The sequence below is a fragment of the Eulemur rufifrons genome, chromosome 30 (assembly GCF_041146395.1).
Source record: "Eulemur rufifrons isolate Redbay chromosome 30, OSU_ERuf_1, whole genome shotgun sequence".
NCBI classification, from domain to species: domain Eukaryota; kingdom Metazoa; phylum Chordata; class Mammalia; order Primates; family Lemuridae; genus Eulemur; species Eulemur rufifrons.
The window spans coordinates 19,597,698-19,886,055 of record NC_091012.1 but is presented as its reverse complement, the minus strand read 5'-3'; the positions used below and the strand labels follow the sequence as shown (position 1 = coordinate 19,886,055).

The window sequence follows — 288,358 nt, the reverse complement described above, 5'->3', positions numbered from 1 at the left end:
ACACACTTCCCACAATATATCCCTATTGTTAGGCGGCGCGTAACTGTATTTCTGAGACGTAGAGTGTTATAAATTTGGTGACATGGCCCTACAGCGAGGAAGCACAGATAGAGATACGGAATGTGAGAGAATTATCCAGTATCCTCACACTGAAATCCAATACTCTTAGTTATTCCCAATGAAAATATTGTCATTGGATGGATGGGTGGATCATAAATGATTTTCTGATGTGGGATCGTTTCTCCAAATAAAATGTTAGTGCCTCCCTCATCTCCCCCAAAGAGCACATGGAAACGGAGGATCAGAGGTCTTACCCCTTCCTGACATGATTTGTGGAAACCTCAGTGCTCTTGGTTTCTACCTTGGGAAACACAGGTCTTGACCAACATGGCTAGGGTCGCCCTGTGCTTTTCTCAGTGCACGCTCACTTAAAGCTATCAAAATAGCACCGGTCACAAACGCTGTAACTGCTTATCTATCCAGACTTTGTTACAATATGCTTCCTCAGCATTGCAAAGGCTCATAATTTCTCATGGTCACAATTCCCCATTTTTACACATTTCCACCACACTTCCTCTCTGATTTTCCTTTGGTTTACATTAATAAAATCATTGAAAGATTTGGGATACGGTCCCTCCTTGCTAATTTTCTCTCTCCACAGCAATTAAAAACTCTGGTGATGTATGCGTCCATTAGGGGGTTATTAAAAGAAAAACCCTTGTGAAATATTTAGCAGCCTCGTATAGAGGAGAACTTACTTTGAATCAGCACATCTGTGATAAAATGAGCAATCTTTATCACAAACTTACTGAGACAGATCAAGACCCTCAAATTCCCGGGGATCAAAAAAGATGGAAAATTTACATTCAATGTAGTTTGAGTTTTATCAAGAGGCGACATGCTGCAACACTCTCATTGCAAGTCAACCCATATGTTGCCTTTGATCACCCTGCTTTGCAGAAACTAAGAAATTTGGCTTTAACTCTCGCTCTGTGTCCTATGAAACACCCAGCGATGTTCACAAGATTTCGATGGATTTCCAGGGGACTCGCAAACCAATGATCACCTCTAGCTCTAATGTCCTATCACCACTGAATTCTTACTTTACTGTTCCCCTGTACCATAAGCAAGTTCTCTCCTCTGCCATGTCACATGCCCAAATAGGAAATTCTGTCATTTCCTGAATTCCCCAATTTTCTTAACCCTAAAAGGCGCCCCCCCCCCCGCCACACACACGCACACACACACACTCACAAGTGAGATTTGATTATGTAAAGACCTGACTTAAGTTGGAAGGAGATGGAGAGGGTTCATTCTGCGGCAATGCAAACAATATAAAATGAAATGTTAGACACGCCTATTATTGAAGTACATTTTATCATATGCCCGAGTCAGTCTTGCTCTCCGTCCGTTGTCTCTTTCTCCTCCTTTTTAAGAGCAATCACCAAAACATCGGTTCATCTATGTGGATATATCTTTGTGTATTTTTCTCTGAGAAAAGAAAAAAAAAGATGGGAGAGTTACAAACCAACTTGATAACAGAACTCACAGGAGGTCATGACATCAAGCATGGGACAGAACCCAATTTTAATTTAGACACGTTTGATTTCCTCCCAAAGAGGAAAGAGTCATTCTTGCTGAGGAAAGGTTAGGTCAACACACATACTTCTGGAAAGGAGAAAAAGAGTGAGGAGAGGGGGAGGGAAAGGAATTTTATATTCAGATTCTTTTCATGAATTATAAGATGTGCGAATAAAGGTTTTGAACCATTAAAATGTGCTTTGCGCTGCCGAACTGTTTCTTTGACCCTGACACCTCACTGAAACTGAATTACCTGGTCCCTAGCCTTTTAACCGGGAAAAAAAAAAAGTATCAATTATGAAATTCAACTGACTGGGAAATAAGGAGGGGGACGACGAGAGGAACAGGTAGCTAATCACGTTGTGTGACGTGTCAGATAGTCACTGCTTCACTCCTACAGACGCTCAAGTTATGACTAGGGCATTAGAAAACACCACGGTACTCTAGAGGTATTTGTTCTTTTTATTTTCTTGACGAAATGTTTCAGTAAAATTCATTTTCTCTCGCTATCACTTTCTCGCTTTTTGAAATGAAAGTGTGCGCAAAGATTTTCCCTCAGTATGCTTCACCTGTGATTGGTAACCGTCCGCCGTCTCCTTTCTTGCCTGGGACTATTTGCCAAGTGAATTATTGACACAAGCTGCCACAAGGGAGTATCTTTGCGGTTCTGCCTCGCATCCTGCAGTACCCGTGCAGGACAACAAAAGCCGTTTGCTGACAAGTTTTCATTGTCTTTTCTTTTCTTCCTGCTACATTCTTTCCCTCGGTTTCATGTGGACGTGAGAGCGCACTTTACCGTGTTTTTTCCTTTTATCCTGAAGTAGGAAAGGAAGAATGTACTATAACTTATGCAAACGTCTGCAGGTGACCTGTGGCACTCACTGCTCTTTGTGGTCCTCGTTTCGTCAGCGCCCAGGTCACACCATGTCACTCTTGCCCTCTTCGTCTGTCCATCCCTTGCCGTGAGCATCCCAAGCAGCGCTTCACTCACCTTCCTCCCCCTTTGCCACGCTGGTTTCCTCTTCTGATCAGCAGACACTAAATCAGGAGGGCAGGATCAAAGCCCCCCGCCAGGTCAGATAACCGAGACTCTATCAAAACGGGGTCTTGAGAAACCATCTGATCAAGGAAAAGGCTCTTTCAGAGAAAGTAATTTTAAGATTTCCCAGTGCCTTACATTTTATTGGGTGTGATGTTTAATTGGGTAAATAGTCTATCAAATGTAATGTCTAATCTTGTATATTATGTCAGGATTCGTGACACTAATGGACATTAACACAGTTTCTATGGGCAAGTATGCAAAAATATTAATTTTCATCAACTAAATATTTCATATCCTGCTATCACGTTAATTACATTCAACTTAATTTTTTGCTTTGATCCTGCTGGATTTTGTCCACCTTTTGTTGTAATGATGGTGGTTCTGAAAAAGAGTTTAGTTGCATGAAAGCTAGAAAAGGCTACGTGAAGACTGACTCAGTTCGTTCTTCCCACAAAACACATCAGCCCCAACTTCATGGCTTCAAGCCGGCATTTATTACTGGTCTCAGTTGTGGGCATCCCCTGGGCAGTTTTTTCTCATTTAGGCTGACCGGCTGGGGCTGGATGATCTAGAACACCTTCCCGCACCCGTCCAGGTTGGCTACGATGAGTGAGGGGGCTGCCTCTTCTCTCCACAGATCCCTCATCCTGTAGGAGGTCAGCCCCAGCTCAGTCACATCACGGTGACAGAGGGCTCCCCCGTGGCAAGAGAGGGCAAAGCCCAAGGTGCAAGTGCTTCAAGAGTCTCTGCTTGTGGCAAGTTTGCTCTGTCCCTTTGGCCGGTACAAGTCACAGGGTGGAGCCCACGTCTAAGCGAGGGAGAAGGTGGCTTCACCCCTTGTCGGGAGGAGCAAACGGCAAAGTCACCGTACAAAGGCACATATGGGGGTGGGAGGAATTTGTGGTCACTTTGCCAACCACCACAAAAATTATCATTATTTTCTTGTCTTCATTACTTTATAGCCCTGTCTTATTGTGTAGCTTACCGGTATCCGTTTCTTGGAAAGTTTAAATTGGGTACTTCTGCATTTGTACCTTCTCAACGACTCGTCAGTAATTAATCTCTATAAAATATGAATCAAGAAAGAAAGAAAAAAGACAAAAGAGAGAGGGAAAAAACACGAGAGAGAGTTTCCTGGTGGAGCCCGGTGGACACCCGCAGTTTGGGAGTTGGGTCAGAGAGTCCGGTGGCGGCGGTTTGCAGGGCAGAGGACCAGAGAGAAGAGCTGCAGAGGGAGAGACCCCTGAGCACCCGCAGAGGGTCCCGCCTGAGTAGTGGAGCAGTCGGCAGACAGGCCACTGATGAGCACAAGCGTTGTGAGGGAACTACGCTGAGGCCAGGGGAAGGACCCCCTCAACCCCGCTGAGAAAATGCAACGTAACTCTGCCCAGTGCCCAAGCAGGGCAGCGACTGGTGGCTGTTCCCACCCGCCAGGACAGAGAACCTCATCATCGGCCAGGGCGCTCAGAGGGGTCTCGCCTCGGCAGCGTGGGAAAATTCATCCTACACTAAGAGCTGCCCCGGTCCCCCGCGGCACATCTTCAAAGCAAGACTTCAAAGCAAGGATCAAACTGCTTCCCAGGAACTTAACAGCACCCCAGAACACAGCTCACGGACATGTCTAGGAAAACAGAAATACCCAGCAGTCAAGGGAAACGCCGCAACATCTCGCATCCAGTCGAAAACTACCAGGGGTGCACAGAAGCAGGAAAATGCAACCCCTTACGAGGAGAGAAAGCAGGCAGCGAAAGGCGTCCAGATCGGCGAGGAAGAAGAAAACCTGTCTTTGTTTGCAGACATGACCGTCTACGTGGAAGATCTGACAAAGGAGCGACTAGACGGATTAGTGAGTCCAGCAAGTTTGCAGGACACGGCGTGTTTTAGAGAGAGTAAGGACAAATGCAAACTATTAATGAAAGTAAGAACGCTAATTCTCCCTGTTGAAGATTAAGGGAAGAGACTCCTCCTCCTCTCATTTGTCAAAGCAGCTGTCGCCAACCTTTTTGGCACCAGGGACCGGTTTCCTGGAAGATAATTTTTGCATGGACCTGGGGGTGGGGGACAAGGTTTTGGGGTGACTCAAGCACATGGCATTCATTGTGCACTCTATTTCTATCACTATGACGTGGTGATATATAATGACATGATTATACAACTCACCATAAGGCAGAATGAGTGGGAGCCCCTGAGCTGCTTTTCCTGCAACTAGGCGGTCCCATCTGGGGGTGACGGGAGACAGTGACTGACGTGGCAGGAGGCGGACAGAGCTCAGGTGGTGATCGGAGCCGTGGGGAGTGGCCGTAAATACAGATGAAGCTTCGCCCGGTTCCTAACAGGCCACAAGCCGGTACCGGTCCGCAGGGCTTGGGGACCACACTGTGCAAGCATTCACTCCAGAGAATTTTTAAGTTCTTCCTCTGTCTCTTTTGAAAAGGATGTAGATGTTCTTAAAAGCTAAAAAGCTTCTTGGCAGCTCTGTGACCCAGGAAGGTCTTTTTCAAGGACCTAGGAGCCCTCGCTTTGAGATGTAAGCATCAGGGGAGAAAGCAGCCCCATCGTCCAGTTTCTGTGGGAGGACTGAATCCTAACGTCAGTGGGCACCTTGCTCCCAGTTGCAAATGTAGCTCCTTTCATAACGACATGAGAACTCTTTACTATCTTTTTTTCTTTTTATTGGATGAAGTCCGTTGTGCTAGTCTGCTCAGGCAGCTGTCATAAAGAACCATGGACCGGTTGGCTTAAACAGCAGACATTTGCTTCCCGCAGTTCTGCAGGCTACGCGCCTATGGTGAAGGTGCGGGCAAATTAGTCTTCTGGTGAGGGCTACCTTCCTGGCTTGTGGAAAGCTTTGTCCTCACAAAGCCCCGCCCCAGTGGGTGTGTGCTGAGACAGAGAACGAGGGCTCTCTCAGAGTCTCTTACAAGGACACTAATCATGTTGGATGACAGCCCTGAACCTAAGACCTCCCATAGCCTTAACTACTCCTACTCCTCTAGAGGCGCCAGCTCCAAATACAGCCACACTGGGGGTCAGGACTTGCACATGGGACTGCGAGGGTGGGGATAGGACACACACATTCAGTCTGTAACACTAGTTAACTAATACAGATGGTCACCCCAATTACCAGGTAAATTTCCCGTGAACTATGGGCCAGAGATGGTGCCGTGAAGTCATCTCTCTTGCCGAGCAGCCACTGTCAGTCTTGAGGGCCTGTGTGCAATGGGTAGTATCCGATTGGCTCGAGAAAAGGGGGAGATTTCTTTCTGTCTTTGCAGTCTTTTAGCAGATCCCCGGTGATGGGCATCACACTCTGGTGCAAGGCTCATGCGGTAATAAAACTGTTTTCCTCCTTTGTGGAGAGGCTTCCAGACTCGGCAGCTGATTTTGTTTTTAATTATATTTTCTCAGCACTGCAACCCTCCCTCCCCCAAAACACTGAACCAATTGTCCAGGCACTTTTCTTCACTGATCTGAAACCAGGAAGCCACAAAATTTTTATTCTAGTGTTTCTGGATTGTTTGCTCTTGTCATGCAAACAAAGTTTCTTAAATTTTCGCCTGGAAGCAGATCTCGCAGTGACAAGGATGTGGGGAAACCCTCATTCTGGCAGGAGGGCACAATTTCTAAAGAACTTTGCATGGCACACCCAGAGCCTTAAAGAAATACAACAACAAATAGAAAGTAATTGTACCTGTTGGGATCCATGTGAAGGAAACAACCCTTCATGCAGAGATGTTTATACAAGACTCCCTGTGAATCCTTATGTGTGACAGGGCAAAAATGGAGAACAAGTTATGTGCTCAACAACTACACTGAAATGCATCTTTTACGCATCCATTCAAGAACAGGGCTTTGACACTCTTTAGAAAGAGGTGAAGCTCCCAGGTCACCATGAAAACATTTCAGAGAAAAACCCTAATATTAAACCTGCAAAACCTGTACATTTAATGTATAATAAAACTATAAAAGTAGAAAAGTATTTCAAAATGCTCAAGGGTAGTTAATGCTCAGACAGTACCCAGACCCAGTTGTTTGTCATCTTCTTGCGTTTCTTAAACTCTCTTCGATTACCCTGCACTACTTGACTCTCTGAATCCCAGAATCTCTGCGCCAACCCGAGGACAAAGGTGAGAAAACCTGGACGCGCAACAGCTGAAAAGAAATTCAAACACAGAAAAGTAGCTCCGTTCTATTTTGAGCGCCAACAAACATGTACACAGCAATCCGTACAAGTGGGGAGAGAGCACACAAGGGCCAGTGCAGGCAACCAGTTACGTCCCCCGCCCCCCCCCCCCCGCCCCAATAAAGTGGCTGCTGCTCCAGGAATCATTGACTAGGGAGGGCTGCCCAGGAGCAAACACACGGCCGGGCTTCCACCGCCCTTTCCCGGCCGAGGCTTAGCGAAACTAAGGGCACGAGGCGCTGCAGAGTCTGTCTGCACCACCACGGAAAGCTGCTTGAGCAAGGGGGCGACGGAAATGTGGAGGAGGCCAGAGTTTTCAGCAGTTACTGGGCTAAAAGTGAGGGCAAAGGAAAATCACATTAGCGGAGCTAACTCCTCATTTCCCCGGACCCCCAGCCCCAGCCCCGTGGCCATTCTACCTAATCCTTGGGTCTTGCTTAGAGCGCCCCCGTCAGGCGGCCACAGGCACAGCACAGGCTTAACCCTTAGGTGTCTCCAGGCCTCCATCCCTGTCCCAACCCCGCCCTGCCTGGAGCTGAGACTGGCTATGTCACCGACTGCCATTCCCACTCAGCCCGCCCCTTCCTGGCACTTACAGAATCAGGCCACTGCCAATCACTGCGAACTCCCAGTGGACCGTCCTTTGAGGTGTCCGCCACCTGGGGCCAGGTACTGGTATGCAATCTCCGCCTCTACGAAGGGCAGGAAAGGCTCCATGAGTGCGCTGGTGGAGGTGCCGTTAAGGCGACTTTGAGCCTCGGGCGTCCTCCCACCGAGGCCGCCCCTCGGCCCACCCCAGACCCCTACACACCGTGTCTTCGGGACACCCCCTATGCCCGGCCCCTTCCCCACAATGCACGGCGGGATGCCCACAGCGCAGGCGCACATGGGCTGTCTGCACGCGGTCGGTTCCCGCCAAGGCCGCCCTGCCGCCACCAGGGCGCCCCTGGCGGAGACTGAGGCGCTCTCCCGAGGCTGGGCTGGCCGCTCCGCAGGAGAGGTGCCTCAGGCTCCCCAGGGCGCCTGCGCAGACGGGCCCCTCAGAAGCTGGACAGGAGTGCTTCGGGTGCAGCTGGGTGCTGGGAGGTGGCGGGGCAGAGCGCAAGGAGTCCAGACAGCCGAAATCAGAAAGAACGGGCCGTGTGTCACCGGGCAGATGGGGCCGAGACACACAGCCTGAGTTAGCCTGGAGGGGAGACCGGCCACCACGGTTGAGGACTTGGAGCGGTGTGCACAGAGGGAAAGATCTTGTCCATTCCCTGTGGTCCCTCTGTGTGTCCAAAGTCCCCCCATCTGTAAAAGACCAGGGCGAGGGTGGCAAGCTGGGGGAAACTGGAGCAGATCACAGAGCCTCTTCCAGTCTCCACCTTCTCAGACTCCAAGAATAACAGGCCATTCGAATGAGCTCCTGGCCCCCAAGCAGCCAGCTCCCCGGGGCCAGCCCCGAAACTCACTTCCCTGGAGGGTGGGTTCCAAGAGCGCCCAAGTGCCCGTGGCGGCAACACCAAGAGCTGAATGGCAACTTTCCACTCCCAAGGCCTTCCCGCACCTCCCAAAGCACGCTACGCCAGGCACTAAGGGGCTACCTACCCCCACAGCCCCTCTGATCCATTCCCCAAATAAAGCCAGAAAAACATACGAGCTTAAAGTGTCTCCCCAAACTGCGAGGTTACTGTTGATGCCTGTGTTCATGGCTGGTCCCTAGCACCACCCCACGCGCACGACCGCCCCGGAATCAGTGCTGCAGCCGCTTTCATCCTCCCTTCCAGCCGTCAACAATACTCCTATCCTGCCCCAGTCCTTCAGAGTCCTACTCTCAGCCATAGGACAAAATAGTCTGTTAGATCCCTAATGATGTAGTGCGCAGTGCTGCTCGCTCACCCCAGTGTGTGAATACATTTTAACAGGGAGCCCACGATTTCATCCACCAACCAGAGAAAAAATCCTCACTGACTGACAGTCTGTGTGAGCTGTGGACAGAGGTATGACAGAGGGAGGAACCAAGGTGTCACGGGTACTCCCAGTCGGGGGACAGGATGGAGACGGTAAGCTAAGGTTTCGGGACACAAACCTGTCAAAGCAATTCAAATCCAAACGCCTTGATTGAGCTCGTGGAATCAAAGGCACTATGGAGATCCAGACTTGTCACCATGGTTATTGTTAGGGTGTGAAGTCAGCACGCGGGTGACAAAGATTTCTCAGACAACGTTTAGGATACATAGAAGCGCAAAGTGTATTTATTCCCTCTCCGAAGAGAGAGAGGACACAGCACCTGAAAGAAAGAGAGGTGCTGGCCCTGAGGCCACACGACCCTGAGTCTTTATTAGGCCACGCTGGGGGCGGAGGACTTATGTCTGCAGCCTGATTAGCAGAAGACAGCTGAGAAACTGCGGTGTTGGCCTTTTCTGTTTCTCACGTAGCAGACTGATAGCAGAAATTAGTTTCTTCTTTTCTCTGGATAGCGGGAGGCGTCCGGTGCCATCTCTCCTGGAGGAAGCGGGAAGGAGTTGGAACTCCTACTGTCTGCTCTGCAACATTTTGAAGGCCGTTTAAACAAAACAAAACAAGACCAAAAAACCCCTTTTACAGGCAGTGAACTTCTGATGGCAGTCCATCAGGTAGTGTACCCTTTCCTCCCTCTCCCACAAACCCTTTTCCTTTTGGAATGTGAATTGACCAGCTCTGGTGAAGGTTAATGAGGATTTACACCTTCTTTTGTTTGCTCAGTGTCCTTTCAATGACTGGTAAGCATCTCTGTGGGAGAGATATTCCCCTTACTAACCTCAGCAGCAGGGTTCATGCTACTCTCAGTGACTGCAGAGTTAAAAATCTGTTTTCTTGTTAGCTGTCAGCAAGGCTGTTCTTTCAGTTATTACTCCACTTTCTCTCAGCGTGCTCTAGGCACCTTCCCTCGCCCTCCGTGTGCTCCCTTTCTGGAGGACACTGTTGTTCCACCCCTGGCTCTCCGATCCCTGCCGGTGGCATTCACCTATCGTTCTCCTGTGCCTGGCTCAGCCCCCCAAATGTCAGGGCCATGAGGTGACACTGGCCTCGTCTTGCTTGGTTCCTCTCTGCTGTGCACAGGCCACTCTTTTACCTGCTGTGCTGGTTACTGCCCCCTACCCCACATCCGGTCACCTGTCCTGGCCTGCTCCACGCCCCAGAAAGCTTCCCCATGAAGGATGGTGTCACTCAGGGGGCTCCCTTGTTCTGCCCCTTATGCTAAGCCCGTGGAAGGCACAGAACACCACACCTTAGGAGGACAGACAGCCAAAGACATGCGATTCACCTGCAGACTTCCAGCCTCCCACAGCTCGGGGAGTGGCGGAATTCCCCAAATGGCTCTAGCTCTCACTGGAGTGCAGTAGTACCAGCCCCTGTCGTTGTGCCTTGAAGCCTAGGTCTGGTAACGACTCTCCTTGGGGCCTGACCATCCCTTCTTAGCAGTGGTGCGCTGCTAAATGTTTGACGACTGCTTCTCTGAGGGTGTGTGTGTGCGTGTGTAGAGGGGTGGAAAGGAGGCATGTACACATACATACGCACATAACTTTATTACAATTTTGACTCACATAAAGTGTATGCCACACAATTTACAACCAACAATACAATGTAAAACATTCTTTAGTGTACATTCCGTGTACCTAATGCATTCTCACAGCTTGCTTTAGTGGCTTTTGCCAAGCTCTTGTAACTGTGACCAATCTATGTTTGAAGGTGATGAACACTTACCGTTCTGACATGAGTGATGGTTGCCCTTTTCATTTACTTTACCGAGACAGACAAAAGTGGAAGAAGGTCATCGCATGTGACCTGTTTGCTGAGTCAGATGACAGTATTTGGTGAATACTAGAAAAATATTTCCTCAAGTTGTCAGGCTATTCGCAGTGTAACCACGGCAGACACGGCACACTTTTACGTGGAAACTCACATCTCTGTGACTTGCAGAGAGAGCAGAAGTAGCAGATTCCGCCTCACTCTGCTTTCCGAGTCACGTGCCAGTGCAACTCATTGGTCCAATATAGGCCCTATCCCGGGAGGCAGCACCGAGTGCTCCTCGCAAAGGAGCCAGGGACGTGTAGTTTTCCTCCGCCCAGTGTCTGCTGTTGAAGAAGGCTCACTAGACGAAGGTGGGGTTGGACGGTGAGGAGCCAGACACAGAACGCACCACAGTCCTCCCTTGGGCTCCTCCACATCCATGTGTACACTTCCTATGATACGTACTAATCACAAACACTTACTATACGTTCCGGGCGCTGTTTCAAGCGCTTTACACATATCAATCCATTACTTACGCTTTCAGATGTTAATAGCAGCAACAACCTCCTGCCTGCCATAATGCCACCATCCTTCAAACAAATAAAAGCACACACACTCTCTCCCCATCAGCACAGACTCAAAGCCTCACTCATCTCTTGGTAATGATCGTTCCGTCTCTAGTTCATTGATAATATTGTGTGGATAACCGATAATCTGTGGAATGAATTATAAAGTTACCTCCCACCAACATCACCAGTGTCTTAGTTTGCTCTGTGCTGCTACAACAGCACACCTGAGACTGGGTAATTTCTAGACCACAGGGATTTATCCCTTACAGTTCTGGAGACTGGGAAGTCCAGGGTCAAGGGGCCCGAGTCTGGCGAGTGCCTCCAGATCACTGTGTCGTCCCATGGCGGTAGGCAGAAGGGCAAAAGAACAAGAGAGAGACAGAGAGACAGAGACAGAGAAAGGAAGGAGGCCAAACTTGTCCTTTTATCAGGAACCCACTCCCATGATAACTAACCCCCTTCCATGATAATGGTGTTAATCCGCTTGCGAAGGCAGAGCCCTCGTGGCCTAATCACGTCTTAAAAGCCCCACACTGCTGCCGTGGGGATTGAGTTTTCAACACGTGAACTTCGGGCACACATTCAAACCATAGCAGCCAGTGTAAAACAGTGGAGGGAAGGTGGGGAGGGAGGGAAATTTGGGAATGCAAATAAAAAACAGGCAGGCAGGAAATAACAAAGAAGTAAAGCGGACACAACTGCTGCAGTCCTCACTTCTGCAATTAGACAAAAGGACATGCTTGAGTTTTTCAGTTTTTCATTTCCTCTCACGTCCCCTTTGCCCTCAGCTAACATCCCAGCTGATGAGGATGCAGTGACCCAAGCCTTCCTTCCTGAAGGGGCTGGGCCCTTGCTGGCCCTGTCCATAGGGGGTTGCAGTCCTTCATCCCTCATTAAATGTGACCTTTCCACACGGCAGTACTAGGAGGCGCTGCCCCAAACGCTGTGGCTCTCAGGCATACACTTTTCCCTGACCTCACGATGTGGCAGCAGTTCTCTCTCCTCTGGATAATGAGGACCCATCCCGCAGGCAACACGATGACCCCCTTCGGCTTGTTGGTTCAATAGCACGAGGCGCCCTGGAGAGCCAGGCAAATGCCTGAAATCCAGTCCAGTAGAGCCTTCGTTGGGAGGATGTGATGGGGAATAAGACTTTGGGACGTCCATGGATGGTATTTTTGGCAAAACCATGGCAGGTGGGAGGGCAGGTACACGTGCAGAAAAACTCTCTGTTCCAGAAAGAAAAACCTGGTTCCCGCTGCAGAGGGGAAGGGGTCCAATGTAATCCACCCTCCAGCAGGCGGCTGGCTGGTGCCGGCGAGGTGGTACCTCACAGGGGCTGCGGTTGGTAAGTTGGGCACCCAGCGGGGCCGGCACCCAGACCAGCCTCATCCTTCCCAAGACCTTCCTCCAGCTCCTTAAGCTTCCCCCTTGTCCCTAGAGTCATGGCAAGGGTCTTCAGGGAAACGCACAGGGGCAGGAGCTGCTCCTCAGGCGAGGGGGAGCGACGCAGCGGGCTCTCCAGCTCCTGCCTTCCCTGGAGAGCTGCCCCCAGTCACACCAGAGCGGGGCTCCTCGCGGGGCACCGCGGGGGTGGGTAGGGGCAGTGGGGAGGCCCCCGGGCAGACACCCCGAGACCTGAGTCCCTGAGAGGGAGAGAACGGAGGAGCCGCGCCTTGCCCCGCGGCAGCGGGACAACCAGCACAGTTTGCACAGTGAGGCCGAGCTGTGCGGAAGTCAGTCTGTGACCACCTGTCTGTGTGTCTGCAGATAGGTCTGTCTGCCCCAGGACATCAGGAAAATCAAGGCCCACCTGCCTCGTAGGTCGGGAAGCCGTCCAAGGAGCCAGAGGGTGGCTTGGTGCTTGAGGGAGCAACTCAGCCAGCAAGGTCACCAAACAGGGCCTGGCCCTGGAGCTGAGACCCTGGGCATCCTGTTCTCTGACACGTTGCACTGGGCAGGCAGCTTTCGCCTCTTCTTAGGCACCGTGTAGGAGGGACCTGCAGCTGGAGAAGGGGAACAAACAGCGCAGGGCCCCCTGGACCTACGTCAGGGCATGGGCTGAGTCGCCAGACCAGGCCAGTGTCCCTTCATTTGCAGCCAACTTCATTGTTTTCTGCTGATCCCCAAAATAATCTTACCCCAAGAAAAATAATTCAAACACTGCAGACATGATTGAGACAGAGTGAATATTGACACACGCGTGCGCGCAAACACACACACACACACACTCCAGACCACTGCTAACAGCCTGAAAATGTGCTTCATGACAAAAGCTCTCAGACAACTAGGAATAGAGGGGAACTTTCTCACATGATAAAGGGCGTTGACAAAAATCCCACCAGTAACTTCATACAGAAAGATTCCCCCCCTAAGATCAGGAACAAAACAAGGATGGCCACTTTCGCCACTGGAACTCAATATTGTACTGGACATCTAGGCAGAACAGTTGAACAAGTACAAAGAAAAGAAGAGCATCTAAATTGGAAAGGAAAAAGTAAACAATCTCTCCTTGTAGAGGACAAGACCCTATACATAGAAAATTCCAAAGAATCCACAAGAACGCTACTGGAGCTAATAAACGAACGAATTCAGCAAAGTAGCAGAGTACAAAATCAACACACAAAAATCAGTTGTGTCTGACCTGCAATGTTGTACATCTGCAATGAGCAATCTGAAAAGGAACTTACTAAGGCAATTCCAGGTACGATGGCAAACAAACAACAGAGTAAAACACCTGGGAGTAAATTTAACCAAGGTGAAAGATGAGTGAGTGGAAAAAGACAAAACATTGCTGAAAGAAATTTAAAATGACCTAAATACACGGACCAGCATCCCGTGCCCACGGATTGGAAGACTTAAAATTGTTAAGTCTTTGACTACCCAGAGTGTGCTGTGGATTTGGTGCAATCTCCATCAGAATTCCCATGGCCCCTTTTTTACAGAGGCAGAAAAGCTGCTCCTAAAACTCATACAGCATTGCAAGGGAGCCTGAGTAGCCAAAAAAGTATTGAAAAAGACGTACAAAGTTGGAGGATTCACCTTTCCATATCTCAGCACTTAACACAAAGAGACAGTAATGTGGAAAAAAAATGCATTTTTGTTAACCCACTCATGAATTGATGGGCACTTGGGTTGATTCCACATCTTTCCAATTGTGAATTTTGCTGCAATAAACATTCGAGTGCAGGCCTCTTTTTGATAAAATGACTTCTTTTCCTTTCGGTAGATACCCAGTAGTGGGACTGCTGGACCGAATAGTGGGTCTACTTTTAGTTCTTTGGGGAATCTCCATACTGTTTTCCATAGGGGTTGTACTAATTTGCAGTCCCCAGCAACAGTGCATAAGCATTCCTTTCTCTCTGCATCCACACCGGCATCTATTGTTTTCTGAATTTTTAACAATGGCCATTCTTGACAGGGGTAAGGTGATATCTCATTGTGGTTTTCATTTGCATTTCCCTGATGGTTAGTGATGTTGAGCATTTTTTTCATATGTCTCTTGGCCATTTGTCTATCTTCTTCTGAAAAGCTTCCGGTAGTTAAAGTCATTGGACATCAAGAAGGGCGGGGGAGCTAAAAATCTACCTAACGGGTACAGAAAATTGGATAGCCACATGTAGAAGACTGAAACAGGACCCACAGCTTTCACCTCTCCCCAAAATCCAATCACAGTGGATAACAGACTTAAACCTTAGGTGTGAAACGATTAGAATTCTAGAAGAGAATGTAGGAAAGACTCTTACAGACATTGGCCTAGGCAAAGAATTTATGAAGAAGACCCCTAACGCAATCACAGCAACAACAAAAATAAATGAATGGGACCTGATTAAATTAAAAAGCTTCTGCACAGCCTAAGAAACACTCATAAGAATAAACAGACAACCTAAAGAATGGGAAAAAATGTTCACATACTACACATCAGATAAAGGACTGATAATAAGAATCTACTTAGAATTCAGGAAAATCAGCAAGGAAAAATCAAACAACCCTATCAAAAAGTGGGCAAACGACATGAATAGAAATTTTTCAAAAGAAGATATAAGAATGGCTAACAAACACATGAAAAAATACTCAACATCCCTAATCTTCAGGGAAATGCAAATCAAAACCACAAGGAGATATCACTTAACTCCAGTGAGAATGGCCTTTATCAAAAAGTCCCAAAACAACACATGTTGGTGTGGATGCGGAGAGACGGGAACACTCATACACTGCTGGTGGGACTTCAAGCTAGTGCAACCTCTGTGGAAAGCATTATGGAGATACCTTAAACAGATTCAAGTAGACCTACCATTTGATCCAGCAATCCCATTATTGGGCATCTACCCAAAGGAACAAAAGTCATTCTATAAAAAGAAACCTGCACCCGAATGTTCATAGCAGCACAATTCACAATTGCAAAGATGTGGAAACAACCTAAATGCCCATCAATTCATGAGTGGATTAGTAAATTTTGGTATATGTATACCATGGAGTATTATTCAGCTATAAGAAATAGCGGTGATATAGAATCCCTTTTGTTCTCCTGGAGAGAGTTGGAACCCATTCTATTAAGTGAAGTATCCCAAGAAAGGAAAAACAAGCACCCCATGTACTCACCAGCAAATTGGTTTCCCTGATCATCACCTAAGTGCACATTTGGGAATAACACCAATTGGGTATCAGACTGAGGTGGGGGATAGGGAAAGGGGATGGGTGTATACCTACATGATGAGTGCGTTGCACACTGTCTGGGGAATGGACACGCTTGAAGTTCTGACTCAGGGGGATGGGAGGGACATGGGCGATATATATAACCTGAACTTTTGTACCCCCATAATAAGCTGAAATAAATAAAAAAATAAAAAAAATTTCAACTTCTGTGCATCAAAGGGAAAGATAACCTTCAGAATAGGTGAAAGTATTTTAAAATCATAGATCCTAGGGGACTCTAGGATCCAGAATATATAAAGAACTCTTACCACTCAACAACTAAGAGACTGAAAACTCACTTTAAAACTGGGCAAAAGACTCAAGTAGCCATCTCCATGAAGGAGATATAGAAGTAACCAACAGGCACGTGAAAATATGCTCAACATCGACAGTGATCAGGGAAGTACTGACAAACACCACAATGAGACACAACTTCTTCACACCCACTAGGATGTCTATAATTTAAAAAATGGAAAAGAACAAGCACTGCAAATGTTAAACCCAGAATCACCACATGGCTCAGCAATTCTGCTCCCAGGTATCTACCCAAGAGAAGTGAAAACAGGGACTGAAACAAATACTTGTACCCAAATGTTCACAGTAGCGCTATTCACAACAGCCCAAAGGCCAAAACAACCTGAATGCCCATCGGGGGATGTATAAATAAAGAGGAGGTGGTATATCCAGACAATGAAAGGTTATGCAGCCAAAAAAAGGAATGAAGTAGTAACATGTGCTACAACAAGGGAATCCCTCAAAAACATTATGCTGAGTGAGAGAAGCCAGACATGAAAAGTCACATGTTGCATGATTGCATTATAGGAAACGTCTGGAATAAGCAAATCCATAGGGTCAGAAAGCAGAGCGGTGGAGCTGGGGCAGGGGCTGCAGGGGGGCGGGGGGGTCGAGGTGGTGGGTGGAGAGTGTCCGCTTAATGGTAGTGCCCGTTAAATGGGATTGAAAGCTTGACGGGTTTTCTTCTGAGGTGATGAAACTAGGTAGAGGCGACCAGAGTACAACCCTGTGAATGTACTAAATGCCACTGAATTATTCACTTTCGAAATGGCATATTTTATGCTATTTTAAGATACCTACAACCTCAATAACTTCCCCCATATCTGTTTCTACAAGGCTTGCAAGCTCAAAGAGCTGACTTAAAAAAAAATCCTGTTTTGTAAGAAAAACAAATTACAGCTAAAAATACCAATATCAGATTTCGTCATTTTTCAAAAGATAAACGTCCACGGTGTGTCCTAAGGCAAGAATAGATTAAGTTCAAGCTCCTGTATTGTGAACAACCCCAGACCTAGAAAAGTAACAACTCATGTTTTTGATCTCTCTAAAGCACTTCCACATCAGCAAGGAACAAGCATGCTTTTACCTCTTAGAATATTTTCTTCATACGCCCCTTCCTCAAAGATTGGCAATTCCTGAAACCGAGGTAAAAATAATAATGCTACCATTTGCTCAGAGCGCCCATTTGGGCCGGGAATCACGCTTTACATAAGTTATCACTAATCTTTGCAGCAAACTCCCAAAACTTGTTTTACAATCTCATTTTTAAAGGTGAGGAAATACACAATCCAGGTAACTCGTGCAGGAAAAAGGGTAGAACTATTTTCATCAAGTTTAAGTACATAACCTTGTCCATCAGGAGAAGGACGCGGTGACCTCTCAGCCTCCCTTGCCAGTCTGTCGCGAGGTCGGCATTTTAGTCTTTTACAGACAGCCTCTGGACAAAACAACAGACTTGCTTTGTGATGCCTGACTGGGAAGAGTGCTCATTTTCTGTTAGCCGGGGAGAGAATGAATTGCTTTAAAGCGGTTTGCATTTTATGAACCTGTAGCGATTCTTTTCCAAGATGACAGTGTGTCCATTGTATACATGTTCAGTCACTGCTTTCAAAGATTTGAATCAACCTAGGCCAGAGTGTTTCCCTGAGAAATGGAACAGTTTGATTTGGGAAGGGCTGCAGCCAAAATGTTATGTCATACAATTGGCTTTGACCCAACTTCCTGTACCAGCTTGGAGGAGTTTTTGGGAAAAACAGATTCTTCTTCAGACCTGTTTCTGAAGGCAGCCTCAGCGTTGGTATGAGGTAGTTCCCATAGGTAACCATGGGGCAGTTTACGTCTACTACCTTCCGTCAGTGCTAAAGGTTACAGGGTCACTTGCGGTTGTTTAGGAGCAACTCTGGCGCTCACTGGAGCACTCTCTTTTAGCCAGCACAGCACACCCCCGCTCAGGTTCCTTTTTTTTCCCACTCAATTGCATTATGACTGTATTTTCAATGTACCTAAGGAGCTCACGAATTTTGATTTTCTCCTTGGAAGTAGGTGTTATGATCCCCATCTTGTAAGTGATGAAACAAATACAGAGAAACACGGAGAGTTTTAGGCAAGGACTCAGAAGAAATCAGGGGTAGAATCTGGAACGGAAATCAAACAATGGATATAATTGTGTGCTCGTATATGTATACCTAATTTTATTAGAGTAAATTATGCATGAGTGTTGATAGAATCTTTATAATCCACATGTGTCCATTTGCGTGAAGACTATCCTTGGGGTGAGAGGGGGGAACCACGTGCTGTACGTGTGGTTTTTGTGGTTATTGACACCACATGTGCCTTTTGTGGTTATTGATTCTCAGGGCTCATCCCATGATGGAGAAACACACTACATAGACTCACAAAAGCACTATGTGCCTTGAACCTGAACTTTTTACTGTGAACACTCATGGACAAACACCTGGTATATCCCCTAACATCAGAGCCACCCTGTACCCTCCTCAATGCCACAGAAGCCCTGTCCCTCTCGATGCCAGGTCAGGGACTAAATTCCAGGCAATGCCATTCAGGTAAATTGGGAAAGGCTTCAACATTAGTGAAGGAAAGTATTTTTTTATATAAAGGAGGAATAAAACATTTATGCGATGCCTCACAAATACTCAGGCTTCTTTCTGGTAGATGTCTTCTTTTAACAGAGAAGGACAGTGAGGTTCAGAGAGGTTATCTTGCCTAAGGCAAGGACCAGAGCCAGGATTCGAACCCAGCTCTGTCCCACTCTGATGCTGATACACCACACTGCCTCCTCAACATTTAACTACTGTTTTCAAAGCAAGGACGTTAGGGAAGGAGGCGGGCGGAAATCAAACGAGAACTTACTCGTTGGAGAGAAAAACTCTTAGCAGAGCTCCTCGTGCCAGTGATTCTCCCGGAGACTGTCCGTTATCATCTTCGTGGCCCCACAGAATACATTCGTTTGGAGACGTAGAATCTGAGAGCCCTTAAGAAGAAGTAAATCATCAATCCCAACCAACACATAAAGACTTACCACTTTTGATGACCCTTGAATAGTAATCATCATTGCTTAATGAGGATTTGAAATAATTATGGAAACTCTAATAGCTAACAGATACTGAACTTTCACCTCTTAACCGCTGAGGCATTATTATTATTAACCAGAATTCAATTTGGCTGTGCAACCGAAAACCTGAGTACAGCCGGCCCTCCCTACCCGTGGGTTCCTCATCCATGGATCCAACCAACCTCACATCGAAACCATTTGAGGAAAAAGAAATTCCACAAAGTTTCAAAAAGCAAAGCTTGAATTTGCCAGGCACCCAGTACTACCTTGAATCTGGGCAAATGAAGTGCCGTGTGGGCACTGTGTTAGGTATTATCAGCAATCTAGAGATGATTTAAATTATACCGGAGATTCGCAAAGGTTATTTGCAAATGCTGTGCCATTTTCTGTGAGGGACTTGAGCATCGGAGGCAATGGTATCTGCAGGGGAGGGGGGTGGTGTCCTGGAACCAGTCCCTGGTCAATTAAGTTTACAAATGCTGCAGGTACAGGCGGTGGCTTCCCATTGTCCTGCCCTAAACGGATTTGCAAAAGCAAATGTGCCTCTGACAAACAGCATCGATGTTTACAGGTCCAATCAGTCAACTACTTGGAAACGGTATGTGTTTGAACTAAATCAGATCTCCTCACAGAAACTCTTGGCAAGGCTTCCTCATTTACTGATAAAAAATCAAGGCCTTAGATCCAAGGAAAACCTTCCTTAGCCTTCTTCCTCACTACTTCAAAGAACCTCTTTTTAGTGTTACTCGCACCGTTCTCTCCAATATAAGAGGAAAGGATAACCTCTTCTTTTTCTTTTCCACAGCATGGATGTGTCCCGTCATTAAATATACCCCAACCCTCTGGCTAATAACGTCTCAGTATTCCATCATGTGCTAAGCACTCCCCCACAGGAAGACTTTTTGGTTGTTTCCAATTTATTCATATTGTAAAGAATGCTGCAGTGATTAGCACCGGAGTTATATATCTGCAGACATTCAAGAAAATTTCCGTAGGATACATTCTTGCAGAACAGCTCTTGGTCATGCCCACATCATCCTCCAACAAGGCTGCCCCAAACTCCAATTCCACCAGTAGCACAAGCAACTGCCGGTTTTCTTGCACCCTTACCTTGCTCTCTGTGTGTTTGCCGATCTCATGGCGAAAATAGTGGTGTCCCCTTAGTTTGAATTCACACCTTTGGCCGCCAGTGAGCTTAAGTCTTTTGTACATTTCTTGAATAGTAATTAACACTCAATCTTCCATACATGTTGCAAATATTCTTCTTGTCAAGGTAACCAGGTACCAATACATTTTATGGTCTCTGGGGAGGCTCAGAAGTTTAATTTTTTTCATGTAATCCAAGCTATCAATGTCTTCCTTTACTGTTTCCACCTGTCAGGTCACGTTGAGAAAGACATCCTAAACTGGAATATTTTCTTCTAGCACTTCTATGGCTTCACTGTCTAAACTTAAAGGATTAATTAATTCACCTGGAATATATGTTGGCGTATGCTATGAAGCAAGGATACCTTTTTTTCCAGTTGTTCCAACACCATCTGCTAAATGATCCAGCCACTCTGACATGTTCTAAGTCCGTGAGTGTTCACAGGTCTCTTTCTTGCCTCTGTTCTGTTCCACTAAACTATCAGCTGAGGCACCAATACCACTGCCGTAGTTTATCCTCTTGTTGTATGTTCTTACATGTTTGATAACTGATCTGGCGTTCCTTTCTTTAGTCTTCATTTTCAAAATTTTATTTGTAGTTCTGAGGAATTTTTAAAATAAACCTTAGAATCATTCTGCCAAGTCAAAAAACTTCTAATGAGATGCTTTACTGTAATCCTCTCACCCACAACTTGGTGTATTTCGCCAATCGGTCAAGGCTCTTCTTGAGTCCCTGAGTAAAGCTTCTAGCTGTCATTGTACAGGTCCTACAGATTTCCTATAATGGTTATTCCTAGATATATATTTTTTGTTACGTGAATGTGATCTTCTATTTCATCACATCTTCTAGCTAGTTGCTGCTGATATTTAAGAAAGCTACTGGTTTTTGTTTGTGTGTGTGTTTTCTAACCTAATACCGTGGCCGACTCTCCTTAGTTCTCATGGTTCTCTAGTTTTGTTCCAGACAGACAATCACATTATCACTAAATATAGATGGTGTTGTCTCTTTTCTTTCCAATATTCACAGCTCATTTCTTCTCCTCTCATCACATTGCCTAGAATTTTTAAACCATGTCAGACAGTAGTTATGATTGTGGGCGTTGTGGAGTGGATCCTGATTTTAATGAGAATGCACTCATGTTTCATCAAGAAACGTAATGCTGGAGAATCAAAGATGGCGGAGTGGTGGTGACGGCCTGAATCTGCGCTCCCGGGAAGGAAGGCATCGATCCGGACCTGCCACAACGCTAGAAGACCGCTCCCACACAGGAACAGCGGTGTGAATCCACGGAGAATCTGCGTGGGACAAACAGAGCGAGTGAGGTCTGAGGTGAACGAAAATTGGGAACGCGGGACAGACACTAGCCAGCGGAGCGCGGGTCGGATACACCCGCCCCCAGCCGGGGCGGGTGCAGCCTCTCGGGAAAGCGGCTAGCCCTCCGCTCCCAATTGAGTAGAGCCCTGACCCAGGCCAGCGCAGAATCACTGAGGGATACGTGGCGCATTGGAGACAGGAGGCTTTTTTGCGAAATTACCTTAGAACCTGGGGGATCTCAGCTGAGACAGCGCTTGGCGAGGAGGGACGGATCTGCCCCAGGGCGGAAAAACACAAAAGACTCCCGGACAGCAAATAGCGTCGTACCCCGTGCTGCCTTTTTCGGCAGTTCTCCAGCCGGTCACCCCCGGTGCGTGTCCTTGCTGGCCAGCCCCTGGGCAGTGGTGGTCTCTGCCTGCCGGGGAGCCGGTCTCCTCCCGCCCTGGAGATTGGCAGGCGCCATCTTGAAAGCGAGGACGAAACGGCTCAGGAGCCAAAAAGTGCCCAGCGGCTCTTTCTGCCCGTGCTGCCTTTTTCGGCGGTTCTCCAGCCGGTCACCCCCGGTGCGTGTCTTTGCTCGCCAGCCCCAGGGCAGTGGCGGTCTCTGCCTGCCGGGGAGCCGGTCTCCTCCCGCCCCGGAGATTGGCAGGCGCCATCTTGAAAGCGAGGACGAAACGGCTCAGGAGCCAAAAAGTGCCCAGCGGCTCTTTCTGCCCGTGCTGCCTTTTTCGGCGGTTCTCCAGCCGGTCACCCCCGGTGCGTGTCTTTGCTCGCCAGCCTCAGGGCAGTGGCGGTCTCTGCCTGCTGGGGAGCCGGTCTCCTCCAGCTCCGGAGCTCTGCAGGCGCAATCTTGAAGTGAGGGCGAAACCGCTCGGGAGCCATAAAGTGCCCAGCGGCTCTCTCTGCCCGGCGCCCTCCGCTGGTCTCTGAACCAACGCCAGCGCTCGGGGTGAAGGGGCAGAGCTGCGCTAAGGCAAAAAAAAAAAAAAAACCAAACATGAACAAGAAGAATAGGCTCGCCGAACTGTATATTTTATTCTTGGTAAATTTCTTCTGGGTTTTGTTTGTTTGTGTTTGTGTTTGTTTTTGGTTTTTTTGGGTTTTGTTTTGTTTTTTTTTTTTTCCTTTTGTTTTCTTTTTCTTTTTTTTTTCCGGCGGCGGACAGCCTCGGCGGGCACCTTTGCCCTCTGGGCCTCTGGCTGCCGCGCTTTTTTGAGCGCGGAGGTTGGATCCCCACCACCCTCGGAGCTGTGCGGGCGCACAGACGCCATCTTGAAATCCACTGCGAAACCGCCCGGGACCCAGCCGGGCGGGCGTGAAGGGGCGGAGCTGTGCTAAGGCGTAAAAACAAAAACATTTAATGGCCGCTCCGGACCCAGCCGAGCGGAAGTGAAGGGGCGGAGCTGTGCTAAGGCGTAAAACAAACAAACAAACAAAAAAACATTGAGTCGCTGAATTATATACTTCAGATTTGTGTATCTTTCTGCCTTGCGGTGTGGTGAGGTGCTATGTAGTTTGTTTTTGTTCATTTTTGTTGGCGTTTTTGGTGTTTTTTGGTTTGGCTTTTTGCGTTTCTTTTTTTTTTCTTTTTTTTTTCTTTTTCTTTCTTTCTTTTCTTTTCTCTTTCGTTTTCTCCTCTTTCTTTTCTTTCTTTCCTTTTCTTTTTTCTTTTTTTTTTTCTCTTCTCTTTCTCCTCTCTTTTCGCCTTCTAACTGGGGACCCACAGTGAGCTTCGGAACGGGCCAGGTGCCTGGCTCTGGTACATACCGGATCCTGAGCAGTCACCCCCAGGGCCGGAGATCTGCGGGCATGCAATCGCCACTCTAGGGCCCACAGCCAAGTCACTGCGGAGCAATAGGGTACCAAGAGGCTCCCTGGACGACCCTCTCCCCTGGCCCACGGACCTTATATAGGATCCCTGCCCAAGTGTAAACACTGAATACTTCTCCAGAAGCGAGAGTGTGGAACCTGATCCCTGGGGACATTGGGCCAAAACAGACTTTTGCCCGTGGGAGCTACAGCAACTGGGACGCTGAGCAAGCGAAGTCACCGTCCTCTCCCCATAGCTAGTATCTTGCCGGCAGATAGAGTCAGAAACCTCCCCTATAGACGAAGAACCAAAGGGAAACAAACAAACAAACAAACAAAGAGAATTTCGGTCTACTATTAGTGTGGACCCTGCCTGCCTTCTGAAAGACCACAACACAGTGTCCTAACTCACCAAAGCGGTCCTGGATCACTCCAATCCTCTAGGATTGGACCCATCGGAAGCAGTCCCCCAACGGAAACAGAAAAATCTCTGAACAATACACACCAGTCTCCCCCTCTTGCCAAAAGAAGCAACATACCTAGACTGTTTCACAGCCTAAGAATAGAGCACAAAGAGTCCTGTTAACCAGACTAAACCTATAAGTAAAGATCCAACGATAAATCTAGATGGGAAGGGCCCAGCGAAAAAACACGGAGAGCACAAAGAATCAAATGGAAAGCTCATCCCCAAAGAGAAATACCAGCTCCCAACCATTTGACACAAACCAGACTCAAAACACCAACATGTCACAGGAAGAATTCCAATTATGGATTATAAACAAGCTGAATAATATACAAGAATCAATGGATAAACAACACAAGGAAAACACAAAAAAAATACAGGATTTGGAGGAAAAAATTCACTAAAGAAATTGAAATATTGAAGAAAAACCAAACTGAACTCCTAGAAGTGAAGAATTCACTCAGAGAGCTACAAAACACTGTGGAAAGTCTCAAGAGCAGGGTAGATCAAACAGAGGAAAGAATCTCAGAAATTGAAGATAACTCCTTCCAACTAAATAAGTCAGTCAGAGAGATAGATCGAAAAAGTAAGAGAAATGATCTGAGTCTTCAAGAAATGTGGGATTATGTGAAGAAACCTAACTTAAGAGTTATTGGCATTCCTGAGGGTGAAGAAGATAACAAGCAAGGGTTGGACAAGCTATTTGAAGACATAATCGAGGAAAATTTTCCAGGCCTTGCCAATACTCTAGACATACAGATTCAAGAAGCTCAAAGGACCCCTGGGAGATTCATAGCAAATAGGAAAACACCATGCCACGTGGTCATCAGGCTGACCAAAATATCCACTAAAGAGTCACTTCTCCGAGCTGTAAGGAGAAAGAAACAAGTAACTTACAAAGGAAAACCCATCAGAATTACGCCAGATTTCTCAGCTGAAACCTTACAAGCAAGAAGAGGTTGGGGCCCCATTTTCACGCTTCTGAAACAGAATAATGCCCAGCCTAGAATCTTGTACCCAGCTAAGCTAAGTTTTCTATACGAAGGAGAAATCAAGACATTCTCAGATAAACAAAGGTTGAGGGAATTCACCAAGACAAGACCAGCCCTCCAAGAAGTACTCAAAAGAGAATTATACACGGATCAGCACAAGAAAGATCCACGAATGTAAAACTACTCAAGAGCTAAAGATCAAATTCCAGATACCACAATGGCCCAGGAGAGAAAACATCACAATGAAGTTCTACCCAACAAGCTGAATAAAAAACTGTCTCACTTATCAGTTTTCTCAATAAATGTGAATGGCTTGAACTCCCCGCTGAAGAGACATAGACTGGCCCAATGGATAAAAAAATACAATCCAAGTATCTGCTGTCTTCAAGAAACTCACCTAACCTGCAAAGATGCATTTAGACTGAAAATAAAAGGATGGAAATCGATATTTAAAGCAAATGGTAACCAAAAGAAAGCTGGTGTGGCAATCTTAATTTCCAATAACTTAGCTTTCAAACCAACAAAAATAATAAAAGACAAAGATGGCTACTACATACTGATTAAAGGCACAATTCATCAAGAAGCCATGACTATACTCAATATATATGCACCCAACCTAGGTGCACCTAGATTCATAAAGCAAACCCTACTAGATCTCAACCAAATGATAGATAACAATACTGTAATAGCTGGAGACTTTAACACCCCACTGACAGTACAGGACAGATCCTCTAAACAGAAAATAAACAAAGACATAATGGACCTCAATAGAACGCTAGAACAAATGGGCATGGCTGACATCTATAGGACATTCTACCCAAAGTCCACAGAATATACATTCTTCTCATCAGCTCACCGGACATTCTCTAAGATTGACCACGTCCTAGGACATAAATCATGTCTTCAAAAATTCAAAAAAATAGAAATTATACCATGCATCTTCTCAGATCACAGTGGAATAAAAGTAACAAGGATCACAAACAGAAACCCTCACTCTTACTCAAAGTCATGGAAGCTAAATAACCTTCTCCTGAATAATTATTCTATAAAAGAAGAAATCAAGATGGAAATCAAAAATTTCTTTGAATTAAATGACAATGGAGATACAACTTATCAAAATCTATGGGATGCAGCTAAAGCAGTCCTGAGAGGAAAATTCATATCCATAAATGCCTATATCAAAAAGACAGAAAACATGCAAATAGACAACCTAACGAATAGACTCAAAGAGCTGGAGAAAGAAGAACAGAACGATCCCAAACCCAGCAGAAGGCGAGAAATTACTAAGATCAAATCAGAACTAAATGAAAAGGACAACAAAGAAACTATAAGGGAAATTAATAAAACAAAAAGTTGGTTCTTTGAAAAGATAAACAAAATAGACACACCTCTGGCTAGACTAACCAAGAGCACAAAAGTAAAATCTCTAATAACCTCCATTAGGAACATGAAAGGAGAAATCACAACCGATGCTACAGAGATACAAGACACCATCTATGAATTCTACAAAAATCTTTATGCACACAAACTGGAGAACGTGGAGGAAATGGACAAATTTTTAGAAACACATAGTCTTCCCAGGCTCAACCAGGAAGAAATAGAGTACCTGAACAGACCAATATCAAGAACTGAAATCAAAACAGCAATAAAAAACCTTCCCAAAAAGAAAAGCCCTGGTCCAGATGGGGTCACACCTGAATTTTACCATACATACAAAGAAGAACTGGTGCCCATCCTACATAAATTATTCTCCAATATTGAGAAGGATGGAGTTCTCCCCAACACGTTCTACCAAGCCAATATAACATTAATACCAAAACCTGGAAAGGACACAACAAAAATAGAGAACTACAGACCAATTTCCCTCATGAATATAGATGCAAAAATTTTCAATAAAATACTAGCAAATAGAATCCAAGTACTTATCAAAAAAGTAATCCACCACGACCAAGTGGGCTTCATCCCCGAGATGCAGGGGTGGTTCAACATACGTAAATCTATAAATGTAATTCACCACATAAATAGAAGCAAAAACAAAAACCGTATGATACTCTCATTAGATGCAGAAAAAGCATTTGACAAAATTCAACACCTTTTTATGATAAAAACGCTTAACAAAATAGGCATTGATGGAACCTACCTAAAAATGATACAAGCCATATATGACAAACCCACAGCCAACTTCATTCTGAATTGGGAAAAACTAAAAGCACTCCCACTTAGAACTGGAACCAGATAGGGCTGCCCATTGTCTCCATTACTTTTCAAAATAGTATTGGAAGTCCTTGTGAGAGCTATCAGGCAAGAGAGCAGAATCAAGGGAGTCCAAATAGGGAAGGAAGAGATCAAACTCTCACTTTTTGCTGATGATATGGTGTTATATCTGGAAAACCCCCAGGATTCAACCAAGAGACTCCTGGAATTGATTAACGAATACAGCAAAGTCTCAGGCTACAAAATTAATATACACAAATCAGAGGCATTTATATATGCCAATAACAGTCAATCGGAAAACCAAATTAAAGACTCAATACCCTTCAAAATAGCAACATAGAAAATAAAATATCTAGGTATATATCTAACTAAAGAGGTAAAGGACCTCTATAAGGAAAACTATGAAACACTGAGAAAAGAAATAGCAGAACTTGCAAATAGGTGGAAAAATATACCATGCTCATGGATTGGAAGAATCAACATTGTTAAAATGTCTATACTACCCAAAGTGATCTACAGATTCAATGCAATCCCTATTAAATTACCAACATCATTCTTTACAGACATAGAGAAAATAATTATACACTTTGTATGGAATCAAAGAAGACCCCGTATAGCAAAAGCAATTTTAAGCAACAAAAACAAAATGGGAGGTATTAATTTGCCAGACCTCAAACAATACTACAAGGCCATGGTTCTTAAAACAGCCTGGTACTGGCACAAGTACAGGGACACAGACCAGTGGAACACAACAGAAAATCCAAATATAGAACCATCCTCATATAGTCACCTAATTTTTGACAAAGCAGGAAAGAATATACTCTGGGGACAAGAATCCCTATTCAATAAATGGTGCTGGGAGAATTGGTTAGCCACTTGTAGAAGACTGAAACAGGACCCACAGCTTTTACCTGAGGGGAGGGAAGGCCTTTGTGAGGAGGGGTAGAGGCGAGAAGGCTTTCATGAGGGCTGAGAGGGTGGTAAGATCTCTGTGCGGGCAGGTAGGAGAGCTTAATGCCTTCTGAGGGGAGTTGAGTGGTGGAAGGCATTTATAAGAAAAGGGAATGCCATTGGGGGAGAGGTGAGGGAGGGAAGGCTTTTGTGGACGGAGATAAGGGTGGAAAGGCTTTTGCAAGGGGAGCTAACAGAGGTTAGTACTCTGTGAGAGGACACCAGGGAGGGAAAGCTTTTTTTTGTTGTTGAAGGGGGGTGGGGGGGTCGGGGGGGCGTGGTGATCGACAGAAAACATTTGTGAGATGAGGTGAGGGAGGTCAGCTGTGTCTGCAGAGGGGAGGTATGTTGCTTAGAATACTTTCAAAGGGGAGCTGAGGGAGGGAAGGCCTTTGTGAGGGTAAAGGGGGGAGGCTGGTGCTTTGAGAGGGCAGTTGAGAGAGGGAAGATCTAGTAAGGAAGGTGAGTCGTAGAATGCATTAGTGAGAGCTGTAAGGAAGAAAAGGCTTCTTTGAGGGAGGTGTGAGATTAGCATTTTGAAAGGGGAGGTGAGTGCGTGAAAGGCTTTTCGAGGGGAGGTGAGGGAGGGAAGGGTGTTTTGAGGGTACATTCAAGAGAGGGGCTGCTGATAGAGGAGGTGAGAGAGGGTAGTAGGCCTTTCCAAGGAAGGTGAGAGAGGGAAGGCCTCTGTGACTGGAAGTGAGAGGGAAAAGAACTAACTGTGTGAGGGTAGGGGAGGGAGGGAAGGGCTCTCTGCTAGGAGACGAGGAAGGTTGGAGTTTTGGGAGGGGCCTTTATGGGGGGTGGGGGGAGGGCACAGCTTGAGAGGGGAGGTGAGGGAGGGAAGGCCTTTTGGGAATAGCAGGCAACGACGGGAAACAAAATGAGTCCAGCAGTGGAGGCATTAGTGAGGAAAGAAACAAGCCCTGTGAAGTGAGGTGAAGGAACCTAGTGCTTTAATGCTTTAATGAGGGTTAGTGAGGGGGGAGGCCTTTGTGAGGGGAGGTGGGAGAAGCTAGTACCGTCCTTCTTCAGGTGAGGTGACGGAGTGAAGACATTTGAGAGGGTAGAGGATGGAAGAAGATCCACTGTCGGGGGAGGTGAGGGACTGAAATCTTTTGTGAAGAAGGTAAAGGAGGCAAGTCCTTCACAATAGGAGGCGAGGGATGTGAAAACTTTGTGAGGAGAGATGATGGAGGGAAGTCTTTGTAAGGGAGGTAAGAGAGAATTAGTACTTTGTGTGAGGGAGGAGGCAGTGAAGGTATTTGCGAGAGAAGGCAATGCCAGTATGAGGGAAGGTCTTTCTGAGGGGAGGTGAACAAAGGAAACAAGACCCCAATTGCATACAAGGTTGAACTCAGCCAAGGCCTTACATGAGGAGGGCAGAAGAACACCTTATAAGAATAAAAGGTGTCACCCTCAATGAATAGCTAAGACTTTTGAATGTACGTGCAAAATGAAAAGCCTTGTCATTGAAAAGCAAGAAAATGATGACCGGAAATTCAAGAAGTAGACAGAAAACATTCATAGAAGTGAACTAGAATTTGCCGTTCTCAGTCTGGGACAGGTCAGACAGACTGATTAACCCCAGGAAAGGTGGCATTTATTGAACACGTGGGTCTGGAAGCACTCTCCCACGCACCTTTCAGTATTAACACATGTGCTGCTTGAAACCATGCTCAGAGGTAGAGTCTCATATTTTCCCATTTTACCAACTGAGAAACTGAAGCACACAGAGGGCAAAAGGGAAGATACAGAGGAACTCAGTAAAATAATTGGTAAGGCATATCAAATTCATAAAATTAATGCATTAATATGAAATTTGATTAACTAATTAAAATTAAATCTATACCCTGAAAACAATGGACACACCTTCTTTTCAGCTGTCCATGTAGCATTCATGAAAAGTGTCTATATGTTAGGCCACAGAGAAAATGTTAATAAAGTCTGAAAAGTGAAAATAAATAAGGAAATATGACAGAACTAGAAAGTAGTTTAAAAAGTAAAAACCAAACCCATAATCTGGCAAATTTAACGTTTCTTCTTAAGCTCTTGACCCAATACCAAATTTAAAAATTATCTACAAAATAGTGACAATGAAAGCACTGTGTATTCAGACCCATGTGGTAAGGTTTCAGGCAGTGCTCTGGGGAAATTTTATAGCCTAAGATACTTGTGTTAATGAACCAGAAAACAAGAAAATAAAGAATTATGGGTCCAGCTCAAAAAGCTAGAAAACAAACCAAAATAAGCCTGAGAAAAATAGAATGAAGGGACTAGTAGAGAGAAAAGCAGGAATCCATTAATTAGAAAGTAGTAGAATAAATCCAAGAGGAGGCTCTTCAAAACAACAAAATGGATACACCGTTAGCTAACATAATCAGTGAAAAAGGGGAGAAAGCACACATACACAAAACAAGAAAAGAAAGTGGGAGATAAGCATAGATTTAGATCTAATTATATGGATCATGATTGACAGGACACTGTTTCTCATAGGTACATAAGCTTGGGAAACTGGAGAAAAAGTTTGGCCTTCTAGGAAAACATGCATTACCCAAATTCACCTTAGAAGAAAGAAGCTCTTTAAAAATTAAAGACCACTTACGGCCGGGCGCGGTGGCTCACGCCTGTAATCCTAGCACTCTGGGAGGCCGAGGTGGGCGGATCGTTTGAGCTCAGGAGTTCGAGACCAGCCTGAGCAAGAGCGAGACCCCATCTCTACTAAAAAAAAATAGAAAGAAATTATATGGACAGCTAAAAATATATATAGAAAAAATTAGCCGGGCATGGTGGTGCATGCCTGTAGTCCCAGCTACTCGGGAGGCTGAGACAGGAGGATCGCTTGAGCTCAGGAGTTTGAGGTTGCTGTGAGCTAGGCTGACGCCACGGCACTCACTCTAGCCTGGGCAACAGAGTGAGACTCTGTCTCAAAAAAAAAAAAAAAAAAAGACCACTTACTATAAAAGAGATAGAGAAGGTTGTTCAAAGGCAACCTGCAGAACAGACATCACCAAAATGGTGGAGTACAAGCAGTCTGGCTTCACACTCTGCCACAAAAAACCAACAACAAATATCTAGTGCCAGGACTATCACCAGCAATATCCCAGAACCCAAATCTAAGGCTGGGACAATCCCTGGGATCACAGAGAACTGAAAAACTCTAAGCAGATGGTAAGAGAAACAGACTTCTCTAGCCGTGATGCCCCTCCCCCAACCTACCAGGCACTGCACACAGAAAAGTCCCCTTGGACTCTGCACTGGGAAAAAGTGAGATCGAGGTGGACAGCCAACTTCCCCACCACATTGCTTTCCCTTGTAGGAAACCTCTTCCTGCCTCAACCAACCAACGGGAAGGATCACAAGTGCCTGTAGAGTGAAAAAAAACCCTGAGGTCAGCTAGAGACAAAGAGGTGGGGGGCAGGAGGGACAGGACTAGAATTCCCAACTGCAAAACCCTGCTCTTTATGTCAGCCAAAGGGGATGCCAAGTCAGAGTGGCCGTTTAGCAGCACCACGCTGTAGGAGGCATGCTCCATGGGTCTTCTGGGCACGAACCTCTAGCCAGCTTTCCCACCCAGCCAGGGCATACCTTTCGGGTTCCCCCCTACACACTGGGACCGGGCAGGGGTCCAAACATTTGCTAGAGCTAAGGCAAGCCTGGGCTTCAGTTGACATCTGGTGCCAAAAAGGAGACAGCGATCTAGGATTAAGAGGACTCACAGGCAAAGAACCTCTAAGGGAACATACCGTGGAAAGATCAAAAGAAGCCAGACAGCAAAGACTGGAACAAATAACTAGTCCTCCTACGCAAAGCTATAGACATGCATCCACAAGAAACAACAGCATGCAGGGAACCATGACCTCCCCAGATGGACAAACCAAGGACTCAGCGACTGACCCTAACGAGATGGCAACGTGTGAGCTCTCAGATCATGAATTCAAAATAGCAGTTCTAGGGAAACTCAGCGAACTCTGAGATAACACAGAAAATAAGTTCAGAAATTTATCAGAGAAATTTAACCAAGAAAATCGAAATAAATTTTAAAAATCAAACAGAAATCCTAGAACTGAGAAATGCATTTCCTGAATTGAAAAATGCATTAGAGGCTCTCAACATAGAAGAGATCAAGCAGAAGAACGAGTCATTGAGCTCAAATACACAGTCAGAGGAAGGGATAAATAGGAACAAAGAATGCCCACAAGATATAGAGAATAAACTCAAAAGAGCAAATCTGGGAATCATTGGCATCCCAGAGGGAGTTGGGAAAGAGCAAGGGGTAGAAAGCTTACTCAAAGAAATGACAACAGGAGACTTTCCAAACCTGGAAAAGGTGTGAATATCCATGTACAAAAAGGTCAGAGATCACCAAACAGATTCCACCCATATAAGACTACCCCAAGGCACGTAATAAACTCTCAAAGGTCAAGGAAAATGAGGGGTTCCTAAAAGCAGCAAGAGAAAAGAAGCAGATAACACACAAAGGAGCTCCAATTCCTCTGGCAACAGACTTCTCAGAGGAAACTGTATCGGCCGGGAGGGAATGGGATGACATGTTCAAAATGCTGAAGGAAAAAAAATTTCCAAACCATGACTGTGGTACCTAGCAAACCTTTTCTTTAAACAGGAAGAAAAAATAAAGTCTTTCCCAGATAAACAAAAGCTGAAGGTATTCATCACCACCAGACCTGTCTTACAAGAAATGCTAAGGGGAGTTCTTCTATCTGAAAGAAAAGGACACTAACATGCAAAAAAGAAGACATTTGAAGGTACAAAACTCACTGGTAGAAGTGAGTACAGAAAAATTCACAATACTCTAGTACCATAATTGTGGTGTGTAATCCACTTTGTATCTCCAATAAGAATATGGAAAGATAAAGCTATCAAAAATAGTAACTACAGCAGCCTCTTGAGAGAGAGGCAACATAAAATTATGTAACTTGAGACAACAGCAAGTCAAAATGTGGGGAAGATGCAGTTAAACTGCAGAGGTTTTTAGGTTTCCTTTGCTTGTTTCTTCTCTTTGGGATCAGAGTGAAGTTGTCATTTGTTTAAAATAACTTGTTACATCTATGAGATGTTTTTTGTAAGCCCCATGGTAAACACAAAGCAAAAACCTATAACAGATACACGTAAAAAGAATGCAATAAATTGAAACATACTACCAGAGAAAATCACTCACCCACAAAGAAAAACGGGAAGAAAGGAAGGGAGGAGTTACAAAACAACCAGAAAACATGCAACAAAATGGCGGGAGTAAGTCCTTACCTATTGATGATAACATTTAATGTAAACAGACTAAATTCTCCAATTGAAAGACATAGAATGTCTGAATGGATTAAAAAAGAAAGACCCAACTATATGCAGCCTACAAAAGCCTCACTTCACCTATAAAGACACACATAGACTGAAAGTGAAAGGACAGGAAAAGATACTCCATGCAAATGGAAACCAAACAAGAGCAGGAGTAGCTATACTTACATCAGATAAAATAGACTTTGAGTCAATGACTGCAAAAGGAGAAACAGAAGGTCCCTGCATAATGATAAAGGGGTCAATTCAGCAGGAGGCTAAAACAATTGTAGATATATATGCACCCAACACTGGTGCATCCAAATGTACAAAGCAAATATTGGTAGATCTGAAGGAAAGAGACAGACTGCAATACTGTAATAGTAGGGGAATCTAACACTCCACTGTCAATCATGGACAGACAATCCAGACACAAAAGAAACGTTGGAGTTAAACTACATTCTAGAACAAATAGACCTGAATGATATTCACGGTACATTTCATCCAACTGCTACAGAATACACATTCTTCTGACCTCCAGGATAGAACATATGTGAGGCCACAGAACAAGTCTCAAGAAACTCAAAAGAGACAAAATCATATGAAGTATCTGTTTGCACCACAACGGAATAAAACTAGAAATCAATAATAAGAGGAACTTTGGAAACTGTAGAAACACGTGAAAATTAAACAACATGCTCCTAAATGATCAATGCGCTAATGAAGAAATTAAGAAGGAAATGTAAAGATTCGTTGCAACAAATGGAAGTGGAAATGCAACATCCCAATACTCTATGGGAGGCAACAAAGGCAGTACTAAAAGGGGACATTTACAACAATAGATGCATACGTCGGAAAAGCAGAAAGACTGTACATAAACAACTTACCAATGCATCTCAAGGAACTGGAAAAGCAGGCACAAACCAAACAGAAATTTAGCAGAGGAAAAGAAATAATAAAGATCAGAACATAAATAATTGAAATGGAGACTAAGAAAACAATATAAAAGATCAATGAAATGAAAAGTTGGCATTTTGAAAAGATAAACAAAATCAAGAAGCCTTAAGATAGAGTAACTAGGAAAAGAGAGAGAGAGAGAGAGAGAGAGGAGACCCACATAAATAGAATCAGAAACAATAAAGGAGACATAACAATGCATACCACAGAAATACAAAGGATCATTAGAGACTAGTATGAACAACTATTAATATATGCCAACAAGTTGGACAACCTAGAAGAAATGGATCAATTCCTAGACACATACAACCTGCCAAGATTGAACCATGGGGCAACGTAAAGCCTCAATAAACCAATCATGAGCAATGAGTTTTGAGCCATAATAAAATGTCTCCCATCGAAGAATGCCCAGGACCCGGTAGCTTCACTATTGAATTCTACCAAACACTTAAAGAAGAACTAACAACATTTATCCTCAGAGTCTTCCAAGAAAAGTGAAAAGGGGAGACTATTTCCAAACTCGTATCACAAAACCAACATTACCCTGGTACCAAAACCAGACAAGGGCACAACGACAAAAGCGCAGTACAGACCAAGATCCCTGATGAACATAGATGCAAAAATCTTCAGCAAAATACTTGCAAGCCAAATACAACAGCATATTAAAAAGATCATTCACCACGATCAAGTGGAATTCACCCCAGGGATGCAAGAATGGTTCAACATACGCAAATCAATAAATGTGAAACATCACATTAACAGGATCAAGGACCAAAACTGTATGATCATTTCAACAGATTCTGGAAAAGCAGTCAATAAAATTCAACATCCCTTTACGTTAAAAACTCTCGACAAACTGGGTATTGTGGGGACGTACCTCGGAACAATAAAGACCGTATGTGACAAACCCACAGCCAACATCATACCGAATGGGAAAAAATTTTTGAAAGCCTTTCCTCTAAGATCTGGTACAAGACCACTCCTATTCCACATGGTACTGGACGTCCTAGCCAGAGCAATGAGGCAAGAGAAAGAAACAAAAGGCATCCAAATTGGAAAGGAAGAAATCATATCATCATTATTCACAGACGACATGATCTCATATTTAGAAAACCCTAAAACTCCACCAAAAAACTTTCAGAACTGATAAATGAATTCAGCAAAGTTGCAGGGTACAAAATCAACATACAAAAATCAGTAGCATTTATATATTGCCAACAGTGAACAAACTGAAAAAGAAATCAAGAAAGCAATCCCAATTGCACTAGCTATAAAAAATAAAATACTTAGGAATAAATTTGACCAAACACCTGTAAGAGCTCTACAAGGAAAACTACAAAACACCAAGGAGAGAAATTGAAGGGGACACACAACATTGTGAAGATATTGCACACTCACAGACTGGAAGAATTAATATTGTTAAAATGTCAACACTATTCAAAGCGATCTGCAGATTCAACGCAATCTCCACCAAAATACCAATGACATTATTCACAGAAATGGAAAAAAGGATCCTAAAATTTGTATGGAAACACAAAAGACCTGGAACAGCCAAAGCCATCCTGAGCAAGGAAAACAAAGCGGGAGGCAGCACACTACCTGACTTCAAAATATACTACAAAGTCATAGTAACCTAAACAGCATAGTTTTTACTGGCATAAAAAAGCAGACACATAGACCAATGGAACAGAATAAAGAACCCAGAAATAAATCTGCACTCTAACAGTCAACTCATTTTCAACAAAGGCACTAAGAACATACATGGGGGAAACAGCAGTGTCTTCCATAAATTCTGCTGGGGAAACTGGATAACCGTATGAAGATGAACGAAGCTAGACCCCTGTTTCTCATAAAATAATAAAACAAATCAATTCAAAGTGGATTAAAGACTTACACCTAAGACCTGAAACTATGGAACTACTTGAAAACTACATTCAGGAACCGCTACGAGACACTGGTCTGGGCAAAGATCTTTTTAGCAAGACCTCACAAGCACAGGCAACAAAAACAAAAATAGACAAATGGTATTACATCAAGCTAAAAAGCTTCTGCACAGCAAAGGAAATCATCAACAATGTGAAGAAACAGCCTACAAAATGGGAGTAAATATTTCCAGAGTATCCATCTGTCAAAGGATTAATAGCCAGAATATGTAAGGAGCTCAGATAACTCAATAGAGAAGGGAAAAAAATTCCTAAATAATTTGATTTTAAAATGTGCAAAATATCTGAATAGGTATTTCTCAAAGAAGATATGCACATGGCCAACAGATATATGGGGGGGGGGGACATGCTCGACATCCCTAATCTCATCAGGAAAATGCAAATCAAAACCACAACGAGATACCACCTCACCATAGTGAAAATGGCTTGGATCAAAGGGACAAAAGATAACGGATGCGAAGAACGGGAAATGCTCGTGCACTGTTGGTGGGAATATAAACTAGTACAGCCACTATGGAGAACAGTATGGAGTTTCCTCCAAAAACTAAAAATAAAACTACCAGATGATCCAGCAATTCCACTGCTGGGTATATATCCAAAAGGAAGGAAATCAGTGTCCTGAAGGGATGTCTGCACTCCCATGTTTATTGTAGCACTATTCACAATAGTCAAGATTTGGGATCAACCTATGTGTCCATCGATGGATGAACGGACAAAGCAAACATGGTACATATACACAATGGAATATTATTCAGTCATAAAAAAGAATGAAATCCTGTCATTTGTAGCAACATGGATGGAACTGGAGGTCATTATGTTAAGTGAAATAAGCCAGGCACAGAGAGAGAAATACCACATTCAACCAAACCTTTAACGTGCGGATAATTCCAATGCTACGTAAAGTATTCTAAGGCATAAAAAAGTAAAATTTGCAAGTTTTGGTTATGAAAGATTGATGCCAAAAAGCACAAAACTACACACGTACAGATGAACTTCACCTAAGAATATCTCTACAAAAGTACTCAATCAAATACAGCCAAACAGAATTTAGTAGCTCATTTAAAAATTAAAACAACATGGCCAGGTGGGATTCATCTGAGAAACAGAAAGATGATTCAATATCGGAAAATCTATGAATATATTTTACCATTTTCATAGGCCAAAAATGAAAAATCACATGATTGTTTCTACAGACACCGAAGCGGTATTTAACAAAATTCAATACCTTTTCTTGCTTTACCAAAACAAACAAATAAACAAACAAACCAACTGTCAATAAAATCAGGTTGGTGGATACTTCCTTAACGTGATATAGCTGTATCCATCGAAAACCAAGTTTAATGAGAAAGACACTAGAAGCATCTCCATAAAGGTGTGTATCAAAACACAGATATTCTCTTGCACCACTATGGTTTAATACTTCTGAAGGTAAACAGTAAAATCTGGCAAGAAAGAGATGCAAGTCTAAAACTCTAAAGGAGAAGGTCAATATATCACTAGCTGATGGTGCCAGTACTGCACACCTGGAAAACACAAGAGAACCCAACTGAGAAAACATTACAGATGATGAGAGAATTTAGTAAGGTGGCCCAGTCCATAACCAATATATAAAAATCAGGAGGCTTCATCACTAACAACAATAACTACTGAGGGTCAACAAAACACCATTCACAGTAACAATAAAAATTATGAAATACCCAGGAATAACTTAAGAAGAATATGTGTGAGAGCAAAACTATAGGTACTCATTAAAGGAGACAAAAAGAAGAGGAGCCAGTTAATTTTAAAACACATTTCATATTCCTACATGTAATCAATATAAAAAATGTTGATGAACTATTTTGCATTCTTAATTCATACTAAGCTTTTGAGCTCTAGTGTGTATTTTACACTTACACCTACAGCTCAGTTAGGACATTTCATGCACTCAATATCTACAAGTGCCTTGTGGGTCCCATTTTGGACGGTGCAGGCATACAGGGTGGGGAGAGAGGAACAACCACCCTCACAAAATGCTGATGGGCAAGTACATTTGTATACCTCTGAGAAGAGGCATTTTGCATGATCTACCAAAATTTAAACGTATATATCATTCGACCCCAGATACCGCTTCTAGAAATTTATTTCAGAGAGTTGGCTGCTTGACATTCTGTAACTGTAACTTTCTTCATTGGTTTGGCAACTTGCATGCAGAAAGGCTGCATCGATTGCACTTCGCCTCACAATATAAGAGTACCCACTTTATCGCATTTCTGTTTTCACCAATGAAAATGGTAACTTGATTGTTTCAATCCACATTTCTTTGGTTATTAATAAAGCTGACTTTTTCCATATTTTATCATTCATTTTGTTTCTTCCCCTGTGAACTGTCTTTTCATATTCTTTATTCATTTTACCCTTGTGTCTTATTGGATTTTTAAATTATTGCACAAGCTCTTAAGATTCAGTGAAGAGGTGTTTTCCCACACCAATCACCAATTCTCTGATTCTCCGGACACCAACCTGGGGTTTGACAATACAATTCAATTCAATTCAGTTCTGACACTAACCACCCAGAGTTAGCACAGACCCTACAGGTTAAGGGCGCAGTCCACAAGATCGCTCTCCACTTGTGACATAAGTCCCAGGCCTCCCATACTTCTAACAGACCCGCTATAAATTGGGGTTTACCACGGCCCCCTTCTCATGTCCAATAATTTGCTCTAACAGCTCACAGAACTCACAAATACACTTTACTTGCATTTATCGGTTTATTACAAAGGATGCGAATGAGCAGCCAGATGAAGAGGTACGTAGGGCGAGGCCCAGAGGGGTCCTGTGGCGTTGGGGTGCACCACCTTCCCAACACGTGCGTGCATTCACCAACCTGGAAGCTCTCCAAGCCATGTTGTTTAGGGGTTTGGGTGGAGACTTCATCACATAGGCATGATTGATTATTGACTCAATCTATCTCCAGCACCTCTACCCTCCCCGGAGGTTGGGTAGGGAGGCTAAGAGTTGCAGGCATCTAAGCAAGGCTTGGTCTTTCTGGTGACCAACCCCGATCCTGAAGCCATCTAGCGTCCCAACAAGAGTTGCCATATTAGAACAAAAAGATGCTCCCTTTACCCAGGAAATTCCAAGGGATTTAGGAACTCTGTGTCAGGAACCGGGGACAAGGACACTCTCCTTTCACCCCTATCACCCAGGAAAACACAAGGGGGCTTTTCGGAGCTCTGTGCTTTCCTTTCTCCTTCCTCCAAAAGACCAAATACATGTTTGGGTTACAACACGAAGGGTATCAGCATTTGTTATTTAGACAGCATCTATTTTCCTCTCTTGACTAATCTTTTCATTTTTATGTGGGTGTATCTCTTGGTTTTCCTTTCGGATCCCTTCCATGGCCCTCGGGCTCCAGGAGTATCACTCCCTCTTGAGAGTAGCTGTATATTCACAGGGTCAGTATGTCGATTCACCTGCCAACGCCCCCTCTGTTCCAATTATTTTATCTTTTAATGTCTGGTAGAAAAAGTCCTCACTGATTGCAATTTCCCCCCCCTCTTTTCTGCCATTTATTCTTCCAGGTGAGCAGCAGGAGCCTTTTCTCTAATTCAAAAATAAAAGCTTGTATCCTGGTTCTGAACGCCTGGAACCTATAGGTTAATCCGAGTCTTCCTGTCCCAAAAGGTGTTAAGTCTCTTCCTCTGTCCGGGTTCTCGTTTGGGTTCCTTGGGGAAGCTCTGCAGTTTCTTACGTAGGTTCCCCTCATTTCTAGGTAAGAAATTGTTGCTATTGTGTGTGGGATATTTTTCCATTGCCACTTTTAGGTAGATCCTTCCTCCAGATTGAAGGAACGTTATTGATTTTCACATTAATTACTTTGCATTAGATAAATTTGATTGTTCCTCTCTGCTCTAGTAAGTTTTCTGGGTGACTGGGTTTTCCAGAAAGATAGTCGTATTTACATGTCATCATGACTTTTCCCCCTTCCTTTCTGACAGTAGTACCTGCTACATCTGTTCTGTGCTTTACTGCTAGGCTAGAATCTTGATAAAAAATGTTAAACGACAGTCAGGATAGAGGGGACCAGGTTCTAATGGGAATGCCCATAGTGTTTTAACATTGAGTCCTAAATTGGCCAAATTGTCTTGGGAAGGAGTGTTCTTTAACACCTTAAGCAAGTTTTCACTTTGTGTGACAGCTTCATCTCAGGTTTGAGTATGCCGGGGCAACACGAGCTTTACAAAAGAAGTTTTGCAGATTTCGCTTTTCTCTGCTCTGCAACAGATTAAATAACATTGGATCGTCTCTGCTTACAAGTTTCATAGAATGAGTTGAACCTAGTGTCTTTTGGTAAAGCACGCCTTTGATTCTATTTCTTTCTTTGTTTATTGATTGACCGGGTTTATTTTTCTACCTTTTCTTGAGTTGCGTGTATTATTTTTCATCCTTTCTTAGAAAATTGTCCGTCCCACCTAGATTTTAAAGCTGAGTGTTGTAAAACCATGTAGAGTGTTTTTGTAAATTTTTTAAATGTCCTTGATACGTTTAGAGATTGTTGTTAGACTGTCTTCTCATTTGTGATGTGTCTTTCTGGGTTTTCCTTCTTTGTGTAGGTCTTTTCAAAGACCTACCAGCTCTTGGTTTTACTGACCTATCCCACACGGGTTTTTCATGCTTACTGCTTTTTTCTGTATTGGTTTCCCCCTTCTGCGTTTTGTTTTTGTGTTTCTGTATTGTCATTTTTCTAGCATCTGGACTTGAATGCTTAGTTCAATTATATTGAATCCTTTTTATTAATTAATTACCTGAATCATTTAGGGTTGCTATTTGTCCTATGTGCATGGCTTTGGCCATATCTCACAGATTTCTTCTCTGTTAGGTTGGAGATGATTCAATACCAGGGTCAGAGTAGCTTCTTAAAAATGAGTTAGATAGCTTTTCATGCTTCCAACAGACCATAGTATGGTAATTGCATGTTCCAAGAACATTAAAATATAAGCTTTGTCCATAAAACACTGCAAGCCTGGAGTCCTTTTAGAGAAAAGTATTTTAATACTTTCTTGGATTCTGGTGACTGAGAGTTGAAAAAAGACATCTCAGTGTAGGTTTAATCTGCATTTCTCAAATTATCAGGAAGGTTGACCATCTCTTGCTGTGTTTAAGAGCCACTTGTATTTTTTTTCCTGTGAATTCATGTTCATACCCTTGCCCCTTTTTCTGTTGGACTGTTTTTTTTTAATAATTTTTTCAATGGATATCAGTTAAATTAGCAATGGAAACCCAGTTAACATAGATATATACACATCCTCATATCTTATTTATACACCTCCCAATGCAGTAAATTATAAGGCGGCGAATTGCATTCTCTCAGATCTTCCTTCAGCTGAAATTTACTGAACACCTACTGATGTCAGGTGAGTAAGGCAGACAAAATCTCTGGTGTCACGGAGCTCACGTTTTAGTGGGGGAGACAGAGAATAAGGAAGGAAACAAAATGCTATAATATTATGATTTCAGGCGGTGGTAAGTGCTAAGAAGACAAGACAGAGTAAGTGGTTAGTCACTGTGTTACACGCCTGTAACAAATAATTAGTGTCTTCATTTCTTTTTTCTTTCTATGTGCTGCGCATGTGTGCACACCTGTGTGCTGTTCTTGTCCAGACTGATGTCAGTCATACTGATTTTAAAGAATCAACTGATATGCAGGCCGTGTGTTCTGCTGCTCTTAAACACTTTGAATGACATAGGAATTTCCTCTTCTTGCAGTTCAGATGAAATCATCTGGGCCTGATTTCGTTTCCAACTCACACTCTCTGGTGACCTTCTACAACTCCCCTGTGGTGTTAGTGTAAACAAATTTTCTATCTCTTCTCAAGTCAATCTTGAAAGTTAGTCTATGCATACGACATTACCCTTTCATCTGCATTCAAAATAGTTTTGCCTTTTTTTTTTTTTTGAGACAGAGTCTCACTCTGTTGCCCGCACTGGAGTGCCGTGGAGTCAGTCTAGCTCACAGCAACCTCAAGCTCCTGGGCTCAAGCGATCCTACTGCCTCAGCCTCCTGAGTACCTGGGACTACAGGCATGTGCCACTATGCCTGGCTATTCTTTTTTCTATATATATTTTTAGTTGTCCAGATAATTTCTTTGTATTTTTAGTAGAGACGGGTTCTCACTCTTGCTCAGGCTGGTCTCAAAATCCTAAGCTCAAGGGATCCTCCCTCCTCGGCCTCCCAGAGTGCTAGGACTACAGGCGTGAGCCACCGCACCCCGCCTGTTTTGCCTTTTAAACACTTAGTCTCCATCCCCTCTCTCTGCACTAACTTTGTCTGTTTTTGTGACACTGTTGTATCTTTTTTTTTTTAATTTCAGCATATTGTGGGGGTACAAATGTTTATGTTACGTATATTGCCCTTTCCTTCCACCCCAAGTCAGAGCTTCAAGCGTGCCCATCCCCCAGACGGTGTGCACCACACTCGCTATGTATGTATACACCCATCCCTCCTGCCCACTGCCATCTGCCGGGCGCCTGATGAATGTTTTCCTAAATGTGCACTTAGGTGTTCATCAGTTAAAACCAATTTGATGGTGAGTACATGTGGTGCGTGTTTCTCCAATCTTGGGATACTTCACTTAGCAGAATGGGTTCCAGCTCTATCCAGGAAAATACAAGAGGTGCTAGGTCACCATTGTTTCTTGTAGCTGAGTAGAACTCCGTGGTATACATATACCACATTTTATTAATCCACTCATGTATTGATGGGCACTTGGGTTGTTTCCACAGCCTTGCAATTGTGAATTGTGCTGCTATAAACATTGGAGTGCAGATGTCTTTTTTATAGAATGTCTTTTCTTCTTTTGGGTAGATGCGACACTGTCGTATGTTAATCAGACCCCCGTTTCATCGCGCACGCAGGTTCAGCAGGACAGGAATTCAGGCAGGGCACGAGTGGGGACGTGTGGCCTCTGACCAGCAAGATCTACGGCCTCAGCGGGGGAAGCTCCAGCAGATGGGGGTTGGAACCTGCCGAGGGCTCATTCCCTCCTCGCTCGCCGGCTGTCGTCCAGCCGGAAAGGTCCCAAGGCTGGGCCCAGGGGACCGGCGCAGCCCCGCGAGGCCCCCCACGCAGCGTGGCTTCCTCGCAGCCCGCCGGCCCCGGGCCGTGCACCTTCTTCCAGGCAGCTCAGGGTAGCCAGAGCGCGTATTCCGGGGAACACTCCAGAAGCCGCACCGCCCTTCTCCGTTCTCGACCGAGCGTACCGAGCTTCGAGGTCACACGACAACACTCCCACTGTACTCCACGGGTGGCAGCAGTCCCGTGAGTGCCCAGATCCAAGGGACGGGACCCAGAACCCGCCTGGCACCAGGAGGCCGTCAGGGCCCTCGTGCACGAGAGCGCGTGGGGCGGGCCACCGTCCCCTCCGTCCCTGGAGAGAAAGGCACCCAGAAAGGCCACACCGCCGTTATCCCTACCCTACGTGTAGGTCTGCACGTGGTGGTGAAGCCACTGTCCTCACTTCACCTGGGAATGTTCTCTGTGAACTCAGCAAGTCCATCTACAGCCAGGAAAGCCCGAGGGCGCACGGAGGTGCACACAGGAGTTTGCATGGGGCGCCTGCGCTTGTCACCATGCGGCTCAGGAGCCCAGCAACGGTGCCCTCAAGTCCTAACGCGAGCGTCTGTCGCCACCCAGTGGCAGGAGCGCCCAGTCGCACATTTCGTTCTTTGGAGAGGACAGAGGACCGCTCCCGTCCTGTCCAAGAAAGAATTCCTCCAGGAGCAGACGGTGGGATGCCACCTCCCTTCTCTGGGGCTCCCTTTCCGCATCTAGGAGATGGGGTGACGGCGGCATCTCACGCACAGGGCGGTTAGGACAGCGAGTGACCAGAGACACACAACTGCTCCAAACACTGGCCAGCGCCCATAAGGAGCTCCGCTACTGGCTATGAGTCTCCCACGCTGATGGGGGCTTGTGGGAACAGTTTGTGGGGCAGGCCGGGGCCGAGAGGGACCGTGGAGGACATAGAAAGAATGGGAGGGGAGGTCTCCACGCCGACAGGCTGTCTTGCAGGGCCTGACACGCGAGAGTCACTCGGGAGTGTTGGCGAAACGAGCCGAGGAACGTGCTGGCAACAGGAGCGCCGGGCAGAGCTGGACACCTGTGGGGTCCACCTTGGGGACAGTCCCTCCCACAGGAAGGGGAGGAGGCGAAGACGAGGCACCTCTGCTCGGAGGCAGGAGTTGCCGTCACCGAGAGCAGACCTTGCTCCAGCTGAGGAGGCCTCCTAGGGCTCCCTTCATGTCCCTGTTCCTCAGGCTGTAAACGAAGGGGTTGAGCATGGGAGCCACCACTGCATACAGCGCTGTGGCCGCGGAGTCCTCCGCTGTGTAGGAGGAGGAAGGCCTCAGATAGATCCCGGACAGCGTCCCGTAGAACAGGGCCACCACGGCAAGGTGAGAACTACAAGTAGAGAAGGCCTTACGCTTGCTCTGCGGAGAATGCAGTCTCAGGATGGCTGAGAAAACGTACGTGTAGGAGAGAGCAAGAAGGAGGAAGGGGGTGCATGGCACGGAATTTACTGTCATTGGCTGAAGTCGTACTTCGTGATGCTTGTGGCAGCATCTCCAACTTGGGGTTAGTAAGACAGTCACCAAGAGTCTGAGGGGTGGGGGCGGGGTGTGCTGAGGCTCTCTGTGGCCGACCTCGGTCAGGACCTCCTCTTGCTTCCCGGGGAGGAAAGGAGAACCAGGCAGAGAAGAAGACAAAGAGAACTGAAAATAAGGTCGGGGCATGGGGAGAGTGGGGAGAGACAGCAGGGGCAGTGGACTTGTCACAGTGGGAGTCCCCCCCTCCCAGGAGGAGCATGGTTGGATCCTCATGGGCCCTTTTACTTTATCTATGTCGGGCTCTGGGTGGCGACCATTAAGGTGAAGCCTGTGTGTGTGCATATATTCATGTGCATGTAGTCACAGAAACACGTGTGGAAGGATATTCAGCAAGATGTTAACTAACTGATTGTTTCTGGGGTGGAAGATCTTAACTTGCATCTTTTTTCAACAATAAACATGTATATATTTTCTAAACTGTGCTACCTGGATGTTAATTGGCCTTTCAAGAGGTTTCTGTGGTGGACGACGTCTGAGGCACAGGCACAATTAGAGGGCTCACGCTCAAAGCACTGTCATACAAAAGGGCATGTCTGAGAACTTACGTCCCTGGGTCTTGGTCTCACCTCGGGTTTATGTCATGGAATCCACAAAGGCCACATGCTCATGTGGTGTGATTGCACCAGATGGACAGATCTACACTCGTAAAGCTCAAATTCCGATGAAATGGAGAACCATAAATATAAAATCTGACTTTAAAATGTTGACTCAAGAAAGGGTAGATGATGACCAAATACCCACGGAAGAAATTGAAAAAGATGTCATGGGTCTCCACCTGAAAATAAGTTACTGCATGACTTTAATCCAGGTGTTTTTAAGAGCAAAGCGTTTAAAGTCGTCAGATTGTCAGCTCCCTAATCCCCTCCTCAAATACTAAAAGTCTGCAAAGGAAGGAACCTCGTCTGTCTGGTTCACTGCTGAATCCCCAGGGCCTCAAGCCAGGGTAACACCGAAACTAAAACCAGGCAGCAGCAGCGTACGCACAAAAGGATAACGAGGCAACAGTCAGTATGCTGAAGGGATGATGCAGCAAATAGAAATATAAGAGTGATGGGTATTATGACTCCTACTGATGCAATTAACCACACTAATTGATGGCAGGAGAAAAACCATATTATAAATCTGATGGACGATAAAATGGAGCTTCTAAAAGCTGACATTCCTTCTTGATTTTTAAAACCATTAGTGAAACTAGAATCAAAGGCTATTCTCAAAGCACCAGAGTCTGAACATATTCTCCCCATGCCAGTCGCCTCACCTGAACCTCCCCCTGGCATCCCAAGCCTTTCCCTGTGCTCTCTGGAACTCATATAATGTGTAGGCCATCTCTTCTCAAGGCATCCCTCTGCCCTCCGCCTTGATGGGACCTGACTCCTCTGTCCCCGAGGGCACTGCCCTCTCCCAGCCCTGTCCAGGGAAGACCGTCTTTTCCTCTCACAACCCACAACCCGTATACCTCAGGGACAGGAGGCAGATTCAGTGACCCCTCTCCTCCCTCCCAGGGCTACTTTCCAACCCAGTCTTTCCTCTACCCTTCAAAAAGAAAAGCCAAGAAATGACATCAGCAACGATAGCAGAAAAGGAAGCTCCAGGGTCCTGTCTCTTCACAGAAACGCTGATTCAATAAACAAAAACTGTCAGAATCAACTTTGTCAGAATCACAGAAATAGTCAAAGATTTCCAGCAACCAAGAAAATGATGAATCAAGAGAAAGGTTATTATGACTTCTCGGCCTTTTGGCTAAGATCAAATGTGAAGAGAAAGGTGACTTCACATTGTTGGAGAACTTCGTGGTGCTTTAACTTCACCTTGCTCTACTCTGCTCCTTGGGGCAGTGGTGGTTTTGAAGATGACAGCCCATATTCCTGGTTGGGCAGTTGGTTCTGTAGGGAGTAGAGTGGACCAGGCTCCCAAGGCATTACGTTCTTTTGGACATGTCTAGAGAATTCTTGAAGGACTGACACAAGCTTCTTTTGTTTCTTTCAACCAAGTGAATACTCTCTCAGGGTGGAGAAGTAGCTATGCAGAAGGCACTCGTGGAACACACTGAAATATCATTGAATAAACTGATCCTTCCTGGAGCAAAAGATTACTTTTGGGGCAAACAACAAGCACACTGAAAGCTTTGGAGGAAGAACTAAGGAGACATTTACTTTATGTAATAAGGGCTTTGAATAGCTCCCATGTATAACAAGGAATCTAAAATTCTGCACTCATGCCCAGGGCTGGAGCAAAGAGGAAGATAAACTTTTACCTGCATCTGATCTTCAGGCTCTGCACAAGCAGAAAATGTAAGGCTGTAGCAAGTTGTACATAGACTTACGTGTTGAAGGAGTGCCCCAACACACAGCCATTCTGCAAAACCTGAAAGAGTAATTGTTTTGTTTTCTTTGGCTCCAGACATTTAAGAAAATGTCTGTCAAACCACTAGCTAGCCATAACCTAAATTAAGAGAGACTTCAGAGATCACACATAACAGAGAATACAATTTTAAAAAAACACATTGGAAAAGTGACCAAACAGAGAAACAACTACAATCCACAGCGAGCACAACAACAAACTCTGAAAGGAGGAAGAATCTGATTTTCAAGATGCCACATTATATTATTCAAAATGTCCAATTACAAGCAAAAATAATGAGGCATGCAAACAAAAAAGAAAGTATAGCCCATTCACAGGAAAAGAATGAACAAAACTGTCCCTAAGGAAGTAGAGACATTAGGCTAACTAAACAAAAACTAAATCAACTGTCCTAAATTTGGGAAAGAGCTAAAATGGATAAACAACTAAAGGAAACCACAAGATGGGTATTCAATGAATAAAGAATATCAATAAAGAGGTGGAAATTATAAAAAAAAAGGAACCAAATAGAAATTCTGGAGCTAAAATCTGCAATAATGCGAATGAAAAATGTGTTAGAGGTTTCAAAAGCAGATTTGAGCAAGCAAAAGAAATAATCAGCAAACTCGAAAATAGAAATCAAGACATTCCCCCAAAAAACAAAAGCAGAGAGATTTAGTCACTAATGGTCCTGCCTTAAAAGAAATGCTAGGAGGAGTTCTTCAGGCTGAAACGAAGAACATGGCACAATAACTCAAAGCCAGATGAAATAATAAAGAACACTAGCAAAAGTAGCTATATAGATAAACATAAATGTCAGCATTAATGTATCTTCGTTTTGTAACTCCTTTATTTTCCTATATTGTTTAAATTTTTATGTTATTAAGTGTGGAATGGCTGACTTCCTTAAATATGAGGTTTGACAGTTGATATTTCTGACACTTCACTTTGTCATTTCTTGTTTTTTTTTTTTTATTGTGAAGGTACATCCTCATTCTTTCAAATACATGTTTTGGCTTGTGATTATCTTTCCAATTTTTTTAGAGCAATTTTTGTGAAACCAGGGTAAGAACTCTTATTTCTGAATATGAGTTCTGTCGTGGAACCAGTGCAGTGCAGACAGTTTGAAATATCCGCAAAGTGTTTGGGAAGGATGTGGCTAATGAACACACAGTACGTGGATGGTTTGAGAAGTTCCATTCTGGTGACTTTAATCTTGAAGATGAGCTATGCGTGCCACCTGAAACCAAGGTGGATAACGATAAGCTGAAAGCTGTAGTGGAAGCAAATCCATCTCAACCTATGCATAAATTAGCAGCAAGGTTTGACGTTACTATTCCAACAATATTGGACCATTTGAAACAAATGGGCCAAGTAAAGAAGGTGGATAGATGGGTTCCACAGGAATTAAACAAGCATCAGAAGGGAAATCGTCTTGAATCTTGCCTTTCTTTGCTGTCACAACATAAAGGACAAACAATTTCTCCATGGTATTGCTACATGTGTTGAACAATGGACTACTTTTGATGATCACAAGCATTTGGCAGAATGGTTGGATAAAGATGAAGTGCTGAAACACAGTCCAAAACCAAACATTCATCACAAAAAGCTAATGGTGTCTGTTTGGTGGCCAAGTGCTGATATTATCCACTACAGCTTCATGAAACCTGATCAGTCGATTACAGTGGATGTCTACTGCAACCAATTGGACAAAATGATGAGGATGCTTGTGATTAACCAGCCAAGATTGGTCAATAGAGACAGGCCAATCCTCTTCCAAGATCACATGTCACAAAAAACAACACTGCTCAAACTACAGTAGCTGGACTTGGAAGCTCTCTGTCATCCACCGTATTCACCAGACCTTGCACCAACTGACTGCCACTTCTTCCAGGCTTTGGACCACTTCTTGCAAGGAAAAATATTCAATTCTCAAAAAGCTGTGGAAAATGCCTTTCACAACTTCCTCACCACTCACTCTCCAGGCTTCTTTCCTGCTGGCATAAACAAGCTACTGTTAAGATGCCAAAACTGTGTCAATATTTCAGGTGCATACTTTGATTAATTGTACGGATTCTTGTTTGAGATATAATAAACTACACTTTTGATTCAAATTCAGCCATTTCATATTTAATGACTTAATAAAAATGCATAAAAATATAAACCTATGCTAATATGCACAAAGTGTAGAAAGACACAAATTATGACAGTAAGAACACAAATGGGGAAGGGCAGAGTTGTATAGGAGCATATTTCTGTATACTATTGAAGTTAAACTGGTATTAAGTAAAACTAGATTGTAGTAAAATTAACATATAAATTGTTACACAAAAAATTGAAAGCAATGAATTAAAACACTGCCAGAGAAAATCACTTTTACACAAAAGAAGACATGAAAGAAGGAAGGAAGGAAAGAAGGGAGGAAGGGAGGATCACTAAACAACCAGAAATCAAATGACAACATGGCAGTAGTAAATCCTTACTTATAATAATAACATTGAATGCAAATGGACTAAACTCTCCAATCGAAAGATACAGTGTAGCTGAATGGATAAAAAAACATGACCCAACTATATGCTGTCATATAAGAAATTCACTTCACCTGTAAAGACACACATAGACTGAAAACAAAGGGAAGGAAAAAAATATTCCATGCAAATGGAAAGCAAAAAAAGCGGCAGAAATAGCTGTACTTATGTCAATAAAATAGATTTCAAGACAAAAAAAAGATAAGGGGGTAAATTCAGCAAGAGGATATAACAATTGTAAATATATGTGCACCCAAAACTGAAGCACCCAGATATATAAGGCAAACATTATTAGAACCAAAGAGAGAAATAGACACCAATACAATAATAACTGGAGACCTCAACATCCTACTTTCACCATTGAACAGATCAGCCAGACAGAAAATCAACAGAGACATCTGACTTAATCTGTACTATAGACCAATGGAACTAATAGAAGTTTCAAGAACATTTCATCCAACAGCTACAAAATACATGTTCTTCTCATCAGCACACAGATCATTCTCAGTGATAGGCCACATGTTAGGCCACAAAAAATGTCTTAGAAAATTAAAAAAAATTGAATTCATATCAAGTATTTTCTCTGACTGGAATAAAACTAGAAATCAATAACAATAAGAACCTTGGAAAATACAAATACATGGAAATTAAACAACATTCTCCTGAATGACCAATGGGTCAATGAAGAGATTAAGAAGAAAATGAAAAAATTTCTTGAAACAAATGAAAATGGAAACACAATATACCAAAACCAGTGGGATAAAGGAAAAACAGTACTAAGAGGAAAATTTATAGCAATAAGCATCTACATCAAAAAAGCAGAAAAATGTCAAATAAAAATGATTCATCTTGGCCAGGCGTGGTGGCTCATGCCTGTAATCCTAGCACTCTGGGAAGCCGAGGCAGGTGGATCACTCGAGGTCAGGAGTTGAAGACCAGCCCTGAGCAAAAGCGAGACCCCGTCTCTACTAAAAATAGAAAGAAATTATCTGACCAACTAAAATACATATAGAAAAAATTATCCGGGCATGGTGGTGCATGCCTGTAGTCCCAGCTACTCAGGAGGCTGAGGCAGGAGGATCACTTGAGCCCAGGATTTTGATGTTGCTGTGAGCCAAGTTGACACCACAGCACTCACTCTAGCCTGGGCAACAAAGCGAGACTCTGTCCAAAAAAAAAAAAAAAAAATGATTCATCTTAAAGAACTAGAAAGGCAAGAGCAAACCAAACCCAAAATTAGGAGAAGAAAATAAATAAGAAATATCAGAGCAGAAATAAATGAAATTGACACAAACAAATACAAAGCATCAATGACACCAAACATTAGTTTTTTAAAAAAAAAAAAAAAAAAAGATAAACAAACTTTTAGCCAGACTAAGAAAAAATTAGAGAAGACTCAAATAAATAAAATCAGAGATGAAAAAGGAGACATTACAACTGATACCATAGAAATTCAGGGCCGGGCACGGTGGCTCATGCCTATAATCCTAGCACTCCGGGAGGCCGAGGGGGGAGAATCGTTTGAGCTCAGGGGTTTGCGACCAGCCTGAGCAAGAGCGAGACCCTGTCTCTACTAAAAATAGGAAGAAACTATATGGACAACTAAAAGTATATACAGGAAAAATTAGCCTGGCATGGTGGCACATGCCTGTAGTGCCAGCTACTTGGGAGGCTGAGGCAGGAGGATTGCTTGAGCCCAGGAGTTTGAGGGAGCCCAGGAATTTGAGGTTGCTGTGAGCTAGGCTGAAGCCATGGCACTATAGCCTGGGCAACAGAGTGAGACTCTGTCTCAAAAAAAAAAAAAGAAAGAAAGAAAGAAAGAAAGAAATTCAAAGAGTCATAAGAAATTACTATGAGCAACTATATGCCAATAAATTGGAAAACCTAGAAGAAATGAATAAATTCCTAGACACATACAACCTACCAAGATTGAACCAGTAAGAAATCCAGAACGAAAATATATCAATAACAAGTGATGAGATAGAAACAGTAATAAAAAGTCTTCCATAAAAGAAGAGCATAGAAGCTCATGGCTTCACTGCTGAATTCTACCAAACATTTAAAGAAGGACTAATATCATTCCTACTCAAAGTCTTCCCAAAAATCGAAGGGGAGGGAATACTTCCAAACTCATTATACTATGTCAGTATCACCCTGATACTAAAACCAGACAAAGACACACACACAAAAAGAAAAGTATAGGCCAATGTCTCTGATGAACACAATTGCAAAAATCCTCAACAAAATACTAGCAAATCAAATTCAACAACACATTAAAAAGATCATCATGATCAAGTGAGATTCATTTGGGGGATGCAAGGATGGTTCAACATATGCAAATCAATCAATGTGATACATCATATCAACAGAATGAAAGATAGAAACCATATGATCATTACAATTGATGCTGGAAAAGCATTTGATAAAATTAAACATCGCTTTCTGATAAGAACTTTAAAAAAACTGGGTATAGAGGGAACATACCTCAACATGATAAAAGCTATATACAGGAGACCCACAGCTAGTCTCACATTGAATGAGAAAAAAACCCAAAGTCTTTCCTCTAAGATCTGGAACAAAACAAGGATGGCCACTTTCACCACTGTTATTCACCATAGTGCTGCCAATCCTAGCCAGATAAATAAAACAAAAAATAAAAAAAAGAAAACAAGAAGAAGGAAAGAAAGAAAGAAGAAGAAGAAAAAGAAGAAAGAAGAAGAGCAGGAGGAGGAGGAGGAGGAGGAGGAGGAGGAGAAGGAGAAATAAAAGGCACCCAAATTGGAAAGGAGGAAGCTGAATTATCCTTGTTTGCAGATGATTTGATCTTATATTTGGAGACACCTAAACACTCCACTGAAAAACTTAGAACTGATAAACAAATTCAGTAAAGTTGCAGCATACATAATCAAGATACAAAAAGCAGTAGTATTCATATATTATAACAGCAAACAATATGAAAACGAAACCAAGAAAATAATCCATTTACAATAGGTACAAATAAAATAAAATGCCTAGGAATAAATTTAACCTAAAAAGTGAAAGCTCTTTACATTAAAGACTATAAAACATTGATGAAATAAACTGAAGAGGACACAAAAAATGAAAAGATATTTCATGTTCATGGATTGGAATAATCAATATAGTTAAAATGTCCATACTACCCAAAGTAATCTACTGATTCAATGCAATCCCTATCAAAATATCAATGACATTCTTCACAGAAATAGAAAAAATAATCCTAAAAATTATACAGAATCACAAAAGACCCTAAATAGCCAAAGCCATCCTCAGCCAAAAGAATAAAACTGGAGGAATCACATTACTTGACTTCAAATCATACTACAGAGTAGTAGTAACAAAACAGTATGGTACTGGCATAAAAACAACACTTAGGCCAATGGACAAAAATAGAGAATCCAGAAATATATCCACACTTCTATAGATAGTGAGCTTATCTTCAACAAAGTTTCCAGGAACATATACTGGGGAAAGGACAGTCTCTTCAATAAATGGTGTTGGGGAAACTGGATATCCACAGGCAGAAGATTGAACCTAGACTCCTATCTCTTGCTATAGAAAATACTCAAATCGAAATGAGTTAAAGACTTAAATCTAAGACGTGAAACTATGAAACCACTAGAAGAAAACTTTGGAGAAATGCTTCAGGACATTGACAAAGATTGCTTGAGTAGTACCTTAAAATCACAGGCAACCAAAGCAAAACTGGACAAATGGTATTATATTAAGCTAAAAATCGTCTGCACAGCAAAGGAAATAGACAACCAAGTGAAGAGACAGCCCACAGAATGGGAGAAGATATTTGCTTTGCAAACTACCTGTCTGACAAGGGATTAATAACTAGAATATATAAAGAGCTCAAATGACTCAATAGGAAAAAATGAATTAATCTGGTTAAAAATGAGCAAAAGATCTGAATAGACATTTTTCAAAAGAAGACATACAAATGGCCAACAGGTATATGAAAAATACTCAACACTATTACTCATCAGAGAAATGCAAATCAAAACTACAATGGAGACATCATCTCACCCCAGTTAAAAGGACTTATCAAAAAGAAAAAAAATAATGGATGCTGACAAGGATGCAGACAAAGGGGAATGCTCGTGCACTGTTGGTGGCAATGTAAAGTGGTGCAGCCACTATGGGGAACACTATGGAGGTTTCTCAGAAAACTGAAAAATAGAACTACCATATTAACCAGTAATCCCACTGCTGGGTATACATCCAAAAGAAAGGAAATCAGTATATTGAAGAGATGTCTGCACTCCCATGTTTATTGTAGCACTATTCACAATAGCCAAGATTTGGAATCAACCTAAGTGTCCATCAGTGAATGAATGGATAAAGAAAATGTGGTACATATACACAATGTAATATTATTCAGCCATAAAAAAGAATGAAATTTTGTGTTTTGCAACAACATGGATGGACTGGAGAACATTATGTTAAGTGAAATAAGCCAAGCACAGAAAGAGAAATTTTGCATGTTCTCCCTCATATGTGGGATCTAAAAATGAAAACAATTGAACCCCTGGAGATACAGAGTAGAATGGTAGTTACCAGAGGCCAGGAAGGGTAGTGGGAAGGGAGTATAGAGATGATTAGTGGGTGCAAATATATGCTTAGATAGAATGAACAAGTTCTAGTATTTGACAACACAACAGGGTGACTATAGTCAACAATAAATTACTGTATGTTTTTAAATAACTAAAAGAGTAGAATTGGAATGTCCCTAACAGTAAGAAATTATAAATGCTTGAGGTGATGCATACCCCAATTACTCTGATTTGATTGTTACACACTGTAGGTCTGTACCAAAACATCACATGTACCCTATAAATATATACAAGTATCATCTACCCACAATTAAAAACAAAAAAATTTTCAAAAGAAAACTAAAAAGTATAAAGGTAAATGAAAGGGAATAAAAAAATAAACTATAAAAATCAATTAAACACAAAAGAAGGCAGTAAAGGAGGACATGAAGAACAAAGACAGGATACATAGAAAACAAATAGTAAAATGGCAGAAACAAAACATTCTTTATTAATAATTACTTTAAATGTTAATGGGTTAAAACTCTCTGATCAAAAGACAGACATTGATAGAATGGATTAAAAACCTGCTGAGACTATATATTGTGTACAAAAGGCTCACTTTTTTATCCAAGGGATCTGGGGTAGCTACACTATTACCAGACAAATTAACTTTAAGTCAAAAAATTGTTACAAGAGATAAAGAAGGACCTTATACATTGACAAAGCAATCATCAACACTGAAGACATTGTAATGTGTTCATGAAGAAGACATAACTAGTGTAAAAATACACACAACAGACAAAAGAACCATAGCGTCCAGGAAGCAAATATTGACAGGAGGGAAGGCTGCTGGTGCCTGAATTCGGAGGGTGGGGAGGATCATCCAGCCTGCCGTGGGGATAGAGTGGCTTGGATTTCATACACAGAAGTACACCAGCACCTAGCAGGCCAGCAGACACAGGGTCACCTCCCAGTTGGGGGCCCCTGGCACCTCCAGCCCCCCAGAAAGCCGCAAGACTTTGCTCCTATGGGAGGGGGAGGGAGACGCCATGAGGGCTGTGCCAGCAGGGGACAGATGAAGCCACTGGGATCTGCCCCGAGGCGTCGTGGCTCCTCCCTCTGACAGCCCTCGGTCCAGCCGGTCCCTCCGGTCCACCTGGCCAGGCCTGGAGGCAGCGCGGTGTGCCTGGTGCCTGGGAGTCCATGGCCGTGCCTGGGAGTCCATGGCCGGAGGCGGCGGGGCCCCCAGCTGAGTCCCCGGGCCCACGGCCCCCACCCTACTCTGCCCCCCCACCAGGTGAGGCGGGCACAAGGGAAGGGCAGTGAACCATGTCACTGAAGGAGCAAGGCCCGAGCCCCAGGCACTGGCCTGGGCGCTCCCCGAGGACAGGCGGGGACTGGGAGTGACTGCTCTGGATCTCGGGGCTCTCGTGCCCGTGCAGCGGAGCCCCGCGGATCGGACCGGCCAGGCTCAGGGGCGCCCGACCCGCGGCCAGAACGGGCCGACGGGGGCCAGTGGCAGAAGGAAGCAGCCGGGTGCCTGGAGTCCCCAGCACAAGCCGGTTCGCACAGGCACACGGGGGAGCCCTGGTCGCACCCGGCTTTTAAGTGCGCAACCTCGGAAGGGCGCCTCAGTGTTCCCCTGACAGGAACCCACAACGGGGGACCGGTCACGGGGGAGGTTGGCCCTGCGGGCATCTGCGCGGCCTTGCGCGGGGCGGGCCGGGAGGGAACCAGTCACGTGCCCAGCGGCCTCACCCGGGGTCTCCAGAGGCACAGAGCAGGGCCGTTTCCGCAGGCGCTCTGAGGAGCCCGAGGTGAGTCAGAAGCCACCTGCAGAGTTCAGTTCCTGAGAGAGGCTCAGTCCCTCATTGGTTCAGGTGGGCTTGCGGGCACGCTTGCCGCGGTGCAGGCTGGGTGGGAACCAGTCATGTGCCAAGTGACCTCAGGGGTCCAGGCATTTGGGCATGTGCATTGGCGGAGCCATGTAGTAGTTCTAAAGGGCAAAGAGCTGTTCAAAGAAGCCTCATTGACTAGGTAGTCTACATGGTATCTAAGTCTTACAACAGTGTTTCCTTGACTGGAGCAGACCATGTGCGGGTATGTTTGCGCAGGCGCACTAGGGCTACACCGTGATCTAAGGGGTGGTGCTTTGTGAGGGAGCGTTCATTGGCTAGAACAACTGTGCGCTCTCCTGGGTCGTCTTGGTGGGAACCAATCACTGGCCAGGAGGCCTGGCCCAGCGTGTGTTTGCGCAGACGCTCTGTGTATCCCAAGTTGCATTGCACGCTGCGGTGGGGCTTCGTGTAAGTCCCACGGATTGCCTAGGAGAAGGTGGGAGCCTTCAAGATGGGATCGGAGTCTGAGGACGGAGGAGCCGTGCAGGCAGTGGACGAAGGCGCAGGTGTGGCGGCAGCTGCAGCAGGTGCGGCGGTTGCAGTGGTTGGTATCGCCGGCGAGGTCGGGCCGGGTGGTCCTGGTGGTCCTGGAGACCCAGGTGGCCCTGGGGATCGTGAAGACCCTGATGGCCCCGGCGATCCTGGGGCTCCCGGCATCGCGGGAGAGGCAGGTGTTGCAGCCGGTGGCCTTCTTCAGATTGGGCGGGCAGCGCAGGTGCCAGGGCCAGGTGGCAATGCTGCACCTGCAGTTGAAGGCCCAGGTAACCAATTGCTCCAGTTATATCCTGTCTGAGAAGTCCCCAGTGGCCTGGGTGGCCAGGGGATGGTCTGGGGGTGGTTTGAGGGCAGGGTGCCCAGGCGAGTGGGGACTGAAACCACAGCTGGAGGGTTAGGGCAGAGCCTGGCCTGGGCTGAATGGTTGTGGTGGTGGTGGTGAAAACCAGTTTGAGGGGAGCGAGGGCGTGGGGGCCATGCTGTCCAGGGTGGCCTAAGGGTATGGGGTGGGAGGTGGTGGCAGAGGCTGCCTTGGCGTGAGGAGGAGGACTGAGACACAGGTAAAATCCGGAGTGTGGATGGGGCCCTAAGCATATCTCCACCAGCACCCTCACCGTACCTTTCCCATCGCCTGTGGAGGCAGAGATCGCCAGCCAGGTCCTGACCCCAAATGCTGAACTCCAAGGGCCAGTGCAGGAGGAGCTCAATGTGGACGGCAGCGGCCTAGCTGTGTTAGTTCTAGAGTGTGCTGGGGAGGGTTTGGCGGCAAGTGGCTAGGGCCAGTCTCAGGCCAAGGGGCGCCGTCATGAAGACAGGGAGTTATGTTAGGGTTAGGTCTAAGGAAGGGGTGTGGTGGTCTGGGTACGTCACTGAGTAGGGAGGCGAAGCAAGGAAGGTGTCTCTAACTTGATTTTTTCTTTCTTTCCCCTTTAGATGATTGACTACTGAAGACCCTAGCCACCTCCACATTGTGGTCATGTTCTGTCTTGACCAGCTTTCCCTGGTGGTTGGGACCATACAGCGCTTTGTGCCCCCATTTTGTCGCTAAACCTCAGCAGGGAAAAGGGGGCTAAGTCTAACCTCAAGTTCCATCTTTGGTGGGTCCTTCTCTAGGACAACGATTCCTGCAATAGTTGCCAATTTACTGAGGGGGCCTAATTTTGTTCTGTATTGACCCTTGGGCCTCAAGGTCCATTTGTTTTATTTGATAATGTTTGTTACTGCAGAAAATAAATCTGAGATACTATTCCAAGTCTTAGTTTCTTTTCATCTATAGCACCTCCAGATATCCTTGCCATTGTCCTTGGGTTGCAGGGGAGGTTCTGGGATTCAGATATTCAAGTAGTACAAGGTAATTGAAGACAATTTAGGAAACGGAAGAAGAAGAAAATGAGTTGGGTCCAGTGATTCAGCATTAACCACTGTGAACGTCTTGGAATATTTGCTTAATAATTGCATTTATATAACAAATGTATAGCACCAAAAACATGAGAGTAGGAATTTTTGGCCTATTAGCCTTGTTTCAGATACGTGAAGAAAAGTGCTGGGACAACTGCTTAAGTGTTTGGGGTGAGAGATTAGCTCTTTCTAAAATATCTTGTATCCTACAACCTTCCTAAACTCATTAATTAGTCCTAGTGGCTCTTTCCTAGATATGGTTGGATTTTCTACAGAATCATCTGTCAAAGACAGTTTTACTTCTTTCTATCCAATCAGTACCTTTTATTGGTTGATTTCTCTGTTCATAATGGGTTGGATTTTCCTACTTTACATACCTCTTAATTTTAGATTGAATAACAGAGGTAGTGAATTTTACCTTGGGTGCTGGTTATTTTTCTATTCCTAAATACATTCTTGAGCTGTGTTCTTGAATGCGAGTAAGTTACTTAGAAACAGTTTGATCCTTTTGAGTCTTGCTTTTAGGATTTGCTCAGTGTGACTAGATCAGATTTTAATGTAGGAATGATATAATTGATAATTTCCAATGTTTGGCAAGGCTGTAGTTGGAAACAAGGTCTCTTGTACACTGTCAGTTGGAGTGGTAGTAAAATCTATCTGGACATTTATTTAGCATTTTGTATTAAATTAAAGATGGGCATACCCTTTGACATACCTTTGAAAGTCTGTCATAGAGAAACTCTTGAAAATGCAAATGAGATAGAATTGAACAGGATGTTAATTACACCATAATAAAAATCATTACCATGTACATGTGCATCAGCTGGGGAAAGATTTAATAAGTCACTATTCAGCTGTCCTGGTGGAAAATTATGAAGTAGTTAGAGTATGGTGGATAGTTGTGTACTAGCGTAGAAAGAGATTAAAGCCAGTCAAAGATTTTTGCACGTTCCTGTTTTTGCAGTGTGCTCCCACCATGTGAAATGTGGGGATACACACAGTTACTACGTGGAATGAGCCACCTCCACTGTCAGAAATGCTCACTGCTGGAAAGAAACTTTCACCTTTTAAATTTCAGACTTACATGTTTAAATATTTTCATTAAGCATGTATTACTTTTTAAACAATTTTTAATTTATACATAATATTTATATATTTATGGGGGTTATGTGTAATATTTTGATGTATGCATACAATGTTGCTATAGTTTAGATGTTTGTTCCCCCCAAACCTCATGTTGAAATTTTATCCCCAATGTTAGAGGTGGGGCCTAATGGGAGGTGTTTGGGTCATGGGGGCAGATCCTTCATGAATAGCTTGGTGCTCTCCTGACGGTGATGAGTAAGAGCTGTGTTGGTTCCTGTGAGAGCTAGTTAAAAAGAGCCTGGTACCTACCCTGTCTCTCTTGCATCCTCTCTCACCACGTGATCTCTGCACATTCTGGCTCCCCTTCACCTTCCACCATGAATGGCAGCAGCCTGAGGCTCTCATCAGATGGCTAGTCTTCCAGCCAGAAGAACTGTGAGCCAAATAAACCTGTTTTCTTTATAAATTACCCAGCCTCAGGTATTCCTATATAGCAACACTAAATTGACTAAGACAAATGTGTAATGGTCAAATCAGGGTATTTAAGATGTCCATCACCTTAAATGTTTATCATTTCTTTGTGTTGGGGACATTTCAAATCTCTTCTAGCTATTCTGAAATATACAATATATTGTTGTTAGCTATAGTCCCCCTACCGTGCTATAGAATTCTAGAGCTTATTCCTTCAAACTGTGTGTTTGTACCCATTAACCAACCTCCCTTCATCCCCTACCCTACCCTTCCCAGCCTCTCGTAACTATCATTCTACTGTCTATCTCCGTGAGATAAGCCTTTTTTTTTTTTTTGAGACAGAGTCTCACTCTGTTGCCTGGGCTAGAGTGCTGTGGCATCAGCCTAGCTCACAGCACCCTCAAACTCCTGGGATCAGGCAATCCTCCTGCCTCAGCCTCCCAAGTAACTGGGACTACAGGCATGTGCCACCATGCCTGGCTAATTTTTCTATATATACTTTAAGTTGTCCAACTAATTTCTTTCTATTTTTTTTAGTAGAGACGGGGTCTTGCTCTTGCTCAGTCTGGTCTCGAACTCCTGAGATCAAACAATCTGCTTGCCTTGGCCTCCCAGAGTGTTAGGTTCACAGGTGTGAGCCACTGCACCCAGCCGAGATAAACTTTTTAAGCTCCCACATATGAGTGAGAACTCGCAATATTTGCCTTTCTGTGCCTGGCTTATTTCTCTTAACATAATGGCCTTCAGTTCCATCCATGTTGCTGCAAATGACAGGATTTCATTCTTCTTTATGGCTGAATAGTATTCCATGGTCTGTATATGCCACATTTTCTTCATCCATCCATCTGTTGATAGGCTCAGGTTGATTCCATATCTTGGCTATTGTGAATAGTGCTGCAATAGACATGGAGGTGCAGGTAACCCTTTGATAAATGGATTTCCTTTCCTTTTGATAAATAACCAGTAGTGGGGTTGCTGGGTCATTTGGTAATTTTATTTTTAGTTTTTTGAGGAACCTCTATACTCTTTTCCATAGTGGCTATACTAATTTATATTCCCACCAACAGTGTACAAGGGTTCCCTTTTCTCCACATCCTCGCCAATACTTGTTATCTTTTGTCTTTTTGACAATCATCATTCTAACTGGATTAAGATATCATGGTTTTGATTTGCGTTTCCCTGATATTAGTGTTTTTGAGCATTTTTTCATATACCTGTTAGCCATTTGTATGTCTCCTTTTGAGAAATGTTTATTCAGATTCTTTGTCCACTTTTGAGTGGGATTATTATTATTATTTTTTTTTTTGAGACAGAGTCTCACTCTGTTGCCCAGGCTAGAGTGCCATGGTGTCAGCCTAGCTCACAGCAACCTCAAACTCCTGGGGTCAAGCGATCCTCCTGCCTCAGCCTCCTGAGTAGTTGGGACTACAGGTATGCGCCACCATGCCCAGCTAATTTTTTTCTATATATATTTTTAGTTGGCCCACTAATTTCTTTTTATGTTTAGTAGAGATGGGGTCTCACTCTTGCTCAGGCTGGTATCGAACTCCTGACCTCGAGTGATCCACCTGCCTCGGCCTCCCAGAGTGCTAGGATTATAGGTGTGTGCTACCGTGCCTGGCCTTGAGTGGGATTATTTGCTGTTTTTTTCTGTTGAGCTGTTTGAGTTCCTTGTATATTCTAGATATTACTCCCTTGTTGGATGAATAGTTTTTTTCTCCCATTCAACAAGGTGTCTCTTTACTGATTGTTTCCTTTGCTGTGCAGACGGTTTTTAGTTTAATGTCGTCTCAATTTTGTATTTTTTTTTCTTGTTGCCTGTGCTTTTGAGGTCTTAGCCATAAAATGTTTGCTTACACCAATGTCCTGAAGCATTTCCCCTGTTTTCTGCTAGTAGTTTTACAGTTTTGGGTCTTATGTTGAAGTCCTTAATCCATTTGAGTTGATTTTTGTATATGGTGAGAGATAGGGGTCTAGTTTCAGTCTTCTGCATATGGATATCCAGTTTTCCCAACACCATTTATTGAAGAGGGTGTTCTTTCCCCAATGCATGTTCTTGGTGTCTTTATCAAAAATCAGTTGGCCGTAAACATGTGGATTTATTTCTGGGTTCTCTATTCTGTTCCAGTGGCCTATGGATCTGTTTTATGCCAGTACCATGCTGTTTTGGTTACTATAGCTTTGTAGTATATTTTGAAGTCAGGCAGTGTAATGCCTCCAGCTTTGTTCATTTTGCTCAGTATGAGCATGTATATTACTTTTTAAATATTTTTACTTTGGAAAATAATAGTCTGTTCTGTTAAGCTAAGGAATAATCTTTCCCAGTTTTGTTCTTTTAAAACATTGGACTTGGCCCTCCTTTCCTTCAAGGTAAAAACAGGCATATTTCTTGCTAAAGGATTGACTCCTTGTTGATAAGCAATCGAGCCATATTTTGGTAGAAAAGGAGACACATTTGTGGATAAAAATCCAAAGAGGGAGGGGAGAGACTGCAAGGGGGTTGACTGACCAAAGGGACAAGGAGAAAGGGCATTGGGACCAGCCCTTTCCAGACTGTACTCCCCAAATTGGCCCATAATTGGACCATATGGCTGGATGTTCGTCTCAGATGGAGAGGCCTGTGCCTTCCAGTTATTTTAATTTCTATATAATATTGCACATAATTTACATACCATAGTTATTTTAACAAGTCTCTTATATATAGACCTTTAAATTGTTTCTAATGTTTTTTTTCGCTGTACACAAACGTTTATAGCACCTTTATTTCTAATCACCTCAAACTGGAATCAACCCAAATGTCTCCAGTGAGTGAATAAATGTACAAACTGTGGCATATCCATACAGAGGAATACTTAGGAATGAACTATTGGTACACACGACGACACCGGTAAATCTCAAATACATTATGTTAAGTAGAAGAAACCAGATGCAAAAGGCTACATACTGTATGATTCCATCTGCATGGCATTCTGGAAAAGGAAAAACTATGGGGACAGAAAGCATATCTGTGATGGGATGAGGGTGGGAGGGGGATTTGACTACAAAGGGCCAGTACAAGAGAGTTTTGGAGGTGATGGAACTATCCGTATCTTGATTGTGATGCTGTTACATGACCCTTGTCAAAGTCATGGGCCTGTACAAAAAGAGAAGTGAATTTGACTGTATGTAAATTCAAAAGTAAATCATAAAAAATTCTTTTTCAAATTAGAGAGGGAGGAGGGGGAGAGCTGAAGGGGACGTCTTTTGGCTGTATGAGCAAGAAAAGAGTACAAGAAAACTGAATTTCACCATTGTTTAGTTTATAACTTGAGGAAGATTCCAGGCTTCTTCTCCCTGGTTAAGTGACCAAGCAGGCTGGTGTTCTCACCACTTATCAGGATTCTATGCCACCTGCAGATATTTTGCTTATCCTGGCCTTGTGCCCAGGCTGAAGACAGAATGAGGCCTTTGCTTGGGGCTTTGTCCTGCTTCTCTGACTGCCCAGATTAAGTTTTATCTCTAATCTAAATGATGGAGTCTTTGATGTTTTCTTGCGGTAGCATTAAAACAAAACAAACAAAACCCCAGAAGCTGTGGCCCGTATCAATCTCTGAGATTTTGATCTGGAAAAAAATGAATTTTTTTTTCTTGAAACCTAAGAGTCCCACGGGAAGCACAGTGTGCTCTCTCAATTTTTTATAAAATTTCGTCATGCTCTGAAACTGAGAAGGCCATACAAACGGCATACGTCGATTCTCTGAGAACTTACCGTTTTCTAAAACGAGAACCTCTGCAACTGTCAGATGCCTGTACTGGACCATTCCCTGGGTCAGTGGGGTAAATTGTAAAGGGTGACAGGGCTGCCCTAGGAACCTGAATGAATAAAAGCCACCAGAGTCCCTTTTCTCTCCTCTCCTCCTGTTAAAATCTCAGAAGAGATTTAATCATTGATCTTCATGATTTTGAAAAGATGTGTTATGGGAAGAGAGGGGTTACACTTTATATGTGTCTTTGCTTTGCAAGGGAAGCAAGATTTCCTTCTATCCCATATTAATCTACTACCAGGATTGCTTTCAAAATCAGAGGAAACAGTATTAGTTTTTAAAAAAGAGTTTAAGATTAAAGTTTTTTTTATTTCAGCATATTATGGGGGTACAAAAGTTTAGTTTACATACATTGTCCTTACCCCTCCCCCCAAGTCAGAGCTTCAAGCGTGTCCATCCCTAGATGGTGCTCATGGTACTCATTATGTATGTATACACCCATCCCCTCTCCCCCAACATCTGCCCGACACCCGATTAATGTTATTCCTAAATGTGCTCTTAGGTGATGATCAGTGAAACCAATTTGATGGTGAGTACACGTGGTGCTTATTTTTCCATTCTTGGGATACTTCACTTAGTAGAATGGGCTCCAGCTCTATCCAGGAAAATACAAGAGGTGCTATATCACCATTGTTTCTTGTAGCTGAGTAGTACTCCATGGTATACATATACCACATTTTATTAATCCACTGATGTATTGATGGGCACTTGGGTTGTTTCCACATCTTCGCAATTGTGAATTGTGCTGCTATAAACATTCGAGTACAGATGTCTTTTTCATAGAATGTCTTTTGTTCTTTTGGGTAGATGCCCAATAATGGGATTGCTGGATTGAATGGTAGGTCTACTTGAATCTGTTTAAAGTTTCTCCATAATGCTTTCCATAGGGGTTGCACTAGTTTGGAGTCCCACCAGCAGTGTATGAGTGTTCCTATCTCTCCGCATCCATGCCAGCATTTATTGTTTTGGGACTTTTTGATAAAGGCCATTCTCACTGGAGATAAATGATATCTCACTGTAGTTTTGATTTGCATTTCCCTGATGATTAGGGATGTTGAGCATTTTTTCATATGTTTGGTGGCCATACCTCTGTCTTCTTTTGAAAAATTTCTATTCATGTCCTTTGCCCACTTTTTGATAGGGTTGTTTGATTTTTTCTTGCTGATTTTCCTGAGTTCTAAATAGATTCTAGTTATCAGTCCTTTATCGGATGCGTAGCATGCAGAAATATTTTCCATTCTGTAGGTTGTCTGTTTGCTCTCATGAAAGTTTCCTTGGCTGTGCAGAAGCTTTTTAATTTGATCAGGTCCCATTTATTTATTTTTGTTGTTGCCGTGATTACCTTTGGGGTCTTCTTCATAAATTCTTTGCCTAGGCTAATGTCTATAAGTGTTTTTCCCACATTTTCTTCTAGAATTCTAATAGTTTCACATCTTAGGTTTAAGTCTGTTATCCACCGTGATTTGATTTTTGTGAGAGGTGATAGGTGTGGGTCCCGCTTCAGTCTTCTGCATGTGGCCATCCAGTTTTCCCAGCACCATTTATTGAATAAGGATTCTTTTCCCCAGATTATGTTTTTGTCTGCTTTGTCAAAGATTAGATGGCTATATGAGGATGGTTTTACATCTGGATTCTCAGTTCTGTTCCACTGGTCTTTGTCCCTGTTCCTGTGCCAATACCAAGCTGTTGCCTAAAATTGCTTTTGCTAAACAGGGTCTTCTCTGGTTCCATACAAAGTGTAAAATTATTTTTTCTGTATCTGTGAAAAATGATGTTGGTAATTTAATAGGCATTGCATTGAATCTGTAGATCACTTTGGGTAGTATAGACATTTTAACAATGTTGATTCTTCCGATCCACAAGCATGGTATGGTTTTCTACCTGTTTACATGCTCTGCTATCTCTTTCCTCAGTGTTTCATAGTTCTCCCTGTAGAGGTCTTTTACCTCCTTAGTTAAATATATTCCTAGGTACTTTATTTTCTTCATTGCTATTGTGAAGGGTATTGAGTCTTTGATTTCGTTCTCAGTTTGACTGTTATTGGCATATATGAATGCCTCTGATTTGTGTGTATTGATTTTATATCCTGAAGTTGTTTCTAATTCTTAAGTATTGTAAACAATGCTGAAATGAATATCCTAGTGCATTTGTTTTTGTGTAATGCATTACGTACAGTATACTTTTAGAAGGAAATTTTGGGGTCAAACAGTAAGTCCTTTTAAAGTGTGTCATACATATTACCAAACTGCCCTCCAAAAATGTTGCGCCAGTTTTACTTCCAACCAATAGTGTATGAAAGTGTCCATTTTCTTACATTCCACCTTACATCCCACCCTGTATTAGTCAGCTTGAGCTGCCAACTTGGTGGCTTAAACAACAGAAATTTATTTTTTCGTAGTTCTAGAGACTGGAAGTTCCAAATCAAGATGCCATAGGCCTGGCTTCTGGTGAGGCATCTCTTGTTGGGTTGCAGATGGCACATTCTTTCTGTGTCCTCACATGGCCTTTCCTCTGTGTGTGTAGACAGAGAGTGAGCTCTCTGGTGTCTCTTTTCTATTTTTTTGTCCCCATGAGTCCCAAAGAAGTCTTGAGTGGCCCTGTCCCATCTGACTCCTTCTGTTGATGTCTAGTGTGTGTGTTTTTTTAATTTCCTCTCCTGTCCTTGTGTTTAAGGCAGAATAGAAGAGCCTCTTGCCCCATTCCCCATTCCCTCCCTAATTTGACGACAAGATTGAATGTTGTGTATTGTGTTTCTTTATTTATTTTGTTCTGAAATTAAAGTATGCAAAGTAAAGAAGATGCATTTTTATACAAAACAAACAAGAAACCCCCTCATTTGTAAATGTTCACTATTTCAGTGATGTAAATAGTTCCACCATGGCTATTTCACTAAATGTAGAGTCGGGAAGCGATGGGCTATCCGGCATCCAGGACACCACTAGATATTTACCTTAAAATCAGGTACAAATAAGTGCTATTAAAGGATAATAAAGTTGGCCGGTTTTAGGGAGAGTAATCAGGAAAGTCTTTCTGAGATTGTGAAAGGAAAACAGAGACTACTATTTATTGAACACCTACTTGGTGTCAAAATCAATGGTAGGCACTTTCATATACATAAACTAAATGTCATTCCTATCGACAGATGAGGAAACTACAAGTTATGTAATTTTCTCTTAGTTAGAAAGCTAGTAAGATGCTGAAGGGATTCACAGACAGGCTTTTCTGGCTCCAAAGCTTCTGTTCTGTCTGAATTCCTCCCTCAGATTATGGAAGGAGGAGACAAGGCAGTGATACAGCTACTCTAGACAGCCCAGAGTTAGCCCAAGGAGAAGAAACCACTCACTCAGTCTAAAAAGAAAGATGTGGGTGGATAATATTCTTGCAAGGCAAGAAATACAGTTCTTGGAACTTAGACTGGACACTGAAATTGTGAACAATGTTAATAATCCCCCCGCCTGCCATCCCAATATATAGAACAGTGAGGCCTCCCCAAGTTTGTTCCCTCATCCACAAAATGACAGTAATAGTAGTGTCTCCCTTGAGGGTACTTATAGTAAATGAGATGGTGGATACACATAATTATCCTCTTGAAAAAAATTTCCAAATCCTCAAATTTCACTGCATCAGGGAATTCAGCCCATGGCTCATAGGCAGGCTAGGGATTCAGGGAGTGCCCAAGACAAATACACAGCCGCAAGCTGGATGAGAATGGCCTAATTTGGGCTCAGTCAGGGCAAATGTTTTGAGAAATGACTCTCAAGAGGCTTCTGAAGACTTGACATGGAAGTTGAGGACAGGGGTCCTGGATGGAGACATGCGCCAGAGGAGAATTTCTTGCTCACTCCATTTTTGTAGCTTTACTGATAGCTCCTGGGCAGGGGTGAGCCAGAGTGCAGGCACATTTGGTAGGAACTGAGGGAAGGAACACTAGTCACTCAAGCATGTTATCTGTATGTGGAGGGCAGGGTATTGGAACAGTGGGGGCAGGAGGCAGGGCCCCAAAAAAGGACTTTTTGAATATTGCCAAAGCCCGACAGCCTGACCAAACCTATCTCCCAGCACCTGGGAGCAGTCATGAATGGTCCTGGTAAGATTTTGAGAGAGTAAGAAACTGAGGCCTAAGGCCAAGCAAGGTCTACAGTGCAAGGCAGCAATGTGGTGCTCATTCTTTTCTTAAAAGGGTTCCAGTCCTATAGGATCAGGGCCTACTCTTATGATCTTATCTAAACTTAATTACCTCCTTAAAGACCCTATCTCCAAATACAGTCACATTGGGGGTCAGGACTTCCACATACAAATTCTGGGGGAACATAATTCAGTTCATAACACACCCAGAACGTTTTCAATCTTTTAAGTCTTTCTCCATATACTAAGCAAAATCATATCTCAATATTGTTTTACTTTCCTTTTGATTTCTAATGTGGTTTAACAATTCATACAATATTTGGCCAGTGGTATCTCCTCTTCTGAGACCTGTCCATTCATATCATTTGTCCATTTTCTAGTTGGAATAGTCATATTTTACTTATTGATTGGTGACTGCTGTTTATATGTTAAAGACACCAAATATTTGTCATAATTTGAAAATACTTTGCCTCCTCATTGCTTCATTTTATCTTTGCTCATGGTCCTTTTCTATATAGAAGTTTTAAAAAATTTAAATGTATTTAAGTGATTTATCTTTCATTATTATTTCTGGATTTTGTGTCCCATGGAAAGCCTTACCCATTGCAAAATTATAACATTTTTCACTCATAACATCTTCTTTAAACCTTAAAATTTTATTCCACTAGAATTTACTTGGTGTGAAAAATGACATTGATCTAGCTTTGTTTTCCCCCGAAAGGTTAGTTAGGTGTTCCAGCATTACTTGTTGAATAATCCATATTTCTCCACTGAAGATGTTGTCTTCACTAAATTCTAAATTCCCACCTGGTTTTGTTATTGCACATTTGTTCTTCCAGCTGATTTAGGTTGGGGGAGCCTGGATAGTCTCTCTGAGGAAAGGACCTGAGCATACAGTAGGGAAAGCTGGGAAGAGGGTGCAGGAGATGGGGGAGAGAAAGAAAGAGAGATTGACAGTGAGAGAGAGAGAGAGAGAGAGAAATAGAAAGAGAGAGAGAGAGAGAGAGATCTGATTGGCTCAGCTTGGGTTACCGTCCCAAGGGTACAGGGAAAAGGATGAGGAAAAATGACAGAAAGGAAGTTAGGGGTCAATGGATTAGAGGACTGCTACATTGGGGGTAATTAAGCGGTTGTGTTTGTTCTATTTTTTGACTATTATAAACAATATTATGAATATTTTTGTTTAAAAAGATTGTGTACACACATAACTTGTAAATATATGTAGTCCTAGTATTATTGATGAGAGAGGTTTCAGGTTATTTAGCTCATAATTTTACTAGAACCCTAAGTTTCCCCATGACACATTTATCCAGGTCTGCGTAATTACAGCACATTACGTGGTTGCAGAATGAGGGCTATTACTTCACTGGGCAGCAGAGGGGAGGCTATGAGGAGAAAGGCCTAGACAAGTGGCTGGAGGGTTGTCCTTGTGGGCAGGTAGAGGTCATCATCCAGGACACCAGCAGTTGTGGCCTCAGGGACCAAGCCAGAGATTGTGACTGGAGCACGAATACAAAAGGCAGAGCCAGAAGCCAGAGGGAAAACCAACTTGAAGCAGAGGACGCAAAGACCAAGAGTGAAATGACAGGGATTACTCAAGTCGGTAGAAAAATAAGGCTGGTCCTGACTTTGCTTTTTCCAGCAAAATAAATTCCCAGGAGGATGAAAGGTTTAAACAGGGAAAAAATGAAAGCTTACAATTAAATAGAAAAATGATAGAAGAAAACATTAATAAAGAAATGTATGCATGCTACAAAAACCTAGAAGCCATGCTTGAATAAAAAGGAATCAATGTCTGAATATAAAAAAATGTTAAACTTATTTAGGGCAGAAAACACTATAAAAGCATCAAATTTGTAATCAATTGGGGGAATTATTTGTAAGTCAAATACTAAATAAAACAGGATATGAACTCCAGAAGCCCAACAAATAAAATCACTGGTGATGACATAAAAATGTTGAACTCTGTTATGGAAGAAAACACCATAAATAAAGTGAAAAGACAAACAACATGTTAGGAAAAGATTTGTAACCCAAATATTAAACGAAGGCTCATGTCTCTAAGAGGAATATAACTCTTAGAAATCAACACGTAAAAGACAAACAACCTGATAGAGAATTGTACAAATGACGGCAACATGGAATTTATGGAATAAGAATAACAACAGCCAATTTGGCAGGTTGTATGACTCGATTTATGTAAATAAAAATATGACAACTGCAGGTTAGTGTATCTCAAGAAAAAATCTCGAAGGCTATACATAAGACTGTTCATAGTGGTTCGTGCAGAGACAGATTATGAGAAATTTTTGCTTTCTAACAACACACCTTTGTGTAAAGCATGAATGATTTAGTACTAAGTATGTATTCTAGCTGAAAGACAAAATGAAGAGTATATAAGCATACAGAACCATAAAGACATTATGACTCCAGTTTGCTTTCCCTGCTTTAAATATACATGCACATACATTCACAGCTCAAAAAGGAACCTGAAGGAAAACCATCAAAATGTTCACATTGGTTCTCTCTGGGTGGCAAGACTGTGGAGGGTATTTTTTTGTATGTCATTCTGTAAGCCTCTGTAATTGTACAGCTGATCCAATGACCATGTTTTATGTTCATAAGCTGAAAAAAGAAAGGAAACATGATGATTTAGAACCAAAAATGCAACAAAAATACTTGATCTTTGCTGGAATGGGGGAAAACCTGATACACAAAATAGGTTTCACCTCATGGATCTTCTACATTAAATTTCAAACTCCTGTGTGATCAGATTTACTCGTAAATCATCAAGCATATGGCAGCCTCATTGTGGAGAAGGAGTGCAACCTTGATTTGATGTGACTGCTGCCCACCAGGTCCTTTCTTTCCCAAGGGCCTTGCCAAAGCCCTCTTTACTTCCTTGTTTCACATGCTGTAGATGATGGGGTTGGGCATGGGAGTGAGGACCACATACAGCACGGAGAGCACCCAGTCTTGCAAGCCAGAGTATGCGGAGCTGGGAAGGATGTAGCAGAGAATGAAAATGAGGTAGAAAATACAGACCACAGCAATGTGGGCACCACGGGTGGAAAAGGCTTTTCTGCGGCTCTTGGTGAAGGGATCCTGAGAACAGCAGCTACCATGTGTATACAGGAGATCATAACCAGGGCGCAGGAGCCACCAGGGCACAAGAGCCACCATAAAACTGAAGAGCAGGGCAAGTTCATTGGCTCATGTGCTGGAGCAAGAGAGTTTGAGCAGAGGAAGTAGGTCCCAGAAGTGGGTGATAAGGTGAGGCTGGCAGTACTTGAGTACAGCTGCAAGCATGGTGTGGGTGAGTGCGATGGCCAAGGCAAGCAGTCAAGAGATTGAGTCAAATCCTGTCCAGGTCCATTGGCCCATGAGGACAAGGCAGTGCAGTGGCTGGCAGATGGCTGCATGGCAGTCATAGGCCATAGTTGCGAGTAGGAAGCACTCCCAGGGTGCCAGGCAGTGGAGAAAGAATATCTAAATAAGACAAGCACGGTAGGGCATGGCCCACACTGCAGCCAGCAGATGTGCCAGCACCTGAGGCACTGTTTTGGAGACACAGGCAGCATCCAGCAGGGAGAGGCTGCCTAAGAAAAAGTCCATGGGAGTGCGGAGTTGGGAGTCCACCACGATAAGGCTGACAATGCCCAGGTTCTCAACCACAGCCACTATATACATCAGCAGAAAGATGGTGAACAGCAGGGGCCTCAATGCCTCTGTGTCTGTCAGGCCTTCCAGAAGAAAATCGGACACTAGTGTCCCATTCCCCAGCTGCATGGAGCCCTGCACAGAAACCTGCACCCATAGGGTCCAACTCAGAGTCTATGAGGGTCTAGGTGTGGAATCCCAACTTACAAGAGGGAGCTGGGGTGAGGGAAGGCCCAAAGACAAAGCAGGCAGGTTTCAGACTTGAAGGAATGAGACTTGGAACGGGAAGACTGAGGTTAAGCTCAGAAGACCAGGGTTAAGGTAGAGGCTAGGAGAATGGAAATGGTAACCTCATCAGCCCCTGCACCAAGAGGAGGTGCATAGACCTTGAAGTTATAGTGCACACACCTCCTCCTGTAAGGATATCAAAGCCAATCCCTCCCTCAGCACCTCCTATCTGAATAAGGGATCTTGGACCTGGTAACTATAATATCTGAAATGGCCCCGTTATTTCACCATCAACAACCCAGGAGAACCCCAACTCAAGATCAGTGGTAAGACATCAGTCAGGTCTCACCCTTCTCCTCCTTGGAACCTTTCAGTGCCTCCTATCTCACTCAGGGCAAACCCAAAGTCCTCCCGTGGACTACACGGCCCTCTGTGTTGTGCTCTCTCCCCTCCTCTTTGACCACCAGGCAAGAGGTCTGTCAGCTCCCTGCCCCATGCCATTGTCCGACTTCCCCACAGCAGCAAACGTGCCCCAGTGGAAGAGGGCTTCGCTCTCCTATCCTAAGCTAGTATTTTTCATCTGCTCTCTTCACCTCTATCCTTGGTAATCATTTCACCTGTGAAGTCACAAAAATGCCACCAAATTTTGTTTCATTTAAAATAGTTTATTTTGTTATGTCAATTTCACAAAAAAGAAGGCAAAACAATGACTTTTTCAGACACACAAAAGCTGAGATAATTTGTTGTTAGCAGAAAACCTGCACTACATGAAATATTAAAGACAGTTCTCCACAAGGAAAGATGATACCATATGGAAACTGGGATCTATGTAAAAGAATGAAGAGTCCCAGGAATGGAAAATGTGTAAGTAAATGTAAAATATTTTTTTATTTTTAAAATATTTCTTTAAAACATGATAAACTGTTTAAAACCAAAATAATAACATATTGTGGGGATTATAACTTCTGTATAAATGAAATCCATGACAAAAATGATACATTAAATATGAAATGTCAGATTTCAAATCAAAAGTGTAGTGTATTATATCTCAAACAATAAGCAGTACAATTAATCAAAGTACATGCCTAAACTATCGACACAGTTTTGCTATCTTAACGGTAGCTTGTTTATGCCAGCAGCAAAGCAGCCTGGACAGCGAGTGCTGATGAAATAATGAAAGGCATTTCCCATAGCTTGTTGAGAATTGTATATTTTTCCTTGCAAGAAATGGTCCAAAGCCTGGATGAGTGGTAGTCTGGTGAATACGGTAGATGACAGAGAGTTTCCACGTCCAGCCTTTGTAGTTTGAGCAGCATTGTTTGTGCAACATGTGGTCAAGCACTGTCTTGCAAGAGGATTGGCCTGTCTCTATTGACCAATCTCGGCTGCTGCATCCTCATCATTTCATCCAACTGGTTGTAGTAGACATCCGCTATAATCGATTGACCAGGTTTCATGAAGCTGTGATTAGTACATGAAGATAGTGGATAGTGGATAGTACCAGCGGATCATTTCTAAACTGTATTGTTATGTGTGATGAAAAATGGATTATTTTTGACAATTGCGAGCATTCAGCACAATGGTTGGATAAAGATGAAGTACCAAAACACAGTCCAAAACCAAATATTCATCAAAAAAAAGCTAATGGTGTCTGGTGGTCCAGTGCTGGTCCTTGGCTAGTAGGTGCATCACTACAATATCTGCCTCCATCTTCACATGGCCATCTTTCTTCATTGTTTGTGTCTCTAAACTTCTCTTTCCTTATGAGGACAATAGTCATTAGGATTAGGGTCTGCCTAATCCACATGATCTCATCTTAACTTGATTACATCTGTCAAGACTCTATTTTTTTAATTTTTGACATACACTTTATCAAGCAAAGACTCTATTTGGAAATAAGGTCACCTTAACAGGCACTGCTAGCTGGGGACTTAACATATGTTTCTAGGGTTAACAGTTCAACCTACAACACTCCTCATTACAATTCTCATGGCTTTTAAAGAAAAAATATGGAAATTCAAGGCCCTAGAATGTTTGTTTGTAATCTTTATACTCTTATTGTGTACCCAACACCCTACTCTCTCTATGTCTTGTTGTTTTGTGGCATTTACAGTAGCCACTGACTATGCCAGGTTCAGTGTGAGGCTGACACTGGCCTGGAAAGGGAGGAGATTCTTGTTCATCTCCAGGGATGGCAGATGCTCTGGTTCAAATGCATTCGATGCAGCCTCGTTGTTCCATTAACTAAATATTGCTCTGTATCTGCAAAAATCTCACAATTGTTTGGTTGACATTTATGAATATTTTTCAGTAAGTATGCTTTTAAAGAGAAAAATGTGATGCTGGCAGGATCATATTAAGACAGAAAGGCCGGGCGCAGTGGCTCACGCCTGTAATCCTAGCACTCTGGGAGGCCGAGGCGGGTGGATTGCTCAAGGTCAGGAGTTCGAGACCAGCCTGAGCGAGACCCCGTCTCTACTAAAAATAGAAAGACATTATGTAGACACCTAAAAATCTATATAGAAAAAATTAGCCGGGCATAGTGGCGCATGCCTGTAGTCCCAGCTACTCGGGAGGCTGAGGCAGTAGGATCGCTTAAGCCCAGGAGTTTGAGGTTGCTGTGAGCTAAGCTGACGCCACGGCACTCACTCTAGCCTGGGCAACAAAGTGAGACTCTGTCTCAACAACAAAAAAAAAAAAAAGACAGAAAAATGGACTTAAAGGAAAAGTCCAGAAGTTGACTCCAGCATATATAGGCACTCATCATGTAGTAAAGTTGATGCTGAAAATCAGTAGGGGCCGGGCGTGGTGGCTCACACCTGTAATCCTAGCACTCTGGGAGGCCAAGGCAGGTGGATTGTTTGAGCTCAGGAGTTCGAGACCAGCCTGAGCAAGAGCAAGACCCCGTCTCTACTAAAAATAGAAAGAAATTAGCCAAACAAGTAAAATATGTACAAAAAATAGCTGGGCATGGTGGCGCATACCTGTAGTTCCACCTACTCAGGAGGCTGAGGCAGGAGGATCACTTGAGCCCAGGAGTTTGAGGTTGCTGTGAGCTAGGCTGATGCCACAGCACTGTAGCCCAGGGAACAGAGTGAGACTCTGTCTGAAAAAAATAAATAAATAAATAAGTAGGGAAAGGATGAATTATTTAACCTTGAAGATGGATAACCAATTTTTATAAACTCACTCCTTACACCAAAATAATTTCCAGAAGGATCAAAGTTCTCATGTAAACACCCCAAGAACCAACCTCCCATATGGCTGCCCCTCTACTCCTGCCCTGTCCAGGCCATGAGTTCCAGAATTGGAAGCCATGGGCACCGGAAAGGAAGGTACTAAAAGAAAATGTATGATATTTTTATAAACTTGAGTTGGGGAAGGCCATTCCAAACACAGAGGGCAGGGAGGGAGGAAAGGGATGAAGCCTGAAGCTGTACAGGAAAAAGGTGGCCAATTTAACTATATAACAACTAGAAACTGACACAGATAAACTTGGCAACAAATAAAGTTAAACTGCAAACAGCACATTGGGAAATGCATTTGCAACGTGTTTGATAATCAAAGGGCTAACATCTTTACTATACAAGAGCTCTCACACATCACTAAGCAAAAGCCAAACAACCAAATGGAAAAACAGATAAAGGTAAGAACAGGCAATTCTTAGAAGACAGGTAGGAGTAATATGGCCCAGCGAAGGAACAAAAAGATGTTAGGCTTCAGTGTGGGAAAAATTAATCCTAAGCTAAAAACTGCTCCTATCCCACCTAGCAGATGTTAAAAAGCAAAGAATGTAAAGGATTAAACTGTTTTCAGGTGACTTGACGGCATTCAAGAACAAAGCTCATTAATACGTTTAGGAATACAAAAATGTACAGTACCCGCTCAAGGGAAAATACACAATGTGTGCAATCCTTTAAAAAGTACCAGGCATGCAAAGAATCCACAAATCCAACGCATCATGAGGAGAGAAATCAAGCAGTGAAAGGCACGTAGACCGGAAGAGGTAGAACGTTCTTTATCTGCGGGCAACCTGATTGCCCATGTAGAGAATCCAATGCGATCTACAGACGTGACTGCAATAGAACTCACTGGTGAATTGAACAAGACTGCGGGATATTTTAGAGGGAGCTAACCCGTCTTGCCCAAATACTTAACCAATTGTGCCAGCACTTTTCTTCACTGATCTGGAATAAGGCAAGTGAGCCACAGATTTCCTATTCTAGTGTTTCGTAATGTTTTCTCTTCTCACACAAAAGAAGTATTTTATTTTGGCAGGAAGTCAATGCAATGGTGACAAGAATATTGGCAAACCAGAATTCTGGTGGGAGGGCACATCTTCTGGAGAGCCATTGTGAAGTGCTGATCAAGAGTCCTAAGTTTCTGAAGGATTTTTGAAAGGAAAAGCTTATATGTCAACGGAAAAAAACAATCGGGAAAAAGGTAATGTTAAAATTACAAAAAGTAAGCTATACATTCATATGATTTGTATGCATTTACTGTGTAAATACAAATGTAAATCTATAATAAATTTCAAAATGGCAAGACCCAATGCTTTTCATTTTCTTCCATTTCCTAAATAGTCTTCAATTACATTGTACTATTTGAATATCTGAATCCCAGAACCTCCCCTCCAACCCTAGGACGAAGGATGAAAATTAGAAGGTGGTGTCGCTGAAAAGAAGGTCTGACGCAGAATCATAGCTCAGTTTTATTTTCTGCAATAACAAATATTTATTCATCTCCCTCCACCAGCAACAGGGAAACAAAACAAGTGGGCCCCGAGCACCGAAAGAACTGTATAGGCAAAAAGTTAGGCTCCAACAATAAAGTGGCAATGAATCCAGGAATCAGTGCCCTAGGAAAGGATGCCTTGTCTGGCTCCGGACACAAGGTTGCACTTCATTCCCCGTTTCCTGGCGGGTAGTTAGGGTACAACACGGGCACCAAGCGCCTCATGATCCGCAACATCAGGGTAAGTTGGTCAGGAAAGGACAGCAAGGCAGTTCGGAGGAGATGACGATCTTCAGAGGTCAATGTACTAAAAGTGAGGGAAAGTGAAAAGCAAGTTAGCAGTAAGAAGCCCTGCCTACGCCCGGTACACCGCCCCTCTTCTTCTGACCTAATACTTAGGTGTCTCCCTGTCTCCATTACCATGCCCCTCCATCTGAGCACCTATCGCCACACCTCCACCCCAGCTCCTTCTAGAACTGACACAATCAGGAGGCTGCCGTCCACCCGGAACTCCTTATGAATGGCCTGCTGCTGGGGTTCCTCACGAGGAGCCAAGGATCTGCAAGCAATCTCCGCTTCCACGGGAGACGGGAAAGGGACTGTGAGAACGCTGGAGGAGAAATGGTTAAGGCATCATCCACTACTGGCTTTACTTGTCCCTCAAGCCTCCTTAACCCTCTAGGCCCACTTCCCCCCAGGCAGCTGTCAGGCTAGCCCCGCATGCACCCAGTCATCTCAGGTCCTGGCCCCTGTCCCTGTCCGTCTCCTCAGTCTAACCCTCAGGTCATCCACGTCCACCGCACTCCGTCTCCTCAGCCTGGCCTTCTCCCTCGGCCCTCTCAGGCCTGTTTCTCCAGCTCCTGCATTCTCAGGCCTTCCGCACCCCCTCTCCTGTCCCCTCAGGCCATCCTGGCCTTCCTCCTGCTCCCCTGTGGTCTTTCCCTTCCAGGTGTTACTGGTCCCTGCCCTGCTCCCCCATCTGTACCCTGCTCTGCCCCACCCCTTTTACCTCTCTGCTCTCCCCTGGCCTCATAGCCAAAGCTGGATCACCTTAAAGGATACAGTTGCGTTAGTTGGATTCCTGGCCTTGCGTCTGCGGGCACAGGCTCCCCACCTTGCCCTGGAGCAGGGGCACCCACCACAGGAGCGCCACCAGCTGCGCCCGCGCCACCCTGGCCACTGGGGCCGCCCTGACCATCAGGGCTTCTGCGGCCACTCTGGTCTCCTGCGCCTCCCGCTGCGCCTGCATCTGGGGCCTGCATGGCTGCTCCGCTTCTCCCTCAGAGCCCACGGGGAAGTCAACCGCCCTGCCCGACCAACAGCCGCTGAGGCGCCTGGGCTTCCCCACAATGCACCGCGGGATGCCCACTGCACCGGCGCACACGGGCCGCCGGCACGCGGTCGGTTCCTGCCAAGGCCTCCCTGCGCCTGCGCGCCCTGCCGGAGACTGAGGCGCTCTTACGAGGCCCCGCTGGCCGCTCGGCACGTGAGGCACCACAGGCTCCCTAGGCCGCCTGCGCAGACGAGCCCCTAGTGAGGCCTTCTGGAACGTGGTTAGTTCCCGCCAAACTGGCCCCAAGGGTGTGCGGATGCCAGCCTGGCCAACATTACGTATAGCCAGCCTTCCCTGAAGCCCCCTCTCCTAGATGGCAGGCCTAGGGTCCCGGGTGCCCCTATCCCTTCCCTGTGGAAGCCTGGAGGATGTGCAGACCACACAGAGAACTCGGGCAGGTGAAGGCTGGGGGGGAGGTTCGGCCTCTCGACAAGGCAAAAACTGATCAGGCGTAGCTGGGCTAGACGCGGGACCTGCCCGACGCACTTGGCTCTCTAGGGCTGAGTGAAGGGTGGCTGAGCATGAGATGCGATGATGGGAGAAGGTGCCAGGGGCTGGCTGTCCCAGGCTGGAGGGCCAGCCTCGGGAGCTTGGACTGGATGATGTAGGTGGTGGGGGGCCGTTGTGAGTGTATGGTCCCACGGGAAGGACTAATGGTAAAGGTCACCTTCAAGTCTTCGCTGTGTGTGGGCAGTGTTTCTCCTTAGGTCTCTATGCCAACTCACACCACGATATAGTATTCGCGCCACACGGATGCAGATGTAAATAACCCCCAAAGCATAGATACCAATAAAATGCAGTAAAACAGTGAGAAAATAATCCGTTTCATATTCATCACCATTGTTTTCCATATAATTTATGGAATTGAAAGCTTATGCAATTAAATTTTAGTAATGGCAACAATTAACAAGCTCCCAAATTTCTGACAGTGTAACAGTTATCTCTCAGGAGCCCATATGACCCAGCTCCAGCACATCAATTCTTACTGATCTCCTTTTCCTACTCACACCTCTCTAGATAGTTCTAGTAACTGCTCTTCAGTTAAAGATGTTAGAATGTGCTGCTTCCTGTTGTGCCCTAACACTCCAAGGGTAGATGCAAGCATCTTAGAAACGACGTGAAGGCTTCTTCATGTATCAGTTGAGGTTTGTTTCCAGATAACATAAACCTCTGTGGTTAGTTTTGCACAGGCAATTTAACACAGAGAACCAGTTGCTTACAAAAGCATTTAAAGAGCTGGAAGAACGGAATGTAGGCTGAGGCTCTGGGAAACAACACCACAGAACTGACCTTCCCGGGGAGCTGGCACCTATGCCATAAGAGGAAGGTAGAGAATCAGGAGGCTACTGGCTCCACCTTTGGTTCTCAGAACATACCACCCTTGCTATGATTCAAGTACCAGGAAGTTCCGTCCCTTACGTGCTAGATCAGAATAGGCCTTAAGAAAGGATGCCTTGAAACCAGTGGTGTACTAGTAACAATGGGCTCTCAGGAGGCAGGGAGGAGCCCTGATTTGTGGGATTTGCTGATTTCCATGGTGTACATATGCCCATCAGACCTGGTTTCAAGCGACCGACATAGTATCTCTGAGGTTGAGTTGTGAAGAGATGCTCCCAATGGGCTGTCACCAGCAGGTACAAGCTGGCCCTAGTACTCCACTGCTTGCCTTGCATCTGCCTTGCACCACACACAGGAATCTCATCTAATGCCAACCCAGAAACTTTAGTCTCTGTGACTTGCAGAGAGGGCAGAGGTAGCAGATTCCTCCTCACTTTGCCTTCCAAACTAAGTGCTAGTGCAACTGGCTGGCCAGATCTAAAGGACATCTAGAATAATACTTCAAAAGGAGCAAGGAAAATATAGTTTTTATTTCTCCAATATCTGCTGTTCAAAAAGGCTCACTAGACGAAGGTGGGGTTGGATGGTGAGGAGCCAAACCACGGAACGCACCACAGTCCTCCCTTGTGTTCCTCTGCATCCACATGTATACTTGTGAAACACAAGGATAGCCAACACTTACTATGTTTCAGATGCTCTTTCCAGTGCTTTATATGGATATGATCATCCATTGCTGGATGGGCACCTTTGTCAAAAATTATTTAGCCATAGATGTATGGGTTTATTTATGGACTCTCAATTCTATTCTTTTGCTTTCTATGTCTGTCCTCATGCTAGCACCACACACGGTTGTTACAGTAGCTGTGTAGTAAGTTTGAAATTGGGAAGTGTGAGTCTTTTGACTTTGTTCTTTTTTGAGGGTTTTTTTTTTTTTTAACGACTTGGTGCCCCTTGCAATTCCATATGAATCTGAGGATCAGCTTTTCCATTTCTTCAGAAAAAAAAAAGGCTGTTGGAATTTTGACAATGATTGCATTAAATTTGTAGATTGTTTTGGGTAGTATTGACCACTTAACGATATCAAATCTCCCTACTCATGAACACAAGAAGTCTTTCTATTTATTCAGGTCAGTCTTTGATTTCTTTTAGCAAGATTTTCTAATTTTCAGTATGCAAGCCTTTCACCTCCTTGCTTAGATTTATTCCTTGGTGTTTCATTCTTTCAGATGCTATTTGAAATGGAATTGTTTTCTTAATTTCCTTTTTAGGTTGCCCATGGCAGGTGCATAGAAACACAATTAAGTTTGGCATGTTGTTCTTTTACCCTGCAAACTGCTGAATTTGTTTATTAGCTATAGTAACTTTCACGTGAATTTTGGGGGGATTCTGTACACATAAATTCATGTTATCTGTGAACAGAGATAGTTTTACTTTTTTCTTTCCAATGTGAATGCTTTTCATTTCTTTTTTTCCAAACTTCCTCTGGCTCAAACTCCCAGTGCAGTGTTGAAAGCAGTAATGAAAGCAGTCATCCTTGTTTTGTTCCTGATGTTAGGAGGAAAGTTTTCAGTCTTTCGCCATTAATATGATGTTAAGTATGGACTTTTCATGGATGCCCTTTATCGTGTCAAGGAAGTTCCCTTGTATCACTAGTTTTTGAGCGCTTTTATTATGAAAGAGTGTTGGCATTTGCCAAGTCCCTAGTCTGTGTCTAATGAGAGGATCATGTGTTTTTTCCTCTCTTGGTCTCATTAATGTGGTATATTACACTGATACATTTTTTTAGTTATACTTGCATTTCTGGGATAAGCCCCACTTGGTCGTCGTGTATAAACCTTTTAAAATCCTGTTGGATTTGGTTTGTTAGGATTTTATTGAGGATTTTTGCGTTGATATTCATAATGAGTATTGGTCTCTAAATATCTTTTGATGCATGTGTTGTTGTCATGTAGCTTTGATATCAGGGTAATGCTGGCCTCACAGAATGAGTTAAGAAGTATTCCCTTCTCTCCTATTTTTACAAGACTTTGAGGATTGGTGTTAATTCTTTTAAAAACATTTGGTAGAATTACCCAGTGAAGTCATCTGGTTCTGGATTTTTCTTTGGAGGTTTTTGATTACAGATTGAATCTCTTTACTTGTTATACTTATGTTCAGATATTTTTAACTCTCTTATAAATTCACTTTAGGCAGTTTGTTGCCAGGAAATTGTCTATTCATCTAGTTTAACTAATTTATTGGTGTACAATTGCTCATAGTGTTCTTTCATATTTTTTTTAATGTTTTGTAAAGTTGGTACTAATGTCTCTACTTTTATTTCTAATTTTAGTGATTTGTATGTATTCTCTTTTTTTGGTAGTCTAGCTAGAGGCTTGTCAATTTTGATGATCTTATCAATGAACCAACTCTTTGGTTTCCTTGAGTCTCTCGTTTTCTCTTCTCTATTATATTTATCTCAACTCTAATATTTATTATTTCATTCATTCCTCTATTTCAGTTTGCTCTTATTTTGCTAGTTCCACAAGACATAAAGTTAGGTTATTGATTTCAGAAGTGTCTTCTTTTTTATTTTTTATTTTATTTTACTTATTTATTTATTTTTGAGGCAGGGTACTGCTCTGTCACCGTGGCTAGGGTGCTGTGACGTCAGCCTAGCTCACAGCAACCTCAAACTCCTGAGCTCAAGCAATCCTTCTGCCTCAGCCTCCCAAGTAGCTGGGACTACAGGCATGCGCCACCATGCCCAGCTATTTTTTTCTATATATTTTTAGTTGTCCAGCTAATTTCTTTCTATTTTTTCGTAGAGACGGGGTCTCGTTCTTGCTCAGGCTGGTTTCGAACCCCTGAGCTCAAATGATCCGCCCACCTCGGCCTCCCAGAGTGCTAGGAATACAGGCATGAGCCACCAAGATGGGCCTTTTTTTTAAAATATGGTCATTTACTGTTACAAAATTATTTACCACCTTCACTTCATATCATAAATTTGTGTGCTTTGTTTCATCTTCATTAATCTCTAAATATTTCTAATTTCCCTTGTGGTTTCTTCTTTGACCTATTGGTTGTTTAAAATGTATTGTTTCATTTCTGCGTATTTGGGGATTTTCCAGTTTTCCTTTTTTTATTGATTTCTAGTTCCATTCCATTGTGGTGGAAAAGATACTTGGAAATATTTCAGTCTGTTTACATGAATTAAGACTAGTTTTGTGGTCTATCATAAGATCTCTCCTAGAGAATATTCCATAGGCACTTTAGAAGAATGTGCATTCCGCTGTTGTTGGGTGGAGTATTCTACATGGGTCTGTTAGGTCTAGTTGGTCTATAGCATTGTTCAAGTCCTCTATTTCCTTATTAATCTTTTGTCTACATGGTCCACCCATTATTTAAAGTGGTGTACTAAAGTCTCTAACTATTATTGTAGAGCAGACTATTTGTCTCTTCTACTCTGTAAATTTTGCTTCATATATTTTGGGACACTATTGTTTGGTGCATATATGTTCATAACTGCTATATCTTCTTGCTGACCGGACCATTTTTGTAAGTATACAAGGCCATTCTTTTGTGTTTTGTACAAGATTTTCACTTGAATTCTATTTTGTGTGATATTAGTGCAGACACCCAAGCCCCTTCTTTTTGCAGTTTGCATGGAATATCCACTTTCCATTCTTTCAGTTTGATTCTATTTGTGTCTTTGGATATAAAGCGTACAGAGTAAAATCAAGATAAACTATATACAAATGTGTAGAAGGGTTTTATGTAAGAAGAAAATTATTTAAAAACTAGCAGAACACATAGGTGCATATTAATATGTTTTAGTGCCATCAACTAGATCAATCCTATTTTTATTTGTGGTATTATTTTTACATTAAAAAAATCAAATGTCTATCTGAAACAATATAGTAAAAGTGTAGCCAGGAACATTCTGTGAGTGGAAGTAATGACTGGAGACTAGTGGTGTGATCCATTAAAATGTATAGCAAAAATAATTCTTAAGACTATGACGTGTCACAGCTATAGCAGTATGTATTCCACAGAGAAGGTTCTGGGGAGATTTACAGTTCAATGGGAATGGGCTGAATTTTGACCTACTGTGAAACTTGACAACAAACAAAGGTAAATTAGAGGCAACATACTGGGAAATGCACTTGCAATGTGTTTGATAATCAAAGGGCTAATATCTTTACTATACAAGAGCTTTCACACATCACTAAGCAAAAGCCAAACAACCAAGTGGAAAAACAGATAAAGGTAAGAACAGGCAATTCTTAGAAGACAGGTAGGAGTAATATGGCCCAGCGAAGGAACAAAAAGATGTTAGGCTTCAGTAATGACAAAAGAACCGCATATAACAACATTGAGAATTCATTTTCACCCATCCTATTAGCAAACATTATGATGATTGATAAGACCCTTACTATTAGCACGAATGAAGATGGTGCCACCATTTTGGTAAAAATTTTGCAAAGTCTCTCAGAAATTTAAAAGTGAATGTCTTCTGTCCCACAACTCAAATTCTTAGCTTTGTCCTTTGAAACGTCTGTACAACCACAAAGATGAGTAGACAACAATGGTCATTGCAGCATTCTCTTTTTTTCTTTTTTATTTCAGCATATTACGGACATACAAATATGTTTAGGTTATGTATACTGCACTTGCCCCACCCGAGTCAGAGCTTCGAGCCTGTCCATCCCCCAGACAGTGAGCACATGTACTCACCATCAAACTGGTTTTCACTGATCAACACTTAAGTACAGCATTCTTTAAAAATGACTAAAAGTCAGAAACAATATAGGTAAGCAGTGTAGCACATTATAATGCATCCATAAAATGGTTTACTGAAAGAATGAGGTGCATGTCTCTGCACACTGCTAGGGAGAATCGTCCACAATATATATATGTTAAGTGAAAAGAGGAAGCCACAGGGCAATGTATATAGTATCATCGCATGTGTATGACATGAACAAACTCTGCCTTTGAAGCACAGAAGCATCAACCCAGCCTGTTAACTGTAGCTACTTTGTGTGTGTGTGTGTGTGTGTGTGTGTGTGTAAATGTTCACTCTGTCTTAGTCTTGCCTGCAGTGTTTGAATTATTTTTCTTGGGGTAAGATCATTTTGGGGATCAGCAGAAAACAATGAAGTTGGCTGCAACTGAAGGGACACTGGCCTGGTCTGGCACCTCAGCCCATGCCCTGACGTAGGTCCAGGGGGCCCTGCGCTGTTTGCTCCCATTCTCCAGCTGCAGGTCCCTCCTACACGGCGCCAAAGAAGAGGCGAAACCTGCCCACCCAGTGCAACGTGTCAGAGAACAGGACGCCGAGGGTCTCAGCTCCAGGGCCAGGCCCTGTTTGGTGACCTTGCTGGCTGAGATGCTCCCTCAAGCACCAAGCCACCCTCTGGCTCCTTGGATGGCTTCCCGACCTACCAGGCAGGTGGGCCTTGATTTTCCTGATGTCCTGGGGCAGACAGACCTATCTGCAGACACACAGACAGGTGGTCACAGACTGACTTCCGCACAGCTCGGCCTCACTGTGCAAACTGTGCTGGTTGTCCCGTTGCTCCGGGGCAAGGCGCGGCTCCTCCGCTCTCTCCGTCTGGGGGACTCAGGTCTCGGGGTGTCTGCATGGGGGCCTCCTCCACTGCCCCTGCCTGCCCCCGCGGTGCCCCGCGAGGAGCCCCGCTCTGGTGTGACTGGGGGCAGCTCTCCAGGGAAGGCAGGAGCTGGAGAGCCCGCTGCGTCGCTCCCCCTCGCCTCAGGAGCAGCTCCTGCCCCTGTGCATTTCCCTGAGGACCCTTGCGGTGACTCTAGGGACAAGGGGGAAGCTTAAGGAGCTGGAGGAAGGTCTTGGGAAGGATGAGGCTGGTCTGGGTGCCGGCCCCGCTGGGTGCCCAACTTACCAACCGCAGCCCCTGTGAGGTACCACCTCGCTGGCACCAGTCAGCCACCTGCTGGAGGGTGGATTACATTGGACCCCTTCCCCTCTGCAGCGGGCAGCAGGTTTTTCTTTCTGGAACAGAGAGTTTTTCTGCACGTGTACCTGCCCTCCCACCTGCCATGGTTTTGCCAAAAATACCATCCATGGACGTCCCAAAGTCTTATTCCCCATCACATCCTCCCAACGAAGGCTCTACTGGACTGGATTTCAGGCATTTGCCTGGCTCTCCAGGGCGCCTCGTGCTATTGAACCAACAAGCCGAAGGGGGTCATCGTGTTGCCTGCGGGATGGGTCCTCATTATCCAGAGGAGAGAGAACTGCTGCCACATCGTGAGGTCAGGGAAAAGTGTATGCCTGAGAGCCACAGCGTTTCGGGCAGCGCCTCCTAGTACTGCCGTGTGGAAAGGTCACATTTACTGGGGGATGAACGACCGCAACCCCCTATGGACAGGGCCAGCAAGGGCCCAGCCCCTTCAGGAAGGAAGGCTTGGGTCACTGCATCCTCATCAGCTGGGATGTTAGCTGAGGGCAAAGGGGACGTGATAGGAAATGAAAAACTGAAAAACTCAAGCATGTCCTTTTGTCTAATTGCAGAAGTGAGGACTGCAGCAGTTGTGTCCGCTTTACTTCTTTGTTATTTCCTGCCTGCCTGTGTTTTATTTGCATTCCCAAATTTCCCTCCCTCCCCACCTTCCCTCCACTGTTTTACACTGGCTGCTATGGTTTGAATGTGTACCCGAAGTTCACGTGTTGAAAACTCAATCCCCACGGCAGCAGTGTGGGGCTTTTAAGACGTGATTAGGCCACGAGGGCTCTGCCTTCGCAAGTGGATTAACGCCATTATCATGGAAGGGGGTTAGTTATCATGGGAGTGGGTTCCTGATAAAGGGACAAGTTTGGCCTCCTTCCTTTCTCTGTCTCTGTCTCTCTGTCTCTCTGTCTCTCTCTTGTTCGTTTGCCCTTCTGCCTGCCGCCATGGGATGACACAGTGATCTGGAGGCACTCGCCAGACTCGGGCCCCTTGACCCTGGACTTCCCACTTTCCAGAACTCTAAGGGATAAATCCCTGTGGTCTAGAAATTACCCAGTCTCAGGTGTGCTGTTGTAGCAGCACAGAGCAAACTAAGACACTGGTGATGTTGGTGGGAGGTAACTTTATAATTCATTCCACAGATTATCGGTTATCCACACAATATTATCAATGAACTAGAGACGGAACGATCATGACCAAGAGATGAGTGAGGCTTTGAGTCTGTGCTGATGGGGAGAGAGTGTGTGTGCTTTTATTTGTTTGAAGGATGGTGGCATTATGGCAGGCAGGAGGTTGTTGCTGCTATTAACATCTGAAAGCGTAAGTAATGGATTGATACGTGTGAAGCGCTTGAAACAGCGTCCGGAACGTATAGTAAGTGTTTGTGATTAGTGCGTATCATAGGAAGTGTACATATGGGTGTGGAGGAGCCCAAGGGAGGACTGTGGTGCATTCTGTGGTCTGGCTCCTCACCGTCCAACCCCACCTTCGTCTAGTGAGCCTTCTTCAACAGCAGACACTGGGCGGAGGAAAACTACACGTCCCTGGCTCCTTTGCGAGGAGCACTCGGTGCTGCCTCCCGGGATAGGGCCTATATTGGACCAATGAGTTGCACTGACACGTGACTCGCAAAGCAGAGTGAGGCGGAATCTGCTACTTCTGCTCTCTCTGCAAGTCACAGAGATGTGAGTTTCCACGTAAAAGTGTGCCGTGTCTGCCGTGGTTACACTGCGAATAGCCTGACAACTTGGGGAAATATTTTTCTAGTATTCACCAAATACTGTGATCTGACTCAGCAGACAGGTCACACTTGTCCTTGCTGAAGGTGTGAAGGGCCTTCTTCCACTTTTGTCTGTCTCGGCAAAGTAAATGAAAATGGCAACCATCATTCATGTCAGAGCGGTAAGTGTACATCACCTTCAAACATAGATTGGTCACAGTTACAAGAGCTTGGCAAAAGCCACTAAAGCAAGCTGTGAGAATGCATTAGGTACACGGAATGTACACTAAAGAATGTTTTACATTGTATTGTTGGTTGTAAATTGTGTGGCATACACTTTATGTGAGTCAAAATTGTAATAAAGTTATGTGCGTATGTTTGTGTACATGCCTCCTTTCCACCCCTCTACACACGCACACACACACCCTCAGAGAAGCAGTCGTCAAACATTTAGCAGCGCACCACTGCTAAGAAGGGATGGTCAGGCACCAAGGAGAGCCGTTACCAGACCTAGGCTTCAAGGCACAACGACAGGGGCTGGTACTACTGCACTCCAGTGAGAGCTAGAGCCATTTGGGGAATTCCGCCACTCCCCGAGCTGTAGGGAGCCTGGAAGTTTGTAGGCGGATCGCATGTCTTTGGCTGTCTGTCCTCCTAAGGTGTGGTGTTCTGTGCCTTCCATGGGCTTAGCATAAGGGGCAGAACAAGGGAGGCCCCTGAGTGGCACCATCCTTCATGGGGCAACTTTCTGGGGCGTGGAGCAGGCCAGGACAGGTGACCCGATGTGGGGTAGGGGGCAGTAACCAGCACAGGAGGTAAAAGAGTGGCCTGGGAAAAGCAGAGAGAAACCAAGCAAGACAAGGCCAGTGTCACCTCCTGGCCCTGAGATTTGGGGGCCTGGGCCTGGCACAGGAGAATGATGGGTGAATGCCACTGGCAGGGATGGGGGGGCGGGGGCAGGTAGGGGACAAGCAGTGTCCTCCAGACAGGGAGCACACGGAGGGCAAGGGAAGGTGCCTAGAGCACGCTGAGAGAAAGTAGAGTAATAACTGAAAGAACAGCCTTGCTGACGGCTAACAAGAAAACAGATTTTTAACTCGAAGTCACTGAGAGTAGCATGAACCCTGCTGCTGAGGTTAGTAAGGGGAATATCTCTCCCACAGAGATGTTTACCTGGCATTTAAAGGAAGCTGAGCAAACAAAAGAAGGTGTAAATCCTCATTAACCTTCACCAGAGGTGGTCAATTCACATTCCAAAAGGAAAAGGGTTTCTGGGAGAGGGAGGAAAGGGTACACTACCTGATGGACTGCAATCAGAAGTTCACTGCCTGCAAAAAGGGTTTTTTGGTCTTGTTTTGTTTTGTTTAAAGGGCCTTCAAAATGTTGCAGAGCCGGCAGGGCGTGGTGGCTCACGCCTGTAATCCTAGCACTCTGGGAAGCCGAGGTGGGCGGATCGTTTGAGCTCAGGAGTTCGAGACCAGCTTGAGCAAGAGCGAGACCCCATCTCTACTAAAAATAGAAAGAAATTATATGGACAGCTAAAAATATATATAGAAAAAATTAGTCGGGCATGGTGGCGCATGCCTGTAGACCCAGCTACTCGGGAGGCTGAGACAGGAGGATCACTTGAGTTCAGGAATTTGAGGCCCATGCCTGTAGTCCCAGCTACTCGGGAGGCTGAGACAGGAGGATCACTTGAGTTCAGGAATTTGAGGCCCATGCCTGTAGTCCCAGCTACTCGGGAGGCTGAGACAGGAGGATCACTTGAGTTCAGGAATTTGAGGCCCATGCCTGTAGTCCCAGCTACTCGGGAGGCTGAGACAGGAGGATCGCTTGAGTTCAGGAATTTGAGGTTGCTGTGACCTAGGCTCACGCCACGGCACTCACTCTAGCCTGGGCAACAGAGTGAGACTCTGTCTCAAAAAAAAAAAAAAAAAAGAAAAAGAAAAAAAGAAAAAAAATGCTGCAGAGCAGACAGTAGGAGTTCAAACTCCTTCCCGCTTCCTCCAGGAGAGAAGGCACCGGACGCCTCCCGCTATCAAGAGAAAAGAAGAAACTGATTTGTGCTATCAGTCTGCTACGTGAGAAACAGAAAAGGCCAACACCGCAGTTTCTCAGCTGTCTTCTGCTAATCAGGCTGCAGACATAAGTCCTCCGTCCCCAGCGTGGCCTAATAAAGACTCAGGGTCGTGTGGCCTCAGGGCCAGCACCTCTCTTTCTTTCAGGTGCTGTGTCCTCTCTCTCTTCGGAGAGGGAATAAATAAACTTTGCGCTTCTATGTATCCTAAACGTTGTCTGAGAAATCTTTGTCACCTGCGTGCTGACTTCACACCCTAACAATAACCATGGTGACAAGTCTGGATCTCCATAGTGCCTTTGATTCCAGGAGCTCAATGGAGGCTTTTGGATTTGAATTGCTTTGACAAGTTTATATCCCGAAACCTTAGCTTACCGTCTCCATCCTGTCCCCCGACTGGGAGTACCCGTGACACCTTGGTTGGTTCCTCCCTCTGTCATACCTCTGTCCACAGCTCACACAGACTGTCAGTCAGTGAGGATTTTTTCCCTGGTTGGTGGATGAAATCGTGGGCTCCCTGTTAAAATGTATTCACACACTGGGGTGAGCGAGCAGCACTGCGCACTACATCATTAGGGATCTAACAGACGATTTTGTCCTATGGCTGAGAGTAGGACTCTGAAGGACTGGGGCAGGATAGGAGTATTGTTGACGGCTGGAAGGGAGGATGAAAGCGGCTGCAGCACTGATTTCCGGGGCGGTCGTGCGCGTGGGGTGGTGCTAGGGACCAGCCATGAACACAGGCATCAACAGTCACCTTGCAGTTTGGGGAGACACTTTAAGCTCGTATGTTTTTCTGGCTTTATTTGGGGAATGGATCAGAGGGGCTGTGGGGGTAGGTAGCCCCTTAGTGCCTGGCGTAGCGTGCTTTGGGAGGTGCGGGAAGGCCTTGGGAGTGGAAAGTTGCCATTCAGCTCTTGGTGTTGCCGCCACGGGCACTTGGGCGCTCTTGGAACTCACCCTCCAGGGAAGTGAGTTTCGGGGCTGGCCAGGGGGAGCTGGCTGCTTGGGGGCCAGGAGCTCATTCGAACGGCCTGTTATTCTTGGAGTCTGAGAAGGTGGAGACTGGAAGAGGCTCTGTGATCTGCTCCAGTTTCCCCCAGCTTGCCACCCTCGCCCTGGTCTTTTACAGATGGGGGGACTTTGGACACACAGAGGGACCACAGGGAATGGACAAGATCTTTCCCTCTGTGCACACCGCTCCAAGTCCTCAACCGTGGTGGCCAGTCTCCCCTCCAGGCTAACTCAGGCTGTGTGTCTCGGCCCCATCTGCCTGGTGACACATGGCCCGGTCTTTCTGAATTCTGCTGTCTGGACTCTTTGCACTCTGCCCCGCCACCTCCTAGCCCCCTGCTGCACCCGAAGAGCTCTTGCCCAGCTTCCGAGGGGCCCGTCTGCGCAGGCGCCCTGGGGAGCCTGAGGCACCTCTCCTGCGGAGCGCCTGGCACAGCCTCGGGAGAGCGCCTCAGTCTCTGCCAGGGGCGCCCTGGCGGCGGCAGGGCGGCCTTGGCGGGAACCGACCGCGAGCAGACAGCCCATGTGCGCCGGCGCAGTGGGCATCCCGCCGTGCATTGTGGGGAAGGGGCGGAGCGTCATGCGTGCTGTGGGTCGGGCAGGGCGGCTGGCTTCCTGGTGGGCTCTGAGGGAGAAGCAGAGAAGCCATGCAGGCCCCAGTTGCAGGCGCAGCGGGAGGCGCAGGCGGTGAGGCCAGCGATGCTGGGGCAGCGGGTGTCCCCGCAGGCCCCAGAGGTGCTGCAGGATGGGGCGGCGCAGGAGCGGAGGCCGCTGCGGCTGGGATGCTCCCCCGGTCGAGGGTGCATCGCACGCTCCAGGGCAGGGTGGAGAGACCCGGGTCGCGGCATCGGCCTCAGCCTCAGCCTCAGAAGGAGGCCCTGGGCACTGAGTGCTGAAGTTGTATCCTTTCCAAAGAGCCCGCAGGGTCAGGGCATGAGTGGGGGAAGGACGGGCCCGGGGTGGCCTTGGACAGGCAGGGAGAGATTTGAGGGGCCGGGCATAGGGGGCGTCCCGAAGACACGGTGTGTAGGGGTCTGGGGTGGGCCGAGGGGCGGCCTTGGTGGGAGGACGCCCGAGGCTCAAAGTCGCCTTAACGGCACCTCCACCAGCGCACTCATGGAGCCTTTCCTGCCCTTCGTGGAGGCGGATATTGCCCACCGGTACCTGGCCCCAGGTGGCGGACACCTGGAAGGGACAGTGCACTGGGAGTTCGCAGTGATTGGCAGTGGCCTGATTCTGTAAGTGCCAGGAAGGGGTGGGCTGAGTGGGAATGGCAGCCGGTGACATAGCCAGTCTCAGCTCCAGGCGGGGCGGGGTTGGGACAGGGATGGAGGCCTGGAGACAACTAAGGGTTTAGTTTGTGCTGTGCCTGTGGCCGCCTGACGGGGGCGCTCTAAGCAAGACTCAAGGATTAGGTCGAATGGCCACGGGGCTGGGGCTGGGGCTGGGGCTGGGGGTCCGGGGAAATGAGGAGTTAGCTCCGCTAATGTGATTTTCCTTTGCCCTCACTTTTAGTCCAGTAACTGCTGAAAACTCTGGCCTCCTCCACATTTCCGTCGCCCCCTTGCTCAAGCAGCTTTCCGTGGTGGTGCAGACAGACCCTGCAGCGCCTCATGCCCCGGAGTTTCGCTAAGCCTCGGCCGGGAAAGGGCGGTTGAAGCCCGGCAGTGTGTTTGATCCTGGGCAGCCCTCCCTAGGTCAATGATTCCTGGAGTAGCAGCCACTTTATTGGGGTGGGGGGGGACGTAACTGGTTGCCTGCACTGGCCCTTGTGTGCTCTCTCCCCACTTGTGCGGATTGCTGTGTACATGTTTGTTGGCGCTGAAAATAGAACGGAGCTACTTTGCTGTGTTTGAGTTTCTTTTCAGCTGTTGGGCGTCCCGGTTTTCTCACCTTTGTCCTCGGGTTGGCGCAGAGATTCTGGGATTCAGAGAGTCAAGTAGTGCAGGGTAATCGAAGAGAGTTATGGAAACGCAAGAAAATCACAAGCAACTGGGTCTGGGTACTGTCTGAGCATTAACTACCCTTGAGCATTTTGAAATACTTTTGTACTTTTATAGTTTTATTATACATTAAATGTACAGGTTTTGCAGGTTTAATATTAGGGTTTTTCTCTGAAATGTTTTCATGGTGACCTGGGAGCTTCACCTCTTTCTAAAGAGTGTCAAAGCCCTGTTCTTGAATGGATGCGTAAAAGATGCATTTCAGTGTAGTTGTTGAGCACATAACTTGTTCTCCATTTTTGCCCTGTCACACATAAGGATTCACAGGGAGTCTTGTATAAACATCTATGCATGAAGGGTTATTTCCTTCACATGGATCCCAACAGGTAGAATTACTTTCTATTTACTGTTGTATTTCTTTAACGCTCTGGGTGTGCCATGCAAAGTTGCTCTTTAGAAATTGTGCCCTCCTGCCAGAATGAGAGTTTCCCCACATCCTTGTCACTGTGGGATCTGCTTCCAGGCGAAAATTTAAGAAACTTTGTTTGCATGACAAGAGCAAACAATCCAGAAACACTAGAATAAAAATTTTTTGGCTTCCTGGCCTGTTTCAGATCAGTGAAGAAAAGTGCCTGGACAATTGGTTCAGTGTTTTGGGGGAGGGAGGTTTGCAGTGTTGGGAAAATATAATTAAAAACAAAATCACCTGCGAAGTCAGGAAGCGTCTCCACAAAGGTGGAAAACAGTTTTATTACTGCATGAGCGTGGCCCCAGAGTGTGATGCCCATCACGGGCGATCTGCTAAAAGACTGCAAAGACAGAAAGAAATCTCCCCCTTTTCCCGAGCCAAGCGGATACGACCCATTGCACACAGGCCCTCAAGACTGACAGTGGCTGCTCGGCAAGTGAGATGACTTGATGGCACCATCTTTGGCCCATAGTTCACCGAAAATTTACCTGGTAATTGGGGTGACCATCTGTATTAGTGAACTGGTGTTACAGACTGAATGTGTGTGTCCTCTCCCCGGCCCCGCATTCCTATGTGCAAGTCCTGACCCCCAGTGTGGCTGTATTTGGAGCTGGCGCCTCTAGAGGAGTAGGAGTAGTTAAGGCTATGGCAGGTCTTAGGTTCAGGGCTCTCATCCAACATGATTAGTGTCCTTGTAAGAGACGCCGAGAGAGCCCTCGTTCTCTCTCTCAGCACACACCCACTGGGGTGGGGCTTTGTGAGGACGCAGGCGTCCACAAGCCAGGAAGGTAGCCCTCACCAGAAGACTAATTTGCCCTCACCTTCACCAAAGACATGTAGCCTGCAGAACTGCGGGAAGCAAATATCTGCTGTTTAAGCCAACCGATCCGTGGTTCTTTATGACAGCTGCCTGAGCAGACTAGCACAACGGACTTCATCCAATAAAAAGAAAAAAAAGATAGTTAAGAGTTCTCATATCGTTATGAAAGGAGCTACATTTGCAACTGGGAGCAAGGTGCCCGCTGAAGTTAGGCTTCAGTCCTCCCACAGAAACTGGGCGATGGGGCTGCTTTCTCCCCTGATGTTTACATCTCAAAGCCAGGGCTCCTAGGTCCTTGAAAAAGACCTTCCTGGGTCACAGAGCTGCCAAGAAGCTTTTTAGCTTTTAAGAACATCTACATCCTTTTCAAAAGAGACAGAGGAAGAACTTAAACATTCTCTGGAGTGAATGCTTGCACAGTGTGGTCCCCAAGCCCTGCGGACCGGTACCGGCTTGTGGCCTGTTAGGAACCGGGCGAAGCTTCATCTGTATTTACGGCCATTCCCCACGGCTCCCATCACCACCTGAGCTCTGTCCGCCTCCTGCCACGTCAGTCACTGTCTCCCGTCACCCGCAGATGGGACCGCCTAATTGCAGGAAAAGCAGCTCAGGGGCTCCCAGTGATTCTGCCTTATGGTGAGTTGTATAATCATGTCATTATATATCACCACGTCATAGTGATAGAAATAAAGTGCACAATGAATGCCATGTGCTTGAGTCACCCCAAAGCCTTACCCCCCACCCCCAGATCCATGCAAAAATTGTCTTCCAGGAAACCGGTCCCTGGTGCCAAAAAGGTTGGCGACAGCTGCTTTGACAAATGAGAGGAGGAGGAGTCTCTTCCCTTAATCTTCAACAGGGAGAATTAGCGTTCTTATTTTCATTAATAGTTTGCATTTGTCCTTACTCTCTCTAAAACACGCCGTGTCCTGCAAACTTGCTGAACTCACTAATCCGTCTAGTCGCTCCTTTGTCAGATCTTCCACGTAGACAGACGGTCATGTCTGCAAACAAAGGCAGGTTTTCTTCTTCCTCGCCGATCTGGACGCCTTTCGCTGCCTGGTTTCTCTCCTCGTAAGGGGTTGCATTTTCCTGCTTCTGTGCACCCCTGGTAGTTTTCGACTGGATGCGAGATGTTGCGGCGTTTCCCTTGACTGCTGGGTATTTCTGTTTTCCTAGACATGTCCGTGAGCTGTGTTCTGGGATGCTGTTAAGTTCCTGGGAAGCAGTTTGATCCTTGCTTTGAAGTCTTGCTTTGAAGATGTGCCGCGGGGGACCGGGGCAGCTCTTAGTGTAGGATGAGTTTTCCCACGCTGCCGAGGCGAGACCCCTCTGAGCGCCCTGGCCGATGATGAGGTTCTCTGTCCTGGCGGGTGGGAACAGCCACCAGTCGCTGCCCTGCTTGGGCACTGGGCAGAGTTACGTTGCATTTTCTCAGCGGGGTTGAGGGGGTCCTTCCCCTGGCCTCAGCGTAGTTCCCTCACAACGCTTGTGCTCATCAGTGGCCTGTCTGCCGACTGCTCCACTACTCGGGCGGGACCCTCTGCGGGTGCTCAGGGGTCTCTCCCTCTGCAGCTCTTCTCTCTGGTCCTCTGCCTTGCAAACCGCCGCCACCGGACTCTCTGACCCATCTCCCAAACTGCGGGTGTCCACCGGGCTCCACCAGGAAACTCTCTCTCGTGTTTTTTCCCTCTCTCTTTTGTCTTTTTTCTTTCTTTCTTTCTTGATTCATATTTTATAAACATTAATTACTGACGAGTCGTTGAGAAGGTAGCTCTTCTACAGCACTATCTGCTCTGCCTTCCCCTCCTCACTCCCTCCCTTTCTGGTTCTATTAGATTCTATTCATTTCTGAGGGCTCCCCCCACCCCCGCCCGTGTCAAAAATGGCCTGGTTTCTTTTCTTTTGGTTAGTTTCCGTTTTCTCATCATGGTGATAATACTTTAAACTATCTCCCTTAGTGTCCTCTGTCCTGTCTGTCGGGCTGGTTCTGTCTAGGCCGACTGACTGCACAGCTGTCATCCTGGGACTTCCCTTTGTCCTCACCTGGCATCCAATCCTGCCCTCCAGGTATTGCTCTTTACTATTTTACTCCTTACTTTTGTTTAGTTGTATTTGTTTTGTAACTCGGGTTTGTTTTTTTTTTTTTTTTTTTTTTTTCCTAATGGCCATCTGAGTGTCTTTTTTTTTCTTTTTTTTTTTTTATTTCATCTTATTGTTATGGGGGATACAGAATTACAGGTTACATACGTTGCCCATGTACCGCCTTTCCCCCCAAGTCAGAGCTCCAGGCGTGTCTGTTCCCCAGGTAGTGCACGTTGCACCCATCATGTAGGTATATATCCCTCCCTTCCCCACGCCCCCTTCCCGAGGCAGCACCTTCAAGCGTTACCATTCCCCAAACGGTGCGCAATGCACTCATTGTGTAGGCATACCCCCATCCCCTCCCCCACCCCCCACCTCAGTCTGATATCCGATTGGTGTTCTTCCCAGATGTGTATTTAGGTGATGTTCAGGGAAACCAATTTTCTGGTGAGTACATGTGATGCTTGTTTTTCCATTCTTGGGATACTTCCCTTAATATAATGGGTTCCAACTCTCTCCAGGAGAACCATAGAGATGTCGTATCTTCATTATTCCTTATAGCTGAGTAATATTCCATGGTACACCTATACCACAGCTTACTAATCCAATCATGTATTGATGGGCATTTGGGTTGTTTCCACATCTTTGCTATTGTGAATTGTGCTGCTATAAACATTCGGGTACATGTGTCTTTGTTACAGAATGACCTTTTTTCCTTTGGGTATATGCCCAGTAATGGGATTGCTGGGTCAAATGGCAGGTCTACTTGAATCTGTTTAAGATACCTCCATAATGCTTTCCACAGGGGTTGCACTAGTTTGCAGTCCCACCAGCAGTGTATGAGTGTTCCTGTCTCTCCACACCCACGCCAACATGTGTTGTTTTGGGTTTTTTTGATAAAGGCCATTCTCATTGGGGTTAAGTGCTATCTCATTGTGGTTTTGATTTGCATTTCTCTGATGATTAGGGATGTTGAGCATTTTTTCATATGTTTGTTAGCCATTCTTATATCTTCTTTCGAGAAGGTTCTATTCATGTCATTTGCCCACTTTTTGATAGGGTTGCTTGATTTTTTCTTGCTGATTTTCCTGAGTTCTAGATAGATTCTTGTTATCAGTCCTTTATCTGATGTGTAGCATGCAAAAATTTTTTCCCATTCTGTAGGTGGTCTGTTTATTCTCGTGACTGTTTCTTTGGCTGTGCAGAAGCTTTTTAATTTAATCAGGTCCCATTCATTTATTTTTGTTGCTGCTGTGATTGCCTTGGGGGTCTTCTTCATAAATTCTTTGCCTAGGCCAATGTCTGTAAGAGTCTTTCCTACATTTTCTTCTAGAATTCTGATTGTATCACGCCTAAGGTTTAAGTCTGTTATCCACCGTGATTTGATTTTTGGGAGAGGTAAAAGCTGTGGGTCCTGTTTCAGTCTTCTACAAGTGGCTAACCAATTCTCCCAGCACCATTTATTGAATAGGGATTCTTGTCCCCAGAGTATATTCTTTCCTGCTTTGTCAAAAATTAGGTGACTATATGAGGATGGTTCTATATTTGGATTTTCTGTTGTGTTCCACTGGTCTGTGTCCCTGCTCTTGTGCCAATACCAGGCTGTTTTAAGAACCACGGCCTTGTAGTATAGTTTGAGGTCTGGCAAATTAATACCTCCCATTTTGTTTTTGTTGCTTAAAATTGCTTTTGCTATACGGGGTCTTCTTTGATTCCATACAAAGTGTATAATTATTTTCTCTATGTCTGTAAAGAATGATGTTGGTAATTTAATAGGGATTGCATTGAATCTGTAGATCACTTTGGGTAGTATAGACATTTTAACAATGTTGATTCTTCTGATCCACGAGCATGGTATATTTTTCCATCTATTTGCAAGTTCTGCTATTGCTTTTCTCAGTGTTTCATAGTTTTCCTTATAGAGGTCCTTTACCTCTTTAGTTAGGTATATACCTAGATATTTTATTTTCTTTGTTGCCATTTTGAAGGGTATTGAGTCTTTAATTTGGTTTTCCGATTGACTGTTATTGGCATATATGAATGCCTCTGATTTGTGTATATTAATTTTGTAGCCTGAGACTTTGCTATATTCGTTAATCAATTCCAGGAGTCTCATGGTTGAATCCTGGGGGTTTTCCAGATATAACATCATGTCATTGTAACTCGGGTTTATTGAGGTACAATTTTCATACTGTAAAATTCACACCTCCTTGGTATACTGTCCTGTGAAGTTTTGCAGGTGCATACAGCCGGTTGCCACCAGCACGACTGAGATGTAGAGCATTTCCAACACCCTAGATGTTCCCTCCTTCCCGTTTCTAGTCAACTCCTCCCCCAGTCCCTGGCCCCGGGAACTCGTAAGAGTCAGGGGATACAAAGGACAGCCCTTTTGCTGGCTCTTCAGGGATCCCATCACACAGGTTGAGAAGGACAACCAAAATTCTCTGGGAAGAAGGTCCACACTGCTGCCGCTGGCACTAGCCGCCTGGGCCAGGTGTGCTGGCGCTGGTCCTCACGGCTGCTGCTGATCTGGCTGTTGGGGGATGTCACTGCTCTCCTACCGCAACAGCAGCACCTCCTTTCTTCGCCAGTTCTTTCCCTGGTGGTTGCAACGTTTTGGCTAGATTCCAGCGTTCTGCAAACGTTGATTCTGACGGTTTTTGCCAGCTCATTAGTTGCTTCTGTGGAGGAATGGAGCCCTGGAGTTTTCTACTGCCTACTACCGTTTTTGGAGTTGTCACCCAGAAAACCCATGCATTATATTTTACTTACTAAGTAACCAAGTTCTACAGCCAAATACAGGGAGGAAGGAAGGAAGGGAGGGAAGGGGTAGGAGGGAGAGTGTACAGAGAGAAGGGAGAAAGAGCAGAGAGTGGGAAAGGAGAGTCAGAGACAGGGAGAGGGAGAGAGAGACACAGAGAGAGAATAAGGAAGCAAGCAAGCAAGAGTCGTGGGCTCTGGGGTAAACACAGCGCAGCTTGCACTCAGAGGTCTTAGTGGGTGGCCATCGGCAATTAGTACACCTATGTGGCTTTTAACTTTGTTACCCCAAAGTCTACGAAACATGGTGACTCAATCACTGTTCTCAGCAGCTGCGGTGATGTGAGAGACTATGAGTTTTGTATGTTGTCGCTAGAGTGATAAATGCAGATGTGTTATCCCTACATCAGTGGGGTAGAAATCGTTGCTTTAGTTGACCAAATACTTACAGCTTTTGCCTCAAACAAATAAAGATACTTCTAAGATGGCAGAAACCTCATTTGCACTGCAATTGTCATCTATTATCTTCCCAATTTATCCCTAATATTTTCCTCTGAGGCTATGATGGTAACGATGATACCTATATTCTGCTATGTTTTAGTAATGATTTTACATATGTGAAAAAAGTGGGATAATGAACAATCGTAAGGTCAACTATAAATGATGCAACAATGTCACTTGTGAATGGAAATACAGATGATATTTCTATGCCAGAAAAAACTGAAAATGTATATGTCTCCTAGCTGCCTGACTCTATATGTCCCACAGCCAGGGCAATGAGCCATCCCTCTGGGAAGTTCCTGCACTTCCCCAAAGAGCAGCCCAAGTGTTTGCTAACTGTTTCTATCGCTATGGTTTCCAACTTTAAAGTTATGTTAACCGTGCAAAATAACAATTGAAGCCATTCCGTGGTAATTCCAGAGATAGCACATCTATTCTCGTGTAAATTAGGGATACAGTTTGGTTGTATTATAGCAGTAAGGCAGTGCCTGGAATAGAGAAGAAAAGAGAATCAAGTTTCAGAGATGTATGGTCTTATAGAAATTATCAAGGAACGGTCAGTTTGGGAAGATAAATTATGGTGATCATGTTAAAAGTTGTAATATTCATGAAATCAAGTCACGAAAGAAGCAGCATGTACCAGGCATGATAGTAATCTGAACCTAACTCAGGGTACTGTGTTGTGTAAAGATTCTAGATAAACAGATTGAACACATATCCTATTTTAGCTGGTGATGATTTTAATGCCGTGTGAAGCCAAGCGATAAATCTTGATAAGGCAATCGATGACAACAAGGAATCTACTGATACCACTGTGGTAGAAACAGCATAATCACGTACACCTCAGGAGATGAGTAATCCTTAGCATTCCCCATTAGATGGATTCCTTATACATCATAGTCATGCCGCACAGATCGCATTTGTTGATATGACCAGAGCATCCAACATTTCTAACATTCACATTGCTTACTTGAGAATTGCAAGAAATGTTGACTGTCCCCCAACCAAGACCTTGGCAACAGCTGGATAAGCAGGTTTTCCATATCTTCAAAGGCCATTCAAAGCTCTGCTGTGAACTCAGAAGAGCAAAATCTAGGAATTTTATCTGATTTTAAATGAACAAGTAAAATTCCGACTTTAAATTTATTTACAAAATGTTCACCATACCAAAACACAAATGCAGAAGTACCCAATTTAAACTTTCCAAGAAACGGATACCGGTAAGCTACACAATAAGACAGGGCTATAAAGCAATAAAGACAAGAAATAATGACAGTCTTTGTGGTGGTTGGCAAAGTGACCACAAATTCCTCCCACCCCCATATGTGCCTTTGTCCGGTGACTTTGCCGTTTGCTCCTCCCGACAAGGGGTGAAGCGAACTTCTCCCTCGCTTAGACGTGGGCTCCACCCTGTGACTTGTACCGGCCAAAGGGACAGAGCAAACTTGCCACAAACAGAGACTCTTGAAGCACTTGCACCTTGGGCTTTGCCCTCTCTTGCCACGGGGGAGCCCTCTGTCACCGTGATGTGACTGAGCTGGGGCTGACCTCCTACAGGATGAGGGATCTGTGGAGAGAAGAGGCAGTCCCCTCACTCATCATAGCCAACCTGGACCGGTGCGGGAAGGTGTCCTACATCATCCAGCCCCAGCCAGTCAGCCTAAATGAGAAAAACTGCCCAGGAGAAGCCCACAACTGAGACCAGTAATAAATGCCGGCTTGAAGCCATGAAGTTGGGGGCGATGTGTTCTGCGGGAAAAACGAACTGAGTCAGTCTTCACATAGCCTTTTCTAGCTTTCATGCAACTAAACTCTTTTTCAGAACCACCATCATTACAACAAAAGGTCGACAAAATCCAGCAGGATCAAAGCAAAAAATTAAGTTGAATGTAATTAATGTGATAGCAGGTTATGAAATTTTTAGTTGATCAAAATTAATATTTTCGCATACTTCCCCATAGAAACTATGTTACTGTCCATTAGTGTCACGAATCCTGACATAATATACAAGATTAGACATTACATTTTACCCAATTAAACATCACAGCCAGTAAAATGTAAGGCACTGGGAAATCTTAAAATTACTTTCTCTGAAAGAGCCTTTTCCTTGATCAGATGGTTTCTCAAGACCCCACTTTGATAGAGTCTCGGTTATCTGGCCTGGTCGGGGGGCTTTGATGCTGCCCTCCTGATTTAGTGTCTGCTGATCAGAAGAGGAAACCAGCGTGGCAAAGGGGGAGGAAGGTGAGTGAAGCGCTGCTTGGGATGCTCACGGCAAGGGATGGAAAGATAAAGAGGGCAAGAGTGACAGGGTGTGACCTGGGCGCTGACGAAACGAGGACCATAAAGAGCAGTTAGTGCCACAGGTCACCTGCAGACGTTTGCATAAGTTATAGTAAATTCTTCCTTTCCTACTTCAGGATAAAAGGAAAAAGCATGGTAAAGTGCGCTCTCACGTCCACAGGAAACCGAGGGAAAGAATGTAGCAGGAAGAAAAGAAAAGACAATGAAAACTTGTCAGCAAACGGCTTTTGTTGTCCTGCACGGGTACTGCAGGATGCGAGGCAGAACCGCAAAGATACTCCCTTGTGGCAGCTTGTGTCAATAATTCACTTGGCAAATAGTCCCAGGCAAGAAAGGAGACGGCGGACGGTTACCAATCACACGTGAAGCATACTGAGGGAAAATCTTTGCACACACTTTCATTTCAAAAAGCGAGAAAGTGATAGCAAGAGAAAATGAATTTTACTGAAACATTTCGTCAAGAAAATGAAAAGAACAAATACCTCTAGAATACCGTGGTGTTTTCTAATGCCCTAGTCATAACTTGAGTGTCTGTAGGAGTGAAGCAGTGACTATCTGACACGTCACACAACGTGATTAGCTACCTGTTCCTCTGGTTGTCCCCCTCCTTATTTCCCAGTCAGTTGAATTCCATAATTGATACTTGTTTTTAACCTGGTTAGAAGGCTAGGGACCAGGTAATTCAGTTTCAGTGAGGTGTCAGGGTCAAAGAAACAGTTCGGCAGCGCAAAGCACATTTTAATGGTTGAAAACCTTTATTCGCACATCTTATAATTCAGGAAAGAATCTGAATATAAAATTCCTTTCCCTCCCCCTCTCCTCACTCTTTTTCCTCCTTTCCAGAAGTATGTGTGTCGACCTAACCTTTCCTCAGCAAGAATGACTCTTTCCTCTTTGGGAGGAAATCAAACGTGTCTAGATTAAAATTGGGTTCTGTCCCATGCTTGATGTCATGACCTCCTGTGAGTTCTATTATGAAGTTGGTTTGTAACTCTCCCATCATTTTTTTTTCTTTTCTCAGAGAAAAATACACAAACATATATCCACATAGATGAACGGATGTTGGTTTGTAACTCTCCCATCATTTTTTTTTCTTTTCTCAGAGAAAAATACACAAACATATATCCACATAGATGAACGGATGTTTTGGTGGTTGCTCTTAAAAGGGAGGAGAAAGAGACAACGGACGGAGAGCAAGACTGACTCGGGCATATGATAAAATGTACTTCAATAATAGGCGTGTCTAACATTTCATTTTATATTGTTTGCATTGCCGCAGCATGAACCCTCTCCATCTCCTTCCAACTTAAGTCAGGTCTTTACATAATCACATCTCACTTGTGAGTGTGTGTGCGTGTGTGTGTGTGTGTGTGCGTGTGTGTGTGTGGGGGGGGGTGCCTTTTAGGAGTTAAGAAAATTGGGGAATTCAGGAAATGACAGAATTTCCTATTTGGGCGTATGACACGGCAGAAGAGAGAACTTACTTATGGTACAGGGGAACACTAAAGGAAGAATTCAGTGGTGATAGTACATTGGAGCTAGAGGTGATCATTGGATTGTGAGTCCCCTGGAAATCCACCGAAATCTTGGGAACATCGCTGGGTGTTTCATAGGACACAGAGCAAGAGTTAAAGCCAAATTTCTTAGTTTCTGCAAAGCAGGGTGATCAAAGGCAACATATGGGTTGACTTGCAATGAGAGTGTTGCAGCATGTCACCTCTTCATAAAACTCAAACTACATTGAATGTAAATTTTCCATCTTTTTTGATCCCCGGGAATTTGAGGGTCTTGATCTGTCTCAGTAAGTTTGTGATAAAGATTGCTCATTTTATCACAGATGTGCTGATTCAAAGTAAGTTCTGGTCTATATGAGGCTGCTAAATATTTCGCAAGGGTTTTTCTTTTAATAACCCCCTAATGGACGCATAAATCACCAGCGTTTTTAATTGCTGTGGAGAGAGAAAATTAGCAAGGAGGGACCGTATCCCAAATCTTTCAATGATTTTATTAATGTAAACCAAAAGAAAATCAGAGAGGAAGTGTGGTGGAGATGTGTAAAAATGGGGAATTGTGACCATGAGAAATTATGAGCCTTTGCAATGCTGAGGAAGTATATTGTAACAAAGTCTGGATAGATAAGCAGTTACAACATTTGTGACCGGTGCTATTTTGATAGCTTTAAGTGAGCGTGCACTGAGAAAAGCACAGGGCGACCCTAGCCATGTTGGTCAAGACCTGTGTTTCCCAAGGTAGAAACCAAGAGCACTGAGGTTTCCACAGATCACGTCAGGACGGGGGAAGACCTCTGATCTTCCGTTTCCATGTGCTCTTTGGGGGAGATGAGGGAGGCACTAAGATTTCATTTGGAGAAACGATCCCACATCAGAAAATCATTTATGATCCACCCATCCATCCAATGACAATATTTTCATTGGGAATAACAAAGAGTATTGGATTTCAGTGTGAGGATACTGGATATTTCTCTCACATTCCCTATCTCTATCTGTCCTTCCTCGCTATAGGGCCAGGTCACCAAATTTATAACACTCTACGTCTCAGAAATACAGTTATGCACAGCCTAACGATAGGGATATGTTGTGGGCAGTGTGTTGTTGGTGGGAATATCACAGAGTGTGCTTACACACTGCTAGATGGTATAGCCCACTACACTCCCACGGTCTGAGGGACAGCCTACTGCTCCTAGGCGACACACGTGTACAGCAGGTGACAGTAATGAATACTGCAGGCAATTGTGACACAGTGGTAAATATTTGCATATCTAAACATATGGAAACATAGAAAAGGTACTGTGGTGCCCTAGGACACTAGGACTGCTACAACATTCCTAGGCGATTGGAATTTTTCCGCTCCGTTATAATCTCATGGGGCCGCCGTTGTATATTCTGTCTGTGGTTGACGGTAACATCCTTATGCGGTGCATGACTGTATTGAAAAGAATGACTGTCTAATACATTAAAGCTCCATAGCCCAAACTAATGGGAGAGAACAAAGGACATTTTCAGGTAGCGTAATGTCTGTCTTAAAACAAATGTATTTTGTTAGTTTGAAAAACATTAGATTAAGCAAGTGTGAGCTCTAGAGCTGCGGTTTCCACAGCCCCCAAGACATGGCCCGTTAGAACTGGGCCAAGCATCACCGCTGTAAAAGTTGTCTTCCATGAAGGTTAGGAACCTGGTCACACAGTAGGAGGTGAGCAGCAGGCGAGGGAGCGAAGCTTCGTCTGTGTTTACAGCCGCTCCTGGTCGCAGGCATCACCGCCTGATCTTTGCCTCCCCCGAACTGCCCCCGCCCCGTCCATGGGAAAATTTCTTCCAGGAAACCGGCTCCTGGTGCCAAAAATGTTGGGGACCGCTGCTCTAGAGTCTCAGTGCCCAGAGGGGACATTGTATTCCCAGCCTGCCTGTGTAGGGCTCTATGCTTCTTTCCAAGTTGGTGGGTCTCTCCTCCCATGTACCTGTGTTCTTGAAATATTTCTTAGTTCACACACCTCCTAAAATATTTTTTTAAAAAACTATGTCCCCTCAAATGTTTTCGACATGATAGTTGAAAAGATTTGCTATCAAGAATCTAAGGTTTGCAAGGGGTAAAATAGCTGACTTAGTTTATACTGTGTTTGTGTTTGAAGTGCAAGTGCCAACTAACCTACATCACCAGGAAACTAGCCTAACTTTCTATCAGAAAACAGTAAACTTTGCTTCTCGATTGCAATAAATGTGTCCGTATTGTTCCACGATAACTAACTTGCCTTTGATGTATAACAGAGGTGATAGAAATGGCTAGGTAGATAGTATTAACTAAAAAAAGAAGTTTCACACAGAGATGTAAGGAAACAGCATTTATTCGGGAAACAAAGAATTGCAATTTGAGTACGCTGAATCAAGGCACCCCTGAATAGTGTCCCATATGGCAGCACAGAAGAGGTTTTTTACAGAAGATTTACACACACACACACACCCACACACACACACACAAGTTGTTTTGGAAGGCGTTTCACTGGCCGGGCGGAAATGCTCAACGGCAAGCTTGTTCTGATTGGTTAGGGAGTTAGGGTGCTCCCAGCTGCGAGATGCTGAAGGCCGGCAGAAACTGACTTCAGCGGTTTATCCAGGACTATGGGAACATACTGTGGTTTGTCCGTTAGCAGCTGTGGGTGCAATCCTCTCACAATCTCCTGACTCGACTTTAGAAAGCCCTAGCCTCAGTTACTTCATCTTCTCTCACAAAAGACAGATGGATATGACAGATGATAGGAAGGAAGGAAGGCAAGGAGGGAGGGAGGAAGGCAGATATATTTGGCCATGAATTTGTCATCTGGATGAATGTGTATGCTGCCCCGTCAACAGTTCTTCTTCTTTTTTTTTTTTTTCTTTTTTGAAGTTGTGGTAAAGTCAGATAACACCAGATGTACCATGTTAAGTACATGTTAAAATGTGCAATTTTAAATGTACAGTTCAGTAGAGTTAAGTATATTCACATTGTTGTACAAAAGATCTCCAGAATTGTTCTCCTTGCCAAGATCAAACTCTATACCTCTTAATCAACAGGCTCCTGTTGCACCCCCTCGCCCGCCGCTCAACTTTCTGAAAGAATCTGGATGACTTTCTCTGTGAATCTGACTACTCTAAGGATCTCACGGAAGAAGAATCATATAGTATTTGTCTCACTGTGACTGACTCATTTTACTTAGCGTGATGTACTCAAGATTCATCTGTGTTATAGCGTACAACAGATTTTCTTATTTTTTAAGGTTAAATAATATTCCACTGTACGTATGTCCCACATTTGGTTTATCCATTCATCTGTTGATGGCTATTTGGGTCTCTTCCACTTCTTGGCTATTGTGAACAATGCTGCAGTGAACTTGGGTGTACAGATCTCTGTTTTGTCCGAGACTCTTCTTTCAATCCTTTGGGGCATATAGCCAGCAGTGGAATTGCTGGATCATCCGGCAGTTCTATTTTTTTTAACCTCTCGAGGACCCACCATGGTGTTTTCCATAGCAGCTACAGCGTTTTACATTCCCACCAACAGTGCGTGAGGGTCCTTCTCTGGGCTTGTGTGTGTAATCTCCCAGTTAAAGAGCCTTGCCTTTGTTTCTTCTCAGGAGGCCACACCTCCTCCTCCCCCACTGCTGGGTGTCTACCCAAAGGAAATGAAGTCATTTTATCGAGAAGACACCTGCACTTGAATGTTTATTTCAGCACAATTCACGATAGCAAAGGTGCGGCATCAACCTCAGTGCCCTTCAGTTCATGAGGGGATAAAGAAAATGTGGTATGTATACCCTATGGAGTGGTACTCAGCCATCAAAAGGAATGAAATAATGTCATTTGCAGCAACTTGGATGGAACTGGAGACCATTATCCTAAGTGAAGTGTCTCGGGAATGGAAAGCCAAACACCATAGGTTCTCACTAATAAGTGGGTGCTGTTAGATGGGTACGCGCAGGCACAAAGCGATATAAAGGGCTTGAGACACCAGGAATGGGGGAGGGCAGGAGGGTGGGTGTGGGGTAGAAACTTACCCAGAATGAACACTGTTCTGGTGATGGGCACACCAAATGCCCTGCCTTGAGCATTGTACAAGAGATCCATGTAATAATAACACTTGTGCCCCCTTAATTAATAATTTGCAATTTAAAAATAAATAAAATAAAATAATGGTAATATTCTGTTTTGGGTGGGATGTAAGAAAATGTATACTTTGATATGCAATCAGGGTTTAAATAGCTGCAAACTTTTTTGAGGACAATTTGGTGATAGACATCAAACACTTTCAAAGGGGCTAGTTACTTTTCTGAGGACAATTTGGTGATATACATCAAAGACTTTCAAAGGGGCTCTTGGACCCAGCAATTCCCCTTATAGAAACCTATTGTATGCAACGAAGTGCAAAAAAGAAAAGAAAAAGAAAATGTACCAGGATATTCATCACAGCACTGTTTGTAACACTAACATCCTAAAAACAATGGAAAGTTCTGTGTACAGGGGACTGGCTAACATACCTGTGGATTATACATTCTGTGGAGTATTACACAGCCATTAAGAATAATGTGGAACAGGTAGGCTTCCATCCGAGGCGGACATGCCAGCAGCAGTGTAAAGACATGTGCCGAGGGATGGGAGAAGCCACAGGAAACGCACAGTTTCTATTCCTGAAGGCTGAAACTATTTACTGGGAATGCCGTAAAATAGCACGTTCATATATCAGTATCCACATGACAAAGCTAGGAAGGAAAGACGTATAGCTGCTCTATTGTTTTCGTATTTTCAATACGCTCGGGCAGGCTATGGAGTTGAGCCTCTGGCCGTGCATACATTTTGCACTTGCCTGGAGTTGGCCCAGACTCACGGGGTGTGTGGTCACGGCCCCCGCAGGCTGCACGCTGCCACCTGCACGTCGGGTAGAGAAGCTGTAGGAGCACAAACAGCTGTGGGCGGCCACACGCCAAGGCGTCAGCGTCCTTGTGAGGGACCTGCTGTGCTGCACATACAGGCCACCTGCGATGCCCTCTTTAAGCCTTCCTCAACTTCTTTCTCACCAGGATACTGTGTGTTTTATCAGCAAAACAGGAAAAGAGGAAGAAAAGTCCTCTGACGGAGGCCAGAAGGCTCAGGAGCAGCAGCAGCGCAGGCAGAAGGGGTCTGGTGTGTGCTCTGTGTCCCCTGCACGGTGGGTCAAACACACGAGAGACTCAAAACAAGATTACCGTGTCGCCAGCACTGGCCCCTCCGTCCCGATTGTCCACCCCCTCACCCACCCTCTGAATCCCAACACCGAGGCCACGCACCCCGTGTCTTCTCCTGTCGCCTGTACTTGGCGCATGGGATCTGTGAGCTTGGCCGTGGCAGTCAGTGGCTCAGACTGACCCAGCCTATCTTGGTGCGGTCGTCCAGCAGAACCTGTGATAGGGCACAATGGAGTCCCAGGCCATGGGTCCCAGGGAGCACACGGGATGCCACCTCCCCAGTCGCCCTGTCTGGGTGCTCCACCCCGTGATTTTCCCACTGCTGCCACCAGGGTCTTGTCGCTGAGGTGGGGAACTGGGGGCGCGATCCCGTCATGCCTTCCTGGCCAGGTTTCCTCCTGCAGGGTCATCTGGAAGGCACAGCTTGGCCAGCTTGCGCAGGGAGTGCAGGCAGCCTCTGCTCTCGGGCCTGGCCTCAGGGATCGACCCCAAAGCTCCCCAGATGTTTCCCAGAGTGACCAGGGCCAGCTCAGCAGCCCCTGGCACGCACATGGGCTTCTCTCCTCGGTGCCAGCCTCGGCCTGCCCCTCTGCCAGCGCAGTGGCTTCACTCAGTCACCAGCGCTGAGGAAAGGAAGGCCTGTGTCAGCCGGCGTTCCCAGCGCAGGTTAGAGCCCCTGCCCCGAAGCCTTCCTTTGCCTCCTTCCCGAGCTCATGCTCTTGCCCAGGGTCTCCCGTCCTTGGAGCCTGCGCCCCACCCAGAAGTCCCCCTCCTGTGGTGTCTTGGAGATGGGGCTGCCGTCCTACTCAAACACACGCCTAGTCCCTCTCCCGCTCATCGACCTCGGGAATGCAGAGCAGCCCGCCTTCCCTGGGCGGGGATCCCTCTCTACTGCCCACACACGCTTCTCCATGTGTTTCAAAGACTCCCTTGCAAGCTGCTGGCATGCAACAAAGTCCAGTCTCCCGCACGGACCAGGGTTCCTGAGAGCATGAGCTCTACACACGTGTGCATGGGTGCGTATACACACACATACACGGTTCTCTAGGCATGTTTTGTCCATATGGACATCTAGTTCTTCCAGAACGATAGACATTGAAAAGACTATCCTTTCCCCCATTGACTTGTCTCATCAACTTTAGTGAAAATCAGTGGGCCAGATAAGTGTGCAGGTCTACTCGGGCACTTCCAATCCCGTTTCATGGGTCTATGTGTCTGCCCTGGCACCAAGTCTACCCTGTCTTGATTGCTGTATATTTAGAGTAAGTCTTGACATTGGCGCATGTTAGTCCTTTAACTTTGTTCTTCAAATTCTTGTGGCTGTGGTAGGTTCTTTGTATTCCTGTATAAATTTGTAACTCAGCTCACCAATTTTTACAACAATGCCTGCTGGGATTTTGACTGAATCTATAGATCGGTTTGGGGAAAATCTGACATCTTACTATCTTCTATGACTGGAAGAGCATGAGCATGGTATGCTTCTACATTGATTTAGATGCTCTCCAATTTCTCTCATTGTTTTCATGTATAGGTCTTGCCTGTGTCTAGGCGTCCCCCCGCTGCAGCTGAGCCACAGTGTCCCCTGGAAACATCCTGTGGGGGCAGACTGTACATTCTTACGGGGCCCTTCTCTCTGAGCACCCAGAAGGTTATATCGAGGCTTGAGCTGGGGACTGACCCGGGGCTCTGGGATGCTCCTTCTCCCTGACCTACTACCAAACTTCCCGTGTGGTCCGCACTTGCCCTGGACCCCCTCCTCCTCAGCTGCCCTGTCCTGTGCCCACCCCGAGGGGCCGAGGCAGCAGTGCCTTACTGCTGCGTGTCTTCTGCCTCCCCTGAGGGATCTGGCCCCGTCTCATGGTCCCAGACCTCCATTCTCTCTTCAGTTGCATGCGTTTTCCTTTGCTCCTGTAATGTGTGTGCCTAATTAAATGTTGGGAAACTGGAATCAGCGCGTGGCTGTGTCTTTGGGAAAGGTGGGCAGACCTGTGGGACCCTGGATGAGTTGGACTCCCGTTCTGTGAGAAAGGGTAACTCACTGCAGGGTCCCGAGCATTTCAGGAGGTGCACGGCCACATCCAGCCCGTCAGCAGATCCTGGTGGTTCTACCTTCAAGATACACACAGAATCTGTTCCCTGCTCCTCACCGCCACCGCCCCCACCCAGATCCAGGGCGCCATCGTCTCTCACCTGGGTGCCGGTCTCCCTGCTTCTGCCCTGGCTCCCTGCAGCCCATTCTCAGCATCGGAGGCAGAGAGAGCCTGCTAAGATACAAGGTGGATCGTGCTGCTACACTGTTGTTTAAAACCCTCCTGTGGTTTCGATGATACCCGACCCCTAAAAATTGGACAGCTCCCTACCGTCCTGGTGTATCTCCAACATGACGCACCAACCCACCTCGCATCCTAACCTGTTAAAGCAGGGCGAAGGAGGGAAGCCAGGGCAGGCGAGGAGTGTTCTGGGTCAAGAGAATGGCATTTAAAAAGACTTCGGTGATAGAGGGACCATGGTATGATCAGTATCACGTTGGTCTGGGGCTACTCTGTGCCAGGCTGGCACTGTTCTAGGATCTGGAGATAATGCAGGGCAGGCGGGATGCGATTTTAAACACGGTGGCCAGAAAAGCCTTTCTGAGGGGGTGACGTTTTCTAAAATGTCATTTCAGAATAACACGGGAGTACGCACGTTCTCGTTTCATAAATTGCTTTTGTGCCATTTGAGTGAAAGTTGTAAGTGTGCCCATAACCCAGAGAGTATGCTTTGTAGCCGCTGAGGTGACAATTGAGGAGCACCCGCAGGAAGTCAGGGAGGGCCAGGTGAAACCGGAGGGCAATAGCTCCAGACGGGAAAGGACAATTCGCAGGCCCTGAGGCGGGAGTGGGCCTGGTGTGTTTCCTCCGAAAGGGTGAGGAGGCCAGTGGGTCTGGGGTGGATTGAACAAGGGGGACAGTGGCAGTGGATGAGACCAGAGAGGAAATGGGCCACACTGGATTTTATAGGCCATGGTAAGGGCTTGGCTTTGACTCTGAATGGGAGGGGAGCCCATTTGAGGGTTTTGAACAGGGGCCTGACTGGGATTTCAAAGCAGCCCAGCAGCTTCAGCAGTTCATCTGTGAGGCCAGGGCGGCAGGCCGATTCCAGTCTTTGCTGGGAGACGGAGGGACAAGCAGACCACAGTCCGGCGTACTATAGATCAAGAGCTGCAGACAGAGAGAACCCTGGCCGCCTACAGAGGGTCCCCTTGGAGTATTCAGCAGACCAGGAATCAGCACGCGCACGTGGGGAACTACCCTAGGCCTGGGAAAGGGCCACCAGACAGGGTTAAAGGCAACTATGCTCAGTGTCCAAGGAGGACCAGGAAGAGCACTTTGTCCCTCCTGCCAGAATAAAAAATCTCCTAATGCAGCAACACTCAGAAGGATCTTGCCCCAGTAGTTGGGAAATAAATTAGTCCTACACTAAAATCTGCTGTGGTTTCACCTCGCAACGAAAAAAAAAAAATTCTCTAATTCCGGTGGCATTGGGCAAGTCACTCAGAAGTAGCTTACCTCAATAGTGTGGGAAAAATTAATCCTATGCTAAAAACTGCTCCTATCCCACCTAGCAGATGTTCAAAAGCAAAGAATGTAAAGAGGATTAAACTGTTTTCAGGTGACCTGACGGCATTCAAGAACAAAGCTCAATAATACGTTTAGGAATACAAAAATATACAGTACCCGCTCAAAGGAAAATACACAATGTGTGCAATCCTTTAAAAAGTACCAGGCATGCAAAGAATCCACAAATCCAACGCATCATGAGGAGAGAAATCAAGCAGTGAAAGGCACGTAGACCGGAAGAGGTAGAACGTTCTTTATCTGCGGGCAACCTGATTGCCCATGTAGAGAATCCAATGCGATCTACAGAAGTGACTGCAATAGAACTCACTGGTGAATTGAACAAGACTGCGGGATATTTTAGAGGGAGCTAACCCGTCTTGCTCAAATACTTAACCAATTGTGCCAGCACTTTTCTTCACTGATCTGGAATAAGGCAAGTGAGCCACAGATTTCCTATTCTAGTGTTTCGTAATGTTTTCTCTTCTCACACAAAAGAAGTATTTTATTTTGGCAGGAAGTCAATGCAATGGTGACAAGAATATTGGCAAACCAGAATTCTGGTGGGAGGGCACATCTTCTGGAGAGCCATTGTGAAGTGCAGATCAAGAGTCCTAAGTTTCTGAAGGATTTTTGAAAGGAAAAGCTTATATGTCAATGGAAAAAAACAATCGGGAAAAAGGTAATGTTAAAATTACAAAAAGTAAGCTATACATTCATATGATTTGTATGCATTTACTGTGTAAATACAAATGTAAATCTATAATAAATTTCAAAATGGCAAGACCCAATGCTTTTCATTTTCTTCGATTTCCTAAATAGTCTTCAATTACATTGTACTATTTGAATATCTGAATCCCAGAACCTCCCCTTGAACCCTAGGACGAAGGATGAAAATTAGAAGGTTGTGTTACTGAAAAGAAGGTCTGACGCAGAATCATAGCTCAGTTTTATTTTCTGCAATAACAAATATTTACTCATCTCCCTCCACCAGCAACAGGGAAACAAAACAAGTGGGCCCCGAGCACGGAAAGAACAGTATAGGCAAAAAGTTAGGCTCCAACAATAAAGTGGCAATGAATCCAGGAATCAGTGCCCTAGGAAAGGATGCCTTGTCTGGCTCGGGACACAAGGTTGCACTTCATTCCCCGTTTCCTGGCGGGTAGTTAAAGTACAACAGGGGCCCAAAGAGAATCATGTTCCCCAACATCTGGGTAAGTTGGTCAAGAAAGGACAGAAAGGCAGTTCGGAGGAGATGACGATCTTCAGAGGTCCATCTACTAAAAGTGAGGGAAAGTGAAAAGCAAGTTAGCAGTAAGAAGCCCTGCCTACGCCCGGTACACCGCCCCTCTTCTTCTGACCTAATACTTAGGTGTCTCCCTGTCTCCATTACCATGCCCCTCCATCTGAGCACCTATCGCCACACCTCCACCCCAGCTCCTTCTAGAACTGACACAATCAGGAGGCTGCCGTCCACCCGGAACTCCTTATGAATGGCCTGCTGCTGGGGTTCCTCACGAGGAGCCAAGGATCTGCAAGCAATCTCCGCTTCCACGGGAGATGGGAAAGGGACTCTGAGAACGCTGGAGGAGAAATGGTTAAGGCATCATCCACTACTGGCTTTACTTGTCCCTCAAGCCTCCTTAACCCTCTAGGCCCACTTCCGCCCAGGCAGCTGTCAGGCTAGCCCCGCATGCACCCAGTCATCTCAGGTCCTGGCCCCTGTCCCTGTCCGTCTCCTCAGTCTAACCCTCAGGTCATCCACGTCCACCGCACTCCGTCTCCTCAGCCTGGCCTTCTCCCTCGGCCCTCTCAGGCCTGTTTCTCCAGCTCCTGCATTCTCAGGCCTTCCGCAACCCCTCTCCTGTCCCCTCAGGCCATCCTGGCCTTCCCCCTGCTCCCCTGTGGTCTTTCCCTTCCAGGTGTTACTGGTCCCTGCCCTGCTCCCCCATCTGTACCCTGCTCTGCCCCACCCCTTTTACCTCTCTGCTCTCCCCTGGCCTCATAGCCAAAGCTGGATCACCTTAAAGGATACAGTTGCGTTAGTTGGATTCCTGGCCTTGCGTCTGCGGGCCCAGGCTCCCCACCTTGCCCTGGAGCAGGGGCACCCACCACAGGAGCGCCCCCAGCTGCGCCCGCGCCACCCTGGCCACTGGGGCCGCCCTGACCATCAGGGCTTCTGCGGCCACTCTGGTCTCCTGCGCCTCCCGCTGCGCCTGCATCTGGGGCCTGCATGGCTGCTCCGCTTCTCCCTCAGAGCCCACGGGGAAGCCAACCGCCCTGCCCGACCAACAGCCGCTGAGGCGCGCGGGCTTCCCCACAATGCACCGCGGGATGCCCACTGCACCGGCGCACACGGGCCGCCGGTATGCGGTCGGTTCCCGCTAAGGCCGCCCTGCGCCTGCGCGCCCTGCCGGAGACTGAGGCGCTCTTACGAGGCCCCGCTGGCCGCTCCGCACGTGAGGCACCACAGGCTCCCTAGGCCGCCTGCGCAGACGAGCCCCTAGTGAGGCCTTCTGGAACGTGGTTAGTTCCCGCCAAAGTGGCCCCAAGGGTGTGCGGCTGCCAGCCTGGCCAACATTACGTATAGCCAGCCTTCCCTGAAGCCCCCTCTCCTAGACGGCAGGCCTAGGGTCCCGTGTGCCCCATCCCTTCCCTGTGGAAGCCTGGAGGACGTGCAGACCACACAGAGAACTCGGGCAGGTGAAGGCTGGGGGGGAGGTTGGGCCTCTCGACAAGGCAAAAACTGATCAGGCGTAGCTGGGCTAGACGCGGGACCTGCCCGACGCACTTGGCTCTCTAGGGCTGAGTGAAGGGTGGCTGAGCATGAGATGCGATGATGGGAGAAGGTGCCAGGGGCTGGCTGTCCCAGGCTGGAGGGCCAGCCTCGGGAGCTTGGACTGGGTGATGTAGGCGGTGGGGGGCCGTTGTGAGTGCATGGTCCGAAGGGAAGGACTAATGGTAAAGGTCACCTTCAAGTCTTCGCTGTGTGTGGGCAGTGTTTCTCCATAGGTCTCTATGCCAACTCACACACCACGATATAGTATTCGCGCCACATGGATATAGATGTAAATAACCCCCAAGGCATAGATACCAATAAAATGCAGTAAAACAGTGAGAAAATAATCCGTTTCATATTTGTCACCTTTGTTTTCAATATAATTTATGGAAGTGAAAGCTTATGCAATTAAATTTTAGTAATGGCAACAATTAACAAGCTCCCAAATTTCTGACAGTGTAACAGTTATCTCTCAGGAGCCCATATGACCCAGCTCCAGCACATCAATTCTTACTGATCTCCTTTTCCTACTCACACCTCTCTAGATAGTTCTAGTAACTGCTCTTCAGTTAAAGATATTAGAATGTGCTGCTTCCTGCTGTGCCCTAACACTCCAAGGGTAGATGCAAGCATCTTAGAAACGACGTGAAGGCTTCTTCATGTATCAGTTGAGGTTTGTTTCCAGATAACATAAACCTCTCTGGTTAGTTTTGCACAGGCAATTTAACACAGAGAACCAGTTGCTTACAAAAGCATTTAAAGAGCTGGAAGAACGGAATGTAGGCTGAGGCTCTGGGAAACAACACCACAGAACTGACCTGCCCGGGGAGCTGGCACCTATGCCATAAGAGGAAGGTAGAGAATCAGGAGGCTACTGGCTCCACCTTTGGTTCTCAGAACATACCACCCTTGCTATGATTCAAGTACCAGGAAGTTCCGTCCCTTAAGCGCTCGATCAGAATAGGCCTTAAGAAAGGATGCCTTGAAACCAGTGGTGTACTAGTAACAATGGGCTCTCGGGAGGCAGGGAGGAGCCCTGATTTGTGGCATTTGCTGATTTCCATGGTGTACATATGCCCATCAGAGCTGGTTTCAAGCGACCGACATAGTATCTCTGAGGTTGAGTTGTGAAGAGATGCTCCCAATGGGCTGTCACCAGCAGGTACAAGCTGGCCCTAGTACTCCACTGCTTGCCTTGCATCTGCCTTGCACCACACACAGGAATCTCATCTAATGCCGACCCAGAAACGTTAGTCTCTGTGACTTGCAGAGAGGGCAGAGGTAGCAGATTCCTCCTCACTTTGCCTTCCAAACTAAGTGCTAGTGCAACTGGCTGGCCAGATCTAAAGGACATCTAGAATAATACTTCAAAAGGAGCAAGGAAAATATAGTTTTTATTTCTCCAATATCTGCTGTTCAAAAAGGCTCACTAGACGAAGGTGGGGTTGAATGGTGAGGAGCCAAACCACGGAATGCACCACAGTCCTCCCTGGTGTTCCTCTGCATCCACATGTATACTTGTGAAACACAAGGATAGCCAACACTTACTATGTTTCAGATGCTCTTTCCAGTGCTTTATATGGATATGATCATCCATTGCTGGATGGGCACCTTTGTCAAAAATTATTTAGCCATAGATGTATGGGTTTATTTATGGACTCTCAATTCTATTCTTTTGCTTTCTATGTCTGTCCTCATGCTAGCACCACACACGGTTGTTACAGTAGCTGTGTAGTAAGTTTGAAATTGGGAAGTGTGAGTCTTTTCACTTTGTTCTTTTTTGAGGGTTTTTTTTTTTTTTTTTTTTTGCGACTTAGTGCCCCTTGCAATTCCATATGAATCTGAGGATCAGCTTTTCCATTTCTTCAGAAAAAAAAAAAAAAGACTGTTGGAATTTTGACAGTGATTGCATTAAATTTGTAGATTGTTTTGGGTAGTATTCACCACTTAACGATATCAAATCTCCCTACTCATGAACACAAGAAGTCTTTCTATTTATTCAGGTCAGTCTTTCATTTCTTTTAGCAAGATTTTCTAATTTTCAGTATGCAAGCCTTTCACCTCCTTGCTTAGATTTATTCCCTGGTGTTTCATTCTTTGAGATGCTATTTGAAATGGAATTGTTTTCTTAATTTCCTTTTTAGGTTGCCCATGGCAGGTGCATAGAAACACAATTAAGTTTGGCATGTTGATCTTTTACCCTGCAAACTGCTGAATTTGTTTATTAGCTATAGTAACTTTCACGTGAATTTTGGGGGGGTTCTGTATACATAAATTCATATTATCTGTGAACAGAGATAGTTTTACTTTTTTCTTTCCAATGTGAATGCTTTTCATTTCTTTTTTTCCAAACTTCCTCTGGCTCAAACTCCCAGTACGGTGTTGAAAGTAGTAATGAAAGCAGTCATCCTTGTTTTGTTCCTGATGTTAGGAGGAAAGTTTTCAGTCTTTCGCCATTAATATGATGTTAAGTACGGACTTTTCATGGATGCCCTTTATCGTGTCAAGGAAGTTCCCTTGTATCACTAGTTTTTGAGCGCTTTTATTCTGAAAGAGTGTTGGCATTTGCCAAGTCCCTAGTCTGTGTCTAATGAGAGGATCATGTGTTTTTTCCTCTCTTGGTCTCATTAATGTGGTATATTACACTGATACATTTTTTTAGTTATACTTGCATTTCTGGGATAAACCCCACTAGGTCGTCGTGTATAAACCTTTTAAAATCCTGTTGGATTTGGTTTGTTAGGATTTTATTGAGGATTTTTGCGTTGATATTCATAATGAGTATTGGTCTCTAAATATCTTTTGATGCATGTGTTGTTGTCATCTCGCTTTGATATCAGGATAATGCTGGCCTCACAGAATGAGTTAAGAAGTATTCCCTTCTCTCCTATTTTTACAAGACTTTGAGGATTGGTGTTAATTCTTTTAAAAATATTTGGTAGAATTAACCAGTGAAGTCATCTGGTTCTGGATTTTTCTTTGGAGGTTTTTGATTACAGATTGAATCTCTTTACTTGTTATACTTATGTTCAGATATTTTTAACTCTCTTATAAATTCACTTTAGGCAGTTTGTTGCCAGGAAATTGTCTATTCATCTAGTTTATCTAATTTATTGGTGTACAATTGCTCATAGTATTCTTTCATATTTTTTTTAATGTTTTGTAAAGTTGGTACTAATGTCTCTACTTTTATTTCTAATTTTAGTGATTTGTATGTATTCTCTTTTTTTGGTAGTCTAGCTAGAGGCTTGTCAATTTTGATGATCTTATCAATGAACCAACTCTTTGGTTTCCTTGATTCTCTCGTTTTCTCTTCTCTATTATATTTATCTCAACTCTAATATTTATTATTTCATTCATTCCTCTAGTTCAGTTTGCTCTTATTTTGCTAGTTCCACAAGACATAAAGTTAGGTTATTGATTTCAGAAGTGTCTTCTTTTTTATTTTTTATTTTATTTTACTTATTTATTTATTTTTGAGGCAGGGTACTGCTCTGTCACCCTGGCTAGGGTGCTTTGACGTCAGCCTAGCTCACAGCAACCTCAAACTCCTGAGCTCAAGCAATCCTTCTGCCTCAGCCTCCCAAGTAGCTGGGACTACAGGCATGCGCCACCATGCCCGGCTATTTTTTTCTATATATTTTTAGTTGTCCAGCTAATTTCTTTATATTTTTTCATAGAGACGGGGTCTCATTCTTGCTCAGGCTGGTTTCAAACCGCTGAGCTCAAACGATCCGCCCACCTCGGCCTCCCAGAGTGCTAGGAATACAGGCATGAGCCACCAAGATGGGCCTTTTTTAAAAATATGGTCATTTACTGTTATAAAATTATTTACCACCTTCACTTCATATCATAAATTTGTGTGCTTTGTTTCATCTTCATTAATTTCTAAATATTTCTAATTTCCCTTGTGGCTTCTTCTTTGACCTATTGGTTGTTTAAAATGTATTGTTTCATTTCTGCGTATTTGGGGATTTTCCAGTTTTCCTTTTTTTATTGATTTCTAGTTCCATTCCATTGTGGTGGAAAAGATACTGGGAAATATTTCAGTCTGTTTACATGAATTAAGACTAGTTTTGTGGTCTACCATAAGATCTCTCCTAGAGAATATTCCATAGGCACTTGAGAAGAATGTGCATTCCGCTGTTGTTGGGTGGAGTATTCTACATGGGTCTGTTAGGTCTAGTTGGTCTATAGCATTGTTCAAGTCCTCTATTTCCTTATTAATCTTTTGTCTACATGGTCCACCCATTATTTAAAGTGGTGTACTAAAGTCTCCAACTATTATTGTAGAGCGGACTATTTGTCTCTTCCACTGTGTAAATTTTGCTTCATATATTTTGGGACACTATTGTTTGGTGCATATATGTTCATAACTGCTATATCTTCTTGCTGACCGGACCATTTTTGTAAGTATACAAGGCCATTCTTTTGTGTTTTGTACAAGATTTTCACTTGAATTCTATTTTGTGTGATATTAGTGCAGACACTCAAGCCCCTTTTTTTTGTCGTTTGCATGGAATATCCACTTTCCATTCTTTCAGTTTGATTCTATTTGTGTCTTTGGATATAAAGCGTACAGAGTAAAATCAAGATAAACTATATACAAATGTGTAGAAGGGTTTTATGTAAGAAGAAAATTATTTAAAAACTAGCAGAACACAGAGGTGCATATTAATATGTTTTAGTGCCATCAACTAGATCAATCCTATTTTTATTTGTGGTATTATTTTTACATTAAAAAAATCAAATGTCTATCTGAAACAATATAGTAAAAGTGTAGCCAGGAACATTCTGTGAGTGGAAAGTAATGACTGGAGACTAGTGGTGTGATCCATTAAAATGTATAGCAAACATAATTCTTAAGACTATGACGTGTCACAGCTATGTATTCCACAGAGAAGGTTCTGGGGAGATTTACAGCTCAATGGGAATGGGCTGAATTTTGACCTACTGTGAAACTTGACAACAAACAAAGGTAAATTAGAGGCAACATACTGGGAAATGCACTTGCAATGTGTTTGATAATCAAAGGGCTAATATCTTTACTATACAAGAGCTCTCACACATCACTAAGCAAAAGCCAAACAACCAAGTGGAAAAACAGATAAAGGTAAGAACAGGCAATTCTTAGAAGACAGGTAGGAGTAATATGGCCCAGCGAAGGAACAAAAAGATGTTAGGCTTCAGTAATGACAAAAGAACCACATATAACAACATTGAGAATTCATTTTCACCCATCCTATTAGCAAACATTATGATGATTGATAAGACCCTTACTATTAGCACGAATGAAGATGGTGCCACCATTTTGGTAAAAATTTTGCAAAGTCTCTCAGAAATTTAAAAGTGAATGTCTTCTGTCCCAGCAACTCAAATTCTTAGCTTTGTCCTTTGAAACGTCTGTACAACCACAAAGATGAGTAGACAAGAATGGTCATTGGAGCATTCTCTTTTTTTCTTTTTTATTTCAGCATATTACGGACATACAAATATGTTTAGGTTATGTATACTGCACTTGCCCCACCCGAGTCAGAGCTTCGAGCCTGTCCATCCCCCAGACAGTGCGCACATGTACTCACCATCAAACTGGTTTTCACTGATCAACACTTAAGTACAGCATTCTTTAAAAATGACTAAAAGTCAGAAACAATATAGGTAAGCAGTGTAGCACATTATAATGCATCCATAAAATGGTTTACTGAAAGAATGAGGTGCATGTCTCTGCACACTGCTAGGGAGAATCGTCCACAATATATATATGTTAAGTGAAAAGAGGAAGCCACAGGGCAATGTATATAGTATCATCGCATGTGTATGACATGAACAAACTCTGCCTTTGAAGCACAGAAGCATCAACCCAGCCTGTTAACTGTAGTTACTTTGTGTGTGTGTGTGTGTGTGTGTGTGTGTAAATGTTCAGTCTGTCTTAGTCTTGCCTGCAGTGTTTGAATTATTTTTCTTGGGGTAAGATTATTTTGGGGATCAGCAGAAAACAATGAAGTTGGCTGCAACTGAAGGGACACTGGCCTGGTCTGGCACCTCAGCCCATGCCCTGACGTAGGTCCAGGGGGCCCTGCGCAGTTTGCTCCCATTCTCCAGCTGCAGGTCCCTCCTACACGGCGCCAAAGAAGAGGCGAAAGCTGCCCACCCACTGCAACGTGTCAGAGAACAGGACGCCGAGGGTCTCAGCTCCAGGGCCAGGCCCTGTTTGGTGACCTTGCTGGCTGAGATGCTCCCTCAAGCACCAAGCCACCCTCTGGCTCCTTGGACGGCTTCCCGACCTACTAGGCAGGTGGGCCTTGATTTTCCTGATGTCCTGGGGCAGACAGACCTATCTGCAGACACACAGACAGGTGGTCACAGACTGACTTCCGCACATCTCGGCCTCACTGTGCAAACTGTGCTGGTTGTCCCGCTGCCCCGGGGCAAGGCGCGGCTCCTCCGCTCTCTCCCTCTGGGGGACTCAGGTCTCAGGGTGTCTGCATGGGAGCCTCCTCCACTGCCCCTGCCCGCCCCCGCGGTGCCCCGCGAGGAGCCCCGCTCTGGTGTGACTGGGGACAGCTCTCCAGGGAAGGCAGGAGTAGGAGAGCCCGCTGCCTCGCTCCCCCTCGCCTCAGGAGCAGCTCCTGCCCCTGTGCATTTCCCTGAGGACCCTTGCGGTGACTCTAGGGACAAGGGGGAAGCTTAAGGAGCTGAAGGAAGGTCTTGGGAAGGATGAGGCTGGTCTGGGTGCCGGCCCCGCTGGGTGCCCAACTTACCAACCGCAGCCCCTGTGAGGTACCACCTCGCCGGCACCAGCCAGCCGCCTGCTGGAGGGTGGATTACATTGGACCCCTTCCCCTCTGCAGCGGGAAGCAGGTTTTTCTTTCTGGAACAGAGAGTTTTTCTGCACGTGTACCTGCCCTCCCACCTGCCATCGTTTTGCTAAAAATACCATCCATGGACGTCCCAAAGTCTTATTCCCCATCACATCCTCCCAACGAAGGCTCTACTGGACTGGATTTCAGGGATTTGCCTGGCTCTCCAGGGCCCCTCCTGCTATTGAACCAACAAGCCGAAGGGGGTCATCGTGTTGGCTGCGGGATGGGTCCTCATTATCCAGAGGAGAGAGAACTGCTGCCACATCGTGAGGTCAGGAAAAAGTGTATGCCTGAGAGCCACAGCGTTTGGGGCAGCGCCTCCTAGTACTGCCATGTGGAAAGGTCACATTTACTGGGGGATGAAGGACTGCAACCCCCGATGGACAGGGCCAGCAAGGGCCCAGCCCCTTCAGGAAGGAAGGCTTGGGTCACTGCATCCTCATCAGCTGGGATGTTAGCTGAGGGCAAAGGGGACGTGAGAGGAAATGAAAAACTGAAAAACTCAAGCATGTCCTTTTGTCTAATTGCAGAAGTGAGGACTGCAGCAGTTGTGTCCGCTTTACTTCTTTGTTATTTCCTGCCTGCCTGTGTTTTATTTGCATTCCCAAATTTCCTTCCCTCCCCACCTTCCCTCCACTGTTTTACACTGGCTGCTATGGTTTGAATGTGTACCCGAAGTTCACATGTTGAAAACTCAATCCCCACGGTAGCAGTGTGGGGCTTTTAAGACGTGATTAGGCCACGAGGGCTCTGCCTTCGCAAGTGGATTAACGCCATTATCATGGAAGGGGGCTAGTTATCATGGGAGTGGGTTCCTGATAAAGGGACAAGTTTGGCCTCTTTCCTTTCTCTGTCTCTGTCTCTCTGTCTCTCTGTCTCTCTCTTGTTCGTTTGCCCTTCTGCCTACCGCCATGGGATGACACAGTGATCTGGAGGCACTCGCCAGATTCGGGCCCCTTGACCCTGGACTTCCCAGTCTCCAGAACTGTAAGGGATAAATCCCTGTGGTCTAGAAATTACCCAGTCTCAGGTGTGCTGTTGTAGCAGCACAGAGCAAACTAAGACACTGGTGATGTTGGTGGGAGGTAACTTTATAATTCATTCCACAGATTATCGGTTATCCACACAATATTATCAACGAACTAGAGACGGAACGATCATGACCAAGAGATGAGTGAGGCTTTGAGTCTGTGCTGATGGGGAGAGAGTGTGTGTGCTTGTATTTGTTTGAAGGATGGTGGCATTATGGCAGGCAGGAGGTTGTTGCTGCTATTAACATCTGAAAGCGTAAGTAATGGATTGATATGTGTAAAGGGCTTGAAACAGCGTCCGGAACGTATAGTAAGTGTTTGCGATTAGTGCGTATCATAGGAAGTGTACACATGGATGTGGAGGAGCCCAAGGGAGGACCGTGGTGCGTTCTGTGGTCTGGCTCCTCACCGTCCAACCCCACCTTCGTCTAGTGAGCCTTCTTCAACAGCAGACACTGGGCGGAGGAAAACTACACGTCCCTGGCTCCTTTGCGAGGAGCACTCGGTGCTGCCTCCCGGGATAGGGCCTATATTGGACCAATGAGTTGCACTGGCACGTGACTCGCAAAGCAGAGTGAGGCGGAATCTGCTACTTCTGCTCTCTCTGCCAGTCACAGAGATGTGAGTTTCCATGTAAAAGTGTGCCCTGTCTGCCGTGGTTACACTGCGAATAGCCTGACAACTTGAGGAAATATTTTTCTAATATTCACCAAATACTGTGATCTGACTCAGCAGACAGGTCACACTTGTCCTTGCTGAAGGTGTGAAGGGCCTTCTTCCACTTTTGTCTGTCTCGGCAAAGTAAATGAAAATGGCAACCATCATTCATGTCAGAGCGGTAAGTGTACATCACCTTCAAACATAGATTGGTCACAGTTACAAGAGCTTGGCAAAAGCCACTAAAGCAAGCTGTGAGAATGCATTAGGTACATGGAATGTACACTAAAGAATGTTTTACATTGTATTGTTGGTTGTAAATTGTGTGGCATACACTTTATGTGAGTCAAAATTGTAATAAAGTTATGTGCGTATGTATGTGTACATGCCTCCTTTCCACCCCTCTACACACGCACACACACACCCTCAGAGAAGCAGTCGTCAAACATTTAGCAGCGCACCACTGCTAAGAAGGGATGGTCAGGCCCCAAGGAGAGCTGTTACCAGACCTAGGCTTCAAGGCACAACGACAGGGGCTGGTACTACTGCACTCCAGTGAGAGCTAGAGCCATGTGAGGAATTCCGCCACTCCCCGAGCTGTAGGGAGGCTGGAAGTTTGTAGGCGGATCGAATGTCTTTGGCTGTCTGTCCTCCTAAGGTGTGGTGTTCTGTGCCTTCCATGGGCTTAGCCTAATGGGCAGAACAAGGGAGGCCCCTGAGTGGCACCATCCTTCATGGGGCAACTTTCTGGGGCGTGGAGCAGGTCAGGACAGGTGACCCGATGTGGGGTAGGGGGCAGTAACCAGCACAGGAGGTAAAAGAGTGGCCTGTGCACAGCAGAGAGAAACCAAGCAAGACGAGGCCAGTGTCACCTCATGGCCCTGACATTTGGGGGGCTGAGCCAGGCACAGGAGAACGATAGGTGAATGCCACCGGCAGGGATCGGAGAGCCAGGGGTGGAACAACAGTGTCCTCCAGACAGGAAGCACACGGAGGGCAAGGGAACATGTCTAGAGCACACTGAGAGAAAGTGGAGTAATAACTGAAAGAACAGCCTTGCTGACGGCTAACAAGAAAACAGATTTTTAACTGGCAGTCACTGAGAGTAGCATGAACCCTGCTGCTGAGGTTAGTAAGGGGAATATCTCTCCCACAGAGATGCTTACCAGTCATTTAAAGGACACGGAGCAAACAAAAGAAGGTGTAAATCCTCATTAACCTTCACCAGAGCTGGTCAATTCACATTCCAAAAGGAAAAGGGTTTCTGGGAGAGGGAGGAAAGGGTACACTACCTGATGGACTGCCATCAGAAGTTCACTGCCTGTAAAAAGGGTTTTTTGGTCTTGTTTTGTTTTGTTTAAACGGCCTTCAAAATGTTGCAGAGCAGACAGTAGGAGTTCAAACTCCTTCCCGCTTCCTCCAGGAGAGATGGCACCGGATGCCTCCCGCTATCGAGAGAAAAGAAGAAAGTAATTTCTGCTATCAGTCTGCTACGTGAGAAACAGAAAAGGCCAACACCGCAGTTTCTCAGCTGTCTTCTGCTAATCAGGCTGCAGTCATAAGTCCTCCGCCCCCAGCGTGGCCTAATAAAGACTCAGGGTCGTGTGGCCTCAGGGCCAGCACCTCTCTTTCTTTCAGGTGCTGTGTCCTCTCTCTCTTCGGAGAGGGAATAAATACACTTTGCGCTTCTATGTATCCTAAACGTTGTCTGAGAAATCTTTGTCACCCGCGTGCTGACTTCACACCCTAACAATAACCATGGTGACAAGTCTGGATCTCCATAGTGCCTTTGATTCCAGGAGCTCAATCAAGGCGTTTGGATTTGAATTGCTTTGACAGGTTTGTGTCCCGAAACCTTAGCTTACCGTCTCCATCCTGTCCTCCGACTGGGAGTACCCGTGACACCATGGTTCCTCCCTCTGTCATACCTCTGTCCACAGCTCACACAGACTGTCAGTCAGTGAGGATTTTTTCTCTGGTTGGTGGATGAAATCGTGGGCTCCCTGTTAAAATGTATTCACACACTGGGGTGAGCGAGGAGCACTGCGCACTACATCATTAGGGATCTAACAAACTATTTTGTCCTATGGCTGAGAGTAGGACTGTGAAGGACTGGGGCAGGATAGGAGTATTGTTGACGGCTGGAAGGGAGGATGAAAGCGGCTGCAGCACTGATTTCCGGGGCGGTCGTGCGAGTGGGGTGGTGCTAGGGACCAGCCATGAACACAGGCATCAACAGTCACCTCGCGGTTTGGGGAGACACTTTAAGCTCGTATGTTTTTCTGGCTTTATTTGGGGGATGGGTCGGAGGGGCTGTGGGGGTAGGTAGCCCCTTAGTGCCTGGCGTAGCGTGCTTTGGGAGGTGCGGGAAGGCCTTGGGAGTGGAAAGTTGCCATTCAGCTCTTGGTGTTGCCGCCACGGGCACTTGGGCGCTCTTGGAACCCACCCTCCAAGGAAGTGAGTTTCGGGGCTGGCCCGGGGGAGCTGGCTGCTTGGGGGCCAGGAGCTCATTCGAACGGCCTGTTATTCTTGGAGTCTGAGAAGGTGGAGACTGGAAGAGGCTGTGTGATCTGCTCCAGTTTCCCCCAGCTTGCCACCCTCGCCCTGGTCTTTTACAGATGGGGGGACTTTGGACACACAGAGGAACCACAGGGAATGGACAAGATCTTTCCCTCTGTGCACACCGCTCCAAGTCCTCAACCGTGGTGGCTAGTCTCCCCTCCAGGCTAACTCAGGCTGTGTGTCTCGGCCCCATCTGCCCGGTGACACACGGCCCGGTCTTTCTGATTTCGACTATCTGGACTCCTTGCGCTCTGCCCCGCCACCTCCTGGCCCCCCGCTGCACCCGAAGCGCTCCTGCCCAGCTTCTGAGGGGCCCCTCTGCGCAGGCGCCCTGGGGAGCCTGAGGCACCTCTCCTGCGGAGCGGCCGGCACAGCCTCGGGAGAGCCCCTCAGTCTCCGCCAGGGGCGCCCTGGCGGCGGCAGGGCGGCCTTGGCGGGAACCGACCGCGTGCAGACAGCCCATGTGCGCCTGCGCTATGGGCATCCCGCCGTGCATTGTGGGGAAGGGGCGGAGCGTCATGCGGGAGCCCGCGCGTCTCTGCGGCTGTGGGTCGGGCAAGGTGGCTCGCTTCCCGGTGTGCTCTGAGGGAGAAGCAGAGAAGCCATGCAGGCCCCAGTTGCAGGCGCAGCGGGAGGCGCAGGCGGTAAGGCGAGCGATGCTGGGGCAGCGGGTGTCCCCGCAGGCCCCAGAGGTGCTGCAGGATGGGGCGGCGCAGGAGCGGAGGCCGCTGCGGCTGGGATGCTCCCCCGGTCGAGGGTGCATCGCACGCTCCAGGGCAGGGTGGAGAGACCCGGGTCGCGGCATCGGCCTCAGCCTCAGCCTCAGAAGGAGGCCCTGGGCACTGAGTGCTGAAGTTGTATCCTTTCCAAAGAGCCCGCAGGGTCAGGGCATGAGTGGGGGAAGGACGGGCCCGGGGTGGCCTTGGACAGGCAGGGAGAGATTTGAGGGGCCGGGCATAGGGGGCGTCCCAAAGACACGGTGTGTAGGGGTCTGGGGTGGGCCGAGGGGCGGCCTCAGTGGGAGGACGCCCGAGGCTCAAAGTCGCCTTAACGGCACCTCCACCAGCACCCTCATGAGCCTTTCCTGCCCTTCGTGGAGGCGGAGATTGCCCACCGGTACCTGGCCCCAGGTGGCGGACACCTGGAAGGGACGGTGCACTGGGAGTTCGCAGTGATTGGCAGTGGCCTGATTCTGTAAGTGCCAGGAAGGGGCGGGCTGAGTGGGAATGGCAGCCGGTGACATAGCCAGTCTCTGCTCCAGGCAGGGCGGGGTTGGGACAGGGATGGACGCCTGGAGACACCTAAGGGTTTAGTTTGTACTGTGCCTGTGGCCGCCTGACGGGGGCGCTCTAAGCAAGACCCAAGGATTAGGTAGAATGGCCATGGGCCTGGGGCTGGGGGTCCGGGGAAATGAGGAGTTAGCTCCGCTAATGTGATTTTCCTTTGCCCTCACTTTTAGCCCAGTAACTGCTGAAAACTCTGGCCTCCTCCACATTTCCGTCGCCCCCTTGCTCAAGCAGCTTTCCGTGGTGGTGCAGACAGACCCTGCAGCGCCTCTTGCCCTGGAGTTTCGCTAAGCCTCGGCCGGGAAAGGGCAGTTGAAGCCCGGCCGTGTGTTTGCTCCTGGGCAGCCCTCCCTAGGTCAATGATTCCTGGAGTAGCAGCCAGTTTATTGGGGTGGGGGGGGACGTAACTGGTTGCCTGCACTGGCCCTTGTGTGCTCTCTCCCAACTTGTGCGGATTGCTGTGTACATGTTTGTTGGCGCTGAAAATAGAACGGAGCTACTTTTCTGTGTTTGAGTTTCTTTTCAGCTGTTGGGCGTCCCGGTTTTCTCACCTTTGTCCTCGGGTTGGCGCAGAGATTCTGGGATTGAGAGAGTCAAGTAGTGCAGGGTAATCGAAGAGAGTTTAGGAAACGCAAGAAGATGACAAACAACTGGGTCTGGGTACTGTCTGAGCATTAACTACCCGTCATCAGTATGAAATACTTTTGTACTTTTATAGTTTTATTATACATTAAGTGTACAGCAGTCATATAAACATATAAGGTTTTGCAGGTTTAATATTACGGTTTTTCCCTGAAATATTTTCATGGTGACCTGGGAGCATCACCTTTCTAAAGAGCATCAAAGCCATGTTCTTGAATGGATGCGTAAAAGATGCATTTCAGTGTAGTTGTTGACCACATAACTTGTTCTCCATTTTTCCCCTGTGACACATAAGGATTCACAGGGAGTCTTGTATAAACATCTCTGCATGAAGAGTTCTTTCCTTCACATGGATCCCAACAGGTAGAATTACTTTCTATTTACTGTTGTATTTCTTTAAGGCTCTGGGTCTGCCATGCAAAGTTGCTCTTTAGAAATTCTGCCCTCCCTCCAGAATGCTAGTTTCCCCACATCCTTGTCACTGCAGGATCTGCTTCCAGGCAAAAATTTAAGAAACTTCGTTTGCATGACAAGAGCAAACAATCCAGAAACACTAGAATAAAAATTTTGTGGCTTCCTGGTTTCAGATCAGTGAAGAAAAGTGCCTGGAGAATTGGTTCAGTGTTTTGGGGGAGGGAGGGTTGCAGTGCTGAGAAAATATAATTAAAAACAAAATCAGCTGCCGAGTCTGGAAGTGTCTCCACAAAGGTGGAAAACAGTTTTATTACCGCATGAGCCTTGCACCGGAGTGTGATTCCCATCACGGGCGTTCTGCTAAAAGACTGCAAGGACAGAAAGAAATCTCCCCCTTTTCTCGAGCCAAGCGGATATGACCCATTGCACACAAGCCCTCAAGACTGACAGTGGCTGCTCGGCAAGAGAGATGACTTCACGGCACCATCTCTGGCCCATAGTTCACCAGAAATTTACCTGGTAATTGGGGTGACCATCTGTATTAGTTAACTAGTGTTACAGACTGAATGTGTGTGTCCTGTCCCCGCCCCCACAGTCCCATGTGCAAGTCCTGACCCCCACTGTGGCTGTATTTGGAGCTGGCGCCTCTAGAGGGGTAGGAGTAGTTAAGGCTATGGGAGGTCTTAGGTTCAGGGCTCTCATCCAACATGATTAGTGTCCTTGTAAGAGACTGCGAGAGAGCCCTCGTTTTCTCTCTCAGCACACACCCACTGGGGCGGGGCTTTGTGAGGACGCAGGCGTCCACAAGCCAGGAAGGTAGCCCTCACCAGAAGACTAATTTGCCCTCACCTTCACCATAGACGGGTAGCCTGCAGAACTGCGGGAAGCAAATGTCTGCTGTTTAAGCCAACCGGTCCGTGGTTCTTTATGACAGCTGCCTGAGCAGACTAGCACAACGGACTTCATCCAATAAAAAGAAAAAAGGATAGTAAAGAGTTCTCATATCGTTATGAAAGGAGCTACATTTGCAACTGGGAGCAAGGTGCCCACTGAAGTTAGGCTTCAGTCCTCCCACAGAAACTGGGCGATGGGGCTGCTTTCTCCCCTGATGCTTACATCTCAAAGCCAGGGCTCCTAGGTCCTTGAAAAAGACCTTCCTGGGTCACAGAGCTGCCAAGAAGCTTTTTAGCTTTTAAGAACATCTACATCCTTTTCAAAAGAGACTGAGGAAGAACTTAAAAATTCTCTGGAGTGAATGCTTGCACAGTGTGGTCCCCAAGCCCTGCAGACCAGTACCGGCTTGTGGCCTGTTAGGAACCGAGCGAAGCTTCATCTGTATTTACGGCCACTCCCCAAGGCTCCCATCACCACCTGAGCTCTGTCCGCCTCCTGCCACGTCAGTCACTGTCTCCTGTCACCCCCAGATGGGACCGCCTAGTTGCAGGAAAAGCAGCTCAGGGGCTCCCACTCATTCTGCCTTATGGTGAGTTGTATAATCATGTCATTATATATCACCACGTCATAGTGATAGAAATAGAGTGCACAATGAATGCCATGTGCTTGAGTCACCCCAAAACCTTGTCCCCCATCCCCAGGTCCATGCAAAAATTGTCTTCCAGGAAACCGGTCCCTGGTGCCAAAAAGGTTGGCAACAGCTGCTTTGACAAATGAGAGGAGGAGGAGTCTCTTCCCTTAATCTTCAACAGGGAGAATTAGGGTTCTTATTTTCATTAATAGTTTGCATTTGTCCTTACTCTCTCTAAAACACGCCATGTCCTGAAAACTTGCTGGACTCACTAATCCGTCTAGTCACTCCTTTGTCAGATCTTCCACGTAGACAGACGGTCATGTCTGCAAACAAAGGCAGGTTTTCTTCTTCCTCGCCGATCTGGACGCCTTTCGCTGCCTGGTTTCTCTCCTCGTAAGGGGTTGCATTTTCCTGCTCTGTGCACCCCTGGTAGTTTTCAACTGGATGCGAGACATTGCGGCATTTCCCTTGACTGCTGGGTATTTCTGGTTTCCTAGACATGTCCGTGAGCTGTGTTCTGGGATGCTGTTAAGTTACTGGGAAGCAGTTTGATCCTTGCTTTGAAGTCTTGCTTTGAAGATGTGCCGCGTGGGACCAGGGCAGCTCTTAGTGTAGGATGAGTTTTCCCACGCTGCCCAGGTGAGACCCCTCTGAGCGCCCTGGCCGATGATGAGGTTCTCCGTCCTGGCGGGTGGGAACAGCCACCAGTCGCTGCCCTGCTTGAGCACTGGGCAGAGTTACGTTGCATTTTCTCAGCGGGGTTGAGGGGGTCGTTCCCCTGGCCTCAGCGTAGTTCCCTCACAACGCTTGTGCTCATCAGTGGCCTGTCTGCCGACTGCTCCACTACTCGGGCGGGACCCTCTGCGGGTGCTCAGGGGTCTCTCCCTCTGCAGCTCTTCTCTCTGGTCCTCTGCCCTGCAAACCGCCGCCACCGGACTCTCTGACCCATCTCCCAAACTGCGGGTGTCCACCGGGCTCCACCAGGAAACTCTCTCTCGTGTATTTTCCCTCTCTCTTTTGTCTTTTTTCCTTCTTTCTTGATTCATATTTTATATACATTAATTACTGACGAGTCGTTGAGAAGGTACAAATGCAGAAGTACCCTATTTAAACTTTCCAAGAAACGGATACCGGTAAGCTACACAATAAGACAGGGCTATAAAGCAATGAAGACAAGAAATAATGACAGTCTTTGTGGTGGTTGGCAAAGGGACCACAAATTCCTCCCACCCCCGTATGTGTTTTTGTACAGTGACTTTGCCGTTTGCTCCTCCCGACAAGGGGTGAAGCGAACTTCTCCCTCGCTTAGACGTGGGCTCCACCCTGTGACTTGTACCGGCCAAAGGGACAGAGCAAACTTGCCACAAGCAGAGACTCTTGAAGCACTTGCACCTTGGGCTTTGCCCTCTCTTGCCACGGGGGAGCCCTCTGTCACCGTGATGTGATCGAGCTGGGGCTGACCTCCTACAGGATGAGGGATCTGTGGAGAGAAGAGGCAGCCCCCTCACTCATCGTAGCCAACCTGGACGGGTGCGTGAAGGTGTCCTACATCATCCAGCCCCAGCCAGTCAGCCTAAATGAGAAAAACTGCCCAGGGGATGCCCACAACTGAGACCAGTAATAAATGCCGGCTTGAAGCCATGAAGTTGGGGGCTATGTGTTCTGCGGGAAAAACGAACTGAGTCAGTCTTCACATAGCCTTTTCTAGCTTTCATGCAACTAAACTCTTTTTCAGAACCACCATCATTACAACAAAAGGTCGACAAAATCCAGCAGGATCAAAGCAAAAAATTAAGTTGAATGTAATTAATGTGATAGCAGGTTATGAAATTTTTAGTTGATCAAAATTAATATTTTTGCATACTTCTCCATAGAAACTATATTACTGTCCATTAGTGTCACGAATCCTGACATAATATACAAGATTAGACATTACATTTGATAGACTATTTACCCAATTAAACATCACACCCAATAAAATGTAAGGCACTGGGAAATCTTAAAATTAATTTCTCTGAAAGAGCCTTTTCCTTGATCGGATGGTTTCTCAAGATCCCGCTTTGATAGAGTCTCGGTTATCTGGCCTGGCTGGGGGCTTTGATCCTGCCCTCCTGATTTAGTGTCTGCTGATCAGAAGAGGAAACCAGCGTGGCAAATGGGGAGGAAGGTGAGTGAAGCGCTGCTTGGGATGCTGACGGCAAGGGATGGAAAGACGAAGAGGGCAAGAGTGACAGGGTGTGACCTGGGCACTGACAAAACGAGGACCACAAAGAGCAGTTAGTGCCACAGGTCACCTGCAGACGTTTGCATAAGTTATAGTACATTCTTCCTTTCCTACTTCAGGATAAAAGGAAAAAACACGGTAAAGTGCGCTCTCACGTCCACAGGAAACCGAGGGAAAGAATGTAGCAGGAAGAAAAGAAAAGACAATGAAAACTTGTCAGCAAACGGCTTTTGTCCTGCACGGGTACTGCAGGATGCGAGGCAGAACCGCAAAGATACTCCTTTGTGGCAGCTTGTGTCAATAATTCACTTGGCAAATAGTCCCAGGCAAGAAAGGAGACGGCGGACGGTTACCAATCACACGTGAAGCATACTGAGGGAAAATCTTTGCGCACACTTTCATTTCAAAAAGCGAGAAAGTGATAGCGAGAGAAAATGAATTTTACTGAAACATTTCGTCCAGAAAATGAAAAGAACAAATACCTCTAGAATACCGTGGTGTTTTCTAATGCCCTAGTCATAACTTGACTGTCTGTAGGAGTGAAGCAGTGACTATCTGACACGTCACACAACGTGATTAGCTACCTGTTCCTCTCGTCGTCCCCCTCCTTATTTCCCAGTCAGTTGAATTCCATAATTGATACTTGTTTTTAACCTGGATAAAAGGCTAGGGACCAGGTAATTCAGTTTCAGTGAGGTGTCAGGGTCAAAGAAACAGTTCGGCAGCACAAAGCACATTTTAATGGTTCAAAACCTTTATTCGCACATCTTGTAATTAATGAAAAGAATCTGAATATAAAATTCCTTTCCCTCCCCCTCTCCTCACTCTTTTTCCTCCTTTCCAGAAGTATGTGCGTTGACCTAACCTTTCCTCAGCAAGAATGACTCTTTTCTCTCTGGGAGGAAATCAAACGTGTCTAAATTAAAATTGGGTTCTGTCCCATGCTTGATATCATCACCCCCTGTGAGTTCTGTTATCAAGTTGGTTTGTAACTCTTCCATCTTTTTTTTTCTTTTCTCAGAGAAAAATACACAAACATATATCCACATAGATGAACGGATGTTTTGGTGATTGCTCTTAAAAGGGAGGAGAAAGAGACAATGGACGGAGAGCAAGACTGACTCGGGCATATGATAAAATGTACTTCAATAATAGGCGTGTCTAACATTTCATTTTATATTGTTTGCATAGCCGCAGCATGAAGCCCCTCCATCTCCTTCCAACTTAAGTCAGGTCTTTACATAATCAAATCTCACTTGTGAGTGTGTGTGCATGTGTGTGTGTGTAGCGGGGGGCGCCTTTTAGGGGTTAAGATAATTGGGGAATTCAGGAAATGACAGAATTTCCTATTTGGGCATGTGACATGGCAGAGGAGAGAACTTGCTTATGGTACAGGGGAACAGTAAAGGAAGAATTCAGTGGTGATAGGACATTAGAGCTAGAGGTGATCATTGGATTGTTAGTCCCCTGGAAATCCATCGAAATCTTGTGAACATCGCTGGGTGTTTCATAGGACACAGAGCGAGAGTTAAAGCCAAATTTCTTAGTTTCTGCAAAGCAGGGTGATCAAAGGCAACATATGGGTTGACTTGCAATGAGAGTGTTGCAGCATGTCGCCTCTTGATAAAACTCCAACTATATTGAATGTAAATTTTCCATCTTTTTTGATCCCTGGGAATTTGAGGGTCTTGATCTGTCTCAGTAAGTTTGTGATAAAGATTGCTCATTTTATCACAGATGTGCTGATTCAAAGTAAGTTCTCGTCAATACGAGGCTGCTAAATAATTCACAAGGGTTTTTCTTTTAATAAGCCCCTAATGGACGCATAAATCACCAGAGTTTTTATTGCTGTGGAGAGAGAAAATTAGCAAGGAGGGACCGTATCCCAAATCTTTCAATGATTTTATTAATGTGAACCAAAAGAAAATCAGAGAGGAAGTGTGGTGGAAATGTGTAAAAACGGGGAATTGTGACCATGAGAAATTATGAGCCTTTGCAATGCTGAGGAAGCATATTGTAACAAAGTCTGGATAGATAAGCAGTTACAGCATTCATGACCGGTGCTATTTTGATAGCTTTAAGTGAGCGTGCACTGAGAAAAGCACAGGGCGACCCTAGCCATGTTGGTCAAGACCTGTGTTTCCCAAGGTAGAAACCAAGAGCACTGAGGTTTCCACAAATCATGTCAGGAAGGGGGAAGACCTCTGATCCTCCGTTTCCATGTGCTCTTTGGGGGAGATGAGGGAGGCACTAACATTTTATTTGGAGAAACGATCCCACATCAGAAAATCATTTATGATCCACCCATCCATCCAATGACAATATTTTCATTGGGAATAACTAAGAGTATTGGATTTCAGTGTGAGAATACTGGATATTTCTCTCACATTCTGTATCTCTATCTGTGCTTCCTCGCTATAGGGCCATGTCACCAAATGTATAACACTCTACATCTCAGAAATACAGGTATGCGCCGCCTAACGATAGGGATATGTTGTGGGCAAGTGTGTTGTTGGTGGGAATATCACAGAGTGTGCTTACACACTCCTAGATGGTGTAGTCCACTACACTCCCACGGTCTGTGGCACAGCCTACTGCTCCTAGGCGACACACCTGTACAGCAGGTGACAGTCCTGAATACTGCAGGCAATTGTGACACAGTGGTAAATATTTGCATATCTAAACATATCGAAACATAGAAAACGTACTGTGGTGCCCTAGGACACTAGGACTGCTACAACAGCCCTAGGCAATTGGAATTTTTCAGCTCCGTTATAATCTCACGGGGCCCCGTTGTATATGCGGTCTGTGGTTGACGGTAACGTCCTTATGCGGTGCATGACTGTATTGAAAAGAATGACTGTCTAATACATTAAAGCTCCATAGCCCAAACTAATGGGAGAGAACGAAGGACATTTTCAGGTAGCGTAATGTCTGCTTGCTGTCTTAAAACAAATGTATTTTGTTAGTTTGAAAAACATTAGATTAAGCAAGTGTGAGCTAATCTAGGTGCTCTAGAGCTGCAGTTTCCACAGCCCGCAGGACGTGGCCCATTAGAACTGGGCCAAGCATCACTGCTGGAAAAGTTGTCTTCCATGAAGGTTAGGAACCTGGTCACACAGCAGGAGGTGAGCAGCAGGCCAGGGAGCGAAGCTTTGTCTGTGTTTACAGCCGCTCCTGGTCGCAGGCATCACCGCCTGATCTTTGCCTCCCCCGAACGGCCCCCACCCATCCATGGGAAAATTGTCTTCCAGGAAACCGGCGCCTGGTGCCAAAAATGTTGAGGACCGCTGCTCTAGAGTCGCAGTGCCCAGAGGGGACATTGTATTCCCAGCCTGCCTACGTGGGGCTCTATGCTTCTTTCCAAGTTGGTGGGTCTCTCCTCCCGTGTACGTATGTTCTTCAAATATTTCTTAGCTCACACACCTCCTAAAATATTTTTTTAAAAAACTATGTCCCCTCAAATGTTTTCGACATGATAGTTGAAAAGATTTGCTGTCAAGAGTCCGAGGTTTGCAAGGGGTAAAATAGCTGACTTAGTGTTTATTGTTTTTGTGTTTGAAGTACAAGTGCCAACTAACCTACATCACCAGGAAACTAGCCTAACTTTCTATCAGAAAACGGTGAACTTTGTTTCTCGATGGCAATAAATGTGTCCGTATTGTTCCACGATAACTAACCTGCCTTTGATGTATAACAGAGATGATAGAAATGGCTAGATAGATGGTGTTAACTAAAAAAAGAAGTTTCACACAGAGATGTAAGGAAACAGCATTTATTTGGGAAACAAAGAATTGCAATTTGAGTACGCTGAATCAAGGCAGCCCTGAATAGTGTCCCGTATGGCAGCACAGAAGAGGTTTTTTACAGAAGATTTACACACACACACACACACACACACACAAACAAAAGTTGTTTTGGAAGGCGGTTCACTGGCCAGGAGGAAATGCTCAATGGCAAGCTTGTTCTGATTGGTTAGGGAGTTAGGGTACTCCCAGCTGCGAGATGCTGAAGGCTGGCAGAAACTGACTTCAGTGGTTTATCCAAGTCTGTGGGAACATTCTGTGGTTTGTCCGTTAGCAGCTATGGGTGCAATCCTCTCACAGTCTCCTGACTCGACTTTAGAAAGCCCTAGCCTCAGTTACTTCATCTTCTCTCGCAAAAGACAGATGGATATGACAGATGATAGGAAGGAAGGAAGGCAAGGAGGGAGGGAGGCAGGCAGATATATTTGGCCATGAATTTGTCATCTGGATGAATGTGTATGCTGCCCCGTCAACGGTTCTCCTTTTTTTTTTTTTTCTTTTTTGAAGTTGTGGTAAAGTCAGATAACACAAGATGTACCATGTTAAGTACATGTTAAAATGTGCAATTTTAAGTGTCCAGTTCAGTAGAGTTAAGTATATTCACATTGTTTTACAAAAGATCTCCAGAATTGTTCTCCTTGCCAAGATCAAACTCTATACCTCTTAATCAACAGGCTCCTGTTGCACCCCCTCGCCCGCCGCTCAACTTTCTGAAAGAATCTGGATGACTTTCTCTGTGAATCTGACTACTCTAGGGATCTCACGGAAGAAGAATCATATAGTATTTGTCTCACTGTGACTGACTCATTTTACTTAGCGTGATGTACTCAAGATTCATCTGTGTTATAGTGTACAAGAGATTTTCTTATTTTTAAAGGCTAAATAATATTCCACTGTACGTATGTCCCACATTTGGTTTATCCATTCATCTGTTGATGGCTATTTGGGTCTCTTCCACTTCTTGGCTATTGTGAACAATGCTGCAATGAACTTGGGTGTACAGATCTCTGTTTTGTCCGAGACTCTTCTTTCAAAATCCTTTGGGGCATATAGGCAGCAGTGGAATTGCTGGAACATCCGGCGGTTCTTATTTTTTTTAACCTCTCGAGGACCCACCATGCTGTTTTCCATAGCAGCTACAGCGTTTTACATTCCCACCAACAGTGCGTGAGGGTCCTTCTCTGGGCTTGTGTGTGTAATCTCCCAGTTAAAGAGCCTTGCCTTTGTTTCTTCTCAGGAGGCCACACCTCCTCCTCCCCCACTGCTGGGTGTCTACCCAAAAGAAATGAAGTCATTTTATTGAGAAGACACCTGCACTCGAATGTTTATTTCAGCACAATTCACGATAGCAAAGGTGCGGAATCAACCTCAGTGCCCTTCAGTTCATGAGGGGATAAAGAAAATGTGGTATGTATACCCTATGGAGTGGTACTCAGCCATCAAAAGGAATGAAATAATGTCATTTGCAGCAACTTGGATGGAACTGGAGACCATTATCCTAAGTGAAGTGTCTCGGGAATGGAAAGCCAAACACCATAGGTTCTCACTAATAAGTGGGTGCTGATAGATGGGTAGGCACAGGCACAAAGCGATATAAAGGGCTTGAGACACCAGGAATGGGGGAGGGCAGGAGGCTGGGTGTGGGATAGAAACTTACCCAGAATGAACACTGTTCTGGTGATGGGCACACCAAAGGCCCTGCCTTGAGCATTGTACAAGAGATCCATGTAAAAATAACACTTGTGCCCCTTTAATCAATAATTTGCAATTTAAAAATAAATAAAATAAAATAATGGTAATATTCTGTTTAGGGTGGGATGTAAGAAAATGTATACTTTGATATGCAATCAGGGTTTAAATAGCTGCAAAGTTTTTTGAGGAAAATTTGGTGATAGACATCAAACACTTTCAAAGGGGCTGGTTACTTTTCTGAGGACAATTTGGTGATATACATCAAACACTCAAAGGGGCTTATTACTTTTTTAGGGACAATTCGGTGATATCCATCAAACACTTTCAATGGGGCTTGTTACTTTTTTATGGACCATTTGATGATATCCATCAAACACTTTCAAAGGGGCTTATTCTTGGACCCAGCAATTCCCCTTATAGAAATCTATTGTATGCAACGAATTGCAAAAAAGAAAAGAAAAAGAAAATGTACCAGGACATTCATCACAGCACTGTTTGTAACACTAACATCCTAAAGACAATGGAAAGTTCTGTGTACAGGGGACTGGCTAACATACCTGTGGATTATACATTCTGTGGAGTATTACACAGCCATTAAGAATAATGTGGAACAGGTAGGCTTCCATCCGAGGTGGACATGCCAGCAGCAGTGTAAAGACATGTGCCGAGGGATGGGAGAAGCCCCAGGAAACGCACAGTTTCTATTCCTGAAGGCTGAAACTATTTACTGGGAATGCCGTAAAATAGCACGTTCATATATCAGTATCAACATGACAAAGCTAGGAAGGAAAGACGTATAGCTGCTCTATTGTTTTCGTATTTTAAATACACTCGGGCAGGCTATGGAGTTGAGCCTCTGGCCGTGCATACATTTTGCACTTGCCTGGAGTTGGCCCAGACTCACGGGGTGTGTGGTCACGGCCCCCGCAGGCTGCACGCTGCCACCTGCACGTCGGGTAGAGAAGCTGTAGGAGCACAAACAGCTGTGGGCGGCCACACGCCAAGGCGTCAGCGTCCTTGTGAGGGACCTGCTGTGCTGCACATACAGGCCACCTGCGATGCCCTCTTTCTGCCTTCCTCAACTTCTTTCTCACCAGGATCCCATGTGTTTTATCAGCAAAACAGGAAAAGAGGAAGAAAAGTCCTCTGACGGAGGCCAGAAGGCTCGGGAGCAGCAGCAGCACAGGCACAGCTTCCCAGAATGCTCCCTTCAGCTGCTGTCCCCTCTCCAGTTCCAGGAATGTGAAGCCCTCACATGTCTCCATAAGACAAAAGAGCCTGTATCCCGGGCACAGTCTGCAGCCCAAGTGACACGCAGATGGGAGTTCTTTCATCTTCCCCATGGGCAAAGGAGGGCAGAACGTCCCTTGGTCCCAGGAAAAGCAAACTAGTAAGACCCAAATCCTCATAGCCAGGTGTGCACCCAACCTCCCCTGCTGGCTTCAGTGCCACTCAAGGGAGCCAGCTGTCTTTTCACCTACCTCTCACCAGGAAGTTCCTTACGAGGAGCTCAGGGGCCTCCCTAGAGCCTCGATCCACTAGAGCAGGAGAGCAGAAGCCATGGGCGCGAGGCAGGGTGGAGGCAGTGAGAAGCAGCCAGGAGCACTGTTAGAAGAAGGAAAACAGAGAGGCTTCAGGGAATCCTAGGGTCTTGGGAGGGCAATTCTCAGAAGTAGTTGTTTGACAGAGACAGTGTAATAGGCCCTTGGGAAGGAGAAATGTTTTCATATTTTCCGGTGGATTAGTCCCATCCCACTGGGCAAGCAGGGCTTTAAAATAAACCGTACTTAAGAAAATGTATTTCCTGTTATAGGCACTGGTTTAAAAGGGCACTGAGAGATCCCTTGGGGCAGGCCCATCTTCAATATCTAACAAAGACAGAAAATGCCCTGCTTTCTTGTACACCCGTTGGCTCAGTGATCAGAACTGAGTAAAGAAGAAAACGGAGGCTGAGTAAGCTTACATCCCAGTAGTAGACTATTGGCTTCATTCTATTCCCCGTTCACATACCTCTCTCCAAACAGTGCTTCTCAAAGTGAGGTCCATGAGCTAGCACCATCATCAGCTAAATCTCAGGATAAACAGTGACCTTGGTGGCATTTTAACTTGTCCTCTTGCCAACCCCTTCTCCCCAGCTCTGCAGTAGCCTTGAAAACCAGCAGCCTGCTGTCATAGCGAAAACCAGAACCCTAATGCCCATTGGAGAGGGCAGGATGGGGCTGAAGCTCCTTCAGAGCCCAATTCTGAGACAGTCATTATTTGATCTGTCTGGTGCTTCCCCAGAAGACCCCACACAGAGGCTGTTTTCATTTGACCTGAGTCAGAGATCACCCAGTACAAACAGCCTTTTCCCTGGAGGTGGGATAGGGGTGTCAGAAACAATCAGAGGCAATTGTTTAACATTGTTGGACCCAAGACAGTGGAGAACAGTTGGGACAAATAATAGATTGACCAAAAAGCTTGAAAGAAAAGCTGGGGAATGAAATGGCCATAGAGCGCTTTGCAAACCTGTGACATAGTCTTGGGAATCTAGAGAGCTCAGGAAAGATCTGGGACTCTAAGCCCTCGGCTCTAGCTAGACTTGAAGCTCTGCCCAAGCAGGATGTGAAGACTAAGGTAGAATTGTCAACTACCTGGTGAGTGGTGAAGGTGTGCCCCAACACACACACAAAACCCATCAGCAAAGGCGGGAGAGAGACTGGTTCCAGGAATTGAAGTAAATACCAGCCCAATTTTTATGGTAATTGTTGTACAACTCCGTGAATATACTTAAAACCACTGAATTGCGCACTTTAAAATGGTGAATGTTATGTGTATTACATCACAATTTTTAAAACCTGAGAAGGAAAGTTCTATTACTAAACGGAAGAAGCAAAGAAGATATATGGAAGATGCCGTCTCTGCCAGATCCTGCCTTTCTGGCTAATCAACTCTAACAAAGAGACCCTAAAACATAAGAAGGAGATGCAGGTCAGTTTGTCAAGCAGAGGTAAGCAGACAGATGGCCCCTAGCAGATGGGAAGCTCTGCTGAATGTGGTCGTCCAGGGACCCGTGCTGGTGAATTGGCTGTGCCATACCTAACGTGGGACTTCCCTTTCTAGTTCCAGGACAGCTCCAGCTGTTCTAGCTGTTCCAACAGCTCCAGCTATTGCTGTTTTCCCACCCGTGGCAGGGAGGGAGGGGATAGAGGGTTAGGGCAGGCGCAGCAGACAGGAAGTAGAAGACAAGCATTTTCCTTTTTAGAAAATATGACCCCACAATTGCACACATCATTTATGCTCATATCCTTGTGGCAGAACTTAATCACACTGAGGGCTGCATACATAACTTGCAGGGCCAGTGCAAAATGAAAATATGGAACCCTTTGTTCAAATCTCAGGAACAAACTTCAGTTAAAGGCATTAAAATATCAAGTGTTTTTTAAAATTATTTTATCACCTATAAAAGAAATAGCAATAGTAGTGAATTATGAGTAACAACATAGAATACAAATGAGAAAAATAGTATTTTGGTGTCATAATTTTATATAATACAGTGAATAATAATGCCCTCACTTGAGAAGATGTGATTGAGTCCTAAGGCTTTGACACTGTCTCAAATGATTCTCACTTGGAGGGATAACACAACAGACCGTCGTCTGACTGAATAAGTTTGGCAGAGACTTTCCAACTGGGATTTCTGGCTGCTGAGACATCCGGGCAAGTTCTGACCTGGGGAGGAAGACCAGCACCAGAAGGCATGGGGTCACTGGTCATGAGGGCAGGGAAGGAGAAAGCCACAAACACGGCCCTTGCTTACGAAGACGTTGCTGTAAACGTGCACAGCTGTGGCTCAGGGTGGGCTTTCCAGTTCCACCGGGGGAAGTGGCAGACACTGAAGCTGAGTTTAAAGAAGCATATCTAGGCCCCAGTGGAAAGGAGCAGGTCAGGCGCCACCATCGATTCTGTGCCTTCTTTTTGCCTGTCCGCTAAGCCTGGCATCCAGCCAAAGAGGAAGTGGCAGCTGTCCTGGGAGAACCGTAGGCCCTATCCTGGGCTGATGTTGCTACCAGCCCAGCACGTTGGCCAACGCTACAGCTGGCGTGTGCTGCTCCCCCTCATCAGCACTGTAGACAGAATGACTTGGCCAGTTGACATTAGCCAGCCTTTATCTTCAGCTACAACAGAAATGGCGTCATTTGTCATCAGGGAAATGCATATTCAACCCGCAGTGATATTCCACCACATACTTATTAGAATGGCTAACATGAAAAAGACTGACCATACCAAGCATTGGCAAGTGTGTGGAGGAACCGAAACTCTCATACACTGCTGGTTGGAGTGCAAAATGGTACAACCTGCCTGTTTCACAAGAGGTTAAACATACACTTGCCGAAGGAGCCAGCCATTCCATTCCTATACATTGATCTCAGAGAAATACGAGCCATACGCCCACACAGAAGTTTGCACATGATTGTTCATAGCAGCTTGATTTACAATAGCCAAGAACAGGAAATGGTCTGAATAAAATAAAAAGAACAAGCTACTGGTACATACGATGCCAGGGACAGATCTGAAAGTCATTATGCCAAGGAAAAGCAAACACATAAGACTACATACTGTGTGACTCCACTGGCATAAAATGTAGACTAATCTAGAAGAGAAGAAGGAAGATCCTGGACTTAGGGTAGTGAGAAAGATCGACTGCAAGGGGTCACACAGAATCTTTGGGGGATGATGAAAATGTTCTATGTTATTCTGGTGGTGGCTTTATGGTGTATGCAATTTTCAGAACTCATGGAAGTATACACTTGTAATGGATGCAGTTTATTGTCTGGGAATTATTTCTCAGTAAAGTTGATAAAACAGCTGCCTCCCACAGGACCTTGGAAAGCAAATGACATGCTGTCCAATGCCGAAGTGTTGGGAGAAATGGTAGAAAGAATCAAAATGTTGGGCGTGTGGCAGTGGCTTCTTGCCACTTTCAGAGGAGTCCTACAAGAGAAAGGTGAACTCAGGCTAGAGCTACCAGTCTACAAGCAGAACTGAGAGGGCGGTGCTCTCTGCCTGACACCAGAAATCTTTGTTGAATGAGAGCCTGATCATTTGGAACCCTACAGGATGAAAAAGCGGTTAGCTCCAAATCCAGCAATTTGTACAGGTGGCCCAGAATTAGCTTCCCAAGGAGGGATACAGACTACAGGAGCCAGCTAAGTAGTTAGGACCAGCTTGAGAATGTTGTGTTCCCATCTGAGCCCACAGTTTAGGATGAGGCAGATGGCCTCAAGGCAGGTGCCATTCATTGTCAGAGAGGGCCACAGGCCAGCAGAGAGACCAGTAAGTAAAAGATAACAGACTTCAGGCTTAAGAACCAAGTCTGCATCAGCAATTTTTGTAGTTGAACTGGCTGGAAGCCAACCAATCTTTAGAGGGAAACCACAAGCTGGGCTTGCCAAAGCCAGTGATTATTCCAACTCAAAGCAACCCTCCAGCGGCCCCAAACCTGTAACCAGTAGGTAGCAGGCTGCCAACACCATGGAACCTCCAAGAGCATACTCCTCGGTGCTCTCTTCAGGTGTGGCCCAGGGGAACAGATGATAAGGAAAGATCTCCAGATGGCAAAGCCAGTAGCTACAGACAACAACGTGAGTACACGTGAGTTTTTCCCAGAGGACAGATCCAGGGACCAACTAAGGACCATTTGCTCCACTGCTGGTGGACGGTGCTCGTATCATTCCTGCGCAGAGCGATTTGTTCCCTTGCTGTGAACCGGAGACTGCAGTGTGTCTCCCGTTTCCCCCTTCCAGCTGACTTCAAATTGCCCTCCAGTGGCTACTCTCCCCGTCTTCCTGTTGGAAATAAAACTCTCTGAAGTTTTATCCATGCACGTTACCATCCAGCTAGAGACTTATACCCAGCCTCCCTAATCATTAGGTACTAGATGTGCCCAGGGCCAGCTTCCTGGGTGCGCGACCTCTGCACAGGGCCCTGCTCTTAAAAGGACCTCATGTGTGGTCCAATACTTTGTTGTTGCCATCTGAAATTCTTAATCATTTTATATTTGAACTTGTGTTATGTGATTCTGATGGGACAATGGAGCACATGTGTGAGCAAAGCAAATATGCTGGTGTCAGCCAGGCATGAAGACAGTAGGCAGCATGTGTGCCATGCCTGGGGCAGTCTGGGGTGAGGTGGGGCCCCGACAGTGGCTGGGACATGAAGGATGGGAAAGCCCCGACCCCTTGACTATCCATGTCTAACTCCCGTGGACAGCTTCCCCAAAGTTGGCCCAGATTTGTCAGAACAGATTGATGTCCCCCCCTTTGGATCCACCATCCACCGTGCTGTGACTCCTGCCTCCACCCTCTATTGAAAAGCGGCAGGCGAGGGCAAAAGAAGAAATGAGGACAACGCACAGGTTCTGGCTGAGAAGCGGGAAGGTGAGCTCATTGCTTTGTGTAATTGCTGCTGACATAACCATGAGGGGAGGCCGGCCAACATCAAGCCGGGGAGAGATGCAGGATATTGCCATGGCAGAGAAGAAGGGGAGAGAGGGGAGAACCAGGATGAAGAACCCAGTGAGGAGCAGGAAGAGGGACTGGAGCTCTGGAAGGGCGTAATCTGTTGCTGCTGAGGGGCAGGAGGATAACAGTGAGGGATGCAAACTAACAGACCACAGAAGAGGAGATGAGGAAAGAACAGCATAGTGCACGGAGGGGCAGAGCCACACGGTCCCCAGATCCAGGTCACTATAACCAGTGGGCTATAGGCCTCCTGCTCAGAGGGGAGCCCAGGCTCCCGACAAAGAAAAGGCAGACCACAGAATCTGAGAAGTACTTTAATTGCAAACTGCAATGAACTGAGTGACAAAAGCCACGCTAAACCTCAGGGAAGAGAGGAAGCCCTGGCAGGGAGGCAGGGAGGCAGGGGAGGCAGGGAGGCAGGGAGGCAGGGAGGCAGGGGGGCAGGGGGGCAGGGAGGCAGGGAGGCAGGGAGGCAGGGAGGCAGGGAGGCAGGGGGGCAGGGAGGCAGGGAGGCCGGGCAGCAGGGCAGGGCTTTCCAAAGAGATGCAGGCAGGTCGGGGGAACCAGTGTGGCCACAGCTCCTTGACTCAAAAGGTACCAGCTCTTTCTGTGTATGGGACGCTGTGTTGAACCTGTCAAAGAGAGTAGAGTCGGGCAGGAGCTTCCAGTGCGCTTGGGCCCACTGGAAAGTAGTGGGAAAGTGTATAGAATGTGTACCACTCACTTCAAAGGATCTGGCACTTGTCAAGGAGACACTGCATGTCCACTGAAACAGAGAGAGGCATAACTGGGCACTCCAGGCACAGGGAGGTAGAAACCCTCCCCTCATCCCACGGGACAGGCCTAACTCGGCAACATGATCACCTCATCCACACCTAGTAGCATCCAGCCCTGGGACCGACCTACCCACCTGTCACCCGAGTTAAAGGCAGATATGTTTTTCTAAATAGGAACACAGTATATGGATAGTTCTCAAACTTTGGTGCATATCAGAATCATTCAGAACTTATTAAAACACGTACTCTCCCCGTCAAGTAGCAGCTAAAGAGAAAATAAATGCAGTTTTTCCAAATGTGTTAAATAAGATCTCTAGTTCCTTGAAGACTTAGGGGAAAGAAACAAAAGAGGAATGAAAAAAAAAATAAGATCTCCAGGACTTAATGGCAAAGTATAAATGTGCTTCAAACAATATATTTCTACGTGCAGATGGATGTATGGATAGATGAAGTAGGAAGTCAGCTAAACGGATTGGATAGATTGGATGGAGAGACAGACAGATAATGTAAATGCACAGAAGTCCGCAGGGCCAGGCCTGCCAGAGTCTCTCTCCCACAGGAATGGCGGTCCCTGGGTGGCCACCTACGTGCTCCGCCCCGGCCCCACACTGCCCCAGGTTCTGCACTAAAGATACCCTCGTCTTCCCCTGTCCCAACCTACCAAGCTGATCTTTAAGGTTGTCAATTTCTTTCTGCAGCACAGGACACTAGCCCAGCAGACAGGGGAGAAAGTGAAATGGTTAATATATTCTTGCCTCCTCTCTCTCCTCATCCTCCACATCCCTCTCTGGCCTCTACCCCCACATTCCAAAGGCCAGTGACTAGACTGGAATGGAACCTTCGGTGACAAGAAGGTACCCTCTCTCCACGGGGGTGAAAGGGGGACAACAGGAGTCAGTTTAACCTGGACGCAGACCCCACTGCTTAGCTTAGAGAGCATTACCTGAGGGCAGAACTGTGCTCCTGGTGGCAGCTGCCTCCTTTCGCGTCTTGGAGGATGAAGAGGTGGCCCGTGATCACCTAAAAGAGAACACAAAATCCAGTTCCCAAGCCCAGGAGAGAGGCAGAAAGGGCCCAGCAGAGTCTGTGGTGAGACAGCACCACCCTTTGGGGGCAAAAAGTTGCCCCTGCTCTGCTCAGCAGCTCCACCCTGCTGTCCGGGCCTGCCTTCCCAGGAACTCTGGCTTAAGGCGAGCCCTGCCACACTTTCCTGTGGGAGAACTATCTGAGTAGGAAAAGAGGTCCGGGAGCAAGGCTGAGGCCCTGGGAGTGCCAGAGCCAGTTTTCCCTCCACATCCCCCGCCCTCTCGACCAAATCCTCTAGACTCACCTAAAGGTAGGGGCACTATGGGCTTGACACCTCCCTGGACCATGGCCAAGTGTTGTGAATTTCCTGGAACTTGAGAGGTCTTGGTCTTGGAGTCCCCAATCTTGCCTAATCGATGACGCATGGACAGGTGAAATGGTCCTGGCCTGCTTACTGGAAGCTAAAAGACAAATTTCTGGCTGATGGAGGGGGGGGCGAGGTGTGTACACACACACACACGCGCGCACACACACACTTGTGTATGCAGGTACTGGGTTGAAGCAGGGTATAGGAATGGGAAGTAAAAGCCTAATATTTTGAGCACTTTCTTCCTGGGTCAGCCAGTGAGGCCAGCGGGGCTTTGAGAAAGTCCAGGGCCACTTCAAGGAAGGCAGGAGGATCAGAAGCAGCCCAGCCTTTAAGGGGTTGGCCAGTCCAAATCAGTGCCTAGCCCCCTCCTTCCCAGTTCCCCCTTTTCCCAGGCTCCCTCCTCCCAATCCCTCTCTAAGGAAGAAGGCAAAATCATGTACTGAGAACAGTGCCTGGCACATATTAAGTATTTGATTCTATTAAAATGACACCAGCTTGGCATCCTAATGACAACCTCAAAGGGCAGAAGGAGCACATGAAAAAAATGTGTGCTGCAGGTACGGATGGGGAAGGGGAAGGCGAGAGGGAACGGGACGGGGGAAGAATGAGGGTGGCCTACTCACTTGGCCTTTTGGGACTGGCTCTCTATTTGGGTTGGTTTCTTCTCGGGCCACCAGTTGGAACTCCCTTGTCCTGCTCGCCACAGGTTTCTTCCCAGCATTGTACTTGGATTGTCTGGGTCCCAGAGGGACCAAGGAATTTTTCTGCGGTCTCCCAAGCACATGAAAGCCAGAGATTGGAGGTAAGGTGGCTGGTGCCAGGGGATATCCCAAAAGAGAGGCCTGGGATTTTTTCCCCAGGACAACTTTGGAGACAATGTTACCTAGCGGTTTCTTCTGGGTCACTTTCTTCCTAGGTGTGGCTTGAGGCAGGTGGATGGACTTCCCTCCTCTCTTCCCGCTGACCATGCTTGGCAACTTTTCGGCTGATGACTTGGTGGGAGGAAACATGTTGAACTCTCGAACTATCTGCCTTTGCATGGTTGCAGCTAGTGCCAGCGGAACAGAGAAGCGAACGCCTGGCCTCCCGAGGGCATCCTGACTGGGCGTGTCTCCAGAATTCCCCAGGCCACTGGACTTGGCTTGGCTTCCTTCTTTGGGGAAAATGCCCACCGTCATCAGCTGTGTGTCAGGGAACTCATCCGATGACAAACAAGAGGACTCTGGGTCTGAGGGTGGCTGGTCGGGTGAAGTCGGCCCCTGGAGACCCACAGTGATATTCAACCCACTTTCACTTCCATAGTTCCCCAGTCCTGACCTTCCCCAGGCCACCTTCCCCCTGTCCCTTGGGCCCCCCTCACCCAGGCTTCTCAGGGGACCCCCACCCAGGGGGGCCACCCTGCCTTCACCAACCTCTCATTCAGCCTGCCCTCATCCCTGCCGCCCTGTGAGGATCCCCTCAGCCAGGTGGCCATTGCCTCCGCCGCCCCAGGGCCTCCCACTCAGGGCGTCTTCCCCCAACCCTGTGGCCCTTGGGGGCCCTCACCCAGGCAGCCCTCATCCCCACCGCTACCCTCCCTGTGCCCTAAGCCGAAACCCGCTCCCTGAGCAGACACCTCGCCATCATCCGAGGAGCTCATGTCTTGAGAAAGTCTGGGCAGCCTCGCGGAGAAACAGCTGGACCCTCACAGCCTCCGCGGCCTCCGCCTCGAAGCCGTCTGGGTGGGGGTGGGGCTCCACAAACTAGAAGCAGAATGCGCGTGCGCCACAACCCACCAATCAGCGTGTGCCTTGTGGCCCCGCCCTCTGAGGACAATGCTCAAGCCCCTATGCGGTGACTCAGAGACTAGCAGTCCTAAGTCTGGGTGGCCGCTGAATTCCGGGTTCCAAGGCTCTGGTCCCGCCTCTTCCGGTGCACCGCCTGCAAAATGCGGAAGTAGGTGCCCTTCTCTCCCGGGCCTGCGAGGTCTAAATGCAATGGTAGTTGTGAAGCATTCGAAGGCCGAAAAGAGTTGTGAGCCTATGCTCCCAAAAGAGACTAACAACCCACTAGATGGATGGTCAAAGGATGCAAATAATTACTAAGCAGGGGCAACACAGCTCTTCTTTCTGTGAAGGGCCAAACAGGAAATAGATTCGGCTTTGAGGGCCCTGTGATCCATGACAACTACTCACCTTGGCCACTGTGGCGGGAAAGCTGCCTTAGCATATATGTAAAGTAATCCTTGTGGCTGTGCTCCACTACAACTTTACTGCCCGGCTGGATTGGGGCCATACACTGTAGTTTGCCGACCGTGAGTTAACTCAAAGGAGAGGGCATGTCCAATGATCACCATCACTAATATGGAGATGCACATTAAAACCACAAATCATTTTCCCACATTGTAGTTGCAAAACTTAAAGAGCATAATATTACAAGGTTATGAGGGAACCAGTGTTTCTGCACACTGCTAAAGGCCATGTAGACTGGGACAGCCGCTTGGCAGGCTAGTCTGTCAGAATCTATGAATAGTAAATTATACAACACTTATTGAGGCTCCTGCCGCTCTTCTAAACACTGTAGGTAAATATTAGCTGATCCCGGGAACAATCGTATGATTGAAGTATGTGCTATTATCGACAACTCTAGGTGAAGAAACAGGCACAGAAAGAGTCAGTGGTTTGCCCAGAGTCCTCAAGCTTGTCAGTATCAGCAGCAGGACTAAAACAAGGCAGCCTGGCTCCAGGGTCTTGCTTTGAACTGAAGGTATTAAAGCTTAAAATGCCCGCTTTCTCTATGACTCAGCAGATCCACTGCCAGGCCCATCTCCCGGAAAAACACTAGTATATGCTGTATGTAAAGACACATGCCCAAGGATGTTGGTGATAGGAAAAACAAGGAACAATCTAAATTCCCATCAGTAAGGAAATGGATAAATGTGATGGGGCCTGTTCATCCAGTAGATTAAAATGCAGCAGTGGAAAGGAATGGATGAAGCTGTGTTAATGTACATTTTCAAAGCATCCCGATGACTGTATAAAGCAAGGTGCAGAGCAAGATATAGAATAGGCTATAATTTGTAAATTAAAAATGCCCCCAAAAGTCCTGTATGTTGGGTGTGGATACATGTATGTATGTAAACATGTTGTGTGTCTGCAGTGACACAGAACAAATATTTAACACTGGCTGGGGGATGGCAGACGGTGGGGCGGGGTGGGGATGCCAACTGTTTCACATATTTTTCCCTGAACTTAGCGGTTCCAAGCTTGCCGGAGCTGACTGCCCTAACACCTGAGGAGTGGCTCCTTTCTGGGTTTCTCTGAGGCCCTCTTTCTTGTGTCAGAATTCCCCATCTCCAGCAGGCCTCTGCCCCTTACACGCCTCCCTTCCTCTCTTTCACATTCAAACTCCTGTCCTTGCACATCCCCATTTTGGCTGATTCCGCAGAACAGAGGCCCAGAGTGTCTGAACACTTCTTGCCTGCGGGAACTCAGATGTCTGATTTCCTACAGAGCAGGCAGATGAGGTGCCCCATAACTCCCACTCTCCCATTTCAGGCTGTGTCTTGTTAACTCCCTCCCTCAGCTCCACCGTGACTTTGATGTCAGACGTACTGAAAGGGGTAAAGAAGGCTATAGCAAAGTCTTGTGTACCCAGCTGAAGATTCTAATGTACCTCGGTGGGTTCCATTTACTCCCTCCTCTCCCCACCCCACCACAGAGAGAATCCCGAGAGCTTCCTAGAGAAAAGCCAGGCTTGCCGGCTTGCCCATCAGCCTGGCATCCAACACTTGCCCCACCTCTGTTTCCTCCTTCCTGCCACACTGCAGGCCCGTGCATTTCTGCTCAAGGCCCATCTTTGCGCCTTGCCTTGGTCTCCATCTCCTGCCTTCACTGCTGAGTACCCTTCCCTCTCCGGGGCACTTAGTCTCTCCCGTTCAACTCGAGCCTTCCTGTTGCTTTCTCTCTTTTAAAACAAGAGTGGTTTGCAACTTTTATCTTTTTAGAAGTGACAGGTGCACATGGCAAAAACAAACTTCAAAGATATACAATGAAAAGTAAGTCTCCCTCTTACCCTTGACCTCCAATCCTCCTGCTCAGGTCGTTAACCAAATTTTTGAATATCCTTCCAAAGTTATTCCATACAGATACAAGCATGTAGGAATAGATATCCTTTTCTTGTCATGCGCAAGCATAGCAAGCTACAGTCACTGCCCTGCGCCTTGCTTTTTACACAACATGCCTCAGAGAGCATCTTAAACCATCACATATGGATCTAAAGTATTATTTGTCACATCTGTCCCAATAAGGATACACTGCCTGCTGCTTCGGGATGGAAGGGGCCCAGTGTAGTTGGCTGGCACTGTGTGTCCCGTCAGTCTCTTCAAGGAATTGTGCCACAGCAGGGACTCAGTGTCGGTCCCTGTTGCTGGAAGGTTGGCAGTAGTAGATGCATCGGCCTTGGTACGTGGGAGTCTTTACTCTTGGGGCTCCATCTGGGGTCACTCAGGACAAAAGGTGGCCAACATCAACTGCCTTGTTCAGTGCCTCTTCCACGGTGAATGCTTTCTGCTGGGAGTTTGCACACACTTCATGCCCACTCCCAGATGTGCGTCCACAAGCCTCTCCCCTAGACCTCTTCCTTGCTCCTGATCTTCCAGTCCTTTCCCCTCAGGCTCCTGACCAAAAACCAAGCCATTGGGCATTGCCCAGAAACATTTTTATGCACCTATTTCTATTTAATATATTCATTATAATTAATTATATAGTTAATTATATTAATGTCATAATATGAAAATATTACATATTTTGTACAGTACATATATACATACATATTTACCTGTATTTTATTTATGTGTGTGTGCATTGTGTGTATAAAAAAACAGAGCTGCCATAACAAATTACCACAAACTGAGTGGCTTAAGACAATAGCTCTGGGAGACCGAAAATCTGAAATCTGGGTGTAAGCAGGGACATGCTCCTTCTGAAGTCTCTAGGGGAGGATCCCTCCTGCCTCTTCCACCTTCTAGGGGCTCCAGGTGTTCCTCCCTTGTGGCTGTATCACTCCAGTGTCTGCCTTCATCTTCACGTGGCCATCTCCTCTCTGTGTCTCTCCTCTTCTGTCTCTTGTGTCATAGGATTTAGGGCCTAGTGAGATAAGCTAGGATGACCTCATCTTAATATCCTTTTTTTAAATTTTTATTTTATTTTGTTTTATTCTTTTTTTTTTTTGACACAGAGTCTCACTCTGTCACCCAGGCTAGAGTGCCATGGCGTCAGCCTAGCTCACAGCAACCTCAAACTCCTGGGCTCAAGTGATTCTCCTGCCTCAGCCTCCCGAGTAGCTGGGACTACAGGCATGCACCACTATGCCTGGCTAATTATTTTTTCTATATATATTTTAAGTTGTCCATATAATTTCTTTCCATTTTTAGTAGAGACGGGGTCTCGCTCTTGCTCAGGCTGGTCTCGAACTCCTGAGCTCAAACAATCTGCCCACCTGGGCCTCCCAGAGTGCTAGGATTACAGGCATGAGCCACCGCGCCCGGCCTCATCTTAATATCCTTAATTTAAATAATCTGCAAAGACCCTCTTTCCAAATAAGGTCACATTGACTGGCTCTGGGGAACATACCATCAACTTACAGATAGACAGATAGACAGATAGATAGTCCCCCCTGGGGCCACTTCTCCTTCCCCATAAAGTGGAGGATGGGGTGCACCACTTGCAGCTCTGCATCCTATCCAGGAGTGAGGGTCACCCCTGGGTGTGGCTGGAATGCAGCTGCCTTCTACTCTGTGCTTGTACCCAAATACCAAGCCAATCTAGTCAGAAACCAAGCTCAGGCCGTTCCTCCTCCAGATGGTCACATTGCTTTTGACTCAGTCTCTGCCTGGATGGGCAGGGTGCAGTTCATAGGCTTCTCCTTGGCCTTCCTCTGTGTGAAAGCTCTCACTCCATATGTCAAGGACCCAATGTGAGGGTTACTCCAATTACCAAGTGTGCCAATTCCAATTATGCACTCAGGGGCTGGGAAAATGACCTCTGGGTGGATCCAGTGGGCCCACTATGAGCCAGACCTTGGCCAGGACTTCACTTATTAGATTGTTTTCAAAATCACATAATTATAGGTAAATTTTATTTTCTTTTTTATGTTCCAAATTTTCTCAAAATAAAATGGAAAATATATTGTTTTCTGACTAGAACTTCCTGATACTTTAGTTCTTTAACTTCATTACTTTCGTTCTCCCTGTTCCTGGTCCTCATCAAGACACATTTTTAGGAACTGGGAACACAATTGCTACACCTCTAGACCTTCAATCACAAGCCCCAACCCAAGATTAATCTGACCATCTATTTTATCCATTCTTGCTCATAAGCTGTGGTGCATGGCTGAAGGAAACAACCAGAGAGATTGGCACCATTAGAAACTCAGGACCGTGCCAGGTGCGGTGGCTCATGCCTATAATCCTAGCACTCTGAAAGGCCAGGCAGGAGGATGGCTTGAGGCCAGGAGTTCGAGACCATGCTGAGCAAAAATAGAAAAAAATAGCTGGGCAACTTAAAATAGAAAAAAAAGTAGCCAGGGTTGGTGGTGGCACCTGTACTCCCAGCTACTTGGGAGGCTGAGGCAGGAGCATTGCTTGAGCCCGGGAGTCTGAGGCTGCTGTGAGCTAGGCTGATGCCACGGCACTCTAGCCTGGACAACAGAGCGAGACTCTGTCTCAAAAAAAAAAAAAAAAAAAAAAGAAACTCAGGACCCCAGTCTAATGTGAATATCTATGCTGCCCTCACTCCCCTCAGAGCTTGTTCTCTCCACCACCTTTGCCCACAAAGTCCGAATAGATGACCTGGATCGAGGTAGTTTCTTGCCTTGTACATGACATGTTCCTGAAAGCACTTGCAAATCAGACATCCAGAAGTCTAACGATAGATGTGTGTGCTGTAGGGAGGTTTTTATTGTCTAGCAACCCAGTAGACAACTAAAAAGGCCCACACTCACCTGGGGCCCACAGGGGACGGTGACTGCTAACCAGAGCCATCCACTATGCCCACATCTCATAGTGGAAAATTGGCTACATACTTGGTGTTTTCTTTCTCCAACACATGCATCTACCACAGGCAAAGTTTCCAGCCTCCTTGCCCGTGGCCTAGCACTGCCCAGCCCTCCTCTTCATCCACATCCTTAGCCACATGACTTTGAAGGTCCTACCTCTAGTGCCAGGATATGGTTCCCTGCCCACTGATATTGAGCTTGACTGTGTGACTACCTTTAGCTAATGGAATGTGGACAAAAGTAACAAAGTGCTAATTTGATCCTAGGCCTTAAGAGGCATCATGGTCACCTCTCTTAAACGTCTGCCATCATCATGAAAAGAATATGTGAAATAGCCAGGTGACCTTCTGGTCTCAGAAGAATGAGAGACTTGTGGAATAGGGCCATCCTAGCTGCACGATGTTCCATAATATGGATGTACTGTGATTTATTTAAACACTGCTCTATTGACCAGACACTTGGGGCTTTTATTCAAAATTCTCCCAAGTCCCAAGAGTGCTTTAACAGGCATTCTTGCACATACCCATTACACACATCTACAAGCATTTCTGTGGTGTAGAAGAATTGAGGTGGCATGATGACATGAAATGCCAAAGTGGGTCCTTCTTATTTTCCTAGAATTGATGAGTAGTGTCCACACCTGTGATTAAAGATCTTCAAAGTACCTCCCATTCTAAACAAAGAGGGCCACATGTTCAGGACCAGCCCTGCAAGGATTGTCAAGAGGTGCCATTTCAAAGAAGCCCTTTCTACAGCTTTCTCATAAAGAGGGCAGAGGTGAAGGAGTCACCTTCCAGGAAAAACCACCCTTCTCCTCAAGGTTCTCTCAATGTCTGGAAGGGTACAGGGCTAGCACCTCAGGTGTACAGTCTGTGGGAGTCTGCACAAAGCAGAGACTGACATCTTGTTCCGCGTTAGATATTTTCAGAGCCACTGGCCTTGCAGATCTGCCCCAGTGCTCTCAGAGCAGCAAATGCAGAGGGCAAGAACAAATGTTTGGTTTTATAGCTACTGAAATTGCCCCTACAAAGGCTGCACCTACAGTGTTGGCTTACAGTTCTCTACCTGGGGATGGGAATAACATTGATCTCTGTGCAGAGAGTGCTTTCCTTCAGACAGAGGTCAACAGGGTTGATTGTTAGTGACTTGAAGAGCTCAACAGAAAGAGATTAAAATAGTTTTATGGACCTAAGAGCTGTATATATCAATAGTTGATGAATTATTTCCTGATCGCTTCTTCAGAGACTGGATGCTTAATAGGTAATTCTCTTCTACTTCTGAAAAAGCAGGCAGTGTAGTAGAAAATGAACATGTGAAGGCCGGGTGCGGTTGCTCACGCCTGTAATCCTAGCACTCTGGGAGGCCGAGGTGGGTGGATCGTTTGAGCTCAGGAGTTCGAGACCAGCCTGAGCAAGAGCGAGACCCCATCTCTACTAAAAATAGAAAGAAATTATATGGACAGCTAAAAATATATATAGAAAAAATTAGCCGGGCATGGTGGTGCATGCCTGTAGTCCCAGCTACTCGGGAGGCTGAGACAGGAGGATCGCTTGAGCTCAGGAGTTTGAGGTTGCTGTGAGCTAGGCTGACGCCACGGCACTCACTCTAGCCTGGGCAACAGAGTGAGACTCTGTCTCAAAAAAAAAAAAAAAAAAAGAAAATGAACATGTGGACAGAGGTGAATTTTCTTCTTCTCAGGGGTGTAGGGTAAATTTTACTCTTTTTCCATAACTATCAATACTCCTAACTAGCTGTTTTCCAGATTCTGAGGTCCACCTGGGACAGACAGAAGGAACATCTCCCTAGACACAAACTTGCCAAGGACTTCACAGGCCTGGACTATGCCAAGAAAGTCTTCTGAATCTGAGTTGCCCTACAATCCTCCACTGTTACCCCATTGCCCCTGATTCAGGGCTGCAGTGAGGGCAAGATAGGTATTAATAGTATGACAGTCCAGTCCTCTTGCTAGGAACAAAGGCCCACCACAGCTGGCACATCTCCAGCAAGATCGCACTGTAAGAAGAGAGATATACTTCCCAGAGTCACGTGGCTCACAATGTGGCTCAATAAAGTAATCCTGACTTTCAACCTCCAGTTGGATTGGAGAGGTGAGAGTTGACTTGAGGGTTAACTCTGCTGACATTATTTAGCAGAGAGAGATTTAGGAAATACAAAAGGATCTTGGCAAGAGAGCCTGAGGAGAGACAATTAGAGGTGTACGCCACCTGTATTACTGAAGTTGTGGGCAGCCAAACTTGTAAATGCGGTCCCAGGTGGAACAAACAGAGTAACTCTTTGAGCCAAATAATTACAGCAAATAACAAGTTCATGCTGCAGCCTCCCAGCCCAATGCATGGGATTTCTGCACTCCTTGCCCATAACTGTGTTTCAGGACACTTTCAAGAATCAGCGACTCTTGTCCAGACATAAGAATTATGAGACTGACTGTGATCATTTACTTTGTACCTCCTATATGCCAGGGTCTGTGCTGCTGCTGTGAGGAAGGGAGAGATCAGCAGGAGTTCACAGGCTAACAGAAGGCCAAACATAACACTTTGAAACAGGCGTTAAGAATTAGGCATTAGAATTAAGTCTGCTTGGAATGCTTAGAATTGGAATTAGTTTAGAAGGAAAACTAAGGGCAAGACTTGACCAAGGGGTGGACTTGAGCTGGAACCAAACAGATCACCAGAGTTCCAAGCTGAACTCCACCCCTTCCCGGCTGTGTGGTTTGGAGTAAGCTATGATACTTAACCCCTCTCTCAGCTTTAGATTTTTCCTCTTTGACATGGAGCAAATAACGGTAACTACCACACTTCATTGTTCGGAGGAATAACTGAGAGAGCATATGTATAACTAGTTCATAGGTACAGGCATCCTTCAGCAAAAAAGCCCAGTATTCCCCTACCCCCACAAATAAGGTCTCCACCTATGGCTCTTATGGCACTGACATCGAACACAATGGTCCTGTATGGACATGTACTGGGTTATTCCTTCAGCAGCAACACAGAGAGCATCAGCAGTCCAGGCCAGCCTGGCTCTTTTGTCTCTCCTCCAGTGCAGAGGTGGAGACAGCCCTTGGGCAGCCCCACCATGTTTCCCATGGACATTGTATGTAACTAGGTGGAATAAGTGTCAGGAAATATGAATCAAATAATAACTAAATATGATAATGAAAACAGCTTGGTGTTGAAGAAGAAATAGGAAGCCTGATCAATAAAATGGGATTAAGAGTCCAGATATAGATTTTTTAAATCCATATGGAAATTTAGTATATAATAAAAGAGAAATTTAGTAAATGATAAAGGGAACATTCAATAAATGGCATTTTGGACAACTGGCTCTCCGTTTTGAACACACACACACACGTTCACACACACAAAGGTGGATCCCTACCTCGTTCTTCACATCAACATAAATCCCAGGTGGATCAAAGAGTAAACATGGAAAAATGAAACACTAAAACTACTAGAAAAACACACTGGTGGATATTTTATTTTCTGAGAGTGCTGAAAATATTTCTGGGCTCAGAAACCACAGAGAAGAAAAATGATAAAGTATCTGAATAAAATTAAAAATGTATGTGTAGCAAAAGACAAATGGGAAAATATTCATAACAATTTGATGGGGCTAATTTTGTTAACAGAAAGTTTCTAGGACAGACCAAACAATCGGATCAAAAATAGGCTATAAATATGAATAAGGAAGTCACAATAAAAGAAATACAGAAGCAAATAAACACATGAAAAGATACTCAGCCTCGCTCATTTAAAAGAATTTTAATTTCTTTAATTTTGAAAGACAAAATAAAAGAAAGATATTTTTGTCCATCCTATTGGCAACCATTTTTTAAATTCACATCAGTCTAGGGCCGGGCGCGGTGGCTCACGCCTGTAATCCTAGCACTCTGGGAGGCCGAGGCGGGTGGATTGCTCAAGGTCTGGAGTTCGAGACCAGCCTGAGCGAGACCCCGTCTCTACTAAAAATAGAAAGACATTATATGGACAACTAAAAATCTATATAGAAAAAATTAGCTGGGCATAGTGGCGTATGCCTGTAGTCCCAGCTACTCGGGAGGCTGAGGCAGGAGGATCGCTTAAGCCGAGGAGTCTGAGGTTGCTGTGAGCTAAGCTGACGCCACAGCACTCACTCTAGCCTGGGCAACAAAGTGAGATTCTGTCTCAACAAAAAAAAAAAAAAAAAAAAAGAAAAAAAGAAAAAATTCACATCAGTCTGGGCAAGGCTGTGAGGCTAGAGGCACTGTCACCTGCTGTTGATGACGGTGTGCATTGGATGCACATGGCGCTCAATGGGATGGGTGTGCAGAAGACCAGAACAGAACGTACTGAAGGAAAGGGAGAGCCAGGCAGGCACGCCAAGCGGCTCTTTCCATTGAGGGCTGATTGAGGGGCTGCCCATTGCTCTCCTACTATGCGTGGCAGAGAGAGCAAGTCAAGACTAAGTAACAGCTTGAGCTGCAGGGAACCTGAAGGCACTTAGTAAAAGTTGGCCTCTCTCCCAAGCCTGTGCTCAGTGTGTGTCCTGTTTGGAAATCGTTTCCTGGAGATAAATGCTCAGACCTGAAAGACACCGTCCTTCAACCCCACAGCCAAATTACCACATTTGCTTTCTTCATTCATTCGACAGCTATTTATTTAGCATCTGTGAAGCGCCAGACACTGTGCCAGGCTCTAGAGGTGCACACAATTGCAGAAACTTCCAGAGCTGCCACCACTTAATAAATGCTCATTCCAGAGCTGAGAGCTCATAGGCTAGAGAGGAAACATGAAAAGAGTAGCTGGAAGAAAGGCGTTACATTTGCCAGTCAACCTTGAATAAGTCATTTTCTCACTCCTAGGCTAATTTTCTATGCCATGTCCCTTCTTTCTTGTTGCTCCTTTTAGTGGCCTGGGATGTGACCTGGCATGAGGGTGTGGTGACATGGAGCCAGCTCTCACCACTGAGATAGCAACACAGGGGAAGGTGGAGAAAAGTCAGACAGACTTGGGCTCCCCCCGACTACTGTGTCTTGAGATCAGTGTCATGTGCAGGAGTTCATACTTCACACGCGCTGGCTAACATCCCCGTTCCCAACATCTCCTCTCGCTGTCTCGTTCGCTGGCACTGCATGCAGACCACAACCACAAGGCTTTTCTGGCTACCTCTTAGTGGATGTTTGAGACATGGAGAGAATCTTGAGGTTGTTTTATAATTGGGGAATTTTGAAATTACTCAAACCTGGACCATCACCTGTAAATTTGGGAGTTGTTTGCTACCATTGCAATGGAAGATGCAGAAGAAACTTGTCTTCAGAGAAAAGGAAAAACAAAGCAGATTCACAGGGATGAAAGATACAGGGAGGGAGGGAGTCCTGGTGGTATCTGAGTCTCTGGCTCCAGTTTGTTCCTGCAGTCCTGTCCTGGGTTTCCGGGAGACAGCCATCCCTCACCAAACCTGGTATTCATAAAATAAATTCCCATGGTTTCCTGAGCTAGTTGGAGTTGGTTTCTGCTACTTTTGACCACTAGAAGCCTAACTGGTACATCTGCTTACTCACCCTTCTAGAAGAAGGTCTGTGTCTGCCAGTACCGGGAGTTAAGAGGGCTCCACCACACACTGTGTGTTCCAGTCTTTCAGCCAGGATGAAGAGAGACAGAAGAAGTTTAGACTCGTTGTAGTTCTACTTTACCAGCTAAGAGACCTGGTTAATTGTGAAGAGCCCAATACAATGGCAGCAGAGAGATTGGGCAGCTCCCCCTGACCTCTAGCTGGCACATTTTCCCTCAAAAAGCCAGGTTGTGGCAGTGCCAAGCTCTTTCCCCAGCACTGCCAAATGCAACCAGTATAAGGCATGAATAAAGACTCCCATGGACTTCTCAGAAGTGGGGCCAGCTGTGTCTCCTTTCTCCAGCTGCCACATAGCCCAACCTCACCTCCAGCCCAAGCCCCTCTCACTTAGTGGGTATAATTCCCCAAGGAGCTGTGCTTTCATATGCAGGGAGCTACAGGCTAAATCTCCCTTTAAATAAGTCTTGTTAGGTAGGGATAAGGAGGGAGAGGTGCAGATGGCACTAGGAAATGCTTTATCTACAATAGGAGGAACAAAGTGACCAGAGGGAGCTGCCAAGAAGGAACAGATGACATGTCAAGGGGGAATTCTGAGGACTGAACAGATGTTTGGTCTACGATAGGGGGTCTCCAAGGACTGACCAACCAGAAAGAGGTAGAGAGGCCATGAAGTAGAGATATGATCAAGGCCACAAAAATGGGTCTTTGGAGCATGTGTATAAGTAAGGTGACAGTATCCTCAAGTGACCTACCGTCATTAACATAGTAAAAAGTCACATACCCCCAGCGCCATGACAGTTTACAAATACCATGGCAAGCCCCGCAAATTGCCTTACAGGGATAGAAAAGAGGAGGACTGGCCATTCCAGGAATTCTCAACCCCTTCCCAAGAAAAACCAAGAATATTACCCCCATACACACTTAACATAAAATTAGGGAATCAGCATAAAGGGGAGAAATCTTGTTAAATCCAGGGTCTTCTCTCCATTTGCGAAGACATACTTGTTCCTTCTCCAGAATGTACTGTGCTTCTTTAATAAACTTTGGCACTTTGCCTGCTTGCATCTGCTTGGTCTGCTCATTTGCTCCATCGACTCAGTACCAGTAACCATGTTTCAGTACTGGGAACCAAGAGCCAGGAACATGGAGCTGACATCTGGTCCCCACACCGACAATCTTCTACCCTCTGCATGAGGGTTATGGAAAGTAACGTTTGCAAAATGATGATGGTCTATATAGTGAGTTGAATTGTGTCCCCCAAAAAGTTCATGTCCACCCAGAACCTGTGAACATGAGCTTATTTGGAAATAGAGTCTTCGAAGATGTAATCAAGTAAAGATGAAGTCATTAGGGTGGGCCCTAATCCAATATGACTTGATTTCCTCATAAAAAGGGGAAATTTGGAGACAGACACATTCAGGGAGAAGGTCATATGACAACAGAGACAACAAAGATTTGAGTGCTGTGTCTAAGCATCTAAAAGCCAAGGAACACCAAGGAATGCCACCAACCACCAGAAGCTAGGAGAGACAAGGAAGGATGTTTCCCTACGAGCCTTTGGAGCGAGCATGGCCTTGCAAACACCTTGATTTTAGACTGACGGACTCCAGAACTCATATGAGGATGCTTTCCTGTTGTTTTAAGCCCACACGGTTTGTGATATTTTGTTCTGACAGCCCTAGGAAATGAATATGCTCTGCAAATTGATGATGATCCACAAACTATTCGTGGCCTGTGATAAGTACAGAAATTGAGTGTGTAGGCAGACTGAGTGCGTGTCTGCTGAATCTAATAATAAAAAATGTGGAATTGTATTTGGTATATCTATTTTCACTTAACCTTACTACTAATTTTATTGTATTTTTTAAAGTATCATTCCATGATAGCTTAGAGAGAGAGAGGGAAAGAGAGAGAAGGTTCTCCACCAAAGAAAGTTGAGAAGTGCTACTCCTAAAAAACAGCTGCCAGCAATTTCTCAGATTTTCTGGTGCCGGACTGGTGCTGTTTCCTATGGTGTTTCCTAGTAAGCTGTTGAACTGGCCTTTCCCTATAATTTATATTTCATTTTCATTTCAGGAGAAATCTGGGGAGAGGACTTAGATCCATGCCTTTAAGTCACTATTTTGCCCAGAAGTTCTCATTGCTTACTGCTTTGTTGTATCAAAGTTAAAACAACCTCACTAATTATTCTGATACAGAAATAATACAATTTCTAGATTCTGAAAAAGTAGCAACAATGGCTGTAACATTGTTTTTGCATATTCATAACTTACCTCCCCCACCCCACAAAAAAGAGAGACAATAGGATAGCAAAACCAAAAACCCAGGACAACATGCACAAGAAAACTAGGCCATCACGTATCCCCTTGAAGTCTAAAATCTGGACTGGCTGAGACCAAATCACATCCACCCACCCTCCACACCAAGATCGTCCTGAAGGGGTATCTGGTGGTCTTGGAACTCCAATACTTACCTACCTTCGGGCAATTCCAACTATGAAATTCTTTGTGGTTACCCCAAACACAAGACAAGAGAATTAAAAGAACATGTAAATCTGTAGTTAACCTTTCCAAAACACAGAGACTGTAATTAGTAAGGTCAGGTGAGAAAAAAAATGATCAACCAGATTATTTCATCATATTTTACCCCAATACACGCAGACAGTTCCATTCAGCTGACCTTGGTGTCCAGGCTGTGGGTGTGACTGTGGCTTCCTCACAATAAAAATAACAGTCCAACATACAAGATGTCCTAAATATAAACCCTCTCCCACAAAGAATTTCCAGAGGAGACAATAAAGTTCAAAATTTTCCTAGCAAGTTGAAGTTCAAAGACATGGGAGAAAAGTCCAAAATAAAAGTCTTTTGGGCAGGGCGCGGTGGCTCAAGCCTGTAATCCTAGCACTCTGGGAGGCCAAGGTGGGCGGATTGTTTGAGCTCGGGAGTTTGAGACCAGCCTGAGCAAGAGCGAGATCCCTGTCTCTCCCAAGAATAGAAAAATGAGCTGGGCATCGTGGTGTGCACCTGTAGTCCCAGCTACCCAGGAGGCTGAGGCAGGAGGACCACTTGAGCCCAGGAGTTGGAGGTTGCATTGAGCTATTATCACGTCAGTGCACTCTAGCCCAAGCAACAGAGACAGACCCTGTCTTGGGGGGAAAAAATAAGACTTTTGATCTTATGAGCTAAAGTTGAAAGACATTGGAATCCCTAATCGCTCTCTCCACCCTCCCCTGTGCTCGCATTCAGCTAAAGGTTCTGGATGGTTTGTGAGGCCGCAGAGTTCTGCAGTCTGGGCCACCATCCACAGGCATGGGTGCTGTTTATTCAGTGCCTTGACAATTAGGTTATTTAAAGGCCAACTCACTGTGACTTTCCCTTTTTAAAGAGTTCAAATAGTTAATAAGACTCAGTACCATGTTGCCCCAAATCCTAACAGAATCTGTGGCCGCTAACTGGTGTCTAATTGGAGGGAGAGGCAAAAAATCTGGGTAATTTTGACAGCACTGGTACCTGAACTATCACTGCTTTAGAACACCTAGGTTTGCAAAGGCCCAGTTACTTAGGTCTCTTTTGAGGTGCCTTTCTTCCAAAATGTTAAGTTTATATTTGAAACCTCTTGCTTTCCATTCCCCCCTTTGGGCCCCATGTGGCGGTAACCCTAGTCGTAACGCTGCCTGCTGAAAGCCCCCTGGTCTCCGGGAGCAGGCACCCTCGCTCTCCAGGCCGGGTCTCTCCCTCGGGCTCCCGGGGCGTCTGCTGTTCGCTGGCTCGGCTCACGAAGGCTCGGTGACTTTATAACAGGCCCACACATTTCCCACATACAGGACAGGATCACCTCACGGAGCTTTTCCCAAAGCCTATTCTATGGGTGTTTAGGACAGTAAGGTTTCCATGGCCTCTGTCTCTACTAAAAGCAGAAGAGCTTTTGTTTCAGCAACTGTGGCCAAGATGAGAGGGGCTGGAGAGGAGGAAGGAGGAAGAGGAAAGTTGAGAGGCTGGAAAAGTGCCACCTTGGGGTGTGGGGAGCCCCTCTGGGGGTGGAAGCAGAGGCAGAAACTACCAGAATGACTTAAGGGGGATTGCGTGTATGATTCTTAGCTCAGACGGGGCTGATCAGGGCTCCTGTTTCCTGTTTGGGAGTGTGGCGGAAAGGAGGCTTTTCTGAACAAGAGTGGCTGCCGCCGCAGGCTCCTGAACACGGGTGAAGCAGCATCAGGGGACGATGGGGCGCACCAGGCTGAGAGGAAGTGACTGCTTTGCCGAGATGCGAATGTGGTGCGGGTTGGACATCGGGCTGCACCTAACTAAATCAGGGTGTGGCGACACTTGCCTGAGAGATGTAAGTATTAGAGGAAGGTTAGATCAGCTTAGCAGTGGCATTCTCCTCACTCCATTGCATGAAACAAGCCACTTTGATGGCTCTGATTATGCCCCTCCTAATTATTACAAACAACGGCAGAATCTGAGTGGGACAGGGGGCGCTTAAAAGGCCACCAATCCCAGGCTCCATTGCCCACTTTATGCTCCTCTCTAGCAAGCCTTGGTCACTGGATTTGTTTTCTGCCTCTGGAATCAGCCTGAGGCCCATTCGCCTTCTGGTAATTGCACAGTGGGGGCTGCAGTTTCAGCACATCTGACTTAAAAAACACGGTCCAGACCCCCACGGTATCCAAGGTTTCCAGTAAGAACGTAAGCCATCGGGGTTTCCAGCTGTGTGACCTGGGGACGGCACTCCCCTAGGTGGGTGGAGCCCAGCGCGGCCTCCTCCATGACCTCTCCTAGGACTCCCTGAGTCCTGCCTTACCGCCACTTAACACAAGTTACTAAGGACACTCCCTTCCTAGCAGCCAGCAGCAGCACTTCCGAGGGCTGCTCCCCGCGGTCCAGACAGGCTGGAAAGCCACGGTCTGGGCTCGGGGGAGCTGTGCTTCCTGGTCAGCGGGCTGCTCTTCCTTCTTCAGTTCTCACCAACAGGAGAAGGTCACAGAAGAATCTCCACTTCAGGCACTGATCTGCCCCTCCCAGGTAACCCTAGTCCTGTTCTCCGGTGCGGAGAGGCGTGAGAAAGGAGCAGGGAAGGACACACTAGCAGTCTGCACAGCCTGGCATGCTGGGCTCTGCACTGCGATGTGCTTTGTGCAATTTAAAAAATTGAGGAAACACTCCAACGTCGAAGTAATAAAATATTAATTAAATTATACTTTATGGTTTGATTATGTTTTATTCATTTTTGTTTATGTATGTTATTAGCATTTATTTATAATTTATTTTTAATTAATAATATAGTGCATTCACACTGTGGAATGCAGCAGATAAAAAGAATGCAGAAAGCCGATATGTGCTGACTGCAAACCTCCCCCAGACGTGTTATTAAGTGACATATTACTACAATAAGGACAGTAAGTTTAGTACACTATGATCCCATTTAATGTGTGCTTTTTTTGTATTTTTTTTCATAGCTCCAAACAGTCCTTGGCTATTTGATGTTTTAATGTGTGAGTGTGATGAGTATTTATGTGCATATGTGGAATGTGTGTGCTTGTGTGTGACTGTGGCTGTGTGTGCAAGACCGTGTGTCTGTGTGTGTGCTTGTGTGTGTGTGTGAGTGCATGAGTGTGTGTTTATACCCACAGGAAAGCTGATAGGGAATGCTAAGAACGCTTCTCTCTGAAGAGTGGGGAGCAAAGGAGAAGTAACTTGCACACCGACTTCCACCGCTTACTTCTTAAGTGTTGGGTCATGTGCGACTTTTACTTTCATTTTTGTGCTTTTCAGTATTTTCAAGGTTTAGGGCCCAAATAAAACAAAGCAATGCCCACATTTCTGCAGCAGTGTCATGGGGGCAAGGAGTGGAAGTGACGTGGTGTGGCAAAGCCAAGCGTATGAGCCCAAGGAGGGCAAACATGAACCCAGGAAGCACATTCTCACTCACAGACAGAGTTATCAAGGGGCACTGAGGGTGGGAGGCTGGGCTAGGTCACGGGAAGGGGTTGGGGTCAAGCTGTAGGGCCCCTGTCTGGAGGGATGCTGGTCACCCTGCCCTCTGCCAGTCCTTCCAGACTGGGCTCCTGTGACCGTAGTGGGGAAGATGGCAGAGGGGGGAGCCCGGGCTGGCTGGGCTCTGTCAGGCAGGGACTCATTGTGATCTCTGAGGAGGGCCAGTGATGAGGGCAGGAGCAGGAGGTGGGTCATCAAGGGAAGGAGGCTTGTGACCATCTGCTCTACAGTGAGGAGTGGGCACACTGCCCTCTAGGGACCTGTCCAGCTCAAAGACTGCAGGTGCCCTTTAAGGAAGTAAAAAACAAAATAATGCTCAGAGTAACACAAAAGCGGCTGGGAGGCTGGAGGAACCCCCCTCTATGCCAAGCAAAGCTATCATCCAAATGGGTTTTCTAGTTTCATTTAACCCACTTTGCGCATCAGTGATCCCAGCAGAAATGGCATGCCCCTAAAAAGTATGCTCCTTTAGGAGGCAAGTCCACTTCCGCAGGGCCCTTAAGTCCTGTTCATTCTTGATTTGCTAAATCTCTAGAATCTTAGGAAACCTTCTCTTCTCCAACGCTGTGATGGAGATATGTATGGGAAGAAATCAGAGGCTAAACACAAGGCTCCCTACTGGTAACGTGGGTCCTGCCAAGGGAAGGAGGGAAGCAAACAGCTCCTCGAAGCCTGGGAAGCAGACCAGCCAAGTGTGGTCCCGCCGGGCACTCAGCAGCCCATTGTCCTGAGACTATTCCCTCCCTGACTCTCTCCTTACTCTGTCCTGTGACCTGGCTCACCCCTTTGCCCTCTGCTCTTCTCACTCTGTGCCCGACCCTGTGCTAACTGTGGAAGATGCATAAGTGAACAACAGGCACTTGTTAAACAAACATTTATTGATATTCCCAATATGTTCCAGCCACTGTTGGACAGGCTGAACAAGACACTGTTCTTGCCATAATGGAGCTCATCGGCTGTTGGGGTAGACAGAGAAATAATCAAAGAATCACAGGACTCAGGGAGAAATAATATGATCGGGGAAGCCCAGAGTGCTGTGGGAACATAGGAAAGGGCCTCACACAGCCTAGGGGTCAGGGGAGGTATCTAGAAAGAGGTGACACATAGTGCAGGGCCTCCCTGCAATTGAGGCAGGGACATAGGAGAGGCAGCTCTCGAGCACTCTGTTCACAGCTTGTCGCCTGCAGGAACTCCAGGCATTTGGAGGCGGTAGTAAGGGAAGAACAAAATAGCCAATGCGCCAAGTCAAAAGCGTCTAGATCCTACAAGAATCCCCTGCAGCTCACTGAGTCTGCAGCTTCCCACCCCCACCCCAGACAACTCTCAAACTGGAGATCAGCTCTGACAGAAAGACTGTCCTTAGAGTCCAGGAAAAGCAACTTCCTATTTAGAGTTCGCTCATCTCAGGTCGTTTTTGTAGTAACTCGACAGGTGAACTAAAGTGACGTCACATGAGCAGGGCTTCATTCTCAGTGAGCAGAGGGCAGAATTCAAAAAGCTAGTAGCATGAAGACAAGGGCTGATCCTGGAAAAGGGGCCTGGAGGGCCTGGAGAGCTGGAAAGGACTTCCAGCTCTCCATCCCTGGAAAGGACTTCAAGGTTTCCCACAACTTGGAGAATTGCTAAAAAAAAAAAAAACAAAAAACTGACCTTTCCATCCTAGGAGTTCTACAAAGAAGAATATAGGATGGACTCACAGCAGAAAAACCACACCTTCAGCTCTGAGTTTATTATATTGGGCTTTGGGGACCTTGCTGAATTGCAAATCCTTGTTTTTGGACTCTTTCTAATCATGCACCTTGTCACCCTAGCAGGGCACACAACTATTGTCCTCATCACCCTCATTGATTCCCGCCTCCAGACCCCCATGTATTTCTTCCTCCGGAACCTGTCCACCATTGAAATTGGTGATATACTGGTTATTGTCCCCAACATGCTGGCCAATTTCCTTTCCAGGAACCAGCGGATGTCCTTCCTGGGCTGCGCCCTGCAAATGCACCTCTTCATCACCCTGGGTGGAGCAGAGTGCTTCCTCCTGACCGTGATGGCCTATGACCGCTTTGTGGCCATCTGCGACCCCTGCGCTATGCATTCATCATCACCAGGGCCCTGTGCCTGCAGATGCTGGCTCTGGCATGCATCAGCGGCTTTGCACTCTCTCTCACTCTGACCACGCTGATCTTCCTCCTGCCCTTCTGTGGGTCCCATGAGATCAATCATTTCTTCTGTGACATCCCCGCTGTGCTATTCCTGGCCTGCTCAGACACACAAGCCAATGAGATCGCAGTCTTCTCCGTATGCATGCTCATCCTGCTGATGCCCTTCTTGCTGATCCTGCTCTCCTATGGGTTCATCATCACGGCCATCCTCAGAATCCACTCAGCGGAGGGCAGGAACAAAGCTTTCTCCACCTGCGCAGGGCACCTGCTGGTCTCGCTTCTGCACTATGGCTGTGCGATATTCATCTACATTCGCCCCAAGTCATGCTACACCACAGAAGAGGACAAAATTGTGTCCTTAATCTACACCAATGTAACCCCCATGCTGTACCCTCTGATCTATAGTCTGAGGAACAAGGAAGTGAAGGGTGCCATCAGGAGACTCCTGGTGATGAAGCAGCAGCCCAAGGCAAGTTGAAGGGACGTCAAGGCCCACCAGCCAGGCATCTCACTGTGCACCTCGTGGCCCCATGCCTTCCTTTTCTCACCGCCCCTTTTTCTGTGATCAGAAAGACAGAAGGAATCCTAAGACTCTCTGAGATGCAGCAGTTCTCAGACATTGACGGATGTTTTACTGTCCCTTCATGAACAGTTCCATCCATCACCCACAGCACTCTCAGAGACGTGGACACGGACAGGCAGAGGGTCATTAGATGACCGGAACGAAACATTAAACCAGCCACTTCTGTGGCCAAAGAACTAGCAGAGATAGAAATACAAGGAACTCCCAGATCCAAAGTAGGTAGTCTGGATGAAAATGCAGAGCCAGCCCAGAAACGGAATTCCTGCACCATCAGAAAATGACCTAAAGATCACTTGAGACACACGAACGCAACCCGGAGCAGCAGCATTGAGGACTCCTCCCTCAACCCACGCACCATCCTCACTGAGGCACTTCAGCTTCTGGGCCAGCTGCCCCTCCTCATCCTTCAAATCTTGGTTAAAGGGCCACTTGCTCCCAGAAGCCTCACGTGCTTACACATCATCTAGCACTGAAATGGCTTGTCTCCCCGAATGGCCTAGAGACTCCTTGAAGATGAGAACTATGATTAATCTCTGTCACCCCAGCACCTGGCACATAACAGATGCTCAATAAATGGTAATTGGTCAGGTGCAGTGGCTCACACCTGTAGTCCTAGCACTCTGGGAGGCCGAGGAGGGAGGATCGCTTGAGCTCAGGAGTTAGAGACCAGCCTGAGCAAGAGCAAGACCCCGTCTCTACTAAAAACAGAAAAATTAGCCAGGTGTGGTGGCATGTGGCTGTAGTCCCAGCTACTCGGGAGGCTGAGGCAGAAGGATTTCTTGAGCCTAGGAGTTTGAGTTTGCTGTGAGCTAGGCTGACACCACGGCACTCTAGCCCGGGCCACAGAGCGAGACTCCGTCTCAAAATAAATCAATAAATACATGGTAATTGAACTGAATTGTAAGCCCCCATGAGCCTTGGCACAAGAATGTCTTCAGACCTCAGCTGGTAATGGAATGAAAACTTTTAGTATGTTGCTGGGCTGAGGCCTCTGTGACCTCACGAGAAAGTATTTACTGGCCTCACTCCCACCCCATAGGCTGGGCTCAGTGCCTTGGATCCCTGTGTTTCCTTCAACCATAACACTTAGCAGGAAATATTTCTTCAGTGAATGAATGAGTCCCTCATGTGTACCTGGCACTGGGCTTGGCACTAGGCATACAGACAAAGCCCCTGTCCTCAAAGAGCTCACAAACTATCCTGGGCTATCAGACACTGAAACAACTCATTTTAATACAGTGGCTACCTGCTATTCCTTCACAGGAGAGGATGAGTCATTTCTACCACCAAACCTCGGAACACCCACATGCTGTTAAAAGAGTCAGGAAGGAGAGAGCCTGAGTCCTTGATGGACCCTTCATTGGGCAACTAAACCAAAACCAAGACCACCTGCCTCTGGACTTCGTGTTCTATCAACAATACATTTCCTGTGGTTTGAACTCAAAAAGCATTCCTAAATGAGGCATGGGGGAACCACAAGTACCAGCTATTTCCAACCTTGCCAGCTGTCCTCAGTTCACTTTGCCCGCCACCTCCCCCATCATGCCTAGGGAATGACCCTGCTGCAGGAGCCACCACTGAGGCACTCCTTCCCAGATGGGAGTGGTAGATCTTGAAGGGCAGGCACCGTCTGGTCCTTTTTCCTGGTGCCCAGCCCTGCCTGCTCTTTGGTCAGTGACAAGGCAATGGCAAGTCAGTGAGAGAAGACGATGACTACAGAAAAGAATCCACTATAGGCTCTGCCTGGGAGCTCACAAACCAGTGCAGGAGACAGAACAGCAAATACCTGGTGACAGCCCAGTGCTATCAATATTACGCCCAAAGATAGACTCAAGTTGCTATCAAATGAGGCAATGCTATTCCACATCTCCTGGAATTGTGGTGAGGATTGCATGGGGAGTGACACATGGCCAGGACGCAGTGAGGATTAGCGGCAGTTTAGGGCAGCACTGGGCCCTTCCATGTTGCCCTCCCCCCTCAGGCTGCAAATGGGAGTGCGAACAAGAGCAGGACAGTGATCAAAATAACAGCTGTTTGGTGCTGACAACACCACTCCAGCCCTTTGTGGACCCTGTGCTTCAGGGCCACATGATGCCCTTGTAGCCTGCAGCGGGCACCCCTTTATTTGTGCAAGCTTAGGTGGATGCTGCTTCTGCTATCCTGTCAAGAAACACTAACTCCTACTGCTTGCATCCCTAAATCCTCCCCTACTTTCAAAATACACTAGTAAAATGTTGGCAACTGTTGAAGCTGGATAAAGGGTAGATTTTTTAAATTATTATTCTCTCTCCTGTGTGTAGATATGTAATTTCCATAATAAAAAGTTTTAAAAGTTAAAGACTCCTGATTGGTCCTCTTTGCCTAGCAGTCCGCCCTCCCCCCATGGCTTAGAATGGCCGCCTCATCCCCCCATTCATGCACACACGGGGCCTTGGGGGAAGCACAGGGAGTCAAGCCTTCCCAGGCTGCGAGATAAGGATGTGGCAACACAGGGGGCTCCAGGGAGGAGGGAGAGGCCCCTTCCAGTCAAGGGGGGTCATACATCAGGATGGGAGGGGTGAGAAGGGGATGGACACCATCAAAAGGGCCATCCATGGCAGGTGGCCTCCCAGTCCAGGCAGTACCTGGGGGAGCAGCTGAGCTGCTCAAAGCAGAGCAGCTTCCCCTGTTCCCAGGTTGGTCCTGGCCCCCAACAGCTGCCTTTTGCTGTCCCCAAATGGCAGGAGGGAGGGAGGGGAAGGGGATCAGAGAAGACCAAGGGCACAAGGCCAGGACACAAGGCCAGCCAAGGCTTCCCACTGGGCCCCGACCCCGAGAGTCCTGGGTCCAGCAGAAGCACCCACAGTGACCTGCACAGGCAAAGAAAGGCCTGGCCCCCCACCCCGGTCCATATTAGGCCAACCCGTGCCGGGCCCATCCCCCTCCCAAGAGCAGGTGGGCCCTGCTCAGGCCAAATCTCTAGAGAAGGGGCCCAGGATTCTGCAGATGAGGGGAGAGGCTGTTCTCGTCATATAGGTAAGAGATGATGTCTAGGGAGGGTAGACAGGACACGTTGAAAGGAATTGAGTAGATGGAAAGTGAGATGAGAGTATGGGAGGCCGAGGAAATGCCTCCCAAACAAAGGAGACAAAGAACAAAGGAGACGGAAGCGTTTGGGGAGTGAGGGAACAGACAGTGAGGTCAGTTGGGAGTTGGTTGTGTTTGAGGTACCTACAGGGCTTCCAAATTCATGCGGCTATACCAGTTTGAAGCTTAAGAATTCAAGAAAGATGTTGAGTATCTGGCAAAAAGATCCTTGTTTAACTATCACGTTCCTTGAATTATACACACTGGCCCTGTCAGCTCTGAGGCTTAATCATTGCAGATTATGCCTTTGATTGAAAATATATTTAATACATTCCAAACAAGTTTTCTCTGATTCAGAAACACAAAGGCTTTGATTGCCAGAATGTTTAGGACTGGCACTCTGGAGAGGAGGGGCTGTTATTTGCTGAGCACCCCTGTGTGTGTATGATGTATTTTTTGTGTTCAAGCACACATGTGTTACACAGGAGCACTTGGAAGGGGCAGAAGAAAAAATATTTCATTGTGTAATATTAACAAAATGCTGATGAAGCAAACTGTCAGTAGCCCTCTGGAGGAATAACTTTCAGGATAGGATGAACACTGCGAGTAGAATTTAGAAAGGATTGCTTTTTGGAAGCAGCTCAAAGCCACAGAGAGAGTAGAGTGGCATGGCGTTGGCCCCATAGTGTCTGCCCAAGGCCCAGAGGCTCAGTGACTTCAGAGACTACTTCATAGCATAGTCCTCCTCATTGCATCACGAAAAAGTGCCAATTAAAGGAACTTTCAGAGGAAAAATACAGCCTCCAATGAATTGAACAGGACAATTAAAACTTCAGCAAAGTAGTTCACTTGGGAACTAATTAGAAGTTTTTCTCAACAATAATTGATGAATACATTTCTTAATTTTCTGCTTACTAATGAAATATGTGTTCACTATAAAAAAATGGAGAGAAAATATGGGCAAGTTTGGAAAAGAAAATAAAAATCAACCATTATCTCACCACTAAAGATAACTACAAGGAGAATGTGGTATATTTGTGGATAAATGAGTTAATTCCTGCTTAGTGTTTACAACAGTGACTGAAACACAGTAATCACTCAATAAATGTTATTGGTTATCATTATTCCATTCCTAGTAGGCTTAGAAAAGTCTTTTCCCATCCAAAATCAAATAAAGTTCACCTAAATTTTCTTCAAGTGTTTTTAGTTTTATTGTGTATATATTAGCTGAATACATTTTATTTATAAACAATTCATATAATATAGAAATATTTCCACACATACTATTCCTTTACACACCACCGTTGCTTTTACCAAGATATGTAATAGCAGCTTAGTAAGTCAGCACTTACTTGCCCGCTCCTATTACTATTCATTTGTTTCATTTCATTCATTTGACTGTCACTTGCACCTCAGAATTGTCCTCCAAAGAGTGAGAGACTCAGGCATTTATTCAGTGATCTTGGCTGCATCGCGGGAGGGCTGTGTCCAAGGGCACAAATTCCCCTGCACTGCCAGGACCACCCTGTGCACAGGTTGGGTAGGGGACAGAAAAAGGGAGATGTGCTGGGAGCTGGAGGGAGCTGCAGGGAGCGCTGGCACAGGGCACAGAGGTGCCCACTCCAGCAGCTCAGAGCCAGAGGGCATGAGGAGAGTGCAGGGGGCCCAGAGGCGCAGCCTGATCAAAGATGTAGAAAAGTGTCTATGGGAAATATAAAGGTACAGGAATATAGGCAGGCTGCAGATGATGGTGACCAGAAGGGATTCAAGAGATGTATAGAAAATACAGGAAAGAGCTGGAAAGTCGAACTCTGCTTGTCGCCCTGCACCAGCCTACTTTTTTCCTTGATGGCCGCATATCGGTAGAGCCCGGTTATGCCAAAGCTGCCCCCACCCTGCCCACCTCCAGCAGTACCTTTCCTGTTGATCTGACCCCCTTCCAGACACAGAAGTACACCAGCACCCAACAGGCCAGCAGACACAGGGTCACCTCCCAGTTGAGGGCCCCTGGCACCTCCAGCCCCCCAGACAGCCGCAAGACTTTGTTCCTAGGGGAAGGAGATGCCATGAGGGCTGTGCCAGTAGAGGACGGACGACGCCACTGGAATCCGCTCTGAGGGTTCGTGGCTCCTGGCTCTGGCAGTCCTCTGTCCAGCCGGTCCCTCCTGTTGTCCACCTGGGCCAGGCCTGCAGGCGGCGCGGTGTGCCTGGCACCTGGGAGTCCATGGCCGGCGGGAGGCGGTGGGGCCCCCAGCTGAGTCCCGAGCCCCAGGCCCCAGGGCCCCAGGGCCCCCACCCTACTCTGCCCCCCCACCAGGCGAGGCGGGCACGAGGGAAGGGCAGTGAACCCTGTCGCTGAAGGAGCAAGGCCCGTCTGAGCCCCAGGGACTAGCCTGGGTGCTCCCCGAGGACAGGCAGGGACTGGGAGTGACTGCTCCGCATCCCGGGGCTCGCGTGTACATGCAGGGGAGACCCTGGGATGGGACGGGCCAGGCCCAGGGGCGCCCGACCCGCTGCTGGAACGCGCCGACGGGGCCCAGTGGCAGAAGGAAGCAGTCGGGTGCCTGAAGTCCTCAGCACAAGCCGGTTCACACAGGCACATGGGGGAGCCCTGGTCGCGCCCGGCTTTTAAGTGCTCAACCTCGGAAGGGCGCCTCAGTGTTCTCCTGACAGGAACCCACAACAGGGGATCCGTCACCGGGAGGGGTTGGCCCTGCGGGCATCGGCACCGCCTTCCAGGCAGGCCCGCGGAGCACGCGCGTTGGGCGGGCTGGGCGGGAACCAATCACGTGCCCAGCGGCCTCACGCGGGGTCTCCAGGGGCGCAGAACAGGGCCGTTTGTGCAGGCGCTCTCAGGAGCCCAAGGTGCATCACAGGCTACCGGCGGAGCTCAGAGGTTCAGAGGGCTCTGAGAGCAAAGACAAAGGTTGGGGAGCCATGTCGGCTGCAGACCAAGGTGCAGGCGGTGCAGCAGGCCATGCTGAAGGCCAAGACGGCCCAGATGGCCCCAGAGGCCACGGAGGCCCAGGCGGCTTGGGAGAGACGGGGGTTGCTGGCGGCAGAGCTCCACAGTTTGCACGAGCACAGGGAACCGCAGGGCCCGGTGGACACGCAGCCCCGGGGCCCAGTGGATCTGCTGTGTCAGCCCTGGATGGACACACCGAGCCCACGGCCATAGAGCCAGGAAGACGACAGCTTCTGTTGTATCCTCTTCAAAGAGGTTGTAGTGGCCCGGGGCCCAGCAGATGGGCTGGGAGGGGTACCCTGGAAGGGCATGGAGGAGTCAGCTTGGGGGTATAGCAAGGGAAACAGTGGGGAACCAGGAAAGCTGGAAGGGGTGGCCTGGGGACATGGGCCAGTGGGCAGGGAGACAGCCTGAGGGGCCTGAAAAGGGGGAGCAGACTGCAGGCAGGGTGAGTTGGCCGTGGGTGGCCGGAGGGACAGCCTGTGGAAAGCAGGCCTCAGAGTGATAAAGGAGGCCTGAGACACAGGCAAAGTCGGTATCAGATGGTGCCTTAACCTGATCTCCACCGGCATCTTCACCATGCCTTTCTCACCCCCCATGGTGTGCCGGTCCCTGGCCACTCAATGCCAACCCGTGCCAGGGGCCGTTCAAAAGGAACTCGCAGTGTCCGGCAATATACTATGTCAGTTCTAGAAGGGGCCTGGGTGGGGTGTGGTGGCAGGTGGCTGGGATTAATCGGCATCTGAGGGTCATTCTAATAGAGAAATGGGAACACCACACGGTAGGGTCTAAGAACAGAGACCTGGTGCACTGGGCCTGTGCAGAGCCCGAGAGAGCGGAGGGAGGTGAGTGCAGAGACACCATCTTTGACTTGATTTTCCTTTTCCCTCACTTTTAGCCGACTGACCGCTGAAGACCCTGGGCAACTACAAATTGCCATCCCCTCCTGTCTTGACCAGCTTTACCTGTTGGTGCAGACCCTGCAGCCCCAATCTTTTACTAAGCCTCAGCCAGCAAAAGGGAGCTAAGCCTAGCCTGGTGTCTCATTGGAGGTCGTGCATCCTTCCCTGGGAGATTGATTCCTGCAGTAATTGCCACTTTATTATGGGGGCCTAATTGTTTGTCTGTGTTGGCCCTTGGGTGCTCTTGGCCCTTTTGTTTCCCTGTTGCTGGAGGAGGGGGATGCTTTAATCTTCAATGTTTGTTACTGCAAAATACAAAACTGAGCTACTATTCTGCATCTTCAGCTTCTTTTCAGCTAAGGCACCTTAGTATTTTCATGCCTTTGTTTGGAGGGGAGGTTCTGGGATTCAGATATTCAAGTAGTACTGTAACCAGCTTGATAAGCAAAAAATAGTTTTATCATCTTTGTGTGTGTGTGATTCTCTTATGTTGCAAGTTCACAGGCCAGTGAGATTTTCTGACCAGAACTTTGTAACTTTCTGCTGCACCGATGCATTCCCTTTTGAGTTTCTTTCCCAGAATGGCAGAGCCTCTTTGCAGTGACGAGATAACCACAAAGCCTTACCGTCACTGTTTGGAGCAGACAAGATAAGCAATACTCCACCACAGACTGTGCCCAAAGACCCATTGAGCCTATGCACAAGACTGAAAGAATGAGCAATATTAACCCCTGGTTCATTATAATACTAAAATCCCTGCCCCGGGAGGGACTTACCCACCAGTTTTTGGTCATGGGATGTATGTACTAACATGATTTCTCCCTGCGCTTGCATTCCCCAAACACATGATGATGCTCACTCCCCTCATGCATTATTCATTTCACCTCCAGAAAAACTGCTGACCCTGTTGATCTGGGAGGCAGATTTGAGACAGTCCATACCTCCCCCTCCCAGCAGGTGTGTCTCCTGCCATAAATCCTTTCTTCCTTGACAATCCTCTTTGACTCAGTAATTGCCCTTCTGTGTGGCAAACAACAGCGAACCTCCTTCCCTTGTGGGTTCCTTAACAGTACAAAGTAATTGGAGACAATTTAGGAAATGGAAGAAAATGTAAATCAATTATGTCCTGTCCTTCAGCATTAACTACTGTCAACTTTTCAGAATATTTTCTTAAATTCACACTTGCTTTTATATGTTAAATATACAATAACATATAAAGTATAATTATTTTCAAGTTCAGCATTACATTTTTTCCTGAATTATTGTCATTTAACCTAGGAGCTTTTCCTCTTTCTGAAAATACTTCAAAAACATGCACTTGAATGGATGCATAAAAGAACCATTATAATGTAATTGTTGACCATGTCATATGTTTCCATTTTTTTCCCTTCTATAGGTAATGATTCCATGTAATTCTGTGCGTCTTTGCCTGAATGGTTATTTCCTCAAGATAGATTACAAAAATTAGAATTACTGAGTTAAACATTTACTTTTCTATTTACTTTTTAAGGCTATTGCCCTACAGTACAAAATTACTATTCGGGAAGTGTGCCCTCCCACTGGAATTCTGGTTTGCCCACACCTTAATACCACTGAGTCTGATGTCTGCAAAAATAAAAAACCAAATTTGCAAGAGGAAAGCAAACAACCCAGAAACACTAGACTAGGAGTCTGTGGCTTATTGGACTTGTTTCAGATCAGTGAAGAAAAGTGTAGGGACAATTAGTTAAGTGTTTGAGGGGAGGAGTTAGCTCCCTCTAAAATATGTTGTTTCCTGCAAACTTGCAAAAGTCCCTCACAGTTGTACTAGCTCTTTTGTGTGTTGCATCAGATTTTCTACATTGATCATCAGCTTGTCTGCAAAAAGAGGCAGTTTTACTTCTTCCTTCCCACATTGGAAATATTTTATTGATTGATTTCTCTGTTCATAATAGCTTGGATTTCTCTGCTTCTTTGCATGCCTTGTAATTTTAGGTTGGAGTCCCAACATTGTGAATTTTGGTTTTCATGATTGATATTTTTCCATTCCTAAACATATTATTGAGCTGTGTTTTGAGATGCTAAGTTACCTGGAAACAGATTTATCCTTCTGAGTCTTACCTTGAAGATTTGTTCAGTGGGACAAGAGCAGATTTTAATGTAGGATTACTATAATTAATTGACAGTCTCCAATGTTTGGCAAAGCTGTAGTTGGAAACAAGGACTCTTCTACACTATCAATTGGAGTGGTAATGAAATCCATCTGGACATTGATTTGGCATTTTCTATGAAATTAAAGACAAAGACATGCATACAGTTTCACTCACCTGTGAGTTTATCCTAGAGAAACTCTTGCATATGCAAATGAGGTAGAATTGACAAGGATGTTAATTATACCATCACATAAAAAATTTTTAGAATGTAAATTTACATCAACTGGGGAAAGTTTTAATAAATAACTGTACGACTGTCCCAGTGGAAAATTATGAAGCAGTTAGGGAAAGAGCAAGACAGCCAGATATTAATACAGAAAGAGATGAAAACAAGTCACAGATCTCTGCATATGGGCTTTAGCACATTCCTCTTTTTGCAATGCGCCCCCGCCATGTGAACGTGTGGGGATACACACAGTCACTACCTGGAATGAGCCACCTCCACTGTCAGGAATGCTCATCGTCTGACAACAGCATTATAGAAACTTTCACCTCTTAAATTCCAGAGTGACGTGTTTGACTCTTTTCATTAAGCATGTATTACTTTTGAAATAAATATTTTTACTTTGGAAACTAATAGTCTGCTCTGTTAAGGAAGAATCTTTCCTAGTCTTGTTCTTTTAAAACATTGGAAACGGTTTTTGCATTTGATGAAATGTCTGTGTGACCATAGAGGACATCTGTTGGTGTTTTCACCCAGCATCCGTTCCTTTCTCCTGGCACCGGCGTCCTTATTTCCCCCAAGAAGCCTCCCTCCTCTCCCCTCAGCAGTGATGATTCTGGTGGCGTTGACTTCAGCCCTGATCCAGGGGTAGGCATGAGGCTCAGGCCTGGCCAGTCGGAACATTGCATTCCCCTGGCCACGGTGATCCCATCTAGGCCAGTGACACTCTGGGGACGGCCAGGGGGGTAGGCTGGCTCTGGACAGAGGAGAAGCTGGAGCAGGAAGGTGGATCTCAGAGAACTGACTCCTGGATCCAGCCATGCCGGAAGCTCGGAACTGCCCTTGCAGCTTTCAGCTGCCCAGACCCAGGAGTCCTCCCTGTGGCTTAAGCCAACATGGACATTTTTGATTCTTTTTGTTTAATTTTTCCATGGCAATAGATAAGTCTTGACATGACTGAATTGAGGAACCGTAGTTTTATTTCTTATTTAACCTTCTGCTGTGATCTAAGGCTTTGGCCCTCCTTTCCTTCAGGAGAGAAACGGGCATGTCTCCTGCTAAGGGATTGACTCCTTGTTGATAAGCCATCAAGCCACATTATGGTAGAAAACGAAATAAATGAGTATTTTGTGGGTAAGGATCCAAAGAGGGAGGGGAGGGGCTGCAAAGTGGTAACTGGAGGAAAGGAACAAACAGAAGGGACGCTGGGACCATTTCACATAGTTCCCCAACCCTGGCCCACAATCGTAGGGTTACTTCACCCAGCAGGTGAGACTTTAGTCTGATTGTCCCTCCCTCACCCAGCAAAACCCAGAATTAGCCTGCCACCGTAGTCTCATGGATGGACTGCTAACGCTGACAGCTTTTAAACCCTACTTACTCTGCAGTATTCCCCTGGTCCAAACTGTCCCCTCTTACTCAGAGTCAAAGCCAAAGCCCTTACGGTGGCCTGTGAACCCAAAGCCATCTGGCCCATTTCCTCTCTGGGCTCCTCACCTCCCACTCTCCCCCTTGCTCACTCTGATCCAGCCACGCAGGCCCCGGACCCCTCACTGTTTATGAAACACACCAAGCCCAGTCCTGCCTCGGGGCCTTTGCACTGCCTTTTTCCTGTCTGGAACTCAGCATTCCACCTGGGTCACTGAAATGTCACCCTCTCAGCAAGGGTTTCCTGGTCACCGTATTTAAAGTTGTGGCCTACCTTCTCCCCACCGCATTACTTAACTGATGTGGGGGGGGGGAACTTTCGTAGGTGCACCATGATGGGAGTTACAACCCAAAGTGTAAGGAATATCCAGGTTTTTGTAGTTTGGATGCAACTGTTCTTCCTTATATCTTAGCCCGTTCTCTCTGCCTTCCACATTGAAAATAGGCTGAGATGGGCCAGGGAAGAATGCATGTCAGCTTGGCAACATTCCAGGGTGGACACATACTTACAGATGAAGACAACGACTTGGAGGTAAGTTAAATGAATAGGTAGTTGGGGATATAAATAGCAAGGAGAGCAGGGGCTATTGCAACATTTTGGTGCAAGGGCAGGGGATGGTGGGACTCAGTGCATGGGCTGCTTCACCTTCAGTGCATGTAGACCCACTCACTGCCTCCCTCGGTGAGCTCATACAACCTAACAGCTGTAAATAGAGTCTGTATGTACAGGTGTCTTCCAAAGATCCATCTCCAGTCTAGACCACTATCTGGAACTCCAGACTCTTATATCCAAATGCCTAATAGACATCTGTACTTGGATGTGAAATAGACGAGTCAAATTAACATCTCCCAAAATAACCTATTAATACTTTATTCCAGTATTGAGCCATAGCAATAATATTACTGCGTGAGATGGCATAATATAATCTAGAGGAACCTGAAAAGACCTTTAATATGCATTTGTTAAAATATATGTTTTCATAAATACTGTGAGTTCAAATTAATGATCATGCTTATCTACAGGATAGAATATTGGAATCAGAGCATTTTAATAGAGCAAGAAGGGACCCTGGTGATCATCTTCTCCAACCTCTTCCTGTTACACATAAAGAGACTGATATTTAGGATTTTGATTTCTTCCCAGTAACTACTAATTGCAACATTATCTCCATGCCATTGCTTGCAGAAATATTATTCAATAAAGTGATATGAAAAGTATGTATTATTCAATAGTATTACCACTTCCTAGATTCAGAAATTCCAATCCTAGGAGCTCAACATATAACCTCAAGGTGGTGCCAAGATCCCTGCCAGGAGGTACTCCTAACTAAGAGCCAGAAGTGGGTTTAGGTCAGGAATGATGTTAGTAGTGTATCATTGGAGTTTCCCTATCCTCCATCGGACCTACCTATGCACCACCCAGGGTGCATACTATTTAGCAAACATGCCTGCCATTCTGACATATAATGACCTGATAAACAAAGAACCGCTGACAACATGAACTTGAGATTATCCTTGGAGCATAAGGCATCCCCAAGTCACTTCAGTGTTTGAATGGAGGACACATGTTAAACCCAGCTGCATCTGCAGACTCTGCTGTGCAAAACGCAGGCCCTGGGGTTCAGAGAAGTCTCCGACTACATTGGATAATTTTCAACAACTTGTTCCTCCTGTGTCCTATCTTACTAATTTTTCCAACAAAAGTATTCAAGCAAACTCCACAAAAAACGATCTTTTGTTTCCATCCACTGAATCCTGCTCCATGCCATCTTCCAAATCTCATTTGGTGGCAGCTCTGCCTTTCCAGTTGCTTGGGCCAAAAACTTTTGGGGATCATTTTAACTCCCAGTTCATCAAAATCCTATTGGCTCTGCTACAGTTTGGATGTTTGTCCCCCAGATCTCATGTTGAAATTTGATCCCCAATGTTGCAGGTGGGGCCCAATGGGAGGTGTTGGGCAATGGGGGTAGATCCCTCATGAACAGATTAATGCCCTCTCTGCGGGGGCGGGGGGAGGGAGTGAACTTTCACTCCAAGAGTTCTCACAGGAGCTGGTTGTTGGAAAGAGCCTGGCACCTCCCTCCCCTCTCTCTTGCCTCCTCTCTCACCATGTGATCTCTGCACACACCAGCTCTTGTTTGCCTTCCACCATGAGTGGAAGCCGCCTGAAGCCCTTCCCAGAAGCAGATGCTGGCACCATGCTTTTGGTACAGCTTGCAGAATCATAAGCCAAATAAACTTTTTTTCTTTATAATTACCCAGCCTAGGGTATTCCTTTATAGCAACAAAAATGCACTAAGACAAGTTCCTTCTTCAAAATATATCTAGAATCAGTAACTGATAAAATAAGTTGACAGAAAATCAGTAAAGATATAGATAATCTGAAGAATACCATCAACCAAATTGACCTCTTCAAAATGTATAGAACACTCCATCCAACAATAGCAGAATAAACATTCTTCTCAAGTGCACATGAATCATACATTATGTTTCGCCATATGCTGGGCCATAAAACAAGTCTCAAGGAATTTCAAAGGATCAAAAAGATACAGGGTTTTTTTATGACCACAATGGAATTAAATGAGAAGTAATCTTTTAATCAGGAAAAAATCATGAACAACATTTGTCTTAGTCTTCTCAAGCTTCTATAATAAAATGCCCCAGACTGGGTGGCTTAAACAACAGAAATTTATTTTCTCACAGTTATAGAGGCCGAGCAGTCCAAGATCAGGGTGCCAGCATGGTTGGTTTCTACCGGGGCCCTCTTCATGGCTTTCACATGATCCCCTTCTCTTTGTGTCCTCACATGGTCTAGAAAGAGAGAGAGCTCTGGTGTCTCTATCCTTATTAGGGTACAGCCATATCAGATCACAGTCTGACCATTATCGTCTAATTTAACCTTAATTACCTCCTAAATGCCCTATCTCCAAACCACTCACCAAAGTTGAACCAGTAGGCAGCGGTCCTGCGGTTACAGCTGCAGCCCTGACCAACAATTTCACTGCAGCCTCACGAAAGACTCTGAGCCAGAACCGCCTGACTAGCCTACTCCCAAATTCCTGACCCCCATAAACAACAAACGTTTGTTGATGTGCTAGCCGCTAGGTTTGGGGGTAATTTGCTATGCAGCAACAGATGACCAATAAAAGTAGGCCACACTGACTTCATAGTAGCACTCTTCATAATAGCCACATAGAGGAAACAGCCCAAGTCTTTGTGAACAATAGAATGGGTGAATAAGTTGTGTGTTCATTAAGTGGAAGGCTGCTCAACAAACAGAACGAATGTACTGAAACACTGGACAACACGGATGAATGCCACAGACATACTGTTGCGTTAAAGAAGTCAGACACACAGGAGTACTTCCTGGATGAGTCCATTCCTCTAAATGAAAAACAGGCGAGAGTTAATCGAGCCAGGACAGTGGTTACCCGAGGGTGGAGGTACTGACTGAGAGAGGACACTGGGGATGCCTTGGGGGTTCTGGTTGTGTTCTATCTCTTGATCTGTGCGCTGGTCACATGAGCATTTTGAAGTTGTTCAAATTCATGGAGCTTCACAACTTGAGATATGTGTGCTTTGCTGTATGTGTTTTGTATGGTTGCAATGAGGAGATGATCGAAGCGTGATCTCACCAATCACATGGTTTATTTCCACACAAAGATATTCTTTTTCCCCCCACAATGCTGCAAGGGGGAGAAGCATGAGAACAATCTCACAGGAGACACACTCTGTAGATGAGGCACCTGAACCCCATAGTAAGTGAGTTCCAGTTTTGTCTAGAGTCTCCAAGTGTTAAAGTCTAGTTTCTCACTGAGGGTGGACATAAAGTCTAATTGAGGTTTGAGGCAGACCTTTCTAGGAGAGGTCCTTGGGAGAGACGATTTGACCCACACAGTGGAGACGCATGATGGCACTCAAGGTCCCTCAAAGCCGGAGAGTAGCGCAGTGCCGCAGTACTGGTGGGCGAGGCTTCAGAGAATCGCTCCAAGGCCGGCGGAGAGTAGCCCTGCCACACCCTAAGCTCCCAAAGCGTCTGTCACAATCTTGGGTTCCTGTGTGTCTTGGAGTCCAGCAGTTGAGGCCTACCTATAACTCACATGTGTGGTCCGATAACGTGTGATGTAACATTCTTGTGGGAGGGGGGTTACATGCCATGTTCTTAAGTCACTCACATAGTAAGTATTTGGAATCATTTTTTCTTCCTTTTTAAATTATTGTTTTATTTTAGAATATTACAGGGGTACAAAGGCTTTGGTTACATGCATTGCCTTTGCACCACCCAACTCAGACCAACAAGTGTGCCCAAACCCCTGACATTGCGAACCGTACCCATCCCCTCCTCCCCTCTCCCACCTGCCTGACGCCCTGTGAATGCTACTCCCATATGCGCACGTTACTGTTTTTTTTTTCTTGTTTGTTTGTTTTTGAGACAGAGTCTCACTCTGTTGCCCAGGCTAGAGTGCCGGGGCGTCAGCCTAGCTCACAGCAACTTCAGAATCCTGGGCTCAAGTGATCCTCCTGCCTCAGCCTCCCAAGTACCTGGGACTACAGGTATGTGCCACCACATCTGGCTAATTGTTAATATATATATTTTTATTTGTCAATATAATTTCTTTCTATTTTTAGTAGAGACAGGATCTCGCTCTTGCTCAGGCTGGTCTCAAACTCGTGAGCTCAAACGATCTGCCCACCTCGGCTTCCCAGAGTGCTAGGATTACAGGCGTGAGCCGCCGTGCCTGGCCCCAGTGTTGATCAATGAGTACCAATTTCAAGGAGAGTACCTGTGATGCTTGTTTTTCCATTCTTGTGATATTTCACTGTGAAGAACGGGCTCCAGCTCCATCCAGGAGAGTACGAGGGGTATTAGTTCATGATTTTTACAGCTGATTACTACTCCATGGAATCATTTTAAAGCTACATAAAAGTAAGTCACTATGCAATGACAACTCTATGTCAACTTAATAAAGGGAGAATACTTCTCCGTCGAGGAGAGCATCGAGAGAGAAAACAACTTCCGATTGTCAGCAGTCTTTGCTCACTGGTATAGAGGGAAAGACGTTTTCCAGAACACTACCTGAGTAATGGTCGCATGCTGAGAACAACCTCAACTGGCCTCAGCACCTGAGTAAGCATGACGTAACAAACTGTCATTCTCCAAGAGTTATCTGTCTTCTGCAAAAGTCAGGTGGGGTGTTCTATGGGTATTAACTTCCCTCTATGTTTAGGGGCTTTGATGGTGTCATTGATCTCTGGGATTCTCCCGGGGGATGCATTATGTCTTTCTGGTTGCATATTGTTGGAGAAGGAGAGCTGCAGCGGTTTCTATTTGGACCGACATCAAGATAGTCCCTAATTCAGGCCTCTGCTTTCCCTACCTAGAGTTCTTTCTGCTCTGTACATCAGGTAGGGCCTGAGAAATTGCCCATCTATTACGTTCTTAGAAGCCCAAAAATTGAATAGAGAATGTTTCTCCCAAATCAAAAGCAACAACAAAAAACAAACAGATGATCTACAAAATATTCACTTTTCTTGGGCACGTCAAAGAGCTCAGCTCACACAGCAACCAGGTGACCTGAATCCCAAAGACTGGCAAACTCCCCTGAGGAGAGGTGAGACAGGGGAACTGCTTCCCACTGGCTTTGCCTGGGAGGAAGAGGCAGTGGCCAAAATCAGGCAGACAGAAAATAGCCAAAATGCTATCAAATGGAGTAGGCTCCAGAGAGATTGTGACAAGAGGAAGGGAGCAGAGAGTACATACAGACAACTCTTGCGAGTTGTGCCCTAGATGTGAGAAATGATAAGAAATTGAGTAGAGCCATGTCACGTGGTCACCCCAAGCTGCAGGGGAGGCTGGACCGTGCCTATTAGCTTGACAGGGCCAGGGGAACAGGCTGGACATTGAATGTGCCTTCAATGTGTTCTACAGGCAACTCCACTCATGACCTTCAGCTCTGTGGACCAGGTCCCACAAAATCTGGCCCTCCTTTGCTTCCTGACATCGATGTCCACGTGGTTGCCTGTCTCAGCATTACGACAAATATCCCTTTAGCCAAGATGTTTCTAGCGGTCTCTATCTCTCATCCGTGAAAGAGCTGGATGAGGAGAGAGAGACAGGGTGGCACAGCTCGGCAGTGCTGAGGCCAGTCCCACCTGAGGGGAGCAGGAGTTTTCACAGGACAGGTGGGAGTTGTGTCTGGAAGCCCCAGTGGGAAGCGAGTAGAATGCCAACCCTACCTCCCCAACCTGAAGGATGAGAGCAGCTTCCTTCTCTGGTGCCACCAGTGTCCTGGGAGGCACCTGGTTTCAGTCAAGGCCACGGATGGAAGCCGAGAAGACTCGCTGAGATGTGGGGGAACCTGTGGACTATGGAAAGGCACTGGGACTGTTGGGACCGACGGAACTTACTCTGTTTGAGCCCAAGGTGCACAAAGGAAAATGAAAGAGAAAGAGCCATGTCACAGAGACCTTCCTGTTCTGCCAGCAGGTTTCCTGGGGAATGAGTGAGCTCTCCAGCCCTTGAGGGCTCAGGCACAGGTGGTGGGAGCATTTGGCCAGGCTTGTGGTAGAGGAAATGCAAGCCCCAGATGCAGATGATCCTACTGGTTCCTTACGGCCCTAATACTCTGTAATTCTAAGTCAAGTCCTCCGGAGTCAACTTGACTGCTGTCTTCCCAAATATGTAGAATCGTTGTCACCTGAGTAGGTAGAGGACTTTGAGTCATGGTGAAGCAGGGACACCTGGGCAAGACCTCACACCAAAGTGGAGCTCCCTGTGGGACACCACAGGGGCGGGCAGGGGCAGTGGAGGAGGCCCCCGGGCAGACACCCCGAGAGCTGAGTCCCTTAGAGGGAGAGAGCGGAGGAGCCGGGCCTTGACCCGGGACAGCGGGACAACCAGCACAGTTTGCACAGTGAGGCCGAGCTGTGCTGAAGTCAGTCTGTGACCACCTGTCTGTGTGTCTGCAGATAGGTCTGTCTGCCCCAGGACATCAGGAAAATAAAGGCCCACCTGCCTGGTAGGTTGGGAAGCCATCCAAGGAGCGAGAGGGTGGCTTGGTGCTTGAGGGAGCATCTCATCCAGCAAAGTCACCAAACAGGGCCTGGCCCTGGAGCTGAGACCCTCGGCATCCTGTTCTCTGACACGTTGCAAGGGGCAGGCAGCTTTCGCCTCTTCTTAGGCACCGTGTAGGAGGGACCTGCAGATGGAGAACGGGAGCAGACAGCGCAGGACAGCGCCCTGGACCTACGTCAGGGCATGGGCTGAGGCGCCAGACCAGGCCAGTGTCCCTTCAGTTGCAGCCAACTTCATTGTTTTCTGCTGATCCCCAAAATAATCTTACCCCAAGAAAAATCATTCGAACACTGCAGACAAGACTAAGGCAGACTGAACATTTACACACACACACAAAGTAACTACAGTTAACAGGCCGGGTTGATGCTTCTGTGCTTCAAAGGCAGAGTTTGTTCATGTTATACGCATGCGATGATACTATATACATTGCCCTGTGGCTTCCTCTTTTCACTTAATATATATATATATTGTGGAAGTTTCTCCCTAGCAGTGTGCAGAGACATACACCTCATTCTTTCAGTGAACCATTTTATGGATGCATTATAATGTGCTACACCGCTTACCTATGTTGTTTCTGACTTTTAGTCATTTTAAAAGAATACTGCACTTAAGTGTTGATCAGTGAAAACCAGTTTGATGGTGAGTACATGTGTGCACCGTCTGGGGGACGAACACGCTGGAAGCTCTGACTCAGGTGGGGCAAGGGCAGTATACATAACCTAAACATATTTGTACGCCCGTAATATGCTGAAAGAGAAAAAAAGAGAATGCTGCAATGACCATTGTTGTATACTCATCTTTGTGGTTGTACAGATGTTTCAAAGACAAAGCTAAAAATTTGAGTTGTGGGACAAAAGACATTCACTTTTAAATTTCTGAGAGAGTTTGCAAAATTTTTTACGAAAATGGTGGCACCATCTTCATTCGTGCTAATAGTAAGGGTCTTATCAATCATCATAATGTTTGCTAATAGATTGGGTGAAAATGAATTCTCAATGTTCTTATATGTGGTTCTTTGGTCATTACTGAAGCCTAACATCTTTTTGTTTCTTCGCTGGGCCATATTACTCCTACCTGTCTTCTAAGAATTGCCTGTTCTTACCTTTATCTGTTTTTCACCTTGGTTGTTTGGCTTTTGCTTAGTGATGTGTGAGAGCTCTTGTATAGTAAAGATATTAGCCCTTTGATTAACTAACACATTGCAAGTGCATTTCCCAGTATGTTGCCTCTAATTTACCTTTGTTTGTTGTCAAGTTTCACAGTAGGTCAAAATTCAGCCCATTCCCATTGAGCTATAAATCTCCCCAGAAACTTCTCTGTGGAATGCACACTGCTATAGCTGTGACACATCATAGTCTTAAGAATTATGTTTGCTATACGTTTTAATGGATCACACCACTAGACTCCAGTCATTACTTTCCACTCATAGAATGTTCCTGGCTACACTTTTGCTATATTGTTTCAGATAGACATTTGATTTTTTAATGTAAAAATAATGTCATGAATAAAAATAGGATTGATCTAGTTGATGGCACTAAAACATGTTAATATGCACCTCTGTGTTCTGCTGGTTTTTAAATAATTTTCTTATTATATAAAACCCTTCTAAACATTTGTATATTGTTTATCTTGATTTTACTCTGTAGGCTTTATATCCAAAGACATAAATAGAATCAAACTGAAAGAAGGGAAGTGGATATTCCATGCAAACTTTAAAAAAGGGGGGTTGAGTGTCTGTACTAATATCACACAAAATAGAATTCAAGTGAAAATCTTGTACAAAACACAAAAGAATGGCCTTGTATACTTACAAAAATGGTCAGGTCAGCAAGAAGATATAGCAGTTATGAACATATATGCACCAAACAATAGTGTCCCAAAATATATGAAGCAAAATTTACAGAGTGGAAGAGACAAATAGTCCGCTCTACAATAATAGTTGGAGACTTTAGTACACCACTTTAAATAATGGGTGGAACATGTAGACAAAAGATTAATAAGGAAATAGAGGACTTGAACAATGCTATAGACCAACTAGACCTAACAGACCCATGTAGAATACTCCATCCAACAACAGCGGAATACACATTCTTCTCAAGTGCATATGGAATATTCTCTAGGAGAGATCTTATGGTAGACCACAAAACTACACTTAATTAATGTAAACAGACTGAAATATTTCCCAGTATCTTTTCCACCACAATGGAACGAAACTAGAACTCAATAAAAAAAGGAAAACTGGAAAATTCCCAAATATGCAGAAATGAAACAATACATTTTAAACAACCAATAGGTCAAAGAAGAAAGCACAAGGGAAATTAGAAATATTTAGAGATTAATGAAGATGAAACAAAGCACACAAAGTTTATGATATGAAGTGAAGGTAGTAAATAATTTTATAACTGTAAATGACCATATTTTAAAAAAAAGGCCGGTCTCAGTGGCTCATGCCTGTAATCCTAGCACTCTGGGAAGCCGAGGCAGGCAGATCGTTTGAGCTCAGGAGTTAAAAACCTGCCTGAGCAAGAATGAGACCCCATCTCTATGAAAAAATAGAAAGAAATCAGCTGGACAACTAAAAATATACAGAAAAAAATAGCCGGGTATGGTGGCGCATGCCTGTAGTCCCAGCTACGTGGGAGGCTGAGGCAGAAGGATTGCTTGAGCCTAGGAGTTTGAGGTTGCTGTGAGCTAGGGTGACTCCACAGCACTCTATCCAGGGTGACAGAGCGGTACGCTGGGATGGGGAGGCATGGGCAATATATATAACCTGAACTTTTGTACCCCCATAATGAGCCAAAAATAAAAATAAAATAAAATAAAATAAATAAAATAAATATGTAAAATAAAAAATAAAAAGAAAACAGTTCTGAAACCAATAACCTAACTTTATGTCTTGTGGAACTAGCAAAATAAGAGCAAACTGAAATAGAAGAATGAAGGCAATAATAAATATTAGAGTTGAGATAAATAAAATAGAGAAGAGAAAACAATAGAGGGAATCAAGGAAACCAAAGAGTTGGTTCATTGATAAGATCACCAAAATTGACAAACGTCTAGCTAGACTACCAAAAAAAGAGAATAGACACAAATCACTAAAATTAGAAATAAAAGTAGGGACATTAGTACCAACTTTACAAAACTTTAAAAAAAATATGAAAGAAAACTATGAACAATTGTACACCAATAAATTAGAGAAACTAGATGAATAGACAACTTCCTCTCAACAAACTGCCTAAAGTGAATTTATAAGAGATTTTAAAAAATCTGAACATAAGTATAAAAAGTAAAAAGATTCAATCATTAATCAAAAACCTCCAAAGAAAAGTCCAGAACCAGATGACTTCACTGGGTAATTCTACCAAATTTTTTTAAAAGGATTAACACCAATCCTCAAAGTCTTGTAAAAATAGGAGAGAAGGGAATACTTCTTAACTCATTCTGTGAAGCCAGCATTACCCTGATATCAAAGCTACATGACAACAACACATGCATCAAAAGATATTTAGAGACCAATACTCATTATGAATATCAATGCAAAAATCCTCAATAAAATACTAACAAACCAAATCCAACAGGATTTTAAAAGGTTTATACACGATGACCAAGTGGCACTTATCCCAGGAATGCATGTATAACTCAACAGCAACAAAAAAATGTATCAGTGTAATAGACCACATTAATGAGACCAAGAGAGGAAAAAACACATGATCCTCTCATTAGCCACAGACTAGGGACTTGGCAAATGCCAACACTCTTTCATAATAAAAGCACTCAAAAACTAGTGATACAAGGGAACTTCCTTGACACAATAAAGGGCATCCATGAAAAGCCCATAGTTAACATCATATTAATGGTGAAAGACTGAAAACTTTCCTGCTAACATCAGGAACAAAACAAGGATGACTGCTTTCATTACTGCTTTCAACACTGTGCTGGGAGTTTGAGCCAGAGGAAGTTTGGAAAAAAAGAAATGCAAAACATTCACATTGGAAAGAAAACAGTAAAACTATCTCTGTTCACAGATAACATGATTTTATGTATAGAGAATCCCCCTAAAATTCACGTGAAAGTTACTATAGCTAATAAACAAATTCACCAGTTTGCAGGGTAAAACAACAACATGCCAAACTTAATTGTGTTTCTATGGACCTGCCATGAGCAACCTAAAAAGGAAATTAAGAATATAATTCCATTTCAAATAGCATCTCAAAGAATGAAACACCAGGGAATAAATCTAAGCAAGGAGATGAAAGTCTTGCATACTGAAAATTAGAAAATGTTGCTAAAAGAAATGAAAGACTGACCTGAATAAATAGAAAGACTTCTTGTGTTCATGAGTAGGGAGATTTGATATTGTTAAGTGGTAAATACTACCCAAAACAATCTACAAATTTAATGCAATCACTGTCAAAATTCCAACAGCCTTTTTTTTTTTCTGAAGAAATGGAAAAGCTGATCCTCAGATTCATATGGAATTGCAAGGGGCCCAAAGTTGCAAAAAAAAAAAAAAAAAACCTCAAAAAAGAACAAAGTTGAAAGACTCACACTTCCCAATTTCAAACTTACTACACAGCTACTGTAACAACCGTGTGTGGTGCTAGCATGAGAACAGACATAGAAAGCAAAAGAATAGAATTGAGAGTCCATAAATAAACCCATACATCTATGGCTAAATAATTTTTGACAAAGGTGCCCATCCAGCAATGGATGATCATATCCATATAAAGCACTGGAAAGAGCATCTGAAACATAGTAAGTGTTGGCTATCCTTGTGTTTCACAAGTATACATGTGGATGCAGAGGAACACCAGGGAGGACTGTAGTGCATTCCGTGGTTTGGCTCCTCACCATCCAACCCCACCTTCGTCTAGTGAGCCTTTTTCAACAGCAGATATTGGAGAAATAAAAACTACATTTTCCTTGCTCCTTTTGAAGTAGCATTCTAGATGTCCTTTAGATCTGGCCAGTTAGTTGCACTAGCACTTAATTTGGAAGGCAAAGTGAGGAGGAATCTGCTACCTCTGCCCTCTCTGCAAGTCACAGAGACTAACATTTCTGGGTCAGCATTAGATGAGATTCCTGTGTGTGGTGCAAGGCAGATGCAAGGCAAGCAGTGGAGTACTAGGGCCAGCTTGTACCTGCTGGTGACAGCCCATTGGGAGCATCTCTTCACAAGTCGACCTCAGAGATATTATGTCGGTCGCTTGAAACCTGCTCTGATGGGCATATGTACATCATGGAAATTAGCAAATGCCACGAATCAGGGCTCCTCCCTGCCTCCTGAGAGCCCATTGTTACCAGTACACCACTGGTTTCTAGGCATCCTTTCTTACAGCCTATTCTGATCTAGCGCCTGCACAGTATCTCTGGAACCAATGCTTAAGGGATGGAACTTCCTGGTACTTGAATCATAGCAAGGGTGGTATGTTCTGAGAACCAAAGGTGGAGCCAGTAGCCTCCTGATTCTCTATCTTCCTCTCATGGCATGGGTGCCAGCTCCCTTGGCAGGTCAGTTCTGTGGTGTCGTGGGAGTCATTCCCAGAGCCTCAGCCTACATTCCGTTCTTCCAGCTCTTTAAATGCTTTTGTAAGCAACTGGTTCTCTGTGTTAAATTTCCTGTGCAAAACTAGCCAGAGAGGTTTATGTTATCTGGGAACAAACCTTAACTAATACATGAAAAAGCCTTCATGTCGTTTCTAAGATGCTTGCATCCACCCTTGGAGTGTAAGGGCACAGCAGGAAGCAGCACATTCTAACATCTTTAACTGAAGAGCAGTTACTAGAACTATCTAGAGAGGTGTGAGGAGGAAAAGGAGATCAGTAAGAATTGATGTGCTGGAGCTGGGTCATATGGGCTCCTGAGAGAGAACTGTTACACTATCAGAAATTTGGGAGCTTGTTAATTGCTGCCATTACTAAAATTTAATTGCATAAGCTTTCACTTCCATAAATTATATTGAAAACAAAGGTGACAAATATGAAACGGATTATTTTCTCACTGTTTTACTGCATTTTATTGGTATCTATGCTTTGGGGGTTATTTACATCTGTATCCATGTGGCGCGAATACTATATCGTGGTGTGTGAGTTGGCATAGAGACCTAGGGAGAAACACTGCCCACACACAGCGAGGACTTGAAGGTGAACTTTACCATTAGTCCTTCCCTTCGGACCATACACTCACAATGGCCCCCCACCGCCTACATCATCCAGTCCAAGCTCCCGAGGCTGGCCCTCCAGCCTGGGACAGCCAGCCCCTGGCACCTTCTCCCATCATCGCATCTCATGCTCAGCCACCCTTCACTCAGCCCTAGAGAGCCAAGTGCGTCGGGCAGGTCCTGCGTCTAGCCCAGCTGAGCCTGATCAGTTTTTGCCTTGTCGAGAGGCCCAACCTCCCCCCCAGCCTTCACCTGCCCGAGTTCTCTGTGTGGTCTGCACGTCCTCCAGGCTTCCACAGGGAAGGGATAGGGGCACCCGGGACCCTAGGCCTGCCGTCTAGGAGAGGGGGCTTCAGGGAAGGCTGGCTATACGTAATGTTGACTAGGCTGGCAGCCGCACACCCTTGGGGCCAGTTTGGCGGGAACTAACCACGTTCCAAAAGGCATCACTAGGGGCTCCTCTGAGCAGGCGCCCTAGGGAGCCTGTGGTGCCTCACGTGCCGAGCGGCCAGCGGGGCTTCTTGAGAGCTCCTTGGTCTCCAGCAGGGCGCGCAGGCGCAGGGAGGCCTTGGGGGGAACCAACCCCATACCGGTGGCCCGTGTGCGCCGGCGCAGTGGGCAGCCCGTGGTGCATTGTGGGGGAAGGGGCAGAGCGTCTTGCAGGAGCCCGCGCGCCTCAGCGGCTGTTGGTCGGGCAGGGCGGTTGGCTTCCCCGGGGGCTCTGAGGGAGAAGCGGAGCAGCCATGCAGGCCCCAGATTCAGGCCCAGCGGAAGTCGCAGGAGACCAGAGTGGCCGCAGAAGCCCTGATGGTCAGGGCGGCCCCAGTGGGCAGGATGGCGTGGGCGCAGCTGGTGGTGCTCCTGTGGTGGGTGCCCCTGCTCCAGGGCAAGGTGGGGAGCCTGTGCCCGCAGACGCAAGGCCAGGAATCCAACTAACGCAACTGTATCCTTTAAGGCGATCCAGCTTTGGCTATGAGGCCAGGGGAGAGCAGAGAGGTAAAAGGGGTGGGGCAGAGCAGGGTACAGATGGGGGAGCAGGGCAGGGACCAGTAACACCTGGAAGGGAAAGACCACAGGGGAGCAGGAGGAAGGCCAGGATGGCCTGAGGGGACAGGAGAGGGGGTGCGGAAGGCCTGAGAATGCAGGAGCTGGAGAAACAGGCCTGAGAGGGCCGAGGGAGAAGGCCAGGCTGAGGAGACGGAGTGCGGTGGACGTGGATGACCTGAGGGTTAGACTGAGGAGACGGACAGGGACAGGGGCCAGGACCTGAGATGACTGGGTGCATGCGGGGCTAGCCTGACAGCTGCCTGGGGGGAAGTGGGCCTAGAGGGTTAAGGAGGCTTGAGGGACAAGTAAAGCCAGTAGTGGATGATGCCTTAACCATTTCTCCTCCAGCGTTCTCACAGTCCCTTTCCCGTCTCCCGTGGAAGCGGAGATTGCTTGCAGATCCTTGGCTCCTCGTGAGGAACCCCAGCAGCAGGCCATTCATAAGGAGTTCCGGGTGGACGGCAGCCTCCTGATTGTGTCAGTTCTAGAAGGAGCTGGGGTGGAGGTGTGGCGATAGGTGCTCAGATGGAGGGGCATGGTAATGGAGACAGGGAGACACCTAAGTATTAGGTCAGAAGAAGAGGGGCGGTGTACCGGGTGTAGGCAGGGGTTCTTACTGCTAACTTGCTTTTCACTTTCCCTCACTTTTAGTAGATGGACCTCTGAAGATCGTCATCTCCTCCGAACTGCCTTTCTGTCCTTTCTTGAACAACTTACCCTGATGTTGGGGAACATGATTCTCTTTGGGCCCCTGTTGTACCCTAACTACCCGCCAGGAAACGGGGAATGAAGTGCAACCTTGTGTCCCAAGCCAGACAGGGCATCCTTTCCTAGGGCACTGATTCCTGGATTCATTGCCACTTTATTGTTGGAGCCTAACTTTTTGCCTATACTGTTCTTTCGGTGCTCGGGGCCCACTTGTTTTGTTTCCCTGTTGCTGGTGGAGGGAGATGAGTAAATATTTGTTATTGCAGAAAATAAAACTGAGCTATGATTCTGCGTCAGACCTTCTTTTCAGTGACACAACCTTCTAATTTTCATCCTTCATCTTAGGGTTCGAGGGGAGGTCCTGGGATTCAGATATTCAAATAGTACAATGTAATTGAAGACTATTTAGGCAATGGAAGAAAATGAAAAGCATTGGGTCTTGGTATTTTGAAATTTATTATAGCTTTACATTTGTATTTACACAGTAAATGCATACAAATCATATGAATGTATAGCTTACTTTTTGTAATTTTAACATTACCTTTTTCCCGATTGTTTTTTTTCCATTGACATATAAGCTTTTCCTTTCAAAAATCCTTCAGAAACTTAGGACTCTTGATCTGCACTTCACAATGGCTCTCAAGAAGATGTGCCCTCCCACCAGAATTCTGGTTTGCCAATATTCTTGTCACCATTGCATTGACTTCCTGCCAAAATAAAATACTTCTTTTGTGTGAGAAGAGAAAACATCACGGAAACACTAGAACAGGATAAATCTGTGGCTCACTTGCCTTATTCCAGATCAGTGAAGAAAAGTGCTGGCACAACTGGTTAAGTATTTGAGCAAGACGGGTTAGCTCCCTCTAAAATATCCCGCAGTCTTGTTCAATTCACCAGTGAGTTCTATTGCAGTCACTTCTGTAGATCGCATTGGATTCTCTACATGGGCAATCAGGTTGCCCGCAGATAAAGAACGTTCTACCTCTTCCGGTCTACGTGCCTTTCACTGCTTGATTTCTCTCCTCATGATGCGTTGGATTTGTGGATTCTTTGCATGCCTGGTACTTTTTAAAGGATTGCACACATTGTGTATTTTGCCTTGAGGGGGTACTGTATATTTTTGTATTCCTAAACGTATTATTGAGCTTTGTTCTTGAATGCCGTCAAGTCATCTGAAAACAGTTTAATCCTTTACATTCTTTGCTTTTTAACATCTGCTAAATGGGATAGGAGCAGTTTTTAGCGTAGGATTAATTTTTCCCACACTATTGAGGTAAGCTACTTCTGTGTGACTTGCCCAATGCCACCAGAATTAGAGATTTTTTTTTTTTTCGTTGCGAGGTGAAACCACAGCAGATTTTAGTGTAGGACTAATTTATTTCGCAACTACTGGGGCAAGATCCTTCTGAGTGTTGTTGCATTAGGAGATTTTTTATTCTGGCAGGAGGGACAAAGTGCTCTTCCTGGTCCTCCTTGGACACTGAGCATAGTTGCTTTAACCCTGTCTGGTGGCCCTTTCCCAGGCCTAGGTTAGTTCTTCCACGTGCGCGTGCTGATCCGTGGTCTGCTGAATACTCCAAGGGGACCCTCTGTAGGCGCCCAGTGTTCTCTCTGTCTGCAGCTCTTGATCTATAGTACGCCGGACTTTGGTCTGCTTGTCCCTCCCTCTCCCAGCAAAGACTGGAATCGGCCTGCCGCCCAGGCCTCACAGATGAACTGCTGAAACTGCTGGGCTGCTTTGAAACCCCAGTCAGGCCCCTGTTCAAAACCCTCAAATGGGCTCCCCTCCCATTCAGAGTCAAAGCCAAGCCCTTACCGTGGCCTAGAAAATCCAGTGTGGCCCATTTCCTCTCTGGTCTCATCCACTCCCACTGTCCCCCTTGTTCAACCCAACCCAGACCCACTGGCCTCCTCACCCTTTCGGAAACACACCAGGCCCACTCCCGCCTCAGGGCCTGCGCATTGTCCTTTCCTGTCTGGAGCTACTGCTCTCCGGTTTCACCTGGCCCTCCCTGACTTCCTGTGGGTGCTCCTCAAATGTCACCTCAGCGGCTACAAAGTATACTCTCTGGGTTGTGGGCACACTTACAACTTTCACTCCAATGGCACAAAAGCAATTTATGAAACGAGAACGTGCGTACTCCCGTGTTATTCTGAAATGACATTTTATAAAACGTCACCCCCTCAGAAAGGCTTTTCTGGCCACTGTGTTTAAAATCGCATCCCGCCTGCCCTGCATTATCTCCAGCTCCTGGAACAGTGCCAGCGTGGCAAAGAGTAGCCCCAGACCAAATTGCTACTGATCAGGCCATGGTCCCTCTATCACCCAAGTCTTTTTAAATGCCATTCTCTTGACCCAGAACACTCCTCTCCTGCCCTGGCTTCCCTCCTTCGCCCTGCTCTAACAGGTTAGGATGCGAGGTGGGTTGGTGCATCATGTTGGAGATACACCAGGACGGTAAGGAGGTGTCCAATTTCTAGGAGTCGGGTATCATCGAAACCATGGGAGAGTTTTAAACAACACTGTAGCAGCACGATCCACCTTGTATCTTAGCAGGATCTCTCTGCCTCTGATGCTGAGAATGGGCTACAGGGAGCCAGGGCAGAAGCAGGGAGACCGGCACCCAGGTGAGAGACGATGGCGCCCTGGATCTGGGTGGGGGCGGTGGTGGTGAGGAGCAGGGAACAGATTCTGTGTGTATCTTGAAGGTAGAACCACCAGGATCTGCTGACGGGCTGGATGTGGCCCTGCACCTCCTGAAATGCTCGGGACCCTGCAGTGAGTTACCCTTTCTCACAGAACGGGAGTCCAACTCATCCAGGGTCGCACAGGTCTGCCCACCTGTCCCAAAGATACAGCCACGCGCTGACTCCAGTTTCCCAACATTTAATTAGGCACACACATTACAGGAGCAAAGGAAAACTCAGGCAACTAAAGAGAGAATTGAGGTCTGGGACCATGAGACGGGGCCAGATCCCTCAGGGGAGGCAGAAGACACGCAGCAGTAAGGCACTGGTGCCTCGGCCCCTCGGAGTGGGCACAGGACAGGGTAGCTGAGGAGGAGGGGGTCCAGGGCAAGTGCGGACCACACGGGAAGTTTGGTAGTAGGTCAGGGAGAAGGAGCATCCCGGAGCCCCGGGTCAGGCCCCAGCTCAAGCCTCGATATAGCCTTCCGGGTGCTCAGAGAGAAGGGCCCCGTAAGAACGTACAGTCTGCCCCCCAGGATGTTTCCAGGGGACACTGTGGCTCAGCTGCAGTGGGGGGACGCCTAGACACAGGCAAGACCTATATATGAAAACAATGAGAGAAATTGGAGAGCATCTAAATCAATGTAGAAGCATACCATGCTCATGCTCTTCCAATCATAGAAGATAGTAAGGTGTCAGATTTTCCCCAAACCGATCTATAGATTCAGTCAAAATCCCAGCAGGCATTGTTGTAAAAATTGGTGAGCTGAGTTACAAATTTATACAGGAATACAAAGAACCTACCACAGCCACAAGAATTTGAAGAACAAAGTTAAAGGACTAACATGGCCCGATGTCAAGACTTACTCTAAATATACAACAATCAAGACAGGGTAGAATTGGTGCCAGGGCAGACACATAGACCCATGAAACGGGATTGGAAGTGCCCGAGTAGACCTGCACACTTATCTGGCCCACTGATTTTCACGAAAGTTGATGAGACAAGTCAATGGGGGAAAGGAGAGTCATTTCAAGGTCTATCGTTCTGGAAGAACTAGATGTCCATATGGACAAAACATGCCTACAGAACCGTGTATGTGTGTGTATACGCACCCATGCATACGTGTGTAGAGCTCATGCTCTCAGGAACCCTGGTCCGTGCGGGAGACTGGACTTTGTTGCATGCCAGCAGCTTGCAAGGGAGTCTTTGAAACACACGGAGAAGCGTGTGTGGGCAGTAGAGAGGGATCCCCGCCCAGGGAAGGCGGGCTGCTCTGCATCCCCGAGGTTGATCAGCGGGAGAGGGACTTGGCGTGTGTTTGAGTAGGATGGCAGCCCCATCCCCAAGACACCGCAGGACGGGGACTTCTGGGTGGGGCACAGGCTCCAAGGACGGGAGACCCTGGGCAAGAGCATGAGCTCGGGAAGGAGGCAAAGGAAGGCTTCGGGGCAGGGGCTCTAACCTGCGCTGGGAACGCCGGCTGGCACAGGCCTTCCTTTCCTCAGTGCTGGCGACTGAGTGAAGCCACTGCGCTGGCAGAGGGGCAGGCTGAGGCTGGCACCGAGGAGAGAAGCCCATGTGTGTGCCAGGGGCTGCTTAGCTGGCCCTGGTCACTCTGGGGAACATCTGGGGGGCTTTGGGGTCGGTCCCTGAGGCCAGGCCCGAGAGCAGAGGCGGCCTGCGCTCCCTGCGCAAGCTGGCCAAGCTGTGCCTTCCAGATGACCCTGCAGGAGGAACCGTGACCAGGAAGGCATGACGGGATCACCCCCCAGGTCCCCACCTCAGGGACAAGACCCTGGTGGCAGCAGCGGGAAAATCATGGGGTGGAAAGGAGAGGGGTGGGGAGGCCGGGGCAAAGCTAGCCATGAGTCCAGGGGGCACTCAGACAGGGCGACTGGGGAGGTGGCATCCCGTGTGCTCCCCGGGACCCGTGGCCTGGGACTCCACTGTGCCCAATCATAGGTTCTGCTGCACGACCACACCCAGACAGGCTGGGTCAGTCTGAGCCACTGACTGCCACGGCCAAGCTCACAGACCCCATGCGCCAAGCCCAGGCGACAGGAGAAGACACAGGTTGCGTGGCCTCGGTGTTGAGATTCAGAGGGTGGGTGAGGCGGTGGACACCTGGGACGGAGGGGCCAGTTCTGGTGACACGGTCATCTAGTTTGAGTCTCGCGTGGGTTTGACCCACCGTGCAGGGGACACAGAGCACACACCAGACCCCTTCTGCCTGTGCTGCTGCTGCTCCCGAGCCTTCTGGCCTCCGTCAGAGGACTTTTCTTCCTCTTTTCCTGTTTTGCTGATAAAACACACGGGATCCTGGTGAGAAAGAAGTCGAGGAAGGCAGAAAGAGGGCATGGCAGGTGGCCTGTATGTGCAGCACAGCAGGTCCCTCACAAGGACGCTGACGCCTTGGCGTGTGGCCGCCCACAGCTGTTTGTGCTCCTACAGCTTCTCTACCCGACGTGCAGGTGGCAGCGTGCAGCCTGCGGGGGCCGTGACCACACACCCCGTGAGTCTGGGCCAACTCCAGGCAAGTGCAAAATGTATGCAGGGCCAGAGGCTCAACTCCATGGCCTGCCCGAGCGTATTGAAAATACGAAACAATAGAGCAGCTATACGTCTTTCCTTCCTAGCTTTGTCATGTGGATACTGATATATGAATGTGCTATTTTACGGCATTCCCAGTAAATAGTTTCAGCCTTCAGGAATAGAAACTGTGCGTTTCCTGTGGCTTCTCCCATCCCTCGGCACATGTCTTTACACTGCTGCTGGCATGTCCACCTCGGATGGAAGCCTACCTGTTCCACATTATTCTTAATGTCTGTGTAATACTCCACAGAATGTATAATCCACAGGTATGTTAGCCAGTCCCCTGTACACAGAACTTTCCATTGTCTTTAGGATATTAGTGTTACAAACAGTGCTGTGATGAATATCCTGGTACATTTTCTTTTTCTTTTCTTTTTTGCACTTCGTTGCATACAATAGATTTCTATAAGGGGAATTGCTGGGTCCAAGAATAAGCCCCTTTGAAAGTTTTTGATGTCTATCATCAAATTGTCCACAAAAAAGTTTGCAGCCATTTAAACCCTGATTGCATATCAAAGTATACATTTTCTTACATCCCACCCCAAACAGAATATTACCATTATTTTATTTTATTTATTTTTAAATTGCAAATTATTAATTAAGGGGGCACAAGTGTTATTGTTACATGGATCTCTTGTACAATGCTCAAGGCAGGGCCTTTGGTGTGCCCATCACCAGAACAGTGTTCATTCTGGGTAAGTTTCTACCCCACATCCACCCTCCTGCCCTCCCCCATTCCTGGTGTCTCAAGCCCTTTATATCTCTTTGTGCCTGCGCGTACCCATCTAACAGCACCCACTTATTAGTGAGAACCTGTGGTGTTTGGCTTTCCATTCCCGAGACACTTCACTTAGGATAATGGTCTCCAGTTCCATCCAAGTTGCTGCAAATGACATTATTTCATTCCTTTTGATGGCTGAGTACCACTCCATAGGGTATACATACCACATTTTCTTTATCCCCTCATGAACTGAAGGGCACTGAGGTTGATGCCTCACCATTGCAATCGTAAATTGTGCTGAAATAAACATTCGACTGCAGGTGTCTTCTCAATAAAATCACTTCATTTCTTTTGGGTAGACACCCAGCAGTGGGGGAGGAGGAGGTGTGGGCTCCTAAGAAGAAACAAAGGCAAGGCTCTTTAACTGGGAGATTACACACACAAGCCCAGAGAAGGACCCTCACACACTGTTGGTGGGAATGTAAAATGCTGTAGCTGCTACGGAAAACACCATGGTGGGTCCTCGAGAGGTTAAAAAAAAATAGAACTGCCGGATGATCCAGCAATTCCACTGCTGGCTATATGCCCCAAAGGATTTGAAGAAGAGTCTCGGACAAAACAGAGATCTGTACACCCAAGTTCACTGCAGCATTGTTCACAATAGCCAAGAAGTGGAAGAGACCCAAATAGCCATCCACAGATGAATGGATAAACCAAATGTGGGACATACGTACAGTGGAATATTATTTAGCCTTTAAAAATAAGAAAATCTGTTGTACACTATAACACAGATGAATCTTGAGTACATCACGCTAAGTAAAATGAGTCAGTCACAATGAGACAAATACTATATGATTCTTCTTCCGTGAGATCCCTAGAGTAGTCAGATTCACAGAGAAAGTCATCCAGATTCTTTCAGAAAGTTGAGCGGCCGGCGAGGGGGTGCAACAGGAGCCTGTTGATTAAGAGGTATAGAGTTTGATCCTGGCAAGGAGAACAATTCTGGAGATCTTTTGTACAACAATGTGAATACACTTTACTGAACTGTACACTTAAAATTGCACGTTTAACATGTACTTAACATGGTACATCTTGTGTTATCTGACTTTACCACAACTTCAAAAAAGAAAAAAAAAAAAGAAGAAGAACTGTTGACGGGGCAGCATACACATTCATCCAGATGACAAATTCATGGCCAAATATATCTGCCTTCCTCCCTCCCTCCTTGCCTTCCTTGCTTCATATCATCTGTCATATCCATCTGTCTTTTGTGAGAGAAGATGAAGTAACTGAGGCTAGGGCTTTCCAACGTTTAGTCAGGAGATTGTGAGAGGATTGCACCCATAGCTGCTAACGGACAAACCACAGTATGTTCCCATACTCCTGGATAAAACATTGAAGTCAGTTTCTGCCGGCCTTCAGCATCTCGCAGCTGGGAGTATCCTAATTTCCTAACCAATCAGAACAAGCTTGCCATTGAGCATTTCCTCTCGGCCAATGAACCGCCTTCCAAAACAACTTTTGTGTGTGTGTGTGTGTGTGTGTGTGTGTGTGTAAATCTTCTGTGAAAAACCTCTTCTGTGCTGCCATACAGGACACTATTCAGGGGTGCCTTGATTCAGCATACTCAAATTGCAATTCTTTGTTTCCCAAATAAATGCTGTTTCCTTACATCTCTGTGTGAAACTTCTTTTTTTAGTTAATACTATCTACCTAGCCATTTCTATCACCTCTGTTATACATCAAAGGCAAGTTAGTTATCGTGGAACAATACGGACACATTTATTGCAATCGAGAAGCAAAGTTTACTGTTTTCTGATAGAAAGTTAGGCTAGTTTCCTGGTGATGTAGGTTAGTTGGCACTTGCACTTCAAACACAAACACAATATACACGAAGTCAGCTATTTTACCCCTTGCAAACCTTAGATTCTTGATAGCAAATCTTTTCAACTATCATGTTGAAAACATTTGAGGGGACATAGTTGTTTAAAAAAATATTTTACGAGGTGCATGAGCTAAGAAATATTTGAAGAATACAGGTACACGGGAGGAGAAACCCACAAACTTGGAAAGAAGCGTAGAGCCCCACACAGGCAGGCTGTGAATACAATGTCCCCTCTGGGCACTGACACTCTAGAGCAGCGGTCCCCAACATTTTTGGAACCAGGAGCCGGTTTCCTGGAAGAAATTTTCCCATGGACGGGGCGGGGGCGGTTCGGGGGAGGCAAAGATCAGACGGTGATGCCTGCGACCAGGAGCGGCTGTAAACACAGATGAAGCTTCGTTCCCTCACCTGCTGCTCACCTCCTGCTGTGTGACCAGGTTCCTAACCTTCATGGAAGACAACTTTTCCAGCGGTGATGCTTGGCCCAGTTCTAATGGGCCACGTCCTGGGGGCTGCAGAAACCGCAGCTCTAGAGCACCTAGATTAGCTCACACTTGCTTAATCTAATGTTTTTCAAACTAACAAAATACATTTGTTTTAAGACAGCAAGCAGACATTACGCTACCTGAAAATGTCCTTCATTCTCTCCCATTAGTTTGGGCTACGGAGCTTTAATGTATTAGACAGTCATTCTTTTCAATACAGTCATGCACCGCATAAGGACGTTACCGTCAACCATGGACCACATATACAACGGGGGCCCCGTGAGATTATAACGGAGCTGAAAAATGCCAATTGCCTAGGGATGTTGTGGCAGTCCTACTGTCCTAGGGCACCACAGCACCTTTTCTATGTTTCCATATGTTTAGATATGCAAATATTTACCACTGTGTCACAATTGCCTGCAGTATTCAGGACTGTCACCTGCTGTACAGGCGTGTCACCTAGGAGCAGTAGGCTGTCCCACAGAGCGTGGGAGTGTAGTGGGCTATACCATCTAGGAGTGTGTAAGCACACTCTGTGATATTCCCACCAACAACACACTGCCCACAACATATCCCTATCGTTAGGCTGTGCATAACTGTATTTCTGAGATGTAGAGTGTTATAAATTTGGTGACATGGCCCTATAGCGAGGAAGCACAGATAGAGATACGGAATGTGAGAGAAATATCCAGTATCCTCACACTGAAATCCAACACTCTTCATTATTCCCAATGAAAATATTGTCATTGGATGGATGGGTGGATCATAAATGATTTTCTGATGTGGGATCGTTTCTCCAAATAAAATCTTACTGCCTCCCTCATCTCCCCCAAAGAGCACATGGAAACAGAGGATCAGAGGTCTTCCCCCTTCCTGACGTGATCTCTGGAAACCTCAGTGCTCTTGGTTTCTACCTTGGGAAACACAGGTCTTGACCAACATGGCTAGGGTCGCCCTGTGCTTTTCTCAGTGCACGCTCACTTAAGGCTATCAAAACAGCACTGGTCACGAATGCTGTAACTGCTTATCTATCCAGACTTTATTACAATATGCTTCCTCAGCATTGCAAAGGCTCAAAATTTCTCATGGTCACAATTCCCCATTTTTACACATTTCCACCACACTTCCTCTCTGATTTTCTTTTGGTTCGCATTAATAAAATCATTGAAAGATTTGGGATACGGTCCCTCCTTGCTAATTTTCTCTCTCCACAGCAATTAAAAACTCTGGTGATTTATGCGTCCATTAGGGGGTTATTAAAGGAAAAACCCTTGTGAAATATTTAGCAGCCTCGTATAGACCAGAACTTACTTTGAATCAGCACATCTGTGATAAAATGAGAAATCTTTATCACAAACTTACTGAGACAGATCAAGAACCTCAAATTCCCAGGGATCAAAAAAGATGGAAAATTTACATTCAATATAGTTGGAGTTTTATCAAGAGGCGACATGCTGCAACACCCTCATTGCAAGTCAACCCATATGTAGCCTTTGATCACCCTGCTTTGCAGAAACTAAGAAATTTGGCTTTAATTCTCACTCTGTGTCCTATGAAACACCCAGCGATGTTCCCAAGATTTCGATGGATTTCCAGGGGACTCGCAAACCAATGATCACCTCTAGCTCTAATGTCCTATCACCACTGAATTCTTCCTTTACTGTTCCCCTGTACCATAAGCAAATTCTCTCCTCTGCCATGTCACATGCCCAAATAGGAAATTCTGTCATTTCCTGAATTCCCCAATTTTCTTACCCCCTAAAAGGCACCCCCCCACCACACACACACACACACACACACACACACGCTCACACACTCACAAGTGAGATTTGATTATGTAAAGACCTGACTTAAGTTGGAGGGAGATGGAGAGGGTTCATGCTGCGGCAATGCAAACAATATAAAATGAAATGTTAGACACGCCTATTATTGAAGTACATTTTATCATATGGCCGAGTCAGTCTTGCTCTCCGTCCGTTGTCTCTTTCTCCTCCTTTTTAAGAGCAACCACCAAAACATCCGTTCATCTATGTGGATATATGTTTGTGTATTTTTCTCTTAGAAAAGAAAAAAAATGATGGGAGAGATACAAACCAACTTGATAACAGAACTCACAGGAGATCATGACATCAAGCATGGGACAGAACCCAATTTTAATTTAGACACGTTTGATTTCCTCCCAAAGAGGAAAGAGTCATTCTTGCTGAGGAAAGGTTAGGTCAACACACATACTTCTGGAAAGGAGAAAAAGAGTGAGGAGAGGGGGAGGGAAAGGAATTTTATATTCAGATTCTTTTCATGAATTATAAGATGTGCAAATAAAGGATTTGAACCATTAAAATGTGCTTTGCGCTGCCGAACTGTTTCTTTGACCCTGACACCTCACTGAAACTGAATTACCTGGTCCCTAGCCTTTTAACCAGGTTAAAAACAAGTATCAATTATGGAATTCAACTGACTGGGAAATAAGGAGGGGGACAACCAGAGGAACAGGTAGCTAATCACGTTGTGTGACGTGTCAGATAGTCACTGCTTCACTCCTACAGACACTCAAGTTATGACAAGGGCATTAGAAAACACCACGATACTCTAGAGGTATTTGTTCCTTTCATTTTCTTGATGAAATGTTTCAGTAAAATTCATTTTCTCTCGCTATCACTTTCTCGCTTTTTGAAATGAAAGTGTGCGCAAAGATTTTCCCTCAGTATGCTTCACCTGTGATTGGTAACCGTCCGCCGTCTCCTTTCTTGCCTGGGACTATTTGCCAAGTGAATTATTGACACAAGCTGCCACAAGGGAGTATCTTTGCGGTTCTGCCTCGCATCCTGCAGTACCCGTGCAGGACAACAAAAGCCGTTTGCTGACAAGTTTTCATTGTCTTTTCTTTTCTTCCTGCTACATTCTTTCCCTCGGTTTCCTGTGGACGTGAGAGCGCACTTTACCGTGCTTTTTCCTTTTATCCTGAAGTAGGAAAGGAAGAATTTACTATAACTTATGCAAACGTCTGCAGGTGACCTGTGGCACTAACTGCTCTTTATGGTCCTCGTTTCGTCAGCGCCCAGGTCACACCCTGTCACTCTTGCCCTCTTTATCTTTCCATCCCTTGCCGTGAGCATCCCAAGCAGCGCTTCACTCACCTTCCTCCCCCTTTGCCACGCTGGTTTCCTCTTCTGATCAGCAGACACTAAATCAGGAGGGCAGGATCAAAGCCCCCCGACCAGGCCAGATAACCGAGACTCTATCAAAGCGGGATCTTGAGAAACCATCTGATCAAGGAAAAGGCTCTTTCAGAGAAAGTAATTTTAAGATTTCCCAGTGCCTTACATTTTACTGGGCGTGATGTTTAATTGGGTAAATAGTCTCTCAAATGTAATGTCTAATCTTGTATGTTATGTCAGGATTCGTGACACTAATGGACAGTAACATAGTTTCTATGGGGAAGTATGTGAAAATATTAATTTTGATCAACTAAAAAATTCATATCCTGTTATCACGTTAATTACATTGAACTTAATTTTTTGCTTTGATCCTGCTGGATTTTGTCGACGTTTTGTTGTAATGATGGTGGTTCTGAAAAAGAGTTTAGTTGCATGAAAGCTAGAAAAGGCTACGTGAAGACTGACTCAGTTCGTTCTTCCCACAAAACACATCGCCCCCAACTTCATGGCTTCAAGCCGGCATTTATTTCTGGTCTCAGTTGTGGGCATCCCCTGGGCAGTTTTTCTCATTTAGGCTGACTGGCTGGGGCTGGATGATCTAGAACACCTTCACGCACCCGTCCAGGTTGGCTATGATGAGTGAGGGGACTGCCTCTTCTCTCCACAGATCCCTCATCCTGTAGGAGGTCAGCCCCAGCTCAGTCACATCACGGTGACAGAGGGCTCCCCCGTGGCAAGAGAGGGCAAAGCCCAAGGTGCAAATGCTTCAAGAGTCTCTGCTTGTGGCAAGTTTTCTCTGTCTCTTTGGCCGGTACAATTCACAGGGTGGAGCCCACGCCTAAGCGAGGGAGAAGGTGGCTTCACCCCTTGTTCGGAGGAGCAAACGGCAAAGTCACCGTACAAAGGCACATACGGGGGTGGGAGGAATTTGTGGTCCCTTTGCCAACCACCACAAAGATTATCATTATTTTCTTGTCTTCATTATTTTATAGCCCTGTCTTATTGTGTAGCTTACCCGTATCCGTTTCTTGGAAAGTTTAAATTGGGTACTTCTATATTTGTGTTTTGCAAATGTGAACATTTTGCTAAATAAATTTAAAGTGGGAATTTACTTGTTCATTTAAAATCAGATAAAACTCCTGGATTTTACTCTTCTGAGTTCACAGCAGAGCTTTGAATGGCCTTTGAAGACATGGAAAACCTGCTTATCCAGCTGTTGCCAAGGTCTTGGTAGGGGGACAGTCAATATTTCTTGCAATTCTCAAGTAAGCAACGTGAATGTTAGAAATGTTGGATGCTCTGGTCATATCAACAAATGCGATCTGTGCGGCATGACTATGATGTATAAGGAATCTATCTAATGGGGAATGCTAAGCATTACTCATCTCCCGAGGTGTACGTGATTATGCTGTTTCTACCACAGTGGTATCAGTAGATTCCTTGTTGTCATCGATTGCCCTATCAAGATTTATCACTTGGCTTCACACGACATTAAAATCATCACCAGCCAAAATAGGATATGTGTTCAATCTGTTTATCTAGAATCTTTACACAACACAGTACCCTGAGTTAGGTTCAGATTACTATCACGCCTGGTACATGCTGCTTGTTTCGTGACTTGATTTCCTGAATAATACAGCTTTTCACGTGATCACCATAATTTTTCTTCCCAAACTGACCGTTCCTTGATAATTTCTCTAAGACCATACATCTCTGAAACTTGATTCTCTTTTCTTCTCTATTCCAGGCACTGCCTTACTGCTATAATACAACCAAACTCTATCCCTAATTTACAGGAGAATAGATGTGCTATCTCTGGAATTACCACCGAATGGCTTCAGTTTTTATTTTGCACGGTTAACATAACTTTAAAGTTGGAAACCATAGCCCTAGAAACAGTTAGCAAATACTTGGGCTGCTCTTTGGGGAAGTGCAGGAACTTCCCAGAGGGATGGCTCATTGCCCTGGCTGTGGGACATATAGAGTCAGGCAGCTAGGACACATATACATTTTCATTTTTTTCTGGCATAGAAATACCATCTGTATTTCCATTCGCAAGAGACATTGTTGCATCATTTATAGTTGACCTTACGATTGTTCGTTATCCTAATTTTTTCACATATGTAAAATGATTACTAAAACATAGCAGAATATAGTTATCATCGTTATCATCATAGCCTCAGAGGAAAATATTAGGGATAAATTGGGAAGATAATAGATGACAATTGCAGTGCAAATGAGGTTTCTGCCATCTTAGAAGTATCTTTATTTGTTTGAGGCAAAAGCTGTAAGTATTTGGTCAACTAAAGCAACGATTTCTACCCCACGGATGTAGGGATAACACATCTGCATTTATCACTCTAGCGACAACATACAAAACTCATAGTCTCTCACATCACCGCAGTTGCTGACAGCAGTGATTGAGTCACCATGTTTCGTAGGCTTTGGGGTAACAAAGTTAAAAGCCACATAGGTGTACTAATTGCCGATGGCCACCCACTAAGACCTCTGAGTGCAAGCTGCGCTGTGTTTACCCCAGAGCCCACGACTCTTGCTTGCTTGCTTCCTTATTCTCTCTCTCTTTCTGTCTCTCTTTCCCTCTCTCTGTCTCTGTCTCTCCTTCCCACTCTCTTCTCTTTCTCCCTTCTCTCTGGACAATCTCCCTCCCACCCCTTCCCTCCCTTCCTTCCTTCCTCCCTGTATTTGGCTGTAGAACTTGGTTACTTAGTAAGTAAAATATAAGGCATGGGTTTTCTGGGTGACAACTCCAAAAACGGTAGTAGGTAGTAGAAAACTCCAGGGCTCCATTCCTCCACAGAAGCAACTAATGAGCTGGCAAAAACCGTCAGAATCAACGTTTGCAGAACGCTGGAATCTAGTCAAAACGTTGCAACCACCAGGGAAAGAACTGGCGAAGAAAGGAGGTGCTGCTGTTGCGGTAGGAGAGCAGTGACATCCTTCAACAGCCAGATCAGCAGCAGCCGTGAGGACCACCGCCAGCACACCTGGCCCAGGCGGCTAGTGCCAGCGGCAGCAGTGTGGACCTTCTTCCCAGAGAATTTGCGTTGTCCTTCTCAGCCTGTGCGATGGCTCCCTGAAGAGCCAGCAAAAGGGCTGTCCTTTGTTTCACCTGACTCTTAAGAGTTCCCAGGGCCAGGGACTGGGGGAGGAGTTGACTAGAAACAGGCAGGAGGGAACATCTGGGGTGTTGGAAATGCTCTATATCTCAGTCGTGCTGGTGGCAACCCTCTGTATGCACCCGTAAAAATTCACAGGACAGTACACCAAACAGGTGTGAATTTTACAGTACGAAAATTGTACCTCAATAAACCTGAGTTACAAAACAAATACAACTAAACAAAAGTAAGGAGTAAAATAGTAAAGAGCAATACCTGGGGGGCAGGATTGGATGCCAGCCGAGGACAAAGGGAAGTCCCAGGATGACAGCTGTGCAGTCAGTCGGCCTAGACAGAACCAGCCCGACAGATAGGACAGAGGACACTAAGGGAGATAGTTTAAAGTATTATCTCCATGATGAGATTACGGAAACTAACCAAACGAAAAGAAACCAGGCCATTTTTGACACGGCCAGGGGTGGGGGGAGCCCTCAGAAATGAATAGAATCTAATAGAACCAGAAAGGGAGGGAGGAGGGGAAGGCAGAGCAGATAGTGCTGTAGAAGAGCTACCTTCTCAACGACTCGTCAGTAATTAATGTATATAAAATATGAATCAGAAAAGAAAGAAAAAAGACAAAAGAGAGACGGAAAAAACACGAGAGAGTCTCCTGGTGGAGCCCGGTGGACACCCGCAGTTTGGGAGTTGGGTCAGAGAGTCCGGTGGTGGCGGTTTGCAGGGCAGAGGACCAGAGAGAAGAGCTGCAGAGGGAGAGACCCCTGAGCACCCGCAGAGGGTCCCGCCCGAGTAGTGGTGCAGTCGGCAGACAGGCCACTGATGAGCACAAGCGTTGTGAGGGACTACGCTGAGGCCAGGGGAAGGACCCCCTCAACCCCGCTGAGAAAATGCAACGTAACTCTGCCCAGTGCCCAAGCAGGGCAGCGACTGGTGGCTGTTCCCACCCGCCAGGACAGAGAACCTCATCATCGGCCAGGGCGCTCAGAGGGGTCTCGCCTTGGCAGCATGGGAAAATTCATCCTACACTAAGAGCTGCCCCGGTCCCCCGCGGCACATCTTGAAAGCAAGACTTCAAAGCAAGTCTTCAAAGCAAGGATCAAACTGCTTCCCAGGAACTTAACAGCACCCTAGAACACAGCTCACGGACATGTCTAGGAAAACAGAAATACCCAGCAGTCAAGGGAAACGCCGCAGCGTCTCGCATCCAGTCGAAAACTACCAGGGGTGCACAGAAGCAGGAAAATGCAACCCCTTACCAGGAGAGAAACCAGGCAGCGAAAGGCGTCCAGATCGGCGAGGAAGAAGAAAACCTGCCTTTGTTTGCAGACATGACCGTCTACGAGGAAGATCTGACAAAGGAACGACTAGACGGATTAGTGAGTTCAGCAAGTTTGCAGGACACGGCGTGTTTTAGAGAGAGTAAGGACAAATGCAAACTATTAATGAAAATAAGAACGCTAATTCTCCCTGTTGAAGATTAAGGGAAGAGACTCCTCCTCCTCTCATTTGTCAAAGCAGCTGTCGCCAACCTTTTTGGCACCAGGGATCGGTTTCCTGGAAGACAATTTTTGCATGGACCTGGGGGTGGGGGACAAGGCTTTGGGGTGATTCAAGCACATGGCATTCATTGTGCACTCTATTTCTATCACTATGACGTGGTGATATATAATGACATGATTATACAACTCACCATAACACAGAATCGGTGGGAGCCCCTGAGCTGCTTTTCCTGCAACTAGGCGGTCCCATCTGGAGGTGACGGGAGACAGTGATTGACGTGGCAGGAGGCAGACAGAGCTCAGGTGGTGATGGGAGCCGTGGGGAGTGGCCGTAAATACAGATGAAGCTTCGCTCGGTTCCTAACAGGCCACAAGCCGGTACCGGTCCGCAGGGCTTGGGGACCACACTGTGCAAGCATTCACTCCAGAGAATGTTTAAGTTCTTCCTCTGTCTCTTTTGAAAAGGATGTAGATGTTCTTAAAAGCTAAAAAGCTTCTTGGCAGCTCTGTGACCCAGGAAGGTGTTTTTGAAGGACCTAGGAGCCCTCGCTTTGAGATGTAAACATCAGGGGAGAAAGCAGCCCCATCGCCCAGTTTCTGTGGGAGGACTGAAGCCTAACAACGTCAGTGGGCACCTTGCTCCCAGTTGCAAATGTAGCTCCTTTCATAACGATATGAGAACTCTTTACTATCCTTTTTTCTTTTTATTGGATGAAGTCCGTTGTGCTAGTCTGCTCAGGCAGCTGTCATAAAGAACCACGGACCGGTTGGCTTAAACAGCAGACATTTGCCTCCCGCAGTTCTGCAGGCTACGCGTCTATGGTGAAGGTGAGGGCAAATTAGTCTTCTGTTGAGGGCTACCTTCCTGGCTTGTGGACAGCTTTGTCCTCACAAAGCCCCACCCCAGTGGGTGTGTGCTGAGAGAGAGAACCAGGGCTCTCTCAGAGTCTCTTACAAGGACACTAATCATGTTGGATGAGAGCCCTGAACCTAAGACCTGCCATAGCCTTAACTACTCCTACTCCTCTAGAGGCGCCAGCTCCAAATACAGCCACAGTGGGGGTCAGGACTTGCACATAGGAATGTGGGGCCGGGGAGAGGACACAAACATTCAGTCTGTAACACCAGTTAACTAATACAGATGGTCACCCCAATTACCAGGTAAATTTCCGGTGAACTATGGGCCAAAGATGGTGCCGTCAAGTCATCTCACTTGCCGACCAGCCACTGTCAGTCTTGAGGGCCTGTGTGCAATGGGTGGTATCTGCTTGGCTCGGGAAAAGGGGGAGATTTCTTTCTGTCTTTGCAGTCTTTTAGCAGATCGCCCATGATGGACATCACACTCTGGTGCAAGGCTCATGCGGTAATAAAACTGCTTTCCACCTTTGTGGAGACGCTTCCTGACTTCGCAGGTGATTTTGTTTTTAATTATATTTTCCCAACACTGCAAACCTCCCTCCCCCAAAACACTGAACCGATTGTCCAGGCACTTTTCTTCACTGATCTGAAACAGGCCGGGAAGCTACAAAATTTTTATTCTAGTGTTTCTGGATTGTTTGCTCTTGTCATGCAAACAAAGTTTCTTAGATTTTCGCCTGGAAGCAGATCCCTCAGTGACAAGGATGTGGGGAAACAGGCATTCTGGCAGGAGGGCACAATTTCTAAAGAACAACTTTGCATGGCAGATCCAGAGCCTTAAAGAAATACAACAGTAAATAGAAAGTAATTGTACTTGTTGGGATCCATGTGAAGGAAACAACCCTTCATGCAGAGATGTTTATACAAGACTCCCTGTGAATCCTTATGTGTGACAGGGGAAAAATGGAGAACAAGTTATGTGCTCAACAACTACACTGAAATGCTTCTTTTATGCATCCATTGAAGAACAAGGCTTTGACACTCTTTAGAAAGAGGTGAAGCTCCCAGGTCACCATGAAAACATTTCAGGGAAAAACTCTAATATTAAACCTGCAAAACCTTATATGATTATATGACTGCTGTACATTTAATGTATAATAAAACTATAAAAGTACAAAAGTATTTCAAAATGCTGACGGGTAGTTAATGCTCAGACAGGACCCAGACCCAGTTGCTTGTCATCTTCTTGCGTTTCCTAAACTCTCTTCGATTACCCTGCACTACTTGACTCTCTGAATCCCAGAATCTCTGCGCCAACCCGAGGACAAAGGTGAGAAAACCTGGACGCGCAACAGCTGAAAAGAAACTCAAACACAGAAAAGTAGCTCCGTTCTATTTTCAGCGCCAACAAACATGTACACAGCAATCCGCACAAGTGGGGAGAGAGCACACAAGGGCCAGTGCAGGATACCAATTAGATTCCCCCGCCCCAATAAAGTGGCTGCTACTCCAGGAATCATTGACTAGGGAGGGTTGCCCAGGAGCAAACACACGGCCGGGCTTCAACCGCCCTTTCCCGGCCGAGGCTTAGCGAAACTCCGGGGCACGAGGCGCTGCAGGGTCTGTCTGCACCACCACGGAAAGCTGCTTGAGCAAGGGGGCGACGGAAATGTGGAGGAGGCCAGAGTTTTCAGCAGTTACTGGGCTAAAAGTGAGGGCAAAGGAAAATCACATTAGCAGAACTAACTCCTCATTTCCCCGGACCCCCAGCCCCAGCCCCAGCCCCAGCCCCTTAACCATTCGACCTAATCCTTGGGTGTCTTGCTTAGAGCGCCCCGTCAGGCGGCCACAGGCTTAGTACAGGCTTAACCCTTAGGTGTCTCCAGGCGTCCATCCCTGCCCCAACCCCGCCCCGCCTGGAGCTGAGACTGGCTATGTCACCGGCTGCCATTCCCACTCAGCCCGCCCCTTCCTGGCACTTACAGAATCAGGCCACTGCCAATCACTGCGAACTCCCAGTGCACCGTCCCTTCCAGGTGTCCGCCACCTGGGGCCAGGTACCGGTGGGCAATCTCCGCCTCCACGAAGGGCAGGAAAGGCTCATGAGGGCGCTGGTGGAGGTGCCGTTAAGGCGACTTTGAGCCTCAGGCGTCCTCCCACTGAGCCCGCCCCTCGGCCCACCCCAGACCCCTACACACCGTGTCTTCGGGAAGCCCCCAATGCCTGGCCCCTAAAATCTCTCCCTGCCTGTCCAAGGCCAACCCCGGGCCCGTCCTTCCCCCACTCATGCCCTGACCCTGCGGCCTCTTTGGAAAGGATACAACTCCAGCACTCAGTGCCCAGGGCCTCCTTCCGAGGCTGAGGCCGATGCCCCGACCCGGGCTCTCCACCCTGCCCTGGAGCGTGCGATGCACCCTCGACCGGGGGAGCACCCCAGCCGCAGCGGCCTCCGCTCCTGCGCCGCCCCATCCTGCAGCACCTCTGGGGCCTGCGGGGACACCCGCTGCCCCAGCATCGCTCGCCTTACCGCCTGTGCCTCCCGCTGCGCCTGCAACTGGGGCCTGCATGGCTTCTCTGCTTCTCCCTCAGAGCCCACCGGAAAGCCAGCCACCCCGTCCGACCCACAGCGCGGAGACGCGCGGGCTCCCGCATGACGCTCCGCCCCTTCCCCACAATGCACGGCGGGATGCCCACTGCGCCGGCGCACACGGACCGTCTGCACGCGGTCGGTTCCCGCCAAGGCCGCCCTGCCGCCAGGGCGCCCCTGGGGGAGACTGAGGCGCTCTCCGGAGGCTGTGCAGGCCGCTCCGCAGGAGAGGTGCCTCAGGCTCCCCAGGGCGCCTGCGCAAACAGGCCCCTCAGAACCTGGACAGGAGCGCCTCGGGTGCAGCTGGGGGCAAGGAGGTGGTGGGGCAGAGCGCAAGGAGTCCAGACAGCCGAAATCTGAAAGACCGGGCCGTGTGTGGCCTGGCAGATGGGGCCGAGACACACGGCCTGAGTTAGCCTGGAGGGGAGACTGGCCACCATGGTTGAGGACTTGGAGCTGTGTGCACGGAGGGAAAGATCTTGTCCATTTCCTGTGGTCCCTCTGTGTGTCCAAAGTCCCCCCATCTGTAAAAGGCCAGGGCGAGGGCAATAGCTCCAGATGGGAAAGGACAATGCGCAGGCCCTGAGGCGGGAGTGGGCCTGGTGTGTTTCCCACAGGGCGAGGAGGCCAGTGGGGCTGGGGTGAATTGAACAAGGGGGACAGTGGGAGTGGGTGAGACCAGAGAGGAAATGGGCCACACGCTATTTTGTAGGCCACCGTAAGGGCTTGGCTTTGACTCTGAATGGGAGGGGAGCCCATTTGAGGGTTTTGAACAGAGGCCTGACTGGGGTTTCAAAGCAGCCCTGCACCTTCAGCAGTTCATCTGTGAGGCCTGGGCGGCAGGCCGATTCCAGTCTTTGCTGGGAGACGGAGGGACAAGCAGACCAAAGTCCGGCGTACTATAGATCAAGAGCTGCAGACAGAGAGAACCCTGGCCGCCTACAGAGGGTCCCCTTGGAGTATTCAGCAGACCACGGATCAGCACGCGCACGTGGGGGAACTACCCTAGGCCTGGGAAAGGGCCACCAGACAGGGTTAAAGCAACTATGCTCAGTGTCCAAGGAGGACCAGGAAGAGCACTTTGTCCCTCCTGCCAGAATAAAAAATCTCCTAATGCAGCAACACTCAGAAGGATCTTGCCCCAGTAGTTGGGAAATAAATTAGTCCTACTCCAAACTCTGCTGTGGTTTCACCTTGCAAGGAAAAAAAAAAAAAAAAAAAAAAAAAAAAAACCTCCTAATTCTGGTGGCATCAGGCAAGTGACACAGAAGCAGCTAACCTTAATAGTGTTGGAAAAATTAATCCTACACTAAAAACTGCTCCCATCCCACCTAGCAGATGTTAAAAAGCAAAGAATGTAAGGATTAAACTGTTTTGAGGTGACTTGACGGCATTCAAGAACAGAGCTCAAGAATACGTTTAGGGGCCGGGCATGGTGGCTCACGCCTGTGATCCTAGCACTCTGGGAGGCCGAGGCGGGCGGGTTGTTTGAGCTCAGGAGTTCGAGACCAGCCTGAGCAAGAGTGAGACCCTGTTTCTACTGAAATATAGAAAGAAATTATATGGACAGATAAATATATATATATAGAAAAATTAGCCAGGCATGGTGGTGCATGCCTGTAGTCCCAGCTACTCGGGAGGCTGAGGGAGGAGGATTGCTTGAGCCCAGGAGTTTGAGGTTGCTGTGAGCTAGGTGCCCATGGCACTCTAGATCAGGCAACAGAGTGAGACTCTGTCTCAAAAAAAAAATACGTTTAGGAATACAAAAGTATACAGTACCCACGCAAGGCAAAATACACAATGTGTGCAATCCTTTAAAAAGTACCAGGCATGCAAAGAATCCACAAATACAGCCCATTATGAGGAGAGAAATCAAGCAGTGAAAGGCACCTAGACCGGAAGAGGTAGAACATTCTTTATCTGCGGGCAACCTGATTGCCCATGTAGAGAATCCAATGCAATCTACAGAAGTGACTGCAATAGAACTCACTGGTGAATTGAACAAGACTGCGGGATATTTTAGAGGGAGCTAACCCGTCTTGCTCAAATACTTAACCAATTGTGCCAGCACTTTTCTTCACTGATCTGGAATAAGGCAAGTGAGCCACAGGTTTCCTATTCTAGTGTTTCCGTGATGTTTTCTCTTCTCACACAAAAGAAGTATTTTATTTTGGCAGGAAGTCGACCAATTGGTGACAAGGATATTGGCAAACCAGAATTCTGGTTGGGAGGGCACATCTTCTGGATACCAGTTGTGATCAAGAGCCTTAAAAATTACAAGTAAATAATCAACTCCGTATTTCTACCTTTGAGGTCTATCTTAATGAAATTACCATTCATAGAAAGACTTATGTACAAGAATTCCACTGAATTCTTACCTATAATAGGGCAAAAATTTTGCACAATTTAAGTGTTCAGTAATTTCAGTATAATGTATCTTTTGCATCCATTTACTATTATAGTGCTAAAGAATTTTTTGAAAGAGGTAAATCTTATGTTCAATAAAAGAATTTCAGGCCGGGCATGGTGGCTCACACCTGTAATCCTCGCAGTCTGGGAGGCCGAGGCAGCAGGACCACTTGAGCTCAGGAGTTCGAGACCAGTCTGGGCAAGAGCGAGACCCTGTCTCTACTAAATATGGAAAAATTAGCCGGGGGGCATGGCACGTGCCTGTAGTACCAGCTACTTGGGAGGGTGACACAGCAGGATCGCTTGAGCCCAGGAGTTTGAGGTTGCTGTCAGCTAGGCTGAAGCCATGGCACTCTACTCAAGGGAACAGAGTGAGACTCTGTATCAAAAAAAAAAAAAAGTAATAAAATCAGTAAAACTTAGTGTTAAAGTTGCAAAATATATGTTTGTATTATTGCTATATAGTCAACGTATAAATTCAAGAATAAAATTACAAGAATATTCCAAAATGTTGACAGTACTTAATGCTGAACATTAGGACAGAGTTTAACTTATTGGTTTCCTAAATTTTCTTCAATTAATTTGTATTACTCTCTGAATTCCAGACACCCCGCCCCCAAGCAGGAAAAGAAAGATAAGAACATCTAGAGGAACAGTGGCTGAAAATAAACTCAGAAACAGAACAGTAGCTCTTTTATTTTCTGCAGCAACAAACATTTAATCAGCCCCCTCCTAAAGCAACAGAGAAACAATGCAGTTGGGCAGTGAGAGACAAAAGACAATGCAGGCAAACAAATTAGGCCTTCTTCATAAAGTGGCAACTACTGCAGGAATCAATTCCCTATGCCTTGCCTGGTAGGGGTCACAAGGTTAGGTTTCAGCCTTCTTTTCCTAGCCAAGACTTAGTGGAAAGGGAGGCCCAATGCGCTGAATGTTCCCCATCACCAAGGACAGGTGGTCCAGGAAGGAGTTGATGGAAATCCGGAGGAGCCCAGTGACTTCAGCAGCCCATCTTCTAAAAGTGAGGTGAGAAAAGCAATTTAAAGGTGATTACTTTGTTTGACACCCAGTACACCACACCCCTCCTGAGACCTAACACTTAGGTGTCTCCCTATATCCGTTACAGAGTCCCTGGGGCTGAGACTGGCTCTTTGCCTTGAGGACTTGCCACCACCCTCCACCTGGGCTCCTTCTAGAACTGACACAGCCAGAGCACTGCCATTCACTCTGAACTCCTTTTGAACTGCCACCTGCTGGTGGCCTTGGGCATCTGAGGCCATGGACCTGAGAGCCATCTCTGCCTCCAGGGGTGACGGGAAAGGCACAGTGAGGATGCTGAGGGGGAAATGGTTAAGGCATCATCTGCTACTGAATTTGCCAGCGTTTCAGGCCTCCTTACAGCTCAGAGGCCAGCCTTCACCCCAGGCTGCCCCTCAGGCTACGCAACCTCACCCCCTGAACACACACAGACCCAGTCCTGCCAGCTCGGGCCACCTTGGCCTGCCTCCTCCACTCAGTTTTCCTGCCCCATCTCCCCAACGCCTTCAGGCCTGCTTACTCACCCTCCAGCCCTTCAAGCATCAACTCTCCTCCCACCAGACTACACCCGTTCCCCGCTCTATTTTCCTGTTTGTCTCTGCAGGCTGCCTTATGTCCTGTCCACAAAAGCCCTCTCTGGCCCCCTTACCGCACAGGCCATCTGGCCCATCCCCGGCCACCAGGCCTGAAAGCTCACTGGAAAGGATACATGACCATCTGTCGGCTTCCCGGTCTTAAGGCCACCGGTGGTGCGTCTCCACGTGGTCCTGAAACACGTGCGGCCCAGGCAACATGGGGGGCACTTGCAGCTGCTGCTCCCATCATTTCCTGGACTCTGGGACCGCCTGGGCCTGCTGGGCCACCTTGGACCTCAAGAGTGCCGGGGCCACCCTGGCCGTCAGGGGCGCCAGGGCCACCCAAGCCCCGAGGGCTGGAAGAGCCGCTCTGGCTGTCAGGGCCGCCAGGGCTAACCTGGCTGCCGGGGCCACCGGGACTGCTGGGGCCTCCAGGGCCACCTTGGCCTTCCTGTACACCAGGGAGACCAGGGTTGTCAGGGCCACTAGGGCCACCCTGACTTTTGGGGCCACTCGGTCCACCCTGGCCAACCCCTGTGCCAGCCGTGCTGCCTGTGCCTTCCTCGGGAGCCTGCATAACTGCTGCTCCTCTGCCTTTCTCTTCAGAGCCGAACTGGAAGCCTTTCGTCCTCTCGGACCTCACGAAGCGCCTCTGTGTGAGCAATGCACCACAAGATCCCCCCACTACGCCTGCGCAAACAGACGCCTTTTGAATCCATGGGGATCTTGATTGGTTCCCGCCCAACTGGCCCCCCTGCGGGCCAATTACAGCCTCGTGCTTTCTGACCAATAAGCGCTCCCTGACAAAGCTCCGCCCCCTCGAGCACATGTGAGTCCAGCCCACCTGCGCAAACAGACATCTATATTGTTTTCTGCCGAGGGCCCTGTTGTGGTCCTGGAGACCCTGGATGGGTCAGGCCACTGGGCATGTGGCTGGCTCCCGCCCAGCCCGCCAAATAAATGTCCAGATAGATTTTACTACCACTCCCAGCCCGCTCTGTGGACCTGCCTGGAAGGCTGTGCCCATGTCCTCAGGGCCAACCTCTCCGGTGACCAGTCCCCCGTTGTCAGTTGCTGTCAGGAGAACACTGAGGCGCCCTTCCGAGGTTGTGCACTTAAAAGCCGGGCGGGCGCGAGCAGGGCTCCCCACTGTGCCTGTGCGAACCTGCTGGTGCTCAGGACTTCAGGCACCTGGGTGCTTCCTTCTGGGCCTGGCCTGTCCCATCCCAGGGTCTCCCCTGCGCGATCACCTGAGCCCCGGGATGCGGAGCAGTCACTCCCAGTCCCCGCCTGTCCTCGGGGAGCACCCAGGCCAGTGCCTGGGACTGGGATGGGCCTTGCTCCTTCAGTGGCAGGGGTCACTGCCCTTCCCTTGTGCCCGCCTCCCCTGGTGGGGGGGCAGAGTAAGGTGGAGGCCCTGGGGCCTGGGGCTTGGCTGCGGGCCCCACCCCCTTCTGCCAGCCAGGACCTCCCAGGCTCCAGGCACACTGCGGGGCAGATCCCATTGGCCTAGTCCGTCCCCTGCTAGCACAGCCCTCATGGCGTCTCCCTCTCCTGGGAACAAAGTCTTGAGGCTGTCTGGGGGGCTGGAGGTGCCAGGGGCCCTCAACTGGGAGATGACCCTGTGTCTGCTGGCCTGCTGGGTGCTGGTGTACTTCTGTGTCTGGAAGGGGGTCAGATCAACAGGAAAGATACAGCTGGAGGCGGGCAGGGCGGGGGCAGCGTTGCCCTGGGAGCTGTGTGTCTCTGCAAGGCGCAACTGTCGCAACAGGAGGGGCTCCGGCCTGGGCAAGGCTCTTAAACTCCCAGAGCCTCCGTGTCTGCTTCTGCAGACCCCAGACCCTTTCTGACAAAGCTCCTCGGCTGTGATGATCCCACTGGGTGGGAAGTGGAGGCAGGGGATTGAGCATTGGCTGCTCCTTGCTTCCTGCTTTCTGATAGATTTCTTCTCTGACAGAACTTGTATCCTTTGCCCCAGAGCAGTTGAAGGCTGCCTACTAAAATAGAAAAGTTGGCACCATTTCAGAGCTATCTGATGGGGCAGATGGCAGGTGTCTAGTGAGGATGTAGAAGGATGGGGCTAATCCTTTCCCAGCTGCTTTCACGCTTCTTAGCTCTGCCCATGCAGAGTGGAGGGGACAGGTGATGAAAGCCAGGCCTCAGGGTGGAAACTGGGGCTGTGTGTCCTGCCCTAAATTCCAGCACCTGCCCTCAGAACCTCTCCCTAGGGGGCCTCTGCTCCCACTGCCCCATTCCTCCTTAAGTCCTGACCTCTAAACTCCAACTCCAAGGCTGAACCTGTCCCACACATACATGGACAGTTGGGGAAACTGTATCTCAGGGAGGTTATGTTATTCATTTGCAAGCTTTGGCCAGTTGGCGGGATGTTCAGGAATAAACCCCAAGTCTTCTGATTCCTGATCAGGTACTCTCTCTCTCATGTCTTGGATCATCCCAGTCCTCCATCCCAGCATTCCTTCCCAAATTCCCAGTGTGCTCTGAAGCTTTCCTGCTGCCCTTATCTTGGGGATACTCTAGCGGGATTATCCCTGTTCTTTCTGAGGTTGCCAGCATCTGAGGACATACTCCACCACAGAGGAGTGTGGCCTCCTGGCCCCTGCTGAAAGGACCTTTTACTGAGATGTGAAGCTGAGGACTCTGGGAACAGGGCCTCCCTGTGTAAGGACTGAGCCCACCTCTTCCCCAGCCTTATCTAAGAAGACAATTGATTTCTGTATCTCACAGGAACCACGATGACCACGGTGCTCCCCCAAGCACTGGGGCCAGATTCTGTCTTGTAGTGAGATGTGTAAGGGAAGATGACGGTGATAGAGTCTGTGTGGCACAGAGAGACACAGAAATATATTCTGACAAAGATAGGGTGAGCCAGAAAGCGTGTGTGTGACAGTGAATTTCACAGAGTGAGAGGAACAGAGGGAGTATGACAGTGTGACAGGGAACACTTCTGACTGAAAGAGTATAACTGAGAGAATTTGTAGTTGAGAGAGAAATGTAAAGGGATAGGGTGTGTGGCAGGAAGAAAGTTTGACTCGGAAACAGTGACAGAGTGTGGAGCACAGAGAATGTGACACAGATATGGTCCGAAAGACATGGGGTGTGAAAGAGAATAAATGTGATGGAGAAAGAATTACAGAGAGTAACACAGGAATATAATAGATATGTGAGACATAGCATTTGGCCGAATGAGTATGACAGAGTGAATCTGAGAGTGTGTGTGTGTGTGTGTGTGTGTGACAGAACAGATATGTCAGATACATGAGTGTCACCAGGAATGACCGGGACAGTGGGAGGCAGCAATGTGGGCAAGTGTATCAGTCCTAAGCCCCAGCCTTCCCCTTAGGTGGGCTGTCCCAGGGTCTAGTTGCCCAGAAGGGAGTTAGCAAGTTCAATTGGCTCTTCTGCCTGAGTCACATTCTTGCAAATCATTTTATGAGTAATAAAGATGATATTAATATTTTAGTTGAAACACGTCAAAGGAAGTATGTCAAAGGTTGCAGATGGAAACCTGGACCTATAGGAAAAGGATGAAAAAGGAATATACAGTAGGTGTGAGTAGACTGTATCAGTGAACTCCGTGGAGAGTAAATGATTCAGGTTATCCAAATCTTAAAGCCACACGTTTTCTCAAGCTAAATCAGAGGCTGTAGCAGCACTTAAGACTTAGACCAGAGTAACAGATAAACATGAGAAAAGGGAGAACAGGCCAGTCCACCCTGTGAATAACGGGCAGTGGGGAGCAGGACCAGCAAGGCCCAGACAGGCTCTGGTACGAAAGCTAAATGAGACTTAGTGGCTCACCATCAATTATAGATGGTTACATGAGTTCTTCCTTCCAGTTTCCCCTGAAGGAGTTGCAAAGATGAAGCTGTGAGCAGAAGTTTTTACAGGTTTAGGTTTAGCAAACAAGTTTTTATCATCTCCGCTAGGGGGAAGAAAACATCGTGAATAACTAGATTGACATAAATAAGGTGGAAAGTAGGCATGGCTTGTCTGGTCAGATACGTGAAGGATGCCACAGAGAACATACTGAGCAATAGGCCAGCATGCCGATGACTTCTGCAGATGCTCACATCATGAGAGGAAGATCGTGAATTAGCCAGACCATCTAAGGGTCTAAAAGAAGGGCAGAAGTGAAAGTCAGTGGAACCTTTAGGAGGCTCCAACTTCTGCCCCACAAACAGTGCCCTGATGAACGTCCTCAAGTATACCCTGTTGTGGGACAAGTGACAACTTCCCAGGAGCAGAATTGCTGGGGTTTAGGGATGGGCACACTTAATTGGACCCAGTAGTACCAAATTCCTCTCTGCTATAACTGTACCTGTCCATACTCCCACCATATCCTTGTGGCCTTTCTGGGGTTCTTCTGTAAATAGACAATTCATACCCTGTTCCCATTTAAAAATGGGGATTATTCACCCTCCCCACTGCTAAATTTAACTGGCTAACAAAAGAAAAAAGAAAAAAGAAAAAAAAAAAAAGGAAAATGGGGATTGCTGTCTTCTTGAGGACCTGCAGGAGATTTTTTAAAATATTCTTGTTATCAGTCTCTTCTCGGTTTTAAACTATGTTTGATTCTGTCAGATTTAAACTATTTTTAAGCTATGTCCTTCCCTACCTGTAGGTTAGAAGGCTATTTTCTTACATTTTCTGTATTAACTGTATCTGTCCAGCAATTCAAGGAACATTTATTGCTAGACATTGTGCCGGGCATCCATGGGGGTTTCATAGTAACGGGGAGAGTCAGCCAATTATCAACACAAATAGGTACATCATGTAGTGTATTGGCAGGTAGTGAGTATTGTGGCGTAAAAGAAAGCAGGGAGGAGGGCTAGAGACTGCTGGGAGGAGTAGTTTTCAATTTTAAATGGGGTGGTTGGGGTAGGCTTCATTGTCAGGAAAAGATGGAAGGAAAGACTTGAAGGAGGTGAGGGAGGGTGAAGAGACCAGTGTGGCTGGCCCAGACAGAGTGAAGAGGACAGTAGCAGGAGAGCGGGCAGAGAGGTGACAGGGACCAGATGGTATAGGAGGGCCGTGGAGGTCAGCATAAGGGCTTGTGCTCTGAGTGCGACGGGAATAACGGAGGATTACCATTGTGGGTTGAATTGTGTCTCCCGACATGGTATGTTGAAGTCCGATCCCCTGGGTTCCTGTGAATGTGATCTGATTTGGAGATAGGGTCTTTGTAGATGTAATTAGTTGAGATGAGGTGACGTTGGCTTAGGGTGGGTCCTAAATCCAATGACTGGTGTCCTTATGAGAAGGCCATGTGAATACACAGAGACAAGGAGAGGACAAGGCCATGTGATGAAGCAGACATTGTAGCGATGCAACTGTAAGCCAGAGAACACCAAGGATTACCAGCAAGCACTGAAAGCTAGGAGAGCCATGGAACGGAATCTTCCTCAGAGCCTCCAGAAGGAACCAACCCTGCGGACACTTTGATCTCAGACTTCTAGCCTCCCGAACTGTGAGAGAAACAATTTCTGTAGTTTTCAGCCAAGTTTGTGGTACTTGGTTATGGCAGCCCGAGGAAACTACTACAATTATGAACAAGCTAGTGACAAAGCCTGACTTACATTTTTTTGTTGATGAAGTCGATTTTACTATTTCTTCCCTTTCCGCTACATGCTTATTGATACAGAATTCATATATGAATCATTTTCCTCTGAAAAGACCACAAAGATTTTCTCCTATGATTTCTTAAATTTTTATAGTTTTAGCTTTTACATGTAGAGCTATGACTCTTTTAACTTAGTCTTTGAGTCTGGCAGGAGATCGGTGTTGAGGTATTTGTTTTTCTCCATACAGGTATCTAGTGTATCTAGTGGTTCCAAACCCATCTGGTCAAAAGGCCATCCTTCCCCCATTGAATTACCTTGACACCTTTGTCAAAAATCACTGGACCTTCTGTGTGTGCGTCTGCTTCTGGCCTTTCACCTTTGTCCCATTGATCTATATATGCGTCTACCTTGGCACCACTTCCATGCTGTCTCTCTCTCTCTCTCTCTCTCTCTTTTTTTTTTTTTTTTTTGAGACAGAGTCTCACTCTGTCACCCTGGGTAAAATGCAGTGGTGTCATCATAGGTCACTGCAGCCTCCAACTCCTGGGCTCAGGTGATCCTCCTGCCTCAGCCTCCCAAGTCGCTGAAACTACAGGTGCACACCACCACGCATGGCTAATTTTTTCTATTTTTAGTAGAGACAGAGTCTCACTCTTGCTCAGGCTGGTCTCGAACTCCTGAGCTCAAGCAATCCTCCTGCCTTGGCCTCCCAAGGTGCTAGGCTTACAGGCCTGAGCCACTGTGCCCAGCAACCCACATTGTCTTAAATACTGTATATTTAAAGTAAGACTTAAATTAGGCTACACTGTTTTGTTTTGTTTTTTTAACCTTGTATGGTAGGGAAGGGGAAGGGGAGAATGAAGCAATATGGCACCTGCCTATCAGCTGGGGTCTGCGGACCGGGAGGTGCCCCGCGGGAGCTGGGAGCCTGGTGCCCTGTCTGCAACAGGCTCAAGGCTCACTGGCGGCGGCCGTCTCTGGGCTGGTGTCAGCAGGTCTCTCCAACCGCTCAGCAGCCCACCAGCAGTCCGAGATGCAAAGGAGGGGAAATTTAACCGCCCCACCTACCCTTGTCACTGGTCTCCAAGCCTCTCGGGGCCCTTTATCCTTCCAGTTCTCCTCCGCAGCTTCTTCCCGTGGAGTCTCCTGTAGTTTCAGGCACCCTTCCTTCCGACCCTCATCCGATCTGTGTTTGTCTGCCTGTTTATTGTTTTTCACTTTCTTCTAAAATCTATCTTTCTTGCAGAGACACTCTGGCTGGTGGTTTTTCTCGTCCGCCATCTAGCAGCTCAGCTAACTTTGTTCTCATTCAAACTTTTGGGGCAACTGCAGGTTCTTTTGCATTTCCATATGAATTTTAGAATCAGCTCATGAATTTCTACAGAAATGCCTGCTGGCATTTTGATTGAATCTACAGCTCAATTGGGCAGAATTGGCACCTTAACCATATCCAGTTTTCTGAACCTGATTAGAAGTACATGAACGTGGCATATCTCTCCTAGAAGAAGGTCTTCTTCCATTTCTCCCATTGTTTTCATGTATAGGTCTTGAACGAATTTTCTTAAATTTATCCCTAATTATTTAATTTTGCTGGTATTATAAATGATATTTAAAAATTGTATTATCCATTTGGCCATTTTTAGTATATATACAATGAGTATTGTATTAAACTTGTATGTTGAGACCTTGCTATGCTGTGCTCACTTATTAGTTTTAATGGTTTTTAGGTAGATTCCTTGGGATTATCTGTGCACATGGTCATGTTTTATGCATATAAAGACAAGTTTAATTCTTCACTTCAAATTTATATGGTCTTTTTGTCTTGCCTGATCTCAATGACTGTAACCTCCTATGGAATAGAAGGTGAGAGTAGACATAACATGCCTTATTTCTGATCTTACAGGAAAAATATTCTGTTTTTGACCAGGAAGTATGATGCTACTTATAAGTTTTTTGTAGAAACCCGTTATAGGTTGAGGAAGTTCCCCTTTATTCCTAGTTTGCTGAGATTTTGTTTTACATCATGAATGGGTACTGAATTGTGTGAAAGGAGCTATTTTTGCAACTATTGAGATGATCATATGAATTTTCTCCTTCATTCTGTTAATCTGGTGAATGACATTGATTTCGTCTGTTAAACCATTCATTTCTAGGATAAGGCATACTTGATCTTAGTGCACTAGATTTTTAATATATTATTGAATTTGATTTACCAGTTTTTTGTTAATTATTTTTAAATCATGCTCATAAGGGATGTTGGTTGGGTAGCTGTCTTCTTGGTGATGTTTTTGTCTGAATTTGTTTCCCAGTAATACTGCTCTCATTCGTCTATTTCTGAAAAAAAAGGTGTGAGAGTTGAACAGTTTCTTTCTTAAATGTTTGATAGAAATAGCCAATATAGCACCTGGCTTGGTGTTTTCTTTGTGGGGAGGTTTTTAAATATGAATTCATTTTCTTTAATTGACACAGAGAACCTGTTATCTTCTTGTGTCAGTTTTAGTAATATGTGCCTTTCAAGGAAATTTTCCATTTCATCTAGGTCATTGAATTTATTGTCACAAAGTTTTTCATAGTATTCCTTATTACTCTTTTACCTGTTTCAGTGATTTCTGCTATTTTATTTATTATCTCTTCCTTCTGGTTCTCTTGAGCTAGTTTGCTCTTTTTTCCCCCTAGCTTCTTAGGGTGAAAGCTGAGATCGTTGGATTAGGAGGGCGTGGGAAGAGGGGATCTTGAACAGTGAGTCTAGACCACTCTCGGGAGGGCCTGCACTGCAGGTGCGGAGAGGCGGAGAAGAGCGTTCTGTAGTTGGAGGGGCCCTGGCATCCAGAAACTGGTGGGTCTGTTCAGAGGTGAGAGGGTCAGCTGAGCACAGGGTCTCCAGGCAGGAGGGAGGGGCTGAGGTGTGTGGGAGGGAAGAGCCCGGCTGGGAAGTGGGGGCTTTGCACCGCGGAGCTGGCCCCTCCTCGAGAGCCCAGCTCCAGGGTACCCTTCTCCCCCAGATTCTTACTGCTCTGGACCGCGATGTCTCCTGTCGAAAGCGTAAGTTGCGCCAGAAGCTGGAGCAGATCATCAGCCCGGTGTCCAGCAACAGCTAAAGGTGGTGGCATCGGTGAGGAGGGGACTTCTCAGTCCTCAGCCACGCTCCTGTCAAGGGGAGCAGCTGGCTCAAGGCCTGGGCTTCTGGACTGAGCCCCGGATTGGGTGTCGTGTGGGACGTTTCCAGGACCAGATGCCCCAGCACACCTGGGCCCCTTTCATTAGTGCCTTGCTTTGGGCCCTGCAGGGGGAGGAGGTGACAGGACCAAGCAGAGGGCAGGGGAAGCAGGATGCCATTTTAAATAGTGTGGCCAAGAAAGCCCCTCCGAGAGTGTGACATTTGAGGGGGGCAGATAAAACACTAGGAGAGGAGAGAGTTCCAGACAGGAAAAAGGCAGTGCAAAGGCCCCGAGGCAGGACTGGGCTTGGTGTGTTTCATAAACGGTGAGGGGTCCTGGGCCTGCGTGGCTGGATCAGAGTGAGCAAGGGGGAGAGTGGGAGGTGAGGAACCCAGAGAGGAAATGGGCCAGATGGCTTTGGGTTCACAGGCCACCGTAAGGGCTTTGGCTTTGACTCTGAGTAAGAGGGGACAGTTTGGACCAGGGGAATACTGCAGAGTAAGTAGGGTTTAAAAGCTGTCAGCGTTAGCAGTCCATCCATGAGACTACGGCGGCAGGCTAATTCTGGGTTTTGCTGGGTGAGGGAGGGACAATCAGACTAAAGTCTCACCTGCTGGGTGAAGTAACCCTACGATTGTGGGCCAGGGTTGGGGAACTATGTGAAATGGTCCCAGCGTCCCTTCTGTTTGTTCCTTTCCTCCAGTTACCACCTTGCAGCCCCTCCCCTCCCTCTTTGGATCCTTACCCACAAAATCCTCATTTATTTCATTTTCTACCATAATGTGGCTTGATGGCTTATCAACAAGGAGTCAATCCCTTAGCAGGAGACATGCCCGTTTCTCTCCTGAAGGAAAGGAGGGCCAAAGCCTTAGATCACAGCAGAAGGTTAAATAAGAAATAAAACTACGGTTCTTCAATTCAGTCATGGTCAAGACTTTTCTATTGCCTTGGAAAAATTAAATAGTAAAAAATCAAAAATGTCCTCATTGGCTTAAGCCACAGGGAGGACTGCTGGGTCTGGGCAGCTGAAAGCTGCAAGGGCAGTTCCGAGCTTCCAGCATGGCTGGGTCCAGGAGTCGGTTCTCTGAGATCCACCTTCCTGCTCCAGCTTCTCCTCTGTCCAGAGCCAGCCTACCCCCTGGCGGCCCCCAAAGTGTCACTGGCCTAGATGGGATCACCGTGGCCAGGGGAATGCAGTGTTCCGACTGGCCAGGCCTGAGCCTCGTGCCTACCCCTGGATCAGGGCTGAAGTCAACGCCACCAGAATCATCACTGCTGAGGGGAGAGGAGGGAGGCTTCTTGGGGGAAATAAGGACGCCGGTGCCAGGAGAAGGGGAACAGATGCTGGGTGAAAACGCCAACAGATGTCCTCTATGGTCACACAGACATTTCATCAAATGCAAAAACCGTTTCCAATGTTTTAAAAGAACAAGACTAGGAAAGATTCTTCCTTAACAGAGCAGACTATTAGTTTCCAAAGTAAAAATATTTATTTCAAAAGTAATACATGCTTAATGAAAATAGTCAGACACGTCACTCTGGAATTTAAGAGATGAAAGTTTCTATAATGCTGATGTCCGACGATGAGCATTCCTGACAGTGGAGGTGGCTCATTCCAGGTAGTGACTGTGTGTATCCCCACACGTTCACATGGCGGGGGTGCACTGCAAAAAGAGGAATGTGCTAAAGCCCATATGCAGAGATCTGTGACTTGTTTTCATCTCTTTCTGTATTAATATCTGGCTATCTCTCTTGCTCTTTCTTTAATTAACTGCTGCACGATATCTGACCAGGACAGATGTGCCATGATTTCTTCAACCTTTCTGTAATCGACATGCATTTACATTCTTTCTAATATTTCACCATAACAGATGATGCTGGCCATTCTGCCGTGTTGCCTATTCAAGAGTTTCTCTATGATAGATTCCCAAGGGTGGGTCAAAGGGTATGCCTATCTTTAATTTAAAGAATAAAGCCAAATGAATGTTGATAGGTAAATTTCCAAGTGATAGTTTATAAGAGACCTTGTTTCCAACTAAAGTCTTCCCAAACCTTAGACGTTGTCAAATTTAAAATCGTCAAGAAGCTGGTAGCAAAAAAAAGAAAAAAAAATTCTCATTTTAATTTGGTTTTGTTATTGATGAAATTGGCCATCAGTATTGTTTCTCTGAACGAGTTGCTAACATTCTTTGTTAATCTTTCTATTTGTTTACTTTATTCATTATCACCAAAAGCTAGAAACAACCTAAATGTGCAGCAACAAACAAATACTATTAAGCAACAAAAGGAACAATCTGATATCTGCAACAACTTTGATGAATCTCAGATGCATCATGCTTGATGAAAGACACCAGAAACAAAAGGCTACATATGGTATGAGTCCATTTATATGACATTCTGGAAAAGGCCACATTGTAGGGACTGAAATAAGATCAGTACTTGTCACGAGATGTGGAAGGGATTGACTGCAAAGGGGCATCATGGACCTTTTGGAATGAAGGAAATGTTACATATTTCGATTGTTTTGGTAGTTGTACAACAGTATCCATTTGCCAAAAGTCATAGGTCTGTACACTTTAAAAAGGTGACCATTATAGCATGTAAATTAAACCCCAATAAACCTGAGTTAACTCACAAATTAACAACTTAAAAAAGAAACAGTAAACAGAAAGAAATATGATCCAGGTTAAGAATTAAGCAGGACAAAGGCAAAGGGAAGACCCACGATACCAGCTGTGCAGTCAGTCTGCCTAGACAGAACCAGCCATACAAAAAGAGGCGAGAAGATGTCAAGAGAAATAGTTGAAGAAATTATCATTGTAAGATTGCAGATAAGACAATGAAAAAAATAAGCTTCTGAAATATGTCTGCAAATTTTTTGATACTCCTCCCTATGAGAAAGAGAGCTCAGTGTCCCTCCTTGTGACACTGGGCTGGACCCACTGGCTCATTTCTAACGAATAGCGTATGGCAGAAGCAGCGGTGGGCAAATTTGGAAACTAGGCCATAAAAGGCCTTGCGGCTTCAGTCTCTCTCTTGCATCAGTCTGTCAATGTGCAGACAGCAGCGTGTTATGGGATGATGTCTAGCTGGTGAGAAACTGAGGCCTTACGCAGTGGCCATGGGAGTGAGCTATTTTGGAAGCAGATCTGCTAGCCCAGAGAAACCTTCAGGTGATTGTGTCACCAAGCAGTGGTCTCACTGCCAGACGTGCATAGCCAATACCGTGGCGCCAGCTTTTAAGAAGAGAAAAGGCTTTCCTGCAAGGTCAACTGGCAAGGAGACAGGGGCGATGCTCAGATATGCCTCCCTGAGCAGGGGTGTGGGGGCAGGCTTTATAGGTAGAGAGTAACGATGAGGGAGATAGGAAAATTGGAGCAGGCATGACTTGATTGGATGATGCAGAGAGGTGGTGCCGGGTCCTTGGCGCTTAAGTTCTTACTGCAACAAAACGGTTGCACTCACTTCTTCATCTGGTCCTCACTCCTTGGTCCAGGAACTTGGGTTCTGCCTGCAGTTGAGTCTTTTTGTTCCAATAGGCTCCAGGGTCACCAACTGTGCACACTTGGTTTGCCTGTGTGTGCTTCTGTCTCCCAACCTGGAGGGTCCATCGCAACTGAAAAACCACTCACCGAAGTTGAACCAGTAGGCAGCGGTCCTGCGGTTACAGCTGCAGCCCTGACCAACAATTTCACTGCAGCCTCACGAAAGACTCTGAGCCAGAACCGCCTGACTAGCCTACTCCCAAATTCCTGACCCCCATAAACAACAAATGTTTGTTGTTGTGCTAGCCGCTAGATTTAGGGGTAATTTGCTATGCAGCAACAGATGACCAATAAAAATAGGCAGACTGACTTCACATTAGCACTCTTGGTAATAGCCACATAGAGGAAACAGCCCAAGTCTTTGTGAACAATAGAATGGGTGAATAAGTTGTGTGTTCATTAAGTGGAACGCTGCTCAACAAACAGAACGAATGTACTGAAACACTGGACAACACGGATGAATGCCACAGACATACTGTTGCGTTAAAGAAGTCAGACACACAGGAGTACTTCCTGGATGAGTCCATTCCTCTAAATGAAAAACAGGCGAGAGTTAATCGAGCCAGGACAGTGGTTACCCGAGGGTGGAGGTACTGACTGGGAGAGGACATTGGGGGTGCCTTGGGGGTTGTGGTCGTGTTCTATCTCTTGATCTGTGCGCTGGTCACATGAGCATTTTGAAGTTGTTCAAATTCATGGAGCTTCACATCTTGAGATATGTGTGCTTTGCTGTATGTGTTTTGTATGGTGGCAATGAGGAGATGATCGAAGCGTGATCTCACCAATCACACGGTTTATTTCCACACAAAGATATTCTTTTTTCCCCCACAATGCTGCAAGGGGGAGAAGCATGAGAACAATCTCACAGGAGACACACTCTGTAGATGAGGCACCTGAACCCCATAGTAAGTGAGTTCCAGTTTTGTCTAGAGTCTCCAAGTGTTAAAGTCTAGTTTCTCACCGAGGGTGGACATAAAGTCTAATTGAGGTTTGAGGCAGACCTTTCTAGGAGAGGTCCTTGGGAGAGACGATTTGACCCACACGGTGGAGACGCACGATGGCACTCAAGGTCCCTGAAAGCTGGAGAGTAGCGCAGTGCCGCAGTACTGGTGGGCGAGGCTTCAGAGAATCGCTCCAAGGCCGGCGGAGAGTAGCCCTGCCACAGCCTAAGTTCCCAGTGCGTCTGTCAAAATCTTGGGTTCCTGTGTGTCTTGGGGTCCAGCAGTTGAGGCCTACCTATAACTGACATGTGTGGTCCGATAAGGTGTGATGTAACATTCTTGTGGGAGGGGGATTACATGCCATGTTCTTAAGTAACTCACATAGTAAGTATTTGTAATCATTTTTCCTTCCTTTTTAAATTATTGCTTTATTTTAGAATATTACGGGGGTACAAAGGCTTTGGTTACATACATTGCCTTTGCACCACCCAACTCAGACCAACAAGTGTGCCCAACCCCCTGACATTGCGAACCTTACCCATCCCCTCCTCCCCTCTCCCACCTGCCTGACGCCCTGTGAATGCTACTCCCATATGTGCACGTTACTGTTTTTTTTTTTCTTATTTGTTTGTTTTTGAGACAGAGTCTCACTCTGTTGCCTGGGCTAGAGTGCTGAGGCGTCAGCCTAGCTCACAGAAACTTCAGAATCCTGGGCTCAAGTGACCCTCCTGCCTCAGCCTCCAAGTACCTGGGACTACAGGTATGTGCCACCACACCCGGCTAATTTTTTTATATATATTTTTAGTTGTCAATATAATTTCTATTTTTAGTAGAGACGGGATCTCGCTCTTGCTCAGGCTGGTCTCAAACTCCTGAGCTCAAACGATCCACCCACCTCGGCTTCCCAGAGTGCTAGGATTACAGGCGTGGGCCACCGTGCCTGGCCCCAGTGTTGATCGATGAGTACCAATTTCACGGAGCGTATCTGTGATGCTTGTTTTTCCATTCTTGTGATATTTCACTTTGAAGAACGGGCTCCAGCTCCATCCAGGACAGTACGAGGGGTATTAGTTCATGATTTTTACGGCTGAAGAGTACTCCAGAGAATCATTTTAAAGCCACATAAAAGTAAGTCACTTTGCAATGACAACTCTATGTCAACTTAATAAAAGGAGAATACTTCTCCGTCGAGGAGAGCATCGAGAGAGAAAACAACTTCCGATTGTCAGCAGTCTTTGCTCACTGGTATAGAGGGAAAGACGTTTGCCAGAACACTACCTGAGTAATGGTCGCATGCTGAGAACAACCTCAACTGGCCTCAGCACCTGAGTAAGCATGACGTAACAAACTGTCATTCTCCAAGAGTTATCTGTCTTCTGCAAAAGTCAGGTGGGGTGTTCTATGGGTATTAACTTCCCTCTATGTTTAGGGGCTTTGATGGTGTCATTGATCTCTGGGATTCTCCCGGGGGATGCATTATGTCTTTCTGGTTGCATATTGTTGGAGAAGGAGAGCTGCAGTGGTTTCTATTTGGACCTCCATCAAGTTAGTCCCTAATTCAGGCCTCTGCTTTCCCTACCTAGAGTTCTTTCCGCTCTGTACATCAGGTAGGGCCTGAGTAATTGCCCATCTATTTCAGTCTTAGAAGCCCAACAATTGATTAGACAATGTTTCTCCCAAACCAAGAGCAACAAAACAAACAGATAATCTACAAAATATTCACTTTTCTTGGGCACGTCAAAGAGCTCAGCTCACACAGCAACCAGGTGACCTGAATCCCAAAGACTGGCAAGCTCCCCTGAGGACAGGTGAGATGGGGGAACTGCTTCCCACTGGCTTTGCCTGGGAGGAAGAGGCAGTGGCCAAAATCAGGTGGACAGAAAATAGCCAAAACGCTATCAAATGGAGTAGGCTCCAGAGAGATTGTGACAAGAGGAAGGAAGCAGAGAGTACATACAGACAACTCTTGCGAGTTGTGCCCTAGATGTGAGAAATGATAAGAAATTGAGTAGAGCCATGTCACGTGGTCACCCCAAGCTGCAGGGGATGCTGGACCGTGCCTATTAGCTTGACAGGGCCAGGGGAACAGGCTGGACATTGAATGTGCCTTCAATGTGTTCTACAGGCAACTGCACTCATGACCTTCAGCTCTACGGACCAGGTCCTACAAATCTGGCCCTGATTTGCTTCCTGATATCGATGTCCACGTGGTTGCCTGTCTCAGCATTACGACAAATATCCCTTTAGCCAAGATGTTTCTAGCGGTCTCTATCTCTCATCCGTGAAAGAGCTTGATGAGGAGAGAGAGACAGGGTGGCACAGCTCGGCAGTGCTGAGGCCAGTCCCACCTGAGGGGAGCAGGAGTTTTCACAGGACAGGTGGGAGTTGTATCTGGAAGCCCCAGTGGGAAGCGAGTAGAATGCCAACCCCACCTCCCCAACCTGAAGGATGGGAGCAGCTTCCTTCTCTGGTGTCGCCGGTGTCCTGGGAGGCACCTGGTTTCAGTCAAGGCCACGGATGAAAGCCGAGAAGACTCGCTGAGATGTGGGGGAACCTGTGGACTATGGAAAGGCACTGGGACTGTTGCGACCAACGGAACGTACTCTGTTTGAGCCCAAGGTGCACAGAGGAAAATGAAAGAGAAAGAACCATGTCACAGAGACCTTCCTGTCCTGCCAGCAGGATTCCTGGGGAATGAGTGAGCTCTCCAGCCCTTGGGGGCTCAGGCACAGGTGGTGGGAGCATTTGGCCAGGCTTGTGGTAGAGGAAATGCAAGCCCCAGATGCAGATGATCCTACTGGTTCCTTCCAGCCCTAATACTCTGTAATTCTAAGTCAAGTCCTCCAGAGTCAACTTGACTGCTGTCTTCCCAAATATGTAGAATGGTTGTCACATGGTAGGTAGAGGACTTTGAGTCATGGTGAAGCGGGGACGCCCGGGCAAGACCTCACACCACAGCGGAGCTCCTAGTGGGGCACCGCGAGGGCGGGCAGGGGCAGTGGAGGAGGCCCCCGTGCAGACACCCCGAGAGCTGAGTGCCTGAGAGGGAGAGAGCGGAGGAGCCGCGCCTTGCCCCGGGGCAGCGGGACAACCAGCACAGTTTGCACAGTGAGGCCGAGCTGTGCGGAAGTCAGTCTGTGACCACCTGTCTGTGTGTCTGCAGATAGGTCTGTCTGCCCCAGGACATCAGGAAAATAAAGGCCCACCTGCCTGGTAGGTCGGGAAGCCGTCCAAGGAGCGAGAGGGTGGCTTGGTGCTTGAGGGAGCATCTCAGCCAGCAAAGTCACCAAACAGGGCCTGGCCCTGGAGCTGAGACCCTCGGCGTCCTGTTCTCTGACACGTTGCATGGGGCGGGCATCTTTCGCCTCTTCTTAGGCGCCCTGTAGGAGGGACCTGCAGCTGGAGAGTGTGAGGAAGCAGCGCAGGGCCCCCTGGACCTACGTCAGGCCATGGGCTGAGGTGCCAGACCAGGCCAGTGTCCCTTCAGTTGCAGCCAACTTGATTGTTTTCTGCTGATCCCCAAAATAATCTTACCCCAAGAAAAATCATTCAAACACTGCAGACAAGACTATGGCAGACTGAGCATTTACACACACACACACACACACACACACACACAAAGTAACTACGGTTAACAGACTGGGTTGATGCTTCTGTGCTTCAAAGGCAGAGTTTGTTCATGTCATACACATGCGATGATACTATATATATTGCCCTGTGGCTTCCTCTTTTCACTTAACATATATATATTGTGGACGTTTCTCCCTAGCAGTGTGCAGAGACATGCACCTCATTCTTTCAGTAAACCATTTTATGAATGCATTATAATGTGCTACACCACTTACTTATGTTGTTTCTGACTTTTAGTCATTTTTAAAGAATACTGCACTTAAGTGTTCATCAGTGAAAACCAGTTTGATGGTGAGTACATGTGCGCACCGTCTGGGGGATGAACACGCTGGAAGCTCTGACTCAGGTGGGGCAAGAGCAGTATACATAACCTAAACATATTTGAATGCCTGTAATATGCTGAAATAAAAAAGAAAAAAAGAGAATGCTGCAATGACCATTGTTGTATACTCATCGTTGTGGTTTTGCAGACGTTTCAAAGGACAAAGCTAAGAATTTGAGTTGTGGGACAGAAGACATTCACTTTTAAATTTCTGAGAGAGTTTGCAAAATTTTTTATGAAAATGGTGGCACCATCTTCATTCGTGCTAATAGTAAGGGTCTTATCAATCATCATAATGTTTGCTAATAGGATGGGGGAAAATGAATTCTCAATGTTGTTATATGCGGTTCTTTGGTTATTACTGAAGCCTAACATCTTTTTGTTCCTTCGCTGGGCCATATTACTCCTACCTATCTTCTAAGAATTGCCTGTTCTTACCTTTATCTGTTTTTCCACTTGGTTGTTTGGCTTTTGCTTAGTGATGTGTGAGAGCTCTTGTATAGTAAAGATATTAGCCCTTTGATTATCAAACACATTGCAAGTGCATTTCCCAGTATGTTGCCTCTAATTTACCTTGTTTGTTGTCAAGTTTCACAGTAGGTCAAAATTCAGCCCATTCCCCTTGAGCTGTAAATCTCCCCAGAACCTTCTCTGTGGAATGCACACTGCTATAGCTATGACACATCATAGTCTTAAGAATTATGTTTGCTGTACGTTTTAATGGATCACACCACTAGACTCCAGTCATTACTTTCCACTCATAGAAGGTTCCTGGCTACACTTTTGCCATATTGTTTCAGACAGACATTTGATTTTTTAATGTAAAAATAATGTCATGAATAAAAATAGGATTGATCTAGCTGATGGCACTAAAACATGTTAATATGCACCTCTGTGTTCTGCTAGTTTTTAAATAATTTTCTTCTTATATAAAAACCTTCTAAACATTTGTATATGGTTTATCTTGATTTTACTCTGTACATTTTATATCTACAGACACAAATAGAATCAAACTGAAAGAATGGAAGTGGATATTCCATGCAAAATTTAAAAAAGGGGGGGTTGAGTGTCTGTACTAATATCACACAAAATAGAATTCAAGTGAAAATCTTGTACAAAACACAAAAGAATGGCCTTGTATACTTACAAAAATGGTCAGGTCAGCAAGAAGATATAGCAGTTATGAACATATATGCACCAAACAATAGTGTCCCAAAATATATGAAGCAAAATTTACAGGGTGGAAGAGACAAATAGTCTGCTCTACAATAATAGTTGGAGACTTTAGTACACCACTTTAAATAATGGGTGGAACATGTAGACAAAAGATTAATAAGGAAATAGAGGACTTGAACAATGCTATAGACCAAGTAGACCTAACAGACCCATGTAGAATACTCCACCCAACAACAGCGGAATACACATTCTTCTCAAGTGCATATGGAATATTCTCTAGGAGAGATCTTATGGTACACCACAAAACTACACTTAATTCATGTAAACAGACTGAAATATTTCCCAGTATCTTTTCCACCACAATGGAACGAAACTAGAAATCAATAAAAAAAAGGAAAACTGGAAAATTCCCAAATATGCAGAAATGAAACAATACATTGTAAACAACCAATACGTCAAAGAAGAGAGCACAAGGGAAATGAGAAATATTTAGAGATTAATGAAGATGAAACAAAGCACACAAAGTTTATGATATGAAGTGAAGGTAGTAAATAATTTTATAACTGTAAATGACCATATTTTAAAAAAAGGCCGGTCTCAGTGGCTCATGCCTGTAATCCTAGCACTCTGGGAAGCCGACGCAGGCGGATCGTTTGAGCTCAGGAGTTGAAAACCTGCCTGAGCAAGAATCAGACCCCGTCTCTATAAAAAAATAGAAAGAAATTAGCTGGACAACTAAAAATATACAGAAAAAAATAGCCGGGTATGGTGGCGATGCCTGTAGTCCCAGCTACTTGGGAGGCTGAGGCAGAAGGATTGCTTGAGCCTAGGAGTTTGAGGTTGCTGTGAGCTAGGGTGACTCCACAGCACTCTATCCAGGGTGACAGAGCGGTACGCTGGGATGGGGAGGCACGGGCAATATATATAACCTGAACTTTTGTACCCCCATAATGAGCCAAAAAATAAAAATAAAAAAATAAGTAAAATAAAAAATAAAAAGAAGACAGTTCTGAAACCAATAATGTAACTTTATGTCTTGTGGAACTAGCAAAATAAGAGCAGTCTGAAATAGAAGAATGAAGGAAATAATAAATATTAGAGTTGAGATAAATAAAATAGAGAAGAGAAAACAATAGAGAGAATCAAGGAAACCAAAGAGTTGGTTCATTGATAAGATCACCAAAATTGACAAGCTTCTAGCCAGACTACGAAAAAAAGAGAATAGACACAAATCACTAAAATTAGAAATAAAAGTAGGGACATTAGTACCAACTTTACAAAACTTTAAAAAAAATGAAAGAAAACTATGAACAATTGTACTCCAATAAATTAGAGAAATAGACAACTTCAATAAATTAGAGAAATAGATGAATAGACAACTTCCTGGCAACAAACTGCCTAAAGTGAATTTAGAAGAGATTTTAAAAAATCTGAACATAAGTATAACAAGTAAAGAGATTCAATCAGTAATCAAAAAACTCCAAAGAAAATTCCAGAACCAGATGACTTCACTGGTTAATTCTACCAAATATTTTTAAAAGAATTAACACCAATCCTCAAAGTCTTGTAAAAATAGGAGAGAAGGGAATACTTCTTAACTCATTCTGTGAGGCCAGCATTACCCTGATATCAAAGCGAGATGACAACAACACATGCATCAAAAGATATTTAGAGACCAATACTCATTATGAATATCAATGCAAAAATCCTCAATAAAATCCTAACAAACCAAATCCAACAGGATTTTAAAAGGTTTATACACGACGACCTAGTGGGGCTTATCCCAGAAATGCATGTATAACTCAACAGCAACAAAAAAATGTATCAGTGTAATAGACCACATTAATGAGACCAAGAGAGGAAAAAACACATGATCCTCTCATTAGACACAGACTAGGGACTTGGCAAATGCCAACACTCTTTCATTAAAAAAGCGCTCAAAAACTAGTGATACAAGGGAACTTCCTTGACACGACAAAAGGGCATCCATGAAAAGTCCATAGTTAACATCATATTAGTGGTGAAAGACTGAAAACTTTCCTCCTAACATCAGGGAAAAAACGAGGATGACTACTTTCATTACTGCTTTCAACACTGTGCTGGGAGTTTGAGCCAGAGGAAGTTTGGAAAAAAAGAAATGCAAAGCATTCACATTGGAAAGAAAACAGTAAAACTATCTCTGTTCACAGATAACATGATTTTATGTATACATAATCCCCCCAAAATTCACGTGAAAGTTACTATAGCTAATAAACAAACTGAGCAGTTTGCAGGGTAAAAGATCAACATGCCAAACTTAATTGTGTTTCTATGGACCTGCCATGAGCAACCTAAAAAGGAAATTAAGAAAACAATTCCATTTCAAATAGGATCTCAAAGAATGAAACACCAGGGAATAAATCTAAGCAAGGAGGTGAAAGGCTTGCATACTGAAAATTAGAAAATATTGCTAAAAGAAATGAAAGACTGACCTGAATAAATAGAAAGACTTCTTGTGTTCATGAGTAGGGAGATTTGATATTGTTAAGTGGTAAATACTACCCAAAACAATCTACAAATTTAATGCAATCACTGTCAAAATTCCAACAGCCTTTTTTTTTTTTTCTGAAGAAATGGAAAAGCTGATCCTCAGATTCATATGGAATTGCAAGGGGCCCCAAGTCGCAAAAAAAAAAAAAAAAAAACACCTCAAAAAAGAACAAAGTCGAAAGACTCACACTTCCCAATTTCAAACTTACTGCACAGCTACTGTAACAACCGTGTGTGGTGCTAGCATGAGGACAGACATAGAAAGCAAAAGAATAGAATTGAGAGTCCATAAATAAACCCATACATCTATGGCTAAATAATTTTTGACAAAGGTGCCCATCCAGCAATGGATATTCATACCCATGTAAAGCACTGGAAACAGCATCTGAAACATAGTAAGTGTTGGCTATCGTTGTGTTTCACAAGTATACATGTGGATGCATAGGAACACCAGGGAGGACTGTGGTGCGTTCTGTGGTTTGACTCCTCACCATCCAACCCCACCTTCGTCTAGTGAGCCTTTTTCAACAGGAGATATTGGAGAAATAAAAACTACATTTTCCTTGCTCCTTTTGAAGTAGCGTTCTAGATGTCATTTAGATCTGGCCAGTTAGTTGCACTAGCACTTAATTTGGAAGGCAAAGTGAGGAGGAATCTGCTACCTCTGCCCTCTCTGCAAGTCACAGAGACTAACGTTTCTGGGTCGGCATTAGATGAGATTCCTGTGTGTGGTGCAAGGCAGATGCAAGGCAAGCAGTGGTGTGCTAGGGCCAGCTTGTACCTGCTGGCGAGAGCCCATTGGGAGTATCTCTTCACAAGTCAACCTCAGAGATATTATGTCAGTCGCTTGAAACCAGCTCTGATGGGCATATGTACACCATGGAAATCAGCAAATGCCACGAATCAGGGCTCCTCCCTGCCTCCCGAGAGCCCATTGTTACCAGTACACCACTGGTTTCAAGGCATCCTTTCTTACGGCCTATTCTGATCTAGCGCCTGCACAGTAACTCTGGAACCAATGCTTAAGGGACAGAACTTCCTGGTACTTGAATCATAGCAAGGGTGGTATGTTCTGAGAACCAAAGGTGGAGCCAGTAGCCTCCTGATTCTCTACCTTCCTCTTATGGCATGGGTGCCAGCTCCCCGAGCAGGTCAGTTCTGTGGTGTTGTGGGAGTCATTCCCAGAGCCTCAGCCTACATTCTGTTCTTCCAGCTCTTTAAATGCTTTTGTAAGCAACTTGTTCTCTGTGTTAAATTTCCTGTGCAAAACTAGCCAGAGAGGTTTATGTTATCTGGGAACAAACCTCAACTGATACATGAAGAAGCCTTCACGTCGTTTCTAAGATGCTTGCATCTACCCTTGGAGTGTAAGGGCACAGCAGGAAGCAGCACATTCTAACATCTTTAACTGAAGAGCAGTTACTAGAACTATCTAGAGAGGTGTGAGGAGGAAAAGGAGATCAGTAAGAATGGATGTGCTGGAGCTGGGTCATATGGGCTCCTGAGAGAACTGTTACACTGTCACAAATTTGGGAGCTTGTTAATTGCTGCCATTACTAAAATTTAATTGCATAAGCTTTCAATTCCATAAATTATATTGAAAACAAAGGTGACAAATATGAAACGGATTATTTTCTCACTGTTTTACTGCATTTTATTGGTATCTATGCTTTGGGGGTTATTTACATCTGTATCCATGTGGCGCGAATACTATATCGTGGTGTGAGTTGGCATAGAGACCTAGGGAGAAACACTGCCCACACACAGCGAGGACTTGAAGGTGACCTTTACCATTAATACTTCCCTTCGGACCATACACTCACAACGGCCCCCCACCGCCTACATCATCCAGTCCAAGCTCCCGAGGCTGGCCCTCCAGCCTGGGACAGCCAGCCCCTGGCACCTTCTCCCATCATCGCATCTCATGCTCAGCCACCCTTCACTCAGCCCTAGAGAGCCAAGTGCGTCGGGCAGGTCCCGCGTCTAGCCCAGCTACGCCTGATCAGTTTTTGCCTTGTCGAGAGGCCCAACCTCCCCCCCAGCCTTCACCTGCCCGAGTTCTCTGTGTGGTCTGCACGTCCTCCAGGCTTCCACAGGGAAGGGATAGGGGCACACGGGACCCTAGGCCTGCCGTCTAGGAGAGGGGGCTTCAGGGAAGGCTGGCTATACGTAATGTTGGCCAGGCTGGCAGCCGCACACCCTTGGGGCCAGTTTGGCGGGAACTAACCACGCTCCAGAAGGCCTCACTAGGGGCTCGTCTGCGCAGGCGCCCTAGGGAGCCTGTGGTGCCTCACGTGCCGAGCCGCCAGCGGGGCCTCGTAAGAGCGCCTCAGTGTCCGGCAGGGCGCGCAGGCGCAGGGCAGCCTTGGCGGGAACCGACCGCGTGCCGGCGGCCCGTGTGCGCCGGTGCAGTGGGCATCCCGCGGTGCATTGTGGGGAAGCCCGCACGCCTCAGCGGCTGTTGGTCGGGCAGGGCGGTTGGCTTCCCCGTGGGTTCTGAGGGAGAAGCGGAGCAGCCATGCAGGCCCCAGATGCAGGCGCAGCGGGAGGCGCAGGAGACCAGAGTGGCCGCAGAAGCCCTGATGGACAGGGCGGCCCCAGTGGGCAGGATGGCGTGGGCGCAGCCGGTGGCGCTCCTGTGGTGGGTGCCCCTGCTCCAGGGCAAGGTGGGGAGCCTGTGCCCGCAGACGCAAGGCCAGGAATCCAACTAACGCAACTGTATCCTTTAAGGCGATCCAGCTTTGGCTATGAGGCCAGGGGAGAGCAGAGAGGTAAAAGGGGTGGGGCAGAGCAGGGTACAGATGGGGGAGCAGGGCAGGGACCAGTAACACCTGGAAGGGAAAGACCACAGGGGAGCAGGAGGAAGGCCAGGATGGCCTGAGGGGACAGGAGAGGGGGTGCGGAAGGCCTGAGAATGCAGGAGCTGGAGAAACAGGCCTGAGAGGGCCGAGGGAGGAGGCCAGGCTGAGGAGACGGAGTGCGGTGGACGTGGATGACCTGAGGGTTAGACTGAGGAGACGGACAGGGACAGGGGCCAGGACCTGAGATGACTGGGTGCATGCGGGGCTAGCCTGACAGCTGCCTGGGGGGAAGTGGGCCTAGAGGGTTAAGGAGGCTTGAGGGACAAGTAAAGCCAGTAGTGGATGATGCCTTAACCATTTCTCCTCCAGCGTTCTCACAGTCCTTTTCCCGTCTCCCGTGGAAGCGGACATTGCTTGCAGATCCTTGGCTTCTCATGAGGAACCCCAGCAGCAGGCCATTCATAAGGAGTTCCGGGTGGACGGCAGCCTCCTGATTGTGTCAGTTCTAGAAGGAGCTGGGGTGGAGGTGTGGCAATAGGTGCTCAGATGGAGGGGCATGGTAATGGAGACAGGGAGACACCTAAGTATTAGGTCAGAAGAAGAGGGGCGGTGTACCGGGCGTAGGCAGGGCTTCTTACTGCTAACTTGCTTTTCACTTTCCCTCACTTTTAGTAGATTGACCTCTGAAGATCGTGATCTGCTCCGAACTTCCTTGCTGTCCTTTCTTGACCAACTTACCCTGATGTTGCGGATCATGAGGCGCTTGGTGCCCCTGTTGTACCCTAACTACCCGCCAGGAAACAGGGAATGAAGTGCAACCTTGTGTCCCGAGCCAGACAAGGCATCCTTTCCTAGGGCACTGATTCCTGGATGCATTGCCACTTTATTGTTGGAGCCTAACTTTTTGCCTATACTGTTCTTTCCGTGCTCGGGGCCCACTTGTTTTGTTTCCCTGTTGCTGGTGGAGGGAGATGAGTAAATATTTGTTATTGCAGAAAATAAAACTGAGCTATGATTCTGCGTCAGACCCTCTTTTCAGCGACACCACCTTCTAATTTTCATCCTTCGTCCTAGGGTTCGAGGGGAGGTTCTGGGATTCAGATATTCAAATAGTACAATGTAATTGAAGACTATTTAGGAAATGGAAGAAAATGAAAAGCATTGGGTCTTGGCATTTTGAAATTTATTATAGCTTTACATTTGTATTTACACAGTAAATGCATACAAATCATACGAATGTATAGCTTACTTTTTGTAATTTTAACATTACCTTTTTCCTGATTTTTTTTTTCCGTTGACATATAAGCTTTTCCTTTCAAAAATCCTTCAGAAACTTAGTTCTCTTGATCTGCACTTCACAATGGCTCTCCAGAAGATGTGCCCTCCCACCAGAATTCTGGTTTGCCAATATTCTTGTCACCATTGCATTGACTTCCTGTCAAAATAAAATACTTCTTTTGTGTGAGAAGAGAAAACATCACGAAACACTAGAACAGGAAACCTGTGGCTCACTTGCCTTATTCCAGATCATTGAAGAAAAGTGCTGGCACAATTGGTTAAGTATTTGAGCAAGACGGGTTAGCTCCCTCTAAAATATCCCGCAGTCTTGTTCAATTCACCAGTGAGTTCTATTGCAGTCACTTCTGTAGATCGCATTGGATTCTCTACATGGGCAATCAGGTTGCCCGCAGATAAAGAACGTTCTACCTCTTCCGGTCTACGTGCCTTTCACTGCTTGATTTCTCTCCTCATGATGTGTTGGATTTGTGGATTCTTTGCATGCCTGGTACTTTTTAAAGGATTGCACACATTGTGTATTTTGCCTTGAGCGGGTACTGTATATTTTTGTATTCCTAAACGTATTATTGAGCTTTGTTCTTGAATGCCGTCAAGTCACCTGAAAACAGTTTAATCCTTTACATTCTTTACTTTTTAACATCTGCTAGGTGGGATAGCAGCAGTTTTTAGCGTAGGATTAATTTTTCCCACACTATTGAGGTAAGCTACTTCTGCGTGACTTGCCAATGTCTCCGGAATTAGAGATTTTTTGTTTTTTTCGTTGCAAGGTGAAACCACAGCAGATTTTAGTGTAGGATTAATTTATTTCCCAACTACTGGGGCAAGATCCTTCTGAGTGTTGCTGCATTAAGACATTTTTTATTCTGGCAGGAGGGACAAAGTGCTCTTCCTGGTCCTCCTTGGACACTGAGCATAGTTGCTTTAACCCTGTCTGGTGGCCCTTTCCCAGGCCTAGGGTAGTTCCTCCACGTGCGCGTGCTGATCCATGGTCTGCTGAATACTCCAAGGGGACCCTCTGTAGGCGGCCAGGGTTCTCTCTGTCTGCAGCTCTTGATCTATAGTATGCCGGACTTTGGTCTGCTTGTCCCTCCGTCTCCCAGCAAAGACTAGAATCGGCCTGCCGCCCAGGCCTCACAGATGAACTGCTGAAACTGCTGGGCTGCTTTGAAACCCCAGTCAGGCCTCTGTTCAAAACCCTCAAATGGGCTCCCCTCCCATTCAGAGTCAAAGCCAAGCCCTTACGGTGGCCTATACAATCCAGTGTGGCCCATTTCCTCTCTGGTCTCACCCACTCCCACTGTCCCCCTTGTTCAACCCACCCCAGACCCACTGGCCTCCTCACCCTTTCGGAAACACACCAGGCCCACTCCCGCCTCAGGGCCTGCGCATTGTCCTTTCCTGTCTGGAGCAATTGCCCTCCGGTTTCACCTGGGCCCTCCCTGACCCTCTGCGGGTGCTCCTCAAATGTCACCTCAGCGGCTACAAAGCATACTCTCTGGGTTATGGGCACACTTACAACTTTCACTCAAATGGTACAAAAGCAATTTATGAAACGAGAACATGCATACTCCCATGTTATTCTGAAATGACATTTTATAAAACGTCACCCCCTCAGAAAGGCTTTTCTGGCCACTGTGTTTAAAATCGCATCCCGCCTGCCCTGCATTATCTCCAGCTCCTGGAACAGTGCCAGCCTGGTACAGAGTAGCCCCAGACCAAATTGCTACTGATCAGACCATGGTCCCTCTATCACCCAAGTCTTTTTAAATGCCATTCTCTTGGCCCAGAACACTCCTGGCCTGCCCTGGCTTCCCTCCTTCGTCCTGCTTTAACAAGTTAGGATGCGAGGTGGGTTGGTGCATCATGCTGGAGATACACCGGGACGGTAAGGAGCTGTCCAATTTCTAGGAGTCGGGTATGATCGAAACCATGGGAGAGTTTTAAACAACAGTGTAGCAGCACGATCCACCTTGTATCTTAGCAGGATCTCTCTGCCTCTGATGCTGAGAATGGGCTGCAGGGAGCCAGGGCAGAAGCAGGGAGACCGGCACCCAGGTGAGAGACGATGGCGCCCTGGATCTGGGTGGGGGCAGTGGCGGTGAGGAGCAGGGAACAGATTCTGTGTGTATCTTGAAGGTAGAACCACCAGGATCTGCTGACGGGCTGGATGTGGCCCTCCACCTCCTGAAATGCTCGGGACCCTGCAGTGAGTTGCCCTCTCTCACAGAACAGGAGTCCAGCTTATTCAGGGTCCGACGGGTCTGCCCACCTGTCCCAAAGACACAACCACGCGCTGACTCCAGTTTCCCAACATTTAATTAGGCACACACATTACAGGAGCAAAGGAAAACTCAGGCAACTGAAGAGAGAATGGAGGTCTGGGACCATGAGACGGGGCCAGATCCCTCAGGGGAGGCAGAAGACACGCAGCAGTAAGGCACTGGTGCCTCGGCCCCTCGGGGCGGGCACAGGACAGGGCAGCTGGGGAGGAGGGGGTCCAGGGCAAGTGCGGACCACACGGGAAGTTTGGCAGTAGGGCGGGGAGAAGGAGCATCCCGGAGCCCCGGGAAAGGCCACAGCTCAAGCCTGGATATAGCCTTCCGGGTGCTCAGAGAGAAGGGCCCCGTAAGAATGTACAGTCTGCCCCCCAGGATGTTTCCAGGGGACACTGTGGCTCAGCTGCAGCGGGGGGACGCCTAGACACAGGCAAGACCTATACATGAAAACAATGAGAGAAATTGGAGAGCATCTAAATCAATGTAGAAGCATACCATGCTCATGCTCTTCCAATCATAGAAGATAGTAACGTGTCAGTTTTTCCCCAAACCGATCTATAGATTCAGTCAACATCCCAGCAGGCATTGTTGTAAAAATTGGTGAGCTGAGTTACAAATTTATACAGGAATACAAAGAACCTACGACAGCCACAAGAATTTGAAGAACAAAGTTAAAGGACTAACATGGCCCGATGTCAAGACTTACTCTAAATATACAGCAATCAAGACAGGGTAGAGTTGGTGGCAGGGCAGACACATAGACCCATGAAACGGGATTGGAAGTGCCCGAGTAGACCTACACACTTATCTGGCCCACTGATTTTCACAAAAGTTGATGAGACAAGTCAATGGGGGAAAGGAGAGTCTTTTCAATGTCTATCGTTCTGGAAGAACTAGATGTCCATATGGACAAAACATGCCTACAGAACCGTGTATGTGTGTGTATACGCACCCATGCACACGTGTGTAGAGCTCATGCTCTCAGGAACCCTGGTCCGTGCGGGAGACTGGACTTTGTTGCATGCCAGCAGCTTGCAAGGGAGTCTTTGAAACACACGGAGAAGCGTGTGTGGGCAGTAGAGAGGGATCCCCGCCCAGGGAAGGCGGGCTGCTCTGCATCCCCGAGGTCGATGAGCGGGAGAGGGACTAGGCGTGTGTTTGAGTAGGACGGCAGCCCCATCCCCAAGACACCCCAGGAGGGGGACTTCTGGGTGGGGTGCAGGCTCCAAGGACGGGAGACCCTGGGCAAGAGCATGAGCTCAGGAAGGAGGCAAAGGAAGGCTTCGGGGCAGGGGCTCTAACCTGCACTGGGAACGCCGGCTAGCACAGGCCTTCCTTTCCTCAGCGCTGGTGACTGAGTGAAGCCACTGCGCTGGCAGAGGGGCAGGGCGAGGCTGGCACCGAGGAGAGAAGCCCATGTGCATGCCAGGGGCTGCTGAGCTGGCCCTGGTCACTCTGGGAAACATCTGGGGGGCTTTGGGGTCGGTCCCTGAGGCCAGGCCCGAGAGCAGAGGCGGCCTGCACTCCCTGCGCAAGCTGGCCAAGCTGTGCCTTCCAGATGACCCTCGAGGAGGAACCCTGGCCAGGAAGGCATGCCGGGATTGCGCCCCCAGGTCCCCACCTCAGCGAAAAGACCCTGGTGGCAGCAGTGGGAAAATCACGGGGTGGAAAGGAGAGGGGTGGGGAGGCCGGGGCAAAGCTAGCCATGAGTCCAGGAGGCACCCAGACAGGGCGACTGGGGAGGTGGCATCCTGTGTGCTCCCCGGGACCCGTGGCCTGGGACTCCACTGTGCCCAATCACAGGTTCTGCTGGACGACCGCACCCATACAGGCTGGGTCAGTCGGAGCCACTGACTGCCACGGCCAAGCTCACAGACCCCATGTGCCAAGCACAGGCAACAGGAGAAGACACGGGGTGCGTGGCCTCGGTGTTGGGATTCAGAGGGTGAGTGAGGGGGTGGACACCCGGGACGGAGGGACCAGTTCTGGCGACATGGTCATCTTGTTTGAGTCTTGCGTGGGTTTGACCCACCGTGCAGGGGACACAGAGCACACACCAGACCCCTTCTGCCTGCGCTGCTGCTGCTCCCGAGGCTTCTGGCCTCCGTCAGAGGACTTTTCTTCCTCTTTTCCTGTTTTGCTGATAAAACACACAGTATCCTGGTGAGAAAGAAGTTGAGGAAGGCTTAAAGAGGGCATCGCAGGTGGCCTGTATGTGCAGCACAGCAGGTCCCTCACAAGGACGCTGACGCCTTGGCGTGTGGCCGCCCACAGCTGTTTGTGCTCCTACAGCTTCTCTACCCGACGTGCAGGTGGCAGCGTGCAGCCTGCGGGGGCCGTGACCACACACCCCGTGAGTCTGGGCCAACTCCAGGCAAGTGCAAAATGTATGCACGGCCAGAGGCTCAACTCCATAGCCTGCCCGAGCATATTTAAAATACGAAACAATAGAGCAGCTATACGTCTTTCCTTCCTAGCTTTGTCATGTGGATACTGATATATGAACGTGCTATTTTACGGCATTCCCAGTAAATAGTTTCAGCCTTCAGGAATAGAAACTGTGCGTTTCCTGTGGCTTCTCCCATCCCTCGGCACATGTCTTTACACTGCTGCTGGCATGTCCGCCTCGGATGGAAGCCTACCTGTTCCACATTATTCTTAATGGCTGTGTAATACTCCACAGAATGTATAATCCACAGGTATGTTAGCCAGTCCCCTGTGCACAGAACTTTCCATTGTTTTTAGGATATTAGTGTTACAAACAGTGCTGTGATGAATATCCTGGTTCATTTTCTTTTTCTTTTCTTTTCTGCAATTCGTTGCATACAATAGATTTCTATAAGGGGAATTGCTGGGTCCAAGAAGAAGCCCCTTTGAAAGTGTTTGATGGATATCACCAAATTGTCCATAAAAAAGTAACCAGCCCTGTTGAAAGTGTTTGATGTGTGTCACCAAATTGTCCATAAAAAAGTAATAAGCCCCTTTGAGTGTTTGATGTATATCACCAAATTGTCCTCAGAAAAGTAACCAGCCCCTTTGAAAGTGTTTGATGTCTATCACCAAATTTTCCTCAAAAAACTTTGCAGCTATTTAAACCCTGATTGCATATCAAAGTATACATTTTCTTACATCCCACCCCAAACAGAATGTTGTCATTATTTTATTTTATTTATTTATTTTTAAATTGCAAATTATTAATTAAGGGGGCACAAGTGTTATTGTTACATGGATCTCTTGTACAATGCTCAAGGCAGGGCCTTTGGTGTGCCCATCACCGGAACAGTGTTCATTCTGGGTAAGTTTCTATCCCACACCCAGCCTCCCGCCCTCCCCCATTCCTGGTGTTTCAAGCCCTTTATATCGCTGTGTGCCTGTGCCTACCCATCTATCAGCACCCACTTATTAGTGAGAACCTATGGTGTTTGGCTTTCCATTCCCGAGACACTTCACTTAGGATAATGGTCTCCAGTTCCATCCAAGTTGCTGCAAATGACATTATTTCATTCCTTATGATGGCTGAGTACCACTCCATAGGGTATACATACCACATTTTCTTTATCCCCTCATGAACTGAAGGGCACTGAGGTTGATGCCTCACCATTGCAATCGTGAATTGTGCTGAAATAAACATTCGAGTGCAGGTGTCTTCTCAATAAAATGACTTCATTTCTTTTGGGTAGACACCCAGCAGTGGGGGAGGAGGAGGTGTGGGCTCCTGAGAAGAAACAAAGGCAAGGCCCTTTAACTGGGAGATTACACACACAAGCCCAGAGAAGGACCCTCACACACTGTTGGTGGGAATGTAAAACGCTGTAGCTGCTATGGAAAACAGCATGGTGGGTCCTCAAGAGGTTAAAAAAAAATAGAACTGCCGGATGATCCAGCAATTCCACTGCTGGCTATATGCCCCAAAGGATTGAAAGAAGAGTCTCAGATAAAACAGAGATCTGTACACCCAAGTTCATTGCAGCATTGCTCACAATAGCCAAGAAGTGGAAGCAACCCAAATAGCCATCAACAGATGAATGGATAAACCAAATGTGGGACATACGTACAACGGAATATTATTTAGCATTAAAAAATAAGAAAATCTATCGTACGCTATAACACAGATGAATCTTGAGTACATCACGATAAGTAAAATGAGCCAGTCACAGTGAGACAAATACTGTATGATTCTTCTTCCGTGAGATCCCTAGAGTAATCAGATTCACAGAGAAAGTCATCCAGATTCTTTCAAAAAGTCGAGCGGCGGGCGAGGGGGTGCAACAGGAGCCTGTTGATTAAGAGGTATAGAGTTTCATCTTGGAAAGGAGAACAATTCTGGAGATCTTTTGTACAACAATGTAAATATATTTAACACTACTGAAGTGTACACTTAAAATTGCACATTTTAACATGTACTTAACATGGTACATCTTGTGTTATCTGACTTTACCACAACTTCAAAAAAGAAAAAAAAAAAGAAGAAGAACTGTTGACGGGGCAGCATACATATTCATCCAGATGACAAATTCATGGCCAAATATATCTGCCTGCCTCCCTCCCTCCTTGCCTTCCTTGCTTCCTATCATCTGTCATATCCATCTGTCTTTTGCGAGAGAAGATGAAGTAACTGAGGCTAGGGCTTTCTAAAGTCGAGTCAGGAGATTGTGAGAGGATTGCACCCACAGCTGCTAATGGACAAACCAGAGTATGTTCCCATAGTCCTGGATAAACCATTGAAGTCAGTTTCTGCCGCCTTCAGCATCTCGCAGCTGGGAGCACCCTAATTTCCTAACCAATCAGAACAAGCTTGCCATCGAGCATTTCTGCCCGGCCAATAAACCGCCTTCCAAAACAACTTTAGTGTGTGTGTGTGTGTGTGTGTGTGTGTGTAAATCTTCTGTGAAAAACCTCTTCTGTGCTGCCATACGGGACACTATTCAGGGCTGCCTTGATTCAGCGTACTCAAATTGCAATTCTTTGTTTCCCAAATAAATGCTGTTTCCTTAGACCTCTGTGTGAAACCTCTTTTTTTAGTTAACACCATCTACCTAGCCATTTCTATCACCTCTGTTATACATCAAAGGCAGGTTAGTTATCGTGGAACAATACGGACACATTTATTGCAATCGAGAAACAAAGTTCACTGTTTTCTGATAGAAAGTTAGGTTAGTTTCCTGGTGATGTAGGTTAGTTGGCACTTGCACTTCAAACACAAACACAATATACACGAAGTCAGCTATATTACCCCTTGTAAACCGTAGAGTCTTGATAGCAAATCTTTTCAAATATCATGTCGAAAACATTTGAGGGGACCAGGAGCGGCTGTAAACACAGATGAAGCTTCGCTCCCTCGCCTGCTGCTCACCTCCTGCTGTGTGACCAGGTTCCTAACCTTCATGGAAGACAACTTATCGAGCGGTGATGCTTGGTCAAGTTCTAACGGGCCACGTCCTGGGGACTGGGGAAACCGCACCTCTAGAGCACCTAGATTAGCTCACACTTGCTTAATCTAATGTTTTTCAAACTAACAAAATACATTTGTTTAAAGACAGCAAGCAGACATTACGCTACCTGAAAATGTCCTTCGTTCTCTCCCATTAGTTTGGGCTATGGAGCTTTAATGTATTAGACAGTCATTCTTTTCAATACAGTCATGCACCGCATAAGGACGTTACCGTCAACCATGGACCACATATACAACGGGGGCCCCGTGAGATTATAACGGAGCTGAAAAATGCCAATTGCCTAGGGATGTTGTGGCAGTCCTACTGTCCTAGGGCACCACAGCACCTTTTCTATGTTTCCATATGTTTAGATATGCAAATATTTACCACTGTGTCACAATTGCCTGCAGTATTCATTACTGTCACCTGCTGTACAGGTGTGTCGCCTAGGAGCAGTAGGCTGTCCCACAGACCGTGGGAGTGTAGTGGGCTATACCATCTAGCAGTGTGTAAGCACACTCTGTGATATTCCCACCAACAACACACTGCCCACAACATATCCCTATCGTTAGGCTGTGCATAACTGTATTTCTGAGACGTAGAGTGTTATAAATTTGGTGACATCGCCCTATAGCGAGGAAGCACAGATAGAGATACGGAATGTGAGAGAAATATCCAGTATCCTCACACTGAAATCCAACACTCTTAGTTATTCCCAATGAAAATATTGTCATTGGATGGATGGGTGGATCATAAATGATTTTCTGATGTGGGATCGTTTCTCCAAATGAAATCTTAGTGCCTCCCTCATCTCCCCCAAAGAGCACATGGAAACGGAAGATCAGAGGTCTTCCCCCGTCCTGACGTGATTTGTGGAAACCTCAGTGCTCTTGGTTTCTACCTTGGGAAACACAGGTCTTGACCAACATGGCTAGGGTCGCCCTGTGCTTTTCTCAGTGCACGCTCACTTAAAGCTATCAAAATAGCACCGGTCACAAATGTTGTAACTGCTTATCTATCCAGACTTTGTTACAATATACTTCCTCAGCATTGCAAAGGCTCATAATTTCTCATGGTCACAATTCCCCATTTTTACACATCTCCACCACACTTCCTCTCTGATTTTCTTTTGGTTTACATTAATAAAATCATTGAAAGATTTGGGATACGGTCCCTCCTTGCTAATTTTCTCTCTCCACAGCAATTAAAAACTCTGGTGATTTATGCGTCCATTAGGGGGTTATTAAAAGAAAAACCCTTGCGAATTATTTAGCAGCCTCGTATAGACCAGAACTTACTTTGAATCAGCACATCTGTGATAAAATGAGCAATCTTTATCACAAACTTACTGAGACAGATCAAGAACCTCAAATTCCCAGGGATCAAAAAAGATGGAAAATTTGCATTCAATATAGTTGGAGTTTTATCAAGAGGCGACATGCTGCAACACTCTCATTGCAAGACAACCCATATGTTGCCTTTGATCACCCTGCTTTGCAGAAACTAAGAAATTTGGCTTTAACTCTCGCTCTGTGTCCTATGAAACACCCAGCGATGTTCACAAGATTTCGATGGATTTCCAGGGGACTCACAATCCAATGATCACCTCTAGCTCCAATGTCCTATCACCACTGAATTCTTCCTTTACTGTTCCCCTGTACCATAAGCAAGTTCTCTCCTCTGCCGTGTCATACGCCCATATAGGAAATTCTGTCATTTCCTCAATTCCCCAATTTTCTTAACCCCTAAAAGGCGCCCGCCCCCACACACACACACTCACAAGTGAGCTGTGATTATGTAAAGACATGACTTAAGTTGGAAGGAGATGGAGAGGGTTCATGCTGAGGCAATGCAAACAATATAAAATGAAATGTTTGACACGCCTATTATTGAAGTACATTTTATCATATGCCCGAGTCAGTCTTGCTCTCCCTCTGTTGTCTCTTTCTCCTCCCTTTTAAGAGCAACCACCAAAACATCCGTTCATCTATGTGGATATATGTTTGTGTATTTTTCTCTGAGAAAAGAAAAACAAATGATGGGAGAGATACAAACGAACTTCATAACAGAACTCACAGGAGGTCATGACATCAAGCATGGGACAGAACCCAATTTTAATTTAGACATGTTTGATTTCCTCCCAAAGAGGAAAGAGTCATTCTTGCTGAGGAAAGGTTAGGTCAACGCACATAATTCTGGAAAGGAGGAAAAAGAGTGAGGAGAGGGGGAGGGAAAGGAATTTTATATTGAGATTCTTTTCATGAATTATAAGATGTGCGAATAAAGGTTTTGAACCATTAAAATGTGCTTTGTGCTGCCGAACTTTTTCTTTGACCCTGACACCTCACTGAAACTGAATTACCTGGTCCCTAGCCTTTTAACCAGGTTAAAAACAAGTATCAATTATGGAATTCAACTGACTGGGAAATAAGGAGGGGGACAACCAGAGGAACAGGTAGCTAATCACGTTGTGTGACGTGTCAGATAGTCACTGCTTCACTCCTACAGACGCTCAAGTTATGACTAGGGCATTAGAAAACACCACGGTATTCTAGAGGTATTTGTTCTTTTCATTTTCTTGACGAAATGTTTCAGTAAAATTCATTTTCTCTCGCTATCACTTTCTCGCTTTTTGAAATGAAAGTGTGCGCAAAGATTTTCCCTCAGTATGCTTCACCTGTGATTGGTAACCGTCCGCCGTCTCCTTTCTTGCCTGGGACTATTTGCCAAGTGAATTATTGACACAAGCTACCACAAAGGAGTATCTTTGCGGTCCTGCCTCGCATCCTGCAGTACCCGTGCAGGACAACAAAAGCCGTTTGCTGACAAGTTTTCATTGTCTTTTCTTTTCTTCCTGCTACATTCTTTCCCTCGGTTTCATGTGGACGTGAGAGCGCACTTTACCATGCTTTTTCCTTTTATCCTGAAGTAGGAAAGGAAGAATGTACTATAACTTATGCAAACGTCTGCAGGTGACCTGTGGCACTAACTGCTCTTTATGGTCCTCGTTTCGTCAGTGCCCAGGTCACACCCTGTCACTCTTGCCCTCTTCGTCTTTCCATCCCTTGCCGTGAGCATCCCAAGCAGCGCTTCACTCACCTTCCTCCCCCTTTGCCACGCTGGTTTCCTCTTCTGATCAGCAGACACTAAATCAGGAGGGCAGGATCAAAGCCCCCCGCCAGGCCAGATAACCGAGACTCTATCAAAGCGGGGTCTTGAGAAACCATCTGATCAAGGAAAAGGATCTTTCAGAGAAAGTAATTTTAAGATTTCCCAGTGCCTTACATTTTATTGGGTGTGATGTTTAATTGGGTAAATGGTCTATCAAATGTAATGTCTAATCTTGTATATTATGTCAGGATTCGTGACAATAATGGACAGTAACATAGTTTCTATGGGGAAGTATGCGAAAATATTAATTTTGATCAACTAAAAATTTCATATCCTGCTATCACATTAATTACATTTAACTTAAATTTTTGCTTTGATCCTGCTGGATTTTGTCGACCTTTTGTTGTAATGATGGTGGTTCTGAAAAAGAGTTTAGTTGCATGAAAGCTAGAAAAGGCTATGTGAAGACTGACTCAGTTCATTCTTCCTGCAAAACGCATCGCCCCCAACTTCATGGCTTCAAGCCGGCATTTATTACTGGTCTCAGTTGTGGGCATCCCCTGGGCAGTTTTTCTCATTTAGGCTGACCTGCTGGGGCTGGATGATGTAGAACACCTTCCCACACCCGTCCAGGTTGGCTACGATGAGTGAAGGGGCTGCCTCTTCTCTCCACAGATCCCTCATCCTATAGGAGGTCAGCCCCAGCTCAGTCACATCACGGTGACAGAGGGCTCCCCCGTGGCAAGAGAGGGCAAAGCCCAAGGTGCAAGTGCTTCAAGAGTCTCTGCTTGGCCGGGCGCGGTGGCTCACGCCTGTAATCCTAGCACTCTGGGAGGCCGAGGTGGGCGGATCGTTTGAGCTCAGGAGTTCGAGACCAGCCTGAGCAAGAGCGAGACCCCACCTCTACTAAAAATAGAAAGAAATTATATGGACAGCTAAAAATATATATAGAAAAAATTAGCCGGGCATGGTGGCGCATGCCTGTAGTCCCAGCTACTCGGGAGGCTGAGACAGGAGGACCGCTTGAGCTCAGGAGGTTGAGGTTGCTGTGAGCTAGGCTGACGCCACGGCACTCACTCTAGCCTGGGCAACAGAGTGAGACTCTGTCTCAAAAAAAAAAAAAAAAAAAAAAAAAAAGTCTCTGCTTGTGGCAAGTTGGCTCTGTCCCTTTGGCCGGTACAAGTCACAGGGTGGAGCCCACGTCTAAGCGAGGGAGAAGGTGGCTTCACCCCTTGTTGGGAGGAGCAAACGGCAAAGTCACCGGACAAAGGCACATACGGGGGTGGGAAGAATTTGTGGTCACTTTGCCAACCATCACAAAGACTGTCATTATTTCTTGTCTTCATTACTTTATAGCCCTGTCTTATTGTGTAGCTTACTGGTATCCGTTTCTTGGAAAGTTTAAATTGGGTACTTCTGCATTTGTGTTTTGCAAAGGTGAACATTTTGCTAAATAAATTTAAAGTGGGAATTTACTTATTCATATAAAATCAGATAAAACTCCTGGATTTTACTCTTCCGAGTTCACAGCAGAGCTTTGAATGGCCTTTGAAGATATGGAAAACCTGCTTGTCCAGCTGTTGCCAAGGTCTTGGTAGGGGGACAGTCAATATTTCTTGCAATTCTCAAGTAAGCAACGTGAATGTTAGAAATGTTGGATGCTCTGGTCATATCAACGAATGCGATCTGTGCGGCATGACTATGATGTATAAGAAATCCATCTAATGGGGAATGCTAAGCATTACTCATCTCCCACAGTGTACGTGATTATGCTGTTTCTACCACAGTGGTATCAGTAGATTCCTTGTTGTCATCAATTGCCTTATCAAGATTTATCCCTTGGCTTCACACAGCGTTAAAATAATCACCAGCCAAAATAGGATATGTGTTCAATCTATTTATCTAGAATCTTTACACAACACAGTACCCTGAGTTAAGTTCAGATTACTATCACGCCTTGTACATGCTGCTTGTTTCGTGACTTGATTTCGTGAATATTACAGCTTTTCACATGATCACCATAATTTATCTTCCCAAACTGAGTATTCCTTGATAATTTCTATAAGACCATACATCTCTGAAACTTGATTCTCTTTTCTTCTCTATTCCAGGCACTGCTTTACTGCTATAATACAACCAAACTGTATCCCTAATTTACACGAGAATAGATGTGCTATCTCTGGAATTACCACCGAATGGCGTCAGTTTTTATTTTGCACGGTTAACATAACTTTAAAGTTGGAAACCATAGCCCTAGAAACAGTTAGCAAACACTTGGGCTGCTCTTTGGGGAAGTGCAGGAACTTCCCAGAGGGATGGCTCATTGCCCTGGCTGTGGGACATATAGAGTCAGGCAGCTAGGAGACATATACATTTTCAGTTTTTTCTGGCATAGAAATATCATCTGTATTTCCATTCACAAGTGACATTGTTGCATCATTTATAGTTGACCTTACGATTGTTCATTATCCCACTTTTTTCACATATGTAAAATCGCTGCTAAAACATAGGAGAACATATGTATCATCGTTACCGTCATAGCCTCAGAGGAAAATATTAGGGATAAATTGGGAAGATAATAGATGACAATTGCAGTCAAATGAGGTTTCTGCCGTCTTAGAAGTATCTTTATTTGTTTGAGGCAAAAGCTGTAAGTATTTGGTCAACTAAAGCAACGATTTCTACCCCACGGATGTAGGGATAACACATCTGCATTTATCACTCTAGTGACAGCATACAAAACTCATAGTCTCTCACATCACCGCAGTTGCTGAGAACAGTGATTGAGTCACCATGTTTCGTAGGCTTTGGGGTAACAAAGTTAAAAGCCACATAGGTGTACTAATTGCCGATGGCCACCCACTAAGACCTCTGAGTGCAAGCTGCGCTGTGTTTACCCCAGAGCCCACGACTCTTGCTTGCTTGCTTCCTTATTCTCTCTCTCTCTGTCTCTCTTTCCCTCTCTCTGTCTCTGTCTCTCCTTCCCACTCTCTTCTCTTTCTCCCTTCTCTCTGTACAATCTCCCTCCTACCCCTTCCCTCCCTTCCTTCCTTCCTCCCTGTATTTGGCTGTAGAACTTGGTTACTTAGTAAGTAAAATATAAGGCATGGGTTTTCTGGGTGACAACTCCAAAAACGGTAGTAGGTAGTAGAAAACTCCAGGGCTCCATTCCTCCACAGAAGCAACTAATGAGCTGGCAAAAACCGTCAGAATCAACGTTTGCAGAACGCTGGAATCTAGTCAAAACGTTGCAACCACCAGGGAAAGAACTGGCGAAGAAAGGAGGTGCTGCTGTTGCGGTAGGAGAGCAGTGACATCCCCCAACAGCCAGATCAGCAGCAGCCGTGAGGACCACCGCCAGCACACCTGGCCCAGGCGGCTAGTGCCAGCGGCAGCAGTGTGGACCTTCTTCCCAGAGAATTTGCGTTGTCCTTCTCAACCTGTGTGATGGCTCCCTGAAGAGCCAGCAAAAGGGCTGTCCTTTGTTTCCCCTGACTATTAAGAGTTCCCGGGGCCAGGGACTGGGGGAGGAGTTGACTAGAAACGGGCAGGAGGGAACATCTGGGGTGTTGGAAATGCTCTACATCTCAGTCGTGCTGGTGGCAACTGGCTGTATGCACCTGCAAAACTTCACAGGACAGTACACCAAAGAGGTGTGAATTTTACAGTATGAAAATTATAACTCAATAAACCTAAGTTACAAAACAAATACAACTAAACAAAGGTAAGGAGTAAAATAGTAAAGAGCAACACCTGAGAGGCAGGATTGGATGCCAGGCGAGGACAAAGGGAAGTCCCAGGATGACAGCTGTGCAGTCAGTCGGCCTAGACAGAACCAGCCCGACAGACAGGACAGAGGACACTAGGGAGATAGTTTAAAGTATTATCACCATGATGAGATTACGGAAACTAACCAAAAGAAAAGAAACCAGGCCATTTTTGACACGGGCGGGGGTGGGGGGAGCCCTCAGAAATGAATAGAATCTAATAGAACCAGAAAGGGAGGGAGTGAGGAGGGGAAGGCAGAGCAGATAGTGCTGTAGAAGAGCTACCTTCTCAACGACTCGTCAGTAATTAATGTTTATAAAATATGAATCAAGAAAGAAAGAAAGAAGACAAAAGAGAGAGGGAAAAAACACGAGAGAGAGTTTCCTGGTGGAGCCCGGTGGACACCCACAGTTTGGGAGATGGGTCAGAGAGTCCGGTGGCGGCGGTTTGCAGGGCAGAGGACCAGAGAGAAGAGCTGCAGAGGGAGAGACCCCTGAGCATCTGCAGAGGGTCCCGCCCGAGTAGTGGAGCAGTCGGCAGACAGGCCACTGATGAGCACAAACCTTGTGAGGGAACTACGCTGAGGCCAGGGGAAGGACCCCCTCAACCCCGCTGAGAAAATGCAACGTAACTCTGCCCAGTGCTCAAGCAGGGCAGCGACTGGTGGCTGTTCCCACCCGCCAGGACAGAGAACCTCATCATCAGCCAGGGCGCTCAGAGGGGTCTCGCCTGGGCAGCGTGGGAAAACTCATCCTACACTAAGAGCTGCCCCGGTCCCCCGCGGCACATCTTGAAAGCAAGACTTCAAAGCAAGGATCAAACTGCTTCCCAGGAACTTAACAGCACCCCAGAACACAGCTCACGGACCTGTTTAGGAAAACAGAAATACCCAGCAGTCAAGGGAAACGCCGCAACGTCTCGCATCCAGTCGAAAACTACCAGGGGTGCACAGAAGCAGGAAAATGCAACCCCTTACGAGGAGAGAAACCAGGCAGCGAAAGGCGTCCAGATCGGCGAGGAAGAAGAAAACCTGCCTTTGTTTGTAGACATGACCGTCTGTCTACCTGGAAGATCTGACAAAGGAGCGACTAGACGGATTAGTGAGTTCAGCAAGTTTGCAGGACACGGCGTGTTTTAGAGAGAGTAAGGACAAATGCAAACTATTAATGAAAATAAGAACCTTAATTCTCCCTGTTGAAGATTAAGGGAAGAGACTCCTCCTCCTCCTCTCATTTGTCAAAGCAGCTGTCGCCAACCTTTTTGGCACCAGGGACCGGTTTCCTGGAAGACAATTTTTGGATGGACCTGGGGGTGGGGGGCAAGGTTTTGGGGTGACTCAAGCACATGGCATTCATTGTGCACTTTATTTCTATCACTATGACGTGGTGATATATAATGACATGATTATACAACTCACCATAAGGCAGAATGAGTGGGAGCCCCTGAGCTGCTTTTCCTGCAACTAGGCGGTCCCATCTGGGGGTGACAGGAGACAGTGTCTGAAGTGGCAGGAGGACGACGAAGCTCAAGTGGTGATGGGAGCCGTGGGGAGTGGCCGTAAATACAGATGAAGCTTCGCCCGGTTCCTAACAGGCCACAAGCCGGTACCGGTCCGCAGGGCTTGGGGACCACACTGTGCAAGCATTCACTCCAGAGAATTTTTAAGTTCTTCCTGTCTCTTTTGAAAAGGCTGTAGACGTTCTTAAAAGCTAAAAAGCTTCTTGGCAGCTCTGTGACCCAGGAAGGTCTTTTTCAAGGACCTAGGAGCCCTCGCTTTGAGATGTAAACATCAGGGGAGAAAGCAGCCCCATCGCCAAGTTTCTGTGGGAGGACTGAAGCCTAACGTCAGTGGGCACCTTGCTCCCAGTTGCAAATGTAGCTCCTTTCATAACGATATGAGAACTCTTTACTATCTTTTTTTCTTTTTATTGGATGAAGTCCGTTGTGCTAGTCTGCTCAGGCAGCTGTCATAAAGAACCACGGACCAGTTGGCTTAAACAGCAGACATTTGCCTCCCGCAGTTCTGCAGGCTACATGTCTTTGGTGAAGGTGCCGGCAAATTAGTCTTCTGGTGAGGGCTACCTTCCTGGCTTGTGGACACCTGTGTCCTCACAAAGCCCCACCCCAGTGGCTGTGTGCTGAGAGAGAGAACGAAGGCTCTCTCGCAGTCTCTTACAAGGACACTAATCATGTTGGATGAGAGCCCTGAACCTAAGACCTGCCATAGCCTTAACTACTCCTACCCCTCTAGAGGCGCCAGCTCCAAATACAGCCACAGTGGGGGTCAGGACTTGCACATAGGAATGCGGGGCCGGGGAGAGGACACACACATTCAGTCTGTAACACCAGTTAACTAATACAGATGGTCACCCCAATTACCAGGTAAATTTCCGGTGAACTATGGGCCAAAGATGGTGCCGTCAAGTCATCTCACTTGCCGAGCAGCCACTGTCAGTCTTGAGGGCCTGTGTGCAATGGTCATATCCGCTTGGCTCGGGAAAAGGGGGAGATTTCTTTCTGTCTTTGCAGTCCTTTGGCAGATCGCCCATGATGGACATCACACTCTGGTCCAACGCTCATGCGGTAATAAAACTGTTTTCCACCTTTGTGGAGACGCTTACCGACTTGGCAGCTGATTTTGTTTTTAATTATATTTTCCCAAGACTGCATCCCTCCCTCCCCCAAAACACTGAACCAATTGTCCAGGCACTTTTCTTCACTGATCTGAAACAGGCCGGGAAGCCACAAAATTTTTATTCTAGTGTTTCTGGATTGTTTGCTCTTGTAATGCAAACAAAGTTTCTTAAATTTTCGCCTCGAAGCAGATCCCACAGTGACAAGGATGTGGGGAAACTCTCATTCTGGCAGGAGGGCACAATTTCTAAAGAGCAACTTTGCATGGCACACCCAGAGCCTTAAAGAAATACAACAGTAAATAGAAAGTAATTGTACCTGTTGGGATCCATGTGAAGGAAACAACCCTTCATGCAGAGATGTTTATACAAGACTCCCTGTGAATCCTTATGTGTGACAGGGCAAAAATGGAGAACAAGTTATGTGCTCAACAACTACACTGAAATGCATCTTTTACGCATCCATTCAAGAACAGGGCTTTGACACTCTTTAGAAAGAGGTGAAGCTCCCAGGTCACCATGAAAACATTTCAAGGAAAAACCCTAATATTAAACCTGCAAAACCTTATATGATTATATGACTGCTGTACATTTAATGTATAATAAAACTATAAAAGTACAAAAGTATTTCAAAATGCTGACGAGTATTTAATGCTCAGACAGTACCCAGACCCAGATGCTTGTCATCTTCTTGTGTTTCCTAAACTCTCTTCGATTACCCTGCACTACTTGACTCTCTGAATCCCAGAATCTCTGCGCCAACCCGAGGACAAAGGTGAGAAAACCTGGACGCCCAACAGCTGAAAAGAAACTCAAACACAGAAAAGTAGCTACGTTCTGTTTTCAGCGACAACAAACATTTACACAGCAATCCACACAAGTGGGGAGAGAGCACACAAGGGCCAGTGCAGGATACCAATTAGATTCCCCCGCCCCAATAAAGTGGCAGCTACTCCAGGAATCATTGACCTAGGGAGGGCTGCCCAGGAACAGACACAGGGCCGGGCTTCAACCGCCGTTTCCCGGCGGAGACTTAGCGAAACTCCGGGGCACCAGGCGCTACAGGGTCTGTCTGCACCACCACGGAAAGCTGCTTGAGCAAGGGGGCGACGGAAATGTGGAGGAGGCCAGAGTTTTCAGCAGTTACTGGGCTAAAAGTGAGGGCAAAGGAAAATCACATTAGCGGAGCTGACTCCTCATTTCCCCGGACCCCCAGCCCCAGCCCCAGCCCCAGCCCCTTAACCATTCAACCTAATCCTTGGGTGTCTTGCTTAGAGCGCCCCCGTCAGGCGGCCACAGGCTTAGTACAGGCTTAACCCTTAGGTGTCTCCAGGGGTCCATCCCTGCCCCAACCCCGCCCCGCCTTGAGCTGAGACTGGCTATGTCACCTGCTGCCATTCCCATTCAGCCCGCCCCTTCCTGGCACTTACAGAATCAGGCCACTGCCAATCACTGCGAACTCCCGGTGGACTGTCCCTTCGAGGTGTCAACCACCTGGGGCCAGGTACAGGTGGGCAACCTCCGCCTCCACGAGGGGCAGGAAAGGCTCATGAGGGCGCTGGTGGAGGTGCCGTTAAGGCGACTTTGGGCCTTGGGCGTCCTCCCACTGAGCCCGCCCCTCGGCCCACCCCAGACCCCTACACACCATGTCTTCGGGAAGCCCCCAATGCCTGGCCCCTAAAATCTCTCCCTGCCTGTCCAAGGCCACCCCGGGCCCGTCCTCCCCCCCACACATGCCCTGACCCTGCAGCCTCTTTGGAAAGGATACAACTCCAGCAATCTGCACCCAGGGCCTCCTTCCGAGGCTGAGGCCGATGCTATGACCCGGGTCTCTCCACCATGCCCTGGAGCGTGCGATGCACCCTCGACCGGGGGAGCACCCCAGCCGCAGCTGCCTCCGCTCCTGCGCCGCCCCATCCTGCAGCACCTCTGGGACCTGTGGGGACACCCGCTGCCCCAGCATCGCTCGTCTCACCGCCTGCGCCTCCCGCTGTGCCTGCAACTGGGGCCTGCATGGCTTCTCTGCTTCTCCCTCAGAGCCCACGGGGAAGCCAACCGCCCTGCCCGACCCACAGCCACGGAGACGCGTGGGTTCCTGCATGACGCTCCGCCCCTTCCCCACAATGCACGGCGGGATGCCCACTGCGCCGGCGCACACGGACCGTCTGCACGCGGTCGGTTCCCGCCAAGGCCGCCCTGCCAACTCTGCGCCCTGGCTGAGACTGAGGCGCTCTCCCGAGGCTGTGCTGGCCGCTCAGCAGGAGAGGTGCCTCAGGCTCCCCACGGCGCCTGCGCAGACAGGCCCCTCCTAAGCTGGGCAGGAGCGCTTCGGGTGCAGCGGGGGGCCAGGAGGTGGCGGGGCAGAGCGCAAGGAGACCAGACAGCCGAAATCTGAAAGACCGGGCCCTGTGTCACCGGGCAGATGGGGCCGAGACAGACGGCCTGAGTTAGCCTGGAGGGGAGACTGGCCACCACGGTTGAGGACTTGGAGCGGTGTGCACAGAGGGAAAGATCTTGTCCATTCCCTGTGGTCCCTCTGTGTGTCCAAAGTCCCCCCATCTGTAAAACGCCAGGGCGAGGGTGGCAAGCTGGGGGAAACTGGAGCAGATCACAGAGCCTCTTCCAGTCTCCACCTTCTCAGACTCCAAGAATAACAGGCCATTCGAATGAGCTCCTGGCCACCAAGCAGCCAGCTCCCCCGGGCCAGCCCCGAAACTCACTTCCTTGGAGGGTGGGTTCCAAGAGAGCCCAAGTGCCCGTGGCGGCAACACCAAGAGCTGAATGGCAACTTTCCACTCCCAAGGCCTTCCCGGCACCTCCCAAAGCACGCTACGCCAGGCACTAAGGGGCTACCTACCCCCACAGCCCCTCCGACCCATCCCCCAAATAAAGCCAGAAAAACATACGAGCTTAAAGTGTCTCCCCAAACTGCGAGGTGACTGCTGATGCCTGTGTTCATGGCTGATCCCTAGCACCAACCCACGTGCACGACCGCCCCGGAAATCAGTGCTGCAGCCGCTTTCATCCTCCCTTCCAGCCGTCAACAATACTCCTATCCCGCCCCAGTCCTTCAGAGTCCTACTCTCAGCCATAGGACAAAATAGTCTGTTAGATCCCTAATGATGCAGTGCGCAGTGCTGCTCGCTCACCCCAGTGTGTGAATACATTTTAACAGGGAGCCCACGATTTCATCCACCAACCAGAGAAAAAATCCTCACTGACTGACAGTCTATGTGAGCTGTGGACAGAGGTATGACAGAGGGAGGAACCATGGTGTCACGGGTACTCCCAGTCGGGGGACAGGATGGAGACGGTAAGCTAACGTTTTGGGACACAAACCTGTCAAAGCAATTCAAATCCAAAAGCCTCCATTGAGCTCCTGGAATCAAAGGCACTATGGAGATCCAGACTTGTCACCATGGTTATTGTTAGGGTGTGAAGTCAGCACTCGGGTGACAAAGATTTCTCAGACAATATTTAGGATACATAGAAGCGCAAAGTTTATTTATTCCCTCTCTGAAGAGAGAGAGGACACAGCGCCAAAAGAAAGAGAGGTGCTGGCCCTGAGGTCACAGGACCCTGAGTCTTTATTAGGCCACACTGGGGGCGGAGGTCTTTCATGTCTGCTGCTGGATTAGCAGAAGACAGCTGAGAAACTGCTGTGTTGGCCTTTTCTGTTTGTCACGTAGCGGACTGATAGCAGAAATTACTTTCTTCTTTTCTCTCGATAGCGGGAGGCATCCGGTGCCATCTCTCCTGGAGGAAGCGGGAAGGAGTTGGAACTCCTACTGTCTGCTCTACAACATTTTGAAGGCCGTTTAAACAAAACAAAACGAGACCAAAAAACCCTTTTTACAGGCAGTGAACTTCTGATGGCAGTCCATCAGGTAGTGTACCCTTTCCTCCCTCTCCCAGAAACCCTTTTCCCTTTTGGAATCTGAATTGACCAGCTCTGGTGAAGGTTCATGAGGATTTACACCTTCTTTTGTTTGCTCAGCTTCCTTTAAATGCCAGGTAAACATCTCTGTGGGAGAGATATTCCCCTTACTAACCTCAGCAGCAGGGTTCATGCTATTCTCAGTGACTGCAAGTTGAAAATCTGTTTTCTTGTTAGCCATCAGCAAGGCTGTTCTTTCAGTTATTACTCCACTTTCTCTCAATGTGCTCTAGGCACCTTCCCTTGCCCTCCGTCTGCTCCCTGTCTGGAGGACACTGCTTGTCCCTCCCCCCGCCCCCTGATCCCTGCTGGTGGCATTCACCCATCATTCTCCTGTGCCAGGCCCAGGCCCCCAAATCTCAGGGCCAGGAGATGACACTGGCCTTGTCTTGCTTGGTTCCTCTCTGCTGTTCCCAGGCCACTCTTTTACCTCCTGTGCTAGTTACTGCCCCCTACCCCACATCGGATCACCTGTCCTGCCCTGCTCCACGCCCCAGAAAGTTGCCCCATGAAGGATGGTGCCACTCAGGGGGCTCCCTTGTTCTGCCCCTTATGCTAAGCCCATGGAAGGCACAGAACACCACACCTTAGGAGGACAGACAGCCAAAGACATGCGATCGCCTGCAGACTTCCAGCCTCCCACAGCTCGGGGAGTGGCGGAATTCCTCACATGGCTCTAGCTCTCACTGGAGTGCAGTAGTACCAGCCTGATGTTGTGCCTTGAAGCCTAGGTCTGGTAACAGCTCTCCTTGGTGCCTGACCATCCCTTCTTAGCAGTGGTGCGCTGCTAAATGTTTGACGACTGCTTCTCTGAGGGTGAGTGTGTGAATGTGTAGAGGGGTGGAAAGGAGGCATGTACACAAACATACGCACATAACTTTATTACAATTTTGACTCACATAAAGTGTATGCCACACAATTTACAACCAACAATACAATGTAAAACATTCTTTAGTGTACATTCCGTGTACCTAATGCATTCTCACAGCTTGCTTTAGTGGCTTTTGCCAAGCTCTTGTAACTGTGACCAATCTATGTTTGAAGGTGATGTACACTTACCGTTCTGACATGAATGATGGTTGCCATTTTCATTTACTTTGCCGAGACAGACAAAAGTGGAAGAAGGCCCTTCACACCTTCAGCAAGGACACGTGTGACCTGTCTGCTGAGTCAGATCACAGTATTTGGTGAATATTAGAAAAATATTTCCCCAAGTTGTCAGGCTATTCGCAGTGTAACCACGGCAGACATGGCACACTTTTACCTGGAAACTCACATCTCTGTGACTTGCAGAGAGAGCAGAAGTAGCAGATTCCGCCTCACTCTGCTTTGCGAGTCACATGCCAGTGCAACTCATTGGTCCAATATAGGCCCTATCCCGGGAGGCAGCACCGAGTGCTCCTCGCAAAGGAGCCAGGGACGTGTAGTTTTCCTCCGCCCAGTGTCTGCTGTTGAAGAAGGCTCGCTAGACGAAGGTGGGGTTGGACGGTGAGGAGCCAGACCACAGAACGCACCACAGTCCTCCCTTGGGCTCCTCCACATCCATGTGTACACTTCCTATGATACGCACTAATCACAAACACTTACTATACGTTCCGGATGCTGTTTCAAGCGCTTTACACATATCAATCCATTACTTACGCTTTCAGATGTTAATAGCAGCAACAACCTCCTGCCTGCCATAATGCCACCATCCTTCAAACAAATAAAAGCACACACACTCTCTCCCCATCAGCGCAGACTCAAAGCCTCACTCATCTCTTGGTCATGATCGTTCCGTCTCTAGTTCGTTGATAATATTGTGTGGATAACCGAAAATCTGTGGAATGAATTATAAAGTTACCTCCCACCAACATCACCAGTGTCTTAGTTTGCTCTGTGCTGCTACAACAGCACACCTGAGACTGGGTAATTTCTAGACCACAGGGATTTATCCCTTACAGTTCTGGAGACTGGGAAGTCCAGGGTCAAGGGGCCCGAGTCTGGCGAGTGCCTCCAGATCACTGTGTCATCCCATGGCGGTAGGCAGAAGGGCAAAAGAACAAGAGAGAGACAGAGAGACAGAGAGACAGAGACAGAGAAAGGAAGGAGGCCAAACTTGTCCCTTTATCAGGAACCCACTCCCATGATAACTAACCCCCTTCCATGATAATGGTGTTAATCCACTTGCGAAGGCAGAGCCCTCGTGGCCTAATCACGTCTTAAAAGCCCCACACTGCTGCCGTGGGGATTGAGTTTTCAACACGTGAACTTCGGGTACACATTCAAACCATAGCAGCCAGTGTAAAACAGTGGAGGGAAGGTGGAGAGGGAGGGAAATTTGGGAATGCAAATAAAACACAGGCAGCAGGAAATAACAAAGAAGTAAAGCGGACACAACTGCTGCAGTCCTCACTTCTGCAATTAGACAAAAGGACATGCTTGAGTTTTTCAGTTTTTCATTTCCTCTCACGTCCCCTTTGCCCTCAGCTAACATCCCAGCTGATGAGGATGCAGTGACCCAAGCCTTCCTTCCTGAAAGGGCTGGGCCCTTGCTGGCCCTGTCCATAGGGGGTTGCGGTCCTTCATCCCCCAGTAAATGTGACCTTTCCACACGGCAGTACTAGGAGGCGCTGCCCCAAACGCTGTGGCTCTCAGGCATACACTTTTCCCTGACCTCACGATGTGGCAGCAGTTCTCTCTCCTCTGGATAATAAGGACCCATCCCGCAGCCAACACGATGACCCCCTTCGGCTTGTTGGTTCAATAGCACGAGGCGCCCTGGAGAGCCAGGCAAATCCCTGAAATCCAGTCCAGTAGAGCCTTCGTTGGGAGGATGTGATGGGGAATAAGACTTTGGGACGTCCATGGATGGTATTTTTGGCAAAACCATGGCAGGTGGGAGGGCAGGTACACGTGCAGAAAAAGTCTCTGTTCTAGAAAGAAAAACCTGCTGCCCGCTGCAGAGGGGAAGGGGTCCAATGTAATCCACCCTCCAGCAGGCGGCTGGCTGGTGCCGGCGAGGTGATACCTCACAGGGGCTGCGGTTGGTAAGTTGGGCACCCAGCGGGGCTGGCACCCAGACCATCCTCATCCTTCCCAAGGTGTTCCTCCAGCTCCTTAAGCTTCCCCCTTGTCCCTAGAGTCAGGGGAAGGGGCCTCAGGGAAACGCACAGGGGCAGGAGGTGCTCCTGAGGCGAGGGGGAGCGACGCAGTGGGCTCTCCCGCTCCTGCCTTCCCTGGAGAGCTGCCCCCAGTCACACCAGAGTGGGGCTCCTCGCGGGGCACCGCGGCGGCGGGCAGGGGCAGTGGAGGAGGCCCCCATGCAGACACCCTGAGAGGTGAGTCCCCAAGACGGAGAGAGGGGAGGAGCCGTGCCTTGCCCCGGAGCAGCGGGACAACCAGCACAGTTTGCACAGTGAGGCCGAGCTGTGCGGAAGTCAGTCTGTGACCACCTGTCTGTGTGTTTGCAGATAGGTCTGTCTGCCCCAGGACATCAGGAAAATCAAGGCCCACCTGCCTGGTAGGTCGGGAAGCCGTCCAAGGAGCGAGAGGTTGGCTTGGTGCTTGAGGGAGCAACTCAGCCAGCAAGGTCACCAAACAGGGCCTGGCCCTGGAGCTGAGACCCTCGGCGTCCTGTTCTCTGACACGTTGCACTGGGCGGGCAGCTTTTGCCTCTTCTTAGGTGCCCTGTAGGAGGGACCTGCAGCTGGAGAACGGGAGCAAACAGCGCAGGGCCTCTTGGACCTACGTCAGGGCATGGGATGAGGCGCCAGACCAGGCCAGTGTCCCTTCAGTTACAGCCAACTTCATTGTTTTCTGCTGATCCCCAAAATAATCTTACCCCAAGAAAAATAATTGAAACACTGCAGGCAAGACTAAGACAAAGACAGACTGAACATTTACACACACACACACACACACACACACACTCCAGACCACTGCTAACAGCCTGAAAATGTGCTTCATGACAAAAGGCTACTGGAGCTAATAAACGAACGAATTCAACAAAGTAGCAGAGTACAAAATCAACACACAAAAATCAGTTGCGTCTGACCTGCAATGTTGTACATCTGCAATGAGCAATCTGAAAAGGAACTTAATAAGGCAATTGCAGGTACGATGGCAAACAAACAACAGAGTGAAACACCTGGGAGTAAATTTAAACAAGGTGAAAGGTGAGTGTGTGGAAAAACACAAAACATTGCTGAAAGAAATTTAAAATGACCTAAATACATAGACCAGCATCCCATGCCCACGGATTGGAAGACTTAAAATTGTTAAGTCTTTGACTACCCAGAGTGTGCTGTGGATTTGGTGCAATCTCCATCAGAATTCTGATGGCCCCTTTTTTACAGAGGCAGAAAAGCTGGTCCTAAAATTCATACAGCATTGTAAGGGAGCCTGAGTAGCCAAAAAAGTATTGAAAAAGACGTACAAAGTTGGAGGATTCACCTTTCCATATCTCAGCACTTAACACAAAGGGACAGTAATGTAAAAAAAAAAAAAAATGCATTTTTGTTAACCCACTCATGAATTGATGGGCACTTGGGTTGATTCCACATCTTTCCAATTGTGAATTATGCTGCAATAAACATTCGAGTGCAGGCCTCTTTTTGATAAAATGACTTCTTTTCCTTTTGGTAGATACCCAGTAGTGGGACTGCTGGACCGAATGGTGGGTCTACATTTAGTTCTTTGGGGAATCTCCATAATGTTTTCCATAGGGGTTGTACTAATTTGCAGTCCCCAGCAACAATGCATAAGCATTCCTTTCTCTCTGCATCCACACCAGCATCTATTGTTTTCTGACTTTTTAATAATGGCCATTCTTGACAGGGGTAAGGTGATATCTCATTGTGGTTTTCATTTGCATTTCCCTGATGGTTAGTGATGTTGAGCATTTTGTTTCATATGTCTCTTGGCCATTTGTCTATCTTCTTCTGAAAAGCTTCCGTAGTTAAAGTCACTGGAAATCAAGAAGGGCGGGGGGTGGGGGGCGAGGGGGGGCTAAAAATCTACCTAACAGGTACAACGAACACTATTCGGGTGATGGGCATGCTAATAGCCCTGACTTAAGCATTATAAAAGCTATCCATGTAACTAAAACATTTGTGCCCCCTTAATAGTTTGGTATTAAAACTAATTATAATAGTTAATATAATTTTAAAAAATACCGTGTGGTATCTACCGGCACATCAAGAAGACAGAATTCTCCCCAACACATTTTATGAAGCCAACATAACTCTGATATCAAAACCAGGAAAGGATGCAACAAAAAAAGAAAACTACAGACCAATATCCCTTATGAATATACATGGAAAAATTCTCAGTAAAATCCTAGCAAATCGAATCTAGGTGACTAGCAAGAACATAATCCATCACGACCAAGTAGCCTTCTTCCCAGAGAAGCAGGGATGGTTCAACATACGCAAATCTATAAATGTAATTGATCAAATGAATAGAACGAAAAACAAAGACCATATGATCCTCTCAATAGATGCAGAAAAAGCATTTGACAAAATTCAGCACCCTTTTATGATAAGAACGCTTAACAAAATAGGCATAGACAGGACCTACCTAAAAATGATACAAGCCATATATGACAAACCCACAGCCAACATCACACTGAATGGGGAAAAGTTGAAAGCATCCCCACTTAGAACTGGAACCAGACAAGGCTGGCCACTGTCCCCATTACTTTTCAACATAGTATTGGAAGTCTTTGCGAGAGCTGTCAGGCAAGACAGCAGAATCAGGGAGTCCAAATAGGGAAAGAAGAGATCAAACTCTCACTCTTTACTGATGATAGGATGTTATATCTGGAAAACCCCAAGGATTCACCCAAGAGACTCCTGGAATTGATCAATGAATTCAGAAAAGTCTCAGGTTACAAAATCAATACACACAAATCAGAGACATGCATATATGCCAATAACAGTCAAGCAGAGAACCAAATTAAGGACTCAATACCCTTCAGAATAGCAACAAAGAAAATAAAATACCTAGGAATATACTTAACTAAAGAGAAAAAGGACCTCTATAGGGAGAAATACGAAACACTGAGGAAGGAAATTGCAGAGCATGTTAATAGGTGGAAAACCATACCATGCTCGTGGATTGGAAGAATCAACATTGTTAAAATGTCTATACTACCCAAAGTGATCTACAGATTCAATGCAATCCCTTTTAAACTACCAACATCATTTTTCACAGATATAGAAAAAATAATTATACAGTTTGTATGGAACCAGAGAAGACCCCATACAGCAAAAGCAATTTTAAGCAATAAAAACAAAATGGGAGGTATTAATTTGCCAGATTTCAAACTATACTACAAGGCTGTGGTTCTTAAAACTGCTTGGTATTGGCACAAGTGCAGGGACACAGACCAGTGGAACAGAACAGAAAATCCAGATACAAAACCATCCTCATATAGCCATCTAATCTTTGACAAAGCAGACGAAAACATACTCTGGGGAAAAGATTCCTTATTCAATAAATGGTGCTGGGAAAACTGGATAGCCATATGTACAAGACCAAAACAGGACCTACAGCTTTCACCTCTCCCAAAAATCAAGTCATGGTGGATAACAGACTTAAAACTTAGGTGTGAAACGATTAGAATTCTAGAAGAGAATGCAGGAAAGACTCTTACAGACATTGGCCTAGGCAAAGAATTTATGAAGAAGACCCCTAAGGCAATCACAGCAACAACAAATATAAATGAATGGGACCTGATTAAATTAAAAAGCTTCTGCACAGCCAAAGAAACAGTCATGAGAATAAACAGACAACCTACAGAATGGGAAAAAATGTTCACATACTACACATCACATAAAAAACCGATAACAAGAATCTACTTAGAACTCAGGAAAGTCAGTAAGAAAAAATCAAACAACCTATCAAAAAGTGGGCAAACGACATGAATAGAAATTTTTCAAAAGAAGATAGAAGAATGGCTAACAAACATATGAAAAAATGCTCAACATCCCTAATCATCAGGGAAATGCAAATCAAAACCACAATGAGATATCACTTAACTCCAATGAGAATGGCCTTTATCAAAAAGTCCCAAAACAACACATGTTGGCGTGGATGCGGAGTGACAGGAACACTCATACACTGCTGGTGGGACTGCAAACTAGTGCAATCCCTGTGGAAAGCATTATGGAGATACCTTAAACAGATTCAAGTAGACCTACCATTCCATCCAGCAATCCCATTATTGGGCATCTACCCAAAGGAACAAAAGTCATTCTATAAAAAAGACACCTGTACCCGAATGTTCACAGCAGCACAATTCACAATTGCAAAGATGTGGAAACAACCCAAATGCCCATCAATTCATGAGTGGATTAGTAAATTGTAGTATATGTATACCATGGAGTATTACTCAGTTATAAGAAATATTGGTGATATAGAATCCCTTTTGTTCTCCTGGAGAGAGTTGGAACCCATTCTGTTAAGTGAAGTATCCCAAGAATGGAAAAACAAGCACCACATGTACTCACCAGTAAATTGGTTTCCTTGATCAACACCTAAGTGCACATTTGGGAATAACACCAATTGGGTATCAGACTGAGGTGAGGGACAGGGAAAGGGGATGGCTGTATACCTACATGATGAGTGCGATGCGCACTGTCTGGGGAATGATCACGCTTGAATGTTCTGACTAGGGGGATGGGGGTGGGGGGAGGGGATGGGGGTATAACTACATGATGAGTGCAATGTGCACTGTCTGCGGAAGGGACACGATTGAAGTTCTGACTCGGGGGGATGGGCAAAATATATAACCTGAACTTTTGTACCCCCAGAATAAGCTGAAATAAATAAAAAAAAACATTTTCAACTTCTGTGCATCAAAGGGAAAGATAACCTTCAGAATAGGTGAAAGTATTTTAAAATCATAGATCCTAGGGGACTCTAGTATCCAGAATATATAAAGAACTCTTACCACTCAACAACTAAGAGACTGAAAACTCAATTGAAAACTGGGCAAAAGACTCTAGTAGCCATCTCCATGAAGGAGATATAGAAGTAACCAACAGGCACGTGAAAATATGCTCAACATCGACAGTGATCAGGGAAGTACTGACAAACACCACAATGACACACAACTTCTTCACACCCACTAGGATGTCTATAATTTTTAAAATGGAAAAGAACAAAAACTGCAAATTTTAAACCCAGAATCACCACATGGCTCAGCAATTCTTCTCCTAGGTATCTACCCAAGAGAAGTGAAAACAGGGACTGAAACAAATACTTGTACCCAAATGTTCATGGTAGCACTATTCACAACAGCCAAAAGGCCAAAACAACCTGAATGCCCATCGGGGGATGTATAAATAAAGAGGAGGTGGTATATCCAGGCAATGAAAGATTATGCAGCCAAAAAAAGGAATGAAGTAGTAACATGTGCTACAACGAGGGAATCCCTCAAAAACATTATGCTGAGTGAGAGAAGCCAGACACAAAAAGTCACATGTTGCATGATTGCATTTTAGGAAACGTCTGGAATAAGCAAATCCGTAGGGTCAGAAAGCGGATTGGTGGAGCTGGGGCAGGGGCTGCGGCGAGGGTCGAGGTGGTGGGTGGAGAGTGTCCGCTTAATGGTAGTGCCCGTTAAATTGATTGAAAGCTTGATGGGTTTTCTTCTGAGGTGATGAAACTATTGTGAAACTAGGTAGAGGTGATGATTGCACAACACTGTGAATGTACTAAATGCCACTGAAGTATTCACTTTCAAAATGGCATATTTTATGCTATTTTAAGATACCTACAACCTCAATAATTTCCCCCATATCTGTTTCTACAAGGCTTGCAAGCTCAAAGAGGTGACTTAAAAATCCTGTTTTGTAAGACAAACAAATTACAGCTAAAAATACCAATATCAGATTTTGTCATTTTTGAAAAGAGAAACCTCCCCGGTGTGTCCTAAGGCCAGAATAGATTCAGTTCAAGCTCCTGTATCGTGAACAACCCCAGACCTAGAAAAGTAACAACTGATGTTTTTGATCGCTTTAAAGTACTTCCACATCAGCAAGCAACAATGTAGTTGTTTTAAGCATGCTTTTACCTCTTAGAATATTTTCTTAATACACCCCTTCCTCAAAGATTGGCAATTCCTGAGACCGAGGTAAAAATAATAATGCTACCATTTGCTCAGAGCGCCCATTTGGGCCGGGAATCACGCTTTACATAAGTTATCACTAATCTTTGCAGCAAACTCCCAAAACTTGTTTTACAATCTCGTTTTTAAAGGTGAGGAAATACACAATCCAGGTAACTCGTGCATGGTCACAAATTGAATGCACCGCCGGATGGTGGGAATATTCACGTCCCAAACACTCTAGACATGTGTGAGTTCAGCCGACTTTGTCGGGATATGGTCTAAGCAATCTGTTCTTCAACACTTCCAGGCCCAGAGAGATTCTCCTTCCTCACGCAGGCAGGACTGCACCTGGAATACCGTGCTCAGTTCTGGGAGCCACGCACACCCAGAAAAGGGTGTCAACAAACACTCAGGGCCTGGTCTGAGATGGGATAGACTTCCTAACTGCCATTGGCATGGTTCAAACACCGCTTTCTGGGAGAGCTGAAGAGAGTGTTCACATCATAGAAGAGTCTGGACTAGACGATCTGCAAGGTTCCTTGGATGCTGCGTCTCTGTAGTTTTACACCAAATTAGCATCTGATGGGCTTTAGGTCGCACACTGAAATTAACTGTCAGACTCAAATGACTAGCATACACTGGTGAATACAAAGCAGGAAAAAGGGTAGAACTATTTTCATCAAGTTTAAGCACATAACCTTGTCCATCAGGAGAAGGACGCTGTGACCTCTCAGCCTCCCTTGCCAGTCTGTCACGAGGTCAGCATTTTAGTCTTTTACAGACAGCCTCTGGACAAAACAACAGACTTGCTCTGTGATGCCTGACTGGGAAGAGTGCTCATTTTCTGTTAGGCGGAGAGAGAATGAATTGCTTTAAAGCGGTTTGCATTTTATGAACCTGTAGCGATTCTTTTCCAAGATGACAGTGTGTCCATTGTATACATGTTCAGTCACTGCTTTCAAAGATTTGAATCAACCTAGGCCAGAGTGTTTCCCTGAGAAATGGAACAGTTTGATTTGGGGAGAGTCTCAGCCACAATGTTATGTCATACAATTGGCTTTGACCCAACTTCCTGCACCAGCTTGGAGGAGTCTTTGGGAAAAGCAGATTCTTCCTCAGACCTGTTTCTGAAGGCAGCCTCAGCGTTGGTATGAGGTAGTTCCCATAGGTAACCATGGGGCAGTTTACGTCTACTACCTTCCGTCAGTGCTAAAGGTTACAGGGTCACTTGCGGTTGTTTAGGAGCAACTCTGGCGCTCACTGGAGCACTCTCTTTTAGCCAGCACAGCACACCCCTGCTCAGGTTCCTTTTTTTTCCCACTCAATTGCATTATGACTGTATTTTCAATGTACCTAAGGAGCTCGCGAATTTTGCTTTTCTCCTTGGAAGTAGGTGTTATGATCCCCACCTTGTACGTGATGAAACAAATACAGAGAAACACAGAGAGATTTAGGCAAGGACTCAGAAGAAATCAGGGGTAGAATCTGGAACGGAAATCAAACAATGGATATAATTGTGTGCTCGTATATGTATACCTAATTTTATTAGAGTAAATTATGCATGAGTGTTGATAGAATCTTTATAATCCACCTGTGTCCATTTGCGTGAAGACTATCCTTGGGGGGGATATCACGTGCTGTACGTGTGGTTTTTGTGGTTATTGACACCACATGTGCCTTTTGTGGTTATTGATTCTCAGGGCTCATCCCGTGATGGAGAAACACACTACATAGAGTCACAAAAGCACTATGTGCTTTGAACCTGAACTTTTTACTGTGAACACTCATGGACAAACACCTGGTATATCCCCTAACATCAGAGCCACCCTGTACCCTCCTCAATGCCACAGAAGCCCTGTCCCTCACGATGCCGGGTCAGGGACTAAATTCCAGGCAATGCCATTCAGGTAAATTGGGAAAGGCTTCAATATTAGTGAAGGAAAAGTATTTTTTTATATAAAGAGGAATAAAACATTTATGCGATGCCTCACAAATACAGTCTCAGTTCGTCCTCAGGCTTCTTTCTGGTAGATGTCTTCTTTTTACAGACAAGGACAGTGAGGTTCAGAGAGGTTATCTTGCCTAAGGCAAGGGCCAGAGCCAGGATTTGTACCCAGCTCTGTCCCACTCTGATGCTGATACACCACACTGCCTCCTCAACATTTAACTACTGTTTTCAAAGCAAGGACGTTAGGGGAGGAGGAGGGTGGAAATCAAACGAGAACTTACTCGTTGGAGAGAAAAACTCTTAGCAGAGCTCCTCGTGCCAGTGATTCTCCCAGAGACTGTCCGTTATTGTCTTCGTGGCCCCACAGATACATTCGTTTGGAGACGTAGAATCTGAGAGCCCTTAAGAAGAAGTAAATCATCAATCCCAACCAACACATAAAGACTTACCACTTTTGATGACCCTTGAATAGCAATCATCATTGCTTAATGAGGATTTGAAATAATTATGGAAAGTCTAATAGCTAACAGATACTGAACTTTCACCTCTTAACTGCTGAGGCATTATTATTAACCAGAATTCAATTTGGCTGTGCAACCGAAAACCTGAGTACAGCCGGCCCTCCCTACCCGTGGGTTCCTCATCCATGGATCCAACCAACCTCACATCGAAACCATTTGAGGAAAAAGAAATTCCACAAAGTTTCAAAAAACAAAGCTTGAATTTGCCAGGCACCCGGTGCTACCTTGAATCTGGGCAAATGAAGTGCCGTGTGGGCACTGTGTTAGGTATTATCAGCAATCTAGAGATGATTTAAATTATACCGGAGGATCGCAAAGGTTATTTGCAAATGCTGTGCCATTTTCTGTGAGGGACTTGAGCATCGGAGGCAATGGTATCTGCAGGGGAAGGGGGTGGTGTCCTGGAACCAGTCCCTGGTCAATTAAGTTTACAAATGCTGCAGGTACAGGCGGTGGCTCCCCCATTGCCCTGCCCTAAACGGATTTGCAAAAGCAAATGTGCCTCTGACAAACAGCATCGATGTTTACAGGTCCAATCAGTCAACTACTTGGAAACGGTATGTGTTCCAACTAAATCAGATCTCCTCACAGAAACTCTTGGCAACGCTTTCTCATTTACTGATAAAAAATCAAGGCCTTAGATCCAAGGAAAACCTTCCTTAGCCTTCTTCCTCACTACTTCAAAGAACCTCTTTTTAGTGTTACTCACACCGTTCTCTCCAATATAAGAGGAAAGGATAACCTCTTCTTTTTCTTTTCCACAGTGTGGGTGTGTCCCATCATTAAATATACCCCAACCCTCTGGCTAATAACGTCTCAATATTCCATCATGTGCTAAGCACTCCCCCACAGGAAGACTTTTTGGTTGTTTCCAATTTATCCATATTGTAAAGAATGCTGCGGTGATTAGCCCTGGAGCTATATATCTGCAGACATTCAAGAAAAGTTCCTTAGGATACATTCTTGCAGAACAGCTCTTGGCCATGCCCACATCATCCTCCAACAAGGCTGCCCCAAACTCCAATTCCACCAGTAGCATAAGCAACTGCCGGTTTTCTTGCACCCTTACCTTGCTCTCTGTGTGTTTGCCGATCTCATGACCAAAATAGTGGTGTCCCCTTAGTTTGAATTCACACCTTTGGCCGCCAGTGAGCTTAAGACTTTTGTACATTTCTTGAATAGTAATTAACACTCAATCTTCCATACATGTTGCAAATATTCTTCTTGTCAAGGTAACCAGGTACCAATACATTTTATGGTCTCTGGGGAGGCTCAGAAGTTTAATTTTTTTCATGTAATCCAAGCTGTCAATGTCTTCCTTTACTGTTTCCGCCTGTCAGGTCACGTTGAGAAAGACATCCTAAACTGGAATATTTTCTTCTAGCACTTCTATGGCTTCACTGTCTAAACTTAAAGGATTAATTAATTCACCTGGAATATATGTTGGCGTATGCTATGAAGCAAGGATACCTCTTTTTCCAGTTGTTCCAACACCATCTGCTAAATGATCCAGCCGCTCTGACATGTTCTAAGTCCGTGAGTGTTCACAGGTCTCTTTCTTGCCTCTGTTCTGTTCCACTAAACTATCAGCTGAGGCACCAATACCACTGTCGTAGTTTATCCTCTTGTTGTATGTTCTTACATGTTTGATAACTGATCTGGCGTTCCTTTCGTTAGTCTTCATTTTCAAAATTTTATTTGTAGTTCTGAGGAATTTTTAAAATAAACCTTAGAATCATTCTGCCAAGTCAAAAAACTTCTAATGAGATGCTTTACTGTAATCCTCTCACCCACAACTTGGTGTATTTCGCCAATCGGTCAAGGCTCTTCTTGAGTCCCTGAGTAAGGCTTCTAGCTGTCATTGTACAGGTCCTACAAATTTCCTATAATGGTTATTCCTAGATATATATTTTTTGTTACATGAATGTGATCTTCTATTTCATCACATCTTCTAGCAAGTTGCTGCTGATATTTAAGAAAGCTACTGGTTTTTGTTTGTGTGTGTGTTTTCTAACCTAATACCGTGGCCGACTCTCCTTAGTTCTCATGGTTCTCTAGTTTTGTTCCAGAGAGACAATCACATTATCCCTAAATATAGATGGCGTTGTCTCTTTTCTTTCTAATATTCACAGCTCATTTCTTCTCCTCTCATCGCATTGCCTAGAATTTTTAAACCATGTCAGACAGTAGTTATGATTGTGGGTGTTGTGGAGTGGATACTGATTTTAATGAGAATGCACTCATGTTTCATCAAGAAATGTAATGCTGGCTGCCGGTTTAAGATAGAATTTTTGTTGTTGTTATTAAATTAGGAATCGCCTAGTTTCCTACAGGACCAAGATTTGTTGGTCCTAGTTTACTGCAAGGCTTCTGTTGTCACTTTATTTCATTTTGGATCTGGAATGGAAGTAGGATTTCAACAAATGCTTTTAAAATTCACTGCCATAATCCTATTCTCCCCCTGCTTATTAACGGTTGAATACCAATAGATTTTCCAAAATTAAAATGTTTTTGCATTCCAGACATAAATATCACCAGTGCTAATGCTTTCTTTTAGATTTCCGGATCAACATGGCTAAGCAAAAGTGTGTCTGTAGTCTTCTCTTGAGTGGCACGAGGAGCTGCATTTCCCTCTAATTTGGTCTTGAGATCTGTCTCTCTCTGGAGAGAGGCTATAAACTCTAGCCCTGCCCTGACTGGCCTCCAGGGGAGGAGGTCGTGGATAGTCACAGAGTGCCTTTCACAGGATACTTCTGTATCCTGGTGGACCATCTAATGCCTAAGTGTCCGACCCATGACCAGGTGTCCCTCTGGCAGGAAACTTGTTTACGCTAGCAGATGCCCTTGTGGCTCTTGTCTGGCCTGTGCCCAGTTTCTTCCTACCACGAGAGCCACTGTCAAAGAGAGCCCTGACCAGGAAAGAAGCTAGGTTCAGGTGTGTTGGTCAGGGGAGATGCAGAGGAGGCAACTCAACAGAACACACGAACTAACAGAAGCCGTGTGTATTCTTCACAGGTCCCACGGAGAGGAGGGCAGCATGCCTCCCAGGACCAACGGGAAGGAGGGAGCCACCTGGACAGGCACGCCCAACCAGCGGGTGGGAGCAAGAAAGAGCGAGGGAGGGAGCCGGGCCTTTACTGGGGTCCAGGACACTACCCAAGCTGGTTGCCCTCGGGCAGTTCTAGTCGGTGGGCCTACAGCAAGCAGGCACATGTTCCAGGGGGTCCCACGGTGACTGAGAGTGGCCACTTGGTCACTGCAACAGATCTGAGCAGCCCAGGTGGGGTGTGGGGGTCAGTGGGGCAAGTCCAGTAGGTTGTCTCTGGCCATCCCGCAGGGAGGTTGTCACCAGGAGGCAGCTGTACAAGGCAGACTTCTGGGTTGAGCACACTGAGGAGCTGGGAGGCAGCAGAGAACTGGACACTGTGTCAAGGGTGACTGCGCCCTGCTTCTGCTATGAGAAAGCCCAAGCCCTATTCAAAGGGGATGCTGAGGCCACATAAGATTGTAAGAATTCACTGCAGGGCTTATATCTGTCTCACAAAAGTGGTCAGGAAGCTTCCCATCGCTTTTCTATACCGAAACAGCTTAAACAGCATAGGAATTATTTAATCCATTATAGGTCGTGTTTGCAAAACAAAAGTCTTTAACTTTGATGTAGTTCAATCGGATTCTTCTTTGTCTCCTGTGCTTTTGACCCCCGTTCTACGTAGAGCTCAGGGGGAAGACTGCTAACCTTGCGCGGTTCACAGGCCCACTGCGTGGTTGCCTGAGTGAGGGAAGAGCAGTTACTGTGCGGCACGCTGAGGTCACCCTCCGAAAGGCCGACGGCTCACTGGGACACTTACAGAATGCTTCTGCTGCTGCCTACGCCTCTGTCACCAGAAAAGATCCTGATCCTCACTGCTATGGCACCCCTGTGGCACAGCCCAGGGACCAATTTGACCATTGCCATGGAGGAGGTCCAGAACACCAGCGAGACTGATCGGCGGCTCTCTGGAAGAAGAAGAAGAATACAAATATGAGGAGGGTATATAGCGCCTGCCCTCGCCCAGGAAGTATATCCAGTATCCACAGACGGACACACACACACACACACACACACACGCACATGCTCCCTGGGACAGTTGCCTGAGGGTAGTCGAGTGGCGAACAGCCTTCAAGAACATTGCTGGAGGGCAGTGGGGAGGTATGAATCATCCCCCGATTCCTGAGACTGAAATGCAACCTCATGAGTGACCCTGGAGGGGTTTTAGGCAAGACATAACAAAAACTGGGTCACTGGGTCACGGTGGACTGGGGTTGGGGCGGAGAAGACGATGGAGCACTGCAGAGGGTGAGCACGGGGGAAGGCTTGGAGAAGATACCCGCTCTCTGCCCCGTGAGCCACTGCGATCGAAGCAGAGGCGAGGAGGAGAGAAGAAAGGCTGGCATGGGCAGGCTCTTTAGGGGGAGTGGGGGAAATGACCCCTTTCTCCAACCAGAGAATTTGGGCCTCTCTTGTGTTCTCCTTCCCACCCACCAGGAGTGTCAGGGTGGTGGTACATTGTGGTGTCTAACCCCACCCCAAGATGACCACTGGCCAGGAGGATTTCCTTGCTGACCAGTCACAGCTGAAAGTGTGGCTCTTCACTGTCCTGGGGAGAGCATATAGAGGGGGCCAGGAGCCCTGGCGTGGGCCACTGTTGGCTCAGATATGGCAGAGGTGAGTGGGAAACCAGTCTAGGAACTCTGAAAGCCCAGCACAGACTCAGAGCCACCAACCACGAATGCTAACCCACCAGTCGCAAGCATCTGGGAGAGGATGAATCAGAGGACGCCCTGTCAACCCCACACCGAAGACGTCGAGAAGGTCACACGACACTACCCTTCGATCCTCCTCTATTTCCCCACCTGCCTCCACCCCAGGACTCCCACCTGTCCTGAGCTGGCAACACCCGCCTGCTCAGCCTGCACCCTTTTCCATAAAACCACCCTTCCCATGCACCCCCATCCACGGCCCCCACAGTGATGCCCTTGTGGGCTCACCTTGTTCCCCCACACTTGAAGAAGACCACAGCGAGGGTAACATCAGCCCTTCGTGAGAGCTCCAGAAGGCCAGAAAGAACAACCAGCCCCAAGTTACTAGTCTGTTCCCACAGGGTGAGGAGGAAGAAGATGGAAAGAAGGCAGACCCAGAACAGCAGAGCCCACACGACTCTGCCTCCCCAAGCACGGCCCTCTGCGTGGCAGAGCCCAGACGCCCGCGCCAGCTCCTGCGTGTGCAGAGGAGGCTCCCGAGTAACAGCCAACCCCGTAGAGACTGAATCTCACACCACAAGCGTGGGTACGCTCATGGTGACAGTTACTAAAATCGGCAGGCTGTGGAGAGCTGTGTCTGTAGTTTTGTAAGTTCCCTGGTGGTGGGGACGAAGGAAGAAAGGGGAGAGGCAGCTACGTGTGGAGGGAGGGAGGGTCCCGCAGAGTCGGGGTCAGACTGGCAGGTGGACAGGTACGCAGACCCTGGGGACAAGGACCAGGTTGTGCTGAGCGCTAAAGACAGGTCTCCCTCTTTGACACTTTTACCCACAGGCAAGAAGGAAAAAGCCTCCCTGTCGCCGGGGTAGAGGGAGGGAGCGTAGCTGGGAAGGGGAAGTGGGGCGACCTCCTCAGGGTTTCGATTGGCCCACCCAGACGGGGAGATAGGTGCGTGATGTGGTAAGGGGGTGACGGTGTGGCATAAAATGTCTGCATTTTTTGATGCTGACAGCTTTGAAGACTGTCCCCTCCCTCTTTCCCTTCTGCCCCACATCCGGACAAGCTGATCTGGACCTCTGGCAGGAAGCCGAAACCACGCCAGCCCCCGCCCGGGTACGGGAACCCTTGTGGGTCCCAGGCCCTCACCACCGTAGAGCCCCAGGGCCGGCCGTCTCCTTGCCTGGCCCTCGGAAACCCTTCTGGAACCTGCGCTGGAGGGAGCCCGCCCAGCCCTAACAAACTGAAAAAGAAATCGAGAAAGCAATCCCAATTGCACTAGCTATAAAAAATAAAATACTTAGGAATAAATTTGACCAACCGCCTGTAAGAGCTCTGCAAGGAAAACTATAAAACACCAAGGAGAGAAATTGAAGGGGACACACAACATTGTGAAGATATTGCACACTCACAGACTGGAAGAATTAATATTGTTAAAATGTCAACACTATTCAAAGCGATCTGCAGATTCAACGCAATCTCCACCAAAATACCAATGACATTATTCACAGAAATGGAAAAAAGGATCCTAAAATTTGTATGGAAACACAAAAGACCTGGAACAGCCAAAGCCATCCTGAGCAAGGAAAACAAAGCGGTAGGCAGCACACTACCTGACTTCAAAATATACTACAAAGTCATAGTAACCTAAACAGCATAGTTTTTACTGGCATAAAAAAACCAGACACATAGACCAATGGAACAGAATAAAGAACCCAGAAATAAATCTGCACTCTAACAGTCAACTCATTTTCAACAAAGGCACTAAGAACATACAGGGGGAAACAGCAGTGTCTTCCATAAATTCTGCTGGGGAAACTGGATAACCATATGCAGATGAACGAAGCTAGACCCCTGTTTCTCATAAAATAATAAAACAAATCAATTCAAAGTGGATTAAAGACTTACACATAAGACCTGAAACTATGCAACTACTTGAAACCTACATTCGGGAACCGCTACGAGACACTGGTCTGGGCAAAGATCTTTTTAGCAAGACCTCACAAGCACAGGCAACAAAAACAAAAATAGACAAATGGTATTACATCAAGCTAAAAAGCAAGCAAAGGAAATCATCAACAACGTGAAGAAACAGCCTACAGAATGGGAGTAAATATTTGCAGAGTATCCATCTGTCAAAGGATTAATAGCCAGAATATGTAAGAAGCTCAGATAACTCAATAGATAAGGGAAAAAAATTCCTAAATAATTTGCTTTTAAAATGTGCAAAATATCTGAATAGGTATTTCTCAAAGAAGATATGCACATGGCCAACAGATATATGGGGGGGGGGGGAACATGCTCGGCATCACTAATCTCATCAGGAAAATGCAAATCAAAACCACAATGAGGTACCACCTCACCATAGTGAAAATGGCTTGGATCAAAGGGACAAAAGATAACGGATGCGAAGAACGGGAAATGCTCATGCACTGTTGGTGGGAATGTAAACTAGTACAGCAACTATGGAGAACAGTATGGAGTTTCCTCCAAAAACTAAAAATAAAACTACCAGATGATCCAGCAATTCCACTGCTGGGTATATATCCAAAAGGAAGGAAATCAGTGTACTGAAGGGATGTCTGCACTCCCATGTTTATTGTAGCACTATTCACAATAGTCAAGATTTGGGATCAACCTATGTGTCCATCGATGGATGAACGGACAAAGCAAACATGGTACATATACACAATGGAATATTATTCAGTCATAAAAAAGAATGAAATCCTGTCATTTGTAGCAACATGGATGGAACTGGAGGTCATTATGTTAAGTGAAATAAGCCAGGCACAGAGAGAGAAATACTGCACTCAACCAAACCTTTAAGGTGCGGATAATTCCAATGCTACGTAAAGTATTCTAAGGCATAAAAAAGTAAAATTTGCAAGTTTTGGTTATGAAAGATTGATGCCAAAAAGCACAAAACTACACACCTACAGATGAACTTCACCTAAGAATATCTCTACAAAAGTACTCAATCAAATACAGCCAAACAAAATTTAGTAGCTCATTTAAAAATTAAAACAACATGGCCAGGTGGGATTTATCTGAGAAACAGAAAGATGATTCAATATCGGAAAATCTATGAATATATTTTACCATTTTCATAGGCCAAAAATGAAAAATCACATGATTGTTTCTACAGACACCGAAGCGGTATTTAACAAAATTCAATACCTTTTCTTGCTTTACCAAAACAAACAAATAAACAAACAAACCAACTGTCAATAAAATCAGGTTGGTGGATACTTCCTTAACGTGATATAGCTGTATCCATCGAAAACCAAGTTTAATGAGAAAGACACTAGAAGCATCTCCATAAAGGTGTGTATCAAAACACAGATATTCTCTTGCACCACTATGGTTTAATACTTCTGAATGTAAACAGTAAAATCTGGCAAGAAAGAGATGCAAGTCTAAAACTCTAAAGGAGAAGGTCAATATATCACTAGCTGATGGTGCCAGTACTGCACACCTGGAAAACACAAGAGAACCCAACTGAGAAAACATTACAGATGATGAGAGAATTAAGTAAGGTGGCCCAGTCCATAACCAATATATACAAATCAGGAGGCTTCATCACTAACAACAATAACTAGTGAGGGTCAACAAAACACCATTCACAGTAACGATAAAAATTATGAAATACCCAGGAATAACTTAAGAAGAAAATGTGTGAGAGCAAAACTATAGGTACTCATTAAAGGAGACAAAAAGAAGAGGAGCCAGTTAATTTTAAAACACATTTCATATTCCCACATGTAATCAATATAAAAAATGTTGATGAACTATTTTGCATTCTTAATTCATACTAAGCTTTTGAGCTCTAGTGTGTATTTTACACTTACACCTACAGCTCAGTTAGGACATTTCATGCACTCAATATCTACAAGTGCCTTGTGGGTCCCATTTTGGATGGTGCAGGCATACAGGGTGGGGAGAGAGGAACAACCATGCTCACAAAATGCTGATGGGCAAGTACATTTGTATACCTCTGAGAAGAGGCATTTTGCATGATCTATCAAAATTTAAACGTATATATCATTCAACCCCAGATACCGCTTCTAGAAATTTATTTCAGAGAGTTGGCTGCTTGGCATTCTGTAATTATAACTTTCTTCATTGGTTTGGCAACTTGCATGCAGAAAGGCTGCATCGATTGCACTTCGCCTCACAATATAAGAGTACCCACTTTATCGCATTTCTGTTTTCACCAATGAAAACAGTAACTTGATTGTTTCAATCCACATTTCTTTGGTTATTAATAAAGCTGACTTTTTCCATATTTTATCATTCATTTTGTTTCTTCCCCTGTGAACTGTCTTTTCATATTCTTTATTCATTTTACCCTTGTGTCTTATTGGATTTTTAAATTATTGCACAAGCTCTTAAGATTCAGTGAAGAGGTGTTTTCCCACACCAACCACCAATTCTCTGATTCTCCGGACACCAACCTAGGGTTCGACAATACAATTCAATTCAATTCAGTTCTGACACTAACCACCCAGAGTTAGCACAGACCCTACAGGTTAAGGGCGCAGTCCACAAGATCGCTCTCAACTTGTGACATAAGTCCCGGGCCTCCCATACTTCTGACAGACCGGCTATAAATTGGGGGTTACCACGGCCCCCTCCTCAGGTCCAATAATTTGCTCTAACAGCTCACAGAACTCACAAATACACTCTACTTGCATTTATCGGTTTATTACAAAGGATGCGAATGAGCAGCCAGATGAAGAGGTACGTAGGGCGAGGCCCAGAGGGGTCCTGTGGCGTTGGGGCGCACCACCTTCCCAACACGTGCGTGCATTCACCAACCTGGAAGCTCTCCAAGCCATGTTGTTTAGGGGTTTGGGTGGAGACTTCATCACATAGGCATGATTGATTATTGACTCAATCTATCTCCAGCACCTCTACCTTCCCCGGAGGTTGGGTAGGGGGGCTAAGAGTTGCAGGCATCTAAGCAAGGCTTGGTCTTTCTGGTGACCAACCCCCATCCTGAAGCCATCTAGCGTCCCAACAAGAGTTGCCATATTAGGACAAAAAGATGCTCCCTTCACCCAGGAAATTCCAAGGGATTTAGGAGCTCTGTGTCAGGAACCGGGGACAAGGACACTCTCCTTTCACCCCTATCACCCAGGAAAACACAAGGGGGCTTTTCGGAGCTCTGTGCTTTCCTTTCTCCTTCCTCCAAAAGACCAAATACATGTTTGGGTTACAACACGAAGGGTATCAGCATTTGTTATTTAGACAGCAACTATTTTCCTCTCTTGACTAATCTTTTCATTTTTATGTGGGTGTATCTCTTGGTTTTCCTTTCGGATCCCTTCCATGGCCCTCAGGCTCCAGGAGTATCACTCCCTCTTGAGAGTAGCTGTATATTCACAGGGTCAGTATGTCGATTCACCTGCCAACGCCCCCTCTGTTCCAATTATTTTATCTTTTAATGTCTGGTAGAAAAAGTCCTCACTGATTGCAATTTCCCCCCCTCTTTTCTGCCATTCATTCTTCCAGGTGAGCAGCAGGAGCCTTTTCTCTAATTCAGAAATAAAAGGTTGTATCCTGGTTCTGAACACCTGGAACCTATAGGTTAATCCGAGTCTTCCTGTCCCAAAAGGTGTTAAGTCTCTTCCTCTGTCCGGGTTCTCGTTTGGGTTCCTTGGGGAAGCTCTGCAGTTTCTTACGTAGGTTCCCCTCATTTCTAGGTAAGAAATTGTTGCTATTGTGTGTGGGATATTTTTCCATTGCCACTTTTAAGTAGTTTCCTTCCTCCAGATTGAAGGAACGTTATTGATTTTCACATTAATTACTTTGCATTAGATAAATTTGATTGTTCCTCTCAGCTCTAGTAAGTTTTCTGGGTGACTGGGTTTTCCAGAAAGATAGTCGTATTTACATGTGATCGTGACTTTTCCCCCTTCCTTTCTGACAGTAGTACCTGCTACATCTGTTCTGTGCTTTACTGCTAGGCTAGAATCTTGATAAAAAATGTTAAACGACAGTCATGATAGAGGAGACCAGGTTCTAATGGGAATGCCCATAGTGTTTTAACATTGAGTCCTAAATTGGCCAAATTGTCTTGGGAAGGAGTGTTCTTTAACACCTTAAGCAAGTTTTCACTTTGTGTGACAGCTTCATCTCAGGTTTGAGTATGCCGGGGCAACACGAGCTTTACGAAAGAAGTTTTGCAGATTTCGCTTTGCTCTGCTCTGCAACAGATTAAATAACATTGGATCATCTCTGCTTACAAGTTTCATAGAATGAGTTGGACCTAGTGCCTTTTGGTAAAGCACGCCTTTGATTCTATTTCTTTCTTTGTTTATTGATTGACCGGGTTTATTTTTCTACCTTTTCTTGAGTTGCGTGTATTATTTTTCATCCTTTCTTAGAAAATTGTCCGTCCCACCTAGATTTTAAAGCTGAGTGTTGTAAAACCATGTAGAGTGTTTTTGTAAATTTTTTAAATGTCCTTGATACGTTTAGAGATTGTTGTTAGACTGTCTTCTCATTTGTGATGTGTCTTTCTGGGTTTTCCTTCTTTGTGTAGGTCTTTTCAAAGACCTACCAGCTCTTGGTTTTACTGACCTATCCCACACGGGTTTTTCATGCTTACTGCTTTTTTCTGTATTGGTTTCCCCCTTCTGCGTTTTGTTTTTGTGTTTCTGTATTGTCATTTTTCTAGCATCTGGACTTGAATGCTTAGTTCAATTATATTGAATCCTTTTTATTAATTAATTACCTGAATCATTTAGGGTTGCTATTTGTCCTATGTGCATGGCTTTGGCCATATCTCACAGATTTCTTCTCCGTTAGGTTGGAGATGATTCAATACCAGGGTCAGAGTAGCTTCTTAAAAATGAGTTAGATAGCTTTTCATGCTTCCAACAGACCATAGTATGGTAATTGCATGTTCCAAGAACATTAAAATATAAGCTTTGTCCATAAAACACTGCAAGCCTGGAGTCCTTTTAGAGAAAAGTATTTTAATACTTTCTTGGATTCTGGTGACTGAGAGTTGAAAAAAGACATCTCAGTGTAGGTTTAATCTGCATTTCTCAAATTATCAGGAAGGTTGACCATCTCTTGCTGTGTTTAAGAGCCACTTGTATTTTTTTTCCTGTGAATTCATGTTCATACCCTTGCCCCTTTTTCTGTTGGACTGTTTTTTTTTTAATAATTTTTTCAATGGATATCAGTTAAATTAGCAATGGAAACCCAGTTAACATAGATATATACACATCCTCAGATCTTATTTATACACCTCCCAATGCAGTAAATTATAAGGCGGTGAATTGCATTCTCTCAGATCTTCCTTCAGCTGAAATTTACTGAACAGCTACTGATGTCAGGTGAGTAAGGCAGACAAAATCTCTGGTGTCACGGAGCTCACGTTTTAGTGGGGGAGACAGAGAATAAGGAAGTAAACAAAATGCTATAATATTATGATTTCAGGCGGTGGTAAGTGCTAAGAAGACAAGACAGAGTAAGTGGTTAGTCACTGTGTTACACGCCTGTAACAAATAATTAGTGTCTTCATTTCTTTTTTCTTTCTATGTGCTGCGCATGTGTGCACACCTGTGTGCTGTTCTTGTCCAGACTGATGTCAGTCATACTGATTTTAAAGAATCAACTGATATGCAGGCCGTGTGTTCTGCTGCTCTTAAACACTTTGAATGACATAGGAATTTCCTCTTCTTGCAGTTCAGATGAAATCATCTGGGCCTGATTTCGTTTCCAACTCACACTCTCTGGTGACCTTCTACAACTCCCCTGTGGTGTTAGTGTAAACAAATTTTCTATCTCTTCTCAAGTCAATCTTGAAAGTTAGTCTATGCATACGACATTACCCTTTCATCTGCATTCAAAATAGTTTTGCCTTTTTTTTTTTTTTTTTTGAGACAGAGTCTCACTCTGTTGCCCCCACTGGAGTGCCGTGGAGTCAGTCTAGCTCACAGCAACCTCAAGCTCCTGGGCTCAAGCGATCCTACTGCCTCAGCCTCCTGAGTAACTGGGACTACAGGCATGCGCCACTATGCCTGGCTATTCTTTTTTCTATATATATTTTTAGTTGTCCAGATAATTTCTTTGTATTTTTAGTAGAGACGGGTTCTCACTCTTGCTCAGGCTGGTCTCAAAATCCTAAGCTCAAGGGATCCTCCCTCCTCGGCCTCCCAGAGTGCTAGGACTACAGGCGTGAGCCACCGCGCCCCGCCTGTTTTGCCTTTTAAACACTTAGTCTCCATCCCCTCTCTCTGCACTAACTTTGTCTGTTTTTGTGACACTGTTGTATCTTTTTTTTTTTAATTTCAGCATATTGTGGGGGTACAAATGTTTATGTTACGTATATTGCCCTTTCCTTCCACCCCAAGTCAGAGCTTCAAGCGTGCCCATCCCCCAGACGGTGTGCACCACACTCGCTATGTATGTATACACCCATCCCTCCTGCCCACTGCCATCTGCCGGGCGCCTGATGAATGTTTTCCTAAATGTGCACTTAGGTGTTCATCAGTTAAAACCAATTTGATGGTGAGTACATGTGGTGCGTGTTTCTCCAATCTTGGGATACTTCACTTAGCAGAATGGGTTCCAGCTCTATCCAGGAAAATACAAGAGGTGCTAGGTCACCATTGTTTCTTGTAGCTGAGTAGAACTCCGTGGTATACATATACCACATTTTATTAATCCACTCATGTATTGATGGGCACTTGGGTTGTTTCCACAGCCTTGCAATTGTGAATTGTGCTGCTATAAACATTGGAGTGCAGATGTCTTTTTTATAGAATGTCTTTTCTTCTTTTGGGTAGATGCGACACTGTCGTATGTTAATCAGACCCCCGTTTCATCGCGCACGCAGGTTCAGCAGGACAGGAATTCAGGCAGGGCACGAGTGGGGACCTGTGGCCTCTGACCAGCAAGGTCTACGGCCTCAGCGGGGGAGGCTCCAGCAGATGGGGGTTGGAACCTGCTGAGGGCTCATTCCCTCCTCGCTCGCCGGCTGTCGTCCAGCCGGAAAGGTCCCAAGGCTGGGCCCAGGGGACCGGCGCAGCCCCGCGAGGCCCCCCACGCAGCGTGGCTTCCTCGCAGCCCGCCGGCCCCGGGCCGTGCACCTTCTTCCAGGCAGCTCAGGGTAGCCAGAGCGCGTATTCCGGGGAACACTCCAGAAGCCGCACCGCCCTTCTCCGTTCTCGACCGAGCGTACCGAGCTTCGAGGTCACACGACAACACTCCCACTGTACTCCACGGGTGGCAGCAGTCCCGTGAGTGCCCAGATCCAAGGGACGGGACCCAGAACCCGCCTGGCACCAGGAGGCCGTCAGGGCCCTCGTGCACGAGAGCGCGTGGGGCGGGCCACCGTCCCCTCGGTCCCTGGAGAGAAAGGCACCCAGAAAGGCCACACCGCCGTTATCCCTACCCTACGTGTAGGTCTGCACGTGGTGGTGAAGCCACTGTCCTCACTTCACCTGGGAATGTTCTCTGTGAACTCAGCAAGTCCATCTACAGCCAGGAAAGCCCGAGGGCGCACGGAGGTGCACACAGGAGTTTGCATGGGGCGCCTGCGCTTGTCACCATGCGGCTCAGGAGCCCAGCAACGGTGCCCTCAAGTCCTAACGCGAGCGTCTGTCGCCACCCAGTGGCAGGAGCGCCCAGTCGCACATTTCGTTCTTTGGAGAGGACAGAGGACCGCTCCCGTCCTGTCCAAGAAAGAATTCCTCCAGGAGCAGACGGTGGGATGCCACCTCCCTTCTCTGGGGCTCCCTTTCCGCATCTAGGAGATGGGGTGACGGCGGCATCTCACGCACAGGGCGGTTAGGACAGCGAGTGACCAGAGACACACAACTGCTCCAAACACTGGCCAGCGCCCATAAGGAGCTCCGCTACTGGCTATGAGTCTCCCACGCTGATGGGGGCTTGTGGGAACAGTTTGTGGGGCAGGCCGGGGCCGAGAGGGACCGTGGAGGACATAGAAAGAATGGGAGGGGAGGTCTCCACGCCGACAGGCTGTCTTGCAGGGCCTGACACGCGAGAGTCACTCGGGAGTGTTGGCGAAACGAGCCGAGGAACGTGCTGGCAGCAGGAGAGCCGGGCAGAGCTGGACACCTGTGGGGTCCACCTTGGGGACAGCCCCTCCCACAGGAAGGGGAGGAGGCGAAGACGAGGCACCTCTGCTCGGAGGCAGGAGTTGCCGTCACCGAGAGCAGACCT

The 288,358-nt window shown here is 46.3% G+C and overlaps 2 pseudogenes; one reads left to right on the top strand and one right to left on the bottom strand.

Moving 5' to 3' along the window:
- Window positions 1-70,531: 70,531 nt before the first annotated feature.
- On the bottom strand, window positions 70,532-71,413 carry LOC138378812 (olfactory receptor 3A1-like; annotated as a pseudogene).
- A 93,910-nt stretch (window positions 71,414-165,323) lies between these two features.
- Window positions 165,324-166,273, top strand: LOC138378811 (olfactory receptor 10Q1-like; annotated as a pseudogene).
- The last annotated feature ends 122,085 nt before the right edge of the window (window positions 166,274-288,358 follow it).